Genomic DNA, 288,358 nt, shown 5'->3' with positions numbered 1-288,358 from the left:
CAATCTTTTTAAGACTCAATTTCTTTATCTATAAAATAGTAAAAATGACTGTTTTAATTCTTATGGTTGTGAGAATTGAAGTCATGCTTGTATAAAATACTCAAAGTATAAAATATAAAGATCAGACATGACAGATAATTCAAGTAATTAGATAATTAAAAAGTGTGAAGTAAGGAAAGAACAAATATGAATGCTAGAGGAAATGGCAAATGGAAACATCTGTTCATGATTTTATTTATTTATTTAACATTTTTTATTGATACATTATAATTATACATATAGTAGGCTTCCTTTTATACATTCATACATGTACATAAAATAATTTGATCAATTTAATTTCCCAGTACCATGTGTTCATAATTTTAAATTTAAATATTTATCCAGGGGTTGGAGGTATAGCTCTGTGGTAGATATCTCCTTGCCTAGTTCACACAAGGCTCTGGGTTTGATACATAGCAACACACACACATGCACACACACACCAAATTTCATGGTGGTTGTACGTAATGCATTAGAACCTTAGGTTAAAGAAATGCCTTAGTTTTTTCCCCTGACCTAAACTAACTCTGATTCTTTTATCCTATAGAGTAGACCACAAACTCCAAGCTTTAGAAGCACAGTTCAAAGAACTGGACAATACCAAAGATAATCTGACACAGAAATTTGAACATCATAGCAAGACTTTGGCAAGCCAAGCAGCTCAAGATGAAATGTGGACAGCAGTTTTGGCACTGAAGTGAGTATTGATAGAAAAATCAGAGGAATTTTATGGTAAAAGCTTTTAGTTGTTATTTCAGAACTGAATTTAGTATGGTCCCAACTATGGATTATGAAGAAATTACATTTTCTTGTGTTTATTCATTGAAAAAAATCAATTTTAGCCCCTGTATTATATGCTAGGCCCTGTGGTACACATGTCGTCACAGTGCCTGTTACTTGCCAAAGTCTCACTAGCACAGAGATGGATAATAAAACTCCCTTGTCACTGAAGAACATACAGTAGGGTCGCCTGAGAACATAGCTATCTAGGTTAGTGCAGGGTCTAGTTCTAAAGTAAGTATTTTCTAAAATACAATAACTTCTACTGGATTTGTAATGATCAAATGCATTTTTATGTCTGTTAATAGTGTTCTGTTGCATAAGAAGTTCCCCATGTTTTTTCATAGGTTCACTTCAATTGAATTGAATATTTTATACAGCTACGTCATTGAAGTACTTATCAGCTTGCACACACGTGTACTTGAGAAACTACCAGACCTGGTAAGAGGTCTTCCCACCTTAGCCTCTGTCCTTAGACGAAAAGTTAGGAACAAGCGCATTAGAGTTGTGTGGGAGTCTGTTCTGGAAGAATGTGGGCTGCAAGAAGGAGATATCACAGCAGTTTGTACTTTCTTTATTGCACATGGTCACAAGGCAGATCATTATGCAGCTAAAGTACGACAGATGTACATCAGGGATATCACATTCATGATCACTAACATGGTAAAGAACCAGGCTCTGCAGGATGGTTTGCTGAGGGCTGTTCAGGTCATTGAGAAAGGAAAAGCAGAGAGGATTCCTGAAGAGCAAAAGTCACCCCTAAAAGAATTGATATCATCAGTCAAAAACTAACCTTCTGCCCCACGATCCTGATGTCATTTGTAGTAATTTATCTTGAAAATAGTAAAATGTATGTGTAATTTATTTACTGCAGATTTATTGTTATGGCAAAAAGTAAAAGCAGTATTAAAGAATTTGTAAGTGATACAATGAATATTTTCTATTTTGCTCTATAAAAGAATGAAGAAACTATTTGTTTAATGATAGAGAGTTATCACTATAATGTATTGTTGTTGTTAATTATATATTTATTGTTAAGTGGAAAAATATTATATAACATATAATATTGGCTTAGCTATAAAATTCTGCAGAGATTCATAAAATTCTGCAGAGATACATAAGAAATTATATTAGTTGTTGCAGGAAAGAAATTAAGACCTTAGAGGTCAAAAATATGAGGAAGTCATTTCACTGTTAATCCCTTTTGGACATTTTAAATTTTGAATTATTTGAATGTACTACTTATTAAAAGATGAATAAAAATAAAACACCTAAAATCTATATCATGAGATGCTGGCATATATGTGTTCTCTAGTATAGTATCATAGTTATTTATACTAAAAAGAGAATTAACTGATCATTTATTTATAATGGTTATTGAATACCAAATGCCATGTGCTAGGTGTTGTAATAGAAATATTTAAAAATGTGGACCCTGTTTACAAGGTGAGGATTAAGTACTGACACTTTATTTGGAAGCTACAAATTCAGGTGGTCAGAGTGAGGAGGCATGCTGAAAGAAAGTAGGGTAGAAAAGGATATGAAGTAATATACCTTGAAGATGAGCCATGAGAGACATAGCAGGTTGTTCAACAGGTACATCTATCGCTCTGTCTTTCTGTACCCACATACTGTTTGGGAAAATCAGGCCTTGGAAGGAAGAAGGAAAGCAAATTTGTCTGTTGTACTCACTGAGTCTAAACTGTTTTCAATTGCCCAAAGTTCCTCCATGGGGAGTTATATCCTTCACTTCAATATGCATTATCCATGCCCTCCTAGCAGCTATTAGAAGCCAACTCTACAAAACAAATAAAATAAAAAATTTTTTAAAAAAGAAGCCAACTCTTCATTGTTCAGAAGTCACAGGAGGAAGATGGGCATGAAGATGCATGCTTGTAATTCCAGTAACCCAGAAGTTGAGGCCAGCCTCAGCAATTTAGCAAGACCCTAAGCAATTTATGGAGAACTTGTTTCAAAATAAAAAATAAAAAGGCTGGGGATGTGGCTCTATGTCATACAAAAATATGTCTCAACTATGTGCTGGGAGTAAAACATGGAGCAAGCGAGTGGTGAGTGTTTGCCTCACATACGTGAGACATTGGGTTTGATCCTCAACACCACATAATAATAAATAAATAAAATAAAGGTATTGTGACCATCTACAACTAAAAAACATATTTAAAAAAACCCAGAACATGGAGCAAGTAAGGACTGACACAACTGGACAAAGTTAGACCTCGCCTTTTATTAACAGGCATCTAAAGCAACTGACTGGAATGAAGCTTCAGTATAAAGAAGGCAAATATATAGCATGCATGCATGCTGATGACTCCCTTCACCACCCACAATAGACATCACTAATCCATTATATAGTATGCTGTCTTGCTCAGCCAGATATTCCTTGGAATTGTACTTTACACATATTCCAGGCATCCACTGCCAACTGGTCAGTTGGCACATGGGATGAACCTACTGCCTTGGAATATACGCCCAAGTCTGTTTCCTATCTCTCTTTTCACAGTAAAATGCTTCAGGAATTCTTCATATGTGACTCTCTCTTTATAACAGCAAATAACATTACTAGTAACAGTTAACACATGAGCTTCCTATATATAAAATCACTTAGTCCTATGCTATTATTGGACCACAAGTTCCCAAAGTTCTGTACCAAGAACCCACAACTCCTTGTTTAGGCTCCACCTGGAAAACATTCCTTTTTTTTTTTTACCTTTATTTATATTTTTTAAATTTTAGTTGTAGATGGACACAATACCTTTATTTAATTTATTTATATGTGGTGCTGAGGCTCTAACCCAGTGCCTTACACATGCTAGGCAAGTACTCTGCCACTTGGCTATAACCCCAGCCCTAACCTTTATTTATTTATTCTTATGTGGTTTTGAGGATCGAGCCCAGGGCCTCACGCACACTAGGCGAGCATTCTACCGCTGAGCCACAACCCCAGGCCGTGGAAACCATTCCTTTACCCAACCTGAATGCCCTCAGCAAATCCAAATGGACTTAAAGACTGTTTCATGCACAGTGATTTCCTTTTCTCTTCCTATGACCTTGTTTATACACTCTTATTTATTATTTGCTTAACAAAACCAAACCTCAGGTCTGGCTTTTAAGTACTCTGGGGGAGGGAGATCACATTCTTTATGAATTTCCCATCATTTTCCTAGCCAAATTCTGTTTCATTTTTTTTTTTCATTGAAACCAATTCTGTAGAATCAGTTGTGGTTCAAAAAGTTAATGGCCTGGGTATGTAGTTCTGTGACAGAGTGCATGCTTAGCACGTGCAAGACCCTGGGTTTAATCCCTAATGCCACTATCACCACACACACACACAAAAAAAAAAAAAAAAAAAAAACAACAACAACAAAAACAAAAAAAACCCCACAAAGTTAATGCTGAAATGTAAAATAATATTTTTTTTTTAAAGAGAGAGTGAGAGAGGAGAGAGAGAGAATTTTTAATATTTATTTTTTAGTTCTCGGCGGACACAACATCTTTGTTTGTATGTGGTGCTGAGGATTGAACCCGGGCTGCACGCATGCCAAGCGAGCACGCTACCGCTTGAGCCACATCCCCAGCCCCTAAAATTATATTCTTGTTAACCTCCTTTCTAGAGCTTTGCTCTATATGAAAACCAAACAATAAAGTGGTGTACACTTTTTTTTTTCTTTTTGGTATTGAGAATTGAACCCACAGAGCATTTTACCACTGAGCTATATCTCTAGCCCTTTTTATTTTTTTGAGACAGGGTCTTGCTAAATTGCTTAGGGCCTCATTAAATTGCTAAGGTTAGCCTTGAACTTGTAATCCTCCTGCCTCAGCTTCCCAAGTCTATGGGATTACAGGAGTGGTGAAGGTGTTCCTGCACCTGCTGTCTGACAGGGTAACAGCATGGGGGATGCTTCGGCAAGGCAAGGCCAGGCCACACCATCTGGAATCTGGAACCATTAGGAATGTTAAGTGTTTTGTTGATGATACTCATGATATGGATAATAGGGCATACTCAATCAATAATAAAAGTACGTATTGCCTGAGATTGCAGGAAAATTCCCAGAATGAGACTAAGGATACAATTGAGACATGCCATGAGGCGCATTTCAGTGTCTCTCAGGATACAAACAATGGTGTTATTCCTCAAGCTTAAACAACAAGAAATATTTATTCCATGGATAACAATTCCATATTATTTATTTATAACAATTCCAAATATTTATTCCATGGATAACTAGTCCCCCCAACCCCATCCTGAAGCCACAAACTGTACAACAGCCTAGCTACAGAAAAACAATTGCTGTACCAACAGTACAAGGACCACCATATGTAGCTTATGGTATCCCCCCAAGGACAAGAGGCTAATAAAAATACATTCCCCAACCAATAGACCCTCCTTTGCCTTACACAGAAACTTATGATGAAAATGGAAAACACATAGTTAATATAAATGACAAATGGGTTGAGGTGCAGAGCCTGCCCTTTAGTTAAAAGATTACAAAGACCTAAGAATTGATGTGCTTTGAATAAGGATCAAGGAAGTTCTTTAAGAAAGCAGTTGAATAAGTCATTTGAAAAAAGGAAATTACCTTGGAAATTAAAATAGAATAATGTAAAATTAACAGATATATTTTAGAGACACTTCAGAGTAGTATGCTTTTAAATAATAGAATTTCACTACTTTAAGTGTGTTTTACTGGGATTTTAGTTTAGAAGTAAGAAAGCTTACCAATAATCATAAGCATGCTTTAAAGTTAAAGGTTAATGAAATAATTATAGGTATGCTTTAAAGTTAGAAGTGAACAATAGGTCAGGAGTCATGTAGTCTAGTTGCATTACCTAGCACCTAGTGATTGAGGTGAAAACATAAAACCTTAATCATGATTGGTTTAGGTTACAGAACAATATTTTGAACAATGTACTCAATATCTTAGGTAATCAATGTGTTATGCTCAAATTCGGGACCCCCAAAAGACTACCAGAGACCAAGATCGATGTAAACAGCAAAGAGGTGTTTATTTCGGTCCTCCGTGCGCGCACACACAGCAACTGGTGACGCTGAGAGGCCCCAAGCCCAGGGTTTCCAGCAGTTTTGTACATTCTTTGGAGAAGGCAGGGACCCCCACATACATCATAGCATCTCTTAGCAAATCATCACTCACCACGGGAAAATCAAACAACAACTCTAAAACATGATTAGCACATTCACTGGCGGGAACAAGTTGGGTAGGGGTGATTGGTTAGTACAAGAGGGGTATTCATTTGAACTGATTGGTTTAAGCCAAGAGGGGTGTTCGTGCTGAACTACATGGTTTCCCAACACCATAAACTGGCATCCCAGGTATTTCCCTGTCTCATGCTGATTGGTGGCTGCTAGGGGATTGCTATGGATTCCCACCTAGCCGAGTCAAGGACCCCTGGCCCAGCAGATCTCTCCTGTTATTTGTAGATAAACAACCTAGCAGGGTGGGAATGTGCCTAGGAGTGCTCTGTGGGTCTTTCCAAGGACAAAGGCCATGTTCCTTCCTTGGACAGGCTTTGCTCTGAGATTCAGGCTGGTTTTTCAAAGCTTGCAGTCCTCAAGGTTTTAGAAAGGAAGGCAATCCTAAAACAATCTATCTCTAGGCAGCGGACTTAAAGGGGCTGGTCTATAGAAGGAAGTATAAGTGCCTGTCAAGTTGTCTCAGGTCTACAGTTACTTTGACCATAAACTTCTCGGATAAGTGAACCTCTGGTAACAACTTTCTTAGGGATGCTTTCCTAATGTTTAATAAATAGAAGGCCGTTGGACTGAGTTCTTATACTATGCCTAACAGACCAAACCGAAATGGATTTACTCATGCCAAATTTCCAGGCCACGTAATCAAAACTAACCTTCCAAAATAAATCAGGTGAGATGAGACTGTGAATGTAGCTTAGTGGTAGAGTATTGGTCTAGCATGTACAAGGCCCAGGGTTTATCACCAAAACTGAAAGAGAGAGAGAGAGAGAGAAATGATAGCCAAATCCCCAAATAGGCCAGTTTTATCCAGTAAGATAAGGAAATCCTGTTTCAACTTTACAAGGAAAGAAATTTTGAAACCAACCATCAGTCTTTTTTTGTTGTTTCTACTTTCTTCATCCCTTTTCTGCCTATAAAGCCAATCTTTGCCCAGCTCATGGGAACCCAATAATAAAACCGAAAATAAAAGGTAATTTAAGAGCCAACATGGTGGCACAGGCCTGGAATCCCAGCCTTCAGGTGGGCTGAAACAAAGCCAGCCTCAGAAAGGGTGAGGCGCTAAACAACTGAGAACCTGTTTCTAAATAAAACAAAATAGGCTGGGATGTGCTTCAGTGGTCAAGTGCCGGGGTTCAATCCCTGGTATGGGGATGGTGATTGGGGGAGAGGAAAGAAAGTCAACGAAGATCTCTAAGCTGAATTTGTCGAAATTTTCTTTTGACACTAAGACCTTAATAGAAAAAGGCAACTTGAAGATTACTGAGGGAAAAATTAGAAAAATTATTGTTCCAGTCTTAGAGGTTTCCCTTTTCTACCTGTAATCTCAGTGATTTGGCAGGCTGAAGCAAGAGGATCAAGTTGCCAGCATTAGCAACTTAGGGAGACCCTAAGCAACTCGGCCAGACTCTTTTGTCTTCAAATAAAACATAAAAAAAGGGCTGAGGGGAGTGATGTGGCTTAGTAGGTAAGCCTTCGTGGGTTCAATCCCTGGTACCAAAAAAAACGGTTTCTGCAGCCTCTGAAGCCACCTTTCAAGGAAAGGCAGGAAATACCCAACTAGACCCCAGGAGCTGAGATCGCGGGAAGAGACGGGGGCGGAACCGCCTGGGCGGTGTCCGCAGGTCCCGGAAGTCCCGCCCAGCCGAACGTTAGAGGCTCTGCCCTAGGTCGGTTGTCGGAATAGAAAGGGCGTTTTGGCGGGCAGTTGTGACGTCACTAGCTCTTGTCTGGTTGTTCCGGAGCTCTGCAGCGAATAGGGTTTGTGGCTGACAGAAGAGCTGTGAGGGGCGTGTCAGCCCGTGGGCAATAGGACACTGCGCTAGGCCGCCTAAAGCTGGATCGCGGTTGCTCGCGGGCAGCACCCGCAGCAACGGTAAAACGGAAGTCCTGCGATCGGAGCCCGGCGTCCGGGCGGAAGCGGCATTCTCTCAGCGGTGGCCCGGAGTCAGCCCCGGAGCCAGCCCCGGAGCCACCGGGAGCCTCCTGACCTGGTAAGGGGGAGGAGGGGCACTTGGCGCGGACTCTCCGCTGCGTCGGAGCCCTGCGTTGGAGCCCCGTGTCTAGCCTGCCGCAGCGGTGTTGCTCCTCCCTAGGAGCCTTGCTCTTCCTACTAAAACCTTTATTTGTTTTCTTGGACGTTTTGTCTTAAGAAGAGTCACCGCCTTGCAAGGTCTTATTGGTGGTTACCTGACCTGTACAGCGTTTCTTTGCTTCAAGCCCTGTTTGAAGCTCGTACTGTCGAATGGTGGTTCGCTGCAGGACATAGTATTAAACACATTACTGTTTATTTGCTTTCTCTGTCGTTCGCTGAAAAGACGATTCTTTTTCTTTCAGGTGTTGATGTTGAGTAGGCATCATTAGCATATTAAAATGGCTCTACCCAAGGACGCCATCCCTTCCTTGTCGGAATGCCAGTGCCAGATCTGTGTGGAAATCCTAATCGAGCCCGTAACCCTCCCATGTAACCACACGCTCTGTAATCCGTGCTTCCAGTCGACTGTCGAAAAGGCAAATTTGTGCTGTCCCTTCTGTCGCCGCCGGGTCTCTTCGTGGACTCGGTATCATACCCGTAAAAATTCTCTCATCAATATGGAACTATGGGAAACGATTCAAAAACACTATCCAAAGGAGTGCAAGCTTAGAATCTCTGGGCAAGGATCAGAGGAAATTGGTGAGTGAAAAACCGAGCATGTTAATTGGCTAATCCAAAATCTTTTAAAAACTGAGTCATGCCGGGGCGGGGTGGCGGACGCCTGAGTCCCAGCGGCTCGGAAGGCTGAGGCAGGAGGATGGTGAGTTCAAATCCAGCCTCAGCAAAAGTGAGGTTTAAGCAACACAGTGAGACCCTGTCTTTAAATAAAATACAAAATAGGGCTGGGGATGTGGCTCAGTGTTCAAATGCTCCTGAGTCCAATCCCCGGCACCCCCCTCCCCCAAAAAAACCCAACAGCAAAAAATGAGTCACCATTTTTCCATTTTAAAAGAGAACAGAGGAAAAAAAAATCTGCCTAGTATTTGCCTAAGTTGTTCTTGAAGGTTTTGATTTTGTGGTCACCCAAATGTTGATTAAAGTCAAGAGCAAAATGTTGATTAAAGTCAAGAGCAAGATTTTGTTCATTTTTAAAATGCCCAAGCTCTGTGTTCGATTGCTGTTTGTGTTAAAAATGAAAGAAAGAAAATCGCATATATACACACATAATGTATGTGTACACGCACATACATGTATACACAGATAAGCAAAGGTTGTAGTATACAACAACCACAGGAGGAACGACTGATTTCTATGTTAATATTTTTTATACTTTTACTTTGTCTGTTAGCAATCTGTACATTTCCATTCATTGTGTCTCCATTCGGTTCTCTAAAGCATACAGCACACCTAAAATAGCTTTCTATTACTAGTCCCATCTAGTTCAGTCATTTTAAATCAAAACCCTCCATACTGTGGACTTAAAGAGCCCCAAACCAAACACTTGACTCTAGCATCTTACTTCTACTAATGTGAGCAATAAATCATTCATTTCAGTGTTTTCTGTCTAGGCTTTGAATATGATGCCTGTGCTCTGGTATACCTGCCATTTATTTATTTATGGTAAAAAAAATTAACAAAATTTGCCCTTTTAAACATTTTTAAGCAATAGTTATCTTTAAAAAACTACTTTATTGAAATACATACAATTCATCCATTTAAAGTGTTCAATTTTTTTTTTTTTTGTACTAGGTATTGAACTTGAACCAGGAGGCACTTAACCAATGATCAACATTCCCAGCCCTTTTTATTTTGAGACAGGCTTGCTTAAGGCCTTGCTAAGTTGCTGAGACTGGCCTTGAATTTGTGAGATCTTCTTGTCTCAGTAGCTGGGATTATAGGCCTGCTTCACTGTGCCCAGCTAAAGCATTCAATTTAAATGGGTTTTAGTATATATATATATATATATATATATATATATATATATATATATGTATTTATTTTAATTGTGAAAAACATATAACATAAAAATTTTTAACCTTTTATTTTTTGTGCTGAGAACCTTGTGCATGCTAAGCAGGAACTGTAATACTGAGCTATCCCCATAGCCCATTTATTTATTTATTTATATGTGGTGCTGAGAATTGAAGCCAGTACCTCACACATGCCAGGCCAGCTCTACAACTAAGCTGCAACCCCAGCCCCATTGCCCATTTTAACTATTTTTAAATGTACAATTTAATGGCAATTAATTATGTTCACAAGGTAGTTTTTACCACTGTGTCCAAACTTTTTTTTAAACTTTTTTTTGTTGTAGATGGACACAATACCTTTATTTTATTTATTTATTTTTATGTGGTACTGAGGATTGAACCCATTGCCTCACATGTGCTAGGCATGTGCTCCACCACTGAACTACAACCCAGGCTCTTCAATTTTTTCATTACCCCCATAAACTAACGATTAAGCAATGAATTCCCCCAGTTTACCCTGCTCTCAGGTTTGTGATAACCTCATACACTATCTTTTGTGTCTGGCTTGTTTCACCCAGTTTCTGAGGTTCTTGTACTTTGTAGCATGTACTTCATTTGAGGGCCTTCCATGGATATCTTGTATTACATTATATATCTATGTGATACATCTTTTGATTATATGAATAATACTGATATGAATATTCATATACAAATAATTCTTTGAATACTTGTTTTTATTCTTTTGTGTATATAGTCATCTGTTGATATCAGAAGATTGGTTTTCTTCTCCCTCAGATACCAAAACCTATTGATGCTCAATTTTTTTTTATATAAAATGGTGTGGTATTTTTCCTATAATCATGCACATCCTCTCATATACTTTAGTTTTAAATATTTATTTTTTAGTTGTAGTTGGACACAATACCTTTATTTCATTTATTTTTATATGGTGCTGAGGATTGAGTCCAGGGCCTCGCACATGCTAGGCAAGCGCTCTACCACTGAGCTCCAACCCAGTGCCCCCTATATACTTTATTTGATTTGTTTTTGTGGTGCTCGGCACAAAAACATGGTAGGCAAGCACTCTACCAACTGAGCCAGTCCTCCCATATACTTTAAACCAATTCTGGATTACTTATAATACCAAATGCTATGTAAATAGTTGTTATACTGTATTGTTTAAGAGAAGGATGAGAAAAAAGAAGTTCATACATGTTTAATACAGACAAGTTTTTTTCCTGAATATTTTAAATCTGGAATTGATTGAATCCACAAATGCAGAGCCAGTGACTACAGCAGGCCGACCATATATCTAAGTGTGGAATTGCTGGATCTGCCAAACTGTTTTCAACAGTGGCTATATTGTTTAATATTCCCTTTAGTGATGTACAAAGTTTCCAGTTTTGTTTTTGTTTTTTGTTTTTTGGGTACTGTGGACATTTAATCTCTGAACCACATCCCCAGCCCTTTTTATTTTTATTTTTATTTTGAGACAGGATCTCACTAACTTGCTGAGTCTGGCTTTGAATTTGCTATTCTCCTGCCTCAACCTCCTCAGTTGCTGGAATTATAGGTGTGTGCTGCCACACCTGACTTAATTATTATTAGTAAAGTTGCTGAGAAGATTTCATACAAGTTTTTTTGTTATTATATATCCTAGTTTTCTTGCATAAGTACTTAGGAGTAGAATTGCTCAGTCATAGAACAGGCACTTATTTGTTCTTTAAAGAAACTATCATATCTTTCGTTAAAATGTTATCATTATAATCCTAACAAACATCTCCACGTTCTGATTTTTGCACATCTTCACTGACCTTTGATATAGTTCTTTTTTTTTTAATTTTAACCATTCTAGTAGTTCTTAGTAGCATCTCATTATAGTTTTTTTTTATTGTTGTTTTTACATTTATTTTATTTCTTTATGGCATCACACATTACACAAGCACTTTACCATTGAGCTATAATTCCAGCCCTCATTATAGTTTTTAATTTGTATTTTCATCATTCCCGTTGAGTCCTTTTTCATGGGCTTATTGGCAATTTTATTCATTTTCTCGCTTTTTCCTTTAGGCTCTTGTTTTTTATTTCTGCTTTTTTACTTTTTTCCCCCCCTCTACTGGGGATTCTACCCAAGGCCTCACACATGCCTCATACATTCTAACAAAGAGCTACACCCCCAGCCCTTTTAAATTTTTATATTGAATCAAGGTCTCCCTAAGTCCCCCAGGCCTCAGACTTGAGATCCTCCTGCTTCATCCTGCCAAGTAGCTGGAATTATAGGTATGTACCACTGTACCTGGCTTATTCATTTTCTTAATTATGTCTTTTCATAAGCTGAGACTTATAATTTTCATGAAGTCTGATTCATAACTTTTCTTTTTATGATTATTACTTTTTGTGACTTTGCCTGAGGCAAAGATATTCCTGTTTTTTTTTCCCCTAAAAGCTTTGTTATTTTTAGCTTTTATGCTTAAGTCTGTGATCCATTTTAAGTTAATTTTTGAGTATTCTGTGAGATCAGGATTGAGATAACATTTCTCATTGTAGATATTCATCATTTCTTATACATTTATTGAGAAGATTTTTTTTCTAAAAAATGTAGGTTTTTTTTCTGTACAATTTATTTATTGGTTGATTTGATATTGATGTTACATTGTCTTGATTACTATACTTTGCAGTATAGAATGTTTTGAATGAATGTATAATAGTTCTCCAACTTTGTTTTTTTTTAATCAGGTATTCTAGGTTCTTTGTATTTTCATATAATTTGGTGAGGAGGCAGTCATTGAACCCAGGGGTGCTAAACCACTGAGTCACATCCCAACCCCTTTTTGTTTTTTGAGACAGTCTCACTAAGTTACTTAGGACCTCAAACTTGTGATCCTTCTGCTTTAGCTTCAGTAGTGGGAATTATAAACCTGGGCAACATACTTGGTTTCAAGTGAATTTTTTTTTCCCAAGTATTTATAATCATTTAAAATTTTATCCTTCTTAGCCCTATAGAGCAGATTTTTACTTGAGAACTTTGTTAGGGATAGTCTCAGCTGGGGCTATGGTCCACATGCCAGACTTGACTTTCTTTCTTTATTTTTGTAGGTTTTTTTTTTTCCAGACTTGACTTTGATTTTTTCTTTTTAGACAGTGGATTGAACCCAGAGACATTTAACTACTTAAATATTTATTTATTTTTTTAAAGAGAGAGAATTTTTAATATTTATTTTTTTTAGTTTTTGGCAGACACGACATCTTTGTTTGTATGTGGTGCTGAGGATCGAACCCAGGCCGCACGCATGCAGGCGAGTGCGGTACTGCTTGGGCCACATCCCCAGCCCTTTTGTTTTTTATTTTTGAGACAGAATCTTGTTAAGTTACTGAGGCTAGCTTTGAACTTGTGACTCTCCTGCCTCAGCTTCCCAGGTCACTGGAACTACAGGCAAGCACCACCATGTCTGGCTCACCTTTTTTCCTAATGAAGTGTTATTCAAATGCGTGCTCTATGTTCATTTATCTATGACTATAGGGGCTTTTGAACTATAATGGTAGAATTGAGTGACAGACCATATGGCCCACAAGACAAAATATTTATTGTACTGTCCTTTCCAGAAAAAAACTGCCAACCCCTAATTTATAACAGCTGATAAAGAACTACCTCTTTGAATATATCCCATTCCCCTTTATTAGAAGTGCTGTAATAGAAGTGTTGTTACTCTTATTTACCTAGGCTTAGTTTCTAGCCCTTCCTGTTTTAAGGAGACTTAAACTTGTATCTCCCATTATTCCTTTGTTGTCTCATGGATTTTCCTCAATGGTTAAAATAAATGAGAATTTAGCATACCTTATCTCAGTTTATTATGGAGTTATATCACTGTTTTACATTTCTCTAGTAATTTGCAAACTTCTGGCCTATTTGATCATATGAAGCCTGCAGACATGTTTTTTTTGTGACCCATCTGGCACCAGTATTTAAATTGGAAGATTTTGCCAGGCACGAATGTGAATGCCTGTAATCCCAGCTGCTCTGGAGGCTCAGGCAGGATTGAGAGTTCAAAGCCAGCTTCATCAACAGTGAGGTGCTAAGCAACTCAGTGAGACCCTTTCTCAAATAAAATACAAAATAGTGCAGGGGACGTGGCTCAGTGATTGAGTGCCCCTGAGTTCAATCCCTGGTACATTAATTAATTAACTGGAAGATTTCATATGAAAACCTGGATTTCTAGATTTTCTTGGGAAAGCAGAAAAATATGACAGCAGTGTGCCTGACTTTACTGATGACAGTAGTCCACTGGAGTCGAATAGTAACTGTCTTTATAAGTAAGCTGCCCCTATAAGGAATACCTTTTTTTTTTTTTTTGGTACTAGGGATACAACTCTGGGTCACTCAACCACTGAGTCACATTCCCAGCCCTATTTTGTATTTATTTAGAGACAGAGTCTCACTGAGTTGCTGAGTGCCTCTCCATTGCTGAGGTTGGCTTTGAACTTGGGATCCTCCTGCCTTAGCCTCCAGAGCCACTGGAATTACAGACATGTGCCACCATGCCTGGCAGGAATAGCTTTTTATGGATGTTCCCTTTTTATAGTATCTTATTCTCCTTTTATGGAATAAAATTCTTATCAGCTCTGCTGAGGTGATACACATACATATATACATTTAGTTTATATTTTCTATTCCTGAATTGTTTGTTGTTTGTTATTCCAAGGTGGTTTCTGCCACCCCCCTCCCCTTTTTATATAGCTTAGTATTTCTCTTTAATCCTACAGATTTATTTCTCATGTCCGGTGATCCTTGGTTTGGGTTTCATATTTTAAAATGAGATCCTGGAATAAAGCTCCATGTATATAGAAGGGACTGGTGACTGGCAGACATTGGGGTCTTGAAGATGGAAACTGGCCATTGTACTTTGCCAGCTGTAGCTGCCAGGTCGCAAAAGGTTTTTCTCTGGGTTAAAGTAAAGTATTCTGATTTCTGAATTTATAAACTTTGAAATCTTCTGTCCTCAGTCCCATACTTTGTCACTCTGGATTCCTTTGTGCAGATTTGGGCAGATTCTCTTTGACCTCAAGAGAATCAATAATCAATTCTCTTTGATTCTCTTATAGCCTTTCATTCCAAGGATTCCATTATTCATCTCTTCATTGGCTTCCCATTTTCTTGAACTTGGTTAAAATTTGTTTACTGACTAGACACCCCCTTCCCTAATCTCATTAATGCTGTGGGGTTACATATATATTTTTTAAATGCCTTTACTGTTATTGTAATGGTATCTAGAGGAAGAATTAAGGATTATATATTCACATACTATTTGGAACCAAAAAGTTTCTGGCATTTTAAAATGGAATCCCAAAAGAAGATATTATTGCTGGAGCTACTTATGATGCATTTTATCTTAATTTTATATATTTAAACTAATACAGTTTAGTGGAAGGCCAAAATTAGCCATAAAGTTCTATTTGCCTATAATATTATTTTCTTTTTGATGTGACTAGTTGATGACTACCAGCCCATTCGTCTGTTAAGTGAACCTGGGGAATTAAGAAGAGAGTATGAAGAAGAGATAAGCAAGGTAGGTGCAAAATAATTTATCTTTTTTTGAAAATTTTTTCTGCTGTGTTTTCAGTCTCAGATTTTTACATATAATTTTATTTGCTTAAATAATTAGTATAGGGCTGGAGTTGGGCTCAATGGTAGAGAATTTGCCTAGCATGTGCAAGACCCTGGGTTCTCTCCCTAGTACAACAAAAACTGAAAAGAAAATTCAAAGTACTTTTTCTTTCTTTCTTGTTTTTTTTTTTTTTTTTTTTGTAGTGCTGGGAATGGAACCCAGGACCTTGTGCATGTGAGTCAATCACTCTACCAACTGAGCTATATCCCCAGCCCCAAATTCAAACTACTTAAAGCAATAAGAATTTATTTGTTTGTTTGTTTGTTTGTTTATTTTGAGTACTGGGGATTGGACTCAGGGGCACTTGACCACATCTCCAGCCCTATTTTATATTTTATTTAGAGACAGGGTCTCACAGAGTTGCTTAGTGCCTCACTTTTGCTGAGGCTGGCTTTGAGCTCCTGATCCTCCTACCTCAGCCTTCTGAGCTGCTGGGATTACAGGTGTGTGCCACCAGACCAAGCTAGAAAATTATAATTAACTGGAATTTCAGAGGCTATGGGCTTCAAGGTTGGTTTCTTCTGGAGCTCCAGCTCCATTTCTTTGCTAATTTTTGTGATCTGGCTCTAATATCAGGCCAATGCAAGATGGTTGTACAGTTTCAAACTTCAGATGCATATAGAACCACATGCAGAAGAAAAGAAGCAGTGTCTTCTTTGGGCATTTCTTTAAGAGCAAGAAAACTTAACACAGAAGTCCTTCAACAAACTTTCCTCGTGTCTACAATTTGTTTTAATTAGGTGAAGAACTTACTTTTGAATCAAATACTTTGAACTGTCAGTGTGGTGGCTGTAGGTCCTAGGAAGTGAGTTGGAATTCAACTCTGCCACTTGAAGACAGTAATTGTTTTTTCTGTGTGTCTTGTAATGGTTACTTCTTCAATATTTGTTCTATTCCTGCCCACTGTTAGGGGATTGATCCTAATTTCAAGGATAGGCCCTGCTTAGTATAAGTCAGTTTCTATCATTCCATCCCCTTTCCTAGGTTTAATTCAGAAAGTTAGGTTTATCTTAGTACATGACATTCTGTCAACTGAGAAAAGTATTACCAAAAAGAATGTCCATAAATGTGTAGCAGTATAATAGAAACTATGATAAGGACTGAAGATAAAGGTTTTGGGTCTTTGATCAAGGTTTCATTGGACTAACTGAGGAAAGCTTTCTGAGGGAGCCTTCTTGAATTCTATAGTTTTTTGCCTCCCCAGATTTGTATTTCATTTGAAATATTTAAGATCTTACCAGTTTTTTCTTTTACCATTTTTATTAGGAAACACTGCAAATTATATTAAGTTCAGAGAAGAATTATCCTCTATTAATCATTTTTTAGGTGGAGGCAGAGCGACGAGCCAGTGAGGAAGAAGAAAACAAAGCCAGTGAAGAATATATACAGAGATTATTGGCAGAGGAGGAAGAAGAGGAAAAAAAGCAGGCAGAGAAAAGGCGAAGTGAAGTGGAAGAACAACTAAAAAATGATGAAGAACTGGCAAGAAAGCTAAGCATTAACATTGTAAGTTTTAGGAGAGAACTTTGAAGTATTAACATTTCAGTTGCTTTGACCATGTGGTTTTCATTGAGTTGAAGATGAAGCATTTACTATAATTAGAAGCTATATCTTTGCTCTATTTAAAACAAAACTTTTTAAATAACAAACTTTGCTATAGGAAGTGTATTTTTGTTTATTGTTACATAATTGTAACCACACATGCCTTCATAATACATTATAAAGTTATCCAATCCCCCACTGTTATGGAGATTGAATCTAGGGCTTTGCCCATGATAGGCAAGTGCTTTATTACTGACCTTACATCCCTGATCCACGTTACTCTTTAAAAAAGAAAGAAAGAAAAAAATATTTTGGGCTGGGTGTAGTGGCAGACAACTGTAATCCCAGTGATTCAAGAGGCTAAGGCAGGAGGATCATGAGTTCGAAGCCAGCCTCAGCAATTTAGTGAGGCGCTAAGCAACTTTATTATCAGTTTCTTAATAACTTTTCCCTTATTCACCTGAAGGTGAGTTATACTGTTTTATTTCTTATGTGTTTTCACTTGATAGATCTTAAAGATTTTTGTAGTTGTGTTAAGATATATATGTAGTTATTTTAAGAGAATAATATTTCTTTATATAGATGTGGATCCGTTTTTGAAAGTGAAGAACTTAATTTTTTTTCCTCTTTTCTTCCTGTGGTACTAGGGTTTGAACCTAGGACCTCATGTATACTAGGCAAGCACTGTACCACTGAGCTGCATTTTCAGTCTGTTTCTTAAATAATGTATTATAAACCTGGATTTTCTTTTTCTTTTCTTTTCTGTTACCAAAGATTGAATCCCAGGGGCACTTAATCACTGAACAATACCCCGAACCCTTTTTTGTTTTTTATTTTGAGACAGGGACTCTATAAATTGCTTCAGGCCTTGCTAAGTTGCTGAGGCTGACCTCGAACTTGCAATCCTACAGCTTCAGCCTCCAGTGTTGCTTGGATTTCAGGTGTGTGTCACCCACCAGCTTTGCCCTTTTTTACATATCCTTTCTTTTCTAAATTTGAGTAGAATACATTTTAAAACTATATGATCAGAGAAGTAAGTAAAAACATTGATGAATGGAATAATAAATGGAATAGGGAAGAAAATATGTTAAAGAATTTGGAGTCATCTGTAAAACATCTTTCAAATGTCTTGTTGTAATCCTAGTTTTCACATAGCAATATGAGAGTAATTTTATTAAAATTTTAGAAAAATTTTTGGTTTAATATGAAGGTTTAGCAATGGTGAATAATCATGAACTTTTCCAATAGTATGATAAGAAACTTATGAGACTAGTTATAATAAGTGAATATATATGGTATTTATTGATATACCCTTAAAACCCAGAGTTATGTTTCTACAAAACTTTTACTCCAGATATATCCTTAGCTCTTTAAAATTTCTCCTATAAAATAGTTATAATTATATAACACTTTATTAGAAAAATCCTCAGAAATTATTGGTGAGATTAATATTATTCCTTTTAATGCTTCATAATGTACAGTAAGAATGGATTAATTTAGACCAACATTGGTGAACTTGGTTTTGTTTATATAATATAGTTTTTCCTTGATATCTGCAAGGAATTAGTTCCAGGACCTTCTTATGTAGGCCTATTATGTAGGCATTGTGCATATAACCTGCACACATCATTTCTAGATTATTTGTGATATTTAAAACAATGTAAATGGTTTATGTATGTTAAGTTCACGGGTAATATTATATTTCATAAATTTTCATTATTGAATTTGTGATTTTTTTTTAGAAAGAATTTTTTTAATATTTATTTTTCAGTTTTTGGTGGAGACATCTTTATTTTATTTTTATGTGGTGCTGAGGATTGAACCCAGCGCCCCCCACATGCCAGGTGACCGCTTTACTGCTTGAGCCACAAACCCATCCCCATATTAAATTTGTGATTTTAACTTTTTTTTTTTTTTTTTTAACAGAGAGAGGAGAGAGAATTTTTTATATTTATCTTTCAGTTTTCGGTGGACACAACATCTTTATTTTTACGTGGTGCTGAGGATCGAACCCAGCACCCCACGCATGCCAAGCAAGCGTGTTACCACTTGAGCCACATCCCCAGCCCTGGATTTTAACATTTTTAATAGTCACACTACTTACTTATTTATTCATTCATCCATCCATTTATTTATTTGTTTGTTTGTTTATTTATTTTTATGTGGTGCTGATAATTGAACCCAGTGCCTCACACATCGTAGGCAAGTGCTCTACCATTGAGCCACAACCCTAGCCCCGATTTTAACCTTTTTAAATTTTACATTTCAGTGACATTTCTTACATTCACAATTTAAACAATCACTACCACTATTTCCAAAAATTGTAACATCCCAAACAGAGATTTTGCAACCATGAATCCATAACTCCACAAATTTCCCTTTGCCTAGTTCCTGAAAACCTGGTGTACTTTTTAAAATATTTTTTTAGATGTATAGACCCTTATTTTATTCACTTATATGTGGTGCTAAGAATCTAACCCAGTGCCTCACACATGGTAGGCAAGCGCTCTACCACTGAGCCACAGCCTCAGCCCAAATTTTTTTCTCTATGATTTTGTCAGTTGTAGATATTTTTTTAAACAAATCTTTTTTTAGTTATACATGGACACAAATTCTTTATTATTTTTTAATTTATTTTAATGTGGTGCTGAAGATAGAACCCAGTGCCTCACATGTGCAAGGCAAGCGCTCTGCCACTGACCCACAACCCTAGCCCTATAGATAAATATTTTATATAGTTTAAATCATATACTATTTTTTCTGTTTCATTTCATTTTGCTAATGGCTTCACAGTTCATGTTATAACATGTAAAACTTTGTTTCTTTTATCGCTGAGTAATATTCCATTACATGTATATACCACATTGTGTTTATCCATTCATCTAATAATACACATTTGGGTTGTTTCCATCTATTCACTTTGTGACTAATACTTCATTGGGCATTGGTTTCTACATAATTACCTTCCTGAGAAGTAGTTTTTTCAATTCATTTGTGTATACACTTCGGAATAGAAATTGCTGGGTCCAAGCTGCTGGGATTACAGGCGTGCACCACCATACCCGGAATCCTCCAAATATTTTCAGTTCATGATCAATTGAATCTCTGGGAATAGGAATGGAGAGCTGACTATACTGAGTTTTGTATGGTCACTATTCTTCAAAGAATATATAGAAATTAAATGTAGTTCTGGAAACATTTTGTGAATTCTGAATTAATTGGTGTAAATAATAGCTTATTTTCTCATAAAGCTATTTTTAATTATGTCTTTTGTGCTTTTCTTGTTGAAGAATAATTTCTGCGAGGGGAGTACCTTGGCTTCTCCTTTGAATTCCAGAAAATCTGATCCAGTCACAACCAAGTCACAAAAGAAAAATAAGAACAAACAAAGAAACATTGGAAATATTCAGAAGTAAGTGAATATGACATAATCAATTATCTGTTGACCGTCTACAGTATTAGTGTTTTTTGTTCAAATAATACCACTGGCAATTAAGGTTTTCTTCATGAGCTCTTTATGAAAACACTAAAGACAGACTGATATTGATGTAAAGTGAAAAGAAATGAGTTACTGCCATGTCATTCCTAGCTAGCACAGGAGAGATGTGAAAGCTGTTATGCTTTTTACTCAGCCACTTATTTTAGCAGATTAGTACTTTTTGTCTAATTTGCTCAGGGTTTGCATGTTGGATTTCCACAAAATGAACCAGTTGAATTCCTCTGCTTCATAGTTTAAATTCAACTAAAAATAGCCTAGTCCAAGATAGGCTCATCTTCATTGAAAATCTCCCTCTCCCTTTTTTCCCAGTTTATGCATAGTATTTCTTTGCTACTATAAAACAAAACAAAACAAAACAAAAACATGAATAAAGTAATCAAGGATGGCATGAGCTAGTTTCCTTATAATAGCCCTCTAGAATCCTTTAATAGGTAGAATTGATGGTTTTGTGAGGACATAAGGCTTCCCATGCTAAAATTCATAGTAGAAAAAGTTTAAGAACCACAATCTAGACTTGAAAACCATGTGAGGACTTCTAGTTCAGCTTAGTATATATGTGCAGGTAACTCACATCTCCTTCCAAAATTTGTTGAAATTTTGGATTTAGAATGGGAGGACTTTTGGAAAGGAGAGTTAAATAAGGTGGTTGCTGTTAAATGAAAAAAAAAAAAAAGTGTGGTTCTATCAATATTATTAATACTGATGATTGATATGCAAAGTAGAAATCAGAAGAAAATCTTTTAAAATAGGAAAAGCAAGGTTAGGGATGTAGCTTAGTGGCAAAGTGCTTGCATAGTGTTCACAAGGCCCTGGGTTCAATCCCCATTAACAGAGGTGGGAATGGGGGTTATACAGATAGGTGTTTCATTTTGACATATATTGCCTAAGGATATGACTTATGAATCTTTATCTAAAAATATATTTTGAAATACAGACTTTTAAATTATTAGAATAAACCAAGTAACACATTGAGAAACAGCTTAAGGATATGACTTATGAATCTTTATGTATCTAAAAAAAATTTTAAATTACTAGAAGACTAAACCAAGTAATGAATTTAGAAACAGACATCGAGAAACTGATAAAGCTAAAACAAAGTTAAAAACAATTGAGGGCCTTGGAGTGAGGCTCAGTAATGGAGTGAATGGTTAAGCCATTTAAGGCCCTTGCTTTGATTCCTAGCACCACCAAAAAAGTTTTATGAAAATGGAGCCAGTACCATGGTACCTCACTTGTAGTCCAAGATAGTCATCTGGACTGAAGCAAGAAGAACACTTGATCCTGGGAGTTCAGGGCCAGTTTGGGCAACATAGCATGACTCTTCTCTTACCAAAAAAATAAAAACTGATGTGGTCTAGTCTCTAGAATATTACATTAAATACTTGTAACTCAACAACTAAAGACAACACAAATTAAAAAAGGGCAAAGGACTTAGACATTTCTTCGATGAAATATAAGTGGCCTGTAGGCACATGAAATGATGTCCACCATCATTAGTAATTTGGAAATGAAAAAAAAAAATGGGGAGAGAAAAAAGGAGAAGAAAGACTAAAAATATATTTTAAAAGACATTCTCTGGAGATGTGGCTGGTTTTGGGGGGGGTTGGTCGTGGGTCCGACCCCCCCCCCCCCCCCGCAATGCTGGGATTAAACCCAGGATATCACTGTATTACTGAACTACATCCATTTTCCCTTTAAACCCAGGTGGTAAGTATTTGGGTTTTCATGGTAATGTAAATTTTAAAAACTTTTGGAAGTATGGTATGCATATTTTAAAGTGCACTAATTTAAATGTATTTAGTGAATTTTTACATGTATTTAAATCATCCCCTGGATTAAGATATAAAATATTTACAAAAGGTAATCTTGAAACCCTTTTCCTTTCTAGTCAGGATCCCCTCCCCATAATTATGATGTATTACTTTTTTTTTTTTAAGAGAAAGAGAGAGAGAGAGAGAGATGAGAGAGATAATTTCAACATTTATTTTTTAGTTTTCAACCAACACAATATCTTTGTTTGTGGTGCTGAGGATCGAACCTGGGCCGCGTGCATGCCAGGCGAGCGCGCTACTGCTTGAGCCACATCCCCAGCCCTGTATTACATTTTTTAACTGTTCTCTTGTAAAACTATTTATTTTATGAGGCAAAATATTCTTCTTTTTTTTTTTTTTTGTACCAGGAATTGATCTCAGGGCCACTGAACCACTCAGCCACATTCCCAGCCCTATTTTGTATTTTATTTAGAAACAGGGTCTCACTGAGAGTTGCTGAGGCTGCCTTTTTTATATATATATATTTATTTATTTTTTAGGTGTAGATGGACACAATACAATGCCTTTATTTTTATGTGGTGCTGAGAATCGAACCTGGGTCCCTCCCGTGCTAGACGAGCGCTCTACCGCTGAGCCACAATCCCAGCCCCCTGAGGCTGCCTTTTGAACTCCTCTCTTAGCCTCCTGAGCCACTGGGATTACAGGCCTGTGCCACCATGCCCAGCATATTCTTCCTTGTAATGATCTTTAAGATGGGGGGGCAGGGGGAATCACAGAAGATTATATGTCTCTTTTGGGGGGGAGGTGGGATTTACTGAGGATTGAACCTGGGGGCATTCTACCAGTCAGATACATGTACCTCAGTTCCCCGCTTTTTTTGTTGTTGTTTTTAAATTTGAGCAGAATCTCACAAAGTTGCCCAGGCTGGCTTCAAATTTACCACTATACTCCTGCCTCAGCCTCTTGAGTCACTTAGATTACAGGGCTGCGCTCTGAAAGTAGGACTAGGCTGCCTCCCATTGGTAGAGAGCTTGCCCCAGGCATTTGTTCAGTCCCCAGTAGAGCAAAAAACAAACAAGCAAAATAATGACAAAGAATTTTTAGGTGGTTGGTGAGGAGTAACTGAGCCAAGATACTGCAGAATCTGCCAGTTCTTTATCAGATCACTCAGGTTGCTTCATGCAGGCATTTTGAAAATAAAGTAAGGAGAAACAAAAGCTGTTTCAGGGAGAATATTGGAAATCCAGTTCATCTGAAGGGTAGATTAGCTGATTCCTGTATAGAACCACCATGGTTCTTGGAGTTGGGAATAGCATGTGTCATATCAGCTAACTAAAAATATATTTTAAAAGAAGCAGGATTGACTTCATTCATTCCTGCAATTACTTGGTTCACTTTCATACTCTATGGACCAGTAATATGATAAGTAACTGAGCTCTTTTTGGGGGATCAATAATTGTACAAATTTGACATGTACTAACTGTCACCAATAAAGGATTTCTTACTGGGAGGCGGATCCTCAGCATGAGGGAGGCTTTGGGCTCAATTCCTAGCATCAAAAGGGGGAAAAAAAAAGTTACATATGAGGAAGCACATGAGAATAGAAAGGGCTGATATGTATATTTCCTTTACTTGTTTATTGCAATGAGCATGTATTGATACGTTACTTGTTATTTTATAAAAAAAGAATAACTGGAAGAGTTTAATGACTCCTTACTGATTCTGTTATATATTTGATCACATTTTGTTCTCTTAGGAATTTTGAAATAACTGTCATATAACTCTAATATCTTGATACTGATATACTTCCTAACTAATGGATTTTTCTCTTTTCCAAGCTGCTTTTTAAAAAAATCACCCAAAGTTACCACCACTTGAAAACAATCAATATTTTGGGAGATTTCTGCTAAATTTTATTACAATTATGTGTGTGATTAGTTTACTGTTTAAAAAATAAACCTACCAATGTGTAATCTTCCTTTTTTATTCCTACTTACACCATTTTCCATTTTATTATATATTTTGTATTTTTAGTGGCAAACAGCCTATAATAGACTCTTAGAAATTTAGGGATTAGCTATTATGTTGACATATGTTAACATCTGCGTGTCTGTAAGCAGGTAGTTGGTATAAAAACTATATAATGGTAAGAATCTAATCATGAATTGTTTTTCAATAGAGATTAAAATGTAGTAAACAGAGGCTAGAGGCATGTGGTTTAGTGATAGAGTACTTGCTTAGCATGTGTAAGGCCTGGGTTTCAAATGTCCAGAACTGCAAAGTGGGTAAGGGGAATGGAGTAAATAACCACAGTTTCTGGTATGCAAAGACACCAACATACTTAAAATATTGTTTCTGTAAATTTGGGGAGGGTTTGCGTAATTTAATGCTATCAACCTTTTACATTTTTTTCAAGAATTAAAAAATATTTAGGGCTGGGGATGTGGCTCAAGCGGTAGCGCGCTTCTCTGGTATGCGTGCGGCCCAGGTTTGATCCTCAGCACCACATACAAACAAAGATGTTGTGTTCGCAGAGAACTAAAAAAAAAAAAAAAAAAAAAAGATTCTTAAAAAAAAAAGGTAAAAAATATATATATTTATTTTTTATTTTTACTTCCTTTTTTACTGTTTTCTTTCTTTCACTAAAATATCGATGTCAGATTTTTTTGTTTTTATTGTGCTGGTGATCAAACACAGGATTTAAATCATGCTATGCTGATGCTCTACTGTTGATCCATACCCTCAGCCCTGTTAATACTCCCAGTTTTAAGTTTTGTCCTAGAGTTAAACCAAAATACCTAAGATCAGGAGGTGAAATACACTTTGACAAATCAGCTAATGAGTAAACTGAACAGTCTTGGGCATAAATAATTAATCTGGCTTTAGCATATTGAGTATATGCTACTTGTCTTTCAAAGTATTCACACTTGGATAATTTTTTTAAAGGTATTTGTCACCTAAATCTCTATTTGGATCAGCAACACAGTCTGAAGTTGTACAAGAAGTCAGGAGAAACTCCACAACTAAGGTATGTTAATGCTGAAGACATTCTTGATTAGGCACATTTACTGATGGTATAGATTATTTATGGTTTCCTAACTTTTTTTAAAGCACTATAGTTAATAGAATATCCTTTTATAGTCATCTAGTCATCTTAGACTTACCTAAAAGGGATCAACAAATGTTTTCTCTCAAGGACCAGGTGGAGCTATTTTAATTTTTGTGATCAAAACAGTCTATGTCACAGCTATCCAATCATGCTATTGTAGTTGGAAGGATCCATTGCCAAATGTAAACAGATGAGCTTATCTGTGTTCCAGTAAAACTTTTGTTTATAAAAATAGGCAGCAGGCTAAGTCCATGGGCCATATTTTTCTGATCCCTGACCTAGATAATGAATCTCATAAAACTGAGTTATACCTGGTACCAGCTTCACATAGAAGATTAACAAAGAAACAAAGCATGCAACAGCCTGTAGGTGTACTTCCTGGGGTCCTGGTAAGAAATATACCAGTCAAAAGAATGATAAGTCACTTAGAAAAGAAGCCTCGAGCTGAAAACACTTTTAATCCTAGAACAGAGGCAGATAGGTCATTGATCACAGGCCCTTTTTACTAAGTCATATGGCCTAATAATATGTGTGACATTTCACCTTTATCAGATTTCCAGGTAAACAGAACAAGAGAGGGCTAGGGTTTGTTTGGTGGCAAAGCACTTGCCTCAAACATGTTAGGCATTGGGTTCTATCCTCAACACCACATGAAAATAAATAAACAAAAAAGATATTGTGTCCAACTACAACTAAAAAAAAAAAAAATGTTTTAAAAAAAAATTAGGTGGTTTCTTAGAAGGCTGAGACGGAAGGAATGAGAGTTCAAAGTCAGCCTCAGCAAAAAGCAAGGCATTTAAGCAACTCAGACCCTGTCTTTAAAAAATGCAAAAAGGAAATTTAAAAAAAAAAAAAAACTTTAAAAAAATTCAAAAAGGGCTGGCAATGTGGCTCAGTGGTCAAGTGGCCCTGAGTTCAATCCCCGATACCCTCCTCCAAAAAAGAAAAAATCTAGGTAGTTTTATACCACCAGATATGCAATGAGCATTTACTGTGTGCCAAAAAATAGCCAGGAATGGTGGTACAGGCCTATAATCCTAGTGATTCAGGAAGCTAAGTCAGGAGGATCCCAAGTTTGAGGCCAGCCTGGTTGACTTCTTGAGACCTTTTCTCAAAATAAAATAAAAAGTGCTGGGGTTCCAACTCTGGTAGAACGCTTTCCTAGCATGGGTGAGACTCTGAACTGCCAAAAAGAAAGAAAGAGAAGAAAACTGAGGCACAGAGTGAAGACACTTGTTTCAAGTCTCTGAAGTAAGTAGTAGAGGGAAGAATTCAACTGACAGTTCTGCTCATACACGAACAGAGGATTTGTAGAAGAGGCATTGTAGGACTGGGAAATTTTCCCCCACTGCTGTTTTCACAGCAAAATGAGGTAAGCAGTCTAGAATCTGGCCAGTTCCATCCACATTGGTTCATAAAAAAGTGCTATCAGGAAGGATAAATGGAAAGCAAAATAGGCAAAAGAATAAGATTAAAAGTTCACACAAGATATTCTTTGTTCCGAGGCACATTCTCCTCAAAGCCTTTCTTCTTAAGGTTTTCCCATTGTCAAAATTAATCCTAGGTCTTGACTTAGGTAAGTAAGACCTAGAAGTGAGAAGAAGAATTATACTGACTAAAGCAAGAGTTCTTAACCTAAGGTCTAGATGGAAGAAAGAGTATGTATTTTGTTAATTTGTAATTTTAATATTTCCTTTAATTTTGGATGCAGACAACAACCATAGTAATAGTATCTGTGACTTTGTTATCAGTAGAAAATGCAGCTATTTTCATGTCACAGTATATTTGTTACAGATCTCTTGAAATATTACTTATAATCATCTCTATTTTGATAGTACAAATTTTTGAACTTGCTACCAGCTCTTATTTAATGTGTCAATAGATGAACATTTGGTTTATTAACATTTTGTATGTTTTTGTTGTTGTTTGTGGTGCTGGGGATTGAGCCCAGGGCCGTGTACATGCAAGGCAAGCACTTTACCAACCAACCTATATCCCCAGCCTGGTTTATTAACATTTTAATAATTGCGTTACAGTATAAATTAATTCCCTTTGTAAGACTATGTATTTTAATTTTTATATTTGAAAATATTATTCTCAGAAGATGTCTGTCTAGAAGTTTTAACAAAATGCCTAAAGAAGGGTCCACAGTGCAGAAAGTGGCTTAAAAGGCCCATATCGCCATCTATCTGAGCTGGTGACCTGTGCTGGGTTCACAAAATTTGACTATTCCAATAATTAAGGAAACTCTGAAGAAAGCAAGCAAACACACAAAAGTACCTTTTCAAAATCTGAGGATGGCTCTGTGACTGTAAGGGTCCATAGAAAGAGAGCAAGCCACTGGAATTATTTATTCTTATAGAGGGGACACACAGGTGAGGTTCCATGGAACATTCTATCCCCAAAATGGCAAAGGGGTAGGATTACAAAGGAACAGGTGGGAGCATTTCAATCCCATCCTGTCATGGCCGCTCCTGGAGCCACACCTTCCTTATCCAAGTGGAGGTAAGCCCATTGTATTCGGGGTACAATAACAGTACAGTACCCCTTTACTCAGGACTTAAAGATGTGCTCATAGCTTCTGTCCAGAGAGACTCCTGACAGCCCCAGACTAGAAGTCCTTTGTAAGGTGAAAGAGTTCAGACCATCCTAATGCCAGCTCTTAGCCATACATAGAATCTAGTTTGTGAGTTTTGATTTGTGGGTTTCCATTGGGTAAAAATGAATTAATGCTGTAATCTAAACTGGAATATAGAATTAACAATTATACTAAGAAAGAAGTAGGCCTGAGGGTGTAACTCAGAGGTAGAGAACTTGCATAGCACACAGAGATCCTGGGTTTAATTCCCAGCACCGCAAAAAAAGAGGGAGGGAAGAAATACTTTGTTAGTAATACTTTACAAATATTCAGCTGTGGTATTAGATATATATTATGATTTGGTGTTTTCCCCTGTACACTCAGTATTTTTGTTTTCTACAGGAAATTGACAGAAGTCATATGAAGAGCCCTACAGGGCAAGATACAGAAATTGAAGAAGATATGCCAACACTTTCTCCTCAAATGTGCCTTGAAATTCAAGAGCAAGGTACAAAGTCTTCAGTAGAGTCACCTATGCCATGGTTATGTGTCTATGATGCAGAACAGTGCCTTGAAGGAAAAGCCAAAAGATCAAACAATCATGATCAAGAGTTATATGTCTTACAGTATGAAGGACCTAAAACCAAAGTTCCCTACTCTAAAGAAGCTACAGTTAAGCCTTGTGGCAAGACAGAGAATGGGCGTACTTCATCAAATATGATACAAATAATTGGAGACAACCCAGTTGAGATAGAGTCTAGCCAACCAGACAGTAAAGGTGTTTCAAAAAGAAAAAGCCAGGAATCTTCAGTTGAAGCAGTCAGAGATTCATGCTTTTCTTTAAAAAGGAAGAAAAAGTTCTCAGAATCTTCTTCAGATCAAGAGGAAACAGAAATGAATTTTACCCAAAAACTGATAGATTTGGAGCATTTACTTTTTGAGAGACACAAACAAGAAGAACAAGACCGGCTATTAGCGCTACAACTGCAGAAAGAGGTGGATAAAGAACTAATGAAGCCAAACCGGCAAAAAGGATCCCCAGATGGGTACCAGTTACGTACTACATCCTCACCTCCACATAACTTACTAAATGGGCAGAAGAATTACAAAGAGAGAAACTTCAAAAAGCAGACTGATGTAGAGCATCCAAAACCTCGAAGAGGCTCAAGAGATGAAAACTGGCAACCTTCTTTTAAAATCCAGTTGAACAGTTCGGCGAATGGAAAAAAGATGTCAAATTCTACTAAAGAAAATTGTAATGTATCTAAAAGTACTCATTCTCTACAGCCTAGTAATTCACAGAAAAGTATTTTTCAGATGTTTCAGAGATACACCAAATAATGTGGGTGAAAGGAATGTCTTCTAGTAAAGCTGGATTGTGAAGCTCTCTTCTGTCATAGAATCTTTATAAATTTCACATTAATCTCTGTTGTCTAAGCATACTTATTATCTTTAAAGACTATGTGATTAAAAGGAAGCATATACAAATGTGTTTTCTATAAAACTCAGTGATAAGAAAGGATCCCTATTAATTGTTAATAACTAACATGTACTAAGTTTAATGGTCCTTTTGTATATACAGATGTGTTCACCAAGCCAAGAAGTCTTTAAGTGCCATTCTTTAAAAAAAAAAAAGGAAAAAGTTTTATGGCCTTTGCTTGTTTTTTGTCATGAATAATCAAAACAAAGATTATACTATATCAGGTAGTTAAGGAATCTATGTAGAACATAGGGTCTAGATTTTCTTGTTACTTTCCCTTATATTCATAGAGCACTTGAAATATATCTACCATACCAATTGAGTAGTTAATTTCCATCTCCAATTTAATTAAATTTTGAGCATTATAGCATTTTCTTCAACTTAAAATGGATTAGAATTAATGTTAAATCAAGAGTTTTCTAGTAAATTAAAATTCAGTTGACAGAAAGGAAACTAGATTCTTTATGCATAAAAAAAGAGTTGGGATTAGACCAGTGGGATGGATTGGCAGTTTAGGAGCATTAGAACTGAATGGATGATCAGAAACTGGGTCCAGAATGGAGTAGCTGGTGTTATTTGCCAGAACATTCTCTCTTGTCATTTCTTTGCTGTAAATGACACTGAAAACATTTTGGGTTTACATCTTTTCACACCATAGTGTCCACTGTCAAAATCAAAATTAGTGGCCAGGTGCATTGGAGCAAGCCTGTAATTCCAGGGGCTCAGGAGGCTGATGCAGGAGGATCGAAAATTCAAAGCCAAAGCCAGCCTCAGTAACTTATTGAAACCCTGTCTCTAAATAAAATACAAAAAAGGGCTGGGGATGTGGCTTAGTTAAGCGCTTCTGGGTTCAATCCGCAGTACCAAAACAAATTTGTTTTCTTAATTTTTGGAAATTCATACTTCTATTAAGTGCTGTTCCAGAAAAAAAGGGAATTTGCTATATGAGAGTCATATGACAATGTCTCATGTTTTGAAATTTGAAACAACCATGAGTTTACTTCTTTATACTATCATTTGTATTGATATTTTTCTTTGTGCTTGTAGATAGTAATAGAATGTATATAGATTTTGCTCTCTTACCCCTGAAGGTTAAATCAGAAGCACTGAATTTCATTTGTGAAGTTTTAGAGACTAATGATCTTAATTCTGCTGCTAATTTTAGTTTTTTCTTTTTCAAAAAAAAAAAAATGCCCTCTGAGTAATGATTGTGGTAAGATGAGGTATAGTCAGAAACTAATCAAATTTGTCTAAAACAGATTAAAATCTGTCTTATCAAATCAGAATTTTTCTAAGAACAATTCACTTGATGTTTTAATGTAGACATTGTTCGAACTCCTTGAATTAAAACTTTCTTGAAATGTTCCCTGACCAAAAAGGAAATCAATAAAAAATAGCCCATGAGCTGGTGCTGTAGCTCAGTGGCAGAGCACTTGCCTGGCACATGTGAGGCACTGGGTTCGATCCTCAGCAACACATAAAAATAAATAAATAAAATAGAGATATTGTGTTCATCTACAACTAAAAAAATAAAATAAAAAACCCATGTTGCAGTATTTATATACTTAACCACTTATTTGCCTTTGAAGAAGTCTTCTTGACTAGAGTTGGCTTTAAGATAAATTTTAATTTCTCTATTAATCTTTCTGTTCTTCCTACCACATATGCATTTTTATTAGAAATTAATAAATATTTTGTGCCAGTCATATTAGAATGTAACATTTTTTTCCTATCATTTTTATGGGATATGAGCATGTTAACTTCTCAGGGAGTACTAAAGCTGTGCAGATGTCATGAATTTTAGGAGTTAATTTTAAGAGTTATTAAAATTAAAATGGGCAGTATATTTCACTATACTTACATAGAAATTGGCTACATAAAAAGCATAAGTTCTTTATAATAAAACTATCATAAAGCTGGATATGGTGGAACATGCCTGTAATCCCAGTGACTTTGAAGGCTGAGTTAGGAGGATCACAAGTTTGAGGTCAGCCTCGAACAATGTAATAAGACCCTTTCTCAAAAAACAGAAAGGGCTGGAAATGTAGCTCAGTTATTAAGTGCCCCTAGGTTCAATCTCTGGTACCAAAAATAAAAAAGTGAAACCTTCCATAAAGTTGAAAGACAAGGCAAGCTGGGGGAAGAAATATTTTCAATTCATCACAAAGAGCTAATTTCACATATATATAGTATCTGTCAGTTCATTAAGGTGAAGCTCAGTGGTAGAGCACTTGCCTACTATGTATGAGGCTCCTGGTTCCCAATTCCCAATGCCACACACAAAAAAAGACTTAACAAATCTGGGAAAATTAGAGACACCTATGTTCCCAAGAGACTACATACTCAGGAAGCATAAATGTCTCTTAAATATGTGAAAAAGGTACATAATATCACATGTCTTTCCACCCTTCAGATTAGTAAAGATGAAGTATTTTCTCATTTTTGTGTATGTATGTGGTGCTTTTTAATTTTAACAAGAATGAGGGAAATGGGCATTGTTATGCATGCATTGCTTGGTATGAATAGATAATTAAAAATCCCTATGGAGGTAAACTTAGCAGTTTTGCCTCTTGGGTTTCCTTAAAGCTGGTCTCATATGTGTGCTGAATGACATGCATATAAAATTTTTGTGATGGCATTGTTTGAAATAATAAGTTAGAAACAACCTTAGTATTCATAATAGATATTCAATAAATGATGGTACAATGGAATACTATATAGCAGTTTTAAAAACTATGAAGAGAAGAATAAAAGTTAAATAAAAAATACACAGTGTACAATAGCATATATAGTATGTGATCATTTGTCCAGAAAACAATGTAAATTTATATGTATTTCCACCAAATACAGAAGGACTGGGTGCAGTGGCTCATACCTGTAATCCCAGCGGCAGAGGAGGCTAAGGCAGGGGGATTGCAAATTCAAAGTCAGCCTCAGCAATTTAGCGAGGCCCTGTCTCAAAATACAATATAAAGGGCTGGGGCTGTAGCTTAGTGATGAGTGCTTGCCTAGCACATGTGAGACCCTGGGTTCGATTCTCAGCACCGCATAAAAATAAGTCTATTGACAACTAAAAAAAGTTTAAAAAAAAAAAAGATATATATATATAGAGAGAGAGAAAAGAACGGGGAGGTGGTTCAGTAATTAAGTGCCTCTAGAGTTCAAGCCCCAGTACCAATTTTTTTTTATGTGTATATATGTATACACACACACACGCATATGTATTTGCAGGAGAAACAATTATAGTGTTACCAGTGGAGAAATGAGTTGAGAGAAGTAGAATAATTTTATACATGTTCTTTTTTACTTTTTGATTTCTGAATGATTGAATATTTCATTTAGTCAAAATAGCTTATAAATGTTCTTAAAATATTACAAGATAAAGGAAGCTTATAAATCTCAGCCTGAACTACTTAGGTGGCCCTTTTGTCTTTTGTTTGTTAATCAGGAAAGTTTATTCAGTGTGAAAAAAAAAATAGCACTGAAGGTAATTTTTTTTTTGCCTTAATATGGAGTTTTTAAATTATCTGAAAGCAGAGCTTATGCTTTCCAGATAGGGCTTTAGCAGACTCACAATTCTGATATGAATGAGAAAAGCCAGATACAAGTGTAAAATTGTCTATTTTAAAAGCACTAATGAGCAGGGTGGGGTGGAGTGCTTGCCTCATACGCATGAGGCCCTGGGTTTGATCCTCAGCACCATATAAAAATAAATAAAAATAAAGATATTGTGTCCATCTACAACTAAAAACATTTTTTAAAAAAGCACTAATGAGCTACTGAAACTAAAGACTTAAAAGGCTAACACTAGAAAAAGGGGAGCTTAAGAAATACAAATTAATATGTACAACCACCTTTTCTCTGGTAGCATGATGATATTCTAAGTATAAGACAAGAAATAGGGACGCTGTTAATGAACCGAGAAACTGACAGCTCTTGGCCATCTCCTGAGACTGGAGTACCTAGGAGATTTGAGGGTCTACCATGTGACTGGTTTCCCCATCAAGAAGACTGCAGGGCTGGGGATGTGGCTCAAGTGGTAGCATGGGTTCGATCCTCAGCACCACATACAAAGATGTTGTGTCCACCGGAAATTAAAAAATAAACATTAAAATTCTCTCTCTCTCTCTCTCTCTCTCTCTCTCTCTCTCTCTCTCTCTCTCTCTCTCTCTCTCAAAAAAAAAAAAAAAAAAAAAAGACTGCAGAAGACTGCTAAGCAGAAGCTAAAAGTGGGAGACTGAAAACCTCTAATGAAAGGCACAGAGTTGTTATCAGGTTCATTGTGCTGATAAGACAAAAGAGTAGAGTAGAATTAGGATCTGCCAGTGGAAGGAACTCTATTGAACAGAACAGATTCTCAATGGAAAGCCCCATAAGGAGTCTGCAGGCCATCCCAACGGCCAAATCAGACATGCTAACTATTTCTAGGGCCAAGAATGATTTTTTTTTTAAGTTGTAGATGGACACAATACCTCTATTTTTATGTAGTGCTGAGAATTGAACCCAGTGCTCCACACATGCTAGGCAAGCACTCTACCACTGAGCCACAACCCCAGCCCAGGGCTGGTAATTAAACTATAAAAACAAGGGCACATAGAGCAGGAGAGAAAGAGAGAAAACAATTCCCTTATTGATTTGGTTTCTACCTGTGTGACTTTGGGGCAGCTACTTAACTTTCATTGCCTCCATTTGTATAATAGAAATCATAAGGTCACCAACAGAATTGCTATGAAGAGTTAAGGGAATTAATATGCTTGGAGCACTTGGCTCAGGTAGTAACAAAAATGATCATCCTGGTTAACCTCCTCTCCCACTAATCCATCAGTCCACTCCTTTCTTTTAAATATTTTTTTATAAAAATATTATGTGGTGCTGAGGATAGAACCCAATGCCTCACCTGTGCTAGGCAAGCACTCTACCACTGAGCTACAACCCAACCCCCATCAGTTCACTTTTGGAGGTCACTTTTTGGATTGATCAATGACTTCATGCTCCCATAAATCCTCAGATCAACATCCAGTAAATTGTAGTTATCTTTCATCTATTGATCATTCCTCTCACCTCTTCCCAGCCAGGTCACAAGAGACTTTGCTCCAAAGAAAACCGACTCTCAAAATTTCTGTGACTTGCACAAGTTTTTATATTAGCCTAAATATGTGGTATGAATAAAGTTGTGCAAAATGTACACTAAAATTTTTGAATTAAAAAGATTGGAGCCAGGCACAATGATACAGGTCTGTATTCCCAGCAGCACAGGAGGATGAGACAGGAGGATCACAAGTTCAAAGTCAGCCTCAGCAATTTAGTGAGACCCTGTCTCAAAAACAGTTGGGGATGGGGTTCAGTGGTGGAGCACCCCTGGGTTCATAGAGTGCTAGGAGTGTGGTTTAGTGCATGAGATCCTAGCTTTGAGAAAAAGCAAAGCAAAACAAAACAAAAAAACAGAAGAGGATTGGGGAGTTGAGCCACCCCAGTACTACATGTTTACCCATTTCTTCCTGTGTAAAGATCATAATAATCACAATTTAAAATTGTAAGGCTGTGTGGGGGGGGTATAGCTCAGTGATAAAGCTCTTAACTAGCAGGCACAAGGCATGGGTTCAATACCCAATACTACAAAAATAAATAGGTACATTTTGAGTACAATTTTTCCCCCTAGAATATTCTCTTGTCTTAGAAGGACTTGAAGAAACATAGACCCTGAGTTCAATGGGTGGGACTTAAAGAATCCAGATTTCTTCTCCTTTTACATTTCTCTTCAACTTGACTTATGTGGTCCCAGGCTGCAACAAATTAGGATCCATTCCTGAGATTTCAATTAAGAAGGCTCACTCTCAGGGATCATAAATTGAGTCTGTCCTACCCATCATTTGTATCATTTATATTAAGAACAATAAAAGGGTCAGACATGGTGGCACATGCCTGTAATCCCAACAACTCAGGAGGATGAAGCAGGAAGATCAAATGTTCAAGGCCAGCCTCTGAGGTCCTAAGCAACTTAGTAAGACCCAGTCTCAAAAAATAAAAAGGGCAGGGATGTAGCTCAGAGGTACAACACCCCTGGGTTCAATCCCCAGTACCCCCCCCCAAAAAAAAATTTGTCTCTTTTACTTAAGGTTAAACTAAAAATTTTTCTGAGTTCCAGGATCAGGAAGGGAGGTCTGCTTCCTATTCAGTTATATACTAACAAAGGTAGGTTATGCTGGGTATATTGATCAGGGTCCAGTTAAGAAATTAAAAACCACAGTATTTCAACAGTGGGCTTTCAGCTTAGGGAATTAGTTATACAGGTGATAGGACAAAAGGAACACTGAAATAAGCCAAAGATTATAACTTCAGAAAGTGGCTGCCACCCTCAAAGCTGAGAAACAAAAAGGTCATTTTTATTTTTGATTACTAGAATGTAGGAGCTTAGAGTATGGGGTAGGTTGGACCCTGAAGCCTGGGTATGTAGACATACCCAGGAAACACCTCCCAGTTGCTGTTGGTACTTCCTAAATGGCCCAATTAGTCTATCTCTAGAACTAGAGTTGAAAGAATTTGGAGGTTGAGTCAACTACCACTGCCTGAGCTATACTGGCAGGAATATAAAAAAAGAAACTCATTAATAAAATTTAGTAGGAAGCCAGCTGGCAAAGGACTCTGGGAATTTTTTTTTTTTAACAGCAGAATTTAGAATAGCAGGTTGGAAAAAAGACATGGGGGTAGGAAAACACATCAAAGATATTTTCCTTTAACAGATTTTAGACTAATATATCCAGAAATTTCTAAGGCAAAAACCTGGAAGCTTCTATCTTGACAAGATGGAGTAGTATTATGTGTGGGGAAATGATGTTTATCCAAGGGGGGTGGGTCATGAACTGAAACTGATTTACATGCATGTATGCGTTTGTCAGGATGAACTCAAGTATTATGTATAACTATAAAGCTCTAATTTTTTTTTTTTTTTAAAAAGATGCTTATCCACGAATTCCCAGGAGAGGTCAAACCTCATTAAAGATCAATGGAAGAAAAGTGGAGAACCTTCAAGGACATGTAGAAAACCCAATTGTTTAGTTTCTCTTGCCCTGATTAAGACCAGAACTGATGATTCAGAAAACAAAGTTGTGTGTGCCTCACCCCCACACAGACTGGCAGTCACTTGAAGCTACCATTATCATTGTCCCATTTTCCTGACTCCCTACAAACCCTACAAATCCCTGCAATTCTTCATGTACGGAGATGCCAAGAACACCTCTTTCTTATTTTCTCCATATAAAATCAAGCCTCTAGACATCATCATTAAATTCCCAGAGCTTCTAGTAGGATACCCCCTAGAAATAATAGAACACTAGGATATAATTCATTTTCTCTATTAAAAGGAGGGCATTTAAGTAATTGGAACTAGAACATAATGAAGTAACTCTCTGGAGTAAACCTAGATTACAAAAGATCAGGATAGAGGACATGTGTAACAATGCTAGCAAGAGGCACTGACACTAAATCAAATTGGTTTTAATGTGCAAGAGATTCTACTTCTGGGGCTGGGAATGTGGCTCAGGCCGTAGCGCGCTCGTCTGGCATGCGTGCGGCCCGGGTTCGATCCTCAGCACCACATACCAACAAAGATGTTGTGTCCCCCGAGAACTAAAAAATATTAAAAAAAATTCTCTCTCCTCTCTCACTCTCTCTTTAAAAAAAAAAAGAGATTCTACTTCTACAAACTTGAAATGCTGTCACTAATTAAATTCTAAATGTATTGAATTGAAAATAGTGTTTAAAATCTCAGGATTGCAAGAGTGACTGGAAAACAATCCAAGCATAGTGGTGCATGCCTTGTAATCTCAGCAACTCAGAAGGCTGAGGCAGGAGGATCTTTTTCTAACTTGTTGTCCATATCCCGAGTTTTTGTTTTTGTTTTCCCACCTTGAAGTCTTAGAGTCTTTAAAATTAAAAATCTAAGAATGGACTCCTTTTCCTCCCGCTGCTTCCTACTACATTGATGGCAATAGGCATAATTTTGATTACAAATAATAGAAAACTTGAGCAGGGAATGGTGGTGCACACCTTTAACCCCAGCAGCTCAGGAACCTTAGGAGGATTGAGTTCAAAGTCAGCCTCAGCAACAGTGAGGTGCTAAGCAACTCAGTGAGATCCTGTCTCTAAATAAAATACAAAATAGGGCTGGGGATGTGGCTTAGTTGTCAAGTGCCCCTGAGTTCAATCCTTGGTACCAATAAATAAATAAATAGATGACCAGCACCATTCTAACAAGCAACCACCAAAATAGGTTATAGGTTATATACCTGTTTAATCAATGACAATTTGGTTCACTGAACACACTTCTGTAAACCACTGACTTCTGGAAACCAATCGGTGACAGTCTCGTGTTTTGAGATCAGCTCATCATTGGTGGTCTCACTTCAGGAAACACACCTCTAAAGCTCCTCTGCCTCTATAGCCAACACAACCGATGCAATCACACCTCCTAAAACCATATGACATCAATGAGATAGACAGGTTCTTTGTGCAATGCGACTATGCCTGTGACTTAAGTATAAACTCAGATTTGGGGTCAGAGAGTGGAGATCTTGTTTTGACATTTGACTTAGATTATGAAACTTTTTGTTTCTTATGTTTGCCATGGTGAAGTTTTTAATCTTGATATTTTTTCAATCTTTTTAAAAATGAATTTTGAATTTTTGTTTAATATATTTTCTCACTACACATACAAATTTTCACTCCCTCTCACCAATACTGTAGTTTTATTTTTCATATTTCAGTGTTTAATTCATTTGTTATTTAACCTGGTATAGAGAGGGAAGCATGATCTCTCTCTTTTTTTTTTAACATTATTTAGGAGAAAAGGAAGGGATTAAGTGCAGTTCTACATACCTTGTAAGAGGATTTTTTAAAAAAAGGAATAGTTCTCTCAGTTTTATAAAGAAATTGAGACTGGAGCAGTTGACACTTCCTGAGGTGATTCTGGCAGAAGGAAAAGTCAGGGTTTGTATCCAAATAAGTCTAAGACTCATGTTCTTTCAAGCAATTCATGTGTTGCCTTGTGAAATATGAATTATATAAAATAAACATAAGGTCGGGCCGGCATGGTGGCACATGCCTATAATCCCAGGGGCTTGGGAGTTCAAAGCCACCCTCTGCAAACAGCAAGGCACTAAGCAACTCAGTGAGACTCTGTCTCTAAATAAAATACAAATAGGACTGGGGATGTGGCTCAGTGGTTGAATGCCCCTGAGTTCAATCCCCAGTACCCAATAAATAAATACATAAATGCATAAATTTTAAAAACAGAAGAATTAAATATACTTAACAACTAAAACGTATAAATCACATGTGATTTATTTCTGGTAATTTATGCTGAATATATGGTAAGACTTCCTATGCTAAAAAGGAAGAGAAAGGGGAGCTGGGGTTGTGGCTCAACAGTAGAGCTCTCGCCTAGCAAGGGCAAGGCCTTGGGTTTGATCCCCAACACCACATAAAGATAAATACATAAATAAAGATATTGTGTCCAACTACTAAAAAAAAAGAAAAAAAAGGAAGAGAGAGCTGAGCCTGGGCAACCTTGAGGGCAGATTGAGTGACCCATAAAGAAGCATAAGCTGCAGAGGAAAAGAAGATCAGAGAGCTAGAGAAAAGCCAGGTGTGTCACTATCAAAGCTAATAGGAGACTGTACTAAGGAAGGTGTGAGCCAGATTCTAATGAAAAGACTGGTGAACATCTATAGCAATTAGCAACTTTGATGTCTTAGGTGAGTGACCCCAGTAAAATTGGGTTGGGTACAGTGTGAGCAGATGAGATTGGAGTAGGTTCAGAAGCAAATATGAGGCGAAAAAATAAATGATAGTATAGCCAATAAGGTAGAGAAGTTTGATTCTGAAGGTGGTGTTGGGGCTAGGGCATAGCTAGAGTGAGGAAGAGAACACCTGGGTGTCCTTAAATGTCATTGGAGAAGGCTCATTTGAAAAGAAACTTTTTTATACATACGCAGGCAAAAGAGGAAACAGGTTACATTGGAGGAAAGATGGCTTTTCTGTGGTGAGAGAGAAAGAGGGAACAGAATGCATTTGTGTATAGATTTGGGTTTTAGTATCAACCCACTCTTGTTTGATGGCTCAGTTTCAAGCGAGTGGTAGGATGGCTTAAGAGACTTGAAGAGAGATTCTTCTTTGGATTCCCCTAGCTTTACCTGCTTTTTATGCCTGCCACTTCTATAGCAGCCAATTCTTTTTGGACTCAGAAGAGTTCCTTCCACCACATAACACCTGATTTCCAGCCTGTGCCATGTGCCAGGCCTGGGAGTTGATTTTACCCTACTTGTAATAAATGAATCTATTACTGTTTCATGGATGTTGGCAGAAGACATGAGATTCTTGGGTCAGAGAACAAGGACTTTATTACCTTAGCACAACAAGCAGCATTTGTGTATCAGTTTTCCTTGCCAAAGAGACAAGAGAGTAACAATATTTAATAGAGTGAATTTGTTCTTTTTTTCTTTTTAATCCTGTATTATAATTATACATAATAACAAAATTCACTGTTACGTATTTGTACATGCACACAATTTAATAATATAAGTTGGTCAACTTTATTTTCCATTACCTTCCCTTTCCCTCTTCTCCTCCCTCCCCTGAGTCCCCTTCCTCTGTTCTACTGGTTTCCCTTCTATTTTCATAAGATTCCTCCCCACAACTTGATTCCATGTATGTGAGAAAACATGCAACCCTTGACATTATGAGTTTGGCATATTTTGCATAACATAACGCTCTAAACTTCCATTCATTTTTCTGTAAATGACATAATTTCATTCTTCTCTATCGTCAAATAAAACTTCATTGTGTATTTATACTACATTTTCATTCATCAGTGGACACCTAAGCTGTTTCCATAGTTTGACTGTTGTGAATTGTGCTTCTATAAATGTGGGTATGCATATATTGTTACAGTATGATGACTTTAATTCTTTAGGATAAATACTGAGGATACTGAGTCATAGAGTGGTTCCACTCCTGTTTTTTGAGGCACCTCCATACCGATTTCCATATTGGTTGTACTAATTTACAATCCCACCAAGAGTGAAAAAGTGTCCACTTTTCCACATCTTCTTGAGCATTTATTATTATTTGTATTTTGATGACTGCCATTCAAATTGAAGCAAGATAGAGTAGTTTTGATTTGCATTTTTCTTATTGTTAAAGATGTTGGACATTTTTCCAATGTTTGTTGGCCATTTGTTTATCTTATTTTGAGAAGTGTGTTAATTCACTTGCCCATTTTTAAGGTGCATTAAACTAACATAATAGTGGGATTCATTATACCATATTCATAAATGAACATAACATAATTTGGTAGGTTTCATTCCCCAGTACTTTCAATCCCCTCCTCTCCTCCTTCTCTCTTGATCCTATTCCTTTACTCTATTGGTCTTTTTGGGAAACATTTTGAAGGAAGCTGAGATTCTTTTTTTTTTTTTTTTAATTTTTTAGTGTTTATTTCTTAGTTATCGGTGGACACAACATCTTTGTTTGTATGTGGTGCTGAGGATCGAACCCAGGCCGCACGCATGCCAGGCGAGCACATTACCGCTTGAGCCTCATCCCCAGCCCAGGAAGCTGAGATTCTGTGTGAGTAAGTAAGGGTGACCTGCCAGCAAAATTTTGGATAAGTATTATTGTGAACTCATTTGCACCCATACGCTGATAAAGTCTGAAACATTCAAGTTACACTTCTAAAAACCTATAGGTAGTTTATGGTAAGATGATAAGAACTGGGTTCTAGAATCAAATAAACATTAATTCAAATTCTGCTTCCAGTTGTATATATAGCCCCAGCCTCTCTGAATGTTTCCTAAATGGTTAAATCATAAAGTTGTTGAAAAGATTCTATGACTGGCAAAAGTATGATAGAATAAGTTTTTAAAATATTTTAACCAATATTTTATCTGGTCCTTGCACTATTTGGTCCTTCCTGCATTTATCAAGCTGGGATACTGGGGGGGTTTCCTTCAGAAAAGGATTCACCTAGAAGAAAAATTAAAAAATTCCCAACACTGAAAAAAAAAGTTTAAAAAGGGCAAACATCTCTTTTATTTCTTTAGTAGTTCCGCATTATCCACATGGAATGCATTCCAAACCCCCACCAGTGGATGTCTGAAACTTCAGATAGTACTGAACATGGTACATGCTATGTTTTTTCCTATACATACTTACCTATGATAAAGTTTGATTTATAAATAAGGCACAGTAAGTTTAATAACAATAAAATAGAATGATTATGATAATATACTATAATAAAAGTCATGTGAATGTGGTCTCTTTCTCTCTTAAAATATATCTTATTGTACTCACACTTCTTGTGCTAAAATGAGAATAACATGCTGAGGTGATGAGAAGAAGTGAGGTGAACAGGGTAGCATTAGAATACTGTTGCCCTTCAGATGAGATGTCAGAAAGAGTCTCATCTGCTTCAGATCATTGAGCCATGATGATATGAGTGGTTGGGTGTCAGGCTGCAGTTGACTGCAGGAAACTGAAACTGTGGAAAATGAAATTGCAAATAAGTCGACACCACTATACTTTGTAGTAAAAATGGACCGATTCACAAAGAGAACCCACAACCTTTTAGTTCTCGTTTTTTTTTTTGTTTTTTTTTTTTTAGGTGTATATGGACACAACACAATGCCTTTATTTTTATGTGGTGCTGAGGATCGAAACTGGATCCCACTCATGCTGGGGGAGCGCTCTACCGTTGAGCCACAATCCCAGTCCCTAGTTCTTGTTTTTTGAGACAAGGTCTAGCTATGTTGCCCTGGCTGGTGTCTTCAACACCTGGGTTCAGTGGTCTTCCTGCTTCAGCCTCCTGAGTGGCTGAGACTACAAATACATGTCACCATTTTGGGCAAGAACCCGTGGCTATTAACATACACATCAAGTTAAGACTTTAGGAAAGATATCATCTCTGAGTCAGAAAGGAGTCAGAGTGTCCAAGAACTTATTTTGGTTGGTACCAATTTTATCTCTTTGGCCCTGATACTGGTCTATATTATCTGAAAAGGAGGATGGCAGATGACATGGAGGGACCTTAGGCTTCTGTTATTTTTTAAAATATTTTTAGTTGTATATAGACACAATAACTTTATTTAATTTACTTACTTTTATGTGGTGCTGAGGTTGAACTCAGTGCCTCATAAGTACTAGGCAAGCGTTCTACCACTGAGCTACTCCCAGCCCCAGGTTTCTGTTATCTCTTAAGCTTAATCAATGGCTATGCCCTTCCAGATATATAAGGTCCATGAGAAGATTCACCCAGGACTGTGAAAGTCCTAGTCACTGAAGAGTGGAGGCAATGGGGCCTATATTATGGCAGATGTATAGATTCTACAGGGGAGAACAAAGTTACTCATCCAAGTGGATGCAGATGAACACACTGCCCTGGATCCAGGATTACCTGAGAAACTGGGGATCCCAGTTATCTACTGCTTTATAACAAACAAATCACTCCCAAACTCAAGAACTTAAAAGTATAATAAACACTTATTATCATACATAGTTTCTGTGGATCAGGAATTCTGGAATGACTTAGCTAAGAGGTTCTGACTGAAGTTCCCATCAGAGTATGGTCAAGATATCAATTGGCTATGGTATCTGAATGAAAGACTGGTGATGGCAAGTCAGTGCTGCCTGTTGGCAGAAGACTTGGCTCCTTGCCACACAGGTCTCTTCAGAGTTTCTTGAATATCCTCATGATATGGCAGTTAGTTTTCCCTAGAATGAGTAATGCAAGAATGTGGTGAGCCGCCTCTGCCGCTTATGCAGATTATGGTCGCCATTACAAGATGGCGCTGGCTCCGCTGTGGTATGTGACAAACAACTCCTTATTTGGGAGAGTTGGCGCATGGTTTTTCAGCACCCTATGAGAAAGTTCCACGTGGCAGCTTCGCATTGGTACTTGAGATGCTATATTAAGGCTGGGAGGGGCATCCGAGGATCAGTAGAAGAAATATCAAGGGCCTGAATAAACTGCTGAAATAAGATTCCTGAGTTGCGTCTTCCTTGCGGGCAAGGGGTCGAGACACAAGAAGGAACAAAATGGAAGCTGTAATTCCTTTTATGACATAATGTTAGAAGTCTCATACTTCTGACATGTTCTTTTTATTAGAAGTAAGTCACTTGGGCTGGGGATGTGGCTTAAGTGGTAGCGCGCTCGCCTGGCATGCATGCGGCCCCGGTTCGATCCTCAGCACCACATACAAAGATGTTGTGTCCGGCGAAAATCTAAAAAATAAATATTAAAAAAAAAATTCTCTCTCTAAAAAAAAAAAAAAAAAGAAGTAAGTCACTAAATCTGGCCCCTTCTAAAGAGGAGAGGAATTAGTTACCCTTTTTTGAAGGAAGGCAGGTCAAAGAATTTGTAGATAATATTTTAAATCAACCCCAGGTAATATCTAACCCAGCCCTGAACTGCTTTGTAAGAGGAATTCCTGTCCTGTGGAATCTAATTTGGGACAAATAGCCAGGTCACCTCATCACAAAGGAAGGGACTTTTGGATAAAAAGTAGTTTCCTTTGCAATTATGCCCTATAACACAATCATAGCCAATGAGAAAAACAGGGAACTCTGCTGGGAGTTTCTGAGAAAGTTTTTGCTAAAGCTATCTGGCAAACATGAGCAAAAGACTGAGAATTATCAGCCCTGACTTCACTGAATAATTACCAGCTTGTCTACCTCTTGACATCTTATTACATAAGACAAATGACCCTCTATTACTAGCCACTGATAGTCAAGTTTTCTTTCCTTCCTTCCTTCCTTCCTTCCTTCCTTCCTTCCTTCCTTCCTTTCTTCTTTTTTTTTTTTGGTAGGGGATTGAACTCAGTGGCACTCGACCCCTAAGCCTATTTTGTATTTTATTTGGAGACAGGGTCTCACTGAGTTGCTTAGTGTCTCACTGTTGCTGAGGCTGGCTTTGAAGTTGCAATCCTCCTGTCTGAGGCTCCCAAGCCACTGGGGTGACAGGCGTGCGCCACCGCGCTCCACTCAAGTTTTCTATTATTTGTAGTCAAAATTATGCTTATTGCTATCAATGTAGTAGAAAGCAGGGGGAAAGAAAAGGGGTACATTCTAAGATTTTTAATTTTAAAACCTAAGGCTTCAGGGTGGGAAAACAAAAATAAAAAAACTCAGGATATGGACAACAGATTAGGTCCCAACTTTGAGATGATGGGACCTGGGATTTTGTCCCAGATAAGATTCTATAGAACAGGAACTCCCTCTTACAGATGGTTGTAATAAATGTAATAATTGATTACAAGTAATGAGACTACCTCATCCCTAGGTTCCATAAAGATATCCTGGTCTGGGAATAATAAAAGTTTAAACTGAGTTATGGAAAAATAAAATTATACTTAATTGTTACATCAGTTTGTGAAGTAAAATTTATACTTACATTATACAGAAACTGTCATTTGACTGAAAATGTCATTCCTTTCTTGCCCTTCAATGTCTTATTATTACCCTAAACCATACTTGTAGTCATTCTCTGAAAGTTCACTTTTTTTTTTTTTTTTGTGATGCCAGGGATCAAACCCAGGACCTCATACATGATAGGTGGACACTCTGCCATTGAGCAATACCTCCCGTACCAGAAAACTCATTTTTCTTCTTGATCTCTTACTAGAAATCCCTTTTTTTTTTCTCCTTTCAGGCTTAAAATCTTGATATTTTCTTTTAATTTTGCCTCTTTTTTTAGCTTCTCTAACTATTATTTCTTTCTTGACATTTCATTCTTTTCTATCTTCCTCTTTTCTTCCCCACTTCTCCCTCTTTCTTTTTTAAAGTCTTTTATTACCAGAACTGATAATGCATTTAATATATTAACTTTTCAATTATAATACAGCTGCAGCTTCTGCAAAACTATTCTGTAGGGGGAGGTATTTAGACAGACACAGAAAATTACTAAAAATACAGAATACTGTTTTAAAACAAACAGGAACTAGGAGTATAGTTCGGTGGTAGACCACTGGCCTAGTGTATTGAATGCCCTGGGTTTGATCCCCAGCACCACAAGATGCAAAACACACACACACACACACACACGCATACAAAATGCCCATAGAAATTTTTAAAAACCATTGCAGAATTCAGGTGTGATAGCACAATCCTGCAATCCCAGCTACCTGGGAGGCTGAGAAATGGGGATCACAGGTTCAAGGCCAGCTTCAGCAACTTTAGGAGATCCTATTTCAAAATAAAACAGAGTGGGGGCTGGGGTTGTGACCCATTGGTAGAATGCTTGCCTTGCACTGTGAGGCACTGAGTTTGATTCTCTGTACCATATAAAAATAAATAAATAAAATAAAGGTATTATGTCCATCTACAACTAAAAAATAAACAAATAAAAAAATAAAACAGGGAATGTAGAATGTTTCTAGGTTCAATCCCCAGTACCACAAAAACAAACAAACAAACAAAAAACAAGACCATTGCAGAGCAGATAAGATGTAACAAATTATTGAGACAAAATTAAAAGGAAAGTGGAATCCCAGAAAGGAAAACATTAAGCCTCCTTTCTTTGAAGACATTTGTCAAACCTGATGAACTTGAGCTTAAAATTTCATGGCACTGTTGCTGAAAGCTTGGTCCTTGTCCTGGGTGCCAATCCAATAATGAAGACATGATTTTGAAAAAAAAAAAAAAAAAGGAAAAGGAAAGTTTATTGCTTTGCTAGCAAAGGAGAAACACAGGGGGACTCCTGTCCAAAAGACTGTGATTCTGCCTATCAGCAGGAACAGGGGGCTTTAAACATAGATTTAGTTGTAGATGAACACTATATCTTTTTTTTTTTTAGTCTCTGAATGAAGAACTTTATTTATTTACTTATTTTTTATTTAATTGATTTTGTTTTTTAACTACATGACAGCAAAATGCATTACAATTCTTATTACACATATAGAGCACAATTTTTCATATCTTTCTAAATTTTTATTTTATTTGTTTATTTAATGTGGTGCAGAGGATCTAACCCAGTGCCTTAAACATGTGAGGCAAGGGCTCTACCACTGAGATACGACCCCAGCCTGGAACAGGGGGCTTTTGATAGATTACAAGTAATGAAATTCAGAGAAAATGAGATTAGGCAGGAGAGATCAGGAAGAAGAACAGGGAAAAGAAGATGATCAGGGAGAAGATGAGGAAGGAAAAGTTTAGGGAAAAGAAAATCAGGGAGGAGGTCAGGGAGAAGAAGGTTGGGAAAAAGAAAAAAAAACATATAAGTTTCAGAGCCACAAGGGATATGTAGTCAAAGCATCAAGTGAACCCCTGTTACAGCATCATGGAGTATGGAATAAAGAAGTGAAAGGCCAGAGTTACTACAGGTGTGGAATTTTATTAGTTTGCTAGGGCTGCCATAATAAAATACTATAGACTGGGCAGCTTAAATCACAGAAATTCATTTTCCCACAGTTCTGAAATTTGGGAGTCCAAGATCAAGGTGTTGGTAGGTTTGGTTTCATCTTGAGGCCCCCCTTTCTTGGCCTATATGTGGTCATTCTCTTTATCTTCACATGGTCTCCTCAGACAAGAATTATAAAATATGACTACCATGTTTAAAGAAATCAAACAGTACTATCTTGAAAGCATTTGCAAGAAACAAGAATTTTTTAAAGTAATGAATAAGATTGTAAATAAAACTTCTAGAAATAAAAATAATAAGATTTTCAGGGGCTGGGATTGTGGCTAGCGGTAGAGAGCTTGCCTAGCACGTGCGGGACCTTGGTTCGATCCTCAGCACCACACAAAAATAAAGGCATTGTGTTGTGTCCATCTACACCTAAAAAAATAAATATTAAAAAAAAAAGATTTTCAACTCTTTCATACAAAAGTTACAAACATACAGAAAAAGAGCATTACAATGAATACCTATGTAATCAATACCTAAATTCAACAACTATTTTCATTTACTATAGTTGTTTCATTTATTTTTAAATTTACTGAATCACTTAAAAGTTGCAGAATCATATTTTATTCCTACTTTTAGAGTATATTTCCTAGAAATAAGAACATTTTCTTTTATAATGTCATTATCACATTCAAGAAAATTATTTCCTAATATTATCTCATATAGAGTTCACATAATTTTTGGCTTTCCGAAAAAGTCTTTTATAGCTTTTTTTTTCTTTTTGCAACCAAGATCTAATCAAAGCATCACACTTTATTATGATGTTTCTCTGTGTGCTTTATACTGAATGACATCCCCAGCCCACTGCACATGGATGTAGTGATGCCTTTTCACTTTCTTTTCATCTATAACTGTCCCCTGCTATTCCTTCCTACTGCCCTGTCTCTACCCAAGTTGAGTTTTTGTTTTTTCTTTTTTTGGTGGTGCTAGGGATTGAACCCAGGGCTTTGGACATGCTAGGCAAGTGGTCTGCTGATTAAACTATAAACCAGCCCACCACTAATTTTTGAAATGACTGAGACAGGCTTGTGAATGCCCATTTCCTGGATTTGCCTGAGTGCTCCTTGATAGTCTTCCCCACCAACCCCAGTGCTGGGGATTGAACCCAGGGCCTTGTGCATGCCAGACAAGCACTCTATCAACTGAACTATACCCCACCCCCATAGTGTTTTTTAACTTGTTTCTTGATCTTCCTGTATTTTTTGTAGTTTGAAAAGCAGACCTATAAGTTTGATTGGTAACAGTTTTGCTAAGAATAATACATAGTTGCTGCTATGATTCCTAACACATCACATTAAAAACAAAAAATATTAAGTTGCCCTACTCTTAGTAATGTTAAATTTGATCACTTGGTTAAGGTGATGATTGCTATCTTTCCAAACTTGAAATTAAAAAGTCACAGGACAATTTACCAGCTTCTTATAAAGTCAAAAATATTACATAGTAACCGTATAAGTTAGCAATTCTACACCTTGGTATTTTCTCCAGAGAAATGGAAACATGTTCATACAGATAGTTGTACATGACTTTATAGTACCTTTATTCATAATTGCCCCCAACTGGAAACAACTCAAAGGTTATTTAATTGGTAAAAGGGTAATCAGATTATGATACATTATTACAGTGGAAAAATTTGTTCAGGGATAAAGAGGAAACAGGGAACAATATGATGATTGTGTGTTTGTATGTGTGTGTGTTTTGTATGTGTGTGTGTGTGTGCTGGGAATTTAATCTAGGGTCTCATATGCTACCTACCACTGACCTATATCCCCAACACCAATTTTATTTTTTAATTTTTCAATACCAGGGATTGAACCCAGGAGTGCTTAACCATTGAGCAACATCCATAGTATAAGTTCCTTGTTTAGCATCTGGATGGCCAATCTTAAGTGACAGCCACCATTTTAAAGAAAAAGTTTTGCTTTCCCGCCCAAAGGCATTTCTGAGAAAGGGTCACTGCTCCCTCATACCAACCCAACCTTTAACCACCCACATTAGGACCCCCCCTGCTCTGATTCCTGAGCCTCCCCCATAAGAGTCCCAGAACCCAAGCCTGTGTTGCTTCTCTCTCCTGTAGAGAGATGGCCTTTATTTGTCAATTCTGTGTATCTCTGCCTGGTCTCCATCTTTCTTTCCTTGTGTACCCGTCTCTCGTTCCTCCCTTTCCCTTAACTCATCCCTTTTCATTTTTTATTTTGAGACAGGGTCTTACTAATTGCTGAAGCTGGCTTTGAACATATGATCCTCCTGCCTCAGCCTCCAAGTTGTTGGGATTATAGGCATGTGCCACCACGCCTGGCCAAATTTTAATTTAAATGCATCATGCTAAATTCAAGAAGTCAGACTCACAGAGCTACATTCTATTTGATTCTATTTATATAACATTCTAGAAATAGCAAAATCCATAGGAATAGAAAATCCTAACCCTAAATGAAAACACTGGCAACTGAAAATTGGAGATTTTCCAAAGAATAATTTTATGTGATTGGGAATAGCAGAGCATTGCAATGGGAATACACATGCCATAGGAAAACATGGGAAAATTCACAGAGAGGCAAGGGGAAGTTTTTAAAGGTGAAATAAAAATGATTATAGGAAATATTTTGAACTGGACATGATAGTACATTCCTGTAATCTGAACATCTTGGGAAGCCAAGGCAGCAGGATCTCAATTCAATACTAGTCCAGACAATTTAGCAGGATCCCATCTCAAAATAAAATAAAAAGGGTTGGGGATGTAGTTAAGTGATAGAGTACCCTGGGTTTAATCTATAGGACTGAGAAAAAAAAAGGCGGAGTGGGGGGAGAGAAAGATTTTGAAACAATATTTCTTGGTTACAAGTGTCAATAATAAGGGTGGCATTAGTCTTAGAGTAAATAGACAATTGATGGGCAGAAAGCATTTTCTGTGTAATGTTCTGGTGGCCTCATGGAAACATTTTCTATGTAATGTTGTGGTGGCCTTGTGTAAAGCTATAGTTCTGACAGATTTTTTAAAAATTTTTTCCTTAGTTATACATGGACACAATGTCTTTATTTTGTTTATTTATTTTTATTCAGTGCTGAGGATCGAACCCAGTGCCTCACATGTGCAAGGCAAGTGCTCTGCCACTCAGCCAAAACCCCAGTCCCCTTGACAGAATCTTTTGTGAACAGTTTTTATTATCAGACATATGTGCATGGGATTCCACCATAACGTCCTGGATTTATTTATTAAGTTTTTGGTAAAAGCTTGACAAAAGTCAGCCAATTTTCATCCAGCAACTTTCGCAGTACCAATATTTAAATTACTGTTCTTTTCTTTTTGTACTGGGGATTGAATTTAGGGTCTTATGCAGGCCAGGCAAGGGCCCTATCACTAACCCTAACCCTAACCCTTTTTATTTTTTTATTTCCAGACAGGGTATATTAGTCCGCTTCTCATTGCTGTGACAAAAATGCCTGATAAGAACAACTTAGAGGAGAAAAAGTTGATTTTAGCTCATGGTTTCAGAGTTTCTGTCGATGTTTGGCTGATCCCACTACTCTAGGCCCAAGATGAGGCAGAATATCATGGCAGAAGAGCATGGTAGAGGAGCACTGCTTAATCATGGTTATCCAGGAAGCAGAGGGAGAAAGGCAGAGGGGTTACAGAGAAGATGAACACTTTCAGGGAAAGCCCAGAGTGACCTATCTCCTTTAGCAACGCCCAACCTGCCTACAGTTACCACCCAGTACAGTAGTCATTTCAAATTATTAATCCATCAAATGGATTAATCCATCCATTAGGCCATACTTCTCACAATCTAATCATTTTACCTCCTGCATGAACACAGGAGATTTGGGGAGATACCTCACATCCAAACCGTAACACAGGGTCTTGCTAAATTGCTCAAGGTAGCCTTGAACTTGTGATCCTCCTGCTTCAGCCTCTGAGTAGTTTGGATTATAGGCATGTGACACTATGCCCCACCCAATTTTTAAATTCCATTTTGGAAGATAGGAGTCTCCAATGACTGCCATACTCATTCATTATTTTCCTGGTATCTAGGAATTTGGAAAGATTAAGTGTTATTCAGAAGGATTCTAGGTAAAGGCAAAAATCTGAAGAAAGGGAAATAGAGGAATATTTCATCATGTCTGGAGTAAAGCTTTATGAATGGAGAATATTCTGTTGATTGCCTGATTAACTAACATCCATTCCCCTCCTTCCTTCTCTTTAGAGCACTACACTCTGGGGAGGTATCCACCTTCCTCCACAAAGCCATATGCTTTACTAAACCAGTTATGTTTATCTCACATCCCTTGGCACAGGGACTGTTTTAGGAATAGAATTGTGACTCAATTCAGACTGATGAATTTTGAAGGAAAGTCTCCCAAGAGACTTCGAGGAAATGTTTCCTTTCTCAGTAGAAGAGAGGAGGTGGTGCTTCTTCCACTGCATCTTATTGTACCTCAATGTGATGTGTGGAACTGCTCTAGCTATCCTGACACCAGTTTAGGACAGATGAAGGAAAGACAAGAGGGTCAGAGAAAAGTAGAGCTGGATCTGTATTGTACTGCACATAGACCTTTCCCTAATTTTCCTTGTTGTTGATATCAGCTGAGTTGGGTGTAGGCTCTTCTACAACTGAGTGTCTATCCTAGAGTATAATGTACCTTTTTGTTCTTTAGTGCTGGGAGTTGAACCCAGGACCTTGTTAATGCTAGGCAAGTACTCTCCCACTGAAGTACACTCTTAACTCATCTTTCCTTTTTTTTTTTTTTTTTTTTTTTTTTTTGGTACCAGGGATTGAATCAAGGGTGCTTAATCACTGAACCACATCCCCAGCTGTTTTTATTTATTTATTTATTTTTGTAGTTGTAGATGGACAGAATGCCTTTATTTTATTTATTTTTTATGTGGTGCTAAGGATTGAACCCAGTGCCTCACACATGCTAGGAAAGAGCTCTGCCACTGAGTGACAGTGCCAAGCCTTTATTTTATTTTTTGAGACAGAGTCTTGCTAAGTTGCTGAGGCTGGCTTTGAACGCATGATCCTCCTGCTTGAGTTGCTAGGATTACAGGTGTGTGCCACCATGCCTGGCTCGTACATATCTTTCCCTTTCTTGATTTGGACTTTCAAGATCCACAACTATGTTGGTTAGTTTTTCATTGCTTTGACAAAATGCCTGAGAAAATCAACTTAAAGGAGATTTATTTGGGTTCACGGTTTCAGTGATGATCACTTGGTTCTGTTATTTGTGGGCCTGTGGTGAGGCAGAACATCAGGACAGGGAAACTTGGTGAAGCAAAACTGCTCACCTCATAGTAGCCAGAAAGGAGTGGCGAAGAGGAAGGGACTGGGCACAAAATATACCCTTCAAGGGTATGTCTTCAATTATCACTTCCTCCTGCTAGGCCCTGCCTCCTAAAATTTCTACCACCTCCCAAGAGCCTATTAGATTATAAATTCATAAGATGCGAGGACAGTAGCACATGCCTGTAATCACAGCAACTCGAAAGGCTGAGATAGGAGGATCATGAGTTTCAGGACAGCCTTGTAACTCAGCAAGACCCTCAACAACTTATCAAGACCCTGTCTCCAAAAATAAACCAGTTATGAATCCATAAATGAATCAATCCATTCATGAGGTCAGAACCCTAATGATCTAATAACCTTCCAAAGGCTCTACTTCTGAATGCAGCACTGGGTATCAAATCTTCAACACATGAGAGACATTTAAGATCTGTACCATAAAAACTTCAGGGCTATCCATTCACATTGTTCTATATGAATGGTACCCACTGAAGCACAAAGTAGATGGTGTCCTGGAGTTGTGCAAAGCAGTTCTATTTGAAGCCATTAGGATAAGCTGCTACATTTTCTTCTCCAAGTTGCAAAGTTTTGTTATTCTCATTGAAATCTCAAAGAAGTATATAATTTTGGCCGGAGGTGTAGCTAAGTAGTAGAGCAATTGCCTTGTGTGTGGAAGGTTCTGGGTTTGATCCCCAGCACCATAAACAAAAGAACAGGAGGAAGGCTGGGGTTGTGGCTCAGTGGTAGTGCGCTCACCTAACATGCATGAGGCACTGGGTTCCATCCTGAGCACTACATAAATGTAAAATAAAGATTTGTGACCACCGAAAACTAAAAAAATAAATATTAAAAAAAAGAAGAGGAGGAAAGTGGAGGAGAAGAAGAAAGAAGACAGGAGGAAGAGAAAGAGAAGGAGAAGAAATATAAAATTTGTTTTTGTATCTAATATGAGTTCAGGATCTATTTTTTTTCTAGTTCCAGGGTTATCACTTGAATAGTCCATCTTTTCCTCTACTGTTAGTAATATCACTTTTATCACAGTGTCCATATATCAAAAAGAAATCGGGTAAATGGAGATTATTACAAGATTTAAGAGCAATTAATAATGAAATGGTCATTATGGGACCTGCTCAATCAGGGATTACTCATTTGTCTGCTTTACCAAAAACGTGGCATGTTTTAGCTATAGACATTAAAGATTGTTTTTTTTCGATTCCAATTCATCCCGAGGATAGTCCACGTTTTGCATTTACTATCCCTGCATTAAATCATGAAGGTCCTGATGAAAGATATGAATGGAAAGTACTCCCTCAAGGAATGGCTAACAGTCCAACTATGTGTCAAATATATGTTAATAAAGCAATCCAGCCACTTAGAAATCAAAATCCTGAACTAAAAATATTTCACTATATGGATGATGTATTATTGGCACATAAAGATAAAAACACATTGCTGGAATGTTATGCCACACTTACAAACTTGTTAAAAAATTATAATCTAGAGATAGGAATAGACAAAGTACAATTAAATTTTCCAATTAATTATTTAGGAGTTCTATTATCCTCAACCATGGTCCGTCCACCTAAAATTCAAATACGAGTAGATCAACTCAAATCACTTAATGACTTTCAAAAGTTGTTGGGAGATATAAATTGGATAAGGCCTTATCTAGGCATACCAACAGGAGAGTTGGGACCTTTATTTGATATTCTAAAAGGTCCATCAGATCGGAATTCACCCCGAATGTTAACTCCTAAAGCTAGAAAGGCATTAAAAATTATTGAGACATATATGGAAAATATGCATTTAGATAGAATTGATATAAGTTTGCCTTTATTATTTATTGTACTACCAACAAGAAATATTCCTACAGGAGTATTTTGGCAGGAAGGTCCATTATTGTGGATACATTTATCTTATTCTCCTAACACTATTCTTACTAGGTATCCTGAGGCTGTAGGACAATTAATACTCAAAGGTATAAGAGCAGCAAAGGCAGTGTTTGGAATTTCTCCCAATAAAATTATTACTCCATATACTATGGAGCAAATTGATGAGTTAGCTAATGAATTAAATACTTGGGCAATAATCATGTGTAAATCGAATGTTTCATTTGATAATCATTTACCATCTAATCCTTTGTTGTCTTTTTGGTCTAAGCATCCTGTAGTTTTTCCTAAAATGACAAGAAAAATGCCTATCATGAATGCTCCAAATATATTCACTGATGGGTCTAATAATGGTACAGCTGCAGTAGTTACCCCTGATCAAACTTTTACATTTTTAGTTCCCAAACAGTCAGCTCAAAAGGTAGAGCTTAATGCAGTTCTACAAGCTTTTGTGATGTTCAAAGATTCTGTATTTAATTTATTCTCTGATAGCCAGTATGTAGTTAATGCTATAACATCCCTTGAAGATGCTGGTAGGATTTCCCCTTCCTCTACTGTTTTCTCTTTGTTTTCCACTATACAAAGTCTAATCTGGGATAGAAAAGATCCATTCTTTATAGGACATATCAGGGCACATACAGGATTGCCTGGAGCCCTTAGTTTGGGCAATGATTTAGCAGATAAAACTACACATGATATACATATTTTTTCTACTGTAGAAGAAGCTACAAATTTTCATAAAAGGTTTCATGTTAATGCTAATACTTTACAAAAGCGTTTTAAAATAACTAAGGAACAAGCCAGGCATATAATAAAACAATGTCAAAATTGTGTGACCTTTTTACCACAAGTTAATCTTGGAGTCAATCCTAGAGGATTGATACCTAACCATATTTGGCAGATGGATGTCACACACTTGCCAGAATTTGGAAAATTAAAATATTTACATGTTACAGTTGATACTTCTTCCGGATTTTTGATGGGCTCCCTTCATGCCGGAGAAAAAACTAAAGATGTTATAGCTCATTGCTTACAAAATTTTGCCACTGTGGGTGTTCCTAAACAGTTAAAAACTGATAACGGTCCTGGTTATACGTCTAAATCTTTTAAACAATTTTGCTCATCATTTGGTATTACTCATATAACAGGAATCCCATACAATCCACAGGGACAAGGCATAGTTGAAAGAGCTCATCAAACTATTAAAACGTACCTATTAAAGCAAAAAGAGGGAATTGGAAAGGGGTATATATCCCCCAAAGATAAACTTAAAATAATCCTTTTTACTCTAAACTTTCTAAATTTGGATTCATCAGGACTTAGTGCTGCGGAAAGACATATGTATCCGAAAAATGTACTTTGGAAAGATATTCTAACAGGACAATGGAAAGGTCCCGACCCAGTTATTGTCTGGAGTCGGGGTTCCGTTTGTGTGTTCCCACAGGGAGAACAGCAGCCTATTTGGATTCCAGAGAGGTTAACCAAAACAATTTCTACAGAAAAAGAAGATGATTTGACTGAAATCCATAACAGCTGAAATCCAGAGCTCCAGCTTGGCTATTCTTACATCTGCTACAGTGATTAACCACGGTGCTTTTTTTCAATATCTATTTTATTATTGCTTTTTCCCACATCATAAAGTTCTATTTTATTTTTTGAGCTCATACAAACCTAGGTTAATATTTTTCTGATCAGTTTTGTTTTTTGACTGTGTTTTATTTTTTGACTGTGGAGTTTTTAAACATTGCAATGGAGATTTTACCTAGGTAAAGCTACAAGGCCGTTGTTATTGTCTTATGTGTTGTATGTTATGTATGCACTGTTTTGTGTTGCATGTCAGTATGTGTGTATGTCCATATTTTAATATGAGGAGCGCTCATGAAAAAATGGATCCAAATTTTTTTTGTTCACGTGATTTAAGTGGTTTAATCTAAATTAGGTAAACAGCTGTTAAGGATTGTTTTTAAAGGTGGTTAACAGATCTGTTTGTTTACTTTCACTTTTCCTTTTCATTATATTTAATAACTCTGTTCAGGATAATGTCACTTTAACATCATTGCCAGAATTCCCATCTCCATCCCAGTGCCGGTGAAGACTAAGAAAACCAAACTACAGCTTCTATGATAGCTACCACAGTAAACTATATAAACTGATGCATCAATGAATATAACTCAACAAGTAATGCTCAATCAAGGATTTGATTTACTTTGGGAGGAAATGGACATATTGATAGACTCCTCCCATTTGAACTGCCTGCAGAACTTGCCTGGACTATATATCAGTTGCATGCATTGTGAACTCTCGTCTGGTGCAGCGAATTGTGGTACTGCTGGCATATTTTTGCTGATGGTGTCACCAGTGATGCAATTTCCTTGCCAGTGCACCCCATGTTAATTGTGGTAATGCTGGCATCTTTGCTGATGGTGTCACCAGTGACGCAATTTTTCCAAAGGAGCTGTCAATTGGCTTGGTGTCGTGGCATTTCTGTATCTTCCTCCCTTCTACTAGTGATGGCCTAAAATTTGGGGGCCAACAGAGGTAAGGCAAGAACCTCACCCCCCCACTGGCACCAAGGTTAAATTTGGGGGCCAACAGAGGTGAGGCAAGAACCTCACCCCCCCACTGGTGCTTAGGCCTATCCACAAGCATGGCTGAATGCTGGACCGGTAGTCAGTGACGGGTTGATCTGATTGCAGTGGATTCAACCTAAGACAGGAAATTGACGTGTAAAGGTCAGTTCTCCCATGACGGGTAAGAACCACATGTTGAATTGGACAACCTACCAGGCACGGTCCTAAGCCACATTGCTTGTTGTTTAATTAATCAGAAGGGGGGAGATGCTGAGGGCCATTACCAAGTAGGAATGACGCATCGAAATTTCCTTGCCAAGCGTTCCCCATGCTGCTTAGAGGACATTCGATGGGACATTGCATGCATGCTTTAATAAGGTGACCTTGCTCAAGGACCAAGGCAGATCCGGGTTTAGAGCTGATCAGGTTTGAGGAAGTAACCGGCTCCTTGAGTTTAAGGCGTTGCCAGTTTAAGATAATGGGTTTTAGGGAAGTTGGAAGTTGAAGATTATTGCTGGGATTAGGGTGTTCCTGCTGCTTGTTCCCGTTGAGTTCTCGTGAGATTAAAATGGGATTTGGAGATAGCCTCGTGGAGTAGGTGAATTGTGGGGGAGACGGGAGAACGCGATTGCCCCTGGACCTGTGTGGAGGCGGTGTGAGAGCTGGAATAAAGAATTGCTGTTTGAATCTACAAAGCTGTGTGGTGGCTCGTGATTCTGGTGCCAAGCTGAGACATTGGCCTTGGCATGCTTGTGTCTGCTTTTGGACTCTCTGTTCTATAGTCTATTTGTCTATCCTCAACAACATCATATAGTTAATTACTGTATTTTAATAATAATTCTTTATATCTGGTAGACAAGACTTCTACCTTGTTCTTCTACTTCAAAAGTGTCTTATCATTTATCTTATCATTTATCCTTTAGTCTTGAATTTTAAAGTCAGCTTATTAAAATGCTTGAGAAACACAAAGATATTAATTGGAATTACATTGAATTTGTTGGTTAATATACAGAAAATTGATACCTTTGAAATATTGACTCCTCCCATATATTAATACAGATTTGTTTCATGCCTAACAAAAAAACTTTCATAATTTTCTTCATAAGACCCTGTACATTTTTGTTAAACCCATGCTTAGGTACATTTTTAGTTAGTATTGTGAAAAGATGATGATGATGATGATGATGATGATGATGATGATGATTGCAGTAATAGAACCCAGAGCCTTGCACATGCTAGGCAAGCATTTTAACTCCAAGCTACATCCTCAAATTTTGAAAAGAATATTTTTTAAATTACAGTATCAAACTATTTGCTACTCATGTTTTAAAATGCAATATTGGAAAAAAAGACATACATACAGAGGCATTTTAAAAAATGCAATATTGGGGTGAGCACATGGTTCAGCACAAAAGTGGGTATATACTATGGAGACCCTGGATTAAATCTCAAACATAGTACCCCCTATCATTTTAAAATATTTATTGGTTTTATTTTATTTTTGTTACCAGGGATTGAACCCAGGGATGCTCCACCACTGAGCCACATTCCAAGCCCTTTTTTTGTATTTTATTTCGAGATAGGGTCTTGCTAAGTTGCTGAAGTCTTCACTAAATTGCTGAGGCTGGCCTTGAACTTGTGATCCTCCTGCCTCAGACTCCTGAGCTAGTGGGATTACAGGTGTGCATCACCATACCCAGATTGTTTATTGGTTTTATATTGCAAAATATACATGAACTCTCTTTTTTTTTAGTTGTAGATGGACACAACATATTTATTTTATTTATCTATTTTTTAGTGGTGCTGTGGATCGAACTCAGTGCCTCATGCATACTAGGCGAGTGCCCTACCACTAAGTCACAACCTCAGCGCTACCTGAACTCTTCTTATTGGTTGTAAAGTTTCTCTGTTGGTGCTCTTAGATCATATAAATAACCATATGATGTATAATAATGATTTCCCCCCCTAATTTAAAAATTCCTAGCTGGGCATAGTGATGTGCACCCATAATCCCAGTTGCTCAGAAGGCTAAGATAGGATTATTTTAAGTTCAAAACCAGCCTCAGCAATTTAGTGAAGTCCTAAGCAACTTAGTGAGATTCTGTCTCAAAAAAAAAAAAAAAAAAAAAGGATATAGCTCAGTGGTTAAGTACCCCTGGGTTCAATCCCCAGTACCAAAAAATCTAAAAAATTAAAGAAAATCTGAAGTGTTTTTTTCTTGTCTGATTGCTGTGATTATGACTTCTAGTATAATGCTAAATAGAAATAACGATAGAGTGTGTTGTATGTATGTGTATGTGTATGTGTGTATATAGTGGATTTAACTCATGGGTGCTTTATCACTGAGCTATATCCCCAGCCCTGCCCTTTCAAATTTTTATTTTGAAACAGGGTTTCATTTTAGTGCTGATCTAGAACTTGTGATCCTCCTACCTCAGCCTCCTGAGTTTCTGTGATTATAGGCATGAGCCACTGTATCTGGCTTTATCTTGTTTTTTACTTTAAATATTTTATTAAGTATGATGGTGTTTACTCTGTTTTTGGAGTATATATAGTAGATTTTGTTGTTGATGTTTTAGGTTGTTTATCTAGTTTTATTAAGTTTTTTAAAAAGTTTTGTCAATTGATATTGATTTATATCAATGTCTTTTCTGTATCTGATCAAATGGTTCCTCTTAATTTGTTTTACTATAAATTACATTGAAAAAAATCTTTTTTTCCTGTAAAAAATTATGCTTGTGGGCTGGGGCTGGGGCTGAATGTTGGAATGCTTGCCACCCACATGCAAGGACCTGGGTTCTATCCTCAGCACCACATAAAATGAATAAATAAATAAAAGTTATTGTGACCAACTACAACTAAAAAATAAAAAAAATATGCTTGCATTCATGAACTAAGTCCAATTTTAAATGAATGTATGTATGTATGCATGCACGTGTTTGTTTGTGTGTAAATGGACTTCTGAATTTTGGTTTAGTTTAGGATTTTTGCTTAGTAACCTTAAGTGAAGCTGAGCTCTCATTTGCTGTTGTTTGGTTTTGCTATCAAGGTTATGCTAGCCTCATAGAATGAGTTATTTGTTCCATTTATTCTTTGTCTGGAAGTACTTTATTTGTTCTTTTGTCTGGAAGGAATTGTCTGTTTCTTAATTTTTTGGAGGTTGAAATCATTAAATCTGGTAGGTCTAATTTTACTATCATGAGTCTACCATAGTTGTATCAAGTTTGGTAACCCCCACTCCCACCCCAGGAAACTGCCACACATCTATTTTCTAACTAATTGGCATAACATTGTTCATAGTATTTTTAAGTCACTGCTATATCTGCTATATCCTTTTCATAGTAGTTTATGACTTTCTCTTTTTTCTTAATCTTATTTGTCAAAGTTTTAAAATTTTGTAAAGATTTCAAAGAAGCAGCCTTTGGTTTTATGGATCCTCTTTTCTGTATTTTGTTTATTTTACTGATTTCTGCTCTTTATAATTTTTCCTTTATATTTCCCTAGGTTTGTTCTTGATTATTTACTTCTTGATTAGGTATTGGGCTATTAATTTTTTAATCTTCTTCTGTAATATAATTATTTAAGGTAATGTAGTTTCCTTTAGATTTTGTCAGTTCTGGAGTCCACAAATTTCGATGCCTGTTGCCATGACCATTCAGTTTCAAATTTGTGCTTTTTAATTTCTTTGCCTCTCTAGATCCACTTACTTCCTCCCCTTTCTACCCTGATCTATGCCCTATGGGCTTCCTGTGTAAGCTAATCAATATCTACTGGTCATGTCCTCTGTCTTCTAGTTGGGTTTGCTAGTGGGAATTTCTGGCAAGAGAAGAAGAATATGGTCAGGTTATTTATTTTGCCGGTCACTTTTCTGAAATAGCCTCAGCTAGCTACATCCCTTGATAGAAGGTCATTGTTTCTTGCACAGTGGCTTGCTGTACAAAGACTGAAATCTCCTTTGGGATACCCTATAATCTCTCTCTCCTCTTCCCTTTGAACCTAGAAATTGTGATGGTTCTAGTGTAGCTTGTACAAGAATCTCTATTGTCCCTTGTGACTCCCACACCTTTATTATCCTAAGTACATGTATGAAAACATGAATTTGTGTGAATATACTTTGTATACAGAGATGTGAAAAATTGTGCTCTATATGTGTAATAAGAATTATAATGCATTCTGCTGTCATATAGAAATAAAAAATTAATTAAAAATCACACATAAAAATTATTCTTTTATAAATTACTTGGGTAGCAATTGGTTTCCTATTGAACCTTGAATGATACATTAATTTTATTTTGTCTTTGGTTCATGAGTTATTTATTTATTTATTTTCATATATTTTTAAGTTGTAGTTGGACACATTTATTTATTTATTTATTTGGTGCCGAGGATCAATCCCAGTGCCTCACACATGCTAGACGAGCACTCTACCTCTGAGCCACAAACTCAGCCCCTCGTGATTTATTTATAAGTGTCTTTTGGAGTTTCCAAATATGAGTATTTAAAATTTTATTCTTTTTAGAAAAATTTTGTTTTGAGGCAGAATTTCATTATGTAACCAGACCTGCCTTGAACTTGCAATTCTCTTTCCTCAACTTCCCAAAGCAGCTAGAATTACAGGTGCACATCACCACTCTTGGCCTAAAGTTATAATTATTAGTATTTTTTGCTTTTTTTGGGGGGTACTGGGGATTGAACTCAGGGGCACCCAATCACTGAGCCACATCCCCAGTCCTATTTTTTGTATTTTATTTACAGATAGGTCTCATTGCATTGCTTAGTACCTCACTGTTGCTGAGGCTGGCTTTGAACTCTCAGTCTTCCTGCCTCAGCCCCCACAAGCTGCTGGGATTATAGGCATGTGCCATTGCACTTGATTAATTTTTTTAAACTTTTTTATTTTTATTTTTGTAGTGCTAGTGATTGAACCCAGGACCTTGTACATACCATTACGGTAAGCACTCCACCACTGAGCCACATCCCCAGTCCTAAAGTTATTCTTTTAAAAAACTAATTTCTAATCACTTCTTGGCCTTTTGGCTAAGATCAAATGTATTATCTGTTCTTATCAGCTTAATATCTGATACATCCTCTATCAGACAACAATATTTTAAGTGGATTTTTGGAAATAGGAGAGGGAATAGAAGCTTACTCTATGAACTCCACACATGGACCTAGTATTATAGTGTCTCCAGGAAAGGAACACCCCCTTTGGAGGAATAGAAAAATAAACTAATTTCTAATTTAATTGATTTGTATTTAGAGAATATGTTCTGTACTCTAATGATTATTTTACATTCTTGAGACTTCCTTTGTGGCCTTTACATGATCAAATTTTATTATGCTTCATGGGTGCTTGAATAGAATGAGTGTGTTCCATATGTTTATTTACTTTTGTCAGAGAGAGAACAATGGTGTGTATGACTGTACATTTGTCACATTTTTTCTTCTTCATTTATTTATATGCAGTGCTGAGAATCTAACTCAGTGCCTCACAGCAAGTGCTCTACCACTGAGCCACAACCTCAGCCTTGTCACATTTCTTCTTTATAGTTCCAACTTCTCAATTTTTTCTTTTCTTTCTTTCCTCCATCCTTTATTTTACTTATTTATATTTTGCAGTATTGGGAATTGAATCCAGGCTTTATGAATGCCAGGCAAATGCTCTACCACTGAGTTATATCCCCAGTCCTTTCATTTCTTATTTTGAAACAGGTCTTGCTGAGTTACCCAGGCAGGGCTTGAACTTGTAATCCTCCTGCCTCAGCACAATTTGGGAGTCTTAAAATCAGATCTAGAAATAAAAACAAAATCCTGGTGCAACTGGATGTAATAATGCAAATAGTAACTGATGTGTAGCTTTGGGACAATTGCCTTATGTCACCGAAAACTTTAATTTTCCCATTATTCAGTGTATAATACTTTTGCATTTTAATTTGTTTTCTGAGGACAATCTATTTTTTTTTTTTAACACATTTCCAGCCGGGTGAGGTGGTACATGCCTGTAATCCTAGCAGTTTAGGAGGCTGAGACAGGAGGACTGCAGTTCAAAGTCAGCCTCAGCAAAAGTCAGGTGCTAAGCAACTCAGTGAGACCCTGTCTCTAAATAAAATACAAATTAGGGCTGAGGATGTGGCTTAGTGGCCAAGTGTTCCTGAATTCAATCCCTGGTACCTACTCCCCTGCCAAAATTTTTTTCCCATGATTTTAGGGATGCACTTAAGTATATATTTTTTGTGATTCATATTCTTCAATAACCCAAAGAAAATTTTCAAAGTTGTGTTCTTAATTTTCTGCCTTGTTTTCTTTTACTTTATTTAAAAATATCTATGAATCTCTTCCCTGGACTCGAGAATGCTACTATCTTTATCACTTTTTTTTTTTTTTTGCAAGAGGAATCTAAAAATCACATCACTAATTAGTTTGTCCATCTGATGGAGATATAGTAGTAAATGTGCTTCGTTTTTGTAGTCCGTGGTGTTACACCATTTTATTTGAAACCTGATTTTGCATGGTTGGTTACAGTGACCGAGCCTTGAGGATTCAGGGTTTTAGAAAGGAAACGACACACTATTTCTTGGCTCTGGTCTCCTTGCTTCCACTTTTTTCCTTCTGGACTCAAGGTTACTACTGCCTGAGCCTCCGCAGTAACCGTGACTACAGGTGGCGCTGCCTTCACTTGGTTATTTAATTTTCCCTAATACACCTTTACCCTTAGGATGTGGCAATTATCAGTATGACTCATGTCCGGGTGGGGGTAGAAGAAAGGAGGCTGGAACTAAACTGAATTTAACTTTACTCTCAAAATGGGAGATTATCAGATTTGAGGGCATCCCACTCAAACTTGTTTTTAAAATATTTAAAATTATGCAAGTAACATACAAATCTTTTTTGGCTTAAAAATAAAGGAGAAAAAAACATGAACTCAAAGAACCCTTTCGCCATCTCCTCTATCATTTCTTCTCTAAATGAAACCATTATCAGCGTTTTGAAGGCTTTTTCCAGTGTCCTTTCTGTATATTTTCTTTGTACACGACTCCTCCTCATTTTATATGTGAGGAAACTAAATAAGACTCTAAGAAGTGACATGTGTTGACAAATTTACTGAAGAAAAGCAGACTGGTTAATCGTTTATTACAAGCCCACTAGGTGTCAGACCTGCGCCCAGTGCTTTCTTGATAAGAAGGGTTCTGGTGTTTCACTTCTGAATGGGTCGCCTCACGAGGTTTGGCTAAAGCCATTAATTTTGAGGTTGGAGAGCGAGTATAGGAGTGGTTTCAGGGTGAGAAAATAAGATTTGTATTTTGATGGGAGATGCAGGAAATTTAGCAGAGTGCAGCGGAGTTGCAAAAAAGAAAAAAAATACATATATAACTTTACGGACAGTTGGGTTCACTAGTAAAGATGGTGAAGCTGAGACGCAAAAAATCTATTACCTGCGGAAACTGGTGCTTCCTTTGAAAACTGGGAATTAACACCGAGTCTGTAAGGTTGGCCTCCGAGATAACGAGAGGAAGGCACCAGATGTTGCAAAAGGATGCGGCAAGCAGGCAGCAACCCAGCAGCCAACCCAAAAGCCGAAAGCGCTCCGGCGCGGGGAAAGTGCGCCTGCGCTGGCAGTCGCGACGGGGGCGAGAGGGGCGGAGCATGGGGGCGGTCAGTGAGCCTGCGCAAACCGCGCGGCGAGGTGGGGGAGGGCGGTCCGTGTGTGTCTGTGTTGTTGTTCGGCGGCGGCGGCGGCGGCGGCGGCGGTAAGATGGCTGCCCACGGGGGCTCCGCAGCTTCCTCGGCGCTGAAGGGGTTAATTCAGCAGTTCACCGCCATCACCGGTAAGAGACGCGGTTACCGGAAGGTGGAGAGTGGGGTCCGGGGCGGGCGGCGGGGCTGACCCTGGCTTCCACTTACCTTCGTGCATTGCTCCCTCGGGCTTTACCCATAGCTCGCGTCCTCCCTCCTGAGCAAGAGGCGACGACGACGTCGGGGTCTCGGGTTCAGGCGGCGACAGCCCCCCCCCCCCCGCGCTCCCCAGTTCCTCGTTTTTGGGCTCCTAGCGATTTGGAGGGAGATCCCCACGCCCCCTGCCAGCCCAGACCGGGGGTTGGGCCGAGCCCGCCGGTCCCCGCCGGCCCGCGGACCTGGGGGCGGGAGGAGTGGGGGGCCGCACCCGGGCCACCGCCCTCCTTCTCCTTCATCACCTCTTGTGTGTGCAGCCCACAGACCAGGGGGTGCAGTGCATCCTTTCCCTCCTTCTGCCTTTTTCCTCTGGCCAGGTCATTCTCACTCCGGTCCCTTGCCTGCCCTCCCCTTTCTGGGCCCCTCGGAGCCTTCGCGGTGGCCCTGGCGTGTTCGGCCCTCCGGTTTTAACGGCGAGACCGGTGGGTTCGGCAGCGCCTTTACACATCCACGGGGGGACAAGCCGCCAGAAACGGGGTGTTGAGGAGTACCTTAGGGACTGAGGCTTTAAGAGAATAAAGAGGGGAAACCCCCCCAGGCTTAATAGGGAAGGTCTGGAGAAATCCTGGGTGGCGTTTCCCACCTCCCCATAATAAAATATGTCATAAAGACCGAGACGATGGCGCCTCAGCCTCCTGCTGATAAAATAGGGATGGCGACGGAAACTTCTTTGAGAGAAATCTGTTTCTGGGTGTCAGTATCCCCGCAAACCTTAGGCCTAGGTTTTTCTTTCCCTTTGGACCCCTGCGAAGGGCACACGCAGATCCTCTTACCGCCTGGAGGAAAGGCCCTAAGCCATTCTATGAATTCTCTGTCTTGTTTCTCTCTGATGGTGCTGAACTTTTTTTGCATGAGTTATTAGAGGGCGGAGCAAATGATGAAGTTCTCTGTGGAGTGATTTGAGAGAAGAGTACTCCATGTGCCTGAGTTTAATTTTGCCGTTCTAGTTTGTCATTTCGGAAGGAGGTCAGATTGTTAGTTCCCTCTCTTAGCAGAGTCTATGCTTCTCTGGTAGTAATTAGTTAAATACAGAGACTATTTCCACTGTTAATGGTCTTAGAATTTGACATGCAAGATCTGGTTAAGTAAAATTGTACGTTATTTTATCCATAAGGTTCTATGCAAGTTGCTGTTTTGTAATTAAAGCTAGTTTTAATTTTTGCTCTGCAACTATATATTCAATGTATTGTTATCTGTCTTGTGGCATGAAATATGACAAGGTTGGCAAAGTAAAATTGGGACGAGGAGTGAAATGATAACTTCTCACAACATTTTGAAATCTTATAATTGGATTATTGTATTTAAGATGTAGATTTGTCTGACCAAATCATTGTTACTGAAGAAAACCACAAAATTATTTTCTATATAACTAATATTACTGTGTTGTTTATTTAGAACAGTCTTTGTAGTGAATCACATACAGAAGGGAATATCTGTTTCTTCTGTGTATGGTATTGGACCGGTAGAATTGAACCCAGGGCCTGGCAAATTAATTAAGCCCTGTGTCACTGAACTACATCCTCAGCACTTTTAAATTTTATTTTTGAGTCAGGTTCTTGCTCAGTTGTCCAGACTGGCTTGGAACTTTCTATCCTCTTTACTCCTAAGTAGGGGGATTACAGGAGTGTGCCACCATGCCCAGCTTCTTTATTTACATTTCCTGGAGATGGTTTGAGATGCCATTTATTAATTTCAGTTTCTTTCTTTTTTTTTTAAATACTTATATTTTAGTTGTAGTTGGACACAATACCTTTGTTTATTTTTATGTGGTGCTGAGGATGGAACCCAGGGCCTTGCACGTGCTAGGCAAGCGCTATACTGCTGAGCCACAACCTCAGCCCTAATTTCAGTTTCTTATGCAAATACTACCCTTCAGAAATTCAGATTGTTTTATCCCACATTATTTCTTCTTATGAAATATTTTAAGATAACATACAAAAACTAAAGTGTGGTGGGAAAAATAGACTCACGTAATTGCTTTGATTCTATTTCTGTCTGTAAGTCTACAAGCTTGTTTCCTGTCCACTGGCCTTTGTATTGCTGGATTAAGTTGAAGTCTTTCAGTATCTGAAAGTCTACAGAAGGGAAATTTTTCTAGACTGTTTTTGATGAGAATTTATTTCTTTTCTTTGTTGGGAATTGAACCCAGGGCCTCAACACATGCTAAGCACCAGCTCTAAGTCAGATCTACACTCTCAGCCCTCCAAAGGTGAACATATCTTTTTTTCGGGGGTGGGGAGTTTGAATCCAGTACCTTAGGATGCTAAAAGTGTGCTCTGCCTTTGAGCGGCATCTCTAGTGGTGTTGTGAATTTCTATTGATAATTTTTTGGATTCTTTTTTTAAGTTGTGGATGGACGTGATATCTTATTTATTTTTATGTGGTGCCAAGGATTGAACCCAGGGCCTCACGCGTGCAAGGCAAGAGGCAAGCGCTCTACCACTGAGTTACATCCCCAGCCCTGGGATTGTTTTTATAACATAGTGATTAACCATTAGAAATACATGATTAAGGTGGGCAGGGTAGTATACAACTTAGTTCCAACTACTTGAAAGGCTGAGGCAGGAGGATCACTTGAGTACTGAAATTGAAGGCCAGCCTGGGCAGCATAGTAAGACCCTATCTCAAAATACATATACATAACATATAATCCCTCTGAACCTTTTTCATGTATCTTAAGAAGAAAATTTTGTGGGTAGGCATGGTGTGGATGCCTGTAATCTCAGTACCTTGTGAGGCTGAGGCAGGAGGATCTCAGGTTCAAAGCCAGCAACTTAGTCAGGTTCTAAGCAACATAGTGAGACCCTGACACAAAAAAGGGATGGGGATGTGGCTCAGTGGTTAATTGCCCTGGGTTCAATCCCTATTACAAAAAGAAAAAAGAGAAAAAGGAATTTTGGATTTTTCTCCCAAAAGATCAGTTCTCCTACATACGTTTTAAATTGTAGTGTTTGTGAATAATAAATATGAACCATTAATAAAAATGAATTGGTATTTATTGCTGGATGAATTGGACTGACCTTAAGAGCTTATACTCTAATTTCAAAAAGGTTTTTTGAGGTTCAGTATTCTGGTAAAAGCAAATGAGTTCTTCAAAATTGTGATTTTTTTTTTTAATAGAAAGCGAAATTGAAAGATTTTTTCATAAATCTTATTTCTTACTAGAGAGAAACAAGTCTCTATAAAATAATATGGTGAGGTGGGGTGCTGTGGCCATGCCTGTAATCCCAGCCGCTCCAGAGGCTGAGGCAGGAGGATCCCAAGTTCAAAGCCAGCCTCAGCATTTAAGGAGGCACTTACGAATTCACTGAGACCTTGTCTCTAAATTTTAAAAAAGGGTGGGGGCTGAGGATATTGCTCAGTGGTTAAGCACCCCTGGGTTCAATCCTCAGTCAAAAATAGTAATGATAATAATAATATGGTGAATAATAAAGTAACAGCTGATTTTTTAAAAATAAAAGATATATAACAATATGAAATAATTTTGAAAAAGGGAAGAACCTAATCTTTCATTCTCACAATAGCAATATTAACTATTTTACACATTGACTTCCAATTCTGGTTTCCATGCTTATTATTTTCATTGAGGTTCATAGTATTCAAAATATAGAATTCTGAAATTTTCACTTAACATTATATCATAAACACTTTTCCATAAAAGATCAGACTGATAAGCAAGTGGTAAAGGGAATGATGTTCTTAGATGCCTTCAGAGTTATCTAAAACTACATACAAAAACTGGTGCTGTTACTTTGTAGTCAAATGACATCTTAACAATATTACACACTTTGATCTCCAGTGATATTCATTATATGTGGCTTTGGTTTTCAGAAGTCATATCAATTCTCACAGCATGAAGAAAGAATATGCTGCTGGATCTGTTTCAGAAGAACAGTTTTTTTTTAATATTTATTTTTTTAGTTTTAGTTGGACACAATATCTTTAATTTATTTATTCATTTTTGTGTGGTGCTGGGGATTGAACCCAGGGCCTTGCTTGTGCTAGGAGAGCGCTCTACTGCTGAGCCACAAGCCTAGCCCAGAAGAGCAGTTTTTAAAAATGTTTTGAATCATGGCAATTTCTCAACATCAACTTTGGGCTGACATTCAGCCCTACATATACAAAATATAAAATGTATAATCAGAATAATTAATGGAATGAGAGTGAGGGATTCATAGACACGGTTATTTATTGCTGGAGGTAAAAATAACTAACAATCAGAAGGTAAAACAAATGTGAGAATAGAAAGTAGAGGCTGGGAAGAATATAAGATGTTAATAGGATAAAATTTCATAGAGCTTTGTACATAGTAGGCATTCATATACTTCATGAAATTACAGAATCTCATTTGTAGAAGAGACCTCAGTTTAACCTTTTCTAAAGTTATTGAATGAATGGATTTTTAAAAATTAGAAACTGGGTAGTATTTGGCTTTGTGGCCAATTACCATTCCTGTTGTTTAGTATGTTTTTCTTGGGCTAATATTAAAATGGATTTGACTTCTCTGTAACAGTAAGGTGTTCACACGTCTTATAGATTTTTTTAAATTAAAAAATTGTTTTAGATGTTGATGGACCTTTATTTTACTCATTTACTTATATGCAGTGCTGAGAATTGAATCCAGTGCCTCCATATGCTAAGCAAGCACTCTACTGCTGAGCCACAACCCCAGCCCAAGTTTTGTAGGTTTTAAAGGATAACTCTTGGAATTTTAAGAACCATTTCAAAAGGTGATTATGCAGTTTGAGAAAAAAGTTAAAGGAGATAAATTTTTTCTTTTTGGTACCAGGGATAAAACTCAGGGGCACTTAACCACTGAACCATGTCCCCAGCCCTTTTTTGTATTTTATTCAGAGACAGGTTCTTACTGAATTGCTTAACACCTCTGTAAATTGCTGAGGCTGGCTTTGAACTCCCCAAACTCCTGCTTCAGTCTCCCAAACTGCTGGGATTACAGCATGCGCCACCATGCCTAGGGAGATAATGTTTTTGAGCTGTAAATAGATTCTTACTTAAGCATTCAGTATTTATTGGTAGACTATTATATGACAGGCATGGTTACAACCAAGTGTAAAACATAGTGTTATGATCAAAAAGCTTAAAGGTTAATGGGAATATAGACACATAAGTAGACATAGTAATACAGTGAATGAACAGTAAGGAGCTAATATGGGAACACAAAAGAGGGGGATCAAGAAAGATTTCCTTAGTCAGATATAGTGGACATAACTATAATCCCAACTACTCAGGAGGCTGAGGCAGCAGGATCCCAAGTTAGGCTAGCCTGGACAGCTTAGTGAGATCCTGTCCCAGTGTGAAAAATACAAAGGCTAGGGATATAGCTCAATGGTAGAGCACCCCTGGGTGCAATCCTTAGTACTGGGGAAAAAAAATATCAGGCTTCCTAAAAGAAATAAGATTTGTTTTGTTTTTGGTAAAACAAAAACTCAGGGACGCTCAACCAGTGAGCCACACACTTATAACCTAAATGGTTTTTAGTTTGATGTTTTCTTTTTCTAGAATGTCTTAAATGGAATCATAGGATGTAATCTTTTGAATCTGGTTTCTTCCACTTAGCACATTTCATTTGAGATTCATTCACATTTTGTGGTATCAGTAGTTTCTCTCCTATTATTGGTGAATAATATAACATTTTATGGTTATTTATTTGGTATTGGGGATTGAACCCAGAAGCACTTCATCACTGGGCTGCATCCCCAGTTCTTTTTATTTTTTAAGAAGTTGTCTCACTAAGTGACTGAGGGCTTTGCTTAATTGTTGAGACTAGCCTTGAAATTTGGAATCATCCTGCCTCAGCCTCCTGAATCTCTGGATTTAGGTGTGCAACACCATACCTGGCTATTATATGGTTATATTAACTTTGTTTTATCCATCTATCAAATTAAGCACACTTGTATTGTTGCTAGTTTTTTGGAAATTATACATAAATTATACATATACATAATAAGAAACTGCCAAATTATTTTTCGGAGTCAGCCATACCATTTTGCATTCCCTGGGCAGTGTAGAAGAGTTTCAGTTGTTCTGCATTCTTGCCAGCACTTGGTATCTTAGGGTATTCTTTTTTTTTTTTTTTTTTTAACCATTTTATTAAGTGTGTAATAAGAGCTATTGCTTTGGGGCATTTTTTCATATGATAACTTACCATCTATAAATCTTTCAATCTTCAACTTTAAATTTTTTTGTAATTGTAGATGGGCAGCATGCCTATATTTTATTTGTTTATTTTTATGTGGTGCTGAGGATTGAACCCAGTGCTTCTCACACATGCGAAGCAAGCGCTCTCCACTGAACTACGGCCCCAGCCTTCAATCTTCAACTTTTAATTATTAGGTTCAGCCGACATAAAATTGCTCCATAAGATTGCTATCAAAGTTTGCAAATACTTCCACTGGGAATTCTGTTTTTTGTTTTGTCATAGACCAGGGAGAGGAGCTCCACTCTTTGGGTAGCACTGGTCCAGGTAATGGCAGAACAGGGACCAGAACTTTCGTGCCTTTGTTCCCAGGCTTATGCATTTTCTACTATGTTACTACTTCCCAGTCTCAGTAGTTTTGTAGTTTTTTAAAAATATTTTGTTAGTTATTGATAGATCTTTATTTTATTCATTTATTCATACGCAGTGCTAAGAATTGAATCCTACTGCCTCACACATGTTAGGCACATGTGCTTCCACTGAGCTACAACCCTTGCTAGGTAGTTTGTTTTTGATCCAGTGAATATTTGCTTTTTAAATCTAACTCCTAACTTGATCACATCATTTCCCTGTACTTATAAATTTAGTGTTTTGTGTATATATTAATTTTTTTTCTATTCTTGAAAACTTAAAAGCTTGCTAATTAAAAATTAATGAAGTTAAGGTTTCCACATATTTCTCACAGTTGTTACTCCCTTTCCTTTGTAGGTAGTTTAGTTTACTCTGTTATTATTGTTGGGGGAAATACAGAACAAGAAAGTAACTCCTTTGTGTCCCTTTCATTTTTATAAAGGAATTAAAAAAAATAAATCTGTGACTGCTACACTTTGCTTCCTTGATTGTAGTTAAGAGACATCCTCCTTTGACACTAACAGTAATGTAGTGAATAAGCATAAGGAACTATTAAAGTTTGGACTATACTGTCTCTTGACTCTTCCATGCAGCTGTGTTGGAGACAGGGACCACATCATAGATTTGGGACTATTTCCTGTATTTAGCCATTAATGGAGAAAAGGGTGTAAAGGAGACAACAGCAAGGAAATGGCCACTCATAAATTTGTGTGCCATAAGCTGAGTTAAATATGCCATTTGGTACCATTAGTAAGCTTAAAATAGATGGAAGAAAGAAAACTAAAGGATAAATAAAGAGATACATGTGGTGACTCACAGTATAGTGGGATTCCTGCCATAGATTATAGATTACTGAGTGAAATTAAGCTGTCCTGCTATTACCTATAAATTGGGAACTCAAAATAAGCTCATTTTCACAAGTTTAAGTCTACAAACTTGCTTTATTAGGCTTTCCTTAAAATGTATACTTTAATGATAAAATAGAAATCTAAATTCTTCATTCTGTTTATTTTTGTAGTCTAGGGATTAAACTCAGGACTTTATACTTGCTAGGCAAGTGCTTTACCATTGAACCAAAGCCCCAGAAGTCCAAATTCTTTATAACTGACCCATTACATTGTTATTACTGGGACAGGGAGTATAATTTATTGGTAGAACACCTAGCAAGGCCCTGGGTTTGATCTCCAACCCTCCCCAACCCTCCAAATATTATCACTTTTGAGTATATAGGTAAAATTTGCCTTTAAGACTTCTAGACAGGTCTGCAGTTTGTAGCTCAGTGGTAGAGCGCTTGCCTAACACATGTGAGGCACTGGGTTCGATCCTCAGTGCCACATAAAAATAAATAAAGATATTATGTATGTCTACAACTTAAAAAAAAAAAGACTTCTAGACATTAAGAACTACTTTACTGGAGCCTTTAATTATATTTTGGTTTTCTTCTGTTTCTAAAACAATACACTAAGATGCCCAACAACTGTTAGACTATGAATGACTGATTATGCCAGAACAGATGATAAGATGGTTTCTCTTTAAGAAATGGTATACTTTGCTATATGAGCTTCTTTTCCAACACTGCCTTTCCTTAGTCTTGCCAAAGCTTAGCATATGTTTTCTTAAAAAAAAAAAAAAAAATCTTCAGCAGGGTCTAATGGCCTTTAGTCCCAGCTCCTAGGGAGACTAAGGTTGGAAGATCAAACCCCAGGCCTGGAGCATGATAGACAAGTGTTCTACCCCAGAGCCACATCCCTAGCTCAACCCTTAGTATCTCTTAAAGATGAAAATTCTGTCAGATTGTCAACAGAGATATGATGGAGCCATCTCTCATCTCTCAAGATGTGCTGCAGATTGCATAGGTTCTAGCATTACATGGTTAAAGGAGAATTATGGATAAGATGGCATAATGGTCTCTCTTCATCTTAATTTTGGACCCTGAGTATTGATACTCTGTGCCCCAAAATATCACAATTGTTATTTTGTTGCAGTTTTGTTATTTTTTTAATATCTTAAAATCATTCCCTGTGAGAATCCCTCTTTTAATAAATTTTGATATTTGGTTCTACAGGCCTTGTTATCCAGTTTTCTGCTGTTTTAGTCTTTCCTACTAGAGTGGTTTTTAGTTGATACAGATTTCTTTGGTTCAGATCCTTTTCATGTATCATTTTATCCGTAACATTCACTTTTTAATATTACCTTCCCTCCCACCCCAGTAGTAGGGGTTGAGCTCAGGGGTGCAGTTGCAGAGATTATAAGCATGGGCCACTGTCCAGCTAGGTTTTTTTTTTTGTTGTTGTTGTTGTTCATTTGTGTTTTTAATGAGTGTTTTTTTAACATGAATGAAACACAGGTTCATAGCATCAGATGAGTAAGAAAAATAAAAAAATTCCGCTATCTTACTTTGTTTACTATCTGACAAAATGTGGTGCTCCATAAGCTACATGTATATATTTAGATTTTATACCTGATGTTTTTCATTTGTTGTTTAGGTGTAGCTTGTGTACCATATAATCTTGGACAGTCTATATTTATTATGAGCTTATTAATGCTTTGTCAATTAAGAGTTTTGCTGGGTTCTTTCATTATCAGTTTTTCTTAATCTCTACAAGTTCTTTATGAAGTTGGTGATTACCCATTTTATAACTGAGGAATCTCAGGACTAGAGAAACTAGTAATTTGCTCAAAGTCACATAGCTAGTCAAAGACAGAACTAGGATTTAAACTCAGGTTTATCTAAGCAGTTTCCAGGCTCTTTAATACCTATACTGTACTCTTTAAACTGTGTTCAGAAGGTATTATTACTAGGCACAGGACTGGACAGAAGCAAAATTTTGTTGTTTTAACTGCTAGGTATTCAAGTGTCTTTTTGATGCCCTAAGTTAATCCTTTGTGGCACTTAATTTAAGTGTTACCTCTTCCAAAGGCACTTGAGATGCTAAAGCTACTTTAAGCTATTTAAATTTCTTCTTCAAATCCATATTCTCTATATATCAAACCCTAATTCATTATTACTAGCTTTTAGGAAGGAGCAGTATGATTGGATTAAGTCACATAGTGAAATGATATATATGTTTTTTAAATTTATTTTTTAGGTATAGGTGGACACAACACAATGCCTTTATTTTTATGTGGTGCTGAGAATCGAACCTGGGTCCCGCTGGTGCTAGGCGAGCGCTCTACTGCTGAGCCACAATCCCAGCCCTGATTGATACATTTTTAACTCTTCAATAAGTGCTTGTATTTTAAATAAAACATTTATCCTAGTTAATGTCTTAATTGGCAATATTTTAAGGAACATAATAAAGTGAAGAAAAAAATAGGCAGTTAAGGAAGGCTTTTGAAATAGATCAAATGGTTGACAGGTCAATTTGCCTGAAGATTAGCTTAACAAGTTCCTGATTTTCCTGGTATCATTTCACTTCGATGGCATTGGCATTGGAGTTTAGGTAGGAGGAGGGTGGCAGAAAGGGTGACAGTGACAGTTTTTATGCATTGGTCGTTTTTATTGAATTTTTTATAAACAAATGAATTTCAAAATGAGAGCAAACAGTATTAAATATTATTATAGCAGTGCCATCAGCATGTTCTTTGTGCATTTTTGTGGTGCTTTAGTGCTGTGTGAGCACTTAGACAAGAGCCAAAATAGTATAAATGAGCCAGTCAGTCATCTAAAAGAGTTAAGAATCTGAAGATACTATGAGAAATTGGTTTTAAGAGTGGTGGTAGGAAGATGTTAATGCTTCATCTCTCTGCTAGAACAGATAGCCAGAGTAGTCTACTTTCAGAAATGTTTTAACTTTCAGAAGCTGCTGTGCAGCTAAGTAAATTAAAGTGGCAGAGTACAGTAGTCCCTAAACTTTTTTTTGGTGGGGGGGCGGTACTGGGGATTGAACCAAGTGCTTTACCACTGAGCCACATTCCCAGCTCTTTTATTTTTTATTTGAGACAGGGTCTCACTAAATTGCTTAGGGCCTTGTTAAGTTGCTGAGGCTGGCCTCCTGCCTTGTTAAGTTGCTGAGGCTGGCCTCCTGCCCCAGCCTCCTAGATTGCTGGGATTTGTAGGGGTGTGCTACTACACCAGGCTAGACACTGAACTTTTAGGTTAACATTTAAGAAGTACAACATAGTATAATTGGAGTCGTTGTTAAAAACATTAGGAAAGCACTGAAACAAAGCCTTACATTTTATGAGTAAGGATATGGGAAGCCCATAAATCTTGAGATTGCTTATCAAAATTGTGCTGTCTGCCCCTAAGAATTTGTATTTAATTACCTAACATAGGTTGGCTAATGGGATATTAGAACTCTTTTTTTAAATATTCATTTATTTTTAATTTTAGGTAGACACAATATCTTTATATTTATGTGGTGCTGAGGATTGAACCCAGTGCCTCATGCATGCTAGGCGAGCACTCTACCCTGAACTACAACCCCAGCCCCGGGATATTAGAACTCTTTTTCCTCAGAAAGTTTATGGTTTTGTTTTAAGATTTCTCTTTCCTTCTTCCTTCTCCCTCCTCCATCCCTCCCTACCTTCCCTCCTTTTCCTGGAGATCAAACCCAGGGTCTCAAACAAAGCTAAGCATAATCTCTGCCATTGTGCCCAGATAAGAGATTTCATTTTGTACAGTGTTTTCTGAAGGTGAGAATGTAAATTTGTTCATACTACAACTTGAGAACTTTTGTTTTTGGCCAGTCCAGTGAGTTTTTAGTTTGTAAGATAGAAGAGCTAGCAGAGACAAGAATAGAGATTAAGACACCAAAAGAAGGTATATAACCATTCCTGTACCTACTTTAGGGTGAGGTGAGGAGGTGGGGGAAGGTCCAGAACTTAACAGAAAGCTGGGTATTTTGTATGTTTGTCAGGAAAAATGAGGGGAATGGTTTGACTGATACCACTATCCAAATCATGCAGTTAATGGCTTTGTGAAGTACTACCAAGGGACCTACCTAGTTCAAGTAGACTGTTGTGGCTAGAGGAAACAGAATAGACTTAAGAGCAGAGGGATATAAAATAGGAGAGGTAAATAAAAGTCAGATTTTGTATGCAATTTAAGAGAGATTAACTTTTCTAATTAGCAATGTAGAACTGTTAAAGTAGGGGAGACAATCAAACTTTTAGTTATTTTGTAGTGTAGAAAATATATCAGTGAAGAGTATGACCAAGAGCAGTTAGGTGTAGTAGTTCTTGAAAGGAGGTGTAAGACTGTTCTTGAAATAGATGTTAGACTGTAGCAATGTGCAAAGAGAAGAGGTTGGGTAGGAGTGGTATTAATTAGGTGAAACTTCAAAATTTATTGGTTGACTAATGACACGTTCACATTTAAGGGAGAGAGAAGATAAGAAAGTTTCTCAAATTGAATAATATATGAACACTTTTGAAGGAAAAATCTCCTTGGTTCTGTGTAGCTTAAATTATCACATGTGCCCACATGTAAGAGATCCCAAATATGTGTCTAGTGTTTTTGTTTTTTTTGTTCTCACACAGTAGTCAATACAGAAGACCTCTTTGTGAACAGTATGAGGATTTCTCCTTACCAGCAAGCAATCAGTTTTATAGCTGCCTGCATCAGGCTTGTCTTCTAATTCAGTTCTGACACTTTAAATACCTGGAGACAGTATTAGATCCCACAAGTTGAGGCTCAGTCCCCAAGACTGTCCTGTCTTCTTTTGATGCCAGTTGCAAGCCCAGGTTGTTTTTACCTATCTGCTTTTGACTGACTACATATATGCCCCCCTTTTCTGATTGAATTAATTTGTCCCAGCAGCTGACAGAATGCAAACACTTACCTTTCCCAGTAAAGGATTATTTCAAAGGGTTCAGATAAAGAGATGCATAAGAAGTGGTGTGGGTGTGGAACTTCTAAGCCCTCTCTGTGTACACCACCCTCCAAGTATCTCACTTATTTGGCTATGCAGAATGTCTCTGAACCCTGTCTTCTGTTTTGTTTTTTTTTTTAAATGGAGACTTCATTACATATGTGTGATTAAGTCCTTGATAAGTGAGGATCATTTTAACTTTCAGTCCTTCCTTCCCTGGAGGTTTGATGGGACTCTCAGTCCTCTATCTCACCTTGATCTTTGGGGTAAGCAGCCCCCATCCTGAAGCTACCTTGGGGCTGCCAGCCATTAGCTAGATCAGTTGCATATCAAAAGACCCTCATCACCAAAGATTCCAAGAACTTTAGAAATTTTATTCCAGAAAAGAGATAGAAGACCAAATATATGTATATATAATTGTTTGTTATTGTTTATTTAAACTTTGGGTTTTTAATCCCAGAAGAAAACAATGGAAGAAAAAGAGATTTGATCTCCTGGGAAGAGTCTCTGGGACTCAAGTCATTCTATTCCTTCTTTTCCTTGAAGATCCTTTAGAGATCCTCCTTTGCAGGATGGGCGAATATATCCTTCTGCAGGTTTGATAGCTATCCAGGAGAAAAATATTCTAATTCTCCAATCCTGTCACATGTCATGTTATGCCACCATTGTTTGAAGAAGGAAGGAGAGCCGAATGTCAAGTCAGGCTGAGGCAGGGGGATCATCCACTCAGGCAACCTAGAGAATCCTTGCCTTTAAACAAGCAAGCAAAAAGAGAGGTTACCACAGCAAATAAAGTAAGGAAAGCAAGCAACATCTCCCACCCCCATTAAAAAAGATTCAAAAGGAAAAGGAAAGACAGTGGAGAGGAAAAGAGCCATTCATCTATCAGCTACAAGGGATTATAGCTAGTTCAAGATATCCCAAATATATTTTTAACAAATTAAATGTATTTCTTCAATTCCCCCCCCCAAAATGATGTTTGTTTTTTTATTTTTGTTTTCTATTCAAGATACTCAACAAAATTTACCGTTTTAAGTATTTTAAGTGTAAATTTCAGTGGTATTAAATACATTAACAATGTGAAGTTATCACTACTGTTCATCTCCATAACTATTTCTGTTGTAAAACTAAAACTTAATACCAGTTAAACGAAAAATTTCCATTCTTCATCCCCCTTCCCCTAACCCTTGGCAACTGCCATTCTACTTCTTGTCTCTCTAATTTTGACTACTCTTATGTACCTCACATAAGGAATCAGTATTTGTCTTTGTGCAATTGCTTATTTCACTTAGCATAATGTCCTCAAAGTTCATCTGTGTTGTAGCATGTCAGAATTGTATAGACTGCAGTTTACTTATCCATTCATCTGTCAGTGGACAGTTGGGTTGCTTTCATGTTTTAGCTACTATGAATAATGGTGCTTGAAAGTGGATATACAAGGTGGTGCACTCTTGTAATCCCAGCAGTTTGGCAGGCAGAGGCAGGAGGATGGCAAGTTCAAAGCCAGTCTCCACAATTTAGTGAGGCCCTTGCCGCAGTCGGGCTGCAGCAAAATAACCGGAGTGGGGGTGGGGACGAGCAACTTGTGTACATTGATACAGCAGGAGTGGGAGCCATTTATTGTAGGACAGGAGGGGTATATATACATTCCACACAGCTTATCTTAATTAACATAAACTAGATATAGCAGTCAACCAATAAGGAATCTCCACACTTAATGGCTCGCTGGCGTTACTTCACAAAACAATCCCTCTGGCAAAATGCCAGGTGCCATCTTGACTTGTTTATAAACCCTAACAGGCCCTCAGTAACTTAGCAAGACCTTGTCTCAAAATACAAAATAAAGAGGGCTGGAGATGTGGCTAAGTGGGTAAGCATCCTTGGGTTCAATCCCTGGTATCAAAAAGAAATAAAAATGGTGAGGCTTGGGGGAGAGAAAATACAAATATTTGAGAGATCTTGCTTTTGGTTCTTTTGGGTATATCCCTAAAGATTAAAGTTTTAGACATATGGTAATTTTACTTTAAAATTTTTTTAGGTGCTGACATAGTGTTTTTCATGATGACAGTACCATTTTACAGCCCAACAGTATTACACTAAGTTTCTGGGTTTTTTTTTTTTTTTTTACAACCTCCCCCATGCTCTTTGTTTTTTTTGTTAGTAACCATCCTAGTGGGTGTGAGGTGGTACCAAAAAAGGTTTTGGGACAACCTAAGTATGTATATTTCTAAGACTAAAGTGAAATGATTAGATGCTTTTGTGGGGGTAATATGTTATTTATTGATTTAACATTAAATTGCACAGTATTATATAGTGGTGCTTTTTTCCACTCAAGTTTCATGAAATAAATGTATTCTTTTTCTATTTTCATTTACATCTTAGGTTTATGACTGTATCATTTACCTGAAAAGTTGTAGCTATTCAGTATCAACTGACAATTTTTGGAGCATGCTGTTTTTTACTTGTCTTTACATTGTTTGAGATATAACCACTTAAAAATTTGTATGTGATGCTTTTACTGAAAATTTTGTCTTAAGCCTATTTATCCCAAGTGCCCATTTGCTATTTGTTATTTTCATGTAACTATAATGCTTTATGAGTTTAATTTAAAGCATAAATATATTTACAAAATATATGCATATAAATTTAAGTACAAAATTTAAGCTATAGAAAGATTGCCAGTGGTTCTGGCTCCTCTTTCCCCTACGTTACCAGTGCATAAGCAGGGATCCCCCCGGTATCCTGGCCCAGGTTCTTGGTATCCTGAAAAAAGACTTGAGAGAAGTGAGACATTGGCAAGAAAAAGCAAAGGTTTATTGAAAGTGAAATTTCAATAAACTCTGGGCGAGTATAGTGGACCAAGCTACATAGTAGCTCAAGGCCGTATCCTACACAGTGGGGCTTGCTTTTATTAAGCTGTGCTAGTGTGTTAGGTGGGTAGAGGTCCCTAAGGGGTAGTAAGCTCTCTTCTACTTTTTTTATCCCTTACCCATGCCGTGATTCACACCTAACACTGATATATTATGTCTCGAGCTAAAACACTATGAGTAGCTCTCAGTGAATTAGACGTTGATCATGCATAAGCACAAACATAAAGCTAGGTGCTGGGTATGCAAGCACAAGAAAACCATTTCTTGTGTTTAAGAAGCTTCTACTTTGTCAGAGAAACCAGAAAGTAAACCAGCATTTACTGCTTAGCAGTACATCATTGATATACTACAACAGTATAGGGTTGGGAACCAGGAGGTATTTTAGCACATACGTTGACAAGTAACACTTCTGGTGCTTCTCAGCATGGGCCTGAATGGGGAAAGGGCATTCCAAGCATGTAGCTTAAGTTTGACTATAGTAAAATTGTATAGGATAGAGAAAAGAAAGGCAATGCCAGAGAAATAAGCTGAGATCTCATCATAAAGCACTTTCCAGATCATAAAGACTTTGTAATTTATACTCTAAGTGTCAGGAGAGAACCATTAAGGAATTTTAAAACAGGGTGTGTGGCAGGTAGATGATAGAACCATACTTGTTATTTTGGAATACATGTTGGCAGCAAGGTGGAAGATAGAATGATGATCAGTTTGGATCCTGTTGTAATCAAGTATGAAGTGTTAAGGACTTGATCTAAACCCATATTTGTAGTAGTAAATTGAAAATAAATGAGAGGTACAGGAGTAGAGTCAGCACTTCAATTTCTCACAGCAAGGCTAAAGGGCTGGCAAGAGGCTCAAAATGAAGTGTAATTGGAATTGCAGATAGTAGCTTTAATACAAGCCTTCACCTTGGTGGAATCTGCCCAAATTGAATCATTTTGAATTTTCTTTTTTATAGCTAAATAGGGCACAAGAAGCAAAGTTCAGGACCTTCCAAAGGAAAAGAATTTAAAAGATCACTCCCCTTCATGAAGCTGAGATTTTAATGTTTCACCCATGCTGGGGTGAGGGTGCATTTATAGGGACAGATAGACTAACAAGAGTTGTCGGATGATAACATTTTCCATGTGGTCTTGGAAAGCTTCCAAATCAAGAATATATTTAAAGTGTTTGCGTGTTTAGTAGTACTACCTGTGGGGACTTTGCAAAGTCTATGAAATCCTCTTAGGAGGGATTTCAACCCAGTATTCAAAAATCTTCAGATTAAAATTCCAAGGCACACAAGATCAGTTTAAAAAAAAAATCACAAATCTTGAAGAAACCATGGCACACAGTAAAAACCAGGAGAAACAGAAAGACATTGACCCATAGAGACTGCAGAAATTTTATATTGTGTCTCAATAACAATATTTGTTTGATTAATATGCTTGAAGAAATGAAAGCTTGAATGGAAAAATTAAGGTTTTCTGAAACATGACCAAGTAGATAAGGAAATAGAAATAGAACTTATAAAAGATTAAATTGAATTAAATACATAGATTGGCACAGCTAAAAGAGAGAATGTGAAATGGGAGATAGCTTTTGTAGTTAGTAACCATGAATGCAGCATAGAATGATAAAGAGACAATAACTATGAAAGAAAGGTTGAGTGAAGAGTTCTAATAATTTAATTGGCATTCTAGAAGGAAATATGGTTTGAGGGGTAAGGCAATAGTCAATTAAGTGACTGAATAATTTTTTTTTTGGAGCTTTATCAATACATGTTTATTCTCCTGCTTGCTCCTAAATCGCTCACAGATGACTGAAGAATTTTTAGAATTGATAAAAGATAAGTGGTGGAAATCCACTGAATCCCAAGGAGTATAAATAAAATTAGTCCCAACAAATCAGAGTGAAAGACAGGAAACAGGTCACAGTCACAGAAATCTTAAAAATGGCTATTTCCTTTAGTCTGACAGCTGATTTCCCATTAGGAACAACAGAAGCCAGAGGACATTGGAATGTTGTTTTCAGTGTACTTAGCTGTCAGCTTTGCAATGACATACCTAGTAAAGCCATCTTTCAGGAATGACAGTAAAATAGATATTTTCAGACAAAAACTTAGAAGAGCATTTACTACCAACAGAAAGAAATTCTAAGGGACATGATTCAGATAAAGAAAAATCCCAAATGGAAAATCTGATACTTTATAGTGGCCACAATATATTAAATCAAATGGATGTTCCAAATTACATTCTGTTATCGGATATTTATGTTGTTTCCAATTTTCATTTTTAACTGAAGCTACTCTGGACATATATAGACAAGTTTATGCATATACATTTTCCATAGATTTAATTTTTTTGACTAGATGTCCATATTATATTACTAAGTAAAAAAAGGAGTATTTTTGACCATTAGTACTTGTTGTAGAATTGTTTTCTTAAAGGTTTTCACTAATTTACATTTAATTTTAACAGACTGTGCAAATTTATTTATACATCAGTGTAAGGACCAGTATTAAATGACAGATTCTTATTTCTTATCAGATTTTGATTTAGTTATATATCTTAGACAAAAATGACCCATCTCACTTTTTTCTTGCTTTCATATTAAAAATGCTTTGTAACAAGCAGATGCTAACTAAAATGCATTCCTTTTAACAAAAATATTTCTAACTTTATAGAATGATGTAGTTTTTTATTTTTCTTTATCTTTTTTAAATTTATTAACAAATATATACTTAGGTCATTTAAAGAAATAGCGAAGGAATGCTTTATTTATTTAGTTTTCGATTTAGTATAAAAGATGAGTATTTTAATGCTGCTACATTATTTTCTAGTTCTGTAAATTTCATACTAGCTAGCCAACAATGTAAAAATGAACTTATTTAAAAACGAAAGGATTATTAATTTGCTTGGTAGTTCTGTATTTTAACAGAAGCTGAATGAAAGAAGGTATCTTTAAAGCTTTTTCCCCCCTGTCCTTTTGCTATTTCAGGTGCAAGTGAAAGTGTAGGAAAACATATGCTTGAAGCCTGCAACAATAATCTGGAGATGGCAGTCACTATGTTTTTGGATGGTGGAGGAATCGCTGAAGAGCCCAGTACCAGTTCAGCAAGCGTCTCCACTGTCAGACCACATACAGAGTATGAATTTATTTTTTATTGTTAAGAGCTATCCTTTGCCTAAGTTAACTAGTTGCATTTTTATAAAAGTTAGGTCATTTTCTGGTCTTGAAAAAAAATTAAGGTTGGAAGCCTCATAAAAAGTATAAAGTGAAAATTTTTGTATTTATATACCTTGAATTCTCTTGAGCACTGTCATGTCTGTTTTAAATTCTCTCTCAGACTTCATGGGCTCCATATGAAGTCCTGGAGGCCAGCAGTGGCATGGTGGAGAGTGAAGCTGCATGATTAGGATTGGCTTGTGGCCAGAGGCAAGGTTTGAATGCCTCACAATAGCCAAAGGGGGAGGAAGAACTTAATAGAACAGCATTATTGCCCACATTGCTAAGCAGCGGCATAGCAATTTTTCTGAGCCACATAGCAGTTAAGCAGCAGATACAGAAATCCAGTAAAGTTCATATTTCCCAATTCTAGATTTTCTCAATTGTCCCAGGAATGTGAGTTGCCATGAAAAATTTTTAAAAACTAATTCTGGTCTGCGGGTATAGTTCAGTGGTAGAGTGTATGCTTAGCATTCATGAGGCCCTAGGTTTAATCCCTAGCACTTAAAAAAAAAAAAAAGTTAATTTACTTTGAAAAAAGGACAAATAATTTTGGTTACCTTAAATAGTTATATGTAGTTAATCATTAAAAGCATTCTCAGCTTATTGAGCTATAATAAATATAGAATAGTAATAATGGTGAAGAGATTTGGTGGTTTTGCTCTTTACAATTAATACCATGAGAGTGTGAAATAAATACCTGTTGGGCAGAATTTCAACTGTCTTTGGAAAATATGAGGCCTGAACCTTGCTCAAAGGAAAGGCTTTTTTTTTTTTTTTTTTTAAAGTTGTAGATGGACACAATATCTTTATTTTATTTATTTCTTTTTATGTGGTGCTGAGGATCAGACCCACTGGCTCTCATGTGCAAGGCAAGAGTTTTTTACCCAGGGCTTTGTCCATGGTAGGCAAGCACTTTACCACTGAGGTACACCTCAACACCCTTTTAAAAATTTTGAGACAGAGTCTCACTAATTTGCCCAGGCTGGCCTTGAATTTGGGATTCTTCGATCACAGTCTCCCTAGTAGCTGGGATTACAGGTTTATGCCACCATTCTTGGTGGAAAGCCATTGATTTTTTTTTTTTTTTTGGCTTTGAATTTGCCATCCTCCTGCCTCTGCCTCCCGAGCTGCTGGGCTTATAGGCATATGCCGCCACGTCTGGCGAGTCTTTTTTTTTTTTTTTTAAAGCAAGCAGCAGGTTTATTGCAAAAGTGATAGGGATAGACTTTATTTGAAGAGAAGGGGCCCCAGAGCTGGGAATCCCAAGCCATTGATTTTTGAGACAAAATTTAAAAATCCTCAAGTGAGACTTTAATATTCCTTTTTATAGCATTCATTATATATAAGATTCAAGAAGAATCCTCCTAAATATGAAGAGGCAAAATACTAGTATTTTATTTTTACTAAATTAGAGATAAATGTAAAAACCAGATCATATACAGGCATAATTGCCTCTTTTGTTGAACTAGTTCCATATTAATACAGTATTGTTTTGTTGAACTAGTTCCATATTAATACAGTATTGTTTCCACATGAAGTGTGGGCCTTAGAGATCATTATAATTATAACATTTTTTTTCATGTTAATATTGGCCATTTATTTCAAGTGTGATATTTCATTCTCCTCTACCATGGCTCAGATTTTTAATGGGAATCAATATGAAAACATGATTTAGTTTATAGAAACATGAATAGTAGATGGAGTTGATTTAGGGGCACATATCTGCCCTTCTCATTGTATAAAATGTATTTTTTAAATTGTGCTTTAAAAATAAATACATTTTTTGAGGTTCTGGGCATTGAACCCAGGGGTGCTATACCACTGAATTCTGCATGATGAATTATTAGTATACCCTGTGGAAGTGAACTTTGAAGAGAATTGACTTTCAAAAGAAATGTAATTACATCTTCTGTTTGTGTCTATTTAGTAAGTAACCCAAGATTACTTACTAAGTAGACTAAATATAACCCAAGATTATACCTGTATTAGTCTCCTTTGTAATTTAACATAAAACTCATTGTCGATTTATTTGATCTCACTTTAATATATCCTTGTGATTTAATTATCTGTCATTTTATATAATGTGATAGTACTTCTGTTAAGCCTGTTTTACCATTTTTGGTCTGTTTTGGGGGGTAAATCCTGTCTTTTTTCCTGTAAAAATTTGATGTGGGGAACCTGAGAAGGGGTGGGAAATATTTTTTTATTTTTATATTTGTTCTTTATAAGATATTTATAAGACAGTCTTTATAAGACTGACTCTATGCAAGGTATTTTATTCTAGTTCATCTCTGTGAAAATCAACTAAAACACATTTATCATGATTACTGTGGTTCCTAAAAGTCACTAAGTCTGGGGTTCATTTTACTTAATTTAAATGTATTCACAATAATTAGTTCAAAGGTATTAGAAAACAGTTTTCATTTGATATTTTCCTACTTTTTTAATAGAGAAGAAGTTCGTGCCCCAATTCCTCAAAAGCAGGAAATATTGGTGGAACCAGAACCTTTGTTTGGTGGTAAGTTCAGTTTTTTCCCCTTTAATTGATTTTGTAATTGTCTCTAGGATTTTAATGTAAAAACCAAGAAATATGAAGGCTTGTTCAGGGTGTTACTTAAGTGTTGTAAAAAAAAAAATTATTTTTGGTATCAGGGATTGAACCCAGGGTCTCTTATTATCACCAAGCCACATCTTCAGCCCTTTTTTTAATGTTTCATTTTGAGACAACAAATACATATTATACATGTTAAGAACAGCAATGTAGAGAAATAGTTTGTAAGTAGAGAGCAAGAGACTTATGTAAAGTTTTGTACAATAGACAAAAAGAAATAAGTTGTGAGAAGATGAAGAAAATTATATTAACCAAATCTTTTGACCTGAAAAAGCACTTTAGTTGCGAATTTTTAAAAAATTTTTTATTTTTTTAATTAGTTACACATGACATATCATATATTTGAAGTTGAGAGTTTTTTAAAGATAGACTTTTAACTTGGCAGTCTTTATAGAGTTTACTATACCAAGAAATAAAAATGCAGTTGTCTTATGTCTACAGAGAGTTGATTTTAGGAGACTCTCCCTCACACCTTCTTCTGTGGATACCAAAATTCATGGTTGCTCAAGTCTCTGAATAAAATGGCTTAATATTTGCATATAATCTATGCATGTCCTCTTTTTTACTTTAAATAGTTTCTAATTTACTTATAATATCCCATATAATGTAAATGCTTTGCAAATAGTTGTTGCATTGTTTAGGGAATAGAGACACTAAAGTCTTTATGTGTTCAGTATGGAATCATTTTCTTTTTCTCTCAAATTTTTCTCCCAGTGTTGATCTGCAGACATGAAACTTGCATATATGGATGTGTGTTTATGAATATTTCTAGATTCAGAAATAAGTAAAGTTGGGGGGAAATGTTGAAATCAGAATACTATAATAATCCTTTCTGAACTTATTCAGGTCAGCCAGTCATTGTGCTGTTATTATATCAGATATAATAATATGTTGTTCATATTTTTCCACACAAATGCTATGAACTGATTTTGGAGCTGAAGAATAATGTTCTTAGAAATTTATCTTCTGTTTATTTAAAGGAATAGTCAAGATCTTTGAGTGGGAAAACCGTAGAAAATGAATTTTTGTCTTGCTGTTGAACAGAGGCAAACAGGATTTCATTTAAAACCACACTTTTTTCTTCTTCTTCTAGAATGACATACACTCAGGAGGGAGAGTGACTTTATACAGTTAAAAAGTCAGTCTTGTCATTATTAGGTCTTCTTATAACTTGACTAGGGTCTTTGCAGAAATGTTTTCTTCTGAGGACAGGTATTGATTTAAAGCACTGTTTTAAAGGGTGATCTGGGAGTTCCTAATGTCCTTTTAGGGGGTCTGCAAAGTTAAAACTATTTTTATAATTATGCTAAGAAGTTGTTTGTCCTTTTCACCAGAGTGACATTTGAATTGATGGTTTAGAAGCAGTGTGGAATGCTGGGTCAGACTGTCAGCATCTTAGTTGATTAGGGCAGTGGCACCAAACTGTATCAGTAGTCAAAGACTTCTTCACAGTCACATGCTCAATTTACAAAATAATTAAAAAGGCAGTTTTTTTTTTTGTACCAGGGATTGAACTTAGGGGCACTTAACCATTGAGCCACATCCCTAGCCCTATTTTATATTTTATTTAGAGACAGGTTATCACTGAGTTGCTTAGTGCCTTGCTTTTGCTGAGGCTGGCTTTGTACTCATGATCCTCCTGTCTCAGCCTTCCGAGCCTCTGGGATTATAGGCATGCACCACCGTGCCCGGCTGTCTTTTGTAATATTCTTGATGAAGCATTAAAAAGGATTATTTTCATTAACTCTTTATTTGTGAATATACATTTTCAAAATACTCTGAAATAGGATGTGTATGTAGAATACACTTTTGCATGCTGAAAGTACTGTGGTTGTCATAATCAGAAATACTTGTACGGTTATTTGAGTTGAAATTAGCAACTTTACGGTTATTTGAGTTGAAATTAGCAACTTTTTGCTGACAGTGTAATTAGATTTGGGGACTTGACAGACATGTTCTTGAAAATAAAGAGTGAGGGCTGAGGATATAGCTCAGTTAATAGAGTTAATAGTGCTTGCCTCTCATGCACAAGGCCCTGGGTTCAATCCTCAACACCACAAGGAAAAAAAAGAAAATGAAGAGTGAACTTGTTACTTCAAGATAACTGATAATACTTAATATCAGTGATCTTTTTTAAAAAAATATTTATTCATTTATGTGGTGCTGAGGATCAAACCCAGTGCCTCACACATGCTAGGCAAGTGCTCTACCACTGAGCTACAGCCACAATCCTATCAGTGATTTTTAAAGAGTTTTCAAGTAAAATCAGAATTTTAGAAAAATTGAATCCACTATTGTAAGCTTAATACCTCCCCAGTACTTAAAGACTTTTTTCTCAAATCAGTAGTAACATTAACAGATTTTTTTAAAAATATTTTTTAGTTGTAACTGGACACAATACCCATATTTATTTATTTTTTATGTGGTGCTAAGAGGATTGAACCTAGTGCCTCATATGTGCCAGACAAGTCCTCTAACCCTAGCCCTTAACAGATGTTTTATTGGTTACTTTGTTGGTTTTTTGATATTGTAATGAAATGGTCCATATTTGGAATGTTTACTTAGGTCAGTGAATAAGTACTATTAAATGACCAATGCATGATATTATAAAATATTATGCACTGGTAAGATTAATTCATACTTCAAGATGGATTGTATTAGATATTTATTGCTGTATAACAGATTGCTCCAAAATTAGACTGCTGAAAACAAACAAATATTTTGTTATATCACAGTGTCTGTGGGTCAAGAATCCAAGCATAGCTTAGTTGGATGCCTTTGGTTAGGGTCCCTAATCAAGGTGTCTGCTGGCTATAAGTCATCTCAAAGCTTGAATGGAGGAGGATCTCCTTTAACACTCTGGGTTAGCAATATAATTTCTTTATCACAGAGCAAATGAGAGTCAGAGAGGACTGCCCAAGATGGAAGCTACTGTCTTTTTGGAAATGCCATGCCATCTCATCTCTTCTGCCACATTCTATTTGATACCACCAATAATCAGGGTATTCACATATAGATTATAAATAATGGGAGAAAGGGATGTATGTGTAAGTTTTGTGTTGCTATAGCAAAGTACTTGGGATAATCAATTTAAAAATAGGAAGGGTTTATTTTGGATCACAGTTTTGGAGTTTCAGTCGACAAATGTCACTGTTTTTGGTTCAGGGACAAAGCAGAAGAACATAATGGTGGGAGCACCTGGAGGAAGAAGCAACTCACATCATAGCAGTCAGGAAGCAAAAAGAGGAAGAGACTGGCATCCTCCTTTAAGGGCATACTTTTAAAGGCCTAACTTCCTCCTGCTAGGCTTCATGTCTCAAGTACTTCACCACCTCCCAATAGCATCATGAAGTGGGAACCAAACATTTCATACATGGCCTTTTGAAAGGCAGTAAATGAAGCCCTAGTAAGGGATAATTGGGGTTCATTTTAGAGACTGCCTGCCACCTAGAATAATGGATTTTAATAGGACAAAATATGAAAAGCTCACTGATAAGATTTTAGGTTTCATGCTGCAACAAATCTTTAAGAAATTACTACTTAAAAGACCCAGAATTCCCACAGCAGTTCTAAGCCAAAAAAGCAATGCTGGAAGCATCACAATACCTGACTTCAAGTCATATTACAGAGCTATTGTAACAAAAACTGTATGGTACTAGCATAAAAACAGACACATAGACATACCACACAGATAATAGTCATCTGATCCTTGACAAAGACGATAAAAATATACATTGGAGAAAAGACAGCATTTTTGTTTTAAATAAGTTCTTTTTAAATATCTTTATTTTGTTTGTTTCTTTTTTATGTCGTGTTGTGGATCAAACCCAGTGCCTCACATGTGCAAGGCAAGCGTTCTGCCACTGAGCCACAACTCCAGCCCCAAAAGACAGCATTTTTAACAAATGGTGCTGGGAAAACTGGTTATGCCTATATAGAAGAATAAGACTATACATATCTCTCACCTTACACAAAAATGAACTCAAAATGATTAAGGACCTAGGAATTAGACTAGATACTAAGCAACTCCTAGAAGAAAATGTAAGGTCAACACTCCATATAGGTACAGGCATTGACTTTCTCAAGCTTAGGAAATAATGCCAGGAGTTAATGAATGGGATGGAATCAAATTAAAAAGCTTCTGCACAGCACACAATTAAAAATGTGAAAGAATCTACAGAATGGGAGAAAATCTTTACTAGCTATTTTTCTTAAAAGAAGATTGATATCCAGAATATATAAAGAACTCAAAACTAACCACCAACAAAAAATAACCCAATTGATAATGGGAAAATGAACTAAGCAGACAGTTTTAAAAGAAGAAATACAAATGGCTAACAGGTATATGAAAGAATGTTCAACATCTTTAGCAATTAGGGAAATGCAAATCAAAGCTATATGAGATTTCATCTCACTTCCAGTTAGAATGACAGCCATCAAGAATACAAACAATAAGAGGCTGGAGTTGTGGCTCAGTGATAGAGTACTTGCCTGGCTCATGTGAGGCACTGGGTTCAATCCTCAGTACCACAACACACAAAAAAATTAAAAACAAGTAAAGAATACAAGTAGTAATAAATGCTGGAGAGGATGTGGAGAAAAAGGGAGCACTTTTACACTCTTGGTGGAGTTAGTACAACCATAATGGAATCAATATGGAGTTTCCTCAAGAGACCATGCAATTGGAACCTCACTGTATGACCCAGCTATACCACTACTCAGTATTTATTAAAGTCATCATACTCTAGCAATACATGCATATCCATGTTTATAACACCATAATTCACAGTAACTAAATTTGGAACCAACCTGGCTGGCTGTCAATGGATGAATGAAGAAAGAGTGTAGTACATATACACATTGGAGTTTTATGTGCCATAAAGAATGAAATTATATCATTTGCAGGAAACAGGATGGAACTTGAAAACATGCTGAGCAAAATAAGCCAAATTCATAAAGTCAAGGGTCATATGTTTTTTTCTCATATGTGGAAGGTTTAAAAAAAGGAAAGGAAAGGTTGTATGTGTGGGAGAGACTCATGAAAATTGAAGGAAGATCAGTAGGATAGAAGAAAAGGAACCAGAGAGAGGGAGGTGGGCAGAGGAAAGGGAAATAAATACTGGGGAACAATAGTGGCCAAATTATATTTTGTGGATGTACGAATATATGACATTAAATCCCACCATCATGTACAACTGTAACGGACCAGTTTTTAAAAATGGGGCAAAAAAAGAAACTGAACATTGATCCTTATTGATTAAATTGAAGAAGCAATCATATATACATCATATATATTATTCATGTTTTTTCAAGACCACATAATAAAAAAGAAACTTCCACTAGTTGAGTTTTGGCATAGTATCAAAAAATATCCACAGTTATCTAATAAGATTATTAAAACACTTCTCTGTTTTGTAACTACATGCCTGTGTGGGGCTGAATTTTAATTTTATTCCTGTATTTCAACTAAAAGAATATCAGTAGATATAAAATTATGCGAAGATGGTCTGAAAACCCATATTTCCTTGCTTGCTTTTTTTCTTTTTTTTTTTTTTCCCTCTTGTGGTACTAGGGATTGAACCAGGGGTAACTCTACCATTGAGGTACAACATGTCCAGCCCCTTTTACTTTTTGAGACAAAGTATTGCTAAATTGCCCAGGGTGGCCTCAAATTATGATCCACCTTCCTTAGCTTTCTGAGTATCCGGAATTATAGGAACGTCCTACTGTGTCTAGCAATTCTTTAAAATTCTTTAATATAAATATTGATATATAGACATGTGAGTGATATATATTTATATATATATTTTTTTAACAAGAACGAAGGTTTTAAACATGTGATTCCACATTTTTTGTTGTTGTTTCTTATTTAGTAGTTTTCATGGAAATAATTGTCCTGTGTAATGACAAATACAGGTTGTTTGGAAGGATGCTTTGGCATGGGGTAGGGGATGTTATACTCTATCTTATCCTGCTGCTAATCATTATTTGTTAATATGGAATGTTCTGGTTATATGCTGGCCAGGTTTGCCATAAAGCTACCGTAATAACTGTATATTGAAAAAAATCATTAAATGGCCTTATTTATTATAATGTACTAAGTGGTTTGGTAATTTAAGACCACTTTATATGAAAGATAATATTTTGATGATGGTGCTCTAGATCTAATCTATAAAATACCTAAAGACTGGGTAGTAGACACCATACAGGGGAACAGAAGACTGTGGTTCTATTCACTTTTCCGTTACTAAGCTATTATGTTATAGTGGGAATTCTTTTTCCTTCTAAAATTCAAGATTTTTTTTTGGTGTTTACAATTCTTCATGTGCATCCATTCACTAAGACAATTTTTGAGTTTTGGTTATTCAAGTGGTATACCAAAGGATAGTCATATCCCTTTGGCTAAACTGAATTGGACATTTACAGCATGTATTATTTCATCTACATGTAGAATTGTCCTAAAAATCTTTCTTCCTAATATTACCACTGGGTTCTTTGCTTTTTGTCTTGGTCAGCTCTCCTTCTTACTGGGCTTTAATTTTCTCATTTGTGAAACATGATTGTGCTGAAGATGGTTAGATTAATTATGAATGACTTAAAAGTTTTTAAAACTTTATTTTTTGTGGGTGGGTATCATTTTGAATATATAAGTGTTTTAGAACTTATAGATAAGGAAGTTTCTAGAATTAAGTTTCAAAATTAATGCTTTTTTGATCAGTTCTATTTTTCCCCCTAAAGCTCCTAAAAGACGACGACCTGCCCGCTCAATATTTGATGGTTTCCGGGATTTTCAAACTGAAACTAGTAGGTATCTTGGACCAAATTTATTATCTCCTTCTTCCCCTTCCTATTAAAATGGAAAAAATAATTAATATTAGGCATAATTGTTTTGAGAATTCAATTTATTGGAAAAATGAAATTATGAATTCAGTCTGTTTATGATGAACTCACTCTGAGCTAAATTGTTATTTTCTAACCTATTTGGTTATAGAGGAATAATAATGGAGATGGAAATAAGGTAAGAAATCTGGTAGTTTATCAATTTAGCTTGTTCATAAGCACTTAAAAGTGATTCTAAGGAAATGAAAAACTGATATTCCTCAGGATCCCATCTGTCAGTGGAAGAAATGACTATAACAAAAACTGTTAGGTTGGATTGAAAAAGAGAAGAAAATGCACATGACCCAAAGCAGCCATCATCAATGTTTTAACTACAGTTATTTGGAATAAGATTTTGGGTGGTACAGAAGGTGTGAACCTAGGGTGCTCTACCACTGAGATATATCCCCAGCCCTTTTTATTTTTTTTTTTATTTTATATTTTGGTACTAGGGATTGAACCCAAGGGCACTTAACCACTGAGCCACATTCCAGCCTTTTTTATGATTTATTTTGAGACAGGGTCTCCCTATATTGCTTAGGTTACACTAAGTTGCTGGGGCTGGCTTTGAACTTGCGATCCTCCTGCCTCAGCTTCCTGAGTCTCTGGGATTATAGACCTGTACCTATAATATAGGTCTGCTCCACTGTTGCCTGGCTCCTTTTTATTTTTTATTTTGAGTCAGGGACTGAATAATTATCCTTATTGGTCTCCAGCTTTCATTCCTCCTACGTCTGCCTGAGCAGCTGGGATTATAGATTCATATCTTTTAATAGAATGAGTTAGAAGAATCTTGACCATATATTTTTAGAGGACAATACTTAGTATTGGGTTAGCAATGGAATCCTACGAAAAGGACAGTGTTATGAGAAATTATGAGGAACTCTTGGACTGTGCTTGATTTTGTAGTTTACTTATGAGCTTGTTGAGGGACAGACTGATCTTGTAATCTTGGAAACATCAGGAATGTCTGCATTGGTCATCATCCATACTGGCGGAGTCTCAAAAGATATAGTTAGAAGCAACACATGTATTAATTTTACTTTCCAAATTAGAAAAATGTACATTCACCTATGTAAATGTTTTTCCAAAGTAAAGTTAGTTTTTGAATATATGAAAGAAATTATTTTAGATGACTTTTTTGGGGAGAAGGAGGTGCTAGAGATTGAACTCGGGGTCATGAGCATGCTAATTAAATGCTGTACCACTGAGTTACACCTGAGCCCCAAATGATTATTTTAAATTAATTATCTGCTTTTATTGTTTGGATAAGGAACACTACCGAGTCGTAAGACTCCCTCCTGGTCAAACTTTTTATTTTATTGTTTCTAAAATAGCATTAGATATTTGCATTTTCGGTCAAGTACATTGTTCAGTAATTCTTCTAGTTTAGACAGCTTTTTTTAAATGTAATTCATGGGTCTTTTATTTTATGGCTAATTGAAACTTTTTCATCCTCTGTGTTGCAGTTCGGCAAGAACAGGAGCTAAGAAATGGAGGAGCAATAGATAAAAAACTAACTACCCTTGCAGATTTGTTCCGGCCACCCATTGACTTGATGCATAAAGGCAGCTTTGAAACAGTAAGTTGTTGAAGATTCAATGCCTTAAAACCTTCTGCATTCTCAACACTATTTTTCTGCCTAAGAACAAAAAGGAATTGGCATCTTAATAAGTATTTTTACATGATACACCTAAAGATTACATTGGTTTATGTTTCTGCCTGCAATTTATAAAATCCATTTCTAACAGCAGTAGATTGAGAGTGCTAGTTTGATGGTATTCTCTGAAAAGCCTTGTGTGGTATCATTTTAGAATCTCTGACATTTTGATAGCTTCTTAAAAACCTTACTTTAATTTATCTTTGACTTACTATTGAGAATAGTATGTGAATGTTTAACTATTTATGATTTGTAGGCATCTTTTGCCTGTAGCTTTTTGTTTATTCAATGAGAAATACTTCGAATTTCTTTTGTATTGTCCTCGGAATTTTAAGTTTATCATATAACAGAAAACTCCAATAAGGTTGATTTGACCAAATGAGTTTATTTTTTCATTTGGTCAGCCTAGAGTTGTGTAGTAGTTATCCCTTTTTAAATTTTTTTTTATGTTTTAGATGTAATTGGACAGAATACCTTTATTTTATTTATTTTTATGTGGTGCTGAGGATCAAACCCAGGGCCTCGCACTTGCTAAGCGAGCGCTCTACCACTGAGCCACAACCCTAGCCCAATAGTTGTCCTTTATCTGAAGTTTCACTCTCCATTGTTTGAGAAACCCAAGTTCAAAAATATTAAATTGAAAATTCCAGAAATAATTCATAAATTTTAAATTGTAGGCTCTTATGAGTAATATAATGAAATCTTGTGTCACTATACTTAGGACAGTATGTCCCTATGATATATAGTACCCACCTGTTAATTACATAGAATCCTTGTTAGTTATTATGTCAACTGTCACAGTATTATAGTGCTAACATTGAAATAGCTATTATTTAATAGTGGCCCCAAAACTTAGCAATAATGATACTGGTGGCTAATGAGAAGGTATGAAGTATTTTCCTTTAAGTGAAAAGGTAAAAGAAGAAAACATGGTGTGGTGAACTTGCCAAGATCTATGATAAGAATGAATCATCTGCTTGGCATGATGGTGCATACCTTTAATCCCAATGACTTTAGAGGCTGAGGCAGGAGGATTGTAAGTTGGAGCCCAACCTGGGCAAGTTAGGGATATCTAACTTGATTTCTGTTTCAACATAAAAATTATAAAGGCTGGGAATGTAGCTCAGTGGTGGAGCACCCTGAGGTTCAGTCCCCAGTACCACACTCACAAACATACACAAGATTATCTAGCCATATGATTGTGAAAAAGGACAAAGAAAGTAACACTAATTTTGCAGCCATACCTAAGATTGCAAAAGTTTTGGCCCAGTGTGTGGTAATTGCTTAGTTAAGAAGGAAGAGACAGCCACGCATGATGGTGCATACCTCAGAATGAAAAAGGAATGGGAGCTTAGCTTGCTGGTAGAGCATTTTTGAGTTCATTCCCTCAGTACCTCCAGAAGAAGACAAGATGGAAAAGGCTTTAAACTTATGTCTGTCTGATTATATGTGTAGGGGGAAAATAGTATATATTGGGTTTTGTGGTATTTGTGGTTTTGGGCAGGCACAGAGGGTAGAGTGTAATATAACCTCTGCATATGAGGAGAGCCTACTCTATTTCTGTAGTGATCCTTGTGTGTTTTTAAATAATGAATCTCTGAAGTTGTAGAATACATTCTCCCTCCCTCTTCTTGGTTTTATCTTGGCTAAACTGGAAGAAAAATTTGCAGAGCAGATTTAGGTGATTGCTAACTTTTAAGCTTAATAAGGGCAAGAAGAATGTGTTTTTTGGTTTTTTTTGGGGGGGGGTAATCCTTAGGACCTAATAGCTGGCATTTAATAGGAGCAATTTTAGATACTCTTTTATTGAAGTGCAAACAACTTGGTTTTGTGTGTTGATTGGCATGTTAATGTTCTTTTGAAAATCAGAATAACATTACCATAGATGTAAACTTAAATTTTAGGTAATTCTTATCTGTTAGGATAAAATAGGCCAAAGGCTAACTGCAAGTATATATGCATCAGTCACATATTTGAAATAAGTTCTGAATATGTGTTTAAAAAAATTAAACTTTGGGTTGGGGATGTGTTTCAGTGGTAGAATACTTGTGTAGCATATATCATACACGAGGCCCTAGAATCAATCCCTAGCACCACAAAAAATAAAGAAAAAGAAAAGAAAAAAAAAATTGACCTTTGAGGGGCTGAGGTTGTGGCTTAGTGATAGAGCACTCACCTACACATGTGAGCCACTGGATTCGATCCTTAGCATCACATAAAAATAAATAAATAAAGTAAAGGTATTGTGTAACTACATTTTTAAAAATTTGCACTTTGATATACTTTTATACTAGCATGACATATTTAGGATAAGGAATTTAGCTATAAACTTGCTTTTTAGCTTTAATTTTCTGAATTGTGAAACCTGAAAGTGTTTGGCTGCATGCAGTAGAAAACTCAGATGAGGGTGATTTGACCAAATAAGTTTATTTTTGTCATTTAATCAGCCTAGAGTTGAGGGAGGGAATCATTGATGTTCATTCATCCGCTCAAAGATATCAGATTGGATGTTCCCATAGTTGTCTTTTCCCTTGTGATCTTAACATTGCAACTGCCTATCTTTTCTAGTGTTCCAGTTATAATAAAGCCATTGAACTGAAAAGCAGCAGTATGAAAGACTAAAAGGATCTGGATTGTATGGCATGTTTTCTGTTTTTAATAACTTTCAAGTTATTCTAGAGCTTAATGCAATAACTGGGCTGGGTTTAATTTGATAACTTTTGGCTAATAAAAAGCAATAGCTTGCTGGGCCCAGTGGTGCATGCTTATAATCCCAGTGGTCTGGGAGGCTGAGGCAGGAGGATAGTAAGTTCAAAGCTAACCTCAGCACCTTAGAGTCCTGAAGCATCTCAGTGAGATTCTGTCTCTTAGTAAAATGTAAAAGGGCTGTGGCTGTGGCTAGGGTTCAGTCCCCAATACAAAAAAAAAAAAGGGAGTGTTTTTTTTTTGTTTGTTTGTTTATCGAGAAATATTGTGAATTTCTTTTGTACTGTCCTGAATTTTGTCACTTTTTTTCTTTGTATTTCATGATCATATTGTTTCCAATAATTCATTCTTTTTCTTTTAAACTGATAATACTAATTGTAAATATTTGCAAGTCATAAGTGATGTAAGAACTCAGAAAATATAGGCATTTCATTGTGATTAGATATCTCTTAGTAATATCAAAGTAAGTAAAAGTAAGGGAAGGAATATGCAAGTCATTGACCTTTAAAGAGGTAGATGTTAAAAATTGGGGGGATACTCTGGCTGCTCTGGGAAGACCCTCAAGTTCCATCTACATATTATATATAAATCTGGGCCACAGTTTTACAGGTTTAGGAACTAGTGTAACTAGACAAATCATATTCAGAGACTTTCTAGGGCAGCTAACCAAATGAGAAATTGATTAATTCACTTAGTCATTTGATACATATTTATTGAGACCTTTTGTACATGATGGAGATTATATATTTCAGAGTTAAGATCAAACTACATGTAGCCATGTACCACCTGACTATAATCCTAGCTTTTTAGGAGACTGAGGCAAGTTCAGAGCAATTTAGATAGCTTAGTTGGACAACCGTGTCTCAAAGTAAACAGGGTTGAGAATGGAGCTCAGTAGTTGAGAGTTTGCCTGGCATCTGCAAAGCCCTAAGTTAAATCCTCAGTTCTGCCAAAAAAAGATTATGTTGTATGTGACAGAGACAGGGAAAAAATTAGTAGCTTAAGTTAGAGAAGGCTAGGCTGTTAGGATGGTCTACTTCAAGTAGTTACTAGAGCTAGAGTTATTTTTGTGTTTTTATATCGTGCTGTAGTTCTTCCTTGTTCGTTTCAATGAGTCAAGATGACTTACCACTGTGTGTGTTTTCTAGCCAGCATGGAGGAGGGAAGGGCCTGAGTAGGTTATGGCTTTTCCTATTAAAGGCACAATCTATAAGTTGTACACATCACTTCTGCTCACATCTTATTGATTAGAACTTGATAATATGGCCACATCTTGTTGCAGTAGAAACTAAGAAATCCAAATACTTAAGATAAAACTGCAGTTTCTCAGACTAACACGGGGATAATGTGTATCTGGTACCTATTTTAGTCAGCTTTGTATGACTATGATGGAAATATCTGACAGGAACACCTTAGGGGAGGAAAAGTTTACTGTGGGCTCAGGGTTTTTGAGGTTTCAGTCCATAGATGGTCAACTCCCTTGCTCGGTTCTCCAAGAGTGGTAGTATATCATGATGGAAGGGGTGGTAGAAGAGTGCTGCTCTATTCATGGTGACCAGGAAGCAGAGGGAGAAAGGGGAAGGGGCCACAGGAAGAACAGCCCTTCCAAGGCATACCCCCAGTAACCCCCTTCCTGCAGCCACACCCCACCCACCTAAATTAACACCCAGGTAGTCCATTTAAACTAGGATGGGACTGATGAAGTTACACCTCTCAGTTATTTCACCCCTGGATAGTCCTGCATTGACACAGGAGCTTTGAGGGGACACTTCATATCCAAACCATAACTTTCTGCCCCTCACCTGCAAAAGCTCATATGCATATCCGAGAGTACCTATAGTCTGAATAGTTCCAGCATTTCCCAAAAGTTCAAGTGCAAAGTCTCATCTGAGACTTAAGGCAAACTCTTGGCTGTGAGCCCTGTAAAAATTAAAAGCAGGCCACATGTCTCTAATGTACAGTGGCACTGAGTAAACATTCTCATCCCAAAGTGGGGAATAGTGGCATAGAAAGAATGAATGGGACCAAAATAAGACCTAAACCCAGCCAGGCAAACATTAGGTTCTGCGACTTTATGTTCAGCATCTACAGCACATTTTTGTTTTGTTTTTAGTACTTATTTTTTTAGTTTTCAGTGGAAACAACTCTGTTTGTATGTGGTGCTGAGGATCAAACCCGAGCCGCACGCATGCCAGGCGAGCGCACTACCACTTGAGCCACATCCCCAGCCCTACAGCACGTTTTTGAGATGTGAGCTCCAAAGGGTTTGGCAAGGCCCATCTCTTGGCCTTTCTGGTTGCAGTACTTGTAGCCTCCTAGCCTAACTGTCTTTGCAGACAGCAGCTTTCCTTGACAGACAGTCCATATTACTGATATCTCTTAATTCCAGGAGTCTCCATTCCACCTTTAGCTTCACTTACACAATTTTGTGCATTGCCTTCTCAGAGGATGCTTGCAGGAACTCCAACACATTTGCCCTTTGCCTGGCCTTCTAGGCCTTCCTTTGAAATTTCAGTGTAAGCCTTGTGACCTCCAAATTCCAGCATCCTGCATTCCTGCAGAATCAACACCATGTAGATGACACCATGGTCTATCACCAGCTTTAGCAGTGGATGGGCCCCCTTGGACCTTCATGGCTCCAATGGCCTCTGAGTGGCTGAGCACAGTGAAACAATTTCTTAGGCTTCCCTATGCAAATAGGGTGCCCCCCTCTTTCTTCTCTTGTCTTAAAAATAATTTTTATTTCAATGCCCTTAAACCTTCAGCAGGTATGGCTTTGCCAACTCCTGAAATGCATTCAAAGCATCTTTCCCGTTGCCTCTTTGCAGAGTACTTAGCATCTCTTTGGTAACTATTATCTCTTCAACAACCATACCTTCTTTGGTCTCAGTTTTATACACACTTTTCTGGCCAGGTTGCAAGTTTTATAAAATTCTCCTGTGCTTTTTGCTTCCAGTTCTCACAGTAAACCTGGCTTAAAGCTGCCAGCAATATCCATGCCACAGCCTGAATGCTATGCTGCCTGGAAATTTCCTCTGCTAGATTAATTTATCCATCACTTATAAATTTAGCCTCACACAGAATCTCAGGACGTGAGCAAAAATTTAGCCAAGTTCTTTGCCAGAATATAACATAAGGCTCTCTAGTCAGGTTGTCAGTAGAGTACTCATTTTCCTCTGAAACCTCATGAGCACAGTCCACATTCCTGTTGGCATCTGGTCTTCTGAGCTCCCACCAGAATCACGCTTTAAGCTCTACTTACAAAATCTAAAACTTTTTCAAGTTATACCTTTAAACTTTTCAAATTTCCTCTCAGATATCAGCACCAAAGGCATCTGAACCACATGGTCAGTTATAGCAGTGATCCCAATTTCTAGTGCCAATATCTGTTTTAGCTATTTTTTGTATTACTGTGACCAAAATACCCTACAAATACAATTTGAAGAAAAACTCAAGTCCCTTATATAAAATGATGTAGTATTTGCATATAGCATACATCCTTGTATACATTTAATCATCTCAAGATTATTTACAATACCAAATGCAATATAAATGCTCTGTAGATAATTGTTACACTATATTGTTTGGGGAATAATGATCAAAAAAGGGTCCATGCATGTTCAGTCAAAGGCGGTTATTGTAGGCCTGCCTCCATAGTTCTTGAATGAAACACATGGTAAACAGTGCTCAAACAACAAGTGCCAGATAGAGACTGAGGATCTGTGAAATGTAGAAAGTTATAGCAGGGTATGCCTACACATGACTTCATTCTTCATTTGTGTGAATTCAACATAGTGTTTTGCATGTAGCAAATGCAAATTTACTTTTTGGAAAGTTCTGGAATTTTTTTCCCTGAATATTTCCCATCTGTGGTTGAATCCAAAGAGTGTGGAGAGCTAACTGTATAGCTTACATTTAGTTTTACTCTGTTTAAATAAAGAAATTAGGGGAAATAATATTTTTATTATAATTTTAATTTCCCCACTGTGTATATGCATATTTTAATATATTTCCTTGATTTTATTTATGTATATTCACTGAAATATATTTTTTTTTCTCTGATTTTTGGTTTTCATGCTTTCCTGATCTACCTGGGACTGGGAAAAAGATGCTTGTCTCCCATTGTTTTGCCCATGGGTCTCCTCATAATGGTTTTTGAATGTTGACTTAGAACAGACAAATAGATTTCAAGAGGGAAGTTGCTCATTTGTCCCATAGCCTACTCCCACCTCCAGTCTTTAACTTGTGTAATTGATATACTTAGTGAAATTATGTAAGACTTTATCTTCCTCTTATTTAATTGTATATATTTAAAATGTGCAGCATGCTGTTTTGCTGTACATAGTGAAGTGATTACTTACAGACAAGCAAATTAATCTGTCCATCACCTTTCGTAGTTACTCCCGCTCATGATAAGAGCTTCCAAAATCGACTCTCAGCCAATATTCAGTGTATAATGCAAAATTAATAATTGTATCCATGTTGTATAATCTCTAGAATTATTCAGGACTCTTTTTTATTTCTCCTAATATTGTTGCTCTATCTGGAAGTCGTGTCATACTTGGACTCTTTTCTTCTAGCAGAATTGTTACCTTTGTCTTCAGTGTGGATAATACTATCAACTTCAAATTTCTTTTGCTGGTATAAGGTTTCTTCTCCAATGTAAGATTTATGAGGGAATGGATTTTTGTGTTTGGTAACTGCTATAACTTCAGGATCTATAATTCTACCTGAAACCTGGTAGATATTTAGTATTTATTGAATGGCTGAATCTGAATTAATAAAAGCATGAATGTCAATAAACAAATTTTAAAAAACAAAGTAAATGACTCATCATCGTTTTTGTTTTTGTTTTTTTTTAAGAGAGAGAGAAAGAGAATTTCAATATTTATTTTTTAGTTTTCAGCAGACACAACATCTTTGTATGTGGTGCTGAGGATTGAACCCGGGCTGCACTCATGCCAGGCGAGCGTGCTACCGCTTGAGCCACATCCCCAGCCCCTCATCATTGTTTTTAACTCTAGAACTTTATTCATTTTCAGCTTTATATATTTATTTTTTCTTGTTAGTGTTGTAGCTGTGGGCAACCTTACATAAATTTACTATTACAACAATATATATTCTTTAGTCTCTAAAAATTTAGGACTTTTTTTCTTTTAATACTTTTTCTTTAGATAAGGCAGTTTAATTACTCCTTTTTAAATCACTTATTAAATCTTTGCAAATAGATAAAGAATTAAATGGAACAAAATTGCTTTCAAAGAGCAAGGAGTTGTCTTATTATATTTATATGCTTTAAAATAAAACTTTCTCCAGTAAAGATAGTTTGCTGGCTGAGTACAGGAGTACTTCTTTTTAGAATGTGACTTTTCACCTGTGGAATCAGTAATCGAATATTAGAAAAGAATTATCTCTGGGGAATTCATGCACACAAAAAAGAGCTTTATTAAAGTTGTGTAAACCATTTTAAAACAGAAAATAGTCTTACATTTTCTGATACTCCTCAGAATGATGCGTGTTCTTTGATTACTATTATACAGAATTTATTGATTCCATGACAAACTGATAGGGAAAAGAATATTGTTCCAGAAAAATACAAAAACTATGACTTTCTTGTCATTATTCCTGTGCAAAGATTTCTTTGAGATTGCATTTTCTCATTTGGTTTTGTACCATTCATTTCACATTTAACAATATTTCAGAGAGTCTTTATGAAACAAAAAGTTCACACTCATGATTTGTGATCATGTGGAGATTATTCTCAATCTTTTAGGAAAACAACTCTTAAGAGGTAATAGTGCTCAGTAGCTTTTATTAAAACATCTAGGGTGATTCTATAAGATAGAATATGCCTAATAAATGTAATTAATATGATATTTGGAAGTATTATAGAAAATTATGAAGAAGATTAAACAGCATAAAGTAATATACACACTCCAGTTACACCTATTAAAAAGGAGAGGTATATTTGTTGACAGGGATTGGAAGAGAATAAAATTTGTGAATTGTTGATCTTAAGTTTATGGAATTCTTTTCTGGTATAAATATATTTAAACATTTTTTAAATTCATTGTGACTGGGTTAAAAAGAAAATAGTTTATTTTAAATTTGAGAAATGTTTGAAATGGATAGTGTAGTTATATATCTATATGGAAAGTAATAATAAATAATGTATAAACACTGAAAACTCCTGATATAAAGAGCTTAATATTTATATTGAAAGGACAGCTTCTGAATTCTGAAACAAATCACTCACCAAATAGAAACTATTTTTAACAAATGTTGTATAATTTTCTCTTACAGGCCAAAGAGTGTGGCCAGATGCAGAATAAGTGGCTGATGATAAATATTCAAAATGTACAAGATTTTGCATGCCAATGTCTCAACCGAGATGTATGGAGCAATGAAGCTGTGAAGAATATTATCCGGGAGCATTTCATTTTCTGGCAGGTGAGAAGAGTTTATTGAATTTTGAAGTTGAAGAATTGTTGTGGTATTTAATTTCTATAGTGTGGTATTTATGGGGGGAGGAGGGATTAGGTGTTAAATTGGGAAAACTGAGTTAAAACTTGACATATAGACCACCCATAATGGCTGAAATAGTAAAGGCAAGTGAAAGGACAGCAATGGAGAACTCCCAAAGGAAAGAGTTCTTATAAACCAACACTCATTCCAGAAGCATCTTGATAGAGTGAATGTACAGCTACTGTACTGTTCAACAGGACTATAATGTAAGCCACTTACATAATTTTAAGCTTTCTGATAGCTATATTAAAAGAAATGAGTGTGCTGTGGCCGAGCACAGTGGCTCACTCCTATAATCCCAGCAGCTCAGGAGGCTGAGACAGGAGGATTGTTTGAGTTCAAAGCCAGCCTTAGCAACAGGCAAGGTGCTAAGCAACTGAATGAGACCCTGTCTCCTGTCTCCTGTCTCTAAGTAAAATATAAAAGAGGGCTGGGGGTGTGGCTCAGTGGTCAAGTGCCCCTGAGTTTAATCCTCTATCCCCCCCCCAAAAAAAAAAGAAAGAAAAGGGTGAAATTAATTTAAAAATATATTTTGTTTAAATTGATATATTTATCATATAACAAATATAAAAATATCAGTGGGATGTTTTGCTTTATGTATGTGTATGTGTGTTAAATCTTCAAGATGTGGTGTCTGTTTCCATACTTAGGCCATCTCAGTTTGGACTAGCCAATTTCAAGTTCTTCAGAGAGCTATTTGGGGCTAGTGACTAGTGGCTTGTATATAATTTGAAGTAATGGAAAAACATTTGACTAAGCTGACTTTGAAGTAATGGGAAAACATTTGAGTAAGACTTGGATTTTTAGTTTGGCCTTCATTCTGTCTATGTTATGTGGGTGTCTGTCTCTCTGTCTGTCTCTCTCTCTCTCTCTCTCTCTCTCTCTCTCTCTCTCTCTCTCTCTCTCTTTCACATTCTGTTTCTGTTATATTTGGCGCGCACGCACGAGCTCTCTTTCTTTCTCTCTCTGTCTCTGGCTAGGATCTTGTGCATAACCCTGAGCTATATATGCCTTCATCCTGATCCCTGATATACTAACTTTATATCCCTAGACATACCACTTAGTATTCTTGACTCTATAGTTTTTTTTCTTTGCATGCGCCACCACATTCAGCTGTAGTTTCTTTTTTTCTTATAATTACTTATTTGTTTATTTTTATACAGTGCTAAGGATCGGACCCAGTGCCTCACACATGCTAGTCAAGCACTCTGCCACTCAGCTCCAGTTCCAGCCCCACCCTCTAGTTTCTTTTTATGTAAAATTATCCAGCTAAGAGCTGGGGCTATAGTTCAGTGGTATAATGCTTGCCTCACACATGTGAGACACTGGGTTCAAGCCTCAGCACCACATTAAAAAATAATAATAAATTAATAAACAAAGATACTGTTTGTCCATCTACAACTAAAAAAATAAAAAAGAAAAAAGAATTATCCAGCTAAGGTTAGGTGATAACTTTTGAATGAACTTAGTTTTTCCTATTATAAGATATGTTAAAGTTATTAATTTGCCTGCTCATGTGTTATAAGTGCCTAAATTCAACATGATGATTTTTAATCATTTATTTTTTTCAGCAAATATTGATTGAACATTTTGTTGCCTAGCATTATGCTAGACTCTCAAGCTAATATTAATATATTGTGATATATTAGGATATCTATAGTTGAGGGTCAGGAATGAGAGAGGTGGACAGATACTTGAATAGGGAAGAGCAATACTTCTGAACCAGGAAGAAAATGGATTCCAGGTGGGTCTGAGGGCAGGAAATTGAGGGAGTCATTATATGACCTTCATTTTTTTTTTTTTTAACATGAGAATGAGATCCTAACACATGACACCAAGGGTATATTTGAAAAATTAATTGCTATTGGTGTATAACAAGATTAATAGTCGATACTTTTTTTAAGAAGCTGACCTTTTTTTATATATCGGTGATTTAACAGGTTTATCATGACAGTGAGGAAGGTCAGAGATACATACAGTTCTATAAACTAGGGGATTTCCCCTATGTTTCCATCTTGGACCCACGGACAGGTAAGATTTATAACAGTCTACAGCCTCTAACCTATAATTTATTTTGCATTTACCTAGATGATTAATCTTTAACTGGATCTGGTATTGGAACTATGATAATTTAGATGAAGGTTTCTTGTTCATTCACTTTATAATTATTTAAATGTCTATTGACGTGTGTATTTAAGGAATCCATTTCTGGCAGCTTGAGAGATGGTAATATTTTATATTTGTGCAGTTCTTTTCTTTCAGAGAATAACTGATATGTTCATTTTATAAAGGGTCCCCTTAGGTTTCGCTATTTTGTGTTTGTTTTTCTTTGTTTTGTTTCGTTTTCTTTTTTGGTACTAGGGATTGACATTAGAGGCATTTAAGCACTGAACCACTTCCCCAATCCTTTTTATTTTTTATTTTGAGATAGGACCTTGCTTACGTAGGGTCTTGCTAAGTTGCTGAAGCTGGTCTTTTTTTTTTTTTTTCAAACATGTCACAATTACATAGCAGCAAGCGTTATGTTTTGTTTTTGTTTTTTTTAAGAGAGAGAATTTTTTAATATTTATTTTTTTAGTTTTTGGCGGACACAACATCTTTGTTTGTATGTGGTGCTGAGGATCAAACCTGGGCCACATACATGCCAGGCGAGCGCGCTACCGCTTGAGCACATCTCCAGCTCCTGAAGCTGGTCTTAGATTTGCAGTTGCCTCAGCCTCCCAACAGGCATGCACCCAATGGCGTGTACCACTGTGCCCAGCCTCCTAAGTTTTTTAATACTAAAATATTAATATTTTTCAGATAACTGGTTATAATTGCACCAGAGAAACACAGGGTGAAGCTGGTTTTATTTTTAAAAAATGTTTTGGGACAGGGTTTCACTCTATTCCCAGGCTAGCCTTAAATTTGTGATCCTCCTGGCCAGCCTTCTGAGTAGCTGGGACCACTGTACCCAACTTGCTTTTATTATTGGTTGTGTTTTATTTAGACACTACTTTGTTTTAATTTCTTCTTCCAAAATGGCAATAAGTGATACGATAGTTGCTTTGTCATGATGGATGGGAATCTGTCAGGTGGTTATCATTTATGTAGGCTCTAGGTTAAGCTAGTGAAGGATGGATGTATGTTTAATTATGCATATGCCAAAAAAAGAACTACATCATGAGAATGTTCAGAAAAAGTTTTGAGTTTTTTTTATGTTTATATATCCTAATTTTTAATCTTTAGGTCAGAAGCTAGTAGAGTGGCACCAATTAGATGTATCGTCTTTCTTGGACCAAGTCACGGGATTTTTGGGTGAACACGGGCAGTTGGATGGACTTTCTAGCAGTCCCCCCAAAAAATGTTCCCGATCAGTAAGTATGAGTAAGAAATGGTGATATAATTGTACATAAGCATCTTATGTAAAATATTTGATATTAAGATAGTAATAATGATAATGTAAAAGCCAACAGTTATTTGTGGCTCTACTAATCTTAGATACCCACCTTTTTATTTCGATAATTTTCCACATAAGGACTCCATCTTCTCAGTGAAGTCCTGCTCTCTGGGTACAGCTGTGGTGTAGACATATTACTTAAGATCTCCTAAGATCTTGATTTAGAAGTAAACAGTGTGAATATATAGAGCAGGAGGACTGACATGGTAGGTCTAGTAGTGGAGGCCTCTTCCTCAGGAACAGCACTGTGAGGGCTTCTAGTATCCAAATCGAAGTAACAGTGTACATGTGGTTTTTGCTGGAACTCCTCTCATGTATATATAGTTTTAGGGCCTGTCTCTCTGACTCTTTCAGATTGTTTCTATATTTATTTTCTATAATCTGCTATTAGTAGGCAGACTTCTTTGATAATTAGTATCCTGATTAGTTGCAAGTAGTAGACCTCAAAGATAGGCCATCTCACATTGTTTGTAGTAGCTGTTTGGGTTTGATGATAGTAAAGATAAAAATAGTTTTATTAGTGCATGTGACTTTGGCAGTCCACATCAAGTAGTGATATAAGTTGTATAAGTTATTACCCAGAATGAAGTACATATTTAAGGAAAAGCCTTAGGGAATAACATTGGTTTTTTTAAGGAAACAAAAAAAAACCCAAAAAACAACCCAGTGTTTCTTTAATTTCCTTGAGAGAGTTTTCTTATTTTTTGCATTCTTAAGGCTGATATTGGAGAAACCAGAACCTGAGCCTATGAGCTATTGGATTATGACATTAATTGAATTTACAAGCTTACTTTAAAGAGTTAAAGCAATAATTGATAGAGATCTTGCTTTGCATGCACAAGGTCCTGGGTTCCATCTCTAGCACTATCAAAAAAAAAAAAAAAAGTTGGGGCTGGGGCTCAGTGGTAGAGTGCTTGCCTAGCGTGAGTGAGGCACTGGGTTCCATCCTCAGCACCACATAAAAATAAACAAAGACATTCTTATATCTACAACTACAAAAAATTTTTTTAAAAAAGTTAAAAGCATTTAGTGGGAAAGTCTGGACCATAAAATTGGAGCAATATATACATAGGAATGGATTTGGGTGTCTGGTACCTCAGACCTTACTTTTGATAACCAAATTCTGAACTCTACAAAATTTATTTCAACTTCATATAAAAGAAACACCAACAAATAAAAATTTAAACAAGGAAGATGCTTATTTATCTCAGCAAAAAGTTCAGATAAGCAGTCTGTGTTTTGAATTCTGGGGGTGCCATCTAGGAACCAGGTTCCTCCTCTTTTTTTTCTTGATCTTCCATCTTTAGTCTTTTGTTCTTGTGGTCAACGAAGAGATACTTCACTAATAGGTCTCATATCTGTATTGCAAGCATGGATGAGGAGGAAGGGATATCATCTTATTACAACGGTAAATAGCCACAGATAAGAGTCCTGTGTATTTTAGCTGGCACATTTTCTTACACAAACACAGTCGAGGTGCTATTAATAAAGAGGCCGAGGAAAATAGATATGAGATAGGAAACTAACCTATGTGGTTCACAATGTCATCTGTAGTCAGTCCAAGCTGTTACATGTCACGTGGGCACAAGTTTGCTTTTCTTTGTGTGTGATAAATTCACCTCAAGTTTATTTTTAAAATTGTATAGCTTTATTGACATAAAATTGTGCAGTAAAATTGAATATAAGGTTTATAGTTGGACAAGTTTTAATGTTGACCCTCTTTTCATGTGCTTTTTTGCTCTATCTATTTCAGTGAAATGTTTATTCAGATCTCTGGCTCTTTTTTGTTTGTTGTCTCTTTAATATTGAATTGTGAGAGGTCCTTTATATTCTAAATATAAGGCCTCTTTTGGATAAATGGTTTGCGGATATTTTCTCCTAGTTGATGTTTGTTTTCATTTTTAAACAGTGTATTTGAAGAGCAAAATTATAAAGTTCTGATGAAATCCAATTTGTCGATTTTCTTTCTCTCTCTCTCTCTTTCTCTCTTTTTGAAACTGGGGATTGAACTGAAGGGTGCTTAACCCTGAGGCACATCCCCAACCTCTTTTATTTTTCATTTTGAGACAAAGTCTTGCTAAGTTGCTTAGACTGACCTCAAACTGGTGGTCTCCTGCCTCAACCTCCTGAGTTGCTGGGATTACCGGCATGCACCACCATGCCTTGCCTTGCTATATTTTTCCTTAAAAAATACTTTTAGTTCTTGAGTCTATGACCCATTTTGTATTGATTATTTATAATACTACTGTCTAGCCTATTGCCACTCACACATTTCTCATTTCTCATTGTATTTATACTATTGTCTATGCACATATAATCCCAAGACCTCCTTTTTTATTCTGAATTATTTTACATTAGCAAATATTTTGGACATTAAAACAATAGGTAGTCATGAATTTCTTTTTGTTTACTGAAGCAGGTTCAACAACTGTGCAATGAATAGTAAGAAAAAAAAATGAATAGTAAGAAGACTGGTGAATTAATTTTTATATATGATGTTAGTCTGTGGTTGAGTTGGATTTTTATGTTTTTTTTTTGTGTGTGTGTATGTGTGTGTGTGTGTATTTGGTTATGCCTTAGTTTCAATATTATGTGTTGAAAGGAATTTCCCTTCCACCCATTGAATTTGCCTTTGTACCTTTGTCAGAAAGAAATTTAGCTAGATATGGTGGCACATGCTTCTAATCCCGACAACTCAGGAGGCTAGGACAGGAGAATCACAGGTTCAAAACCATTTTTTGACACTAAGCAACTCAGTGAGACCCTGTCTCTAAATACAAAGTACAAAATAGGGCCGGGGATGTTGCTTAGGGGTTGAGTGCCCCTGAGTTCATTCCCAGGTACAAAAACAAATAAAATAAATTGATCTTGTATGTGTGAGACTGTTGATGTATTCAAATCAATTCTAGTGATTAATAATGTCTTTTACACCAATATTTCAGTATTTTAATTAATGTATCTTTGTAATGAAGTCTTGAAATCATATGGTATGAAATGTCTCACTTTATTCTTTAAAATTGTTTTCATTATTTCAGGTTTTTTGCATTTCCATATAAGTTTTAGAACTGCTTGTTACTTTCTATTTAAAAAAAAAAAAAAAAGCTGAAGCTGCTGGGATTTTGTTTGGAAATGTGTTGGCTCTGTGGAGAATTTTGAGGAGAATTGACATCCTAACAATTGAATCTTCAGATCAGTGAACATGGAATATATCTCCTCGTTTACTTGTTTTTAAGTTTTTCTCAGCAGTGTTTTTGAGTTCTTACATATTGACCTTGTAGCCTGCAGCCTTACTAAACTAATTCTAGTAGCGCTTTTGTAGTTTCCTTAGACTTTCTTGTGTCTTAAGCCATTTTGTGAGCAACTAAAGACTTTTATTTCTTCTTTTCTAATCCTTAGGCCTTTTATTTGCTTTTCATGCCTTGTTAAACTTGCTAAAATCTGCCTTACAATGTTTCGTAGAGTAGTGAGATGAGACATGAAACACCCTTACTTTGTTTCTGGTGTTCGGGTGAAAGCATTCAGTTTTGTTTTTTTTTTTTTAATTGTCAATGGACCTTTATTATTTATTTATATGCAGTGCTGAGAATTGAATTCACTGCCTCACACTTGCTAGGCAAGTGCTCTTCCACTGAGCCACAACCCCAGCCACAAATGCATTCAGTGTTTTACCACACAGTTTTGTGTTAACATCATATTTCTTATAGATCTACTTTATCAGGTGAGGAAGTTTCCTTCTGTTCCTGGCTTGCAGAATTTTTATTGTGAATGGATTTGTCATTTTTTTTTAATAACATCTGTTAAGACTGTCGTGGTTTTCTTCTAGTGAATTCCATTGATTGATATTTTTAACATTAAACCAGCCATGCATTCTTGACCTAAAATCCATTTGATTATGATCCATTACTTTTTAATATATTGTTGAAATTTATGTATTTATTTAGTGTATTGACTAGAGATGGTTCCCAGGGTCTCACACATGCTTTGCAAGTGCAGTACCACTGCATTACATCCCTACCTCCCTTCTCCCCTGCTTTTTAAATCTTGGATTTTGATACAGGGACTCCAAGCTGCCCAGGCTGGCCAGAAACTTAGAATTCTCCTGCCTCACCCTCCTGAGTACCTTGGGATTATGTGTGTCACCAAGCCCAGCTGTTGTGAGGTTTTCTTTTTTTCTTTCTTTCTTTTTTTGGCGTCTGCGGGGGCGAGGGTGCTTTTGGGGTTTTTGTTGTTGTTGTTCTGTCTTCCTTGTAACATCTTATCACATGTCTTTGTCTGGTTTGGGTATTCAGTTAATGCTGACTTCACAATAAATTGGAAAGTGTGTCCATGTCTTCTGTTTTCTGTAAGAGTATGTGTAGAATTGTTATTATTTATTCATTAATGTTTGGTAACATTTTCCACCTGAGTGTAAAAGAGTTTTTCTCTATGGGAAGTTTTAAACTACAAATTCAATTTTATTATTAGATATAGTATTATTTGGATATTCATTTGTTTTTGAATGAGCTTTAGTAGTTGTGTGTTTCTAGGGATCTGTCCATTTTATCTGAGAGGTTAAATATCTTGACAAAATTCATTATATTCCCTGTTATTCCTTTAATGACTGTAGTTATCGCCTCTAATCCTGTTATTGGTAATTTGTTGGTTTTCTTTTTTTCCTGATAGTCTAACTGAATGCTTAATAGTTTTATTGGTCTTAATGAGCCAGATTTTGGTTTCACTTATTTATTTTTTTTTAAAGAGAGAGAGAGAGAGAGAGAGAATTTTTAAATATTTATGGTTTTTTTGTATGTGGTGCTGAGGATCGAACCCGGCGGGCCGCATGCATGTCAGGCGAGCGCGTTACCGCTTGAGCCACATCCCAGCCCAAGTTTCACTTATTTTTATTTACCTATTGTGTTTCTGTTCTCTAGATCATGCATTAGTTTTTTGTCCTTTTCTGCCTCTCCCCTCTTCTACTTTGTTTGGGATTAATAATGCTTTCTTTTTCTGAGTTGTCAGTTTGTTTATTTTGTTTTGGCTTTTTTTTTTAAGTGGAAATTTACTGCTTTAGCTCACAAAACATAATTTTTTCTAGCTTAACTAGTAAATGGAATTTCTTAGCGGACATGTTTTCTTTTCTTTCAGTGGTGGTGCTGGCAATTGAACTAGAGCTGCTTTACCTATGAGCTTCATCCTCATTTTTTTTATTTTTAATTTTTTTGAAACAGGGTCTCACCAAGTTGCTCAAACTTCAGTCCTCCTACACTGTGCCCAAATGCTGGACATGTTTTGTTTTATAAACATATAAGTAAAAAATCAGAGGAGTGTCTGTTGTAGTAGTGTCTGTTGTGGCTACAATCTTTAAAATTAATCTACATGCTGTAAAATATTATTATTATAAATCTGCATTCTACCTAAGCTATTGAATGTCATGTGGTACATCTTTCTGCTTTTGGAGGGTGATAAATTGATGTTGTTTGAAATTTTCCCTTAATTTTTTATCATGTGACTGGTAGTGGAAATCAAAATGAGGTTCTTTTTTATTTTTATCAGCAACACATAAATTTTTTACGTTTTTATTGTGGAAAAATTTAAGAATATTCAGAAACTGAAGGGATTTATGAGACTGTAGATATCTATTAGTTAATTTCTGTAATAATAGGTGGTCAGTTTTCTTTAATCTGTATTCCGCTATATCTGCATTACTTTGAAGCAAATCTCAGAATTTATTGTTTTGTTCATTAATATTTAGAATGTATCTTGACAAAGTCTCTTTTTTTAAAATATTTTTTTTTAGTTATACACGGACACAATATATTTATTTTTTTAATGTAGTGCTGAGGATCCAATCCAGTGCCTCACATGTGTAAGGCTTTTTCTTTTAGTCGTAGAAAAGCACAATGCATTTATTTATTTATTTATTTATCTATCTATCTATTTTTATGTGGTACTGAGTATTTTTAATTTTTAAAAAAATCATTTTAAAAAACCATTATAATACTACTTAGCATACCTTAAAATTAACAGTAATTTTTCAATGGTGAGATAGCCAGTGTTGAACTTGATCTTACAAATTTTTTTTCTCTGTCGTGTGTTTGAGTGCAGATCTTAATAAGTTTTACTCTAGCAATCTGTACTTTATAACACACTTTGTTCAGTGAAGTCTTTTCTTTCTTTCTTTGTTTTTTTTAATATTTTTAGTCGATGGACTTTTATTTATTTGTTTATATGTGATGCTGAGAATCAAACCCAGTGCCTCACACATGCTTGACGAATGCTCTACCACTGAGCCACAACTCCAGCCCTTATTATTCAGTGAAATCTGACCCAAGAACTTTACCAAGGGGAAAACTCAAAATTTGCATTTTTCTTATCATAATGAAAACTTTTATTATAATTAACCTTGGGAGAATTTTGTTATGTTCCCCTAGTTTTGTATGACATTTTGTGTTGAATGTTAAAAATTAGTGCTAATTGAAGAATATAATGGTGAGCAAGAAATACATCTTTTTCTATTCATTTTTAAAGAATGGTGTTTTGGCATGCATGGTGGTACATGCCTGTAATCCCAGCAACTGGAGGTTAATATTAATAAGGCAAGGTGAGCAACTTAATCAAGGTCATGTCTCAAAACATATAAAGGACTAGGGGTATAGCTCAGCTGTAGAATGCCCATGTGTTCAATCCCCCACTACCAAGTGGGTGGGAGGGCAAAAAATGGTGTTTGGGTTTTACATTTAAAACTTTAGTTCTTGTCGCTATAAACTGTTTTCTTGGTTTTGTTTATTTTGATGGCAAAAATAATCTGTTTGAAAAATCAGTGTGCTAAGTGCTATGATAGGTTTTACTTTTCTAAATGTACATTCCAGTTTGACTTTGTAAGACAAAGTTCTTGTCCTCAAATAGCTTAAATTATAGTGGAAGAGATACAGTCATTAGAAAATAATGATGTCAGGTTGACTGTTATCTTTCTTAATACTCTGTTTGACATGATAATTTTTTTAGTTTAACTATTTTTCTTTCCACTTGTGTTTTATGACTACATCTCACAGGAGAGCCTTATAGATGCAAGTGAAGACAGCCAGCTAGAAGCTGCTATCAGAGCCTCCTTGCAAGAAACACATTTCGATTCAACACAGACAAAACAGGATAGCCGTTCAGATGAAGAATCTGAATCTGAACTTTTTTCTGGCAGTGAGGAGTTCATATCCATTTGTGGCTCTGATGAAGAAGAGGAGATAGAGAATCTTGCCAAATCCAGAAAGTCTCCCCACAAGGATTTGGGGCATAGAAAAGAAGAGAATAGAAGACTACTGACTGAGCCCCCTGCTAGAACTGAGCCTGGAACAGCCACAAATCACCAGGGATTGCCAGCTGTGGATCCAGAGATTTTGGAGATGTCACCCGAAAAATCTGATGGAGTAGTGGAGGGAATAGATGTTAATGGTGGGTTAGAGTACAGAGTTACTTAAAGCTTGGATATTATATATTACTATGGGCACTTGTTTATTTAAATTAATCTCCTATCTTAAACTCATTTTTTTTTTTTAAACTATTTTCTTAAGGACCAAAAGCACAGCTGATGTTGCGGTACCCAGATGGAAAAAGGGAACAGATCACTCTCCCAGAGCAAGCTAAACTGCTAGTAAGTATAGCTATTAGAAGCATTTGGTTGAATTAGAGAAATTAATAAATTGAAGTAAGTCCCTGGGTTCAATATTTAGTACTGCGAAGGGCGGGGGCAGTGTTTTATATTTAATTCATTAATGCTGTTCTCTTTTGGGTTTTTTGGTCCTGAAAATTGGAACTTTCAGGGGTGATCTACCCAGTCCTTTTGTAGTTTGAGTCTCACTAAGTTGCTGAGGCCAGCCTTGAACTTGTGATCTCCTTCCTCAATCTCCTAAGTCACTAGGATTACAGGCATTTGCCATTTTCCTTTTTATTTTCATCTCATAGGTTTTTTTTTTTCTCTGTTTCTCTTAGGCTTTGGTGAAGCACGTCCAGTCTAAAGGATATCCAAATGAACGTTTTGAACTTCTCACCAACTTCCCTCGAAGAAAACTTTCTCATTTGGACTATGATATTACATTACAAGAGGCAGGGCTTTGTCCTCAAGAGACTGTCTTTGTACAGGAAAGAAATTAACACCATGGCCTGACCTCTCTCAGCTTACCCCTTTTTTCCCTTTTCCTGTGAGATACCATGTCACTAAGTATGCATTTTGGCTCATAGGACCATAGAGTCAAAGTTGGCAAACAAGTCACCTGCCTTCTCTCTTATTTCTTGTTCTCACCTGTAATCAGTCTCTTTCTCCCTCCCCACTTTTTTCCTCCCCCATTCTCTTATTTTTCCCATGTCCTTTCTTTCTTACCTAATCTGGTGACCAAATGGAAGTGTATGGATAAATCTGTCCTAGTACTGGCAGCAGGAAATGTGTGTGTCAGTAAGTGATCTCTTGCACGGCACTTTTTCGGGATCAAATGATACTACTTCTGAGACTTCTTTGACAAAGAATGGCTGGATGCAGAATAAGAACAACCTCTCTTTTTTTGTAAGCCCCCATTTGCAGTAAGAAGAACTTCTCAACCAATTTTTGTTGTTGTTGTTGTTCTTCTTCTTCATGTAGGAAATAGCACGAAACAAAACATCCGAGCTTTTGTTTACATGGAAAAAGCACCATAATTATTGCTGATCATATTTGAATTTTTTTTCCCCAAAGAATTCCCATTTTCCCATTTATAAGAGCTATTTCCATGATACGTGTTAGTAGAAAAATGAGTGTTCAGTTTAGGATATGTATCATGGGGTTGCTTTCAGTGGCCTAGCCTGAGACAGCTTTCTTCATTACTACTGTTATATTGATCCTGCTAGTCCTAGAATGGACATTTAGTGAGCATATTGTAGTGACCGGGCTAGGAAGGTGCTTGCCGTTTTTGCTAGTACAGCATATTAGTTCCTTTGGCTTCTCCATTGTCTGGGTCCACAGCAATCTGTAGGAAGGCAGCTATTCAATAATCATGCAGTACAATGGCTTGTAATTGTAACCCCTGTGGTTATGGATTGTCCTATGTGCTTAAGGCATACTTAGGTATGTCCCAGGGTAAAAGAAAACTACGCAGCTGAGAGTTGCTAACCATGTTCCTTTGGTTATAAATAATGATTCATTTTTTTTTTTTTTTACCCCTGGTTGGAGTAAAAAAGGCTCTGGTGACTGACTGGCCTTTAATTCCTCATAGTTTTCTTTCAAAAGATATCAAAACTGAAAGTCTCCAAAAGGAAGACCTTTAAGCTAAATTCTTTAAAAGACAACATTTTAGTAAGGGATGCTGAGGGTTGCCAGTGATCTTCAGATGTTGTGGTGTTTTTCTGACAACAAACACCACATTCAAATATTAGTAGTGAAAACTTCTTTCAGTATTATTTAGAAAAAGCCATCTTGAATCTATATAATACTGTTTACTTATCAGCTTCACTATATGCTCAATTCTTCCTTTGAGCTTTATATAAAGTCTTCTGACAGGATAGTAGTAATCTGGTGGCAAAATCAGAACTGGTTATAAAACCATTTATATAGAATGACCTGTTTTGTCCTTTGGGGTTTGAATTGATTCTTCTACTTGAGGAACAAATGGTAAATTGCTATTGCTCAGAGACCTTTTAGGTTCCCATTTACTTTAAGATCACTCTCTTGGCAACTAAGGGATTTAAAAAAAAAAGAAAAAAGAAAAAAAAAGCTGTGTGTTGCTAGTGTACAATTATAGACTATGGTTTTTAATGGTTGGATTTTGAGGGACCCTTCCTAAAGAATGAGTTATGTATCTCCTCAAGGAAATCATGGAAAATTCTGTTATTCTTCAGTGAGTCCTTTTGAATTAATGTTCTTAACATTTTTTTCTAAGTCTGTGTAAGTGCTTATGTACACGTATATAATTGTATAAATATTTATAAATATATTTATATAATTGAAATTTCATTTATACCTTGAGTCAAAGTTCTCTCTTTAGATTGGTGACTGAATAATACCACTTTGGTGTTTTTCATAGGCTCTTAAGGCTTAACTAGCAGCTTCTGGTTTATTGAGGAAACATGGTTTTTATGTTAATTCCTCAGTTATATCTCTGAACTTGTATAACAGATTTGCTATCTGAGGAACAGAGCTATATACTAGAAGGTACATTAGAGGGTAAAAAACTTGTTGATAGTTAGTCAAGGTCAGAAATTAAAAATTCATGGAGGCACAGGGTAAGAAGTGAGGATATGCTCAGCTTTGTGCTTTGATAGCAGCTATCTTCACTCCCAGCAAAGTCATAGCTAAAACCCAAATTGGTCGAAATTATAAGTTAAGAATTTTAACTTATAGGACTGTTTCATCCTCTTTCCCACTAGCTTCTCTCTTCATAAAACATATCTTGAAGTCCTGAGTAAGCATGCTCATAAATGAGAGGATGTAGTTTTTTTAAATATGCTCAGCACTGGCAAACCAGATATTAAAAACCAAAGTGACTTTTTCAACTTGGGTCACTATGAGATGACCAAGTATATATAGGATTTAAGTAAGAGACAGGGCATGGTACATTCATCCATCCTGGATATAATCAGATGTTTAGAGTACAGAATATAGGGGATTTTGTTTCATTTTGAAGCAGGAGTGTAATTATCTTGAGGTGGATAGAGAGGCCCATGAGGACAGGTTATGGATTATACTTGGGAAAAGTAAGTGCAGAGTATTTCTTTGCTCAACTTAATCTATTTAGGGAGTATGCTTTCTCCAGTTTGCCTTATTTCCTCTACAAGTTCCTTTGCTTTTTGAGGGAGAGGTTTTATTGAATAGATTAAATGAAGTCAGTAAGATTAGATAAAAATAGTCACTCCCCCTTGTAAATATTGGAAACAACGTAAAAGACAGTTTTTAAAAGGTATGGTGGAAAAGATAGATTTTGAGAGTGACAAAAGGATAGGGAGATAGAATGAAAACTAGCAAGGAAAAAGTGAGAGGGACACTTTATTGAATATGATTTAGAAAGAAACCACAGAAGAGAAAGAATAGTGCCAAATGAGGGAAGAACAAGGAACTAAAGTAACTAGCATGTGCTGTGTGCTTCATGTGCTTTTTCTCCTTTAATCCTCCTACAAACCCTACAAAATGTATAATTTCCCCATTTAACAAATAAGGAAGAAAATTAAAGTTCATAGAACTTGTTAAGGATGTCACAGCGAGTAAGTGGCAAATCAAAATTGGAATTCAGAGTCCATTTCTTTGACCCTGGTGCTGTGTTCTCCCACATAAGGGAAATCCGCCCAAAAGAGTATCCTCTCTCCTTGTTTGGCTTTATAAATTAACAGCTGATTTTGTTTTCTTAAAGCTAGGGGGAGTAGTTGAGGTAAAGCTTGTGGAATTTGCACTATGCCTATAAATTCTTACTTATTTTGAGAGACTAATTATTAATAATTGCTTTTTAAAAATGATGCACTGATGAATATGTGAAAGGAGAATAACTATCTAACATTATTTGCCAAGGATAAATGTAAAAGGTAAAAAAGAATTTTCTTTCTTTAACCAATTTTCAGAAAAGATACAATTAATCTTTTCTGTGTTCCATCCATGCTAGATTATTGAACCTTCTATGTGTGTTTTTAAATCTTCTATAAAATTCTACTTCCTTGACCCTATGAAGAAACAGTTTTCTGTTGAATACTTACTCAAAGTTGGAAATATTTTGAAATCTAAGATCTGATTCTTTACTGTTATCCAGTTAGGGAGTCACGTTACACATAAGATCATTGGAGAATATGTAAATGTTTGCCTTTCCCAGATGGAACTATAATTACAATAGAAGTTTAGAGAAAGGAAGGAATCGTGTAGGTTTTAGTTAGCTGATTCTTCACAAAGAAAGAGGACTGAAGGGTGACAAACACTAGCTCAAATTTTTTTTTCATCTATAATCTTTAGTTTCATCTTTTTTAACTACTAGATTTTTGGTTCAGTGAGGCATAACCAGTATCAAAGTATCAAAGGCTTCTTGATCCCCAACACTAAAGATTCTTAACTACCAGAAATCTTACTTGGACACTTACGAAAAACACCAGAGGGAGTTACTAGCAACTGAAAAATAAAGGAAAGTTTTAACCTTTCCACCCAGGTACAGATTAAAGGTATAGTGTATTATATAAGAAATGCAGAAAAGGCACTATTTTAGGTTTAAGTGCACTTGGATAATAGCTGTGCTAATCAACTGTTATATTGGAAAGTCTCTTTCTACCTCTGAGTCTTGGGTTCCTCATCCAAATAATTGAAAAATCTGACTAGACTAATAATTCTTAGTCTTTCAAGCAAAAGTACTTATAATTTTAAATTCTGGCATGGGTATGGAATTGTGGGATTAACTGTGAATATAATTAATTCCGTAGAGAAAATGTAATGTGCATCTGGAATTGCAGAGCCCTTGCAGAAACTCTAGGCACCCACATACTGTAGACCACTGAGTTGCATTATCTCTAAAGTCCTCCAAAATTTTATGCATCTGGTCTTTCCCCTTTGTTATATATTATCCTTAGGCTTATTAAACGTGTTCTTGTTAATGTGTTCCTTTGCTTTTTTTTTCCCTGTGTCCAGATATCATTTGACCAGTAACTTGATAGAAGCATACTGCGATGATTTGAAATTCCCCAAAAGGAGAGTTTAATAGCTATTAGAGATCTAGTAATGACCCTTGAAACAATTCATTAATTTTTAATACATAATGCTGTGTGCCCACTTGTTGTTCTACACAACTAAAATGTAATTAATGAGAACCAAATACATCACTGACACTGGAGTTGAATTTTATTTTGTGGACTTTAAACAACGGACTTAACTGACTCAGCAATTGTTAGGAAACAAAGTTGTAGAATTCACATTTGAATTTTTTTTTTTTTTTGATGGTGCTGGGGATTGAACCCAGGACCTTGTGCATGTGAGGCAAACACTCTTATCAGTTGAGCTCTACCCCCAGCCCAGGACCCCATTAAGTTGACTTAAAGATAGTTCATGTCCCATAGAGTGTATTTCATTGTTTCAGTCTCTCTTCCTGCCCTGACTTTTGCCATTTTTCATTTAACTACTATGTAGTAAATTATACAGTGCTGGCTGATGAATAAACAATGTCTTGTGTATAGCCAAAAGAAGAAATCCTGCCCCCAAGGAAAAAAGTAAAAAAGAACTAACCCTTCTGCAGTTTCCAGTAATAATAAGCCTTGATGAATAGGCCACATAAAAATAGGTATAAATTATGAATATTCAACATCATTGGTTTGCCTTGTTTATTTTATTAGCATTCCAGTTATTGTCATGAAACTTAGTATTGCATAGTATACATTTTAGAATAGAAACAAGAATGTTCTTTAGAACAGAAGAATACCACTCCACTATATTAATTTTCTCTGTTATGTAGAGATTGGGTATTTCAAGGATGATATTCTTGATTTTTTACTTACCTATGTGTCAATCCTGTTGGACAGCTTAAAATCAATGTTGTTTTTGTTTTTAATAGAGATTATGGTTTCCTTGGTTAATTTTTCCTATGAAGTGAATTCATGTGATTATAGATTTTTGGATGTTATGAAAACTTTTAATTGGAAAAATCTTTTACAATCTTACTTTCTCTTTTGCTTCTCTATTCTCGATTTTGACATCCTTTTTCTTAAATTTGTCATGATTTTTAATTAATTGGCTATGTTTAAGAAATTCCACTTCTGAGTCGTAACGTATAATGTTTCTCATTTTTTATAAATTAATATATAAGGGAAGAATTTGAGGCAAACTTTTTTTTAATAGCTAATTATCTCTACTTAAGGAGAATTCTTTTATTCCAAATAGAGAATGGCTGACTGTGACACCCCTACCTTTTGACATAAAGGTTATTGTTGTATTACTTAGAATCTTGGCCATTCTCATAACCATGGTGATGTTTGGCCATATTTTTTATGACCTTTTTCTACCATGTGATTCCAAAGTAATGTTGTATAATCCAATATGAACTTCTTAAAACATAATTTAGCATTTCTGTAATGAAGTAGTTTAAAAAGATAACCACATTTATTTGTAGAATTAGAGATACAGGTAACCAATTGTAGTATTTTTGCCTAAGAATAATCACATATTAATCTATAAATATGTGAATTTATTTACACAGAATTAACTATCTTGCTATAGTTAATTCTGTGTCAATAAACAGCAAATTTTTGTTTGTTTAGTGGTATTTCCTTTGTGGAAACCAAAATATCCTAAGATTTTATATACCTTATAAGGTCACTTAATTTTCAAATGGAAAGAACAGCAAGATAAACCAGACCGAACTTAAGTAATATTTTATCTTCATTAGAAACTATGTTATTAATCTATCTAGACTACCAAGAGTCATTCACTCATTAGAAAATTGAAACAGTCAAATTATTAAATTCTGATGTTTTTAATTCTCCCTTCCTTAACATCTGTTTTATTTGCCATTTTAATAGACTTAGGGAATCTTAACTGGTATGAGAGAGATTTTTCCCCCCCCACAATCAAGGTTGTTGACATGATATATTTCATCAAAATACATTTCAGTTACTGACATTAGAAAGTAGATACCAGTTGGATACCTTGCTGTTTTGAGCAAAATGATTTTATTGTGTGCTTTTCTCAAAGTCTTTGTGTTCATTACAACATAATTCCAAGTACACATTGGTTTATGACACTAATCATATGCTCTTACTAACTTTTTGGTTACCAATTGCCCTGTTAATTAATCCTCACATAGAGTGGCTATTGCCTCCAGAAAATCTGTTACCTGCTAATTAGAAGGAAAGTATGTTGCCTCCACTTTTCAGTTAACGAGTAGCAAACTTGTAATAGAGGCTGTTTATCTTACCCATTTGGGAACTTGGGACTTGCTGCTTTCTCTTTGGTTTGCAGACTATCTAAAACACCTTCTGGGAAGCCATAAAGCTGTGAGAAAATCCTCTAGCCTCAGATGTGGGGAAATGAGTACCAATGAAATAGGAAACATAGACTTGGGGGGCATCCATCCAAGCTTTGGCATGAATCTTGTTAGACACAACTTTTCACTTCTCTAAGAATCTTTTTCCTCCCCAGAATGATTTTTCTTTTGATTGTTAATTCTAAGCATCTGGTGTTCTTTCCCTACCCCTTAATCATTAAGGCACTCCTTTTTCTCACAGGTATCGATTTATTGTTTCATGTTAACTTTTCAAGAGTGTGGTTTCCGTGCATGCTTTGTATGAGTTCAGTTTGAACAATGTGTTTAGTACCATACACCTGAGATTCTGTCATTTATTCACTAATTGTGTTTTTTAAACATCTTCCATGTCATTTTCTAAACTTTACTTCCCATCTTATTCAGAGAAGTCAGTCAAGGAATAAAATTTGTTTTGGGGTAGGGATGAGGGTGGGTTGGGGACTTGAGTGAAGTCATCTTGGGGTATGTGCTTTAAAAGTGTTTGCTCAAGCAGTTCCTAACAGTATTTAGAGATTCCCTGGGGTGTTTGTGTACTGAGCTTATTCTCGATAAAGTGGTGGTCTTACTGAGATTTGCATTCTTAGTGCAGGACAGGCTCTAAATTTAATCTACAATATAACCTCATTATTGAATCCAAGATGGTAATGGACAGAAACAGTGCTCTTGTAGTGTTTCTGACAAGCACTCCCTAAAGTGCACAGTTTGAGGGGCCTTGAATTCAGTGGTGCTCAGAGTTATCATTTGTTTCTGCAGATCTTCCCAAAAGTGAAAGAAGGCTTTGGGACCAGTGAGGAAGGGGTAACTAGATCATCTACTATTTTTTGTTGTTGTTCAGGACCCAATAGAGATCCTCCTATATATCTAGTAAGTGATAATAAAGGTGCTAGGGGAAGCCTTAAATTTGAAGACACATGGAGGTGGTAAAAATCTGAACTTAAAAGGAGAAAAATATGCCGCTAGGTAGGGCAGAGCTGTAACTGCTGGCTAAAACTCAATGGAACTTCCACTTGCTCTGAAACCAGGGAAGTCTTAGATAACTGGGTGTGATGGATCTATAGATGAATATAGTCTAAGGTAAACACTTTCTAAAGTGAGAATCTTTCTCACAGTTGGTGATCCTCTGGTTTTGGCTGTACCAAATTGTGAATATTCTTGCTGTGTTGTACCCAGTTGCTTTATATTAATACTGCAACTTGAATTGGGGAGGGTGGGTGGGACATCTGGGTGGGGGAGGGAGGGGAGTGGGGGATGATAAGTCTTTTGAAGACATCAGCTCACTGTGCTGAGAGAGGGACCAAACTCAAGGAAACCTCTGATCTATAAATTAAACTGCTGCATTTTTTTTATAAATACATGTAAATGTCCTGTTGTAATATTTGATCTTGGAAATAAAAACAAAAACTTTTCAGTATTTTTTTGTATCATTTTTGTGTGGTAAGACTCTTTTGAGTACTACTTTCATGTAATTCAAAAGCTTGCCCTCATATTCTCATGTTTAAGACTCAGTATTTATTGAAAAAGGTTAAATCATAGTCCCACTGTCAAGTGTCATATTTACTAGGTTTTAAAAATCTATTGTTAGTAACATGTTGAACATTTGTGGTAAACACTTCATAAGTGGTTGAACTGATGAATACATTGAGTGGGTTAGCTAGCATTGTTAGCAAAGTGTGATTCTATATTCGATAGAATTGAGCAATTCAAACATCTAATCTTTCAGTCCAGCAATAACAACTAATTATGGATAAGTGAAGGAAAAATGGTTACCAAATTGTAGAAGAGTCAGGAGGTAACAATTTTTTTTTTTCTGTAATAGAAATTGGGGTTGCTCCCACAGAAGGTGGTACACACCTGTAATCTCAGCTGCTTGGGAGGCTGAGGCAGGAGGATTCAAAGTTTGAAGCCAGCCTTAGCAACTTAGCAAGACCCTGTCTCAAAATAAAAAGGAATGGGGATGGAGGTTAGTGGTAGAACATTCTTGGGTCCAATCTCTGCAGCAATCATTTTTGCCTCCTTTCGTAGAACATTTCCTTAACCCCATCTCCGGCTTTTTAACCATGTGCCAAAAAATGGGACATAGTGTTGAGCAAAACAGCTCCTACCCTCAAGGAGCAAACTTCCTAGGCAGAAATACAGTTGATATCAATGAGAAATTTAGATTTGATTAAAATATTATGGGAAAAATCTAGAAAAGGAGCCAGTAGAGAATTCTACTTAAATTGGATGTTGGGGAGTTAACTTTCAGACTGAGACCTGAAGGATGAAAAGAAAGTGATCTGTGCCGAGAATAGGAAAAAAAGTTCAAAGGTCATGAAGTAGGAGAGTGGGTATTTGAGATGTTGAGAGAAGACTAAGTAGCATGTAGTGAGCAAAAGCACACGTGTGGCATAGGATGAGTAAAAATCAGACCATGCAGAGCCTTAGGTCCTGATTAGGAGCTTGGATATTGTTTTGAGTACATTGAGGAGCAATTGTGGAGAGTGGATTGGAAGAAAGCAAAAGAGTAGAGAAACTTGCAGTGATGAAAATGGAAAGCAGAGGTCGCCTGTTGTAGAGGTTCAATGGACTGGAAAGTATAATTTGAGATGAAATATTTCAGAGGTGTATTTTTTAGTTTTTATTTTTAGTTGTCAATAAACTTATTTATTGGTATTCGATGCTGAGAATCAAACCCAGTGCCTCACACATGTCAGGGAAGCATTCTACCACTGAGCCACAACCCTAGTCCCTCAGAGATGCCTTTTTTTTTTTTTTCAGAGAGAGAGAATTTTTTAATATTTTTTAGTTTTCGGTGGACACAACATCTTTTTATTTTTATGTGGTGCTGAGGATCGAACCCAGCACCTCGTGCATGCCAGGCGAGTGCGCTACCGCTTGAGCCACATCCCCAGCCCAAGAGATGCCTTTTGAAAGTAGAAATTAAAGGCCTTGTTGGATTGAATATGAAGGAAAAAGAAATCAAGAATGACACATTTCTAGCAGGTAGGTAGGTAGAAATCGTTATTGAGGTGTTGACCATGGGTGGGTCAAACAAGTTTGGGAAGAAATTCTAGATGTGTTGACTGATGGCAAGTGAAGATATCACATAGGAAGTTGGACATGGGTATCCAAAGCTTTAAGGAGTGATGGACTAGAGTTATAAATCTGAGAATTTGTTAGCAGGATTGATGGAGTTTAATACTATGAGGTCCCCTAGGGAGAAAGTTATTAAAGAAGAGGGCCCAGGGCCCAGCCCTGGGGAACACCCTCAATCAGAGACCCTCTGAAGGTGTAGCCAGTGAGAAGACATCCCAGTGTGGTGGCAGAGCCAGGAGAGTGCCAGGAAACTGCCTAGGGGTATAGTAAAAAGGACAGTGACATGTTCACTAGATACACAAAGTCACTGAAGACCAAGAACAGTTTCAGTGCAAAGTTAAAATTGGAAACCTAATTTGAGTGGGTTGAAGTTTGTAATATTTTTATAGTACTAAAGAAAGGAAAAAACACCAAACTTCCTCTTAAGTGGACTGGTATAAATGGCAGCTCTTTCAACACCTTTTTGCTTCCTTTTTTCTCTCCCTCCAATTAAGGGAATGTGCTTTCTAATTGTCAGTTGAAATTTGAGCCCACCCACAAGGAGGATTAGTCAGTTACTCATATCTGGAGGGGACTGGAAAACAGCTGGCCTGATTGTTTAGCTATATCATATTTTCCCTTTTCCTTCTGCGTGAATTCCATTTTCTCAACTTCCTTTATTTCTTACTCAAATTGCACCTCCAAACCCCATAGAATGGAATATCTGTTTATGCTGCTTTTCCAAGCCTTTCAGTCATGGGAAGCTTTTTATATCATTACTTAACACCCCCCCCCACTCCCTGCCTGGCCCTGTTTGTTATTTGTACCCTCAGATTCCCATTTGCTCTTTCCGACATATATCACCAACAGAATTAACGACTGGTCTCCAATTCAACCAAAATCTAAGAGAACACATTCATGCTTTCATGGCAGTGACCAGGCCTCTATTCCCATAAGCCTTACCACCGGGAAGAAAGGAAATTGTCCTAGTGGTGGCCTTACTTCCTAAGCCTGTTTATCACAGTTTCTCAAAAAAGTGTCTTGCCAGGCATGACAGTGCACGTCTGTAATCCCAGCAGCTTGGGAGGCTGAGATAGGAGATCACAAATACAAAAAGACAGGCTCATGAACTTAGTGAGGCCTTAAGCAACTTGGTGAAACTCTGTCTCAAAATAAAATATAAAAAGGGCTGGGGATGTAGCTTAGTAGTAGTTACTGGGTTCAAAGTATCTTGTTCATAAGATTAATCATTGAATTAATTGTCACAAATTGATTCTAAGGAGCCATCACCAGTACTCCCCACCACCCACAAAGTTTGGCACTTTAAAGGGTGAAAGCCAATTCTAACTATCCCATGTTTCACAAGCACCACTTTACTAATATCCATACAAGAAAGTCAGCTGTTAAAAAAAGGGGGGTTATTGTCTAAAAATCTGGGTGATATCTGGCAATTAGCCATTTGATTATTCTAATTACCTAAATATGAGATGTTCTAACAGACACTGCATATGAGATTCCTTTTGATGATCTGAGATCTAAGAATAGGAGAGAATTAACTCACCCTAGGCATTTTGTATTGTATTTAATTCTCAAAATAAATTTGTGAGAGAGGCATTATTTTATAAATGAGACACTGAGGCTCAGATTATTACTACCAAGTTTACACAGTTTACAGATATTCCGTTGTTGTTGTTTTGTTTTGTACTGGATATTGAACCTGGGGGCACTTAAATACCAAGCCACATCCCCAGCCATTTTTGTGTTTTATTTAGAGACAGGGTCTCACTGAGTTACATAAGGCCTTGCTGATTTACTGAGGCTGTCTTTGAACTTGAGATCCTCCTGCCTCAGTCTTCTGAGCTGCTGGGATTACAGGCATGCACCCCCATGCTTGGCGGCAATAGGTATTTATTTATAGCAGGTGTTAAGACCCAGGTCTCTCAGGTGCCAAAGCATCACAATATTGCCTCCAAGAAGAAATACCTTCAGATATGGAATCTGGGATGTGTGTGGGGGGGGGAAGTCTCAAGCACCAACATGTGGGACTGTTAAGAGTGTGGACTAAAGTGATTTAGGATTTTCCTCAAGCTTTACTTCACTCACTGTTACTTTGAGCAGGTCAAATTCCTCTGGACTGTCTTTTTTTTTTTTTCTTTTTTTTTTTAATGTGGTGCTGGGGCCTCATGCATGCTAGGCAAACACTCTATCACTGAGCCACATCCCTAACCTATGGACTGTCTTTTTATCTACATCATGACACTAATATAAAACTTATTTTGCTTATTTTAGGACTATGATAAGGGTCCAATATAATAGTTTGTGTGTTTTGTGAGGTTAATAATTTTTTTATAAAGCTTTGTGAATCCTCAACCTGGTACCTTCTATCAAAATTCAATGTGGGGGCTGGGGCAATAGCTCAGTGATAAAGCGCTTGCCTTGCATGTGTGAGGCACTGGGTTTGATCCTCAGCACCACATAAAAATAAAGATACTATATGTTAATTTACAACTAAAAATATATATATATTAAAAAAATTCAATTTGGGGGGGAAGATATAAGAACTCATTTAAGGCTAGGTACAGTGGCACACACCTGTAATCCCAGCAACTGGAGAGACTGAGGCGGGAAGATTGAGAGTTCAAAGCCAGGCTCAGCAATTTATCGAGGCCCTAAGTAATTCAGAGGGACCGTGTCTCTAAATAAAATATTTTTAAAAATTCAATGTAGGGACTGGATATGGCTTGGTAGTTAAGAGCTTCTGGGTTCAATCCCTGCTACCAAAAAAAAAAGAATTCATTTAAGTTCTAAATTATTATTCTTTTAATGAAAATGAAAAAACTAGCTCTGTGTTAGTTTTTCATCACTGTGACCAAAATATTTGACAAGAACATCTTAGAGGAGGAAAGGTGTATCATGGCTCACAGTTTCAGAGATTCAGTCCATGGTTGACTCGCTCCATTGCTCTGGGCCTGGTATAAGGTTGAGAGCGCTACTCAGATCATGGCAAGGAGGAAGTAGAGAGAACAAGCCAGGGGAAGGGGTCGAAGAGAAGGTTAACCCTTCCAGGGCAGCCCCCAGTGACTCACCTGCTACAGCTACATCCCACCTGCCTAAAGTTACCACCAGTTATTCTATTCAAACTAGGATGGACTAATTAGGTTACAACTCTCATAATTTAACCATTTCACTTCTGATTATTCCTGTATTGACACAGGAAATTTTGGAAGACACCTCATATCAAATCATAACAGACTATTTTTTTATTTTATTTTATTTATTTTATATGTTTTGAGTCAAGGTCTTGCTATATTGTCCATGCTGGTCTCAAACTCCTGAGCTCAGGGAATCTTTCTGCCTCAGCCTTCCAAGTAGCTGGGACTGCAGGTACACACAGCCACAGCCAGTTTGGATCCTATTTAATGAACTTTTCAAAAGTTGTTTACCAGATTTAACTTGAGACATGTATACATGTGTACATAAAAATTCTTGCACAGAGCAGGGTTTGGTGGCAGACACCTGTAATCCCAGAGGCTTGGGAGGCTAAGGCAGGAGGATCACAAGTTCAAAGCCAGCCTCAGCAACTTAGCAAGGCCCTGAGCAACTTAGTGAGACCCTGACTCAAAATTTTTTAAAAAATGAGTTTGGGATGTGACTCAAAGGTTAAACGCCCCTTGGTTCAATCCCTGATACATAAATAAATAAATAAAATATGATAAATTCCCACATAGGAAGCAGCTCATGAGAAAACCCCATTTGCCCTGAGTATGCATCCTGTGCCTTGACTCACTTGTGAATGATGGAACCAGGGATTACATCAGTTGTCATTGCTATTGGGACAGCTGCAACCGGTTAGCCACCTTACAAAACATTCTATGTTAAAGATTGTCCAGGGGCTGGGGATGTGGCTCGAGCGGTAGCACGCTCGCCTGGCATGCGTGCGGCCCGGGTTCGATCCTCAGCACCACGTACAAATAAAGATGTTGTGTCCGCTGATAATTAAAAAATAAATATAAAAAAAAGTTACTTTAAAAAAAATAAAAATAAAGATTGTCCAAATAAATTAATGGTAAACCTTTACATCCAGAAAGACAACCCTGAGATAGTGCATGCTTTTGAGATTCCATCAAAGGAGCTGGGAGATAAAATTGTGTACTGCCATTGCTGGAAGTCCAAAAATTTTTCATTCTATGATGGCTCTCACACAAAACATGAAGAGACTGGAGACAACATGGAACCTCTGATTGTCAACAAAAAAGAAACTTAAACCGACCTCTTTCATGCTATAAACCAGCTTGTCATGATGTCACCTAATCATGTAACTAGAATGACTACCTCTTCTAATTCACCTGTCCTGGGTTCTAGATGTGGTATATTGCAAACTTCAGCTTTCACATTAATAGCATTTACCTTACTCATTGAAACATCATCATGGTACACATTAGTTTATACAAAAAAAAAAAAAGAAAGAAAGAAAGAAAAAGATGAACAACCGTGCCCATCTGTGTGTGTTCTTTATCCAGTACATGAATTCATTCTTAAATCAAATGGTTCTTAAACTCCAACCATGTTCCATAAACTTAGGGAAAATAGAGCAGGTAACATAGACTTCACCCTCAATGAAAACCTCAGATTTATGGTACAAGAGGCATGTAAAAAATACAGGCAAATAAAAATGCAATGGGAAGCAGACAAAGATTTTTTAAACATGACACAAAAAGTGTTGACCATAAAAGAAAAAAATCGATAAGTGGAACTTACTAAAGTCACAAGCTTGTTTTTTTCAAAGGACATCATTAGGAGAGTGAAAAGTCAAAGCATAGACTATAAGAAAACATTTACAATATATCCAACTGACAAAAGTCTTATGCCTGGAGTTACAATGTACTTCTACAAAGCAATAAGAAGAAGATAACTTATAAAAATGAGCAAGCCAGGTGTTTTGGCACACATCTGTAATCTCAGCATCTTGGGAGGCTAAGACTGGAGGATCCCAAGTTCAAGACCAGCCTCAGCAACTTAGACCTCCCCAGCACCTTAGTAAGATCCTGTCTCAAAATAAAAAGTAAAAAGGGTTAGGAATGTAGTTCAGTGCTAAAGCGCCCTGAGTTCAATTCCCAGAATTTTACAAAATAATTTGAGGGGCTGGGGCTGGGGCTCAGGGGTAGTGTACTTGCCTGACATGAGTAAGACACTGGGTTCAATTCTCAGGACCCCATGTAAATAAATAAAATAAAGGTCTTTCAACAACTAAAAAAAAATATTATGATTTTTTAAAAAAAAATTTAAAAGGCAGAAATGGGGATGGTGGCTTACACCTCTAGTCCAAGCTATTTGGGAGGCTGAGACATGAGGATCCCAAGTTTCAGGCTGGCCTGGGTAACTCAGACCTTATTTCAAAATAAAAAAGAAATATTTGCATGCACAAGGCCCTGAGTTCAATTCTCAGCACTACAAAAAATACATAATTAAATAAATAAATAAAAATAAAAAGGAGGTAGGTATGTAGTTCAGTGGGGGAGCACCCTTGAATTAACTGCTAATACACATGCATGCACGCATGCACACACACACACACAGAGAATGTAATGGGAACATAGTGAAAGAAGTGCTAACTCTGAGTGAAGAAATCAGGGGAGACTGTCTCAGGAGTTTGTCAAAAGCAAATTGTGGGTTTCATTTAGAGCAGCGCAAAGAAGTTCCTAGCACTTTGGTATGACTGTGATATGAAAGGGCAAATTAAGGGCAGCAATAAGGCAAAGGCTGTGCTGATCTGCTGAGTGTTACTCTTCCATAAGCCCCAAATCTGTGAGGAGTAAAACAGGAGGCAGGAGCAGCTGGTGTGTGGAGAAGTGTTGTACTTGGGGAAGACAGGAGGGTGAAGTATTTCCCATGGGTGCATCCAGTGACTCATTAAGACAGTTGAGCTCATGAGGCCATGCCTCCGATTTCCTTCCTTGGAGTCACATGAAAATGAGCTGAGGATGGGTCACGAAGAGAGGGCTCTCCAGGGACAGGAAGTTCCTTCAACGGAGGCCTGTGGGCAGTGGAGCGGGGGCACACATATATACACACATGCCTGGGTGACCTCTACATATATATACAGAACTTCCCTGGCCTTCCTAGGAAGAGTCTTGAAAAAAGAAACTCCAGATCTGTCCCTGCAGAAGTCCTAGCTGGGGCTGCAGGATCAAAGGTCCACTTCGAAGAGGGCATCCTTCCCGGGTTCTTTTTCTCCCATCCTGATTCTTGCCAGCAGATTCAGGTAAGCAGAGATTGAAGGGTCCTGTAAGGTGAAGGCCAGGGAACGGCAGGGCCTAGCAGTTACGGCATCCAACTTAGTGAGCCTTCCCTCTGCCACTGAGCAGCTGTACCAGTCAGGACAATTCACTTCACTTCTCCTGCCTCAACTCCAGGCCTTTGCAAATGCTAGGATAACTTTCCTGTCTAATGCTTCATTGTCAGTTAGTTTTAGTATGAACAGCTCTTCTCTGGGAGGCTTTGCCTCTGCTAGGGTTAGATGTTCCTTTGTGTACTTCTATTACTTTTATGTCACACACCTTTACTTGGCCCTTTTCACACTTCATTTTCATTGCTTTTTGTCCTGTCAGAGTCCCTACTAGACTTTGTTTCTCAAGAAAATGAACTGCCTCTTTTCCACCATTACCTCCCTGACCCCTACCACAGAGTCTGCAGATAGTGGTCACTTGGTAAATACCAGACTGATGAATGAATGAAAGAAAGGGCTAGCTAGATAGGAGTGAGGGAAACAGACACACAGAATTTGCAGTCTCTTCCTCCTTGTGATTTAGCTGATCACTTAGTTGTTGCCCAAACATGGGCCTATGATTTTTTCACCCAGCTGGAATCTTAGGTTCGAGCAAGGGCCTCCCTGACAGCCTGGTTTTAAGGTTTTACCTTGTGATCCTGTTTGTCTCTACAGATATCAAAAATTAGCCAAGCTTGGGCTGGGTGCAGTGGCACACTCCTGTAATCCCAGTGGATTACAGGAGGCTGAAGCAGGAGAATCAAAAGTTCAAAGCCAACCTTAACAATTTAGCAAGGCCCTAAACAACTCAGCAAGACCCTGTCTCTAGTTGTCTAGATAAAACACAAAATCTTTAGCTCTTAAGCCAGTTCCTTGCAAGTGTTGCTAAAAGGTGAAAACCTTGTGGCTTCGAACATAGAAAATTACATTCTGGTTTCACATCAGTATGTTAAACTTTGACCTTGGGGTCTCTGACCTTGCCAGGGGTCTCTGAATTCCACAACTTCTGAATTATACCCACTCTTAATCATACAGATACTTCCTAATATTTATCCTTCAAGAACCTTGCTCAGACAATTCTACAACTTGTTTCCATCTTCAGTTTTGTTCTATCTTCCCTTTCTCCATCCTGGACTTTAGGAAAATTCTTCCTTTACCATATAAAATTTTTTTTTTTTTTTCAAAAATTAGCCAACTTTTTTGCCAATATCCTGCTCACAGTTTTGGAAGGATTTCTCAGAATGTGATTTCTAAGAGTCTAGTCAGGGAGGGGAAGTGAAATTTAAACTAAGTTACACCCGTGGAATAGGCACAGCGGGTACTTTATTATCAGATGGACAGGCCAGCCAGGGATCTCTGAATTCCACTCATTCAAGAGGCCACACTCCTTGTCTTTAGTTTTCCCTTTGGGTATCCATCATTTTTAGTTTCCCCCTTATGACTTTCCTAATAGGAAAATTTGCCACAGGAGGAGTTCTCAGGGTGATTTTGGTACTCGATGTCTAGATGGGCCTCATTCAGAGCTGGTGTGGTTAGAAAGTGCTGAAGGTACTCTTGACTAAAAGCACCTCCTGGGCTTGAGGTTCACAGCGCATGACTGAAAGGCCCACTGTGCACCAATCCTTACTGAGGACCCCGACAAAATCTGTCATTGGACAGGGCAACCGATTAATGTCATTACTTGTTAATACCTTCAATGGTTAATTTTCTTTAACATGGAAACTCAATGACAGGACAGTCTGGGGAGGGAGGCTTCCCAGATCTGAAGGAAACACTAGGACTAGGACACACTCTGATAGTAACTGAGGAGGTGGCTTCAGGACTTCCAGCCAATGGCCAGCTGGAGGGGCTGAGGGGAAGAGACACCATCCTTCCTAACTCCTGCCCGCTACCCTTCCCTCCAGGCCCCTTTACTCCTAGGGTAGGGACTACTGTTTCTTTATATCTATCCCCTGCTCCCCCAGTGTGCCTCTCCCCTCTGCAAGACTTAAACTTCCTTTCATAGGGGACAAAATTCTTCACTCACTGTGAGAGACATCCATTAGAAGCTAATATCCCATGGAGGGGGCGGGCAGGAAAGGTAACTCATCAGGACAAAAGCAGAAAGTTACAGCAGGAAACTCCTTTTTTGAGGGAAGGGTAAGAGATGAGTCTCAGATTAGGGGGAGCAAAGGTCACCAAGGACTGTGGGGATTAGGGTGGCAGAGAAGAGAGCACAGCATACCCCAAACACAATGGCCTACTTAATGGTTGCCTGGCACCAGACTTTTTACATAAACTGTAGTTTGGACAAAAAGAAAACATTAGGCTAATTACAATTTTTTAAAAAATGAGATTATAAATTGTAAAATTGACTTTAAAAAGCAGTGAAAAAAGTTTAGGATAGTTATTCCTAGGAAGGAGTCCAGGAAGATAGTAGATTGGAGAGGGCACAATTGGGGCTTGAGGGGTATTATTGGTAATGACCTATTTTTTAAAATTGGTTATATTTAGCCAGGTGTGGTGGGGCTCACCTGTAATCCCTGCAACTCAGGAGACTGAGACAGGAGGTTTCCTAGTTTGAGGCCAACCTGGGCAATTTAAAATAAAAATAAAAAAGATTGGGAATATAGCCCTGTGGTAGCCCGTGGATTCAAATCCTAGTACGGAAGGGGCGCAAATTGGTTATATTTATATCAGTGTTGCTACAAGAGATGTGATCTTTCTGTGTGGAAAGGATAGCAACAAGACCAAGCTGAGTGCTGTAAGCATATACAGGCAAGGCTTTAACTGGGGTGTCAGCACTGATTGAGAGGGGACAAAGCTATTCCTTAAACAGAAGAAGGGGCTAGCTTTTTATCAGGATATGGTGTTTCTCACTGGTCCTGAGTGTGACATTTTTTCAAGGAATTTCTTCCTTGTGGAAGATATGGATCAGTAGTTATTTGATTTTTTTCTTGGAAATGCTGTATACCAATATTCTGGGTTTTATGGTGAACCCTGGTCTTATGGTCATCCTGGTCCCTATGCTAAAGTTATTGAAGAATATAGGAGAGAAGAAGAAAAGAAAAGATAAAAAATGCCAATTAATAAGGAATGAAAGATCAGAGGTTTAAGGTTTCAGTGTTTTTCCCAGCTAAGGTATCAGGTATATTAATCTTCTGTTCCTGTGGTGGTCCCTGTTTTGTTGTTTAATTACCCCCATTCAAGCTACAAGTACAAATATATTTTATACATTATGTTTAATCCTTTGTAATTAGAAAAAAATATATATATAAAGGTGTGTGTGCATATATATATATATGACATATATATATATAGAGAGATATCTCTATATCTCTATATATCTATATACCTATATATCCCTATATATCTATATCTATCTATCTATATGTGTGTGTGTGTGTGTGTGTGTATATATATATATATAAATATATATATATACATATACAGAGAGAGAGAGAGAGAGAGAGAGAGAGAGAGAGAGAGAAAAGAGCAAGCCTCTAAATCTATATCCTAAATATATGTATTTTCTCCAGGTATAGTGGTGCATGGCTGTAATCCCTGTAACTCCAGAGGCTGAGGCAGGAAGATTATAAGTTTGAGGCCAGTCTCAGCAACTTAATGAGACCCTATCATACTAAGGGCTAATAATGTGGCTCAGGATAGAGCACCCTGGGTTCAATCCCCAGAATTGGTGGGAAAAAACGTTTCTTTACACTCCTATATTAATCCTCTTGGCTCCAGGCAACCCCTGATCTGCTTTCTGTTACTAGTTTTGCCATTGTTAGAATTTCACATAGAGTCATATCATGAGTAGTCTTTTGTCTCTGGTTCTTTTCACTTAACATAATGCTCCTGTGGAGCAATAGTTTATTCATTCTTATCACCTAGTACTAGCACTCCACTGTATGGATACAACAAAATTTTTCTATTCATCTATTGATGCATATTTGGGCTATTTTTAAAGTGATTTTTTATCATGGTAAAATATATAACATTAAAATTTGTCATTTTAAGTGACACAATTTAATTACCTTTGCAATGTTTTTCAACATCATTATTAGCTATTTCCAAAACTTTTTTTCAACCCAACAATAAACTGCTAAATTCTAACTATTAAAAAGTAATTCACACTCCTTCTCCCCAGACCCTGGTTACCTCTAATCTACTTTTGTCTTTATGAATTTGATAATTTTGGATATTTCATATATATATGTAAAGTCATATATTATGTTTCTTGTAGGCTTATTTCATTCAGCATGTTTTCAAGTTCCATACAGGTTGCAGCATGGATTCAGAACTTTCTTTTCCTGAATGAATGATATTCAATAGTATGAACGTACCACATCTTATTTCTCCATTTGTCCATCTGTTGATGGACATGTGGGTTGTCTGCATATTTTTGATTTTTAGTTACTATGCATAAAGCTGATGTGGACATTCAAGTACTGTTGTTTATATGGACATGTTCTTTCATTTCTCTTGAGAGCTTCTTTGGAGGCTGTAGCAGGGGAGTGCAGCTACTCATATACCTTTGACCAAAGAATGGTTCTTCGAGAAGGATGCACATGGAGTGGTGAGGGAGGAAGGGGACACCGCCCAGCCAGCTAGAATCAGCAGAATCAACCTGGCAGTGAATGGGGTGATAGATGTAGCAGCCAGATCACCCTCACATCCTCTCTTGGGTAAACATGAAGAAGTAGAATTACTGGCTTATTCCATAAGTAAGCGTTTAACTTTATAAGAAACTGTCAAGCTATTTTCCAAAGTGATATATTGGCATTTTTATCAGCAATGTATGAGAATTCTAGTTTTTCACTCCCTCACTGACATTTGTGGAGCCAAACTTTTTAATTGTAACAATTCCAGTGGTTGCATCGTAGTTGTGTGTGTGTGTGTGTGTGTATGTGTGTGTGTGTGTTTGAGATGGGGGCCTCAAACTCCTGGGTTCAAGCAATCTCCTGTTTCATTTTCCCAAGTAGCTGGGACTACAGGTACCTGCCACCACACCCAGCTTTTCCTTTCCTTTCTTTCTTTCTTCTTTTTTTTGGTGGGTGGGGTGGGGTGGGGGGAAGAGATGAGAGGAAGGTACCCAGGATTGAACCCAGGGACGCTTAACCACTGAGCCACATCCCTTATCTAAATATCTTAGATACAGGATTTTTTTGTTTGTTTATATATTGATCCAGCACCATTTGTTGAAGATACTATCCTTTTCCCACTGTTTTATCATCCTTTCAAAAAATCGTTTATAATATCGGAGGTCTATTTCTGAACTCTTTAGTCTGTTCCAGTAATCTATATACCTTTCTTTATGTCATGAATTTTAATTATTATAGCTTTATAATAAGTCTTTTTTTTCCTAACAGTTAACCAAAACCATCTTAAGTTTTTGGTTTTCAAAAAATGAACTCCTCCCAGATGTAGTGATGCACACCTATAATCCTAGTGGCTTGGCAAGCTGAGGCAGAAGGATTGCAAATTGGAGGCCAGCCTCAGCAATTTAGTGAGGTCCTAAGCAACTTAGTGAGACCCTGTCCTAAAATGAAAAATAAAAAGAGCTTTCGATGTAGCTCAGTGGCAAAGCACCCTTGGGTCAGTCCCCATTCCAACAAACACACACTCCTTTTTCTTTTCCCAAGGCAATCATGATTTAATTTTAAAAAGCGGTCATACATCCTAAAAGTATATCCCTTTAATGGGAAACTTAGCTTTAGAGAAACTAAAATTTAAAAGATTTAAAAAATTTTTTAAATTCTGTTTTGTTGCCATTCTAAAACAAAATAAAATCTAACATAAGTCAAGAAAATGTGTTTGTTACTTCAGGTCCTTTTCCTCCAGGAACCAGCATTATTACATTTAGCAAAATCTGATCTGGTTTAGTTATCCTTCTTCCTTCTGGTGTGATTTCAAACTCAGTGATATTTTCCAGCACCATATTGACAAAGTCATCAAATCTAAGAACATAACAACAATTTCTTATCATTCTTCATTACAATGTTAATTTCTGATCCTATAATACCCTTGTCTACAAGCTCTAGGGGAAGCCACTGTCACAGGCTAGTAATAGTATTAACTGGCTTTGCTAAGCCACAATTGGCCAGTGCCATATTAAGTCTTGAAATCACATGTTAAGTCTTGAAATCACATGGTATGAGTTCTCCAAATTTGTTCTTTTTCAAAATTATATCAGTTAACCTAAGTCCTTTGTATTGTTATCTAATTTGGGTTTAGCTTGTCGATTTTTTTCGTTAGTTTTTAAAAATATCTTTTGTTTTATCTATTTATTTATTTATTTTATGTGGTGCTGAGGATCAAATCCAATGCCTTACACATTCAAGGCAAGTGCTCAGCCACTGAGCTACAAACCCAGTTATAGCTTGTCAATTTCTATAACAAAATTCTACTAGGAGTTTGCCTGTTTGAATCTAAGCATCAATTTAGTGAAAATTAACTTGTCAATGATACTGAGTCTTTGGATCCATGAACATGGTATGTTTCTCCATTTATTTAGGTATTCCTTAATTTTTCTTGGCAATTCTGAGTATATGTATCTTGCAGATATTTTGTTAAACTTATAAAGTACTTATGTTTAATGCTATTATTATTATATCTTTTAAATTTCAATATGTCCTTGCTTGTATATAGAAATACAATAGAATATTAATCTTTTATTTTATGACCTTGATAAATTCCCCATTAGTTCTAGGAACTAGTTTTTGGTAGCTTGCTTGGGATTTTTCTGTATGTGTGATCATATTATTTGTGAATAATGGCAATGCTATTTCTTCCTTTCCTATTGGTGTATATTTTTTAAATATTTATTTTTTAGTTTTAAAATTGACATGATATCTTTATTTTACATTTATGTGGTGCTGAGGATTGAACCCAGTGCCTCATTATGGTAGGCGAGCACTCTACCACTGAGCTACAAACCCAGCCCCATCCTATTGGTACAGATTTTGCTTCTATTATTTTCTTATTGTACTAGATTGGATTTCTTCTATAATATTGAACAAAAGTGCTAAGACAAGCTGGGTGTGGTGGCACATGCCTGTAATCCTAGCAACTTGGGAGTCTAAGAGGGATTATAAATATGATAAAAAATTTTTTAAAAGGCTGGGGATGTGGCCTAGTGGTAAAATGCCTCTGGGTTCAATCCACAGTACAAAAAAAAAAAAAAAAGTGCTATGACAAGGTATAGTGACACTTTTAAAAATGCATTTTTCTTTATCAAGTAGAAATAATCACTGGGTGTGATACAGGCAAAGCAAACAAAATATGATGGAACGTGGAATGTGTGTATGTGTGTAAGTAGGAGTTGGCAGAAAATGGAGCAATTAAATCCTATTTATTAGGGAAGAATTATAAAGGAAAGAGTGTTTAAGGAAATTTCTCATCTCTCCTTGACTGACCCTGGCACTCTATTTTCTTCGCCTCACCACATTCTCTGAGGGTTCCTCTACCTTGTGCTCCATTGTGATTCTCTTTCCATCAATTCCAGGATGCTGTCCCCTTCCTGCACGATGGCATGCTCGAGGACCTGTTCCCGCATCCTGGGGCTAAGCCTCGGGACTGCTGCCCTGTTTGCTGCTGGGGCCAACGTGGCACTCCTCTTTCCTAATTGGGATGTGACCTATCTGCTGAGGGGTCTCATTGGCAGGCATGCCATGCTGGGCTCTGGACTTTGGGGAGGAGGTCTCATGGTAAGTGTGTGTGGTTCCCTGAGTGTGAATTCCCCAAACATCCCCCAGGGGTGGAATTGGAAGGTGGTGGTGATGACAAACACAGGAACACAAGTCAGTGAGATAACATATAGTCAAAGCTTTTATTAGGGCTTCTTTTTTTTTTTTTTTTTTCCAATTAGGGCTTCTCTTAAGAGAAGGGAGACAGCCCCTACAGTAGAGTGTCAGGCTGGCCTCAGAACAAAGGGAAAGAGTTTTATTCATGTGAAAGGGCTGTTTGCAAGGGGGGAGAGAAGGTTTAGGAATCTTCATTGTCTTTAAGTACATTTCAAAGGTGCATTTTTATTTTCCTATGTGGGCACTATGATTCTGAGGATGCCACATTCTGTATCCCATTCTATCTTGTGATAAGGATGAACTGCAATAGCTGTTCAGAGAACACATTGGTGGAAAATAGAAGAGAACACAAATCATGGCCAGTTACAAGTTAAGGGCCCTGGGAATTTGTTCTGGTGGCTTCACAACAGTTTTTATCCTTTATGTCATTTGTCCTTGGGGAGTCATGGCAAGAACTTCCTGGCCCTAATGATGTACTTGGTCTCTGAAGCTGATAAGATTGTTTTTTGTTGTTGTTGCTGTTGTTATTGTTGTTTTGTTTTTTGGTGGGGGATAAATGTGGGAGAGCAGAGGGAAAAACTTGTACTATCTTTTAATGGCTGTCAGGCCATGAGTTAAGGCCCAGGTGTTTGTTAGCCCTTTTTCCCTATGTGTGGTCTCTGTCTTAGAGGGGGAGGAATGTTTTGATTCTTGGGAAAAAAAAGTACAAAAATCTTGTTTCAAAAAGCTGGTCTTGGGGCCCATAGACACTACAAGGGATACGGGGACTTGTTAAGGGTTGCTGGATTTTAATTTGGATCCAGGCAAGCTGTTGTGAACATTAGTATTCACATAACATAAGGTCAGAACAGTCATCTCAAACTGGGTCTGGACAATCAGCCAATAGGACAATTGAGTTGTTTTGAAGTGGCCAGCCCTCAATTGTGTGGTCAATTTCAATGGCTGTAGGCAGCAGCTAGAAGCAGAGATGTAAATTACCCAGTCTCTTCTTAACATTCTTTTCCTCTCTCCAGGTACTCACTGCAGCTACCCTCATCTCTGTGATGGGATGGAGATATTGCTGTTTCAGTAAAAGTGTACCCTGTCTAAGTGTAAGCACTGGATTTCATTCTTCTGATACCTGGAATGTTCCCATATTCTCTTATTCTCTCAGAGTAGTCAAGGGGCAATTTCAGTCTTGAAGCTTTAAATCAGGTCCTTCATAATTCTAAGCTCTTTGGGTACAGTTGTCTGACCCTTCCAGCCCCAGGTCCTCATCTGTAAAATTGAGTCAATCAAGTCAAGGAAGTAAGTGCTTAATGAACCACAAATGTAGGTTGCAATGTGAGAAACTGTAATTTTCTTTAGCCACATTGTAATCATGTGTCTCTGACAGAAAGTTTCCTGGCTATCTTAAATAATATTTTCTTAGAGGGATGGGGATGTAGCTTAGTGGTAGAACACTTGAGTGCTACAGTGGTAGGTGTACATCTATTCATCTAACTCTGTTATTTTCTTAGAACTGGAAGGTTGTCTAGAGATTATCAAATCACTAGATTCTAATACAGAGGCCTATAATCTTGCACCCTGCTCTTGATACCTGCAGTCTACATATTGGGATCCCACTGATTCAGTTATGTTAAAGAAATAAATATATATAAAGACCTAGGCATTTTATTCACCATCTGTTCTCAGTCATATCTGGCTTTGCGATAGGCAAGTAGTTCTTAACCTTGAATTTACATCAAAATTCTCTGCTGGGGACCTGGGGATGTAGCTCAGTGGTAGAGTGCTTGCCTGGCATGTAGGAGGCCCTTGCTTCCATCCCCAGCACTGGGGGAAAAAAAAAAAAGAAAAAGAAAAACCTTCTGCTGGGCCTGTTAAAACACAGACTACTGAACCCCCATCCCCAGATTTTGATTGCAAACAAATTCAGAGACCACACTTTGAGAAAACTTGCCCTCTGTTTACATCAGACTAATTCATCCTGAGTTTGTAAGTACTGTTATGAAAAGCTCAGTCCTTGTCTCTGATGCCAATCCAATAATAAGGACATGGTTTTGAGAAAAAGGAAAAAGTTTTATTGCTCTTTTAGCACAGGAGAAACACAGGGAACTCCTGTCCAGAGGCTGTGATTCTGCCCATCAGCAGGAATTTGGGGGTGTGTGTGGCTTTTGAAGAGGTGATTCCAAGGCCACAATCCACATGTTCTCTGTTGGAGTTGTAATTCACTTGTTAATTTGGGAGGTAGTCATTTCTGAGATCTGCTGATGACATTCCCAAAGTCTGGATTACTTATATTCCTATGATAGGAGAGGGCTCAAGGACAAATAACTCTGTCTAGGATGGGGAAGAAATATAATCCTGTTTCCCCTGAGATGAGAAAGGAAGAGAGATTAGGGAGAAGAAGTGAGAGAGGAAGAGAAAAAAACATGTTTGCTTTAAAAATAAGTTGCAGTGGCAGATCAGCATAAAGTGGACCACTGTTTTATTCAAAGCATAAAGTAGACCACTGTTACAAGAAGTGGGCATGCAATGACCAGTCTGCCCCTTTAACCCAGAGGCCAAATGACTATAGTCTGAGTACAAAATGTTCAGTATTGAGAACTGAAACCAGGGGCTCTCTATCATTGAGCTATATCCTTAGCCTTTTATTTTTAAATTTTGAGAAAGGTTCTCACTAATTTGCTGAGGTTAACCTGAAACTTTCAATCCTCCTGCCCTCAGCTTCCTGAGTTGCTGGGATTTTAGGCAGGTGCCTCCATACCCAGTTCTGTGTACAAAGGTTTTTATGCCAATACCAAAGGCTCCAAATAGCCAGTGGAGTCAGGGAGACCCAAATCCAAGTGACTACGTTTTTTTTGGGGGGGGCCTTTCTCCCCTCTCTCTTCCTAGCTCTACCCAGGGACCCCTCACCATCCACTTCATCTTGGTCATGCTTCTAAAGAGGTGTCATGGGTAGAATTATCCCCCTGTGATAGGATGGGAGAAAGACCAAACACCAGATAAGTTAGACTTGTCCAGTTCACCAGTTCACCCCTAAAACCACCTAACCATATTGCTGTGTCAACTCTATTTGCTCCCTCCTTCTACAGTTGCTCACTGCTCTGTTTTCAAGTGGCCTGGCTTTGCTTGGAGCCTTGATTTGCTTTATCACTTCTGGAGTAGCACTGAAAGATGGTCCTTTTTGCATGTTTGACGTCTCATTCTTCAATCAGACACAAGCTTGGAAATATGGCTACCCATTCAAAGACATGCATAACAGGTAAATAGAGTTGTGGATTTGAAGTCTTTTCAGAGAGAGAGAGAGACAGAGGGAGGGTTGGTTGGGGAGAGGGGGGGGAGAATAACACAGAGATGGAATGGACTATGTTACAAACGCAGTTTTGATTGGGCATGGTGGTGCATGCCTGTAATCACAGCAGCTTGAGAGGCTGAGGCAGGAGAATCACAAGTTAAAAGCTAGCCTCAGAAATTTAGCAGGGCCCTAAGCAACTCAACAAGAACTTGTCTTTAAATAAAATATAAAAAATGGCTGGAATGTGGCTCAGTGACTAAGTACCCCTTGGTTCAATCCCTGGTAAACAAACAAACAAAACCTCATTTTGTTCACACATTCTAGCATCTCCTTACTCTGATACTCAGAAATTTAAGTGCAGTAGTAAAAGTCACCTTAGCAAATCCAATCCTGTGACCTGAGCCAGGCGAGGTCTCAGATTTCTATTGGGATTGCTTTTTTAGATATACTTATTCCCCTACTCCTGACCCTTTATTTTTATTTTTTGGTGTAGGAATTATTTATATGACCATTCTCTCTGGAACTCTGTCTGTCGGGAGCCCTCTAAAGCTGTTGTTTGGCACGTGTCCTTCTTCTCCACACTTCTGTGCATCAGTCTCTTCCAGCTTCTCCTGGTGGTCATTCATTTCATCAACAGCTTCCTTGGCCTGTTTTGCAGCCTGTGTGAGAAGTGACAGGTAACACTCTTTCATGCACTGGTGATTTTATCATAAGCTGCCCTGACCCCTTTCTGAAAGTAGTAGGTATGAATTATAAACAAACTTCCCTCTTAAGTATTCCTGTAATAATGATATCAACAATAATCCTTGCATATAGGAAGAATGATATAATGCATTTAAAATCCCATAGTATACTTTAAGATGATACAGTAAAGGAAGAAATAACTAAGTCATTACTGTTGGATAGAAACATATAATGTATGTTGTGATGTTATATTGACCATAAAATGTCCTCCAGCATGATATAATTTCAGCCTCTCAACAACCCCATAAAATTTGGTCACATGTTTCAGATAGAGAAGTCAAGGCTCCCAGAGAATAACAAACTTATTTACCCAAAAGCACACAAGTTAGGTTAAGGTGCAGTCAGCACCTGACCTTTTATCTTCTAAACTCTAGTTCATCAGTTGTTTTTGACTGAATTATTTCCCCCAAATTCCTAAGTTGAAGTCTTTATCCCCAAAGTGACTACATTGGAGATGGGCTTTTAACATGATAATTAAGGTTAAATGATCATAAAAGTAGAACCCTAGCAGGGAGTGGTGGCACCTACCTGTAATCCCAGCTGCTTGGCTCAGGAGGCTGAGGCAGGAGAATCTTGAGTTCAAAGCCAACCTCAGCAAAAAGTGAGGTACTAAGCGACTCAGTGAGATCCTGTCTCCAAATAAAATACAAAAATAGGGCTGGGGATTGGCTCAGTGGTTGAGTGCCCCTGAGTCAAGCCCCAGTACTCACCCCCCCAAAAAAGTGGGACCCTGTTCCAAGAGGACTAGTGTCCTTATAAGAGGAAGAGATCTCTTTCTCTCTCTCTTTGTGTGAACACAAAGAAAAAGGCCATATGAGGGGCTGGGGTTGTGGCTCAGTGGCAGAGTGCTTGCCTCACACATGTGATGCACTGGGTTTGATCCTCAGCGCCACATAAAAATAAATAAACAAAATAAAGATATTGTGTCCATGTATAACTAAAAAAATAATAATAAAGAGAAAAAAGCCATATAGGACAGCAAGAAGGCATTCATCTGCAATCCAGAGAGAGAGGCCTTCATAGAAATCAAATCTTCTATCACCTAGATCTTGAAACTTCTAGGCTTCAGAACTTTAAGAGACATTTCTGTTATTTAAGCCACCCACTCTATGGTGCTGAGGTTATGGCGCTACTAGCAGACTAATACATCAGTCTCCTTTTCATTATAGTGTTGAGTTCTACAGAGAGTATATATTGAGTACCCACTATGTGCTTGGCACTGCCACACATGGTGCAAATCTGATCTAAAGGTAACCAAGATATGGTCCTTGCCCTTGGACCCTGCCCTGCTCCTGAAAAGCTCATGATCAGGTTAGGGAAACAAGTTTATCAATAATTTGAACATTATATGGCAAAGACTACATCAGAGTTCAACTCAGGATGCAAGAGAGATGGTAGGAACTTCGGGGAGAGATCAAGGAAGGCTTTGGGTGCATCTGAGATGATTCTTTCAAGTTGGTCCTGTAAAAAGGGGAGGGAGGATTGCCCCAGGAGAGGGAATGACCTGCTCAGAAGCATGCAGGGGAGACCAAGGCTGGTGTGGTGAGAACTGTGAGATCATAGTTGCTTTTATGAGAAACTAGAAGTCATAGGACCTCCTGCTCTCCCACTTTAGGATTGATCCTGCTCCATTCCCACATTATCCCAGGTCAGTGAAGAGAGAAGGAAGCACCAGAGGCCTCCAGAACACAGTGGTTCCTCTGTTCCCAGGGCTCAGGAGCATGGTCCTGTTATGCAACAGTCAAACTAGCAGAGCTTGTAGGAGTCAGGTCCCTCAAAACACCCTTTCACCCTCTCCTTTCTGGGTGGGGATGGGAGGCCTGCCTTGGATGGTAAAGATGGACAGACAGAATTGTCAAGGACAAAAGGAGGCACTGCTCTTGAGCTGGCAAGAGAGTCCTGAAAACCAGACACCACATCATATCCCATATGACATCCAAGGAGTCCTGCTGTGTTAGTCTCACATTTCTCTGTTGGCTGATTTAGTTTCAGGGTTGTGGCTGGAATGTGCCTGATCCATTGTGTACTAATACCTTCATACAATTAATGGAGATTTAAAAAAAATACCTTTATTTTATTTATTTATATGTGGTGCTAAGGATTGAACCCAGGGCCTCACCGTCCTAGGTGAGCACTTTACTGCTGAGCCACAACCCCAGCCCCAATTAATGGAGATTTTAAAGATGACTAAGGGCTGGTGATGGTGGTAGAGTATGTACTTAGTATGTACAAAGTCCTGGGTTCAATTCTCAGTACTGCAAATATATATATTGAATTTTAGACATATTAAGCACACACACAGAGATGCATGCATCCTCACAGCCACATCAGATTCATAATTCTCAACTTGTCTTAACCCTACTTGGGTGGCTCAGCAGGGCCCCAAGATGAGAGACCTTAGTCATTAACAACACAATTCACAGTGGATGGTTGATTCCTTCTTGCTTGCATCCTTTCAGGAACTTCAGACTGATGTTATTTGTACAACCTGATAGAGCTTCAAAGGACAATGTCTTCAACCTCTGCCTTGGCTGAGCCAATCATCCTCTTCTTCAGTTGTGCATACGCAGGGTGGATCTTCCTATTTCTGGGTGCTGACACTCCCAGAGCTTCTGAGATCAAGATCAAAGATGGGAATTTGGAGGAGGTGGAGCTAATGGATACTTCTGTGATTCTTTTTTTTCTTTTCTTTTTTTCAGTTGTAGATGGACACAATACCTTTATTTTATTTATTTATTTTTATGTGGTGCTGAGGATCAAATCCAGTGTCCCACACATGCTAGGCAAGTACTCTACCACTGAGCTACAACCCCAACACCTACTTCTGTAATTCTGAAGTGCAATCCCACTGTGTGGCCCTGACAGCTCACTTATGTTCTCTTTTCACAGTTCAATTCAGGGGCCTGGAATGGGGTGGGGGTGGGGGAGAGGAGCCTTGGAGAGGAAATGAAGAAATGAGAGGAGTTCTGCATTCATTCTACCATGGGCCAACTGCCCCTCCACACCTGGCTGTTGGCTGTCCTCTATGGGATTCCAGAAGGTCTGCATCCCCTTCCTTGTATACACAACCCAGGACTACCTCATCATTCGAATATGACTGCAGCATCTTTTTTTCCCCCTCTTTCACAAACAAAGCCACATCCTGGCTTGATGTCCAACCAGGGTGTTAGGTAGAGGGGCTGATACAGATCTATTCATCAGGCACTAAGTAAACATTTTAAGAAGAAAATCTGTCTCTTACCTTGCATATGCCTTTATGAATATCATCTTGGAATGGAGAGGATGTTTCCTTGTTCATATTCTTGCTCAGAGAAAGTAGACTAATCTTTGGAATAGGTGTTCTCAGCTCTCTGTCTGGACTCAGGTATTTGGAGATCAAAGGGCATTTCTCATAGACATAATGCCCAGTGATGTGGTTCAAAGAATAAAAAAATAAGACAATTCCATGTAACACATGCTCATGAACTGAATTCTACAAGAAACAACTGGGACAACTGGAGATCCTTCAGTGAGTCTGAAGATTAGATGGCATTAATGTAGTGTAGTTATAGAAAATGACACTTTGTTTTAGTAATAATTAGCTTAGTCCATTGCTCCCGGCAATGGATGAGGCACAGCAAGCTTCCTGGGGAACTACAATCATGGATTAGAGCAGTGTTGACATTGGTCAGCAGAAGGAAGGCTCAATAAACCAGTTCAGATCATGAAGCAAAGAAGTATATATGCACAGGAGATAGCCATAAAAAGCCATCAAACAATTTCAAGCCAAGCTGTGTCACTCTGAGATAGTGTGAAGGGTGGAATGGGAAAGTGAAGTTGGTGAGAGTTTATTGGAATCAGGGAGACCAATTTAAGCAACAATTTCAATAAGGCACTTTGTAAACCAAATCCTGGAATAGTAAAATTAGTTGTCTGTACTGGAATTTGCAAAGACAGTTTTATTTGCCCTACCCTTTTTGCATTGTATAGAAGCAAGTTTTGGAACTTGTTAACATAGTCAAGGTTAAAGGTTACCAAAGGAAGTCTGGATTGATAATGGGCAGAGGCCAAGACCTACAGCATTCTAAAACAGGAACAAAAACTGGTGCTTAAAAGCAAAGAATGAAAAAAAAAATGGTAAGAAATACCTCCTAAAATCTGCTCTTTTCTGACTTTTGCAGTAACATAGGTAAGAAATGCAAGCTGGCTAAGAACTGCAGGCTGGTGATTATGGTTTCGAGTGGTGCTTTGCACTTTTTCTATAAGGGGCAAGATAATATTTTAGGTTTTGAAGGCAATATGGTCTTTGATGCACTATTCAATTCTGCCTTTATGGGACAAAAGTAGCAATAGACAAGATGTAAATGCATTCCAATAAAACTTTATGGGCACTGACGTTTTAAATCCCTATATTTTTCATGACTCTCTACATATATGATTAAAAATCTCTACATATATAATTCCTGTTCTTAGCTCATAAGGAGAACAAAAACAGAAGGAAGGATGGGTTTTGTCCAAAGACTGCGGTTTGAAGACTCTTTTTTTTTTTTTTTTGGCACCAGGGATTGAACCCAGGGGTGCTTAACGAGCCACATCTCCAGCCCTTTTTATTTTTCATTTGAAACAGGGTCTCAGTTGCTGAGGCTGGTTTTGAACTCGCCATCCTCCTGCCTCAGCGCCCAGCTCCTGACGACTCTTGGTTCTAATCAGAGCCTGGCTGCTCTCCTAGCTGAGTATCCTTGGTTATGATTCCTAACCTCTGTGAACGTCAGGTTCCGTGTGTATTTCCTAAGATTGGGTCTTTGTTGGTAAACGACTGGGCACGTTGAAGCGCGGGACAGAGACGCTCCGCCAGTTCCTGGCTGCAGCGGGTGCGCAGGCGCGGTGAAGGACCAGCCGCTGGGCTGGAGCTAGCGGCCTGGTCACGTGGGGACCTGGAGCAGCCCTGTTGTCCTGGCGACCGTCCCTCGGCCCCACGCGGCAGCAGCAAGCGATCTGGGCCTGGTAGTGACTTACGCCCGGGCCGAGAATCCCTGATCATGACCACATCCGCCCACCCGTCCCTTTCTCGGTCCTTGGGCGACGGATTGCTTGACACTGAGAAGAACTCAGGGGAGGCGGAGAACACCTACATTCTGAGGCCCATTTTCCAGCAAAGGCGGGTAGCGGATGGGATGTGGCAGGGGCGACCTCGAGAGGGCTGGGTCCGTCTGGGAGCCTAACGGCCGGAAAGGGGCGCGCGGGCCGAGACCCGTGCCTCCAGGGTTGGGAAGGGAGGGGCAGGGTGGGGGCCGGAGAGGACGGGAGGGGCGGGGAGGAGCTGTGGGTCGCGGGGACGCTGCTGTTCCGGCGTTCCAACTCTTCTCCGGCAGCAGGGGACAGCAGAGGACTGGCTGCACCTTTGCAGAGTTAGGTCTCCTGCAAACAGGCTGGCGCAGCCGGAATGGTTAACACCTAGGGGATCCAGGACACACGCAAGGGTAAAGGAGATGGACCGAGAGAGGCAAAACACCAGCGGCTTACGAGGAACGCGGTTCATTGGTGTTTTGAGGGTTACCTTGTGCACAGCTGTGCCAGAATGCACTTAAACTCCTGGCACCCGATCGGTGTACAGAGTCCTTCCTATGTACTGTCCAGATGCTCTTAGACAGTATTAGCTTGCCGGAAGAGGGCAGTCAGCTAAGTCTGCAGGATCCATGGCTAATCACTAATTTCTATCATCTTCACGAGAAAGATATTTTTAAAGAACTTCCCAAGCCCTTTTTCTGTTGTTGGAAACCATATTGCCGAATTTCATTCTTAGCAAATGTAGTGTTGGAAACCAGGAACTTTGGTTACATGTGATTGAAAAAAATTCATGTAGGGGCTGGGTTTGTACCTCAGTGGTAGAGTGCTTGCCCAGCATGTGTGAGGCACTGGATTCGATTCTCAGCACCACATATAAATAAATAAAATAAAGGTCCATTGACAACTAAATTTTTTTTTTCAAAATTATGTAGTAATTTTTTATTGTGTAAAATGGACAGTGTTTTCAGTTATTCCAGTAAAGTATTCTACATGCATAGAATGGCATTAAGAGGGGTTTCTGTTGTAATACAGTGCAGAACAGGATTAACAAAAAATATGTATTATGTAGGAATAATCCTATGAGTTTATGTGTGACATGTCTGAAGAAAACCTTAACATTTTATCAAGAATTAAAAAAGCCTGCTGGGGATATAGCTCTGTTAGTAGAGTGCATGCACAAGGCCCCGGGTTTAATCCTCAGCACCACAAAAAAAAAAAAAGAAAAAAAAAAAGCTGAAGGGAGGAGCCAAATACAGTGTGTTTGTTAAGAAGACAACCACATTTTGGACATAGCAAATCTTGTACACATGTTCACTGGGGACTGAACCCCTGTCCTCCTTCATGCTTAGCAGGCATTCTACCTCTGAGCAACACTTCTGGCCCCCAAATCTTGGAAATTTGATGATTTTGAATTTCACCTGTGCAAATGAGAAGGCAAGAAAGCAAAGGAAATATATTAAAAAGTAATGAGGGGACACTTGTGCTAGGTGAATATTAAACTTTATAATAAGCTGAAAACTTTAAACATTTTGATAACTTGGCACTTGATAGATAAACTGATGGAATATACAGTTCTAAAAAGGACCTAGTGTTTTAATATATAATAAACTCAAGCAACTTGCTAATTGTATTATTAGGCTGGTGAAATTAAAGGAGGCCTTTTTTCTTTTTTTCTTTTCCCTGTCTTCATTTATCCAATAATCTTTTTTTTTTTTTTTCCAAAAACTATCCATTTGAGCCAGGTGTGGTGGTACATGACTATAATCCCAGTGATTTGGGAATCTGAAACAAACTTTAGAATCACAAGTTCAATGCCAGCCTCAGCAACTTAATTAAGACCCTGTCTAAAAATAAAAAAGTAAAAAGGGGAGGGGATATAGCTCAGTGGTAGAGCACCTCTGGGTTCAAATCTCCAGTACCAAACAAAACAAACAAACAAGCAAACAAACAAAAAAACCCCCAAAAATCAGCAGGGCACAGTGTACAGGCCTATAATCCCAGTGGCTCAGAAGACTATAGCAGGAGGATCTTGAGTTCAAAGCCAGCCTCAGCAAAAGCGAAATGCTAAACAACTCAGTGAGACCCTGTCTCTAAATAAAATACAAAATAGGGCTGGGGATGTGGCTCTGTGGTCTAGTGTCCCTGAGTTCAATCCCATACCAAAAATAAACAAATAAAAGAAACAAAAAACAAAACAACAATAACAACAAAACCCAACCCCCTCCCATTTATTTAGTATTTATTATGTGCTGGGCATTGTTACAGGAAAAGGGAGTATTACTGAAAAAAACAGACAAATAATCTCTACTCTCGTGGATTTTATGTCTAGCAGAGTTGAAGGACAATAAATAAGAAATACAAAAGTAAAGTATATAATGTATCAGAGGGTAACTGGTAACAAATGCCAGGAAGGGACAGAGGGTGCTTTGAAGTTTGTTGAGTGTAGCTAGGAAGGGTGACTTTTTAAAGACTTTTAAGAAGTAAGGGAGGGAGAAAAAAAAAAGGAAGTGATGGAAGGCTGGGGTTGTGGCTCAGTAGTAGAGCCTTGCCTAGCATGTGTGAGGCCCTGGGTTTGGTTCTCAGCACCGCATATAAATAAAATAAAGTTATTGTGTCCATATACAGCTAAAAATAAAAAGAAGTATGGGAGCTAGACATGCTTGTATAGGGAGGAATTAAACTTTGGGCAGAGATAATGGCAATTATAGAGGCACAAAGCTTTGTATGCCTGGTGTGGTTAAAGAACTAGGGAAGGGGATGGGGACTGTGGCTCAGTGGTAGAGCACTTGCCAAGTACATGTGAGACACTGGGTTTGATCCTCAGCACCACATAAAAATAAATAAATGTATTGTGTTGATCTACAACTAAATAATTTTTTAAATGTTAAAAAAAAATAAAAGAACATAAGGAAGGCCAGTGTGGCCTGAGTACAGAAGTATGCAAAAAGTACTAGAAAACAAAGTCAGAAAATTTGTTGTGGTAGGTCACATGATACCTTATAGGTTAGAGTGAAGACACTGGCCTTTACTGAATGAATTATCCAGGCAAAAGATAATGGAAATAGTAGTTTGGAACAAGATGGTGGTGATGGGGTGGTAAGAGTGATTGAATTTTAGATTATTTTGAAGGTAGAATAGATAAGATTTTCTCACCAACAAGACTGGAAGAATAGAGTTCCGATTGACTGAGATGGGAAAAACCATAAGAGACCTAGTCTATGGAGAGGAGAAACTCAATACTGAATGAATTTAATTTGAATTTCTGGGCTGGGAATATAGCTCAGTTGGTAGAGTGCTTGCTTTGCATGCACCAGGCCCTGGGTTCAATATCCAGCATCACCAAAAAAAAAAAAAAAAAAAATTGCTTATTAGACATTGGAATATTTGTTGATCTGAGGTTCAGGGATAGTCTAGGCTATAGAGAGAAATTTGGGATATGACTTGTTATATTGATTTGTTTCTATTACTTTTATAATGAAAAAAATATGAGAAAGCAGGACAAAAAGAAAAAAAAAACCTGGGGAAGTTGAAGTGTGAAGGCAAGTTGGGATTTTGGGGTTACCAATTAGATGTTCTCAAATTTTTCATTTAGGTTCAGACCCTCTGTGGTTAAAGACTGTATCCACACTGTGCTCAAGGAGGAACTGGCAAATGCTGAATATATTCCAGAAGAAATGTCTCAGCTCACAAAACATTTATCAGAAAATATTAAAGATAAATTAAAAGGTAAGAGTGTAATAACTGGAAATGATGTATTTTATCTTCAAGCACTCAGTTTTACCCATTTGTTTTCTTTCCCATCTTTAAACAAGGGATATAAGCTGTGGATTCTATTAAAGACAATTTTTTCTTCAGTATCTAGTCTTCTATAATTATTTGGTGACTTTTGCAGATGGTGGGAAAGAGTAGAGATGTGAAATAAAACATTGTAGGGAACCACTGTCCTAGAAATTTAAGAATTCAAAAAGGCCAGGAATTAAGGGTGACTTTCTCCCATAATTCCTGTTGTTTTTTTTTTCCCATTAAGCTATCAATTTCTTAGTCTGGCATTCAGTACCCTCCAAGGCTGTCCTCAGTCCATTTCTTCAGCTGAATCCTTTACCACTTATATTACTCAACCTTCCACTCCTGCCAAACCCTACATCTGCAGAGTGTATTTTGTCCTTTTCCCACCTTGTCCTCTTTGTCTTTCTTTGTTAACAAAAACATTATTATGCTGTTACTATTAATGCTATATCATCTAAAAAGTTCTTTATTTCTAGCTGCTTTTTTAAATTATTTTTTTATTTATATATGACAGTGGAATGCATTACAATTCTTATTACACATATAGAGCACAATTTTTCACATCTCCCATTGTATACAAAGTATATTCACACCAATTGTGTCTTCATACATGTACTTTAATTAATAATGTCCATCACAAACTTAAAAACAGCATATTACAGGGACAGAGCCACATCAATGTTTATAGCAGCACAATTCACAATATCTATCTGCTCTTTTTAAAAGGAAGGAATGTCTTTGTGAAAGTAATTTATATTCATTATAACAATTCTGGACCATACAGAAAAGTATACTTAAAGTTTTAGAAAATTACATGAAATTTTATTATCCAAAAGTAATTATCATTTACTATTTTGGTGTATTTTCTTCTTTTCTTGGGCTTTTTTTAACTTTTACAAATGAAAAAATATAGCCAGGTATGGTGGCACATGCCTGTAATCCCAGCTGCTAGCAAGGTTGAGGCAGGAGGATCACAAGTTTGAGGCCAGCCCTACGCAACTGCGTGAGATCCTATGTCAAAATAAAAAATTAAAAGGGCAGGTAATATAGTTTTCAGTGGTATAATGCTTCCCTAGCCTGTGTGAGGCCCTGGGTTTAATTCCCAGTATTCCTTGCCCCAAATATATAGAAAAGCACAAAGAAGAAAATAGTAATCCTATATATTTCTTTCATTCAGAATTCACTACTATTAGTATATTAGCATTTTTGTTTTCTGACTTGTTAATGAAAATTCAGTTAAAATTATAGTAAAAACAAGATATATGCTCATTATAAAAATTTAAACACTGTAGAATAGTAAATAAAAGAAAAATCACCCCATGGAGCCGGGTGTGGGGCTGGTGTAGAGCATATGCTTAGCATATGTTGGGTTTATCCACAATCTGGGGAGAGAGAAAGTGGGAGGGGGGAAATACCCAAGTGTCACTACCTACACTTAGGCAAACATCATAGCAACCTCTTTTCTGGGTATACACATATAGATCCTTTAGTAACAAAGGGATACTGAAGATCTATTTCCCGTAGTCGTATAGTATTGATTCTATATTTATATGGAATGATTGTTCACTATTTAGTCCTTTTTTCATACTTTCATTGCCAGGTTCTTTATTTTGGTTCAAATTTACCTGATGAGATTTTGTCAGTTTTTTTTTCAGGAAGGTCTCATAAATGCTGTATATTTCTTGTACTTTTTTATGTTTGGGATATCTGCCTTTTGTCTTTAAACTAGAATATGCTTTGTAGGATTTATTTATTTATTTGTTTATTTATTTATTTATCCTTTGTGTATTTTAGCACATTTTACCTTTGAAACAAATTTTGTACAGTGTCAATGTATCTCTGAGTAGTTGAACAGTGATTTAAAAGAAAAAAAAAGCTAAGTATATACCTAAGCCATAAGGTTTCACGCCATTATCATCTGACTATTGAAGAAAAAAGACCTGAATTATAATAACGCATCTCAGCAAAATTTTCCAATTCAAATTAGAAGAGCTTCAATTTAGAAATCTTTTTTTTTTTTTTTGAGAGAGAGAGAGAGAGAATTTTAATATTTATTTTTTAGTTCTCGGTGGACACAACATCTTTGTTTGTATGTGGTGCTGAGGATCGAACCCAGGCCGCATGCATGCCAGGCGAGCGCGCTACCGCTTGAGCCACATTCCCAGCCCTCAATTTATAAATCTTTTGAAAGGGCAATATTAATGCAATTCACATCAGAACATCCAGTTAATACAATTAACAACAAACCACAATTTTGCTATATGGTAGAACTTTCTACTGGTTTTTCAATTCCTTCAGCCTTCTGATTGCAGACTTGACTGTGACGGCAGAAGTGGTGTTGTAGGTCCAGACACCACCAGCCACTGTTTTCATGCAGGAACCACAGTGCCAGATCCCCATAGCCCATCTCTTCATCTTGGTTTTGCCACAGAAGGAACATGTGTATTTGGCGTGCTGGCTGATTTCAATTTTCTTCACCATTTTTCAGAGGGAGGCACCATAGCGGGTCCCATATTTACTGACGATTCTGACTTTCTTAGTGTGTTTAGCCTGTTGCCATGACTTAGGCCTGAGACTGAAGAGCGGATTTATTTATTAAATAAATAAATCTGGGGACTGAACCAAGGGCCTTAAGTATGCTAGGCAAGTAGGTAATAATTTATTTTCTTGACTCTAGTGTACTTTTCTTCATTGCCTTCTGGCAATGAATGTTAACCCATTATGTTCCAAGTTTTCAATTCTGTGAATATTTCAGCAAAATTGGCACAGGTGTATTAAAGTAGGTTAGAAATCATAATCTGAAGCTTATATATATTATTATATTAATGTTATAATTATAGCATAATTATGTTCTCATTATTTAATTATACTATATATTATATTGTATATTACATACTGTAAGTTTTTTGGGGTTTTTTGCTGTTGTTTGTTTGTTTTTATGTGGTGCTGAGGATTGAACCCAGGGCCTCGTGCATGTGAGGCAAGTACTCTACCAACTGAGCTATGTCCCCAGCCCTACTGTAAGTTTTTATAGGTGTTCCACATCTGGGACAATGAACATAAGGGTTAATTGTCTGTGGATAAATCTGAAGCCAATTTGATGTTGTCTGCTTAAAGATGCCTATCCTTAGTTTTTATGCTCTAGGGTCTGGGTTGGTAGTTGGCAGATTTCATTTTTCCATATTGGAAGAATTTTCTTTCATCTCTGAATACATTTCTTTCATCTCTGAATACATTATTTATATTCTCTTGTTCAGGATACCAAGTGTTCTTATATTGACTCATCTTTGCTTTCCATGTCTATTAGCTTTATTCCTCTGGCATAATTTCTTCCTTTTTCACTGTCATTTTTACTTGTGATTATGTTAAGGCAGTAATTTAGTTTTCATTTGTGTCTTCTTTATTTCCATTTTGACTTGTTGTTGTTTTTGATACTAGAGATCAAATCCAGGGGTGCTTGATCACTGAGCCACATCCCCAGCCCTTTTTATTTTTCGAGACAGACCTTGATAAGTTGTTGAGGCCCTCACTATGTTGCTGTGGCTGGATTTGAACTTGTGGTCTTTCTGTCTCAGCCTCCAGGCTGCTGGGATTACAGGCAAGTGCCATTGCACCAGTATTTTTTGAGACAGTCTTACTAAATTGCTAAAGGCCTTGCAAAGTTGCTGATGCTGGCATTGAATTTACGATCTTCCTGCATCAACCTCCCAAATCTCTGGGATTACAGACATGCCCCACTGTGCCTGGCTCTTTTGCTACTTTGAATTTATTAGTTCTACAAAGACATTATTTGAATATTGGTTGTGTAAGAATTGTTTCTTTCCTAGGATGTTATCTTCCCTTTCATCTCTTTTCATTGTTTTATAATGTGATTGAGTTCTTATTTCATTGAATGTATAAACTTGCATTGTTTTATGTAAATCAATTATGAGGAATTTCTCTTCTTTCTTATTTATATTATCTACTAGGTTGAATTTTTTAATCTCTTATACAGTGTCTTTCACAGTGTGTTATTCTTTTGTTTTTGCCATTGTGTCATTACATATTGCTATTCAGTTTCTTTTTTTGTTCTGCCTATATATCATAATTGCTCAGATATGGTATGGGTGTTTTTTTTCAAGTTCTCTTTCTAGCATATGAGAATATTTTATTTTTCTCTTAGAACTGTGATTTGATATCCTAGCCATATTTCTTTTTTTTTTTTTTAAAGAGAGAGAGAGAATTTTTAATATTTATTTATTTTTTTAATTCTCGGCGGACACAACATCTTTGTTGGTATGTGGTGCTGAGGATTGAACCCGGGCCTCACGCATGCCAGACGAGCGTGCTACCGCCTGAGCCACATTCCCAGCCCTCCTAGCCATATTACTATAGTCTAAGGAATTCAGTAGAGAAAGGAGAAAGCTCATCTGAATGTGCAACATTTTTAAAGAATAACATGGCCTGCCAGGAGTGGTGGTGCGTGTCTGTAATCTTAGAGACTCAGGAGGCTGAGGCAGGAGGATTGAAAGTTCAAGGCTAGCCTGGGCAACTCAGGAAGATACTGTCTCAAAATAAAAAAATTCAAAGGGCTGGGAAATGTAGCTCAGAGGTAGAGTGCCCCTGGGTTCAATTCCTAGTATGAAGAACAAAAACGATATAAAATAAACAAAAAACTTGGGCTTTATATTCTAAGATTTTTGTTTAATATTCTGAATTAGGAGGTTACTTGTATTCAGGTTGTTTGCCCAACTTAATAGATAATCCTGGAGACTTTATTTTCACCAAAGAGAGTTGGCCTGTTTGTTGCCCATTTCCCTCCCTTCTTTTCTTTTCTTTCTTTCTTCTTCTTTTTTAAAAATTCTTCTATCCCCTGCTCAGAAGAGTAGGAAGATAGAGGTGCCCTTCAGTTTTCTTCTGTCCAGATTTGGCATTAGTGAGAATTTTCAGGGTTTTATTTCTTTAGCAGTACAGTTGATGGGGCAGGAAGTTGAGGGTTGTACTGGTCACTCCAATATTCCCCCAAATCTTCTTATTGCTTTTCTTTCCTACCTTACTGAACAGCTTACAGTTTGCTGGAGAACCTGGGTTCTCATGCCTTTGCAAAAGCTATTCCCTCTTCAAAAAATGGAGAAAGATTGTTGACTTGGTCAATTCTCACTCATCCTTCAAGACTCATCTCATTTATTATCACACTGCCCATGAAGTCTTTTCCGGTTATCTCTTCCCAGCTGCGTGCTCTTTATGTACCTTATACCTGCTACTCCTGAAGTTAATGGCATATTGAATTTTCATGTTATTTTTCTGTCTGTCTTCAAGTTCTTTACTATTATTAGTAAAGTATTTTATTTATCTCTGTAACTTGAAGGCCTAGCTTAGTACCTGACTTAGAGTAGGGGAAAAAAAGGAAGCTAAGCTTTATTGAGAGACCATTATGTGCTATTACTATTCTAGATGCTTTATGTATTTTTATACCTTATCTCACCGAACTTTATAGGTATCCTGGAGGTAGGTAATATTATTCCACTTAACAGATGAGAGGAACTTAAACTGAAAAGTTACATAAGTTCTCTAAGGTTATGGTCTTGGTTAATTTTATAGTTAAGATCTATCTTCAGGTCCCTCTGACTCACAAGCTTAACATTATACTCATTAAGTACTTGTGAACTGAATATTTAGGTCCATTCTGGACAAATTTGCCTTAAATAAGTAATTTTCCACAGATTTGCTTATAGATAACTTTCTTATTTTTTCTTTTTAGAAATGGGATTTGACCGATATAAAATGGTGGTACAAGTAGTGATTGGAGAACAAAGAGGTGAAGGAGTATTGTGAGTAGTTGATTTTTTCCTTCTTGTTTTTATTCATCTGTTTCTTATGAGGTATTCTTCCTCTTGAAAATTCAGTTAGATTGTATCTTTGCAAGAATGAGAAAAAAGGACAGTGTAACAAAATGCAGCTGTGAACTAAAGAGGTCCTGGAACTAGAGAGTAAGGTCCAGTCTAGATGAGCTCCATAGGGTAACTCATTCTTCATAGTATCTATAGGCTAGTAAATCTTTTAGGGTTTATGTATACATGCCTCCATACACAACATGGGATTATGGATACATATTTCCTACCATATTCCTCATTGCCAACATTTTGACATTTTTACTTTCATAAATATTTAATTGAGATGATCTCCTTATTAGCCAATCTACTAGCTCTTGTTCTTGGCCTTGGCTTCTGTTTCTTAAAAGTCACTCCATTTTTTTTTTTTTTTTTTTGGCCCTGGTGTCAGTTATCTAACTTGTTTCTCTGCGTATTTTCTTTTCTTCACTGGCTCCTTTCTCCCTTATATCCCAGTTGTGAGCTCTCTACAAGGTTCAGTTCTTTTTTTTTTTTTTTTTTTTTAAGAGAGAGAGAGGGACACACAGAGAGAGAATTTTAATATTTATTTATTTATTTTTTAGTTTTCGGCAGACACAACATCTTTGTTTGTATGTGGTGCTGAGGATCAAACCCAGGCTGCAAGCATGCCAGGCAAGCGCCCTACCGCTTGAGCCACATCTCCAGCCCCAAGGTTCAGTTCTTGGCCTTATATTCTTGGTGCTTTTATAGTGAGCTCATTCATTTTCATGATCTCAAACTCTCATTTCTGTATTATTAATTCCAAAATCTGTTGCTTGTATTTTCCTATGCTTAAGTATTAATCCTCCTTCTTCCTTTATAAATAGTGTCAAATGCAGGATTTTCTAAGAAAGTACATTATTACATATTTTGTAAGAAGGTATTGGAATTAAATGAATTAAAAAATACGTGTGGGCCGGGGCTGTACTCAGTGGTAAAAGTGCTTGCCTCACATGTGTGAGGCACTGGGTTTGATCCTCAGCACCACATAAAAATAAATCAAGATATTGTGTGTCCATCTACAACTAAAAAAATATTTAAAAAATATCTTATAGGGCTGGGGATGTGGCTCAAGCAGTAGCACACTCTCCTGGCATGCATGCGGCTGGGGTTCAATCCTCAGCACCACATACAAACAAAGATGTTATGTCCACCGAAAACTAAAAAATAAATATTAAAAAAAATTCTCTCTCCCTCTCTCTCTCTCAAAAAAAAAAAATAAATAAAAAATATCTTATAGATATTATCACCGAGAATTTTTGCCATAGAATATTAGGTCTGGAAAGTACTGTAAATACTAATGTCCTTATTTTATGGATGCCACTTCTGCACAATTTGCCCCAAAATATATATCTGGCTAGTGTCAGTGTTATTAATAGAGCTCGATCTTCTGATTCCTTCCCTTAACAGGGGAGTAAGTCCCCAGTAACTGCCTCGAAAATGCCTGAAAGCACTAAGGTTAGTGAGTATAATGACTGGCACAAAGTAAGCACTTAGTAAATGTTAATGATGACGAATCATATTCATACATTTCATAAAAATGTAAAACATCTGTAATTACTTTTTTCACATAACATTATATTGTGAATATTTTTTGCAGAACATCTCTTTAGCGACTACACAGAATTTCATTGCCAGGAAATACCATCATTTCATTTACCAATCCGGTCCTAATGGGCATTTGTTTACATTTTTTTTCCAGGGATTGAACTCAGGGGCACTTGACCACTGAGCCACATCCCCAGCCCTATTTTGTATTTTATTTAGAGACAGGGTCTCACTGAGTTGCTTAGCGTCTCTCTTTTGTTGAGGCTGGGTTTGAACTCACAATCCTCTTGCCTTAGCCTCCTGAGCTGCTGGGATTACCAATGTGAACCATTGATTTTTATTTTGACTAACATTTTTTTCTTATCTAAGAATTTGGGGGAGGGGGATAAAATGGCCAATTTGATAATTTAGAGGAAGCATAGCATTCTGTAGAGATAATACTAGATTTAGTTGGAAGACTGAATTCTATTTCAGTTTGCCTCTTTCTTTTATGGAACTCTATAAAATCATCAGGTTGAGCTAACTGATCTGTTGGGCCCTTCACAGACCTCCTTCTCCCATACATGCAAGAATTAAGACCATTAAAAGTTACACACAAGTATTTTAGTTGATGTAATCAATAGCAGAGCCCCACCCAGAGTACCAAAGACTTCAAGATATCAACCCCTGCAATTGTCAGGCAGTCAGTTGCTAAAGCCCCTGGGCTGGTCAGCCATAGCTGCAAGCAGCCTCACCTATGAATCATGTCTCTTCAAGGTATGCAGCATACTTTGCTGTATAAATACAATTTTCTTTGTGCACTAACCTGTGAAAAGGTTGGGAAGCACCGATTCAGAACAATGTGTGAAGGGCTGAGGATGTAAGCTTAGTGGTAGAGCTCGTGTCTAGTATGTGTGAGACCCTGGGTTCAATCCTCAGCACAATTAAAAAAAAAAAAGAGTATGAAAGAAAGCTTTTGCTTTTGGCAAATAGGTGTAGTTCAGATCCTTGTTATAGTGTTGATAATTTTTTGATCTTTGATTTTTTTAGTATGGCTGCTCGATGTTTCTGGGATGCTGACACTGACAACTATACTTATGATGTTTTCATGAATGTAAGTCTATTTGGAAACCTCTTTTTCTTTCCAGGATCTGTTGGGCATTCCAAATCAAATTAAGTACATTCATTAGGATCAGAGAACACTTTAATTTTAGACATTTGTCTTAAACTTCTTTTAGATGAGATGATTTTATTGTTAGTTTTTGTGTTAGTAAAGTAGAAACCTAGCATGCTGCTTATAGGCAAGGAGACTTGTATGTATACAGCTCAATGACAGCTGCTTGTGTAGTGCCTATGTGAGGCCCTGGATTCAATCCCCAACATGGAAAAGACAGGTGGGGGGAATAGGTAGGTAAAAATTATTATATTATTTTTAGCTACCTGACTTATACACCCTTGTATTCTGAAACCCAATTCTGACAATCCTTATTGAAGTAATAAATGATAACTAAAGATTTTAATTATATATTTGTTTATTTGAACAAGTCCACTTTGCTAAGCTAAAAAGAAATTTGAATGGTGGGAATTCTACAAGCAAAGATGATTTTTCTTTCAGTTATAAAATTGGTTTATCTTAAAACCATTAATTTTTTTTTTTTTTTAGTTTTGGGTGGAAACAATATGTTTATTTCATTTATTTATTTTTATTTGGTGCCGAGAATTGAACACAGTGCCTCACACTTGCTAGGCAAGAGCTGTAACACTGAGCCACAACCCCAGCCCTTAAAACTATTTCTTAAAACAGAAAAAAATGAGCAATTTTAAAAAAGAGGTTTCTTTAAATATTGGTGAGTTATTGGCATAAGTGTTTTGTGCAGTTTAATTATATGCTGTTATTTTTCACCTGCTTCCAGAAATGATCCAATCCTCTGATGCTCCCAGGATTGGAGCATCAGAGGATTGGATCAGTCAGAGTTAGAGTAGAACAGAAACTGGACTGAATAAATTAGGAGTGAGGAGTTTTATTTCCAACTGTGTCACTTTCCAATTGTATAGCTTTAGGTAAGTCATTGGATTTTTCTGAGACTATATTTAGACTATTAGGAAGTAGATGTTCCTAAAGACTGGCTGTGACTGCCTAAGAATAATTTGGGGAACTAGTTTAAAATATAGATGCCAGGGCCCTGCTCAAGTAGATTCTGATCAAATAAGCCAGACAATGGATCAGTGAATCTGAATTTTTAAAAAAATTCCTCACATGCTTCTGCTGATTACTAGGTTTTTAGAAAAATGTCAGTCCATGAGGGACAGGAAATTAATAGGTCCTTCACCACAGATAGCACTGTTGTAGAACACAGCTTGAAGATATCCAAAATAATTTTGATTTTGTTTAATACCCAGGTACTTGAGTTTAGATTATTTTTCTCCCATCACTACCAGGCTGCAGATGAAGTTGGTGGATCAGACATTGCTAAGGCAGGAGGAACTCCTGTAATAAGTACCTAAAAATGTTTTAATGAGTTGAACTGGGCTTTGGAAAGCATTCTAAGAAGATAAACAAGTGAATTTTTATCAGTTAAGGAGAAACACCCAGAGACCATTTCCTTAGCTAGAATTTATGTTAAAGTGCTGATATTCTTATTATCAGGGATAGTATACTATAGTTACTTGAGTTAGGTAACACATGTGCTCCAAGAACTTAAAAGCATTTCATACATTATTTTACTTTGGGTATAATTATTCATTATGCAAAATAATTAATCATTACCTAAAGTTCATTAGTTCACATTTAATTGTTCATTCAAATCTAATTCTTTCCCATCAAATCCTTTTAGTAAGCAATTTTGTAGTTACTTAGAGGCAAGAAACTTTATAGGTATACTTTAGAAACTTGAAAACTTTTTTTTTAGGAGTGGGGTACTGGGGATTGAACCTGGGGTGCTTAATCAGTGAGCCACATCCCCAGCCCATTTTTATATTTTATGTAGAGTCAGGGTCTCACTGAGTTGCTTAGGACCTCACTAAGTTGCTGAGTCTGGCTTTGTACTCATGATCCTCCTGCCTCAGCCTCCTGAGCCGTTGGGATTACAAGTGTGTGCCACTGCACCCAGCCCAAGGGAAGAATTGAGACTGAAAATGGACAGAGATCTGTGTTAATTTCAATTGCCTGTGCTGCCCTTATTACCTTATTAGCACTATCATTCTGAATTTCTCTGTTTTCTGATTTCTTTTTTAGGACAGTTTATTCTGTGTTGTAGCAGCATTTGGGTGTTTCTACTATTGAATCTTTGAAAAAGCTGGCAAAAGATGACCATGAAGAAATCTGACATTTTTTTTTTATTCTGTTAAGTATCTTGACAAAATAAAGATAAGCTGTTAGTTTGTCAACTTGATCTGTTGTGTTTTAGGCTTTATATTTTTAATGTTTTGATTTTGTATAATGTTCTTATTACATTTGGAAAGCAGTGAAAAAAAACCATTTTTGTTATTCAAAGATAACCAACTGTAAATATTTTAAATATTTTATATTTTCTACCAGTGTTTTTTTTTAATTTGTAGGTTTTTTTTTTAAAAAAACAGATATGAAATGTTACACTCTGATTTTTTAACTTCTCATAATGTCATGAATAGTTTTTATGTCATTTTATTTTCATTATGATTTTCAGAAGCATAATAGCTACATTCATTCCAGTAGGTTATACTACTGTTGTTTTTTGCCATTTTTGGTAGTGACTGACTATTAATTTCTATTTTTTTACTACTGTAAAAATACAGAGATTAATTTATTTGTGCACTGAGCTTTCCCTATATTTTTAAATTTTTTTAGATGTTGTGGACTTTTATTTTATTCATTTATTTATATGTGGTGCTAAGAATAGAACCCAGTGCCTGACACTTAGGTTAAGTGCTCTACCACTGAGCCACAACCCCAGCCTCCCTATATTTTTAATTGTTGCATTTATCTCTCTCACCCAGTGTTTTTGCTCAAATATTGACATTCTGATTTACACAACCAATTAAACCCATGCTTATATCTCCAGGGTTTGTCCAGTGTCAGGGTATAAGAAATGTCCAACTCCCTTAAGGCTCACTGACTAAGCTTCCTATGTAGGTTACTGTCCAAACACCTATTTTTTTCTTTTTGGTATTAGGATTGAACCCAGGGGTGCTTTAACACTGAGCTACATCCCCAGTCATTTTTACTTTTTGTTTTGAGTCAGGGTCTTGCTAAATTGCTAAGGGGGCCTTGAATTTGCCCTCCTCCTGTCTCAGCCCTCCTGAATCGCTAGGATTACAGGAGTGTACCACTGTCCTTGGCTAAACAATCTTTGTAGTGATGTTCACCTTAGAAGCCCTGGAGTCTTCTGCAGCTAACTGTCCTTATTTGGGGTATTTTAGTTTATCAGCCATTTTCAAGTACCTACTTGAAATTCAAAAGGGAGAGGGTCAGTTTTAAATCCCTTTTCTCCATGGAGGCTAGTCACATTCTTCTCAGCCACTTTTAAAGTCAAGCATGTAGACTAAAGAAAAAAAAATCAGTAAATACATTAAAAAGTTCCTTTAGATATTTCTTCCATAACATTATGTATTCACTTGTCTTGATCTACAGAATCAAAAGGAATCTTTCCCATCCCACTCCACATTTTTTTTTTTTAGTTGTAGGCGGACACAATACCTTTATTTTATTTATTTATTTTCATATGGTGCTGAGGCTCGAACCCAGTGCCTCACTCATGCCAGACCGAAGGTTCTTTTTTTTTTTTTTTTTTTTTACAAAAGGAAAATGCTTCTCTTCACCAAACACCCTGCTGCGTGTGTTTTCCTATCAGTGCTCTCCTTGCATTCACTCCACTCCAAGAGCTTTCGGCTGAGTCCTAAGGCTCATGTTTTAGTGAATCAACCTGGTCAAAAATAATTGGAAGAAAGGAGAGGAGGACTTGTCAGCGGACAAATTCTCCTTCCATCACCAAGGTGGTAAAGGGCGCAGAGTCTGGGCCACGAGTATGTGGTAAAAGGCGCAGCGTCTGAGCTACCAGTTTGTGGACGCTAAGGTGTCAGCGTGTCTGCCAGTAAGAAGGACCACCTTGGGTCGGGATGGGACAGCAAGGAGCCGTTGAGTAAGGCTTCTTGACCGACTGCAGAGAGTGTTAGTGTTACAGTGGGATGTGCACATCCACATCCCAGTAGGAGGGGGCATTTTCACTACACACACACGCGGCTTCCGGTGGAGGCTGACCCTTACTTAGCCACTCTTATCTCCTGCCCCCAGGTGTTTCTGCTCCGTCACTTCACTCCCGAGGGCCTCCGTGAAAGCGGAACTACTGTGTCAGCGGTCAGGGTTTCGGGGAGAAGTCGTGATCGGATTGACAAGAGAAAGAGCAGGAGGCGGGACTTCCGTCCTGCTGTTCCGTCAGCTGCCTTCCACGGGCGTCTCCCCGCAACCTTCTCAACTTCCCTTGTCGGTGACTCCGAGCCTGGAAGAAATCCGACGGAACAGGCACGGGGGAGCGTGAGCTGCTGGTGAGAACCCTCTGTGTGCATATGTTTGCGGCTCTGTTTGAGAGGAGAGACTGAGGGGCTGGGACTGCGGGAGACTGACTGGGGAGTGGGTCAGTGAAAGCGAGGGGTGTGTGAAACGGGCTGTGAGGCTACTGTGACCGAGGGATAGTGACAGCGAGGGGACTATGACTCAGGGTTACTCTTTGCGAGGAGTCTGTGACCTAGGAGCAGTGAATGCGAAGGACTCTGACCTCGAAGAACACCAGGCAGTGACTGCAAGGGGACCGTGACCACCGGGCAGTAACTCTCAAGGAGACTCTGATCGATGGATAGTGACTGATAGTGACTGACCGAAGGGAACATGAAGCAGCAACTGCGAGGGCACCCTGAACAAGGCGCAGTCACTTTGAGGGATTGACTTGGAGAAGAGGGTGAGACCAGTAATTGGGGATGGTATTGTAGGGTTGTGGCACAGTTGATATAGCGTGTGACCCAAAGACTGTGACCAGACAGAGGTCGTTAGTGGAAAGCACACTCGTCTGGGACTTATCAGACACACCTGAATTTAATTGTATAACCAAACTTTTTGTGGTTGGGAAACCTATCTCACCACTTTTAGTTTCTTCATCAGTGAATGGGAAGTTTAGATATACATTAATGTCTCCCAAACTGTGAGTTCCATCCATTTAACCGGCTGTGAATTAATTTTAGTGGATGGCACCCAATTTTTTTTTAATGGAATAGGGGCTGGGGCTGTAGCTAAGTGGTAGAGCACTTGCCTTGCATGCGTGAGACTCTGGGTTCGAACCCCAGCACCACATAAAAATAAACAACTAAAAATAAAGATGTTGTGTTCATCTACAGCTAAAAATTTTTTTTAAATGGAATAAGATAGAAAATTTAAGTATATTTACATAGTAAGGGTATCATTTCATGAAATGTGTTTCACTTAAGTGTATATGAGATTATGATGTAAAATGTATTTTCTACATCATAAAGTGTTTGAAGTAAACGGGGCGGGGTGCAGGCCTGTAATCCCAGCAGTTCTGACCGGAGGATCTTGAGTTCAAAACTAGCCTCAGCAAGGGTGAGGCGCTAAGAAATTCAGAGAGATCTTGTCTCTAAATAAAATACAAAATAGGGCTGGGGGTGTGAACCCAGTCCCTGGGTTCAATCCCCAATACAAAAAAAAAAAAAAAAATGTGTGAAGTAAAGTGTAGTAAAACGTTTGAGAAACGTTGAATTAGGTTATTTCTAAGTTTTCTTCAGAACTAAAATGTAATAAATTCTATAATAATTCTATGATTAGGGGCTTGTTTGAAAGTACAGAGATGCAGTTTGGAAAATGGGATCTGTGGTTGGGACACAGGCTTTATTTGATTGAACTGTCTGGAGGTTTCCTGAATGTAATTGAGTTGACTAGTTATGACTAAAGGCTGAAATTTGGGATCTTAGTTGGGAACTAGAAGTTTTATTGAAATAAGGACAGTGACATTTATTGAAGCAGTGAATATTTAGGTGTTTGTGGTAGGAGAAACTGCTAGGAATAGACATTGAGGAAAGGGAAGTTTTGAGGGTAGAAGTGAGGCTTGGGAAGGAAACTGAAAATAGGGATGAAAAACATTCTGCCAAGAATAAAATGGAGGTAGGGAGGTATGACCTTCAAATCTTATTCAATCTTGATATTTAGTGATTCTGCAAGTACATAGAGTTGCTAGTAAAAAGAAATTGAGAATGGGATTTGGTGCAGTAACGATGGTAAACAGATGATGAACATCATGGGAAAAAAGGTAGACAAAAGGATGAGTAGTATCAGCAGTGGTGACTAGAGTGCCATATGGGAGGGTCTTTAATGCATTTAGCTATCCAATTTGATGATTTATGTACTGGAGGCTAAGCCTAACATACTGGGAATGGTGTTTTACTGTAGGTAATTCAAATGATGTTTCAGTTGCACTGAAATATTTTCTACTCATTATCTTTCAAGAGGGCTGTTTGTGATGTGGATGAAATTAACTGAGTATTGTTACAACACTTAGGCTTAGGGACTGCATTACTCCCTTTGAGATCCTTTGTGTTGCCTGAATGGAATGATTCTTTTTGACCTATTCTGCTTTGTGCTTTCTCTTCCGAAAACCAATATGGTAGGGCTGGGGATGTAACTCAGTGGGAGAGTACTTGCATAGCACATGTGAGGCACTGGGTTCAATCCTCAGCAGTACCATATAAAAATAAATAAGTAAAATAAAAGCATTCTTTCCATCTACAACAATAACAAAATATAAAAATAAAAAACCCCAATATGATAGCTTGATTTATGAGAAAATGGACTTTGTTTTCTCCTCAGCATACAATTTCTCTTTGCTTAAATAGGTGGAGTTTTATTTTTCTTGGGGAGCTCCTCTTTGGATATGTGATCCTTTAAGGAGAATGGTTTATTCCAATAGAGCCTTGGATTCAGAAGTCCCAGGTTGCTTTATCTGATGTCAATATTGACTCATTTTGGGAGTGTGAAAAGTTTTATTGCAATTTCTCTTGTTTTAGTTTTCCTAAATAATTGAATTATAAATTATATTATCTACAAACCAGATTTGTAGGTAGCTACTTTTAAAAAAAAGTCTTTTTCCTCCTTTCTTTTTGTAATCACAAGTTGAAGTTGAAAGTTGTGTTAATTTGAGACTTTCTGTGTTTGAACTAGGATGACTGCCAATGAGCTAAGGGAACCCATGGATCTACTAGGCTGTTATATCACATGCACAAGTATTTGCAAACCAGTTTGAAGTGAGGGCTGCTAAAAATAGTGACATTGGTCTTTGCTCTATCCTAGAGAACATAATAAGTGTGTGACTCTTACCAGAAAAGAGTTTTTTTTTTTTTTAATTTGCAGAGTTCCATTAGATGTAACTAATATAGATGTAACTAATATAGATGTGCTTACTTTTTGGTCCTAGAACAGGAGTCTTAATCTTGTTTGTCATGACTCCTTTGGCAGTATGATGAAACCTGTGGAATCTTTTGAAATGGGATCTTGCTGTGTTGCCCAGGCTATCCTTGAACTCATGGTCCTCCTTCCTCTGCCTTCTGAGCAGCTGGAATTATGGTCAAGGGCCACTATACCTGGCTTGGAATGATGTTTTTATATGCAACAAAACAAAATTAAAACAAAACAAAATCTCATAGAATTATAAGAAAAGCCAATTGGAATAGGTATCAAAATATTTTTAAGTGTATGATATAGCACTATATGTGTTTTTTATTAATACAGTAAATAATGCTTATTGTCTATCAGTAGGTCTTATAACTACAGTAATTTAAAAATGGTTTTGGGTGTAAATACTATTTAAAGAGAATTTGTAGCAAGTATAAGAAATTAGGCTGGGGTTATAGCTCAATGGTAGAGCACTTATGAGGCACTGGATTCAATCCTCAGTGCCACATAAAAAACAAATAAAAATAAGGTATTGTGTCCATCTACAACTAAATTAAAAAAAACCTTATCCATGATTTCTATTGGTGGCAGTCTATTTATCTACTAAGTCTATTATTAACATTTGTGGCTTATGCTTATTGTTCATAACTGAAAGAAATGGTGATTTGATCAGAAGTTAGTGAAAATAGATATGTAACCTTTTTGGATCCAAATTCACAGACTTCCTGAATTCTATCATAGACCCTGCCTTAGAGACATAAGTTTCCTAACCTGCTCTAGGAAGAGCACACAGGTTTTACTCACTAAATCTTCTGATAGAATAGTGGCAGGGTAAGATTGTTGAACTATTAAGAACCTGGTACAAATGTCCCTTGGTATTTCTAGGATAGTCTCTTTCCTAAAATATGTGGCCAGTTCCAAGCATAAATTTTATTTTGTTGTGTGGCTAAACCAGGGTCTTGCACAGAATAGTGATCGTTCTATGTTTGTTGAATAAGGGTTTCTCTGGAGAAATTAGAGTGAAGAGATCAAGTTCAAAGCTCAAATCTTAGATGTAGCAATTTATGAGCCTCAGATATTGAACAGTAACATTGAACTTTAGCTTAAAACTAATCTGTTAGTGTAGGTGATGTGAAATTCACCTTTTTTATTTAGGTGAATTTTTTTTTACTTAGAAGTTCTCCAATCAGGCATTCTTTTGATTTATTCTATATAGTGTGATGATATATACAGGCTAGTTACCTAAACTACACTAGTCCTAAATCAGGAAATTATTTCTTGAAATAATCCTATTATTAGCACCATTTCCACTTTAGATTTCACAGATCTAGGAAAATTTGTCACCAAATTATTAAAACTCATTCTGTCTTCATCTAGAATGGGAGTTGCAGATTTCTTTGGCAAAGGGCTAGATAGCAAACGTTTTAGATATTGCAGGTCATATAGTCTCTGTTGCAGCTACTTAGTTCTGTTGTAGCACAGAAGCAGCCAGGGACAATATATCAGTGAATGAGCCTGCTGTTTTCCAGTAAAATTTCAGTAAAAATTTCAAAAACAGGCAGTGGGTCATCTTTGGCCTGCCAAATATAGTTTGCTAACCCTTGATCCAGGAGTTCTGCTGGTTCTTGAAGCCCATTCCTTCCTATTTTGGGTTAGCCATATCCTCCTTCAAGCTTCAAAGGACTTCCTATAGGGGGGTGATACCATTGTACTGTTACCTGCTGAAAGGTCTGAACATACAGCATGACATGATTAATGAATGCCAAGAGTATTAGATGTACCTCTTGGAATTTATAGAACTTGCCTTTTTAAGCACCACCCTGGTAGAAGTAGGTAAATATCCCACATAAGAAATAAGCTTGCTTACTTAGCCTTGGAACTGGGCATTGGTATGCCAGCAGAAAAATGCTGAGTATAGAGTTTTACTGAAGAAAATAACATTAAGTCCAGAAATGGGGGAAATAGGAACAGAATGCTAAGTTTGAATCAGATTTTTGAAACATAGGAGCCTATAATTACAACTTGCTATCATTGAGGTAGTTACATAGTTTAGGAAACTGAGTTGACCTTCTGTTTTGCCCTGGGCTGCTTGCCATGTCTAAAAGGAAGTAGAATGAAAGGGATTAGGTTGGAGTCCATAAAAGTTTCATCATTAAGACAGACATGGGGCTGGGGCTGTAGCTCAGTGCAGAGTGCTTGCCTAGCACTCTGGAGGTACTGGGTTTGATTCTTAGCACCATATAAAATAAGTAAAATAAAAGCATGCCATCTATCTACAACTATCAAAAAATTATTTAAAAAAAAGACATGTGCACATTAGCCCCCAGATTTCATCTTCTTCAAGAATTGATATTGAAAAAATACTTGACTAGATCTGTCCTTGGTGTCTTCTCACTACTACTCTGTTCTCTCCACAAACATTTTCCACTTCTGTAGCAAAGTTAATGCATCCAAGCAAGCATTTATTAGAACATAGAAGAACAAGGGGAGCAGTGTGTACTAGGAGATGAGTCAGCAGAAATTATGCCAGATTTTATGAATCTGAGTAAAAAAAAATCAGTACACACTGCATTTTGAATCCCGAGAGAACTTTGGAGACCCTGAAGTACTCATAGGCTGCATGAGGGTGGTGGTGGAAGGCAGGTGAGCATGTCATGTTCATATTTAGAATCTGTTCTCACATGGAGAATTTCAGTGACTAAGATATAGTGACTTATCTAGAGACTGAATGGGTAGCGGTGTTGGATGATGCCTTACAAATGCTGCAGTCTGGCTGAACCCCCTTCAACCTTCTCTTGTTATACATCTTTTGACAAATTTTTCTGTAAGGAAAAAGGAAATTTTGGCCTACCTTTGTAGAGCTCATGAAGGAGATTCTCTATTTATGTCTGACTGCTTTTCTTTTTCTTTTTTTATATTTATTTTTTAGTTATAGATGGACACAATATTTTTATGTAGTGCTGAGGACCAAACCCAGTGCCTCACACATTCTAGACAAGTATTCTACCTCTGAGCCACAACCCTAGCCCACTGACTTCTTTTCTTTCTGACTCATCCCCATTTAATTTATGTGAGTGCTATGACTGAAAGCCAGGATCCATCTGCAGGGCATTAGGTGATCTGCATTGGCTCTGAAAAGGTGCCATCATTTTCCAATCCTGTCTCCCACTGGACAAAGAAAGATATTAAGGCAGTCTCTGTGTGTATACATATTTTTTTCCTCTTGAATTTATAGTCACCTCCTTTTCCAGGGCTATTACTGCATCTTTCTTTGAATGGTATTGGTTGATTACAAATGGTGCAGTTATCATAAACAGTCTGAGAAATGTTGTTCCTATTTGTTGGAAATATTTAAATGGTTACTGGGCAATTGTGAATGTTGTAAAGATGATGTTATTTTAGGTACTGTTAAATTTCAGTATAATGACTTAAAAAGCTGTTAAAACATTATGATATGCACCCTCCAACATAGTGTTGGTGGTTGATTAGGGCTGTGAGTCCAAGCATTAACTACCTCTTGGGGATCCTGTGGGAAGCAACTGCAGCCGCCATCTCTTTCATCTCTTCTGGGACAGGAGCCAGGGCCAGACAGGATCTCCCTAAGCTACCCAGGCTGGCCTCTCAATCACCTGGGATTACAGGTTTTACACATCTGTAAGTAGACCTCTTGGGAACTCTGTTGGCCAACCCAGTGGTGTCCTCTACTACCATGTCTCTAGAATTTCACTATGAAACAAAGTGTGTGGTTTTCACCTACTTGTGACTCTCTCAAGAACAACATCCTCTCTCACCCCAAGGGGCTCAACTAGATAAAGTTTCACAATCTCTGGACCCAGAAGTATTTAGAAAAATTATTTTTTTATTTTTATTTTTTGTAGTTGTAGATGGACAGAATGCCATTATTTTATTTGTTTATTTTTGTGTGGTGCTGAAGATCCAACCCAGTGCCTCACTCATGCTAGGCAAGTGCTCTGCCACTGAGCTATAGCCCCAGCCCCATGGACCCACAAGTATTTTTAAAAGTTAAATCTGAAATTGAAGAAAAGCTAAAATCTCTGGACAAAGAAATTTCTGAAGTCTTCACCAGCACAGGCTTTGACCATCACATTTTTCCAGTGTTTAGCCCTGCTAACCCAGAAAGCTCAATAGAGAGGACTGCTTGGTCCATTTTGGAGAAAGCATTGCAGGAACTGAGAGAACCTCTGCATAAAGCATTGCAAATCCTCCTTAGCCAATGAGTTACCTTTGCTGAATGGAAATTTGCTTCTCTAAGTAGTCTCCAATCTCATGCTGTGCTGGATTGTGTGAGTTTTGTTTTAGATGAACAGTGTCATTTCTTTTCTCACTCTTCTTTACTGTTTTTTCTTGTGCTTTCCCAAAGCATCTCTGTGTTTTGAATTGACAACTTTGCTTCTAAGTAGTAATTTAACTGTTCCAACAAAGATTTAATGCTTTGTATTATTTGTTGAGATATCAGATTTCAACAGATGCATTTAACTGTGGTGTAAACACAAGCTATTGCGCTTGTCCTGACCACTTTTTACTATGGTTCTTTCTAGTTGGCCAACATAGATAATGGCTGAGGTTTTATGCATTGTAATGTGTTAACATTATATTTTAGATATCTGTATATAAGATTATATCTACATCCCAAATTTTGCTAAACTTTCGGGTTGCACATCCTGTCCATGGAATATTTCACATTCTTTTTTTTTTCTTTTTTTTTTAAAGAGAGAGTGAGAGAGAGGGGGGGGGGAGAGAGAATTTTTTAAAAAATATTTATTTTTTAGTTTTCGGCTGACACAACATCTTTGTATGTGGTCCTGAGGATCGAACCCGGGCCGCATCCATGCCAGGCGAGCGCGCTACCGCTTGAGCCACATCCCCAGCCAATTTCACATTCTTATAGTGGACTTCCCTCCTATATATGGATCCTATATATTTTATATATTTAATATATATATATAAATATATATCCTATATATTTTAAAAAAATTTTTTATAGTTGTAGATGGACAGAATGCCTTTTTTTGTTTATTTATTTTTAAATATTTTATTTTATTTTTAGTTACCTATGGATCTTTATTTTATTTATTTATTTACATGTGATGCTGAGAATTGAACCCAGTTCACTGAGCTATGCAACCCCAGCCCTTATTTGTTTATTTTTATGTGGAGCTGAGGATCCAATCCAGTGCCTCATGCATGCTAGGCAAGACCTCTGCCACTGAGCTTCTGCCACTGAGCTTCTGCCACTGAGCTTCTGCCACGGAGCTACAGCCCCAGCCCTGGATCTGACCATATTAAACTAATTAAAATGAAAGTATATTAAAGTTTAAAAATATTATGATGTGCTTATTATATCTAGAATATCCTTATCCTCTCACGTACCTTTTCTCTATACTGGATCAGTAGCAAAGTTGATGTGTCTAGGTGGCATCTATTGGAACATGAAGGAAACTGGAGAGTAATTTTTACATTATTTTAAGCATTATTATTAAATAATTCCACAAGCTGTGGTGGTACATAAAAGTTAGTAGATATGAGTGAACCGATGGTTGATCTAAGAGGGCCATTGAGAAAAGGGAAAAAAAAACCAAAACCTTGAGAGACCTAAAAAGTCAAATTTTAAACATTACTAGTCTAGAGGAAAGGTATGAGGATTAATCTTTTTAATTTCTGAATTCTTTTAGGGTTATTGTTATAAAATGTATATGATATGGTGTTTTCTTCCTCTTCATCATATCCTAAGATATAGAAATGTTTATACTAAAACCCAGAAAGCATTAGATATATTTTTAAACTTAAAGAATATATAAAACATATATTCAAAATTAAAAGAATCTTAAGACTTCAATTTGAAAAGTATAATGTAAAGTATAAAATAAAACACAAAAGTTATCTTTAGAAAAATAGAAGAACTAGGGCTAGGGATATAACTCAGAGGTAGAGAGCCTGTCTAGAAAAATAAAATAGGGCTGGGGCTGGGGCTGGGGCTCAGTAATAGTGCACTTGGCCTGGCACATGTGAGGCACTGGGTTCGATTCTCGGCACCATGTATAAAGAAATAAAATAAAGGTCTATCAACAACTAAAAAAAAAAACACACACATACACACACAGAAATAGAAGTATATGTAAGCAGATAACAAATAGAATAAATAGATAAGAAATAGTGGAAACAGATGAAGCAAAATACTTTTTCAAAAATGCATAGCAGCTTTCTTTTTTTTTTTCAAAGAGAGTGAGAGAGGAGAGGGAGAGAGAGAGAGAATTTTTAATATTTATTTTTTAGTTCTCGGCGGATACAACATCTTTGTTGGTATGTGGTGCTGAGGATCGATCCCGGGTCGCACGCATGCCAGGCGAGCACGCTTCCACTTGAGCCACATCCCCAGCCCCTCATAGCAGCTTTCTGTTACTACATTGATTCAGTTAAACAATGGGCAATTACTGTACACTAGGGCTCATTATTAGGTACTGCATGTTTGAATTATGATTTTTTTTGTTCCAAGTGGTAAAAACAAACAAACAGCTTAATAGGTTTAAGCAAGAGGAGAATATATTGATTGGCATAATCAAACAGTTCTTGATCTGGTTTATCATCAGCAGCTCTGTTTTCTTTGTGTTGCTTGACTCCAGAAAGGCTTTCTTTCTAGTTACAAAACGAAAGTTATGTAGTTACAGAATGGTTCCTAGAGCTACATCCCCAGGTTTAAATACACAAAGAAAGAACTAATAATCTATGTCCAGGCATTTCCTGAGATTTGCTCTGATTGGATTTACTTAGGTCACTTACCAAGGCCCTTCCCCTGCCACCCTACACCCTGGTTTTCTGTGATCAGGGAGTATGATGTGGTCATTGGTTTAGGTTTGGCACTTTCTACCATTAGGGCTGAGGATGAAGCCACACTGAACAGATGAGTTTCCAGATGACAAGGTAGTCTTTTCAGATTAGGATTATTATAAGAGTTTATATCTAATTTCTCATTTGATTCTTACCATGTTTCAGAAGATAAGTACATTTTACCAGAACCTTTCTTAGACACATGAAGAAATTCCTAGCATTAAGGGGACTTACCTTAACCTACAGTTAAGGAACCAGGGGGACCTGGAATTAAATCTCAGTTCATATGTTGTGATTCCTGGTGTAGCGGCACGATATGCTTAGAAGGGAGGCCAGTTTTATGAAAAGTGAAATTAAATTCCTCTCTAACATAGTGTGTCCTGGTCAACATGCAATAAGTGATCATGACTAAGTGAATCTGTGATTGTATTATATAATGGGTCATAGAGTGTTGTAGTTAAGAGCACAGACCCTCAAGTTAAAATTTATGAGTTCAAGTACTGGGCTGGCCACCTTTGTTTTACAAGTAAAGTTTTATTGGAATATAGAAAAATCCATTTTTGCTGTGTGGTAGGTGTGTGAATGATTTCAGTCAAGTCATTTAATCTACCTGTGCCTCAGTTTCCTCATGTATAAAATAAAGATAATAGCATTATCTACCTTGTAGGATTATTGTGAGAATTAAGTTATTTAATATACTTAAAACTTATTGACATAGGAAGTACTCTGAGTGTTAGTTATATAACTATAATAATAATAAATTATTATTTTAATTAATATAAATATAGGTATATTTACATAAAATAATAACAACAACCAGTATTGTTTTGCAGTACCAGGGATTGAAATCACATATACTCTACCACTGAGCTACATCCCCAACCCTTTGTATTTTTTATTCTAAGACAGAATCTTGTTATGTTGCCCAGGCTGGCCTGGAACTTGCAATTTTCCTGCCTTGGCCTCTTGAATACCTGGGATTGCAGGCCTGCACCATTGTTCCTAGCTAGTTATAATTATTATAATCACTATTATCATTATAATCTTTGGGGCTGTCATGTAGAAATGTGGATTGGATGTTTGCATTGTGAAATGGATTTATATCCTATTGAATACCATAACTACTAAGAATTCTAAATACAGTCTGTATTCTATTTTCTGGAGATAATCTCTTTCTTTGTATTTTACATAAAGAGTATTAAGGGTGGATCTCAATGAAGAGAGAGGCTTCTAGTGATATGTCATATTGGAATATGGGAACATATGTCTGTCCTGATCAGCATTTTCAGGAGTACCTTGGATATAGACATAAAAGCCATGTTTATTTTTTTCATATTTATAGTTTTTATAACTTGTGATAAATAGCAAATATAATAGATGTCATTCAAGATTTGAAATTATCTCAACAGTTTAGAACAAACAGACCAACCAATATTAACTTCAAAGGATTGTGACCAACAAGATCAACTTTAAAAAAGGAGTGAATGTATAATCTTCAGGCAAATAAGTATATAGATCCAGGATAGTGGAAGTCTAGCTTGGGAAGTTCATATGAAAAAGGCTTAGAGGTTTTAAATAACAATATACTTAAACACCAGTGATTTCTCAGAATGCTACTGTAATCTTGAACTTCATTGATGGATGTCCAGGAATAAATACCTCACTATGGCCTCCATTTAGTGGGTAGGTCAAAATAGATGACACAAAGTCCTAGCATTTAATTGTTTACAGATTCTTCCTCCTTTTTTAAGAGAGTATTATTGTAGAATAAATATTTATACTTAGTGTGCATATTATTTGTTCATTCAACAAACATTTTAGCACTCATTATTTACAAGGAATAATGGCCCTGGAAACATAGCCACGATCCCTATTTCAGGGAATCTCCCTGATAGAGCTCACATAATTACAAGAATTTTGTTTTGGTTACCAAGATCATAAAAAAATGATCTACATATTGGAAATTTGCAGCATTGGAAAATGAGGGTTGAAAGTTAGAGAAGAATCACAGAAACGACAGAAAGCATAACATAGTTTTAAAACCCAGCTTTATAGAACTTGGTCAGGCCAGAGTTCCAGAGTTGTCAAGAAAAGTTAATAGCTAATGAAAGGAGAGCGTGGAAAATTTTTAGAAGTATTTCCATTTAATTGTTGAAGTAACAAAGTTTTGCTCTTAAAGAAGTTTGAATGATCTCAATCTAAAGCCAGTCATTCCTCATAATTTGAAATTATTTTAGTTTTTCTTTTGCTTGTTTGTTGTTGTTGCTGTTTTGTGGTGCTGGAGATCAAACCCAGGGCCTCATACATTCAGTGCTCTACCACTGAGCCATATTACCAGCCCATACTTCAGGTTTTGACATGTTATATTCAGAAGAGAAAGTCTTGTTCTACTTTGTTGAGCCTCCTTTAGGCCAATGAGAAATCATTGATTTCACTTCTGGGAATATGGACATACTATGTGTTTGGAAGTGGTTGAGAGATAGTGAGGGGAATTTTGAGGAACAGTTATAGGAAATGTTTGGCCATGGAAAGGGGAGACTTAAGGAACATGAGTTATGTTTTCATGTATTTGAAAAGCTACAATAAAGTATACTTTATTGAAGAAATAAAGGGACAGTACTAGCCCTTTAAGTTGAAGCCTCCCACCTTAGAAAGCAGATTTCATCTAATTGAGAAGAATTAACTTTTTTTTAGTTGTTGCACTGATACATTATTAGTTCATTTATCAAAATGAATTCCTTATGAGATAGTAACCTTCCTATTCCTAAAAATGTTTAAATGTTGTACTCTTTTTGTTTTATTTTATTCTTTTTGTGCTGGAGGTCGAACCCAGGGCCTTGTGTAATTAAAAAAAAAAAATCTGAAGTAGTATATCTGATAGCTTTTAGAAATACTGGTGATAACTATGCCCACCCATCTTTCAGGTTAGAAGCACATAGCTTTTTTCTTTCTTGTCCATCTGTCATGATGATATAATTATCTAAAAAATTTTAAAAATCACTAATCTAGCAAGAACTCTTCTGGAGTCTGATGTTAAATTATGATGAAGAAACATTACTACCTCTACTATTAGCACTTATATAGCACCTGTATGCCCAAATACTTTAAAATTACTGAAAATTCTCTTAATGTTTGTTTGTTTTTGGTACCAGGGATTAAACCCAGAGTTTAATTAAACTCAACCACTAAGCCACATCCCTAGCTCTTTTTTTGTATTTTATTTAGAGATAGGGTTCTCACTAAGCTGCTTAGGGCCTTACTAAATTGCTAGGACTGGCTTTGAACTTGTGATCATGTCGAGAGACCAGAACATTTTCTACAATGGTTCAGCTATAGTTTCAGGAGTTCTCCTTTAACTTCTAAGACATTTGTCCAGTTCTTAACGTTTTTTGTTTTCTATAATTTCTCAGATTCAGTACTGACTCAGACTCTATCAGTAGGTTCTTTCAACAGATAATTGTAAAATATTTTCTACTCAAACATTTGCTTGTAAAATCAAGCAGTGCAACTGCAGGTTTATTGGACTGGGTGGATACCGTACTGAATTTAGGCGTGAATTGGCATCTCTGTATGTTACTACAGGTGTTAGTTTGTTAAAGTCTTATCAAGAAAGTGAGAAAATTTTCCTACATATTTTTCCTTGTCTTGGGCATTTTCTGTAGCAGAAAGCTGTCTCTAGTGAACACCTTTGCCTGAGTGTCTTGGCATGCCAAAATGTGGGGCCTCCTGGGGTAACCCAGTTCCTTTTCATATAACTCCTATTCCTTACAAGATGTTGTTATTGTTGTTATTGTGTTTAGTTAAAATCTTGTGTCTGCATCTTCCAACAAGGCGATTTTCTGTTGTCTAGACTCTTACTGCCCTGACCAACATGACAAACATTCAGATATTTAGAGAGAGTTATCAGGTATCTCTTGTATAATGTAGTGTAGTGTAGATAATTATACATTAGTGTTTTCTGAAGCCCACTGATTGAATTTCATTCCTGCCTGGATCTTTGCTAGCTGTGTGACCTTCTGTCCCTCAGTTTCCTTATCTATAATGAGTGATAAAAATAATATACCTATCTCAAAAGGTGGTGAGCATTAGCCAGGCATGTAATTCCAGGGGCCTGGGAGGCCGAGGCAGGAGGATCACAAGTTCAAAGCCAGTCTTAGCAATTTAGCAAGGCCCTAAGCAGCTTAGTGAGAACCATATCTCTAAATAAAATACAAAAAAGAGCTAGGGATGTGGCTTAGTGGTTGAGTTTAATTAAACTCTGGATTTAATCCTTGGTACCAAAACCAAACATTAAGAGAATTTCAGTAATTTTAAAGTGTTTGGGCATACAGGTTCTATATAATTGCTAATAGTAGAGGTAGTAATGTTTCTTCATCATAATTTAACTCAGACTCCAGAAGAGTTCTTGCTAGAATAGTGATTTTTAAAATGGTATAGGGGTAAGGATGGGGGAGAGAAATGTAGTATACACTTCATATTTTATGATACTTTTGCATTGAAAGTAAACTTTTAAATTCCTGGGGTGGGTACCAGGGATTTAACTCAGGGGTATTCGCCCACTGAGCCACATCTTTAGCCCTATTTTGTATTTTATTTAGAGATAGGGTCTTACTGAGTTGCTTAGCACCTCACTTTTGCTGAGGCTGGCTTTGAACTCTCCATCTTCCTGTCTAAGCCTCCCAAGGGCTTGGGATTACAGGTGTGTGCCACTGCACCTAGTGAAAGTATACTTTTTATAATTGTAGTACCATGGTTTTGATATTATTTGAGTGTGCTTCCCAAGAGTTCACGTGTTGAAATTTAATCCCCATTGTGAGGTATTAAGAGGATGTAAACTTAATCCAGCTATGGTGTTTAGAGGTGGTTGAGATGTTTAGGAGGTGATTAGGACTAGATAAGATCATCAGGGTGGAGCTCCATGATCGTTATAAGAAGCGAGAGAGAAACCAAAACAGACATGCATGTTCCTTGTCTCTAGCTATGTGATATTCTCTGCCCACCCCAAGATACTGCTAGCAAAAAGGCTGTCACTAACCAAATGTGGGCCTTGAGTCTCCAAATCATGATCTAAGTAAACTAACTTCTTTCCTTCCTTTCTTTGGCCACAGTGTGGACCAGAAAGGTAAAGCTACCAGCATCATGCAATGCCTGCTAGGCAGCATGTAGAACAAGCCCCAAAGAGTAACTGTGTGTTCTGTGATCAGCAAAGCCATGAGGTATAGCTGCTCAATGATTTGGGGATCCACCCCTTGCCACAGTGTGCACAGTATCTTGGAGCTTTGGTTTGGTTTTGATTTTGATTTGAGCCGATTACTTCTTTTTACTGCCTCTATCTTCTGTTTGGAATAGAAGTATTCATTTTATCCTTATTCCACCATTTTATTTTAGAAATCTGTAACTTGTTTTTAATTTTATAGGGGCTCACAACTGTAAATGGTTGCCTTGAGCCTCCGATGAGACTTTGAACTTGGACTTTTAAATGATGCTGGAACTACTTAAGACTTTGGTACCATGGCGTGGAATGAGTGTATTTTGCATTGTGAGATAGATATGAAACTTTATAGTTGGGAGAAGGCATGGAATACTTTGATTTATTTGCTTTTGTTTTTTTGGGGGTACTGGGGGTACCCAGGGGCACTTTACCACTTTACATTCCTAGCCTTTTTTTATTTTTAATTTTGAGACAGTGTCTCCTTAAGTTATCTCACTAAGTTGCTAAGACTGGCCCCAAATTGGTGATCCTCCTCCCTCAGCCTCCTGAGTCACTGGGATTACAGTTATGTGCCACCACAGCTGGTTTACATATGGGATATTTAAGAAATGGAGTGTAATGGAGATTATTGGGGGGGGGGGAGGGCGGCGGCTTCCCTTAAAGGGATTAAGGTAGTTCCAGTGGGATCCTGAGTTAGTTTTCTCAAGAGGGTTGTTATAAAAAGAATAAACTTGACCCCTCCCCTCTCCCTGGCTTCCTGTGTGGTCATGTGATCTCTTCCTCTTGAATATGTTCCCACCATAATGATGACATCTGCCAGCAGGCCTTCACCAGAGATTGAGCACAAGGAGCCAACTGATCTTGGGCTTTCAGACTCTAAAACTGTATGCTAAATAAACCTCTTTTCTTTATAAAAAAGCTTTTTTTTCAGGTATTTTATTGTTATAATGAAAACCAGACTAAAACAGTAACCATAGGAGGAAAACCTAACATCTCTTTTGATGTAGGGATACATAGAAGGTAAGCTTACGGCACATGATGACAACTACTACTACTGAGTAATAATAGCAGCTAATATTTATAAGCAATTACTATGCCAGGTACTGAGCTAGGGCTTTACCTGGATTATCCCACTTAAACATTATTTGATAGATAATACTTATAAGACTTGGAGAGATTAAGGAATTTGTCTAAGTGCCAAGTGGTAGAGAATAGGATTCGTACTTAGGTAATCTGATTTTAAGTTTGGATTTCTTAATCACTGCACTATACTGACAGGGTGAGGTTAAAGATGTTTACATTTCTCAAAATTCAACATAGGTAAAAAGTACTAAGAAACACTCTCTTCCTTAGCCATTTGATGAGAGAGATTTATATAGGATGGAGAGAGATTTTTGTTAAAGAATATATGTGACCAGCTGAAATACAGATAGAATATTACTATTATATACCAAAGGGTTATGTAATTTATATATGTTAACAGTAATAATGGCTGCCTTAATTTTTTTTCTATGCTTATGAATTTTACTTTAGCTTTTTTTTTTTTTTTTTTGGATACTGGGGATTGAACTCAAGCACTCAATCACTGAGCCACATCCCCAGCTCTATTTTGTATTTTTATAGAAACAAGGTCTCACTGAGTTGCTTAGCATCTGGATTTTGCTGAGGCTGGCTTTGAACTTGTAGTCCTCCTGCCTTAGCCTCCTAAACTGCTGGGATTATAGGCATGCGCCACTGCACCCAGTTTACTTTAAATAGGTAGTCACCAGTCTTTTTTTTTTCTTGTCCCAAATCCCATTTGTGGTATGTTAAAGTATGCTTTGAGTTATATTCTTTGTGTCTCTTTTTTAAAACTCGTGAAATAGAGCCAGTGTCACAAGATCTAGAGACTCATTTAGAGACCTTAGATATTGCTAGGCTTTAAAATATCTTTGACAGCCACATTGATAACATTATCTCTTGGAGTAAAAAGCCTTTTTTTTTGTTTTTAGTATGATATATCTGGTATGTTTGGCTAGTTAAATTCAATCATATGACAAGATGATATAGTACTTTAAGAAATAAACATTTAAAAACAAAGCAAATTTTTTGTGTTGCATATTTGATGTGTTGTCAAAGAAAAAACAGAAAAGTTGGATTAGGGAAGAAACGATCATAAAGATTATAAAGTGGTATGAGAAAATTTGAGGGTGGTAGATATGCTCATTTTCTTACTTTTGATAATTTCACATGTGTGTAAATGTGTTAAAACTCATAAATACACTTTAAAGTATGTCAGTTATACTTCATTAAAGCCTAAAGCTACCCTAGTCACCACCACTCCCCCCAAAAAAGAAAACAGAGCAAAGACTTCTGAGAAGCTCCTGTAAATGTGTTTTTAGATTTTTTTATTTTTTTTTTTAGTAAGGATTAGGGATTTTAATTTGAAGTTATGGGAAATAATAGTGAATATGACATTGACCCCTGATTTATTATAGCACCCTTAAAACTCCGTTTTGTACCACAAATGAGAAATATACAGGTCTTTAAAAGATCACCTTTTTGTAATATAGAAGAGGAGGAGCAGAGGTAAAAGAATTCTTTATCGCTTCAGTTTATCAGGAAACCTTAGCAACACCATCCAGTAGGAAAGGTCTGTTGATCTGTATGGCTGCCTGATTGGCAATCTCTGAATCAGGCCAGTAGCTATATCAGTTTTATTTGGTTTGCCTTAGGACCTTTTTACCTTTGAGTAATCATGACTTTTTATTCCAGCGTTTGGTTAGGCTTACTGGCTTATATACACACACAAAAAAATTGTATCTCTGAAAGACAGAAAAGTACAAGTTTTAGAATTGGACAAGGCTGAATTTAAAGTCTGGCTTTCCTACTTATTAGCTATCTGGTCTCTTGGGTGGGGTTGCTTAACTTCCCTGATCCTTAATTTTCTCATTTGTACATTGTACTAATAATACCCACTTCTTTGATTATAGGGGTCAAGAAGGTAATATATATATTAAATGCATGGCACAGTGCCTAGCCCATGGTAAATATTTAAAAAAGGATAGCTTTATTATAACTGTTGCTATTATTATTTTCTTTGTAAGAGTCTTAAATTACTAAACGTACTTCTGTGTGTGTGTGTGTGTGTGTGTGTGTGTGTATTTGTATGTATCAATCATGTGTTTCTAGAAACCCTAAATGTCAATTTCATATGAGGTCCTTTCTGTGCAGGAAATTGTTGTAGAGCACTTTTAAAATTAAACTTTTTTAAAATTGAATTAAAATTAAACTTGTATATTATATATACAATGAGCTACATCCTCAGCTCATTGTATATATAATATACACGTTTTTCTTCTCTTTCTCCCTCTCTTCCTCTTTTTATTTTGAAAAAAAGGTAAAAAATAGTAAAGCTATAGAACAGTTGCAAGAATATTAAAATCTACTCCTATAAATCTCATTTAGATTAAAAATTGATGATTTTCCCATATTTTCTTTACTTTTAAATATATGTTCTTCCCCTTGCCCTTTTCCTCCTAATTCTTTTCCTTCTTTGTTTTTCTTTCACCTAGAGCAAGCTGTAGAAATCATGATATTTTATCCCAATATACTTCAGTATGTGTATCCCAAAAACAATGACAGCCTTCTAGATAACAGTATAATTATCAAATTCTGGAATGTAAACATAGATGCATGTTGTTATCTGATATATAATCCGTATTCAAATTTTATTGATTGTCCTAATAACTATCCTTTATACAATTTCCTCTCCAACCTGGAATCATGCATTATATTCAGTTGTCTCTTTATTCTTAAATTGGAATAGTCTTTTAGCCTTTTTTTTCCCCCATGGTTGACATTTTTTGAAGATTACAGATTCCTTGTAGAATATCTTTTAATTGGGGTTTCTTTGCTTGTTTTCTTGTGAATTGAAGTAGTTTACACATTTTTGGTAGGTAATATGTCCTCAGTGCCTTATATCAGGAGGCATTATTGGTGATGTTTTTGCTGAAATTTTTTTTCTACTACCAAAGTAACACTTTCCCTTTGTAATTAATAAGTAATCTATGGGGAAATACTTTGAAACTATGTAAATATCTTGTTCCTCAGCAAAGGGTTCACCTACTGGTTTTGGAATGCTGAAGAATATTTTTATATCAAATATTTATATTAAGGTGGGGCTCTGCATGTGATTTTCTTACAATGATTAAATTTTCCTTGAGAAAATACTTGGTACTTTCACTTTATTGTATTTTTAATTGGCAATAATAACCGTATGTTTATGGGATACACTGCAATTTTGTGTGTGTCTCTGTGTGTTTGGTATGTGGATATAACCCAGGGCTTCACATGTACTCCGCAAGTACTCTAAAACTGAACTGCATTCCCAGCCCTCACTATAATGTTTTGATATATGTTTACTGTGGAATGATAAAAATCAAGTTAATTTACAAATTGATCACTTCACATAGTTAATCTTCTTTTGTATGTGTGGTAAAAGCATTTAAAATCTAGTCTTTGAGCAATTTTGAAATATACAGTGGGTAATAATATATCTATTGTTACTTTATTATGATCACTTTTTATATTCCACATATAAGTGAGGTTTATGCAGTATTTCTCTTTCTGTACATGGCTTATTTCACCTAGCATAATGTTCTCTGGATTTAGTTTATTAAGAGTACCTTGCTCACAGTTAAGTGCTCACATTATTGACTGCCTGATAATATTGATTTTTCTGATGCCAAGTTCCACTTTGCTCATGTGATAGAGAAAATGAGTGTCTAATCAATCCAGTCATGTGCCACTGATTGGATTGATTAGACAATCTTAGCAGGCCTTTTAGATCAATGGCTTGAGAGTATTGACCTCTGGATGTTTTGAAAGAATAATTAATAGCAGCAGTAAATAAAAGTTCTGATTGTTATAACTGGAAGAACTTAGTATTAAATATTAATTCACATTTGTAATGAAAGACAGTTTCTGGGTGGTGTTTATTTTTCACTTTAGACTCAGCTATGTGTTTGTCAGTCTAATACTTACCTATGACTCATGGGGTGTCACCTTTAGTCTCTTAAGAACCAGGCCAGGTTTCTTGTAGATCTTGTCACATCACCACTTGGAATTTAGCAGGAGGAAAGAAAGTAAAGCACAATTTGTTTAGATAAATGCTCATTCAGGAGGTCTTATAGGAGCAGTGAGGCAAAATATGACCTCATTGTGTAGCTATCCTTTTACTTCTACCCTGATGATTTTTCACTGTATCATTATCTTAAAGATGACAGTTAATCACAGAACTTTTCCTATCCCAAATATTTGGCTGATATTTTTACATTTTATCATTATCAATAAATTAACTTATTGAGCAAATTGTATTACCTGAGAACTATATAAATATCCCTGCAGGAGATGTTGCACAAGCCAACATTTAAATAGGAAATAGCAAATATTCAGAACTTTCCTATGATAAACTAGTTGCTAGAACTCTTTGCAAAGTGAGACACTAAAAATGAGTTTCCTTTGGATGAAGAAAAACCTGGGTAGACTTTTAATAGCTGGAGACTCTGAGTAAGCTTAAGGTACTAAGACCCTGAAAGAGGAAGGGAATATAGGTCTGAAAAAGGAAGGGAAATAACATTTAAGGTACACTATTACTTCAGTTTCCATAGAGCTAAACGCTAGTAGAATGGTCTACAAAGCATTTTTTTTTTTTTTTTTTTGGTACCAGGGATTGAACTCATGGGCACTTGACTACTGAGTCACATCCCCAGGAACATTTTGTATTTTATTTAGAGACAGGGTTTCACTGAGTTGTGTAGTGCCTCACTTTTGCTGAGGCTGGCTTTGAATTCTCCATCCTCCTGTCTCGGCCTCCTGAGCCATTGGGATTATAGGTATGCACCACCATGCCTGGCTTTCAAAGCATTTTGAATTAAGAAATCCATGCTTATATGTTAAACCAGGACTTGGAATAGCTATCCTTTTAAGAAGTCTCTTTTCTCACCAGGGGTGGTGGCAAACACTTGTGATCTCAGTAACCAAAGTGGTTGAGGCATGAGGATCATAAGTTCAAGGCCAGCTTCAGCAACTTAATGAAATTCTTAACAAAAAAGATCTGGGGTTATAGCCCAGTGGTAATATACCCCTATATTCAATCATCAATATTGCAAAAAATAAATGAATGAATATGAATATACATAAAAATAAACAAATAAATAAAAGTCTTTTTTTCCTCTGTCTTTACTAGTCATACCTTTCACATTGCCTTGCACCTGCCATGTCTCCAATTGAACCAGAAATGATAAAAGGGGTATTCAATCTATATAGGTTTATATATATATATATATATATATATATATATATTTTATATATATATATATTTTATATATATATATATATATATTTTTTTTTTTTTTTCCAAAAAGTTTCAGATTCCCAAGCATTTTGGATTTCAGATTTTCACATTAGGGATGCTTAACCCTGTGCAAATATTCTAAATCTCAAGAATCTGAAATCTGATACTTTTGGTCCCAAGCATTTTAGATGCCAGATAAGCAACCTAGAGAGGTGTCTTTTTTTAGCCAGGTTATCCTAATCTTTTGCATATAGTCAAGATATAAAATTAGAAGTGTAGAGGTTGCATTGGTAGCAGGTACAACTTCTGAGGTCAGGAGATTAATTGCTTTACACAGAAGTGTTTCACTGTTTCTCTCAGAGCCTGTTTTGTGAGGCTTTGTTGTTTTTGCCAGATGTTCTTGGCTCATCTTGGTGAAATGTGTGCATTGCTTTGCTGAGTGTATTAGCATTTATGAAATACTGGTTACAAACATTTTTCCACTTTCTATTACCAGTTAAAAGAAGATGGATGCACAGAGTTCAGCCAAAGTCAATTCAAGGAAGAGGAGGAAAGAGGCACCTGGACCTAATGGGGCAACAGAGGAAGATGGGATACCTTCAAAAGTGCCGTGCTGTACAGTTGTAAGTAAAGAAGAGATTTCTTTGTGAACACTTAACCTTGCAGGGGAAGGTATAAACTGATATATAACATTGGCAATATTAGTGTTACACATCTACTTAAGTAATGGGAAGAAAGAAAAGTAAGTGAACAGTAGGGATGTTTTCACAGTTTTATAGAAATTTATGTTTTCTTACCAAATTATGACTCACAGCTCAGTTGTAAGAACTCTACACTGGAATTGGAAAGAGAATGTTAGGAAAATTTAGAGGCTCTGTGTTGTATTAGGCTACAGATAACATCCATACTAACAAAATATGAAAATTGGGGCTCCTGGTAATGACTTGATCTTAATGGTGTCTAGTGTTCTGTGTCTTATTGTCTTTTTTCCCCTGTATCATTCCTCCAGTCTTACTTGTTGTATCTTAGATGAAAATCTTTTTCCATTACTGCCCACTTGATGCTCCTTTACTCTGGGACAGTTATTATAGTTTATATCTACTGCCAAACCTTAAATAAAAGTCCCCATTCCAAACTGCCTGTCCTATCTTAACTTTATATCCTTCTTAAGACTTCCCCTAAAAAGAATGTCAAGCTGGGCATGGTAGTGCATGCCTGTAAGTAATCCCAGCAACTCAGGAGGCTGAGGTAGGGGGATCTCAAGTTCAAGGCCAGCCTCAGCAACTTAATGCAGCCCTAAGCAACTTAGACAGAGTCTCAAAATAAAAAATAAAAAGGGCTGAGGATGTGGCTCAGTGGTTGAGCACTCCTGGGTTCAATTCCTGGAACCCCGCCCCCCCCCAAAAAAAAAGCATGTCAAAGAATACTTTTATATACACATATACACACACAGGGATCACTCACACACAATTGAAATTATTACTGAGGCACACATAATTTTATTATGAAATCAGAGTTTCAAAATTTTAGTGACATAATTATGTATTTCTGTGTTTTCTTTACTTGTATTAAGCACTAGCCATTTATCAAACTGCAGCTTCTACTGGTTAGTTCTGGAGCTTTATATCCCTAAGGAAAAAAAAAACATTTCTTCTCTGTGACAATTAATAGTTGTTCAAAACCAGTACTTTATCTTGAGCAATAAGAATGACTGGACTCTACAAATTGGAGGCATATACCTCTGGGCCTGATATTGATGATATTGTCAGGGACAAGTGTATTAGTTTCCCATTGCTGCTGTAGCAAATTACAACAAAATAGTATAAATGTATAATACATTTATATATAGGTCAGAAGTCTGTGTTGGTAAGGTTGGAGGTTCTAGGGAAGAATTCCTTGTTTGTTTGTTTTTTTTTTAGCTTCTAGCATCTACCTACATTGCCTAGCACATGGTGCTGGACAGTAATTATATCACTCTGGCTTTTTCTGCTCCTGTCATTGCATCTCCTTTTCTGATTCTGATTCTCCCTACCTCCTCTTTTCTCTTATAAAGATTATTTTGTAATTACGCTGTGTACATCTAAATTAATCAGAATAATCTTCCTGTCTCAAAATCCTTAATCTGATCACTTTTGCTAATCCATTTTGCCATGTAAGGTAACATAGTCATAGTCCAAGGAATAGGATATGGACATCTTTTTGTTTTTTGGTGGGGGGCAGATACCAGAGATTGAACTCAGGGGCAACTGAACCACTGAGACACCTCCCCAGCACTTTTTTGTATTTAATTTAGAGATAAGGACTCACTGAATTGCTCAGCGTCTCGCTTTTGCTGAGGCTAGCTTTGAACTCTCAATCCTCCTTGTCTCAGCCTTCCCATGCCGCTAGGATTACAGGTATGCACCACCAAGCCCAGCAGGATTTGGGCATCTTTAGGAGGCCATTATTCTGCCTTACAAAGCAAGTAAGCTCAGAAAATAACTTAATAAAATAGGACATTGTTAATTTCTGAAAGTTTGTTAGAGAATTCAGAAAGTGTGTTTAGAATTCAGAGATGGTAGTAGGCATTAGTTCAGCACTATCACTTGGAGTAGGGACAAGATAAAACTAAATGGGTGCTATTCTCAGCCAGTTATCATACTCAGGAAGAGAACAAATGAGTCCAGTCTTTTTAGTGGATTGAGCTCTGAGGGGATTTAAATTGCTTGCTAGAATCTGAGGAATTTCAGTGCTTTAGATTACTTTGTTTCATATGTTCATGTAAAAGCAGTTCAGTGACTTGCTACCTATTCCACATTCCTCCCTAGTATACACTAGCTTTTTAGAATGGGCTAATGGTCAAAGTCTAACTCATCGAGGCTGGCTGGACCAATCCTAGTGAGGAATAGTATCTGCTATCTCCACTGTTATCTTTAGTGTCTGTTATCTTCACTGTTCCCTTTCTATCTTTGAATTCTCTTGAATTCAAAGCAAATGAAATGCAAACAAGATTTTTCTTCTTTTGTAATGGCTTTATTGAGATATAATTAAGATATCATATAATCTACACTACCAACCTAGCAATTCAGTGGTTTTTAGTGTAGTCATCGCTACAATCAATATCAGATTTTTTTTTTTTTTTTTTTTTTTACCACCCCATATAGCTCTGTGCTCATTAGTAATGACTGTCCATTTCCCTTTAATCTCTCCAGCTTCTGGAAACCATTGATCTTTCTGGGTATGGATTTGCCTATTCTGGACATTATATACAAATTACATCATACAAAATGTGATCTTTTGTGGCTGACTTCTTTCACTGAACATGTTTTCAAGGTTCATTCATGTCATAGCATGTTTGACTACTTCATTTCTCTTCATTGCCAAATTATATGCCGTCATATATCTCATACCACATTTTGTTTATTTGTTCATGAGTTGATGTTTGGATTGAGTAAATAAGATATTGCATGGTATATTGTTACTTCATAGCAGTAGGTGCTAGGGTTGTAAACCTTTGAAAGACAGAAGCATATAGAGCTCTATAACTCAGAGCTGATTAACTTTAGGAGAGTGCTTTCCTGAAAGTGGGAAAAGGAATAGAAAGGTACCAAATATTAGGTAGCCAGACTGGTAGGTCAGGATGAAATGGATAAAAGAGAAAAGAGTTAAAAAGAAAAAATTAAGGAATAACACTATGTTGATGTCTGTAAGTATAAAGAATTTACTGATAAAGATGTTTTTGAAATGAGAAGCACCACAAGAGCTGGGGAGGGTATCAGTCACTGGCAGAATGCTTACCTCATATGTGTAAGACCCTGGGTTTGAGCCCTGGCACTGAAAAAAAAAATCCCCAAATATTTACAAAAAGTAAGACACTTAATCTATTTTAGTATTTATCATATAGGTAAACAAGTCATAGAGTACCTAAACTCTGAAGAAAATTGGCCATAGTTCTGCTTATAGCTAAGTAATTACAACAACCTCATTGCAACCAAATATATTTCTCCAGTAATATTATTTGTCGTTTGCTTAACATACTATTACTTCATACTTCTGAATTTGTACTCTCTTATGTACATTTCTTGTACTCTTATTTATACAAGTACAGAAATGATCTCTTTTTTAAAATTGATTTTTAAAAAATGACAGCGGAATGCATTACAATTCTTATTACATGTATACAGCACAATTTTTTATATCTCTGGTTGTATATAGAGTATGTTGACACCAAATTGTATCTTCATACATACACTTTGGACGATGATGTCTATCACATTTCACCATCCTTGCTAATCCTCCTGCCCCCTCCATTTCCCTCCTACCCCTCTGCCCTTGATGAAGCTTTTCCGAAACCACTGAGCCCACCCCTTGGGATCCTCTAAACAGCTATTGGTAACTTTAATTTACTTCTATTTGGCACTGTGATACTGTTTGTTATCTGTTGCTGTATCTTTCTCCTCTTTGTCCATAAACTGAACAGTAACTCCAATGCATAGCCACTGGCACATAGAGGTTCTTAATTTATGTTGGTTGAAAGTCTAAGCAAAAGGAAGTTGACTGATTGGAAAATGCAGTGACACAGATTTTAACTTAAAGCACAGTAAAAACCATTTTAGGAATGGGAGTTATCTGAAAAGTGACTCGGTTACCTCAGGAAGCACTGCATTTTGGCATGTCAAGACATTTTTTGGAAAAGATGGTTTAAACAGGGATATGGGGCTGGGATTGTGGCTCAGCGGTAGAGTGCTTGTCTAGCACATGCCGAGGCCCTGGGTTCGATCCTCAGCATCACATAAAAATAAATAAACAAAATAAAGATACTGTGTCTAACTACTTTAAAAAAAAATAAACAGGGATAGATGGAAGCTAGACCAACTATTTGTTAGATTGTTGTAATAATCCAGGTTGGAGATGATGCGGGCCTCAATTATGAGAGAAATTTTGAAAGTCCTTGAGAAGCAATTTAGACAATTCTTTGATGTTATGGGACTGCAGAAATTGAGAAGTGTTAAAGATGACTCTTAGGTTTCAGTCTTAGGTAGATTGTGTAAATGAGGTGCTTCTCACTAAGATAAGACTGGGGAGAAAATAGCAGTTTTAGAAGGAAGAGAGTTTAATCAGATACAGGCTTATGAGATGCTCAGATGGTATTCAGATAGATGAGCTTATTGTTTATATTCACTGAAATGGCACTATGTGTTGGAAAATTATTGCGTTTCTTTTCTTTTGGTACTGGGGATTGGTTCAGGAGTGCTTTACCACTGAGCTATATCCCTAGCCCCCTTTTATTTTTTATTTTGAGATAGTGTCTCACTAAGTTGTTTAGGGCCTTGAAAAGTTGCTGAGGTGGGTTAATTGCAATCATCCCACCTCAGCCTCCCAAGTTTCTGGGATTACAGGCATTTACCACAGCACTCTGCTTCTTTCCTTTTATAAACAGATACCCAGGAGATGGAATCTTTCTGTTCCACTTTTATCCCCACTCTCTTAATACACATGTTCTTCCTCTTGACTTTTCCCTGTAATTGCTAAAATAAATTTGGATCCCAGAAAGACCTGTCACTATTTGTGCAGAATGTCTGGGTGAAAGGGAAATGTGTCTCTGTGGATTTTGGAAACTTTTTGCTAAAAAATATTAAAGAATCCTTGGAGAGTAGAAAGAGTAGTGGCATATCAATACCAAGTATAAAGGATAATAATAATAAAGAGTAGACACAGAGACAAGGTGCAGAGGCAGGGAAGGTGGCAGAGTGGCTCCTTGTCCAAGCAACCACGTTTATTTATACCAGTAGGTTACATTAGGTCATTAGTACCATGACTACATTATTGTTTAGAGGATCATTAAGGTTGCTTATTTTCCAGTTACATTTCCTAGTTATAATATACAATGTTAGGAGCTTCCTGCAGTTCTCAAGAAAGTCCATTGTCTGAAGTTACTGTTAGGCGGGCAGATCCTGGAGCACTGGGAGCTTGGTGTGAAACATTGTAGTTATCAAGTAAGCAAGTTCCTTTATTCCCAGGAGTTATGTGCCTAAGATTAAGGTCTAAGCTGATAAGACTCTAGTATGGAGGGCATTACCATAACAACCAGGCATCCTATACCTTTGCACAGAAACTTTCCCAGGCAGCAGGCATGCCATAGCCATGAAGTTATCAAGATCCCCAATCCCAAACACAGAACCCCTACAATAACCAAGTTCTAGGCTCATGTTATTTGTGTTCTATTCCCTATTTATAGAACACCAGAATCCCTCTCTTTAATTGGAATTTTGAGAATAGTGAAATATTATGTGTGAACATAGGAAAAAGTTGTTATGGAAGCAATATTGTATTCAGAGATCATTCATAATTTGGGGGGATGTTAATTGTCATTATTATAAATTATGGTTTTTAGATGCACAGATTTTGAAACTTTATGTAGCATTTAGAAGCTAATTGATTATATTATGAATGAAAGCATATATTATGTGTCTGGCTTCATTTAGCATAGTGTTTATAAGGTGCATTCAGGTGGTAATGTATGTCAAGACTTGATTGATTCTCTTTTATAGGCGAATGATATTCTATTATATAGAAACACCATTTTGTTTAGATATTCATTAGTTGATGAACATTTGGAGTGTTTCTTTTTCCTAGCTATTGTGAATAATGCTGCTATGAACTTTTTCATGTACAAATTAAATATATGTTTTTAGCTCTTAGGTGTTTACTGGGTCATGTGGTAATTCTGCATTAAATATCTTGCACTGTTTTCCAAAGCTGTGCACCATTTTACAGTCATAGTTGCAAAGTATGAAGGTATTTTTCCTCCTTGGCAATACTGTTTTGTCTCTCTTTGTGCTTATATAGCATAACATCCTGGTAGGTGTGAAGTGGTATCTCATTGTGGTTTTGTTTTGGATTTTCCTGATGAGTCATGTTGTTAAGCTTCCTTTCTTGTACTTGCTGGTCATTTGTATATATTTTCTGGAGAAATGTCTATACCTTTTTTGTCTCTTTAATTTTTCACTTCCCTATTCTCCCTTCCATTCATCAGGGCCGAATCCTAGATCTTTTGTAGTTTCTGTTAATTTTTAATTTTTCTTCCTGGATCTATTAACTTGGCCTTCTAAAGATTAAAGTTTCTAGCTTGATCTTGGATAAATATAGTGCTCAGTAAGTTCCACTAATCATTTGCTGATGCTTTGTACATTGCTCACAACAGTTATTCGTCTCCTTTCTTCAAGCTTTCAATCTTATTCTAGCTTCCCTGTTCATCACAGGTTACTTCATTCCGTGCTTTACTGCACTGAGAAAAATGAGAGTATCAGACAAAAGTTTCTACATCTTCCTTCCTTTCATCCAACATTGTCCTTTTATTGTCTTTTCTTTATTCTTCTTTTAGAAAAATGTAATCCTTCGTGGGCTGGAGATAAAACAATTGGTAGAGTGCTTGGCTTGCATGTACAGGCCCGGGATTCCATCCCCAGCACCACAGAATTAAAAAAAAAAAAAAAAAAAAAGGAAAAAATGCTTTGTATTTCTTGGGTTAACACCTTCTCCCTGCTGTCCTTATGGCCATTCCCTGCCATTCTTCTAGATTCCTGCTTTCTAAAGTATCCATTTTTACTCCCTCTGGTATTTTCAATCACTTTGGTTTCTTCTGCTTCATGTTAGACATGTATAGATTTCAACTTTTTAAAAAACTTCCAGTTCATTCTTCTGCCCTTATTAGGTATCCTCTCTGTTTTTCTCATTCCCTTTATAGCCACATATCTTTAATAAGTGATTTTAACTAATCTATTGTTTCCAGTTTTCTTAGAGGCACTGGTGTTCTTTTACTAGTTATATTCTAGAAGGTTACTAATAACTATTTGAATCTCCAGATTTAAAGACTTTATAATCTCCTTGGAATATTTAACAATTAGAGTAATCCCTGTCTTTGAAATTATTCATTGGTCTCTTTGACATTCCTTTTATTAGAGTTCTCCTTGACCTCTTCTGACAACTTCTGGCTCTCCCAACCCTCTAGTATGAACACTTAGAATTTTTTTCTTCACCTATTAGTTTTTTACATTTTTTTCTCTTAAAGATTTTTTTTTAGAATTCTATTATGTATATTTTATTAGACAATATGTCTTACCCAATAGTGCTTATTTATGTAATGAGAAAATTTTAGGGCAAAGATTATTCAGTAGCACACTGCTTTAGATTATAGCTATTTAGCTGCCTTTTTAAATTGATTTTTTTAAAAGATAAATGGCAGTCGAATGCATTACAATTCATATTTCACATATAAAGCACAATTTTTCATATCTCTGGTTGTATATAAAGCATGTTTACACCAAATAATATCTCCATACATGTACTTTGGATAATTGTGTCCATCACATTCCACTATCATTGCTAATCCTCTGTCCTCTCTTAAAGATTTTATCTTATTTTTTCATCTTTACTACTTATCTTTATTAGTGTCAACACCTGTCTTTTTGACATTTCTTTGATGATTAAGTATTATCTCAATCTCAAAATGAATTTGTTATTTAGAAATCAACTCCTTTTTTTAAAAAAAAAACCCTTTATTCCTGATGATGGTACCACATTCTTATTTTCCTTAGTTCAAATATTCAGTTTTTATAAACTTACCTCTTTCTTAAGTGACAACATGTGTTTTTTCTTTCTTTATTTTATTTTTTGGTCCCTGAGATCGAACCCAGGGGGTACTTTACCACTGAGCCACATACCCAGCCCTTTTTATTATTTATTTTGAGATAATGTCTTGTTGAATTGTTCAGGGCCTCACTAAGTTGCAGAGGCTGGCTTTGAACTTGGTGATCCTTCTGCTTCAGCCTCCCGAGCCCCTGGAATTACAGACATGCACCATTCCAGGTTTTTTGTGACTTGTCTGTTCAAATACACCATTAATATTAACTTTTAGAGACACAGTAGGACTGATCTTTTATCCACCTGCACTGTTGTTTATAAGCATAATTTTTCTATTTTTCCACATATATGTTATATTGAGTTATAATTCATATACCATTATAATTTATGTATACACTTAAAGTGTATATAATTAGGTGGTTTAATATCAATGAAATTTTGGAAACATCATCATAATCTATTTTAGAATATCTTTATCACTCCAAAGAAAACCCCCATGGCCATTAGCATTATGCACCATTTCTCCTAGCCGTCTCAGCCCAAGTAACCGCAAATTTATATCTTCCCCAAAGACTTCTTTACACCCCCTACTGGTCAGCAACCTTTTCTGCCAAATTTATTTGTTTACCACCAAAGATTAGTTTTCTCTATTTTAACCTTTTATAGAAGGAATCATAAAATGTGTATTATTTTGTGAATTTCAGAAACAAGTTACTATTGATCATTTTTTGTGTATTAACTTTTTTCTAGAAGATAAACTGTTTTCTCTAATATCTTTCCAGCCTTTGAATTTAGTTCAATCATGATATGATCTGTTTAGAATTTAAAATTCTAAGTATACATCACTACAGTTCTATAGAATTAAAAGGATTGTAAAGGAAGGTTATGAACAACTATATGCTAAAATATTTGATAATTTAGATGAAATAGATAAATTCCTAGAAAGAGACAAATTACCAAAATGAGCTAAGATGAAATAGAAAATTTTAACAGAGCTATATCAAGTAAGAACATTGAATTGGTTATTAAAAATTTCCCACCATGGACTAGGGGGCATAGCTCCATGGTAGAGCTGGAGACTCCAGATTCAGGCCCTAGCTCTACAAAAGGAAAACAAAACACACCTTCCCACGAAGACAAGTTCAGGCCCAGATGGCTTCATTCGTGAATTCTATCAGGCATTTAAGGAAGAAATAATACCAATCCTACACAGATACTTTCAGAACATAGAAGAAAACAGAATAATTTCCAGCTCATTGTGTGAGACCAGATATCAAAGCCAGAGAAAAACATCATAAGAAAACTAAAGTTAAAAATTTCTCACAAACTTAGATGCAAAAATTCTTAATCATATTATTAGCAAATTGAATCCAGGAACATATAGAAAGTTTATTCAGCATGACTAACAGGGATTTAGCTTAGAAATGCAAGATTGGTTTAATATTCTGAAGTCAATTCATATAATATACCATAATTAATAAATAAAGGAAAACCAAAGTATGATTACTACAATAGGTGAAGAAAAGATAATTAACAAAATCCAGCACTTGTTTATTATAAAAACTCTCCAAGAAACTGTACAAAGAAGGGAGATTTGTCATCCTAATGAAGAACATTTAAAAAACCTGTAACTAGCATCATACTTAATATTGAAATTTGCATGCTTTCCCCCTGATACTAGGAACAAGGCAAGAATATTTGCCCTTTCCATTTCTACTTAATGTTGTACTTACTCTAACTGCAATGAGGGTAATAAAAAGAAGAAAATAGGACTGGAGATGTGACTCAGTACAGTATTTGTCTAGCATGCGTGAGGTCCTGGGTTTGATCCCCAGCACCATAAAAAGAAAAAAGAAAGAAAACATATCCAGATTAGAAAGGAGTAAGTAAAACTATCTTTATTTATAGACAACCTGTTCTCAGATTAGAAAATCCTAAGGAATCTATAAACAACAACTACTACTAAAACTAATAATTGAGGTTAGCAGCATCACAGGACATAGAAATAGACTAATTGATACAATTACACAAATACATACAAATCAACTATATTTCTGTATACTATCAAGAAACAGTCTAAAAATAAAATAAATAATTCCATCACTATAGTATCAAATGGAATAAAATCTTAGGAATAAATTTAACAAAAATTCTCAAACAAAGTCACATACAGAGAAATGAGCATACTTACTTGGTATTAGGGATTCGAACCCAGGGGTGCCTAACCACTGAGCTACATCCCCAGCCTTTCTTATTTTTTATTTTGAGATAGGGTCTCAATAGGTTGCTTATAGCTTCTCTAAGTTGCTGAGACCCTGGCTTCAAACCTGCAATCTTCCTACTTTAGTCTCCCAAGCCACTGGGATTATAGATGTGTGCCACCATGCCCAGCTATACTTGCATTCTTAATTTAATTTTGCCTCTGGGTAACTGCATTCAGTTCATATAAACTTCTCTGAACTTTGTTTCCCTCATCTTTATTTATTTTTAACATTTTTTAGTTATAGAAGGACACAATTCCTTTATTTATTTATTTATTTGTTTGTTTTTTACATGGTGCTGAGAATCGAACCCAGTACCTCACACATGCTAGGCAAAGTGCTCTGTCACTGAGCCACAACCCCAGCCCTGTTTCCCTCATCTTTAAATTAAGAATTCTACTGTAGCATTACTTGCCTTAAGAGCTGTTATGAACATTAAAACATAATTATAGTACAAAGCATTATACAGTGATAATTATACTAAATATAGTACCCAGGAGCTGTTTGCCTTTCCAGGTGTCTAGCTGAAGTAGTATGAAAATCACTCAGGACCTTGGTAGTTTAGTCACACTGTACAGGGTTGCCTGTTCTATCTTGCCATCATTTTAGACCCAGATAGTTGGGGTTGTGCTTAGGTTCCCAATTGGATCACTCAGTTTTACCCTGAAATCACCAGCAACGCATTTATTTTTCATGCCATGATGTACTCACTTCATAAAAGGTTGCAGTTTTCATTTGTCACTTTGAAATAATGCACCCTGCTTCTTCTTTATGTTATAAAGTTTTAGAGGAATTTTTGTTACATTACATTGAATAACTGATTTTTTTTTTTTCAGTACTAGGCATTGAATCCAGAGCACTTTACCACTGAGCTACAACCCAGCCCTTTCTATCTTTTATTTTGAGACAGGGTCTTGTTAAGTTACCAAGGCTAGCTTGGAACTTGTGATCTTCCTGCTGTTAGGGCCTCTTGAGTCACTGGGATAGACATGTGCCACCATACCTGGCCTAATTGTTCTTTAAAGCTGTAATTTTTTAGTATTTCAGTGTGTACCATTGAATTTTAACTTTTTTTTCCTTAATCCTCCTCTTAAGGGCTTACGGCAGCCAGCTCCTTTTTCTGATGAAATTGAAGTCGACTTTAGTAAGCCCTATGTCAGGGTAACTATGGAAGAAGCCAGCAAAGGAACTCCTTGTAAGTAGATACTAATTATTTTGTTGTTTTACTGTAGTTTTTAACATTCTGTTGTATTTATCAAATACATACCTACTTTCTATATACTTCCCTAAGTTTACTTCTAAAGGCTACTAATGGAGGGATTCCTCCCATTTGCCTCAGTGTTCAATTTGGGAGCGTATCTCCATGCTATAAAATCTTATTATTTTCCTTATTTTTATGCACTTGTTTCTTGGCCTGTTGTCACAGCTGTGAAATATAATGAAGCATGAACAAAAAGTTATTAGTTTGAATTGGGATAATTTATGGTCCTGAGACTCGAATCCACAGCTTTGCACATGCTAGGCAAATGCTCTGCCTACTGAGCTACACCACAGCCCCATGAGCTACACCACAGCCCCTTGTCTAATAATAAATAAAATTAAGTGATAAATATCTCCCAAGTTGGGAGATATTTATCACTTAATTTTATTCTTAATGGTATTATAATTTTCCAGTCCCCCCCCCCTTTTTTGGTACTGGGGCTTGAATCCAGGGGGCTTTACCACTGAACCACATCCTCAGTCCTTTTTAAAATTTTTTGTTTTAAGACAGGGTCCCACTAAGTTGCTGAGCATCTTGCTAAATTAGGAGGCTAGTTTCAAACTTGCAATCCTCCTGTCTCTTCCTTCTGAGTCACTGGGATTACAGGTGTGCACCACCACTCCTGGAAAGACTTGCTTTATTATTTTCAAAGCTCATATTCTTTATTTGTAGGCTTAATTTATATCAGTGTTTAATAATTTTTAGCCACATAAATTTTGTTTTAATATATTTTTTTTTGATAGTTGAAGATGGACAGCATGCCTTTGTTTTATTTGTTTTTATGTTGTGCTAAGGATTGAACCCAATGCCTCACACATTCTAGGCAAGTGCTCTGCCATGGGACTAGAGCCCCAGCCCAACCGTATAAATTATTAACATGTGGTCTGGATATTCTTCGTATTTGAGGCAATTGGTTTTAGGGATCTTCATAAATAGAAACTTCCATGAGCACTTTTTATGAATAGAGTCAATTAGGCAGTATCCTTACTTTTCTGTAAATTATTTCTTTTTTCTAATCCTTTTCTATTTCTTCTAATAACTATGGTAAATGCCCTCTCTACTCTGTAAATGCAGAGCTGGACATAGACCAGGGAATAAGAGGCCATTATATGCTACAAATATTTCCTGTGTACATACAATTCCAGTCTTGGAGATCAGAATTGGGCCCTTGTCCCCTGGTGTTGAAGATTAAACACCTGACAAACACCATGGCAAGCACAGAAAGCAAATTTTATTTAAGAAAGAGACAGAAGTAGACAGAGGTCCAGATCTGGGTGCCTGTGGTCTATTTTTTTATAGACCCCAGAATTCCCCCATCTTCTCTTTTTCTTCTCTAAAGGACAGAAAGGAGCAGCACAGAGGGTAATCCCCAGTAACTCTTTGTGCTGGGAAGTATGATCCAGAGGCTGTTAGCAGCCTATGTCTTTTCTTTGATAACCAGCTCTCATCTTCTCAACCCCCATCATTCATTACCTACACTGACTGCCAGGCTTTCCACCCCCTGCCTCAGTTTGTTGAAAAATGTGACATTTCCTGTCCCCCCAGGCCAGGCAGGGCTGCAGGCAGATTGCTTTTTGGCAAAGAAAGCATGTGGAGAGTCAGTACAGTGAATTCATTTTATAGAATTATTCTCTTAACCTTATGTTCCCACCACCATCATCTATTTGTCCCCTTACATATATATAATATTTGTGATTACTTTTTAGTTTTGCTTCTTTGTTCTCTGTTATAACTGAGGAGTAGTGAAATTCAAATAGAAACAATTATGAACAGTACCAGTCCAAGATGCCTGTATGGATTGGCTGTATGGATTATGGTTTTGCAGGGGGGTCCATAAAAAAAGAGACTAGTTCCAGAGAATACTTTTCTTTTGCAAAAGTATTTAGATATAGCTCATGTTGACCATATCCCTTCTGATTCATGAAGTGATGTTTGAGTTTGGCATCCATTACTTGAGTAATAGGCAGGCAAATGCGGACAGGGTAAATAAAAACGAGGATAACCACAGGCTCTATGTAACATGGTGTAATAGTGGCAGGTCAAATTTCAAAATGCCAACAGAGTTCAGGGTTCATATTCAGATGTGATAATGATAACAGTCTTGGAAATCAGGATCAAGTCCTTGTTCTCCCAGTGTTGAAGATTAAATACCCAAGAAATGCCGAAGGAAGCAGAGAAAGCAAGTTTTATTTAAGAGACAGAACAGAGATAGACTTCTCTGCAGAAAGAGACCCAGAGCTGATGTCCATGGGAATGGGAGTATATAGCTTTTTTATAGACCCCTTTCTTTCCTGCATACCTGCCCAAAGGCTGGAAAGAGTTACTCCAAGGGGCAGTTGTTTATGTTGGAAAGTGCGATCCTTCCCTCCATCCAACCCAAAACGTTGAGTGGGGAAGTGTTATACAGAGGTGTTAGCATCCCATTTCCTTTTCTTTGATAATTAGCCTCCATCTTTCCAACCCAATCATTTATTATCTACATTGACTACCTGTCCTTTACCCTTGTCTCATTTTCCCCTCTGATTAAGGGGAACTCTTACCGCTGTAAGAGAAATTGGGCACTGATGGCTCTGGCTGCTTCAGGCTGAGAGGGGGTGACATGGGGCAAGCAGTTCAGGTTTCCCTTTTAGATATGTTTCGGGTTGGTTGAAGGGTCCATGGTGAAAGTCTGGCTTGAAAAGAACAGGTTGTAAAATTATCTGGGAAGTGGGTGCTGTGTGTGAGAAACAAGAAGACATGAGTACTGGAATGAGATTTATACAAAAGCAATGAGTATGATGAATGATGATGATAGAAACCAGTAGTTTTTCCACCAGCAGGTGCAAGAGCCTAAGAAGTTGTTCCCATGACAAGACTGGTGAGGACATAGGCTCTATTTGGGAATGTAAATTTAGGAATGTAAATCACACCACTTAGTCTTTCTTTCTTTCTTTTTTTTGGAACTGAGTATTGAACTTGGGGGCACTGGACCACTGAGCCACATCCCCAGCCATATTTTGTATTTTATTTAGAGATAGGGTCCCACTAAGTTGCTTAGCGCCTCACTTTTGCTGAGATTGGCTTTGAACTTGTGATCCTCCTGCCTCAGACTCCGGAGCTGCTGGGATTATAGGTGTGGGCCACGTACCTGGCAACTTAGTTTTTATAATATCACAGATGCCACCACAAGATATAATTAAGATATCTAATGTCATCTTTTGAAAAATACCTTTTTGTTTGCATAACCTTTGTGTTCAGTAGAAATCCCTTTATTTCCGTCACTTAGGGCTAGATAATCATACTAGCAAACACAGATTAAGTCTGGGAAGATTGGTAGGTTTTAAATTAACTAAAAAAAGCTTCTGACTCTGATAGTCTCTTTAGATAATTATCAAGCACTCCTAAGAATTTTTCTTTTATAGCCTCCAGCTTTACTTACTTTTGATGGATCTGACACAAGTGTATATCTTAAGTTACTTTAAAAGAACTATTGTCTTGGAACTGGGGTTGTGGCTCAGCCAAAGAGCACTTGCCTAGCACATGTGAGGCCCTGGGTTTGATCCTCAGCACCACATAAAGATAAATAACATAAAGATATTGTGTCCAACTACAACTAAAAAAAAAAAAAAAAAAGAACTATTGTCTTTCCTTTTAAATGTCCAAGTATGACTGAACTTTGGTTATAACTCTCTTGTCAGGTATTTAAGACCAAGCTGGTCAAATTGACGTTGCTCCTATATATTAAGAGTCATCTGAGTTTCCTTTGGGGTTCACTCTTGGGAACTTGGGAAAAGCCTCTTACCTTCTCTAGTACCATCTGCCAAGATAGTTCAAGGTCTTGCTGACCATGTAGTGGTTTCCCTTGGAAACATCAGGAATGTTTTCTTCTCCAGTGACCCTCCTTTTTGCAGCATATGCACTAGTTGGCTTTCTCTTCTATGGGGTCCCCTTGACCCCATCCATCGGGAAGTCATATGGCCCAGAGTTGCAAAGCCCCATGGAGAAGTCCTTCATTCCCTGGGTTCAAGCTGACCTCAGAAGGCAAGAGCCAAATATTGGCTATTTTCTTTTTTGGTCCTTTTACTTCCTTAACTTTAGTCTCCAAGTTTTGGTTTTAAACATCTAGCAAACCAGTTTTACCAGTCTTAAAGTAGGAGTACTGGGTTTTAACTAAATTCTATAACTTTACAGTTATTTATCCCTTCCATTAAATTGGGGTCAGTTAGCCTTATATCCTGTCTGTTCTATGGGTGATGGCCTGTTATCTCAAATTAACTTGGGCTGTTATATTAGAAGTTGTATGTCTGCAAAGCACAGATAGTAGTTATAAAGTTTACAAGGAAAATACAAAATGAAATTAACAAGAGTAAAAAAATATTTAGTTTGTATAATATTATGAACCAAGAAACATCGTTTTTATAATCCCAAACCTTTACTTCAAACTTTAGTTTGAAGAGCACCAGCTTTGTAAAATGCTCTTCTAAGCCTTATATTTTAAAGATTTGTATACTTGGAAGATATGACTACATTAGTATACAAAGGGACCAGTAACAGTGTCACAATTATACTGATGTTCTTACGTTAACCGAGTTTAACTTTTAAAGATCAATTTAGAATCTGTAGTGTAATACTCTAAAATTAAAGTTGTTTAACCAGAGTTTTACAAATCCCAATTCCTTTAAGATAGTTTCACTAAATAATAAAACTTAACAGACAAAAGAAATTATTTTGTTGGATTAGAACAGATTAATGTTTTAACAAATCCTTGTTACTTTAACACATAGAGGTTAAACTTTGGTTTATATCAGTACATTAATATTTTACCTTAGGAAAAACTCAAATTAACTTTTAATTGATTGTGCTAATTATAGCCAACTTAGTCATACATAAACTCTTTGAGACTTACCCTCCACAAACCTTGTTCAACTTAGACATTCTACAACTTTTTACTTTACCATACAAAGACTTTCTCATTCAGAAACATTTCTTTTTTTCTTCTACTTTCCATACTAAAATATATTTCCATACCTAGAACTGTCTTATCTCTCTCTCCTAGTTGTTGACCCCTTATTAAATTTACATTCTGAAACAATCCTCATGAAATTTCTGAATTTAGATAAATGACTCCATTTTAATAAGTTGAAATACATTTGCTTTTTTTTACAGTACTTCAATTAAAATACAACTGAAACCTCTTGTACTTTGTATATAAAATTACACCTGTTAGAATCTTAACTCTTAGTAATCTTGTTTTTAGTGAAAACAAAGAAATCCTTAAGCCTTTTCCCATTTGCCAATTTATGAAAACACATTTGACATTTAAATATTACTTTTGGAATTAAAGAAGTTAAGAGTACTTGATGGTATATTTAGCAGTTGATGTTTTAGCATTTTAACTTTGTAAATTGATCAGATATCTCATCTCTCAAATACATTTATGAAGATTAATCCCATTTATGCTAAATATAATTTACTTATTTTTAACTGTAGAAACCAAGATATCAGACAAGTGTAGTTAACAGTATTGACCATCTCTTCCCTGTTGAAGAAAATTCACAGAAGCAATGTATATTACATTCTAGATATTTATAGAAACGACACTCTGTTAATTGTCTTAATCACCTAGAAAAACTTGTAAGTTAGTCATTTTAAAGACATCTTTACTCTGTTTACCTAATTTAAATTGAACTTCCTTTTTTTAAGTCCTATGAACTAAAAGATATTTAGATCCATTTCTCATGTAAATTTTAATTTATGAGTACTCACATATCTATATGTCAGTTTTGATACCATGTACATGTATATAGACACAAGCACATATGTAGACACAACAATACAATACAGAGGTGTGCACACATACATAACACAGGCAGGAAACAAAGATCTTGTAGCTTTTTGCAGGTAGATTTTCAGATAGGAGACAATGCTACAAATGTTTATTAAAGCCTCTATTAGATTTAACCTGTTAGAAATTAAAATAGAGCCTATTAAACTTTTACATTATGATATAACTTTAGGGAAGGCCAGGGCTGGGGTTGTAGCTCAGTGGTAGAGTGCTTAAAAAATTATATATTCTAAAGGTAAAGAAGACTTATATATGAGATCATTCCATGTGCTGTAGTATTTAGGGAGGAACTTGGTACAGGATGGTAGAGTGCAAGAACAGATACAGTGACTTCAATTTAAAAGTGACATCTTTTTGGTCTCTAAACTAGTTTTGGATAGTTGCCTCTGTAGCTTTCAGATGCAATTCTTGGAGAGAGAGACATCTGACAGAAAGCCAAAAAGCTTAAAAGGCAAAACCTAATATATAGGGAGGGCACTTTAACCATTTTTTTTTTCTGTTTTGTAAAATCAATCCTTTAAGTTGTAGTGCTAGAGTTTATGTTTCTTTGGACATTCCCCCAGTTGGTAATCAGGCCAGGTTTGGATGCAGAAAATTATTCGACATCTCCTTTTTCTATCTATGATTAGATCATCTCCCAGGCCTGACAGCAGAAGAAAATGAGGCACTTTTTCTTGAGCGTCTGTGGATCAAACTTATCCCAGTGTTTAGTGTGCAGGCTAGTGGTGAACCTGGCATAACTGTTGAGAATGAAGCTCCCATCTGAGTGGCAGAAAACAGAACTCATGTCCTATGCCACAGAAAGCTGTCCGTCCGTTTTATTAGGGACATCTCTCTAAATGAGCTTCTGAAGGTCAGAAAAACCCACTCTCACTACCTGGTTCTGCTGGATTTATTGCTTTCTCACCAGCAAGAATAAACAAGGGTCTCTGCTTGGTGTATGTCAAAGACCTTGGGGGGTTCAGACTTAGCAGCCATGACTGATTCCCTCCTGCCACTGTTAAACTTCCAAATGTGATGACCCATGAGGAAAAAATTAAAAACAAAAAAACAAACAAAAAAAACCCTGACCTACAGTGGGGTATGTTCCTCTGCTTTGTGGGCTAGAAGAACATTCAAAGGTTAAGGAAGATATCTAATGGTTGTTAGATGCTTAACATCTTTTCCCCTGAGGAATCTAAGCCAAGGGTAAATTGAAAAGGGTGTGGATTTGAATCTCGTTTTTTGCAGCCAAAGAAGCTAGGGAGGCACACAGGAGCACAGAAATAACAATTGGGAGAATCCCTACAGGTTTATAAAGGCTTATATGCGAACAAAGGGAACCCAGGCTATACCTTACAAACCACTCCACGTAAAATGGCTCTTCTATCAATGGCTGGGTCTGATCAGTAAGGGGAGGGGAGTGATCTAGAGGAAGGAGCCCAGGAGAGTACATGTGTTACTGGGGTGTTTGCTCAGTACCACGATTGACCAGTCACAGTAGGATACCCCTTGGGCTGTAAGAAGAGGAGGCTGGAGGAGAAACTTTGAGATTCACTGGGGAGTAGCCTTGTCCAGAATCTCATAGTTGTTTCACCCCTTTGTTCATCTGTGCATAACCAAAGGCAAAACATATTTTGGATGGCTGTCTACTGATGCCAGACACTCCCCATGTCTGGATAGGACAGCGAGAATGGCTTTGGAAGAACCCAATATGCCTGACCTGCAGGACAAGTAATTAGGAGTCACCAAAGCCACAGCTTGCATTTAACTAGCTGACAGGTGCCCAGTATCGTCCTCCAAAAAGAAAGAAAGAAAGACAGAAAAGGCTCTCTTCAGATGTGAGGTACAGAGGAGCTTACCTCAGTGATGATCCCACCCCCATCTAATACCAGTCTTGGAAATCAGGATTGGGTCCTGTCCTTGTTTCCCCCATTATTGGGGGATTAAACATCTGAGAAATGCCAATGCAAGCATAGAAAGCAAGTTTTGTTTAAGAGACAGAACAGAGATAGACTTCTTTAGAAGTCTAAATCTTTCCACCCTTGTGTTCTTTTTTTTTTTTTTTTTTTTGGTACCAGGGATTGAACTCAGGGGTACTCGACCACTGAGCCACATTCCAGCCTTATTTTGTATTTTATTTAGAGACAGGATCTCACTGAGTTGCTTAGTGCCTTGCTTTTGCTGAGGCTGGCTTTGAACTCATGATCCTCCTTGTAAGGTCAGGCAATCACAGCGGCCAAAAGGAGGCAGATTTAAAAAGGCCTGTGATTGAGGCTTTTTTGAGATTTCGCTCCCAGGAGGAACTATCTTATACTGACAGAGCAGGTAAGAAGAGGGTCTGAGAAGAGGCATGCTTGGGGCTGGACCGGACTGGAATTTTTATGGGCTTAGGGCAGAAGAGGAGGGCTTAGTACAGGAAAAGGGGCTTTAAGAGTCCCTTGTCCTACTGGGGTGGGTCAGGGGAGCAGGCTAAGATCCAGGATTGGCCAGGAGACCCTGGTGATTGACAAAGAGGTTCCATCAGCGCCTGATTGGTGGTTCTTTTGTGGGCACTGGCTGCTTGGTGCTTTGTTCCTAAGTCACCAGCATCGACCTGACACTCCTGCCTCAGCCTCCCAAGACTCTGGGATTATAGGCAGGTGCCACTGTGCCCGGCCCTTGTGTTCTTTTTACCCTAGAATAATGTTACTCTTTGCAGAGTATTAGTTATAAACAATATAAGGCCTTTAGAAAGTGACTTTTAGGTGGAACAAACTGTTGCAATTTAGACTATGAAGTTTGGTAGTCTTTATTTGACCGCTTGTTACTCTTCTAAAATCTTTTTCTGTCTGTTCTGTTTTATGTTAAATAATCAAGTAGCTGATTCAAAAAAGACAATAAATGGAAACCCAGGTTTTTTTCTGCCTAAAGAAGGACATCTGGTTAATTTTTCCAGTAGTACTGCATTCATCTAATTTGTAATGGGGGGAAATTTGAGAATGACAGGTGTTACTCTTACTAACATGCTGGAAACAACGGTTACAAATCAAAGATTGTAAGGTTTACCTGTTCAACAGCTACTTGGTAAAGAATGGCTAACTCTTGCTAGTTATCTTCAGACTAATTCAATACCTTCTGAACCACATGACTAGTATAACATCCTGGGTTTATCAAAGACTTAAGGTTAGGACTTAGGGAACTGAGATGCCAGAAGACTGGGGAAACACTTGAAGTGGGCAAGAGGAGCATCTGAGTTGGTTTAAGAAAGGATTCATTGATGTTGTTTCTCATAGCTCCAATTTACCCACCAAATCAGGGTGAATACTCAGAGAACACTTAAAAGAGAGGGTTATGCAGAGAGGAATGGTCACAGAATACCAATTTCATTCATCAAATAGGAGATATTGAGTAAATATATTTTTTGATGATTCTTTTATTTGGATTCAGGTGAGCGGCCTGTGAGAGTCTATGCAGATGGAATATTCGACTTATTTCACTCTGGTCATGCCCGGGCTCTGATGCAAGCAAAGAACCTTTTCCCTAATACATACCTCATTGTGGGAGGTAAGAAAACACTTGATGATCACTTTAGATGCTGTTCAGAAAATCATAGTAATCTTATTTGCTTTTTTTCCATGTACATTAGACCTTTTTTCAGTTTTTAAATAAAGAATATAATACAGTCTCTCTAAAACATGAAGTCTGTGAGACTCTCATCAACTTGAGATGTCCAGTATTTATCTCACTGTTTTTAGTTGAGTTTCTGTAGTCATGGGAGCAATACTGACCTCAGTTGCCTACTTAAGAACAGCATTTGCTCTAGATTTCAGCTTATCATTTCTTTTAATCAATGAAGTACAATGGTGGGCCAGTCTGGTCTTATACAAATAAAACAGGGAGACATATTTAAGAACTTGATTGATGCAGAAATACACAGGCTGTACCCTCTTCTCCAAAGCATGAGCATGATATTAGGAAAAGCACTGCTACCCAGATGGTTGCAGTGCTAGGAAGTGGGAAAAGGTGGGAGAGGTTGGTGGCTTAGGAGGGTTAAGCAAAGGGAATCTTGGCTTACAACTTTATGATGCTATGACCCAGTCTGCAGTGATGAGCTAACACACAACTTTAAAGGCTTCACGGTGATGAATGAGAATGAGCGCTATGATGCAGTGCAGCACTGTCGCTATGTGGATGAGGTAGTAAGGAATGCCCCTTGGACCCTGACACCTGAGTTCCTGGCAGAACACCGGGTAAGAAATGGGGCACATTTCCATTCCTTGTTCCAGAATGCCTTCCACTTTCAAGGCACTTGAGCTAGTTTTCCACTAGCCCTATTTTACTTGCACCTTCTGTGTAAGTTTTACATTGTTAGTAATATTACTAACAATAGTATTCATCCCTGACATTTATATGGGGCTTGATGATTTATAAGCACTTTTATAATCATTATATTCCATTTTGTTCCCCACAACAGTCTTGTAGGGTGGTTTTTATTTCCCCTTTATATATAAGAAACAAGGTCCTGGGTTGGGGTTGTGGCTCAGAGGTAGAACATTTGCCTACCATGCGTGAGGCATTGGGTTCAATCCTCAGCACCACATAAAATAAAAAATAAAGTTATTGTGTACACCTGTAACTAAAAAATAATAAAAATACAAAAAGAAAAAAAAAAAAAAGAAAGAAACAAGGTCCTGAGAACCAAATAAACCTGCTCAAGGTTACACCATTAGTAGGGCTGTAATTGTACTCTTCAGTTATGTGATGTCCTCATCTACCACCACTGTGGGTGTATCTGCCCTTATAGCATACCAAACTCTTCAAAATACCTATAGCCCCTGCTGAGCTTTCAAGAGGTTCACATTCCAGGAAATAAGACAGATTTATATAGACTTCTCTCAGGTTCACTTAAATTTAGTTTCAGGTCTTTGATTTTGAGCTAGAAATTGTGTGGGATCAAAAATCAGGGATGTTTCTCATTTTATCTCATGTAATGAGTTATAAAATCCCATACCTCCTTTTACATTATCCTGTATTAAAGCAACAGGTTTCCTACAAAAGGATGGCTGTAAAAGATTAGAAGGATTTATCAGGCTAGATTGGAGGCCCTCAACCTGGAGGAACCAGAAAATATATTGTCAGTTCTCTACAGGAGTATGCATAATGTAGCAGGTGAATTATTCAGTGAAACAGGAAAGAACAAAAGTAGCTAAAGTGCTCCTTAAGCAATACTTGGGTAGGTCTGGGGCAAGAGGTATTTATTAGAAATAGATGCGATTAAGACAGACCTTTTATAGTTCTCTAGTTTTCCTGTATTAAAACCTAATAGCCAGTGGCAACAAAGATGATGAGCAAGCCCAGGTGGAAGTATGGAGTTAGGGAAACTTCCAACTTCCATTTTCTCCTTTTTAGTGTATCTCAATCATGAGGGTTTTTTGCCCTCCATCCTTTACTTTGGTGCCTCTGGACTCCTTACAAGTTGTTCATGGGTAATTGAGATGTTAGCTGAGAGTCCTGATGAACATGCTTCAAACGGTAGTGGCTTCTGGGAGTTTAGTATAGCGGCATGGTAATTACATTATTCAGGCCTATTCAGGAAGGAATAAATAAGTGAAGTTTAGCACGGGTCTCTAAAGGATTATTGATCCCATTGTCATTAATTTTTTTCTACTCTTGCAAAGGGTATTGACAGTAGTAAAATGATAGATCCTGAGACCTAAAAGTTCTTTTATAGCTCTGGGTTTTGCATTTCTCAGTAGTACAAATATATTTATTTCAGTAAAAGGCTCTTGGTTGCTATTTTTATATTTCTTCATTTTTCATGAACTGAGAGAGAAGCCAGTTGACAAAGAAGTGACCTCTATTAGAAACCCTTATTTGACAATCCTTGTAGACTCAGGAGGATAGGAAAATTTCCTTTTTTCTAAAACTCTACCCATTAACTAGCTCACCAAAAAATCCTCCTCCCCACTGATCACAGGATGGTGATTGGTGTACAGAGAGAGGTGACACTTCTAGTAGAACATGGAAAGCAGCTAGAAAAGAAACTAGCTAATTTTTTATTTATAATCCATAAATAGTTAGGTTGTGTAGCTTGTGAATGGATTGTAGAATTTATCAGCAAAAAAAAAAAAAAAAAAGATAATAAAAAGCCCATCTGAGGCCTGGCCTCTGCTTATTGTCCTTTTTCTAAGCCTAGGAATATTTACAGGGTATCTCTGAATAGTAGCTACTCTGGATTTTAAATGATGGTTCCTTATTTTCAGATTGATTTTGTAGCCCATGATGATATCCCTTATTCTTCTGCTGGGAGTGATGATGTTTATAAGCACATTAAAGAAGCAGGTGAGTAAGCTGATGTACATCCTCACTTTATGGGTTCTTGAGCAGATTCAGCCTTCAGAGATTCAGCCACATCACTACTTTTCAGAGGAAAGTTTGCACACTAAGAAATTCAACATCCTAGTCAGGCGTGGTAGTGCATGCCTATAATCCCAGCATTGGGAGGATGAGGCGGGAGGATTTTGAGTTCAAAGCCAGCCTTAGCAGTTTAGCAAGGCCCTAAGCAACTCAGTGAGACCCTGTCTTTAAGTGAAGTACAAAAAAGGGCTGGGGATATGGCTCCTGGGTTCAATCCCTGGTACCAAAAAACAAAAGAAATTCAACATCCTCTTTCAAGTCACACTTTGGATAAAAGATAAAGGTGAACATAGCACTGACATTCATCAATTCTTGCTCTAAATTTCTGAATTTTAATCTCAAGTTCAAGTAGTCCCATAATTTTCTTAATTTTAGGGCCATGTAACTCCTCCTTTTCTTATGCTTGGCTCTTGATTCAGTCCCTCATCTATATGCCAATATCTCTAGATTTCACTTAGTAATAATGGAGTCTGCTTTTTTTGAGGAAAGGACAGAAGTGTTGCTTCCAATTTCCATCTAGTCCTCTTTCTGAGTATACTGGAACTTCATAGTGTTTGTCTGTATGTGTTCTTGAGTTAGGCATGTTTGCTCCAACACAGAGGACAGAAGGTATCTCCACATCAGACATCATCACCCGAATTGTCCGAGACTATGATGTGTATGCTCGACGGAACCTACAGAGGGGCTATACAGCAAAGGAGCTCAACGTCAGCTTTATCAATGTGAGTTTCAACCTCATTTCAGAGTTCCTTGGCTCTATAGGACACATGTGTTGTCATCTAAGCTGAACTTGCTTTTCAGTCTTCTGTAATTGTCACAGTCCAAAGCTAATGAATGCCATTTTACAGAAAACATCATGCTAACCTTTTCACAAACTAAGAAAGAAGCAGCTTCTGCCTTAATGGCTCAATTTCAACATACTGATGTAAGGACATACAGCAAATTAAATAAAAATATGTAACACATAGTACACTCTTTATAATAATACATTTAAAATAGTTGCTCTTCACCTTTTTATTTTTTGATTGGATATTCTTTTGAAAATCTAATGAAAACTATAGATCTTCTCCCTGTGTAGATAGTGACATACAACATTCTGCATGTAATTTTCCCACATGGACCCAAGTTTTGTTTTGTTTTTGTACCAGGGATTGAACTTCAGGGGCTCTCTACTGCTGTATCACATCCCCAGCCCTATTTTGAATTTTATTTAGAGACAGGATCTCACTGAGTTGTTTAGTGCCTCACTATTGCTGAGGCTGGATTTGAACTCAAGATCCTCCTGCTTTAGCTTCCCAAACTGTTGTGCCACCATGTGCCACCATGCCCAACTCTTAAATTTTAACTTATGAAAGCTTAAGTTTATCTTTTTTGCCCTTCAGAAACACCATGTATTTTGTATATAAATTTTGTCTCAATTAAGTTGATTTAAAAAGAAGAAAGCTACTAACTATATTTTCTGTATTATCAATTGACCATGCTTCCTCACCTGCTCCCAGCTCTGTGAATTATGCTATAAGAGGTGAAATGGTTTCAACTGAACATAATTTATCTGCACAACTGGACCCTAGCTACTTATTAATTAATCTGTTATAGAATCTTTATTTTCTCACAACTCAAAGTGTTTAAAAATCCTATGGGGCAATGGATGTAGCTCATTGGTAGAGCACTTGCCTAGCATATGTGAGGCTCTGGGTTCCATTGCCAATACCACAAAACAAAACAAACAAAACACCCATTAACAACCCTAAACATACTATCTTTCTTCTCCTCTTTCTTTTCTTCTTGTTTTTCTTCTTATTAAACCAGGGCCTGTGTACCTAAGCACATGCTCTACCACTGAGCTATATCTCATCACTTCTCCTTCTTTTTTATGATCTATAAATTAGGAGGATACAATTTTATTTGACTCAATATTCCTCCCCTTCTACCAAAGGATTTATACCACTTTCCCTTGTCTTTAGGAAAGTTGGTAGGACAAAGAATATCAGCTTCATTTTGCAAATGAGCAAATGGACCTCTAAATACTAAAAGATGAAACACACAACTCATCTAAAATCACAGAATAAGCCAGTGATGGAAAAATAATACATTAGTACTAGTACTAGTACTTCCACTTCCAATCTATTATAATTGGCTTATTCTTGGCAATTTTGTGCAATGATCGTTTTGCAGCCTGTATAAGTTTTGGTTATATCTTTTTTTAAAAAAAAAAAAAAACCTGACTTCTTTTGGCTACATGCCTGTTTGTTACTGGGCCTTTCATGTAAGTTTAGTTTAGTTCTTTGTTTAGTCCTGGAAACTTAGGAGTATATCTTTTCTGTTATTGTGCTAAAGAAGTATAGGGTAAATTCTAAAGATTGAAAAGCATATAGGAGCCATTTTTTTTTTCTTCTGGTAGGGAAGGTCAGGATGAGTATTATTCCTCAAAATAGTTATTTCTTTGCCTAGGAGAAGAAATACCACTTGCAGGAGCGTGTTGACAAAGTAAAGAAGAAAGTGAAAGATGTGGAGGAAAAGTCAAAAGAATTTGTTCAGAAGGTGGAGGAAAAAAGCATTGACCTTATCCAGAAATGGGAGGAGAAGTCCCGAGAATTCATTGGAAGTTTCCTGGAAATGTTTGGTCCGGAAGGAGCACTGGTATGGTTCTTTCCCACTGGACGATTTGGGGAAATTCAGGGAATTTCAATGTGGAAAGATTCCTTGAACAGAAAGGGACCTCAACATTAAGAACATATCTAATCTGTTTCCCTTTATCTGGGTTTCAACTATTCCACAAATAGTTCTTCAAAATCTTTACAGAAAGAAGTTACACATTTTCCTAAATAATTTTATCAGCCTTCAATCTTGAAATCTGGTGACAAGACAAGCAAGTCTCCTTGCCCAGCTTACTTCTACATTATAGTTTTAAGTGTAAGGAAAGGAAAGAATAAAGAACAGTAAAAAGAAAGCTGCCTTCACTATAAAAAATGCTATGGGATCCTGGGTGAAGTGGGCCTTCTGTCTCTGAGGAACAGCAGAATCTTTTCAAACAAAGCAAAAGATTCAGCAAGTGTTGCTAGGTTAGACATCAGGAAAGATCTGACTATGTGGGTATTTGGGAAGGAAATGGGATTTTCTAGAATAGGACTATAAACTAAGTAACCTTTGAAGAACCTTTTGACATAGAAGGCAAGGATTTGGTGACATTGGAAAGCTCATGGAAACTTTTAAATTAATAGACTAGCATAGGCCACTTTAGGGAAGAAGTTGCTTAGAATTGTATCTATGTCCCTCCTCTTGTTTGTTCAGTCATGTTTAACATTGCAGGGGCTAGGTGTTGCTCAGTGGTAGAGCACTTTACACTTAGCATGCATGAGGCCCAGGGTTCAATCCTCAGTACCCACCCACCCCCACAAATGCAGGAAGCACTCATGATAATTCAAAGTCTCAGATTTTCCAGTGGTGATTTAGTAGGATTCGTAAATATCTTCTAACTCTTCCTTTTGGTCTCCCCAGAAACATATGCTGAAAGAGGGAAAAGGTCGGATGCTACAGGCCATCAGCCCAAAGCAGAGTCCGAGCAGCAGCCCTACTCGTGAACGGTCCCCCTCCCCCTCCTTCAGATGGCCCTTCTCTGGCAAGACATCCCCGTCTTCCTCCCCAGCAAATCTCTCTAGGCACAAGGCTGCAGCCTATGATATCAGTGAGGATGAAGAAGACTAACTTTTCATTCCTCCTTTCCTCTCCCCTCTGTCCCATCACCTTCAGAAGCTCTCTCTTGAATTCCACATTGTGATCCCAACACTAAACCTAAGGACAGCTACAAAGGAAAGACATTTGGGGCAAGAGGAACTGGTAATGAGGGAACCAAAATAGCCCATTTCCTAAGAGACATCAATCACCCACACCAAGGAGGAGGTTGACTACATCTTAGAAGCCTGTTTTGCATCCATCTACTCTCCCCAAGGACTCTGTTTTACTGTTTATGTTCATGTGATCTTGACAGGGAAATTGTCATTTTTATTAATTTTTTTAAAAATTAGTCTTTCAAATATAGTAAGTAGAACTAATTTTTTGCCCCTGAGGAGTGGGCAGAAGAAGGTAGTGGTGTAATACCCAGAGGCCTTGTCTTCTTGATACACTGTAGTGTCTGCCTCCTATTCTGAAGCAAAGTGGCTTGCTAAATCCTTCAAGCAGTGAGCCATGCTGATGGTCAGTTTGGGGGTTAGGAGGAATATTGTAATTTTGGTTTCCTTACAAAAAAAGAGCAAAAATTGAGCTAGTCACAAAAATCCCCTAAAGGCACTGCTGGCACATATGTCAGCATGGCTAAGGGAAGAAGGAGATCTGAGCCTAACTTTTGTTACTCCCTGAGGAGTTTCTTGTTGGACCCAATGGGGTCCATGAAGACACTGATGGGGATGGAACCAGCCACGTTGTATCAACTACAGTTTTTCTGCTGTTCATCTTCTCAGAAAATCTGTTGCCAAGTAATTTGGGAGTTCTTGTCAGTTTCTTTCCTGCAACTTTCCTTTAAAGGCAGGAACTTTGAGGGTTACTGTGATTAGAGAGAGGAATGGGACAAAACTCAATTCTGTATATCAGTTTAAATTCATTTCCTGCTGGGAGTAAATTTCTGGCCTTGCTACTCCTTTTTCAATTTTCAATGCTGTTAGCTTTTTTTTTTTTTTTTTACAAAGGATGCTTTGTAAATGTCTGCAGTTTGAACTTGATTTGTAAATCCATGTTGTTTACTCCATGTCAAATACTTAGATTTGCACAGAACATAGAGGCAAAAGGAAACACCTTCTTTTCTAAAGCAACAGCTTAATCTTGATCTCTGCCCCTCTTAAGAATGTTCTTAACTAGAACCAATACTCCATGGAGTGTTTCTTTTTCTCTGAGGGCTGCAACTAGCAGGGACTTCTCTTCACCACTCCTCCAGAAAGCTGTCAGCATGGATTTGCTTTATAAGAGGGTGGTTGGTTCTCATCTTTCCCACCTGGGCCTGGTGGTTATTGCCCCATCTTTCCTGCTTGGATGCTCAGTGGAAATTCAGCACTTGAATTTCAAATAGAGAATGCTGATGTATAACACTTGCTGTAAAACATGATCAATTTTTTTTAATCCCCTAGCATCCTATCTCTCTCCTCAACTACCTGACCTAGCAGACCATCAATCATCAGTAATCCTAGCTGGATTAAGGGGAAGATATGTTTATGTCCAGACCTCACCCCTGTCACTCATAAAATACCCCTTGTGGGGGTGGAGTTTTAGTGTTTTCAACAAAGAAAACCACATTTTCTCTTTCTTGCCCTTCTGCTAGGACTGTGAGCATCTCATAGTCCCCTCTCTAAACCCTTTCTGGTGAAGACTGCTCTTCTGCCTGAGGGCCAGAGGCTAAGATCATTGCCTGCCTACACAGCAGGAACCTAGACATATAAATTCAGATCACCCAGACCTGTGGGACATGGCAGAGGAGAGGGACAAAGAGAGGCCAACTCTTGTCCTGATGGCCCATGGAAACTACATTTATAACTCTTTTCATGAAGTGCTATTTTTTATTATCAAATCTGATTCACACAAGCCTTGACCTAGAATCCTTTCTTTGAACAGTGAAGTTAATGTTTTCCCACATTTCGCAGCTTTGTATGATATCATATTTTAACTTCTGCTTTGGTCTTCCCTCTGGGAATTCCACCGTTTTTGCTCTGCCTTATTCTCCCTGGTATAGAAAGGTAGTGTGAAGGACTGTGAAGTCCCTGCTGACACCCACCTACTTGTTCTCTCAGTGTACATGTTCCCCAAGTATACAGGAATGGAAGGGGAGATAAATGTCCATGATGAGATTTTCCTTCCTGAAGTTCTCTCAGGAATATTGTCTAAACCCCAAAGCTTAAGTGATCCTTGCTCTCAGTGGACTACATTTGGCATAGAATAGGGCCTCTGGGCTGACATGTCTGTGCCACTGCTAAGCCAGCTTGTGCATATGTTAGAAGGCTCCTTTGCCCCTTTACTACCTTAGTCTCCAGACACTAGCATATTCCAATAATTGGACTGAAAACAAAAACTTTTAAGATGTGGCATGTTAGATACTTTGGGGTAACTGTAATCCTAGGTGCTGGAGAAGGATGCTGTTGGAATGGTTCACTGTTGTGCATTTGTTCCAGTTAAATGAGGTTATGCCTATGATCTGTAGTTCTTCAAATATGAATGCTTGAGTCTGTGGAGCTATTTCCCCAAATTCCACACAAGAAAGCAGTAAGCCCTGATGAACCAAATGTGGCAAAGATGAGACAGCCTCAAAAGATGATTGGCCTCAAAAGCTTGTCTACAAGATAAAAGGAGGCTGAAGACAAGCTGATGATGAAGGAGGAGCCATTTCAGCAGTTACATTGAGGGTCTTGAACAGAAAGTTTGCTATTTTCACATGCTAAGCTTAGAATAGAGGTGAAAACTAAAGGAACATAAATGGACATTTGTACTGCTGCAGCTGCTTCTGATAGCTAAAGCCAATGACCCTTACTCTGCCGAGGCTTGAATAAGAAGGTTGGGGATGTAAGAATTGAAAATCCTGAAGTAGTAGTAGTTAAAAAAAAAAAAGAGAGAGAGAGAGAGAAAAGAAAATATGAGGGAGATTGAGAAACTTTTTAAACTCTTTTTGATTGCTGATAATTTAGGCAGCATCTGAGTTACTTTACTTGTGGCCACACAGCTATTCAGGCACTCCCTAGGATGACCCTCTACAGTGGTTCCCCCAGGACTTTGTTTCTGGGTTATCTTCACTTGTTGGGTAAATTACTTTCTGGAGTTCATTGCCTTTTTAATCCTGTTTTACATCTCTTACCTAAAATCTTTCCAAATTTTTTGCTGCTTTTCTTTAATTCTCTAAAAGCCATACCCTCCAGATTTTTTGCTCGCATATACTTACCAAAATTTGAACCAGTGGGGTTGGGGTTGTGGCTCAGTGGTAGAGCACTTGTCTACCATGTGTAAGGCACTGGGTTAGATTCTCAGAACCACATATAAACAAATAAATAAAGGTCCATCAATAACTAATAAAAATATTTTTTAAAAAGTTGAGCCAATACAGATTTAAAACAAACAAACAAACAATAAAACCTCCCTTAACAGTGTTTTAAAAATGAATGGTATTTTTTTTAAGCTTACCAATATGAGTATTTTTAAAGGTTATATTTTTCACAGTCATAATAACTGTTCTGTTTTCTCTCATAGATTGTCAAGGGATAAAAAGTAGTCCCTAGCTTCTATTTTTCCAAATAAATAGAATGTGTTCTTGGGATTATACTCTTTGTTAATTTTCTTAAAAGATTTTTCTATCTGCCAAAGTTTTATGTTAGTATTCAGATTAGGGTAGAAAGAAAAGCTCCAGGTTTAACATTAAGATGACTCAGATTGTGTCCCTTTACATTTGAAGTGGGCCTTCTACCCTCTTTTGGGAGGCGCTGACAATTTTGAACACTGAGAATTGATTGGTTGGAAGTTTTGTGTTAAGAATCCTCAAAAAAAATCTTGGAAAGAACTATCAGTCTTGGCATGAATATCCACGCCATTACCATTGTGAGTCTGCAGAGAGGTTTTCCTCAGTCGGGGTTCAGTATATCATCTTCTTGTCTATTATTAACTTGTTCAGTTATTTTGGCTTTTGTCATATAGCCAAATAAAGACAATGTGGTTTTACATGAGTGTTCCATTTCCTGGGTTTTTGACCTGATATATTTGTGTGTGACGTTTTATGTATTTGGGGGTTTTACTTGTATTCTCATTTCTTTTGCTTTTGAGTCCTAATCTCTCTCCTTAAAATCAAGCTTCCTGACAATATTATCAGGTGATTACTTTTGCTAATTGGCACAAAAAACTGAAAGAAAACCTTCCAACCATTCACTGGAAGCCTGGCTTCTTTGAGATGTTGGGTTATATTGCCCAGCCAAGGTCTTCTCCTGTTATTATATCAAACAACAACTGTATATTCTTCCTCCTCTCTTCTGCTTTGAAAAAATTCAGAGTGAACTTTCAGCATACAAATTTTCAGGGTTAATAATTAGTGGCATCCACAGAGGCAATGTGCCTAGTAGTTACAGAGTTTCAGATTGTATCCTGTTTATTACAAAACTTAAAATACCTTTCCTGGGCAATATCCAAAACAGTTTCATTCTACTGCATAATTTGCCTTCATCTCTATAGTCAAATGTAATCCGTTAGCTTGTGCTGACAATGAGATTCTTTCCCATTTGGTGAAGGTGAGGGACAGCAAAGAAATCTCATGTTCTCCAAATGCGTACAGCATCTCTCCCCATCATTGTCCAAGCCATTCTCCTCAGGCTTTGAGGTTCAAGTCCTGGTCTGGAGACGAGAAAGTTTCATACCCAACCTTGTGGTCTTTTCTTCGGTAGTACATTCGTGTCAACACAGTCATCAGGAAAGTCTCCAGTATAAGGAGGTGACAATTCATCACTGCAGTGTGAGATGAAATATAACATTGGTTATGCTAAGTTTTAAAGGTGGTAGATATCCCACTTACAGTCTGGTGTCTGAGTTAAGCAAGTTTCTCCCATTTATCCCCACACCAGGACATAGAGATACTGTCATAAGCAACAAAGTAGATTAATGGTAGAACTAGAATCAGACTTGGCTCTCTACCTTCTGTGATCTAATGCTCATACTTATGTGTTAATCAGTATGACCTACATTCAACTCACTCTCATTCCTCTCCCAGGAGTTAGACGTTAAACCCATGGCTTCCTGTATTAGCCATCAGGGCTAGTCTCAAGCTGTGGAACTGCAGTTCTCTGTGTGATTAATGAGGTTAGTCAAAGCCTCTGCCCAGATTTATTTTATTGGAGACCTCTTTTCTGAGAAGTCAGGCTGGCCTAACCTCTTGTCCGAGATCTTCTCTTTTCCTAACCCTCTCCTATCTCATCCATCTCACAATGGGATAGGAGCCCGTATATGCTTACCTTGAGACCTGGTTTTAGAGGAAAATGGAGGTGAACAAGCAATCTGTCCACCATTGGCCAATATGGAGAAAATGGCAGGCTGCAGGGCAGTCATGATGAGAAGCATCTACAAAACAGAAGAGAGGGGATGGGTGGAAGGGGCTTGCCAGCCAGGTTGCTGAAGCTAGGACTTGTCCTTCCATTATGGTTTTGGCCCACCATTAGATCTGTATAGCTAAGAGGGTTGAGATTCACACTTGATGAAATATTTATGGAATTTTAATCTTTAGCAAGTTACAATCTCACCTTCTATCCAATATTTTAATAAGAGTTGCTCACAAGAAACAAGAACTTATTTCCTTAATAACTGATGGACACTTGGGGGTAAAAAAAAATCAGAAGAGGTGAATAAATGTGTCTTTCAGAGAATTTTCGGAAGAGGTTTTAAAATAAAGAGGCAGTGTGATGAAAAGAAGGAATGTGGGCTTGGGAGTTAGACCTGGAGTCTAGCTCCATCCCTCATTTGCCCCTGAGCAAGCCTCATCACACCTATGGGTCTCAGTGCCCTGCTTTGTAAAACAGAAATGTTAATGAGCTCTGGATTACTGTGAAAAGTTACATGTAATATACATGGTGTGGAGTAATTAATAGTTATAGCTGTAATAATGCTACTGTTAGTGGCATTGACAGATTATAAGACTTTAGGAAGTAATTGGTAGAAAAAAAATTTAAGGGTTCTATAATACATGTATTATAGGTTGAATTGTGTCTGCCCAAAAGATATGTTGAAGTACTGATCTCAGTACCCCAGAGTGTGACATGATAGGGTGATTAGGTAAGAGGAGGTCATAATGGAATAGGGTGGGCCCCTAATCTAATAGGACTGGTGTCATAAAAACAGAAGAGACACTAGACACATGAAGAGAGAGCATCATGTGATGGTGGGGGCAGAAACTGGAGTGATGCAGCTGCTGGCCACCATCAGAGAAGAGGAGGACAGGTGCAAGGTTCTCCCTGACAGGTTTCAGAGGAGTGTGGCCCTGTTGACACATTGATTTTGGACTTCTGGCCTCCAGAACCCTGAGACAATACATTTCTGTTGTTTTAAGCCACCTGTTTGTGGTATTTTGTTACAGCTACCCTAAGAGACTACTATAGCACAGAAAGGTATAAAATAAGGAGGGGAGGGGCTGGGGTTATGGCTCAGTGGTAGATCACTTGCCTAGCACATGTGAGGCACTGGGTTTGATCCTCAGCACCATATAAAAATAAAATAAAGGTATTAAAATGTATTAAAATAAAAAAGGAGGGGAAAGACCACAGTTTAAGAGAATCCCACAGGGAACCCACAGTTTAAGAGGAAGATCCTCAGTGCTGCTTTTAGCCTGTAGTCTCACCTCCTAACCCCAATCATCTGTAGACAGGAGGATCAAGAGTTCAAAGCCAGCCTCAAATATTTTTCCCTCCCCAAGGCATAGTTACCTGGAAAAGAACAAATTTGGCTCCCATGTTCTGCTCACCCAGGTGCAGCTTAGCTTGACGGAAAAGGATGGCCAGGGCCCAGAGAGCCATCAAGGTGGACACACCAAGTAAAGTGTTGATCCATAAAGCTGTGCTCTTCTCAGAAATCTGTTGGCAGACCAGAAAATAGTCAGTGGGGGAGGCAAGCTTTTTTCTCCTTTTATTTCTCCCCTCCCATGTGAGGAAAGTTGTTTAAAAGCCCAAAGCCTTGGCCTATTCCAGTCTCATCTCTCCCTCTCAGATCCCTGAGCCTCTACTTTTCCACAGCCATCCTGACCCTGAGGCCCTGTATCAGAGGATGCTGGCTCCAGCTATTTCTAGAGCTCAAGAGTACTAAATGAGTCTTGGACTTTGCTACCCCCTTACTCCTGGCTTACATCTGCTGGATCATAGATGCCATCAGGGATGAGGAACAGTCCCACCAGGCTCAGTGTTATCTTGAAGAAGGCATATTGGAAAGGGCCCAATATTAGCAGCTGAAGCTTCTTTCTGAGGAGGGAAGAGGGTTAGGAAGATGAACCCACAAACTACGCACCTCAAGACCTGCCAACTTCCTCACTGGGCTCCAGGGCTGAAGCTAGACAGATGACACAGATACTAAAATGGATGGGGATACAGGAAGAAGCCGGGATTGAGAGCACTGGGAACTCTCCTTGCCTCCCATTTATCTGTAGGCTAGAATTCTGCTTTTTGAGCAAGAATGATCAAAACGCAGTGTTTACCTCAAACTAGTAATCAAAATGGGCAGAAGGGGGCAAGTAAATGGCCCAAAGTCCAGTTCTCTCTCTATGGTTAAAGTTTGTGGGGAAGTGGACTGAAGTTTAGGAGCCTTCCTTCTTTTTCTGGGGAATGGATGCCCATTGTGGGTCCTGGATGTGGGATGCCCACCCCTTTATCACTGGCTTTGTCCTATACAAGACTAACTTTAAGAACCTTGAAGGAGAGCTACAGAGCCAAAAGAAGCTCTTGAGGGGATGTAGAAAGAGGATGCTCACCTGTTTCAGGATGCCTCTCCCTTCTGCCTTACCTGGTGAGCAAGAGTGGAGGACAGCAGGGGCAGCAACAGCAGCAGGGGCCTGTATGAACCCTCATTGGGGTGTCCTTCAGAGCTCTCAATACTGCCTCCTTACCACCAAAGCCTTCTACCATGACCAGCATGAGCAGGTAAAAGCACACAGCATAAAACCTGGGATGGGGGGAGATTGGGATTGCAAGTGGTGTGGTGGGGACAGCAGAGGGGACATCCCTTACTGCTAAAGAGAGAAAGGTTATGGGGAGAGTTGGTGTTTACTGAGGGGAAGACCATAGAGGCTGACATTCTGGATTTGTAACCCAAGAGGAGTGAGAGAGAGGACAGAGTCAAGAGGACTGGGAAGGTGGGAATCTGGGGACCAGGGAAGAAAAGAGGTGACTGAGGAATTGCCAAAATAAGGTACTCCCTAAATAGACCAGAAAGTTGAGCTTTGAATTAGCATAGATTGGGAAGGGCTGGATTCATAACTGGCATTAAGAAATGGACTCTGAAGTCCTGGGGAGACGGAAATGCCCAACCAGAGGTGAGGGTGGGGCTGAACACTCACGAGGTTATGGCCATCTCCACAAGCATGAGGGAACGAGGGATCCAGAGACCAAAGCAACAGAACACAGACACTACCTGTTTGCAGAGGAGCAAGAACAGGTTAGGGCAGGGAGGGACATATCTCCAACCTATTGTGACAAGGCCTCAAGGAAGCAAGACATATTCATTTGAGGTGCCAGTCCTTAAAAATTGCTGCTGGGGGGGGGGGGGTTTGAGGGTATGCTCAGCATTTACAAGGCCCTTGGTTCCATCCCATCACACAAAGTTGCAGCTGGAAAAATAAGGACCAATATAACTGGGTACAATGGTGCATGCCTATAATCCCAGTGGCTTGGGAGGCTGAGGCAGGATCAAGAGTTCAAAGCCAGCCTCAGCAAAAGCGAGGCGCTAAGCAATTGAGTGAGACCCTGTCTCCAAATAAAATACAAAATAGGGCTGGGGATGTGGCTCAGTGGTTGAGTGCCCTTGAGTTCAATCCCTCGTTTAAAAAAAAAAAATTATACACACACACACACACACTTACTTAACAAAAGATACTCTCTCAACTTAGCAAGACACTCAAAGCTAAAAATAAAAAAGGACTGGGGATGTAGCTCAATGATAAAGTGACCTTGATTAAAGCCCCAGTAACAAAAGAAAAAAGAATTGTCTATTGGCTTTCCCAGTCAGGGGAGCTTAGATTATATCCCCCTCCCCGCAGGTAGTGGCAGGCAACTCTCTGCTGACAGGAAGTGTTCATTTAAAGAAATTCTCAAAATGATCCCTTTCTCCTTTCTAGTCCCTCCCAAAGGGCAGCTAAAGGGCCCTCACCGTGGGTGCAGAGCTGCTCCAGAGTAGAGTCCTTCTCTTGATAGGGCAATGGGTGTTCTTGTACAGATAGACGGCATCCTCCAGGAAGATGGCAATTGAACCCAGGGAAAGAGAGGTCATGATGGCCAGGAGGGTAATTTCCACAGGGCCCGACGCTAGAGTAGAAGGGCAAGGTAGATTCCAGTGAGTTTGAGAGAGGAATTTGGGGATATGGAGAAAAAAGATAACTGAGTCTCAAAAAAGAAGCACCCACTAACCACTAAGTGTAAGATCTGACCATGAACCCTTGGAATGCAAAACAAGCAACTGTGAGCAACCCAGTCCATGTCCTTGGACACTAAAAGTAAAACAATGTTAGAGCAATATAATCGCAGGGAAAACTGACATAAAATGCATAGCTGCCCTGATTCTACCTCTAGTTCCAGCCCCTTGGTACTGTCTCTCTATAAATATAATTACCTCAGACCAAGGGGTTGCTGCTTCTTGCTCTCAAAATGGCCCCCATTCTTCCTTGAATGTGTCTCTGCTTTCCCAAATTAAACTGTCTATGCCTCTGACACATCCTTAAATTCATTTCTGCAATGTCAAGAACCCCACTCATCCTGAGTTGAGGTCTCTCTCTCAGGAACTCCTTAGATCTCCTCTGGTGACAAGCTGAAGACTGAATACTGCTCCAATAGTCACTGTGAGTTAACATTAACACTGGTTTTGCTCCTTTATTAAGAAGGGATTTGGGGCTGGGACTCAATGGTAGAGCGTTCGCCTTGCATGTGCAAGACCCTGGGTTCAATCCTCAGCACCATATAAAAATAAAATAACTGAAATAAAGGTATTGTGTCCAACTACAACTAAAAATAAATAAATATATATATATATATATATATATATATATATATATATTTTTTTTTTTTTTTTTAAAAAGGGGATTTGACTGGGGATGTAAAATCAGTGGTAAAGTTCTTGCTTAGCTCAAGGCCCTGGGTTCTTTGCACAGCACCATCCAAAAAAGAAAGAAAGACTTTGACTTTTTGTCCTTGAAATTTTTAAGTAATTTTAATGGACAAAATTTGTAGATATATGGTATACAACATATTTTTATAAATCTTTGCATTGTGGAATGGTGAAATCAATCTAATACATTCAACACCTCACGTATTTATATTTTGTTATGGTGAGAACATTTAAAATTTATTCTCAGCAATTTTCAAGAATATAATACATTTTTATTATTTATAATCACCATATTATACAACAGATCTCTTGAATTTATTCCTCATCTGAAATTTTGTATACTTTGGCCAATATCTCTCTAATACTCCACTCTCTGCCCAATTATTAGTTCAAATTTTTCAGATTTCACATTTGAGATCTTTTCTCTTTCTGTGCCCGACTTATTTCTGTTAATATAATGTTCTCCATGTTTGTCCATGTTGTTGCTGACATGATTTTATTGTGTAAAGACACCACATTTCCTTTATCTATTCATCTATTGGTAAACACTAGATTGATTCCAAATCTGGGTTCTTATGAATAGAGCTGCAATAAACACAGAGGTGCATCTTCCTTGAAACTTTTTCCCCCCAGTACCAGGGATTGAACCCACTAAGCACTTAACCACTAAGCCACATTCCCAGTCATTTTTATTATGGCTTTTCTTGAATTTGTTTTTTAAATTTTTGTGTAGTTGTACATAATGCCTTTATTTTATTTGTTTATTTTTATGTAGTGCTAAGGATAAAACCCAGAGCCTTATATGTGCTAGGCAAGTGCTCTGCCACTGAGCTATAGCCCCACCCCACCCCCTTTTTTTGGAAACCTTTGAAACACAAAGATGACAGGATTTTTCTTTATTTTGGGGCAGGGAATTGAACTCGGGGGCACTTGGCCACTGAGCCACATCCCCAGCCCTATTTTGTATTTTAGAGACAGGGTCTCACTGAGTTGCCTAGCACCTTGCTTTTGCTGAGGCTGGCTTTGAACTCACAATCCTCCTGTCTTAGCCTCCCAAGCTGCTGGAATTACAGGCATGTACCACTGCACCCAGCACAACAGAGAATTTTTTTACATAATTCTTCAGTTATGCAACTGTGTGTGTATGTGTGAACAAAATGATCATGAACATACACATAAAGCCTACCATACATCAAAATAATTCTGGATGAGTTAAGGAGATAAGTCTTTAAAATTAAATAGGGAAAATAGAAAAAGAACAGAATTTTATTTTCATTAAAACTTTAAAGAAAGGAAGATCATCCTAAGCATTACAGAAATCCAAGAAATCACAAATAGAATGATGGTCAAATTCAATGCAAAAACGTAAAACTCTGGGATGGGGATAAAAAAAGGCAACAAACAAACTGGAGGACTTTTTTTTTGTAAGCTGGGGAATTGAACTTAGGGGCACTTTATTACTGAACTACATCCCTGAGCATTTTTATTTTGAGACAGGTTCTTGCCAAGTTGCTCAGGTTGGTCTGAAATTTGCCATCCTCCTGCCTCCACTTCCTGAATAGCTGGAATTACAAATGTAGACTACCATGCTCAGCTGAAGGAAAATGTTTTTAATAAATGTGCAATCAAGTTTAAGATAATTATTATATAAACAAAATTGATAACAAAAACAGGAGGCTTTTGCTGAGAAACTGAAAAATGATATTGACACACTTCAGGGCAATGGGAAAATATTGAACCTGCTGAGTAGCTAGAGAAAAGCAAAATAGTAATGATATATTTTTAGTCTATTACAGGATAATGTTTATAATATTATTGATTAATAGTCTTAAATCAGAAACAACCTAAATATCCAACAATATTGTAATTTTTGAGTAAACTGCCCAATAAAATATTATTCAGTCCATAAAAAATGTGTGCACACCATAAAAATCTTTGCAAAGTGTGTAATAATATTTAAAAATTTTTTTTTAGTTGTTGATGGACCTTTATTTATTTATTTATTTGTATGCGATGCTGAGAATCAAACCTAGTGCCTCACACATGCTAGGCAAGCACTTTGCCACTGAGCCACAACCCTAGCTCAAATTATTTTCTTTATTATGATTGCATTTTCCTTTCTTAAAAAATAATTTTTAGTAGTTTACGGACCTTTATTTTATTCATTCATTTATATGCAGTGCTGAGAATTGAACCCAGTGCCTCACACATATGAGGCAAGTGCTCTACCACTGAGCCACCATCCCAGCCCTGTAATATTTTTAAAAATATATTAACAGATCTGCATATTTTTGGTCACCTGATTTATGACAAAGGTGCCCACACAGTTTGGTAGTATCTATTAAAACCAGTCATACCTTAGACTTAGCAATTCTATTCCTGGATACATATTCAATAGAATAGAGGACTTATAACCACCACAAAGATGTTCAGAGCAACATTATTCATAATGGTCCCAACTGGAAGCAATGTTTTTCAATAAAAATACAGATAACTGCATGGCAATATATTTTCACAATGGAACATTATGTGGCAATAAAAAGAAACAAATTGCTGAAACACTCAACAAAACAATTAATTGTTAAGGAAGTCAGAGTACATATTGTCCAATTATATTTTTTAAATATTTATTCTTTAGTTGTAGTTGGACACAATACCTTTATTTTATTTATTTTTATACGGTGCTGAGGATCAAACCCAGGGCCTCGTATGTGCTAAGTGAGCGCTCTACCCCAGCCCCAGCCCCTGTCCAATTATTTTTATAGCAAGTTGAAGAATAAGAAAATTGATCTATAGAGATGATTAACATTAGACTATGGGGCTTTGGAGGAATATCAACTAGGAGAAGAACAGAGATCCTTCTGGATGCTGAAGATGTTTTTAATATTTTTCTGATAGTTGTTACATAGATTTTCATGGGTAAAAATTCATCAGCTACATACTTCTGATCATTGCCCTTTACTATCTGTAAGATATGAGTGGAAAAAAATATCAACAAAGGAGAAGTAAAATTACAACTATATTTAAAGGATTTGGTTGGGGAGAGAGGAATACAAAACAGCTAAAGAGTGGGAAATTAATACTTTATCTTACAAAACAAAGTCAACAACCAGGCCTGGTGGCACATAGCTGTAATCCCAGCAGCTCAGCAATGGCAAGGCATTAAGCAACTCAGTGAGACTCTATCTCTAAATAAAATTTTAAAAGGGCTGGGGATATGGTTCAGTGGCCTAGTGCCCTATGTTCAATCTCTGGTACCAAAATAAATAAATAAAAAGTCAACAAATGCCATCCATACTTGACAGAACAAGAAATAAACTATAGATATATGAAGCTATCCATATCCAACTAAAATTATTGACATTCTTATGTGGAGAAAATGGAAAAAGGTTGATGCTAAGTGAAATGAATCCTCATGGAGGCAGCCACTGATGTTGTTGAAAATTAAAACCCCAGGAAAGGATGGTATACAAATATTGGTGATTTGAAGGTAGTGTTAGGTAGGAGTTCGGGGACACTAAGATGGCAGAGAGAGGGTATTAGAAAGAAATCACTAGAGGACAAGAAAAGTTCTGGCCCTGTTTACCATAAATCCCCTCTGAGGTCTAATCACCATGACAGCTCCTGACACAGGTTTAAATTTTAAAATGACCAATGGGGGTAAAGAGGGCAGTATTCTAATTAAGTTTTCTAATGTAACAAATGGAGGGGGTGGATTGGAAAATATTCTAATCAGGTATCATAAGATAACCAATGGGAGCCAATGAGGTAAGGTCTTCAATCAGGTCTGTACAGGGAAAAGAAAACCCCACAGTTCAGGATATAAGACCCTAATTTCCAGATACTGGGGCCTTGACATCTGTCTGTTTCTCTGTCTCTCTCTACCTACTCCTAACAGAGTATTATGTCCACCTCCAATAAATCTATACTTTATCTGTTACTTTCGTGTATCTTGCTTAATTCTTTGTTCGGGCCACCAAGGAACTGAATTTCGACTGGACATCCCAATGGTAACAGGAGCAGAGGACTCATCAGCTAAGAGTTAGAAGCAGTTGTCTTTGAGGAAAAAGAAATGAGAATGAATAGGTCAGGAGCTTGCTGATTTTTATTAGTAGTTGTTTTGTACTAGATGACTTTTCAACCATGTTCATGTGTTACATGCTCATGTGTTACATGAACATTGTATCGAAGGATACAATAAAAATTTAAAAAGTCACTGCACAGAAAAATACCTATGATACTTTAAAAAACATTTAGCAATTGTTGTTTTGGAGTGATAACACTGTAGGTGATTTTTATCTTCCAATTTTCTGTTTTTTCTTTTGTATTTTTCAATTATTTTTATATTGCATATTTTATTCATATTTTATTTGTACTAGGGATTGAACCTGGGGCATTCCAAGCTACATCCCCATCCCTTTTTATTTTCTATTTTGAGACAAGGGCTCCCTAAGTCTGCCTGTCCAGATTGGTTTCAAACTTGTAATCTTCCTGCCTTAACCTCCTGAGTAGCTGGGATTATTGGCAATGAATATGCATTTTAGAACAAAAATAAGCTTTTTAAGAAAAGAACATATGTGGCTGGGCACTGTTGTACATGCCTGTAATCCCAAGAATTCAGGAGGCTGAGGCAGGAGGATCATGAGTTCAAAGCCAGCCTCAGCAACTTAGTGAGACCCTGTCTCTAAATAAAATATGAAAAAGGGGCTGAGAATATAGCTCAGTAGTCAAGCGCCCTTGGGTTCAATCTCTGGTACCAAAAAAAGAAGAAAAAACCCACTTTTTTCCAAATATATAATAATGTGAAAAAATTCATATGATGCCATGCTTATAAAAACAGGACATAAAAATTGTAGGTGTAGTATGGTTTCTACAAATGTTAAATAAAAACTTAGAAAAGGGAAATCACACTAAGATATTCTCAATGCCTGACTTGGTTGGACAATTGATTTTTTTTCTTTTTGTTTTTTTTCAAATTTACTGAAGCCAGATTATTTTCATAGTAGAAATATTTGGTTAAAAAATAATAATAAAGTCAAAGTCCAGAGAGGAAAAAGCAAAAGTTACTTCAGTAGATCTCTAAAAATCTATGTTTGAATTATTGGGAGTCTCTGCCACTGGGCTCTCTGCCCCTCTCTCACTCAGCTCCTGTCCTCTGCTGAGCTAGAAGTGGCCTTCCACAAGCCATCCACGCCAAAGCTTTTCCCAGCCTTCAGGAACCAGGGTCCCCCTCCTCCTGGTTCCTCTCCTGACCTCAACCCCAGATCTTCTTAGTTCTCACCCTCTCCCATACCCTGTGTTCTCCAGACTTCAAGGAAGTCATGTTAAATGGTACAAGCCCGACACATGTGGAAGCTAGAAATGTCAAAATCAAAGTAGAATAGTGATTACTAAGGCTAGGAAGGAAGCGGGGACCTGGCCACAGAGGAAAGGTAGATAGCGAGTACTGCAACACCTGTTAGGAGGGACAAACAAGTTCAGTGTCAAATGACTGTAGCTCACAAAAACCTGGTATATATTTTATGAAGGAGTTGAGTAGATGAGCTTGAGGTCTCCAAAAATAAGGAAATCATATGAAGATGGAAATGCTAATTACCCTGATTTGATCGATACACATTGCACACACATCTTGAAACATCACACTGTATCTCACAAATGTGTACAAGTATTATGCGTTAATTAAAAAAAAAATCACTGCAGCTCAGCTCCTCCCTGGGTGTCAAGGCTTGGGATCTTGCTGCCACTCTTTCAACTTCCCACCAACCACTCTGAGCCATTCCTGCCTCTAGGACTTTCTCCTTGGCCTCTGCTTTTCTCCCTGAGCTCTGTATCACTGAGCTCTTGGCTCCTGCTCCCGCACTCAGGGGCAGCAGCCTGCGCTGACAGTCCTGTGTGATTTGGCCACATCACAGTAAGGTCATTTGCATAGCTGTTTTCTTGTTTTCATCTGCCTCCACTTGGAGGCAGAGGCTTTGTCTGTCAGGCTTGCTCTGTGTTCTGTCTCCTAGTTCCTGCAACAGTAACTATTCTATACCTATTTGTTGAAAGAAAGAACCCTGTAGGAACTCCTATCACCATCCCCATTTTATAGGCTTTTTCAGGAAACTATAGACTTAGAGAGTCAAGCACTTTGTCAATGAGACACTGCCTAGAAGTGAAGATGAGATTTAAACCTGAGGTTCCTGATGTCAAGTCCATACTCTTAACCATCACCGACAGACTTTGGGTACATGTGTACATAGTTAGGGGAGGGAAAATCAACTGCGACCCAAAGTTCAAGTTTATAAAGTAAGGGTAGAGTATTGACTGCCAACAGAAAAAATGATTTGCAGTTTCTTATACCTGCCGCTTTGGTCCTCTGTTCTTTTCATACTTGCAGTATTTACAGGTTTTTGTATCCACTTCCACAGTGCAAAAGCGAAGAAAAACAGAAAAATTCCTTAGCATCCATTAGCTCATTTATCCTTTAGAAGACTGATCTCTCCCTTACTTTTCTGATCTAACCCAGTTCTTCTCAAAATGTGTTTTAATAGCTAAAATTGGGGGCAAAAATTATTCTATGGCTAAAGGATTTTTAGAAATGTATTGAACAGAATTTAACATGTTTTTTCTTTTTCTGCAGAGCATATTTAAGTTTCTAATTTGCTAATTTATAATGTGAATTTCCAAAAGGAAAGTATAGAATGCATCTTCTCCAAAACAATTTTCTATAGAACTCTATTTTCATGAAACACTCCTTGTAATTAATATTCCAAGGAAGACACTGGCATATGCTTGTCCAATTAATCATTTTGAACATATCTTTAGCAATTGTCAAATTTCCCACTGTTTCTGAAATAGTAATTTTTAATTTATTTTTTGCTGGGGATCACACATGTCAAGCAAATGGTCTACCACTGAGTCACATCTCCAGCCCTGAAGAAGACTTTTTAAATAATGAAAACAATATAATAACATTACATAAAATTTTGAAAGAATAGTCACTCATAATCCCAGCTTCCTACTAAAAACTTATTTCTGTTTTTTCACATTTTCTTTCTGGAGGTTAAGATTACAGGTTTTGGAGTCAGAGATAGTTGAATTCAAAGTAAAGTGCCACTTAACTGTTTACTCTATGGACAGATGAATTATTTTCTCATTAAATCACTTAGCAAAGTATGTGGTATACATTAGTTACTCAATAAAAAGTAGCTTTTAAAAGTATCTGATTTCCTGGGAGTGGTGGCACATGCCTATAATCCCAGTGGCTCAGGAGGCTGAGGCAGGAGGACTGCCAAGTTCAAAACCAGTCTCAGCAATTTAGCGAGACCCTGTCTCAAAATAAAAATTAAATAGAGCTGGGGATGTTGCTCAGTGGTTAAGCACCCTGGGTTTGATCCCTGGTATAAAACAACAACAACAATAACAAAAACCCAGCATCTGATTAAAGGGCCTACATGTTGTTGTTGTTGTTGTTGTTGTTGTTGTTATTATTGGTACTAGGGATTGGAACCAGAGGCGCTTAACCACTGAGCCACATCCCCAGCACTTTTTTATGTTATTTAGAGACAGGGTCTTGATAGGTTTCTTATGGCCTCACTAGGTTGCTGAGGCTGACTTTGAACTTGCAATCCTCCTACCTCAGCCTCTTGAACTGCTGGGATTATAGGCATGCGCCACTGCGCCTGACTTCTACATGTTTTATTATAATCACTGTGTTATATAAAATTACAGCTATTGTACTATATAAAATATTTTGTATTCTGTTTTTTATCACCTATCAGACATTTAAATTTTTTAAAAAATTTATTCTAGTAAGTTATGCATGACAGTAGAATATATATATGCACTTTGATACATTATACATAAATGGAGTATGATTTCTCATTTTTCTGATTGTAAATGTTGTTGAATCACATTGATCATGCAGTCATGTATGTACATAAAGTACAGACTTTTTTTCCCAGAGTAATAGCGATGAAATGATATTTCATTGTTTAATTGTAGTTCCCTGATTACTAGCAAAGGAGAGCTTTTTTGCACATATATTAGCCATTTGGGTTTCATCTTCTATGATTCGTCTGTTCATATACATTTGTCCATTTGGGGGGAGGGTACTGGGGATTGAACCTGGGGGTGCTTTACCACTGAGCCACATCCCTAAACTCCCTTTTTTATTTTTTAAATTTGAGACAGGGTCTCACTAAGTTGCTTAAGGCCTTGCTAATTTGCTGAAGCTGGCCTTGGACTTGAGATCCTCCTGCCTCAGCCTCCCAAATTGCTGGGATTACAGGCATGTGCTACCATGCCCAGCTATTTTATCCAATTTTGATTGGCTAACTTTTCTCATACTGACTATGCGAATCCTTTGTCCATTAGAAGTTTGAAAGCATTTTATCTTCCCCATTCTGTGGTTTGACTTTCAACAGCACTTTTAGTTAAATAGTTTTTTTTATCTTCATGTAGTCGATCTTCATGATCATTTGTGCTTTCTTGTTTTAAGAAATTATTCTCTATTGTCAATCATAAAAAATGTCTTTCTATATTATTTTTGTAAAAATGTTTGCATTTTACACTTAAGTACTTAATCTATCTGAATTAAAGCTACTCTAGAGCTAGTTTCCTATGGGCTATTGCAGAGCACCTCTTCTTAAAAGTCTATCTGGCCCAAGGGAGCATCCACTCATATGGTGACCATCTAAGGAAGAATAGCTGATTTCCGGACCTCCATTCTGTTGCTTTGTTTTATCTCTGGCCCTTTGCCATTATTGTCTTATTGCTTTAATTACTACAGCTTTATTATAACCCTTAATCTCTAGTAGGGTGGTTTTCCTCCATACACTTTTCCAAATTGTCTTGGCTTTCTTGACTCTTTCATATAAATTTTCAAATCAATCCATTAAAAAAACCAGTAAGGATTATAATCACAATCACATCATTAGCGTTTGAAATGTCAATTATTGAAAGATTTAATAGTTCTTCTGGAATACTTTTTCTTATATAACTATCTAAGAGCAGGACATGGTGATGCATACCTGTGATTCCAGCAGCTTAGGAGGCTGAGGCAGGAGGATCATGAGTTCAAAGCCAGTCTCAGGAATTTATCAAGGTTCTAAGCAACTCAGGGAGACCTTGACTCTAAACAAAATATTTTAAAAGGGGGCTAGGGGAGTGGCTCAGTGGTTAAGCACCCCTAGATTCAATCCCCAGTACAAAAACAAAAACAAAACAAACAAACTATTTAAGAAACAACAGCGTTTACCAAAGGAGTGAGGAAAGGGTTTATTTACCCCATTCTTCAGCCTCTGGTTCTCCTTTTCTTTCACTGCCATTGCCTTGAACCTACATTTACCTGTCTAAATATTTACCAGATCACCTGCTCCTTCTGCATTCCCCAACCCTCCCTTTCCTTTCCCAACACTTCTGTGACTCAGACTCTTCTATCACACTAATTGAGGACAGTAACCTCTCATTTATATCCCTGTTGCTCAAGGCTCTTCCCCTTGCAGTTCATCCTGATTACTGATTAACGGTCCTAAATCACTGTTTCATCCATCCCCTCCCAACACCACAGCCCTCACCAGCTGCTTCTGCCCACAGAATAAAGTACAACTCCTGGGTCTGATGCTCATCAGGCCCCACCTTACCTGCCCGACCCTCTCAATTGTCTTCTCCTCCTCCACCAGTAACCTTGAATTCTGCCTGATACGTTCCCTGCAGTATCTGGGAAGCCTGCCAATTCATTCTGTCCCCATCCCTGCTCCAGGAATGCCCAGTGCCTGCTCTTCACATCCCAGATCCCACCTGTTCCACCTGGATCAAGGCAGCTTGCTCAGCTCCCAGACCAGAATGGTCAACCTGTGTTGATCATCTTTGGTGTTTCTGTTTACAATTTTTTTAGCAAAGCAGTGTAAGAACTATTTTGTTATGTTAAGCGAGATTTCTCAACCTGAGGCTTTGGCCTAGATAATTCTTTGTTGTGGAGGGCTGTCCTCTGCACTGTTAGGAAGTAGGTGTGACAGCCTCCCTGGCATCTACCTACTGGATGGTATTCTCTGGTGTGGCAGTCAAAACTGTCTCCAGATATTGCCAAATGTCTGCTGGCCTGAGGTCTCACATGAGGAAAATTTGTGTCTCCTGCTGCACTCTTAAAACAGAAGCTTCCTGAAAAATGATTGTAGCTGTCAACTGTTGGCACTAACCGCTGAGCACCACCAGGCATCTCTGGACACTTTGGCAGTTGGCAACACTCTGGTTTAGAGCATCTGAAGGAGAGTTGTGCATAGCTCAGGGACATGCCCACATCTACCTCCCCAAGCACACTGACAGCAAGCACCCTGTTGCTCAGGAAGTCTATTCTGCACAGTGTCAACATCTGGAAGGAGGCTCAGGAAAGCATTAAGTGTACCACAGCAACATGATTCCTATTCAACATCTTAGAGGTGGTTTATCATGCAGCAAGATAACAAAACAAGATGTGTGTGTGTAAGTCACATTTGTTAGAAAGATGCAGAGCCATTTGATTCTCAGTGTTTTTTTGTGTCTAGGGAATGAACCAAGTCATATTCCATGCATTTCACTTTCTTTCTTTCTTCTTTTTTTTTTTTAACTCCATGTGCTATTATTATTATTTTTTAAACTCTTTTTTTTAAAATGTTTAGTTTTTAGGTGTAGATGGACTCAACACAATGCCTTTATTTTTATCTGGTGCTAAGAATTGAATCCGGGTCCTGCCCATGCTAGGTGAGCAATCTACTGCTAAGCCACAATCCCAGCCCACCATGTGCTATTATTTTTGTTTATTTCCTTTAAGTGGTGCTGAGGATTGAACCCAGTGCCTCACACATGCTAGGAGAGCACTCTACCACTGAGCTACAGCCCTAGCCCCTGCCTTTCACTTTCAAAAGCAATTGAGCAATACCCATCTAAATGGCCAATACTTTGAGAACTCTCTTTTCTTTCTTTCATAGTGGAAATCAACCCCAGGGGTGCTATCCCACTGAGCTGCATCCTAGCCCTTTTTATTTATTTTTGAGACAGGGTCTCACTAATTTGCCAAGACTGGCTTCAAACTTGTGATCATCCTGCTTCAGCCTCTTGAGTGACTGGGATTACAGGCGTGCACCACTGCACCCGGCCTGTGAGAACACTTTTATAGATTCATTTAAGTTGAGGTCATTACTCAAAGTAGCTTCCCCTCTAAGTGCTATGTACTCTTTTCTGAGAGGATGTTATGCAGCCTGCCTCTAGGGTACTTGGATCATTTGGACACCATCTTGAGACCCTTGAAAGCCCTGGAATCTAGAAAATGCTCCATGTTCCAGTGTCCACAATTTGAATATGCCTTGAGGCTAGGATCTGTGGAGGGCCCACCTCAGGTTTGTCTCCTGGGCTAGGTTGTCATGCCCCACTTTGGGCCTGCTGACTCCTCAGGGAATTGCCCTTCTCCAGGATATTAGTTATTATAAATACCATGCCAGTCATTCCCCAAAGTTGATCAGGCTGGCCGGCTCAGGACCCCTTCTCTTTTGCTCCCCCATCTGTCCTGACTTCCCTCAGGGATGTGTACCTCCTCTCTTCAGTGCCTTCTGGGGAGGGCCCTGACTCACCTCTCAGGAGCTGGGCTGCAGTGGGGGGGTGGGAGAAGCAGTCTGAAGGGATGCCATAGTTGGTTCTCAGCACCTCCAGAAGATCTTCTGTGTACCTAGAGAGACACCAGCTTGTGTTTGGAACCACTGGGTCTAAAGAAGGATGTGTGACCTTCACAAGCAGCATGTAACCCTTTTACCTGATACTTCTGCGCCCCTCCCCCCAGGGGGTTTGTTCATTTCCCCCTCAAGGTCCTGTTTCTTGGAGAGGGGAACTGGCTGGTTAGGATGGAGGGTGAGCTGCCAATTAGCTACAGGCAGGTCTGGCTGCAGTGCCCAAGGAGCCCACAATTCTTTTAACACCCAAGAGGGCAGCAACCCAAGAAGAAAGAGCAGGGTCCCAGAGAAAGAATGGATTCTTAGCACCAGGGATGGGTCCCCTGTTGGTCAGGGCTCGGTGCAAGCTCCCATCTCTGAGATCTTTCTCTGCCCAGGTTGTGGAGGAAAGTCCCTGAAGTGGTCCCACAATTTCTCTGAGGATCCAGGGGACAATCAGAGCATTTTAGTTCTTTATGCAGGGAATCAAAGGGCTCTGGGAGGGAGAGAGGGACAGGTCAGAGCAACAGGAAATACTGCTGATTAGCAGCTGGCTCCCCGCCCAGGGTCTGCCAGCTTCACTTACCTAGGGTCAAGTTTTATCTGAGTCCTGTCTGGCTCCATCATCCCTTTTCTTTTCCACTCTCCTGTAGTCACTGAAGGAGTGGAAGGACAGGCAGGGCCCACAGGTTGGGGGCACAGAGAGGGGTGACTCCTGCCTGGCACTGCGGTGCAGGCTTTCTCCAAGAACCAGGGTGGAGGGCAGGTGGAATCGAATCTTGCCTTCTAAGTCTCTCAGCTCCTAGTGCCAACCTCCTATCTAAGTCCACCCTGGAGGAATTTGATCCTCTAACTGGCTGAGTTCCTAGACTCCTCCCTATCCTTAGGTGTGGTCTCTCCTCCCTTCCTCAGATTGATGCCTTTAGCTACCTCTTGCTCACCCCCCAACCCCCATCCTACATCCTCCCTTAAAGTCCTCCTGCCCAGGCCCAAGTTGGGGACAAAATCCTTACTCGTCCCTGAAAATCTCCTGGTCACCTGAAGATGGGAAACTTAGGGACAGAGCTCACTAAGCCAATAGCTCTGTCAGATGCTGTTGGCCTGGCATGGGAAGAGGAGGACTGTCTGGAAAAGTGTGAAGAAACCATAAAGATTTCTTCAAGCTCGGTCCCTGGCATTGTTGATGATGGGTTTATCCAGCTAAACAGCTGTGCCTGAATATGCAGGCAAGGGTGAGGGGCTGCATTTAAACATAAGAAGTGGGGCTAGGATTGTGGCTCAGTGGTACAGCACTCATTTGGAATGTGTGAGGCACTGGGTTCGATCCTCAGCACCACATAAAATAAATAAGTAAAATAAAATAAAGGTATTGTGTCCAACTACAACTAAAAAAAAAAAAAAAAAAAAAAAAAAAAAAAAAACATCAGAAGTGCAGCCTGGTGTTTCTAGTTCAAGGCCAGACTTGGCAACTTAGTGAGTCTCAAAATAAAAAGGGCTAGAGACATAGCTCAGTGATAGAGTGCCCTGGATTCAAACCGCAGTACAGCAAGTTGCAAATTAAGATTTCTGAGCATTTTGACAGGCTTTGAAAAATGACCAGATTATATGTTTATCAACTATTTTACTGATTGATGTAAAATAGATTCTTTCTCCAAATAGATTTAAATCCCTTTGAGACCAAACAATGTTATGCACCCACTAGGTTTCTGGCATGAAGCCTGACACATAATAAGTGCTCCTTGGATTTTAGTTGTATAATGGATACAATAATAACATTAGGACAGCAGCAGCCAATGTCTTCTGAGCACGCATGGCTTGCCCGATGCTGTGGGAAATGCAGCATGAGCCTTATCTAAACCTTACAACCACTCTTATAAAGTAAATGCTATCTCTAGTCCCATTTTACAGATAAGGAGGTTGGGGTCAAGAGAAGGGAAGAAACAAGGTTAGAGAGCCACAGGTGTGTAGACAGAGGTTCAGGGGAAGATTCTAGATCATGGAAAATGGCCCATAAGGGGGTTAAAGGAATCCGTAGAGGAAGACAGATGCAACCACAGGAAGTAATTATGGATATGATACCAAGAAGACTTCCAACCCCTTTCTCAAACACCTCAAATTATCTCTTGAGGGTCAAGCAGAGTCTTCTAGTTTTACCCTCCTCCTGAAGTACAGTGCTTGGGACAAGACAGGGTAGTGATTCAGGAGTCTCAGGGGCCCTGTCACCTCCTGAGGTGGAGGTAAGAGCAGGAAAAAGAAGACAAGGACACTGTTTGAAGAAGGTTAATGACCTCAGCCCCACCCTGACAAAGAACAAACTGACTCAGCTTCCTCAAACCTTTCCACAAGAATGTTCCCTGGGTCATTGATCTCTAACTCAGTGAGAGGCCTTGAGTTTAAATGCCTGAACTTTAGATTTCCTTGGAGCAGATAACAAGGTGCTGAGGACTTCCCCCAAACTTCCTCAAGTACAGAAGGATCTCCTAAGGGAGGGAAGTGGGGTTAGAGAGCAGGAGGAGGCAGGAAGGAACAGTGGCTAACTGAGACTCAGTGCTGGCTGCTGGACCAGAGACACTTCAGGACAGACACTGGATGAGGAAGGCAGAAATGGCAGGGTGTCCGTTAGAGGAGGGCTTTAGCTCAGATGGGTGCTTCTGCCCTTCCAAAAGTCCCCAAGTGGCCATTATCCATACAAAGTGGCCCTCAGATTAGCCCAGGGTTGTGCCCTAACTCAAGGTCCATCCACATCTAAGATTTAGTGAGAGAAGACAAACTGAGTGGGCCACTCAGGTTCTTCTCTTGCAGTTTTGACCTGTTAGCTGTCAAACACGGGCTTTCTCTGAAGAAGAGTCAACTAGAAAACAAAGCAAAACAACACAACAACAACAATAACAGAAACCCACCAGGATTTCTTCAGTTTTCTGCAGGGCTCCTCAATTACTTGATCTTTAAAGGCCATTTTCCCTCTTAAAATTTTTCTTATTGAGATATAATTCACTTCAAATAAAATTCACCATTTTAGTTATTTAAAAATGTACATTCCAATAGTTTTTAGTATATTTCCAATATTGGGGTTGAGTTCAGTGTATGTGCAGCTCAGTGGCAGAGCATTTACTTGCCTAACATGCATGAGGCCCTGGGCACACAGCAATAAATAAATAAATAAATAAATTTGTGCAAGATTGTGCTATTATCAGTATTAATCCAATTGCTGAAGGTTTCCATCACCCTAAAAAGAAATCCCATATCTCCAACCCCCCACCCCCACTTGTCTCCCTGCAGCCACTAATCTGTTTTCTGTCTCTATAAATTTGGCTATTCTGGGCATTTCATATAAATGAAACTACACAGAACTTTTAAAGATCATGGTTATGAGTCAGGATTCTTAATCCAGAAACAATGGCCTGTAAGGAATGGAGCCCAAAGGCATCATCAGGAAGAACTGTAATGAGATTGTCAACAACTTCAATGATATGAACCTCTTGGAGACCCTCTACCATAGCATCTACACCTAAGGTTTTGATCCATGGCATCTATACATAAGATTTTGAGAAGGCCTCTGCCAAGCAGCACTGAACAATTCTTCCTCATAGCAAGGGTACTGATGTGATTGCTCAGACCCAATTTGGAATCAGAAAAATGGCACATTTGCCAAATCATTTCTGTAACAGAGTGAGTTGAATCTGAAGGCCAACCAAGCCTTTGTCCTGACACCTTATTAAGAGTTGGCTTAGTAGACACAGAAGGCGGTGGTGGCATTAGAAGATCACATGGGTGCCCTCTGTCATCCTTGCATTGAGGGCACCAACATGTGTGCTGAGGTGCTGAAGCTGCAGATGGATGCTCCCTGCATCCTCGTGGGTATCCTTGACCAAATGTTTGACATGCTTAACTGGAGATACTTGTCTCCCAAATACATCAAGATGTTTGTACTGGATGAAATTGAGGAAATGTTAAGCCATGGATTTAAGGACCAGATTTATGACATATTTCAAAAGCTTGACATCACAACCCAGGTGGTTTTGTTGTCAGTCACAATGCCCTGTGATTGCTGAAGGTAACCAGGAAGTTCAGGAGGAAACTCATTCATGTTCTTGTCAAGAAGAAGTATCTGCCAATTCTACGTGGAATGAGAGAGAAGAAGCTGGACTCACCTTTTGACTAGCATGGAACCCTGACCATCTCCCAGGCAGCCATGGTCATCAACATTAAGAGAGAAATTGCATATGGGGTGTGGAGGCACATACCTGTAATCCCAGCTGCTTGGGAGACTGAGGCAGGAGGATTGCAAGTTCAAAGCCAGCCTCAGCAACTTAGCGAAGCCCTAAGCAACTCGGTGAGATCCTGTCTCAAAATAAAATATAAAAAGTGCTGGGGATGTGTCTCAGTTGTCAAGTGCCTCTGGGTCAATCCCCAGTTACAATCCCCCCCCCAAAAAAAGGTAAAACTGAAGCCACAGAGTCCACTGTAGAAGACCTTTTGACTGCAAAGGTGTGGTGACAGAAGATAGCAAGAGGACCCTTCAAGATATCAAGACCTTCCACAATACCTCTACCGAAGAGATGCCACTCGGTATTACTGTCCTCATCTGAGAGGGCTGTTACCTATTCCAGGTGAAGGTTCAATCCTGAAGGGCTAGGAGCAGATGGAGAAGGGGAGGGAGCCAAGGGATGGACACTTCATTTTTCCTTTGAATAAATGTCACTTTCTGAAGCTAAAGAAAAAGTGGAACTAATATAATATGGGCCTTTTGTGTCTGGCTACTTTCATTTAACAATGTTGCAAGGCTCATTCAAGTTGTTGTGTACAGCAATCCTTCAGTCCTTCTTATGGCTGAATAATATTCCCTTGGGTGGGTATACCATATATATTTTGTTTTGTCTATTCATTGACAGGCATTTGTTTCCACTTTCTGGCTATTATGACTAATGATACAAAGTGACCCTCAGATTAGCCCAGGATTGTGTCCTGATTCAAGGCCCATCCACACCTAACACTTAGTGAGAGAAGACAAATTGAGTGGGCCAATCAGGTTCTTCTCTTGCAGTTTTGATCTGCTAGCTGCTGCTATAGGATCATGTACAAGTATTTGTGTGAACATATGGAATTGCTAGGTTTATATGGCAACTCTGTTTAACATTTTGAGAAACTAAGTGTCCAACAACAGCTAAACCATTTTACATGCCCAGGAATAATGTGATATAGTTCAGTTTTCCCACATCCTTGTCAATACTTGCTGTTTTCCTTCTTAAGTTTTACTTTATTAACATTTTGAGAAACTAAGTGTCCAACAACAGCTAAACCATTTTACATGCCCAGGAATAATGTGATATAGTTCAGTTTTCCCACATCCTTGTCAATACTTGCTGTTTTCCTTCTTAAGTTTTACCAGGTGCAGTGGCACACACTTGTAATCCTAGCAGCTCAGGAGGCTGAGGCAGGAGGATTGCAATTCAAAACCAGCCTCAGAAACTGCAAGGCACTAAGCAACTCAGTGAGACCCTTTCTCTAAGTAAAGTACAAAAAAATAGGGCTGGGGATGAGGCTCAGTGGTCAAGTGCCCCTGAATTAAATCCCTGGTATCAAAAAATATATATATTTTATTATAGCCATCCTAGTGGGTATGAAGTGGTATCTCAAATTGTTTTAAATGTCTATTGGAATCTTACCTATTTAAAATTGGGCTGTTTATCTTTTTATTTTTGAGTTGTAAGAATTCTTTGTATAATTTGAATTCCAGTCCCTTATCAGATACATGATTTGCAAATATTTTCTCCCTTTCCTTGGATTATCTTGTCATTTCTTAATGGGACCCTTGAAACACATTGCTGACAAGTCTAGAGGAGTAATCATAGAGGGCACACACCATGCATGCAGCTGTCTACAACACCCCTGTCTGAACTTCAAGAGAGAGTCTCCCATCTTGCAAGACCTATATAGAGAGAATGGGTCACTTAGGCTCTGACACAGCATGCACTGTGTCAAAATTTGCAAATATTCTGCCAAAGAAACTACATGGAAACTAAGAACTCTGTTTGTAATTAAACTCAACACTACATGCAAACCTATTTCCCTGGACGCATTTTCAAGAGAAAGGCTACTTACTAAGAAGGCCCTCACATAAAAGTAGAAGAAAGTTCCATCCCAAGAGATGCATAAATTCCCACATGAGAAAAAAAAATAGCAACATAATTCCTCCAAAAGTAAATAACTCCAAAAACTGACTCCACATATATTGAAGTGGATGAAATTCTGGACAAAGAATTTAAAAGATTGATTTTTAAACTGATCGATGAGTTCAAAGGAGATACAAATAAACAGCTGAATGAACTAAGAAAGACAATGGAGGATATGAAAGAGCAATTTACTAATGAGATAGAGATTCTGAAAAAGAACCAAATAGAAATCTTGGAAATTAAAGCTCAATAAGTCAAACTTAAAAACAACAACAACACCTCAATTGAAAGCCCCAGCAACAGACCAGATCAAGCATAAGAAAGAGTATCAAGACTTACAGACAAGGTGGACAAATTATCACATTTTGACAATAATAATAATAAACAAAGACATTGGGGTCAGGATATATGAGATCCCTGAGACAACACTGAAAACCATTCAACATAAAGATTTAGAGGAGGGAGTAGATTACAGGTGAATGGCAAAGAAAACCTATTCAGTAGCCAGGCACAGTGGCATTGCTTGTAATCCCAGTTTCTCAGGAGGTTGAGGCAGGAGGGTCACAAGTTTGAGGCCAACCTAAGCAATTTAGACAGATCTGTCTTAAAACAAATAGGGTTGGGGATGCAGTTCAGTAGTAGAGTACTTAACTTAGCATGTGTGAGACCTTGTGTTCAATCTCCAGTACTACTAAAAACAAACAAACAAAACAACAACAAAAATAATTATATTCCATGAATTAATAGCAGAAAAATTCATTGGGAATGATATGGACATCCAGGTATTTGAAGCATTTAGAACCTCAAATAGTCGTGACTAGAAAACAACTCTGTGACATATTAAACTGCCAAAAGTACAGAACAGAGAATATTAAAAGCTGCACGAGAGAAGCATCAAGTTACTATAATGGCAAACCCATCAGAATTACAGAAGATTTCTCCATAGAAATTCTAAAGGCCAGGAGGATATGGATTGATGTATTTCAAGCCCTGAAAGAAAATGACTGCCTAACTAGATTGCTATGTACAGAAAAGCTATTCTTCAGAATCAGAGAAGAAATAAAGACTCTAAGACAAATAGGACTTTGTGGCACGTGTCTGTAATCTCAGCAATTTGAGAGATTGAGGCAGGAGGTCTGCAAGTTCAAGGCCAACCCTGCAATTTTTAACAAGACCCTGTCTCAAAGTAAAAAGGGGCTGGGGATGTAGTTCAGTGGTAAAGTACCCCAGTAAACCTAAAACACAAAAAGAAACCTCTAGGATAAACATAAGCTAAAAGAGTTCATGGCCACTGAACCAGCATTTCATAAAATACTCAAAAGAATTCTACACCCAGATGAGGAAGCAAGAAAGCATGACCACAAAAGCATAGAAAAGAATAAATCTCACTAGAACAGTAGATTAACAAATGAGAAGCCAGAAAGAATCAAACATTATTATCTCAACAAACCATCAAACCTCTAAGATGAATAAAGGGGTGGGGGAAGAACACAGGTTATTCAAAACAACCAAAAGAACAATATAACGATAGGAATTAGTATATGTTTTTCAATAATAGTCTTGAATGTAAATGGTCTGAATTCAATTAAACAATGCAGACTAGCTGATTAGCTTTAAAAACAAGACCCAACTATTTGTTGTCTGCAAGAGTGAAATGATGGAGAATGATATTCTAATCAAATGGAATCCACAAGAAAACAGGAGTAGCTATGTTTATATCTGACAAAATAGACTCTAAGCTAAAATCAGAACAAAGAAAGTCATTATATTGATAAAGGGTCTAATCCATCAAGAAGATATAAAAATTGCAAATATGTATGCACCAAATGTCAGAGTACCAAATTTTATAAAATAAACACTACTAGACACAAACGGAGAGATAAGGCCCAATACAGTAATAGTGGAAAATTTTAATAGCTCACTTTCAACAATAGATAGATCATCCAGGCAAACAAAACCCAACAACAACAACAACAACAAAAAATTAAAGTTAAATTATACTAGATCAAATGGACCTAACAGACATCTACAGAATATTCTATGTGACAACTGTAGAATGCATATTATTTTAATCAATACACAGAACTTTCTAAAAACTAAATCATATTTTAGGCCATAAAGCAAGTCTTAACAAAAAAAATCAAAATAACTTCTTGCATTTTATCAGAACATAAGAGAAAAAAATTGGAATCAACAGAAAGACAAACTTCAGAAATTATACAAACTCATGGAGATTGAGCAATACACTTTTCAGTGAGTAGTGGGTAATTGAAGAAATCAGAGGTTTAATTTTAAAATTCCTAGAATCACAAAGCTACCAATGGGAAACAGAGAAAGTACATATAGGAAGGAAGTTTATAACTGTGAGTGGCTATGTCAGAAAAACAGAGATATTAAATAATAACATAATGATCCTGATGATGCATCCCAAGGCTTTAGAAAAACAAGGACAAACCAAATCCAAAATCAGTAGAAAGAAAGAAATAATAAAGGTCAGATCAGAAATAAATGAAATGGAGACTAAAAGAAAAAAGCAAAGAACTCTTGAAATAAAGAGTTGGTTCTTTGAAAAGATAACCAAAATAGAAAAACCCTGAGTCAAACTAACCAAAAGAAAACAAAGATCTGAATAAATAAAATGAAGGTGAAAAAGGAGTTATTACAACAGATACCACTGAAATACAGATGATCATTAGGGAATATTTTGAAGAATTGTATACCAATAAGTTGGAAAATCTAGAAGAAATGGACAAATTTCTATACACCTATGTCCTACCAAAAGGAACCAAGAAAATATAAAAATCCAAATGGATCAATAACTAACAGTGAGATTGAAGCAGTAATAAAAAGTCTCTCAACAATGAAAAGTTCAGAACCAGAAGAATTCACTGCTGAATTTTATCACTTTTAAAGAAGAAATAATACCAAATGTACCTCAAACTATTCCACAAAATAGAAGAAGGAACTCTTTCAAACTCATTCTATGAAGCCAGTATTACTCTGCTACCAAAACCTGATAAGAAGATTAAAAAGAAAAAGAATAAGAAAATGAAAATGATAGACCAATATCTTGGATGAATATAGATGCAAAAATCCTCAATAAAGTATTTGCAAATTGAATTCAAAATCACATCTTCTGAGGCACAACTTTATCTCCAGTGCTGTGGTCCTGCACATGCTAGTCAAGTGCTCCACTACTGAGCTACATCTACATCTTTGAGGCATAGATTTTTTTGTGGGGAAGGGGACTTGTACTGGGGATTGAACCCAGGGCCTTGTGCATGTGAGGCAAGCACTCTACCAACTGAGCTATATATCCCCAGCCCTGAGGCATAGGTTTTAAAAATTTTTATGAAATCTAATCTATGTTTTTCTTTTATAGCCTATCCCTTTGTTGTCATATCCAAGAAATCACTTCAAAATCTAACGTCACGAAGCTTTGGCTGTATATTTTCTTCTAAGAGTTTTAGTTTCATTGACGTAGGTCTTACACTTAGATACTGTATCCATTTTAATTTTTGTATATAATGTAATTTAGTGATCCAAATTCATTATTTTTCATGTGGATATTCAGTCGTCCAACACTGTTGGTAAGACTTTTCTTGGGGCTGGGGATGTGGCTCAAGAGGTAGCGCGCTCGCCTGGCATACGTGCGGCCCAGGTTCGATCCTCAGCACCACATACAAACAAAGCTGTTGTGTTCGCTGAAAACTAAAAAATAAATGTTAAAATTAAAAAAAAAAAAAAGACTTTTCTTTCCTCTCTTGAATGGTTTGCAAACTTTTTCTTTTTTCTGTACTGATGATTGAACTCAGAGGTGATCTACCACTGAACTATACCCTCAGCCCTTTTTACTTTTTATTTTGACACAGGGTCTTGATAAGTTGCCCAGGCTGGTCTTGAACTTGAGATCCTTCTGCCTCAGTCTCTGGAGTCATTGGGATTACAGGTGTACACCACCATGCCTGGAAGTGGTTGGCAATCTTTTTGAAAATAATTTATTTTTCTGGACTCAATTTATTCCATTGAGCGACATGTCTATCCTCATGCCAGTACCACAGTTCTTACCACTGTAGATTTGTAGTAAATTTTAAAATTAGAAAGTGTGAGTCCACCAACTTTGTTCTTCTTTTTAAAATCTTTTGGGCTATTCAGAGTCATTTGTATTTACATATAAATTTTAGGATCAATTTCTCCATTGCTGAGTTGGAATATTGCATTCAATCTGTAGATCAGCCTGGGGAGGAGTACCATCTTTATACCACCTCTTCTAATTCATGAACTGGGAATATCTTTTTCTTAATTTAATTCTTTATTTTCTGTTAAAAGTGTTTTATAATTTTTTGTGTACAAGTCTCACACTTCCTTGGTTAAATTTATTCCTAAGTAGTTAATTCTTTTTCATTGCTATTGTAAATGGTATTGTTTTCTTAATTTCTTTTTTGTATTATTTCTAGTGTATAGAAATATAACTGAGTTTTGTGTTTGATTTTGAATCCTGCTGCTTTGATGAACTCATTCATTAGTAGTTCTACTTTGTATGTGTGCATGTGTGTGTATTTAGGATTTTCTTTTGTGTGTGTGTGTGTGTGTGTGTGTTAATTACTGGGGATCAAATCAAACCTAGGGCCTTATGCATGGTAGGCAAGTAAGTACTCTACTACTGAGCTATATCCCCAGCCATTTCTTATTTTGAGACATGGTCTTATTAAATTGATTAAACTGGCCTCCAACTTTTGATCCTCCTTTCTCAGCCTCCCAAGGTGTTAACAGGAATTCACTGCTATAACTGTCTTAAGATTTTCTATATGCAAGTTTTTACCATCTGCTAATAAATAGCTTTGCTTCTTTTTTCTAAAGTAGATTCTAATAAGTTTTCTTTTTCTTTCCTAATTTCTATGGGTGTAACTTTTAATAAACACAATGTTAGATTTTTTCATAAATGCCCTTTTTTAGGTTAAGGAAGTTTCCTTTTATCTTCATTTTGTGTGTATATGTATGTTTCTTTTTTAATCATGGAAAGGGATTAAGATTTGTCAAATTTTCTGCATCAAATGATCATGTTGATGTTTTCCTTCACTATTTATGTGGTATCCTACATAACTGACATTATTCCAAGTTTTAGTATCTAATAACTAGTAGCAGGACACTACTGAACCACAACACAAAGAAAAGACCACGAACTCCTATTTATATCAAATTAAAGCAAGCTTATATTGTGTACACAGAGAGGGCTGGCCAGTGACTGTCTCACCCAGTGACTGTCTCACCAAAAGCCAGGCTAGAGAATAGACCCCAGCTCTATAGGAAAAAAAGTTTTATAGCACAAAAAAGTTACAAAGTGGGAGGGATCTTGGGAACTCAACAGGATTGTGACAAGCATAATACAAAGGCAAATAGCAGGTTAATGATCTACATGGCTTAACATTTCAAGGTTGGGAGTAAATTGAGATTCCAACATCAGAATTTATAAGGTGCTGTTGAGGTTTTAGGGAGGGTTGTTATCTGGTCAAAGAAAGCCAGGCATGGGTGAGTTTGGAATTGAACAAGATTAGCCATCAGAGTATGGTCAGCCTAGATAAATATCTTACTAAAATAGAAATAAACTTTTTATAACTTTCTATCTTAGGTTTGAATTAGGTTGGTTTTATCATTCCCCTATTGTCTTATGTGTCCCCTTCAAATCTTTGATAGGATGAAGAAAGGTTGCTGAAGGAATTTAAATCACTCTGGGGATAGTCTCCAATTTTCCAGACCCACTCAAAACTGGCCTCCTTGATCTGACCTGACTTGATTTACCTTTCTATACTGATGTCTACTTCTGGCTTCATTTCCCCCTTTTTAATTTTAGGAACTTTTTACTGCTGTAATAAAAAGGGATGATGCTTGTTATGGCTGCTTTGGAGCTGAGAGGGGGTGATGTGAGGTGGGGCAAACACCTTAGGAGTTCCCTTTTAGAAGTCAGGTCAGATTGAAGTCTGGTTAGGGAAGAACAGGTTGTAAAGTCATCTGAGGAGGGGTGCTTCTATGAGAGAGAAACAAAAAGACACGAGTACAAAATAAATATTGTAGCATCTGGAACATGTCAATATTTATTATTAAAATGTTAGAAATTGATAATTTTTCACTAGGAGATGTGAGGGCTGAGAAGTTTTCCCCAAAATGAGGCCAGAGTGGATAAGGCCTTCATTTGGGAATGTAAATCTTTAACATCCCCAGAGTTATCAGGAATGCAAACACAACATTTAATATGTTACAGATGTTCATCCGCATAAGATGTAGTTAAGCTACTTAATGTCAACTGATCTTGGAAAATTTTTACTGGATGACCTCTGTGTCTAGTAGAGAGCCCTTAATTTCTGCTACTTGGGCTAGATAATCATGTTAGCAATTATTAATTCTACTTGTGTAGGAGGTCAGGAAGATCTATAGACCTTAAACTACTAAAAACTTCTGACTTTGCAGTTTCACTTGATAGTTATTAGGCATTCCTGCCTAAGAAACTCTCTTTGTAACCTCCAGTCTTACTTATTTGGGGGGCTAATACAAGTGTATATCTTAAGTTACATTTAACTACTATATATATTTTAATGTCCAGGAATAAATGACTATTTTGTTTTTAACTGTTTTTGCTAGGTGTTTAAGGTGAAGCAGGTCAAACTGACTTTTGTCCTTATTTATTGTTAAGAGCCAGCTACCCATGGAAATCACTCTTAAGGGAACTTGAGAGCAAACTTTTTAGTTCTGCTAGTACCATTTGCACTAGGATGGGTCCAGGTGTTGCTGACCATGTGACTTTCCTTGGAAGCATCAGGGATGTCTCCCTTCTCCAGTGACCCTCCTCATCATAGCAAGTGTACTGATTGGCTTTCTATTTTCCAGTGGTATCATTAATTTCCCTGATTGGGAGGTTATGTAGTCCAGAGTTACAAAGCTCTTTAGAGAAGTTCCCTGTTTCCTGGATTCAGGCTGACTCGGAGAGCAAGAGCCAGATATTGGTTTTCTTGGCCCTTTTAATTTAAATTTAATTTTAAGTCTTGATCTTAAACACCTAGCAAATCAGTCTCACCAGTCTTAAATTAAGAGTACTGGGCTTTGGGCTGTGGCTGTGGCTCAGTGGTAGAGTATCATCTAGCACCTGCAAAGCCCTGAGTTTGATACTCAGCACCACATAAAAATAAATAAAGGTATTGTGTCCAACTACAACTAAAAAATAAGTATTAAAAAAGAAGTACTGGGCTTTAACTTTAATGTCTATAACTTTATAGTCATTTACCCTTTTTTTTTAAAATTGGGGTTTGAACTATCCTATCTGTCCTGTAGGTGATGGCTTATTATCTTAAATTAACCCAGGTTACACTACCTCTGCAAAACATTAACAGTCAAACTTTAGACAGTTTATAAGGAAAATACAAAATAAAATCGACATGAGTAAAAACACATTTAGTTTGTGTAATAATTATCTTGAATTTTGGCTGAATTATATATTATATCCTGTTTGAGATCCTAGTAGTCTTTTTTTATATATATTTATTTTTTAGTTTTCGGCGGACACAACATCTTTGTATGTGGTGCTGAGAATCAAACCCGGGCTGCACGCATGCCAGGCGAGCGCACTACCGCCTGAGCCACATCCCCAGCCAGAGATCCTAGTAATCTTAACAACAAAAATCAATCCTTTGAACATAACTTTAAATGAACTGAAGTCTGGCCTACTTTGGAGTCATTCTGACGTGTACTAATGTGGGGGTCAGAGCCTTATCTCAGGTAAGGTGGGGCTCTTCATAAATCTTTATAAATAAATCTTAAGTGTTCTGGTTTTGAAACTGATCTTTGCTTCTTAAATACCCTTTTACAAAGTTTACATATACTGTTGAGTGCACATGAATATTAGCTAACGCAATATGATAGTACATTTAAAACACAAATTAAAGAAAGGCTGAGAACTTTTAATCTTTTGTGGAAAAGTAGCAAAATGCTTTTGTGTTTTACAATATTAACCTTTACATAGGCTTTCATTAACTTAAAAATACATTTAAATTTTACACCAGTGTAAAAAATAACATAAAACTCTATATGTTTTAATGATAACAGGTCTAGTTATAGAACATTAAATGATATAAATAAACATCCAATATGTTATTCTTATAAGCCTAAAATTACCATATAACTTGAGTGTGAAGAACACCAGCTTGATATAATGCTCTTTTAAAGCTTCTACCTTAAAGACTTGGGTACCTAAAAGATATGGACACATTTAATACACAAAGAAGAGTAATAGCACCACAATTACATTGATGGTTTTTTTTTTTTTTTGCCATTGCACCTTTTTTATTTTATTTTTTAAATTGATTTAATTTTCAAATACATGACAGTAGAATATATTACAATTCTTATTACACATATAGAGCACGATTTTTCATTTCTCTCTATATAAAGTATGTTCACATCAATTTATATCTTCATACATGTACTTTGGATATGATGTCCATTACATTCCAACATCATTGCTAACCCCCTGCCCCTTCTCTTCTCCTCTCAGCCCTCTATGCTAAGTGAAGTTAGCCATTCCCAAGAAGACAAATGCTGAATGTTTTCTCTGATATAAGGAGACATTGATGTTTTATATTAATCAAGTTTAGCTTTTAAAGAAATAACATATTATAACATTTCAAAATAAAAGTTATTTTAACCACAGTTGTATAATCTTTAATTTTTTCAAGACTATTTGCTTAAAAAAAAAACAAAGCTTGATAAACACAATGTTATGGGTAAATTAATGTTTTAAGAAATCCTTGTCTTCTTAACACATAGATTAAACTTTGGTTTATATCAATACATTAACATTTAACTTTTAGGGAAAAAAACCTTGAATAATTTTGACTGATTGTTTCACATACATACATAACTTACACAGATCTTTTTATCACTTAGTTAAACCCTCTTATTTATTTCATAATATAAAGACTTTCTTATCCAGCAGCACTTTATTTTCCCTCTATTGAATATAGTTTCTGTACCTAGAACCTTCTAATTCCTCCTTCTTGTCTGTCAATTCCCTTTTCTGTTCACATTCTGAAACAATCCTTGTAAGTTTCTGAATTTGGGCAGATTATTTTATTTTAACATAAAGAAATACTTTATGTTATTTACAGTACTCTTAATCAGAACATTTTAAACCTTTGGGCCTTTGTATTTAGAATCACATCTGTTTACCATTTCAGGAAAACACAATTTTCAAGTATACAGAATTATACCTGTTGGAAATTTAAATTCTTTTTTTTTTAAAGAGAGAGTGAGAGAGAAGAGAGAGAGTGAGAGAGAGAGAGAATTTTTAACATTTATTTTTCAGTTCTCGGCAGACACAACATCTTTGTTGGTATGTGGTGCTGAGGATCGAACCCGGGCTGCACGCATGCCAGGCGAGCGCGCTACCGCTTGAGCCACATCCCCAGCCTCAGGAAATTTAAATTCTTAGTAACATTTTCCAGTGATGACAAAGCAACTTTAAACCCTTTTTAATCTACCAATTTATGAAAACATCAATAATATTACCCAATGGAACTCAAGGAGGTAAGGGTACTTGATGGTATATTTAACAGTTAGCATTTTAACCTTGTAAATTAATCAGATGTTGAAAGACATTTATGAGTAATTCCATGTCAAATCTACTTTACTTGTTTTAACCAAGATATCAGATAAACATTAAACAGTATTAGCCAATTTTCTGTTGAAGAAAATTTTTAGAATCAAGGGATATTAGACATTTTATAGACATCAACATTTTATTAGTTCTTTGATCACCTAGAAAGATTTGTGAATAGAGTTTAATTTTAAAGACATTTTTACTTTTATCTGTTTACACAATTTAAATTGAACCATTTTAAATCATGTGAATTAAAGATATTTGGATCCATTTTTTAAAAAAATTTTTATGAGCGCTCATTTTCTATTTGCCAATCTTGATATCATGTACATGACATATGGACACACATACACACATATGGTCAGACAACACAAAGCACAGTGTGCATACATACAAAAGTAAAGGCTTTGTAGCTTTTCGCAGGTGAATCTCCATTGCAATGTTACAGATGTTTAAAAACTCTGTAATTGAATAAAAAATAGAACTGATCAGGAAAACATTAACCTAGGTGCATAGGACCAAAATCATGAGCTCAAAGAATATGGAATCTAAGAAAAATGAGTCCTAGAAAAAATGACACAGCAGGTAACTATTTTAGTAAAGTACTATACAATTTACTTTTTGGTTTAATTTAGTTTGAGTTTAGGTAAAAGACATTTTTACTTCTTTTTCCTTGGACCTGAGATAAGTCTCCTGAGCTTGAAGGCTTCTTCCATTTGCATCTCAGTGTAAGTCCTGTCTTAGGTTTGGAAGGAGCTGGGGAAAACTGCTATTTTGAGTGGAAACCTCATGCCTAAGGCGTTTTAACCACTTTTTTTTTTCCTAGTTGGTAATTGGACAGATTTGGATGTCGGAAAATTATTGTACCTTACTTTCTATTACTTTTGAGAACAAAGCTACAATGTTAAGCTCCTTACTGAGATAAGCCACTGGCTGTTGAGCAGGTCTGTTTCCTTGTGTGACCATTTTTAGAGTTATTTTTCCTCTCTCTGTGAAAAACAGGTTAAATCTTGCTCCAAGGCCTGTTCATAACTCAGGGGGAGTAAACTTTTGGTAATAGGCTGTTCAGATATTTCTAAGAGGTCTAAGGTAAGGGGTGAGAACAGAAAAACTAGCACTTGTATTCAAGGTAAAAATTGACCTCTTGGCTCCCTACAGAGAAGCAGGAGAAGCATGCCTGGGGCATTTGAGGCTAAAGGTTGGCTAAGTAATAGCATAACATCTTTCCAGGTGAGATCAAACATCTGGCATAAGTTCTGAAATATCTCAATATAAAATACATTGAGTACATACATCTGAACACAGAAACAGTAATGGGAGACTTTAAACAGGCTTATGAAGGCTCTGTGGGAACAAAGGGAACCTGGATGTTTTCTTACTAATTATCCCATATTTTTCTTTTAGTCCTACAATCTGAATTGCTAGCAGTTCTGATCATCAAAGGAAGGGAGGGAAGCATCCAGGAGGAAATGGATGGGGGCGGGGGTCCTCCTGAGAGTCCTGCTATGCTCACACATTAGATTACAGGCAGCACTTTTTGCATGCAACTTAGTTTTTGACTGTTAAGACTCCTTATTAATTATCTTATTTCTGACAAACTAACTTTCAATTGCAAGATTGCACAATACTTCAGAAAACCACTCAAAGACCAGATTGTTACAGTTAAACATCATCTTTTTAGACATGTTTACATCAATAGGTGACCCATTCAGACAAGATCATTTCCAAGAAACAATCTATAAGATCAACACACTATTGCTCAGGTCTTAAGGGCCAGAAACAGATACAAACAAAACACAATGACAAACAGAGAGGATCCCCAAACCATGACCAACAGATGGGAACCTTTAAAGCAGACCAGATGGGGGAAAATCTCCCCAATTTCCCAACTCCCACTTACCTGTGTCTCCTACACCAGTGGTGCCAAAGATGTCCCCATGAGGGGACCAGATGCTCCCACAAAGGGGAACCAGACATGTAAAATCAAGGATCTTGGTGTAGTGACTTTACTGCATTCAGTTTCCTTTTTCTCAAAGTAGATGAAGGTAGATTACAGTGCAGGGAAGGAAGGTGGGAGTTCCCTGAAGCAAAAGGGGTTTCAGCAGCTGCTGGGAGTCCCTCAGTCCCTCCCCTCACTTACAGGAGTAGCTTCTCTGGTTCAGTTTGACCTCAGGCACATCTCCTAACTTTCCAGTAGTCAGCTATCAAAAAGTTCACCTTACATCCTTGGCAGCAAGTACAGTGCTTTGGAGTGCCAGGCCTTCCCAAGAAAGCGGAGCAGGGTCTGCTCTGCGGTCCCACCTAGGGTGCCAAAATTTGTAACCAAAAGTTTGGTCCCTGTCCTTAAAGGCAATTAAAGCCAATTTAATAATGAAGACACAGTTTTGAGAAAAAGGAAAAAGAAGGTTTATTGCTTTGCTAGCAAAGGAGAAACACAGGGGACTCCTGTCCCAAAGGCTATGACCCTCTTGATCAGGAGGGACAAGGGGTTTTAAAGGAATTTTTTAAGAGTTATATTTCAGTAGAGGTTCCCAGAGCGCCCTGATGGTATGTTATTTCACTTGTTAATTCGGGAGATATTCATTTCCCAGATCCCCAGCTGGTATCTCCCTACTGCAGTGGGTGTGCTCAAGCCAACTATGGGGAGGAAAGATAACACTGTCTTCCTAATCCTGAAGGGGGATAAAGTTTGTCAAAGTTCCTTAAAACACAGCTCAAAGGAGTGTCAGGATTACTTGCCTTATTTTGATGTTCAGTTACCTTAAATTTATACCAGAGAAGATACACAACAAAAAGGCAGAGAAAAAACGTAGAACACAGAATGAGACACAGGGGAACAAGAGCCAGGTGCCAAAACCCAGGGAGCAGTGCAACCTCTTGCTAATCCTCCAAACAGGAGTGCGTATATGCCTCTTCAGACATCTCTCTGTCCCCACCAGAGCAGAGGACAGTGCGACACTTTGCTACCGTCCTACACAGGAGTGTGTATTTGTCTGGCCAGACATCTCATTGTCCCCAGAAAAAATTCCTCACCAGGCCAATACCAGAGGACAGCGAAACAATTCACTACTGTCCAAGACAGAAGTGTGTATGTGCCTCACCAGGCACCTCACTGTCCCCAAAAGAGATCTCTCTTAAACCCAATACCAGATGTTATGGGGGCACCACTTACTTATGGAGGCTCCTCCATTGGATACTTGCTACTTGTTTTACTGTGTCAGTTCACTCCAGCGATTTGATGAGCCTAAGGCACAACCAGGGGCCTTGGAACATCTCAAGGTGCGCACCCCCTGGGGTGGCACTCCACCTGGAGTCCCAGAGTGAGGGTCCAGCTTCAGAATATTGATGGTCTGATCTTGCTGGGGCCACCAAACGTTGAACCACAACACAAAGAAAAGACCACTACCTCCAATTTTAAATCAAATTAAAGCAAGCTTATATTGTGTACACAGCAACTGTCTCACCCAAAGCTAGGCTACAGGACAGCCCCCCAGCTCTCCAGGAAAAAGGTTTTACAGCACAAAAAGTTACAAAGTGGGGGATGTCTTGGGAACTTACAGCTAACAGGAACTTACAGCTAACAGGATTCTGGCAAGCATAATACAAAGGCAGATAGCAGGTTAGTGAGCTCCATGGCTTAGCATTTCAAGGTAGGGAGTAAATTAAAATTCCAACATCAGAATTTATGAGGTGCTGTTGAGTTTTAGGGAGTGTTGTTATCTGGTCAAGGAGAGCCAGGCATGAGTGAGTTTGGAAATGAACAAGATTAGCCCTCAGAGCATGGTCAGGCCAGATAAATATCTTAATAAAACAGAAATGAACTTTTTATAACTTTGTGATGAGATGGCTCCCCATCTTAGGATAGAATTAGGTTGGTTTTATCAACACTATATTCAAGAAACTGGGGTTGGGGAATCACTCTATAAACTAACTATGTGATAAGAATGCACATTACAATATAAAATCATCTATATGTAGTAGTTAGCTGCAAGAAACCATTCTTAGCTTAGGAAAATGGTGTTCCAGGTTTCAATGTAAACTACTAGCAACCTTTAAAGTTTCATGTGGTAAATATCTAATTTCTATTTTCAAGCTCTTCCACCCCAGCCTGACTCACAAGATCTTAGTATTTTTCTCCAATCACTGATGTGACCTCTAATATCATCAATTCTTGCAATCCTCTGATAAAGTCTGAAATGTATCTTGCATTCATTGCAGGAGCATGTGCCTACCAAGGTAAGATTTTGCATGACTTTGGAGTCAGTCTTGGCCATCTCTCTAATTCCTAGTCTGGTGATATCTCAGACTATCACCTGTATACCATTTGGGGGGAGGGTGTAACTGGGGATTTAACCCAGGGACACTTTACCTCTGAGTTTAATCCCCATATTTTTTATTTTTTATTAAGTCAGAGTCTCATTAAGTTGCTAAGGGCTTCACTAAGTTGCTGAGACTGGCCTTGAATTTTCGATCCTCCTATCTCAGCCTCCTGAGTTGCTAGAATTATAGGTGTTCACCCTGGCTATATTCCGTGTGTGTGTGTGTGTGTGTGTGTGTGTGTGTGTGTGTGTGTGTTGCTGGGTATTGACCCCAGGGCCTTGTGCATGCGAGGCAAGCACTCTCCCACCTGAACTATATCCCCAGTCCTAAACTCCATTTTTACATGTTGAATCATTCTTGTGTTCCTGGGATAAATCCCACTGGCAATGATATATAATCTTTTTAATATGCTGCTCAATTTGGATCCTTAGGTTTTTTTTTAAAGATTTTTACATATTCTCAAAAAGGATATTAGTCTTAGTTTTTCCTTGTAATATCTTTGTCTGGCTTTAGTATTAGGGTAATCTTGGTCTTATATATGAGTTTGGAATTGTTCCTTCCTCTTCTACTTCTTGGTAGAGTTTGAGAAAGAGTGGTATCTATTTAAAGATTTGGTAGAATTTGCCAGTGAACTCTTAGTCCTCTTTAGAAGAGCCTACTAAGTTGTCAAACTTGTTGATTTTCCCTCTTTTCAATTTTTAGCTGTTTTAGACTAGATTCTTAATAGTTCTAGGCTGTTACGTAATTTATTTATTTATTTTTTTTAAAGAGAGAGTGAGAGAGAGAGAGAGAGAGAGGGAGAGAGAATTTTTTTAATATTTATTTTTTAGATTTCGGCGGATACAACACGTTTGTTTGTATGTGGTGCTGAGGATCGAACCCGGGCCAGACGCATGCTAGGCAAGCGCACTGCAGCTTGAGCCACATCCCCAGCCCCTGTTAAGTAATTTAAACACAATTCTAGTGTCAGTTCTATTGACATCATAAAATATTGCTTCTTACAAGAACTTCAATTTCACTTTGTAATAAATTGTCATTGAAAACATGTTTTACATTACAGCAGAGATTGATAGGAAAGGAAGATGCTAGTGTGTTGTTGTTTTGCTTTGTTTTTTGAGATGGAGTTTCACTGTGTTGCCCAGGCTGGCCTTGAACTTGTGGTCTTCCTGCTTGAGCCACTGAGTAGTTGGGATTACAGGCCTGTGCCTCAATGCCTGGCTCAAGATGCTAGTTTTTAAACAAAAGATGTTTGAGTGGAGGCTCTTAGGTGAGTTCATTAGTGAATATTTTTGTGTTATGATATGTGTGTGTGTGTGTGTGTGTGTGTGTTTTAATGTGGTACTGGGAATCCAACCCAGATTTCCTCATGCATGTTAGGCAAGTGCTTGACCACTAAGCTCCACTGCCAGTCCTTCTATGGTGTTTTATTACACAACATCATAACACTCTGGATTCAGCTAACTAATAATTCAAAACACTTATTGTATTTGAGAACTACAAAAAAATATGTGGTACTAAGATCAGTACTTTAATGAAACAAAACGTCCACATACAAACTCTAGAAGTCAACATGCAGGATGTTTACAGAGAATGATTAGGGAATAAACATCCATGGATACAGGCTGGGGTTGTGGCTCTGCGGTAGAGTGCTTGTCTAGCATGTGTGAGGCACCAGATTCGACCCTCAACACCACATAAATAAATAAATAAATAAAGGTGTTGTGTCCAACTACAACTAAAAACAAAATATTAAAAAACACACACACACAAAACATCCATGGACAGGAAAGGGAAGATGCAAGACTGAGCAAACGGGAGTCACCTGAGGTAGAGGCCCAACAAAAGCTCAGCAAACCCAAAGGTCACATGGTTCAAATTGCCCTGCTTTGAGGCAAAGTGGCTGGGCATATGCCTGTAGTGACCACTTCTTGGATGCAATCTGTCCCTGGAAGGAGGGGAGGCAGGACCCAGATTTGGGCCTGTCTCCCACCCACACTCCAGCAGTTGGGTGGGTAAGTTCTTCATTCCTGGAGGGGAATCTGGGAGGCATCTCACAGGGTCCACTCTGCAAAGCTGAGTGTATATGAAGAACTCGGTGTCTGTTTAAGTGTTGGTCATGAATCAGGGAAATGAAATCTACTTGTGATGATGGAAACATTGATTGTAACAATGGGGAACACACATGGATTAGACTGTTGTCTCATCTTACCCGACATTAATTTCAGATAAAGAATTGAAAGAAAAAGGAAACAATACACCTAATACTTATTAGCTTGAAGGAGAGGGAAATGCAAGTAAACTTAGATGATGCCAATAAAATGATTAATAGATTTGATCATATGAAACAAAAATTTTAATTATAAATTTTACACAAAATTAAAAGGCAAACAAAACTGAGAACACGTTTGCAATGAACACACAAAAATATTAATGCCTATTAATTTATATTTTATTAGTTCTTTGTTATCTATCCTTCCTCCCTCTTTCCTTTATTTTACTCAAGCTTCCACCTACAGAGACCATTCGACCTTTGAGTTTCTGAGTTTGACTTATTTCACTGAGCACTATACTATATTCTCCATTACCATCCATTTACTGGCAAATGCCATAATCTCCTTCTTTTTAGAAAAGTGATCCTGCAAATAAAAAAGAGAAACCCAACACTTATGTTAAAACTACAATGATAACTAATTAGAACAAATTAAAAACAAAACAACAATAACAAAAACCCACAACGAGCTACCACTTCACACCCGTTAGGACAGCTATGATAAAACCAACAACAGTAGTGGAATTGGATCCGTTGCCCCCGCTTGGAACGCTCGCGCGTCCACGCGGCTTTACCGGTCCTTGGCCAGTTGGTGCCCACTCGGTCTCCGCCCGCCTTGTGTCTGCCTCGCTGCGAGGTCTGCAGTATGGCCCGCACACAAATCTACTGCTCAAACCAGTATTCGAAGAGCACTAGGAGTACCGGTATGCCAGAGAACTTTCCAAACAAGTACTTTCCAAATATGTCCAAAACCCATGTCATCAATGTCTGAAGAGGAGTGGAGGAGACTTGGTGTCCAACAGTTGTCTAGGCTGGGTTCAGTGCATGATTCATGAGCCAGAAACACATACTCTTTCTCTTTAGATGGCCTCTTCCAAAAGAGAAACAAAAATGAAGAGTATTTGGGATCATCAATTAAATCTTTCACAAATTTAATGTATATGTATATATAAGGTAGTATTCAGTGAATACTTGAAAAATGTACAAATTATTCATCCAGACCTGTGCATGACCTGCATTCTTCACAACAGAGCTCAGTCAAATGCAACTACAAATAGGTTATTGTAAATTGCTTAAGATTAAATTTCTTCTAGCAGGGAGCCGTAGTGCACGCTTGTAATCCCAGCAGCTCAGGAGGCTGAGGCAGGAGGATCTTGAGTTCAAAGCCAGCCTCAGAAAAAGCAAGGCACTAAGCAACTCAGTGAGACCCTGCCTCTAAATAAAAAAATATAAAATAGGGCTGAGGATGTGGCTCAGTGGTCAAGTGTTCTTGAGTTCAATCCCCAGAACCCCCATCCCAAATTCTTCTAGTCAGTTTTTCTCTTAATATAAATGCCTGTTTGATATTTCCTGTTATTTTTGTTGAATAAAATTTTTATGTAAAATAATAATAAAAATAAAACAAACAAACCTCCAGGAAACAAAAAGTGTTATCAAGTATGTAGAGAAATTAGATCCCTCATGCATAGTTGATAGTAATTTAAAATGGTATAGCTACTGAGGGAAACACTATGGGAATTCCTTAAAGAATTAAACATGTGATTACCATATGATCCAGCAATCTAGTCCTGCAGTTATATTCAGAAGCATTAAAAGCAAGGACTTGAACAGATATTTGTAATAAACATAGACAGCAGCATTATTTATAGTACCCCAAGGTAAAAGCTACCAAAATGTTCATTGGCAGATGAATGGATAAACAAAGTGTGACACACAATGGACTGTTATTTGGCCTTAAAAAGAAATTAATTTTAACATATGCTCCAATATGGATAAATATGGAAAACATTATTATGCTAAGTGAGATAAACCGAATCCAAAAGGATAGTTTGTATGATCTACCCATTTATCTGAGATCCCTAGAATAGTCACACTTATAGAGACAGGAAGAAGAGCCGGTGGGGTAGAGGGAAGGAGAAGATGATGGATGGGCAAAGTTTCTGTTTGGGGTGATGAAAAAGTTCTGGAGGTGGATGGTGGTGATGGTTACCTAACAAGGGGAAGGTACTTTATGCTGCAGAACCAGACACTTATAAATGGTTAAAGTGGTAAATTCTATGTTAGGTTCGTTTACCATGATAAGAAAACCCCAACACATCCACGCTGAAATGTGAGCAGGCAAAAAATATAAACAGGTAACTGAAAAAAACAAAACAACAAAGTGACTTTTAGGCATATAAAATATTAAATTTCATAAATAACAGTAATTTAAATCAAAAGATCAAGATATAATTTGTCACCTCTAAAACTGGAAAAAAATACTTTGTACTAATATTCAATTACAGTATTAGTATTTAAGTATTCTCATAACAGGGCAAAAATTTGTACAAGCTTTCTGGAAAGCATCTTGCAAATTATGCAAATGGTACTTTATTTTTATTAGTGCTTTTTATTTTTTATTTATTTTTAAATTTTTTAATATTTATTTTTTTAGTTTTAGGTGGACACATATCTTTATTTTGTTTTTATGTGGTGCTGAGAATCGAACCCAGTGCCTCACGCATGTTAGGTGAGCACACTACCACTTGAGCTACCTCCCCAGCCCAGCATTTTTTATTTTATTAATTATATACAGTAGTTGGGTTCATCCCAACAAACTCATTCATGTGTGGAAATTTATTCCAGTTCATGATTCATCTTTCATCCTTCCCCTTCTCCCCTCACCTCTTCTCTTCTCCTCTCTCTAATAGATTTTTGCTTCCTTGTTTTATTAATTTACAATTGATTGGTTCTTCCATGTAATATATATATTTCATTACTTATGAAATTTAATGTTTTACATATGTATAAATCACTTTGTTGTTTTGTGTTGTGAAATGCCTGTTTTATATTTTTGCCTGCTCACATTTCAATGTGGATGTGTTGGGATTTTCTTTCTTTTCATACATATATAATCACAATTTCTTAATCCATTTATCTATTGACAGGCATCTGAAACTTAGCTATTGTGAATTGTTCTGCTATAAACATGAAGTGGCTGTACCATGACAGTATGCTGATTTTAATTTGGGAAAATACCAAGGAGTGGGATAGCTGGGTCCATCCCCAGTTTTTTAAGGAATCTCCATATTGTTTTCCAGAGTGGTTTTACTAGTCCACAGTACTACCAACAACTTTCCAGCATGTATCGTTGTTTATATTCTTTTTTTTGGGGGAGGGGTGTTGAACTCAGGGGCACTTGACCGCTGTGCCACAACTTCAGCCCTATTTTTAAAAAATTTTCATTAGCAGACTTGGAAAGAGAAATTCACATCAGAACTCAGAGTAAGGCAAAGACACCAACAAAAACCAAAATATCTGTTTTTTCCTTAACTCTTTATAACAACTTTATAATTAACAACTTTATAACTCCCTATAGGGAGGGGCAATTCCTGGGATAGGTTACCTTAGCAACAAGTTGGAGCAGGGGCAAGGGTGGAGGAAGGGCTCTAAAAGAAATTAATATTTCAGTCACTTCATTTTTTGTATCTGACCCTTGCCTATCTGCCTAATTCTGGCTTCACCAGGAGCTGAAATAAACATTCAGAGACAAATCAGCTTTGTTGGCAAGGCAAGAATTTTACGTCTACTTGAAGGATGCACAAGCAGTCAAAGTTGAAATCAGATGCAGGCAGTCTGCTCAGCTTTTTTTTTTTTTTTTTTAATCCCTGACACAAGGGTGATTGGCTGCTGTCCATTGGTCCAAACTGACCACAAAATCTTTGGTGTAAATAGCCACTGAAGAAAGGAACACTTAGCCAGGTCTCCTTGGTTGGAACTGACTGCACTGTCTCCTATTGGGTTATTTAAAGAAATATACCTCAAGTTGTCCCTACCTGCCTTTGTTGCCTTCTGGTGGGAAAGTCCTGTTGGGTTGAATGCCTTTTGGTCTATGGGTGCTGGGTTTGTTGTCTCCTTTCAGCAAAGAATTGAACAGGACACAAAGATAGAAAGCAAGAAGAAAGTTTATTGAAGAGAGAGAGAGAAGAGAGATACAGAGATAGTCTTCTCCAAAAACAAAGGGCCCCAGAGCTGGGAATCCAGTGGGGAGTGTTGGCCTGTTCTCTTTATTGTCTCTGGATTTCCTCCTTCCCTTACTTCCTCCTCTGTCCACATGCTCTTCACTATTATTGATTGGTGGCCCCTCTGTCCATGCATCTGTTTTTGTTTTTCTATTGAAAAACACTTAGGAGCACAAGCATGGAAGTGTCTGCCTGACTGGATCCCCTGTGTGTGTTAACGAGCACTTTTGTCAAGCAGGAGATGATCTCATCAGAAGACCCCTCTCCATGCTCCTTTGTTCTAGCCCTGTCCCCGACCTCCTTGCCCTCCTAGCCATCTTGCCCTGGCTGCCTAAGCCCCTCTATCTCTCCCTAACCCTAACCCTCACTTTGTTCTCATGCAGTGGGAAAGTGTTCTCCGGTTGAATGCCTCTTGGCATGTACACTTAGGAGAAAGTGAAGGCTGGGGAAGTACAGATTTTAAAAAGGTAGGCAGCCATTGAAAGAAATTGGCAGTCAGGAAGTGAGGGAGTTAGAATGGAGTTTCTCCAGTTTGACAGAAAAGACTGATGAGCTTGTTTCCCTCCATGGCAGAAGGTACCACTTGAACAAAGAACTCGAAGTGAAGAGCAAGTGCTGTGAATATTTGTGGTGGAAAATTCAGGAAAGGGGAACAGAAAGGGACCAAGGGCTAGACTATGTGGGTGTACCTGAGGAGATATCACAGAGACCTCTGGGCCTGGCCGGTGTGGCGTGAACAAGGGTGAGTTTGATAGGAAATGAGGTGTGAAATTTAGTGGGGCCAGGTCAATAGGCCTTGAAGGTCCTGGTTAGGAGCTTGGGCTTTACTCTGAGGGAAACAGGAAGCCTTTGGAGGGTTCTGAGCTGAAGTCCTGATTTCAGTTTTAAAAGAAGCACTGGCTACTAAGAGTCAAGGGTGGAAGCAACACAGATCAGTTAGGAGGTTATTAAAATTCCAGACAAGACAAGATGTGCCTGGGACTGATAGATTGTATTTTGAAGGTGGAGCTGATGGATCAGATATGGGATGTGAGATGAAGACAGGAACCTGGTGACTGTAAAGGATTTTGTTTGCTTATGTTTTTGTTATTGAGACAGGGTCTCACTTATGTTTCTCAGGCAAACAATCCTCCCCTGCCTCAGCCTGTGTTGTGGTTTAGGTCTGGAATGTTCCTTAAAATGTTCATGTTTGGGGAGCATAATCCCCAATGCAGTGAGGTTCAAAGGTGAGTTTAGGGGGCAATGATGAGGGCTCTGACCTCATAGGTGAATTAATCCATTTGCTGGATTAATCCATTGATAGTTGAATGGACCACTAGGTGATAACTGCAGCCAGTGGGAAATGGCTAGAGGAGATGGGTCATTGGGGGTACAACCTTGGGAAAGAAACATGTCTCTCTGTGGCCCCCTTCCTCCCTCTTCTGTCTTTCTCTCTCTCTCTCTCCCCACTCCCCCTTCTTCCTGGCTGCCATGAGCTGAACAGTTTTCCTCTGTCACATCCTTCCATCCTGATGTTCTGCCTCACCTCAGGCCCAGATCAATGGAATCAGTGGGATTGGCTGACTGTGAACAAAAACCTCAGATACATTTTTTCTCTAAGTATTTCTTGTCAGGTATTTTGGTCACAGAAATGAAGATATGACCACAAAACCTGATCCCAGGGTTTTGATCTGAACAAGACTGAATTTTGGTCTTAATTACTGAGATGAAGAATACTATTGGAGAAGGAGATTTGGGGAGCAAGGAATCCAGGGACTGACTCTGGAAAGGTTAAGTGGGAGGTACCTTCTGGGAATCAAGTATAGAATCAGTCTGAGTATTTGGAAGCATGAGTCTGGAGATTAGAAGTGAAATCAAGGCCACAGACATTAACGTGGAAGCTAAAAGTGCATGGATAAGTAGTTAGGGTGTGGACAGAATGAAAACATCTGGATAGTGGAGTAGAATGGATAAGAGCCCTGGATACTCCAATATTTGGAGTTAGGAAGAGGAGGGAGCATCAGCAGAGAGGACTGAGGTGGGGCAGTGAGTAGAGGAAGACCAGAAAGTCTTCCAAAAAAAGACCATCTGCCCCCCACTTTCTGTACAAACTGATTATAAGCGTGCATCAAAATTTTGTGTTAAGGGCTGGGGATGTGGCTCAAGCGGTAGCACGCTCGCCTGACATGCGTGCGACCCGGGTTCAATCCTCAGTACCACATACCAACAAAGATGTTGTGTCCGCCGAGAACTAAAAAATAAATATTAAAAATTCTCTCTCTCTCCTCTCTCACTCTCTTTTTAAAAAAAAAAAATTGTGTTAAACTTGCTTCAGTGGGCTGAAGCAAGATGGAGCTCAGTGGTAGAGCACGTAGTTACCCTTTGTAAGACCCTGATGAGGAGTGAGGACCCGGTGTAAGGATGATAGAGGTTCCCCCGACATCAGAATACAGTCCAATTGAAAATTTTTCTGCAACGCATCTTGCAAATTATTGAGGTGTTTTAAATGTTCACATTTATTGATCCAAAATCCAATCACTAGGGAGCTATTCTAAGGAAATAATTGGAAACACAGGTACAAATAGATTCATAGGAATCCTTATTATAGTATTTTAACTCTGAAAAAGATGAATCAACCTAAACACCTATTAGTAGAACTTGGTTAAATAAGTGTTAGCATATTCATTCATTTTTCCATTCAATAAGTATTTTTAAGTGTGCCAGGTACTTGAAAGGGCTTCGTCATGGATCAGGAGGGGTGGGAGGGAGTCTTTGGTGCTATCTACAAGGCAAAAAGACATGAGGTCAGTTTTATTATTCTGAATATGGGACAGCAACGTCAAAAAGTGCCATTGGATGAGTCCAGATGCCTGATGCTAAGAAGTGCTCACAGTGTCCACCTGGAGAGTAATCAAGACTGGCCCAATGATTAGGGCTTTGACCTCATGGGTTTTGCTGGATTAATCCATCTCTGAGGCACAGCCCAAGGTCATATAACATTCAGTGTTTTTTCAGTTTCTTTAGACTCAAGGAATATCCTATAGTTCTATTATTATGCTTATAATTGTCTATGGTCATAAAATTAAAAAAACAGCAAAAAAGCATAGGTCCCATTAAATAGGGTAGGTGAGGTAATAACTCTCTGCCATGAGATACAATAGGGAGAAAGCAAATCATAATTTTTTTTTTGTACTGAACCCAGAGGTGCTTACCACTGAGCTACATCTAAAACCCATTTTATTTTTTATTTTGAGACAGGGTCTCATTCAGTTGCTGAGGCTGCCATCCTCTTGTCTTACCCTCTGCTGGGATTATAAAAGTGTGCCATCAGACCAGCCAAATAACAACATGTTGCTGCATCATGTTAAAATCAAATTGTTATTCAAGGATTATTCCTCTTCCAGTATACTAATTCTCTCCTCCCACTATACATACAACTTAAAAATTAATTCATTTTAACATATTTCAGTATGTGGGTATTTTAAATGTACATTAATATATACAGTTATATTAAATTATGACAAATGAAAATATCTAAAGCTTTAAAATTTAGCATTTAAAATATAATCTTATTGAGCTGGACGTGGTGCCACACGACTGTGATCCCAGAGACTGGGCAGCAGAGGCAAGAGAATGGCAGCAGGGACTAAATGAGACCCTGTCTCAAAATAAAAAAATAAAAAGGGCTGAGGAGGTAGTTCAGTGGCTTCAATTTCATATATATATATATATATATATATATATATATATATATATATAATTTTTTCCTTATCAATTGTTATCAATCACATTACAATTCTTATTCCATGGACTTTAACCTCTTGATTTGAGAATCATTAAGAAAGCATGTTTTCTTATTTATAGGAACAAGATAATATAGTAATAATTGTGTGTTGACCAGGGAATTTTTTTTTTTAAGAGATTGAGTCTCCCTATGTTGTCCCGGTTGGCTCTGATACTCTTTTTTTTTTTAAAAAAAAATATTTTTAAAGTTGTCAATGGACTTTATTTATTTATATGCAGTGCAGAGAATCAAACCCAGGGCCTCACACATGCTAGGCAAGCGCTCTACCACTGAGCTATGACCCTAGCCCTCCGGGTTGGCTCTGAAATCCTGGTTTAAGTGATCTTCTTGCTATCTTCTCGAGAAGCTAGGACTACAGGCACATGCCACTGTGCTCAGCTGACCAGGAATCTTTTACTTTTCCTCCTTCTCTTTCTTCTCCCCTCCTCCTCTTCCTTCTCCCCTCCTCCTCCTCATCTTCCTCCTCCCCTCCTCCTCTTTCTTCTCCCCTCCTCCTCCTCCTCTTCCTCCTCCTCCTCTTCCTCCTCCTTCTCTTCCTCCTCCTCCTCTTCTTCCTCCCCTCCTCCTTCTCCTCCACCCCTTACCTCCCCTTCCCATCCCTTTTCCCCTCCCCTCTTGTTCTCCTTCTCCTCTTCCTCCTCCTTCTTCTCTTTCTCCCTGTACTGTTAAACTCAGGGCTTTGCACATGCTAGGGAGTACTCTGCCACTGAGTTATGCCATTCATCTATTTTTAATCAATTTCATTTCCTTGGCCAGGCATAGTGGCGCATACCTGTAATCCCAGCAGCTTTGGAGGCTAGGCAGGAAGATAAAAATTTCAAAGCCAGCCTCAGCAACTTGGTGAGACCCTGTTTCAAAATAAAAATGGCTGGGCATGTAGCTCAGTAAGCATAGGTTCAATCCCCAGCCCAAAAAAGAGGGGGCACTACATATGAGCACTGGGCATCAGTGCAGTTGCTGCATGTCAGCCTCAGTCAGTTGGTGGTAGCAGTTCTAGAGTGAAATTGATGTCACCCGGATCACAGACCTCTGTAATCACTGTAAGAGAAGCCACAAGTTTTTGGCCATTTTCAGCTCCAATTGGATGGGAAAATGGTTTCTGCCCCTCACCAAGACTTATGGTGGGAAGAATCTGCTAAAGCAGAGGGTTTCATGTTCAGTGGCCAATACAATGACACATGTCAGTGTAATAGAAACCCAGTTATTTTCTCATAATATGAAGTCTAGGGGAGGCAGTTGATGGATAGGACAGGGACTCAAACATTTCTCAAGTTGTTTCTGGGTAGCATGACTTGTGACTTCTCATGACTGATTGCCTAAAGGGTCCCAGGTGGCACCCCTGCCAGCAGGTCTAGCCTCAAGGCAGACAGAAGAGGGGCAGAGCTCTGCCAACTGCATCATCTTTCCTTTTATTGAAAAGGCAAAATCTTTCCTAGAGATCCTCCATAGACCTTTGCACATGTCTCTTTAACCAGGATTGTCATAAAGCCCATCCTGGAAGTGAGGGAAACTGGGAAGATATTTAGTTGGTAGATTGCTACATCCTCCCCAAACTGGAGCTCTGTTACAACAAAAAGGAAGAAGTGGAGCTAGGATGAGCAATGAGTACTGTTGGCTCCAATTAGGACTGAGCCTGAAAGGGTGATAAGAACCACCAAATTGCTCCCCATGCCATTTATCCAGAGACCATATTATATGGTTTTTGAATTAGCCTGCTTTCTGTTGCTCTAACAAAATACCTGAGGATGGGTACTCTATAAAGAAATGAGGTTTATTTATTTCAGAGTCCAAGATTTGGCAGCCCCTGCAGCTGGACTTTAATGAGGGTCATCACAACATAGTGAATGACATCATGTGGGAGGACATGCAAGGGGTAAAGATTTCATGGCCAGGAAACTTGGGAGGGACAAGTCTTGCTCTTTTTATAACAACCCGCTCTCACAGGAGCAAATGGGGCCCATGAGAAGTCCATTACTTCCTTTCAAGGGCCTCATCCCCAGTGGCCGAATTACCTCCCACTAGGCCCATCTCTTGCAGGTTCTACCACCTCAACACTGCCACACTGAGGACCAAGCCTTCAGCCTATGAACCTTTGGGGGACAAACCACATCCACATCATCACAAGCTCCAAAAAAGCCAACACTGTAAGAGCAGATGTCCCAGTTTACAATATGTGCGTATGTGGGGTTAGGGAAGGTGTCTCTGAGAAGTCACTGGAAGCAGCCAAAGCCCCCATTCCTGAACCTCTGTGATGTCACACTTGACATTTCTTCCCTTCTCTGCTGTAGCCAAAACAGAAGAGGGATCTGGTGTCCCTCATTTCTCTGAGAACAGGAGGCCTAGCCATGCCTTTCTCACAGTATGTCATGCACCAACTCCAACTCTGCTCAGATATTCCTGGTTTCTCCCAATCCTCTTTCAGCTTTAATGCAATGCTGCTGGTCACTTTCAGTGGCCTTTTCTCCTCCTCATGAATGTCCCATGCAAGCTGTCAGTTTTCTTAACAAAGAGAAGGGAAAATAGACAATGATAGTGCAGAGGCAGGGAAGTGGAGAGAGAGGGTCAGCAGGGGAAGGAGGATATAGAGTTAGAGGGACCCGATGTGCAAGCACAGAGGTCTAGAGTGCCTGATGCATTTAGGGAACTGTGGGTGACCGATAATGCTGGTGACATTTGGTGGAGTCTTCATGGTCTGTCTATAACCTGGATATTTAGAGCTGTCCTTAAGGTGTGTAAGTCTGACCTCAGGTGAGCCAGGCCTCACAGGGAGCTCTGGGTTACCACAGACTAGAACTGAGCCTGGCTCTGGTTTCAGTTGCAGGTGGCTGGCCCAGAATGGGGAGTGGGCTTTTCCCGAGGTTATGGGACTTCTCTTTGTCCTAACCATCTGCAGTATGATTTCTCTCAATTTCTCAGATCCTGGTATCTTGCATCGAGGTAAGACTTCAGACCCCTGAGAGAAGGAGGTGGCACCCCAAGGGCTGATGCCTACAGAGGTGATTTCTAAAGTGCTAACCCCACCTATGAACTCAGGATCCCTCTCTCCATGTCATCATTACTTAGGCCCTGGCACTTCATTTCCCAAGCCACTGAGGTGAGAAGAAACAGAATCCTGGAGGTTTTTCAGTTGCTTTAGAAGGGAGGACTGAGCAGGCTAGCAAGAGAGGCAGCAGGCTCTTCCAAACCACGCAGTTCACTCCTCCTCCTCCCCATTTCACACACGGCTCCAAGCACTGATCACTATTCCAAAGGGGGGAGTGCCTTATAGAGCTCTTGTGGCTGGATAGCACCTTCTCTCTGACTGCCGCCCATCTGAGTGGTCAGCTTGCTCAACAGGGACCGGGATTCCCCTGCCCACCTCCTCCCCACCCTTCTTGTTGCCCAGTGATACTATGGGGCGGCCCCAAGCATCAGAGTGGTGGAAGGGCCTCCTGCCACTGCCCAAACCTCTTCCCATGCCAGGAGCCTTCAAGCAGGACTCTGAGGCAGCATATGCCCTGGTGCCCACATTGTTCCTTCCACTGCCTGCCCTGGACCTTCCACTGCCCCTTATGCAACATCTGTGTGGAGGTGAGTACTCCTCCTTCCTGTTCACTCTCCCTTCCCCAGGCACCTAGCCAGGACCAGGATTCTCACATCATATGTGGGCCAGGGGTGGGTATGAGACCATCTTCCCAGACTGCTAAAAGTGGCTCTCAGCCACTCTTGGTCATTTACATCTATATCGCCTCTGTGTCTGTATGTGTCCTGAGAGGCTGGCCTTGCTTGCACAGGTGCTGACAGGCAAAGGGCATCTCATCTGTGCTGAGCCTGGTGGAGTCAGGGGAGGGAAAGGCAGTGCCTGTCCCATCCTCTGGCTTACTGATACTAGATACCCAGACTTCTAGGCTGACTGATGCCTGTCCACCTCTGGGTGTCCAAGCTGGAGGGTTTCCTGGGTTCTGAGTGCTCTTTTCTGACGTGCACACCCTGCGCGGACTTACATGTGCAGAAGGCTGGCTGGACAAGCGAGTTCTTTACATCCTTATTCAGTATCTGAGAAAATAGAGGCTCAGACTTACCCTATACCTGCTTGAAGTGACACCAGGCAGGTCTTATCTCTAAAGACTTCACTCATGACAGGTGACATGATGAGCCATGGCGTCCTAACTGTGCTCTAACCATGGAAATGCTAGTTTCGCCCTGGAGATAGGAGCCCATGCATAGGGCCAAGAGCAGGGGAGTCTAGGGGCTAGGTTGGGGGAGGCCTCAAGATTTGGGGCTGATGGGCTAGGCCAGATAGACCCTCAAGACCTTCCTCCTCTCCCCTAGGACTTTGACCACCACTGCAAGTGGGTCAATAATTGCATTGGTCATCACAACTTCCTCATCTTCTTGCCACTGCTCATATCCCTTGCCTCTACCTGAGTGTCCTGATGGCTACCTGCCTGATATTCCTCCTGCACGAGACAGGGGCCCTTCTCCCTGGACAAAGCCATGGCGTATCCACACCGTACCAAGGGCCTGCACTGGGAAGAGCACAGGCTTGGGACTGGAGAGACCCACAGCCAAGGGGCAGGGTAACCGATGGTGGGGCTGACGTGGGCGGGGCTAGAGGGAGGAGCCGCTTGGGAGGACCTGTGAAGGACAGGTTGAAGGCGAGAGGGGTCAGGGAGATGGGCGGGGTAGGATGGACTGTGGAGTTAAGAATCTAACGGGGCCAGGGAGTGGGGCAATGAAGGTTGAAAAGGAACAGGAGGGACAACAACGCGGTGGAGTGAAGTTTCGCTTGGCTGACTGGACCAAGTGTTTGGTCCAGGGTGGAAGAGTGGGTGGGTGGGGCTAACTAGGACGGGGTTGGGGAGGGCATGGTCAAGTAGAGGGGCGGGGCCAAGCTTCATCCTAGCTCTACCTGCCACCAGCCTCCTGCTGCCGCTCATCCTGTTCCTGCTGATCCAAGCTGCGTGGGTGAGCGCCGCCAGGCGCCCCTAAGAGGGCCAGGTAAGCAGGGCGGAATGTTCTTGCACCTCTGGGGCTCCAGCACTTTCTGTGCTTTCTCCACTACCCTTGCTTCTTCAGTCCTTCTGGACCCATCCCTTAAAATGCAGCTCAAATCTCTCCTCCCCCTGGAGCTCAGAGTTCCTTCTCCCTCCTGGGTGCATTATGGAGAGCCTACTGTGTGCTAGGCTGAGTGTTATTTGAGGGATGTGTGTAGAGGTAAGTACTTCCTGCACTTGTGTTGATAAGCACCCTGCCATCAGAATAACACCGGCCGTCACCCAGGAACACTCTTGAGAGGGGGTCATAGCAGAGTGTCGTAGCAGACTGGAAGAAACTGAGAGTTTGGCGAGGCCCACGGTTGTAGAGGAGGACATGCATCTCTTTATGTCCTAGGTATCACTGTGGAGAGGCAGAGGACAGGGGGACATTGCCTGATGAGAGGCACTTGTGCAAAAAGGCACAGAAACCCGAAAGTAGGATGTTAACAGAATAATGAGAAAAAGGCTCTAATTCAAGCCTAAAGTGGCATGGGCATGAAGTTGACCCCGTGGGGGTCAGGATTAAAAAGACCCACAAAATCAAGCGTGGAATTTAGTTTTGATGAAGGGGAAACCTGGGAGCTATCGTGGGATTTTTTAAAAGCCGCTTATTGAGGAAATGGTAAAAATTACCCTTTTTAGTCTATACTTAGGGATTTTGACAAATGGATACTGTCCTGCATTCTCCACTATGACCAAAGTTAGACCAGTTTTATTACCCCAGAAATCCTTTCATCATCTTTTGTTGTCAGTTTCTCTCCCTATGTCCTGGTTTTTCTTTTTCCAGATTCATGTAAAAATGGAGTTGTTGTCTTTTTAGCCTGGCTTCATTCACTTAGCACAATGCATTTGAGATTCATCCATGTTATTGCTCACATCAGTAGTTCATTTCCTTTTATTGTTATGTAGTATTGTATGGATGCCCTACAGGTTATTTATACATTCACCAATGGAAGGATTTTTACATTGTATCTAGTTTTTGGCAGTATTTTTTGTTTGTTTTGGGTTTTTGTACCAGGGATTGAACCCAGGGATGCCTAACCATTGAGCTACATTCCCAGATCCCCTCCCACTTTGTGTTTTCTTTATGGAAATTTTTTCTTTTTTTAATTTTAAGACAAGTTCTCACTAAGTTGTTTAGGGCATCGCTGAGTTGCTGAGACTGGCTTTGAACCTCCTGCCTTAGCCTCCCAAACTTCTGGGATTACAGGTGTGGGGCCATGGTGTCCAGGTAGTTTTGGGCAGTTACAAATAAATTTGCTACAAACATTGGTATATGGGCATTGAACATAAGTTTTCATTTCTGTTGCGTAAATTCTTAGGGGTGTCATTATTGCTGAGTCATAAGGTAACTGTTTATGGAACTTTACAGGAAATTGTCAAATTTGTCTTCTAAAACCACTATACAATTTCTAATTTCTACCAGAAATGTATGAGAATTCCAGTTTCTCCACATCCTCATCAACAATTTGACCCTATCATTTGTTGTTATTTTCTTTTGTCTTTTAATCGTAACCTGTCTAATAAATGAGTTGTGGTATCTCATTAAGGCTCCAGGTTGAGTTTTCCTAATGAGTAATGATATTTTCATGTCTTTTGCCCATTAAAACAACAACAACCAAAAAAAGGGGTTGTTTTCTTATTGAGTTTTAAGTTTTCTATATCAGATTCAGATCTAGGTTTTGCAAATCTCTTCTTGCAATCTGTGCCTTGTCATTCCTTTTTCTTCATAGCATCTTCCCAAGAGCAGGAGTCCTTAGTGTTGTTTTTCCAGGACTGAGGGTTGAATCAGGGGTGCTCGACCACTGAGTTCTCCCCAAGCATTTTGTGGTTGTTGTTCATTCTACATAGAAAATTATATCATCAGTGAAGAACAGTTTCATTACCTTCTTTCCAATCTGTGAGTCTGTATTGTTTTTTCTTTTTAGTGTTGACTAGGAATGATAGGAGTGGGCATCTTTGCCCTGGGATTCCTTTAGTATGGCAATCACTTGACTAAAGGCTCTTTCAGGAAGACTGGTGGGCAGCATCAATGGGGGGAGGGGAAGCTTCAGACTCTGAGACAACTGAACAGACAGAGGAGCCTGTCTGCTCATCACCTCCCATCCTTTTAGTCAGGGGGGAGGGAACCACTGCCATATGTGGTTCCCTCCCCCCTGTGACTCCTGTGCTTGGCCCTTATTCCTCAGCCCTGTGGTCTGCCTGTCTTCTCCCATCTCCAGCTTTTAGTATCATCATTGAGTTTGCCTGACAGTCTTTTCCCTCCCTCCATCCTGTGGTTCTTCCAGCCCCAGGTCAGGCCATAGGCCATCGCCCTTCCTCCTCTGCTCAGAATGAGGCCCTCCAAGTCCAGGATCCTCAGTCTCAAGGGACTTAAATGTGGTCTGCACTGGGATTCACCAGACAGGGCTCCTTTCCATTACCTGCAGCACCCATCTCAGGCACTGATCCCATGCTCCAACTTTCACTCCCACCATACTCCATTCCCTGACTGCAACTCCTCCTGGAGTCACTTGCTTGGTGGTTGGTGGCAAGGACTCTAGAGCCAGATCACATAAGTCCAAATCACAGCTCTTCAACATACCAGCAGGGAGACCTTGGGTATGCTACTTAGCCACCTGGTTGCTCAGTTTTCTATCTATAAAAGAGGGAAGCATGGGTCAATTCACCTAAGAAACAGAACAGTGGCTGATAACATAAAGTGCCCTGTATGCTGCTATTACTCTTACTACCATTCCTTCCCATGTTTTTGCTTCATCTTAAAAGCCAAGCAACCCCCACCCTTAATGTCCCAGGCCTCCACTCCGCTTGTTGTACCCTTTGTGCCTTATTCTCTGAAAGAATATGCTCTTGAACTTGTTATCCTCCCACATGAGTCTCCCGAGTCGTTGGGATTACATAAGTGTGCCACCATGCCTGATTTGACTGAGGCATTCTTGATTCCCTGAAATATTTCTGGCTGGGGGTGCAGCTCAGTGGTAGAGCTTGTGCTTAGCATGAACTGGGCCTGAGTTCTTCAATCCCCAGCACACAAAGAAAAGAAATCTGAATAAATGAGTGAACCAACAAACAAAAGAATCAACATTTGGGGATAGAAGAAAAGACAGAAAGGAATGGAGAGAAGCCTGATACCCTGATCCCCCCAGGATAAGGGGAAGAAGGAGAGGCAGCAGGAAGTTGGGCAGAAAATGGGGCAAGAAGAAAATTCCACTTGATTTCGGTCCTGTGGGGGTATGATGGCTTTTAAAACACAGAATTGGAGCAGGAGCCCCAGGAGTGGAGCCAGTAAGGGAGGCTGGTCCTGGTGTTTCAGAGCTGTTGGATTCTATTCATGTCTAATAGGGTTCCATGTGGGGAGAGGAAAGTATTCAGATTTTCTGCTCAGTTCTTAAAAATTTACTAATTATCTGGGGCTGTGGCTGTGGCTCAGTGGTAAAGCGCTTGCCTCACACATGCAAGGCACTGGGTTTGATCCTCAGCACCACATAAAAATAGATTGTGTCCATCTACAACTAAAAAACAAAATTTACTAATTATTATTTCTTTAAGCATTTTTCTATACACTATGTACAATCAATCAACATTTTCTATAATTTATATCCATCTAATCAAAAATTCTTTCAGTAAATTTAAAAATTCTGTAAAGTTTTTTAACACTTTGCCATTAATTATTTTTTTCTGGTACTAGGGATTGAACTCAGGGGTACTTTATCATTTAAGCTACATCCCCAATCCCTCTTATATTTTATTTTAAGTTACTGAGGGTCTTGCTAAGTTGCTGAGGCTGGCCTTGAACTTTCGATCTTCCTGCCTCAACTTCCCAAGTCACTAGGATTACAGGTGTGCACCACTGCACCTGGCCCAATACTAGTTTCTTAAGTACTGTGAACACATTAAAGGAGGCAGAACACACAGAACACAATAGTTCATGTTGGTTTTGGACATGGTGGAATATTCCAGAGCTGTCCTGATGTGGAATCCTAGTTCTTCATAGTGGAGAATAGTGTTGAAGATCAAAGTCTTCATGCGTGGGCCAATGGAGAGCTGGGGTGGACAGAGGTGCTGCTGGGCCACTTTCCATTATGACAGAACTTTTGCTAGCTAAATCTCTTGAAGTTGAGACTCAAACTGGTCTGGGAGGAGGAGGGAGCAAGGCTTATGAATGGAGTCGGGGGAAGGGAAAAGTGGAATAAAGTAGAGGAGAAGCCAGTCAGTGTCAAAGGGAGGACTTGACCTTTGAGCTTGACTTTTCCTGTTTTGTGTACTGAAGGATTTCAGCCCAGATTTTCCTGGACCATGTGATTTTTAAAAAAATTTTTTTTTTCGGGGATGTGGCTCAAGCGGTAGCGTGCTTACCTGGTATGCGTGCGACCCGGGTTCAAGCCTCAGCACCACATACCAACAAAGATGTTGTGTCCGCCGAGAACTGAAAAATAAATAAATATTAAAAATTCTCTCTCTCTCTCTCTCTCTCTCTCTCTCTCTCTCTCTCTCTCTTAAAAAAATATTTAAAAAAATTTTTTATAGTTGTAGATGGACAGAATGCCTTTAATTTATTTATTTTATTTTTATATGATGCTGAGGATCGAACCTAGTGCCTCATGCATGCTAGGTAAGCACTCTGCCGTTGAGCTATAGCCCAGCCCTGGCCATGTGATTTTTGACTAGGAAACTATAATTGGGCCTCCCTGCTGCCCTTTCCCTCCCAGATAGTGAAATTCAATAAAGGCACATTTTTTTAAAAAAATGAAAGGTGGGGAAGTGAAGTGGGAGTGGGGTGGTAACAGTCTTTGGAGCAGCACAAGGAAGATCCTAAAAAGTATCTGGAAAGATGGGTGAGAGGACAGGTGTGGCCAATGGAGACAGAGCAAGGATCCTGCACAGGGAGGCACAAGGTGATGAGGAGCCCTGGGAAGGCAGGAGAGGTGGGTGCAGTGTCAGCACTGTCTGGGGAGAGCTGCTCACAAGTGGGTCGAGGGAGAGTCACTCCTCCTAGAAGCCCAGGAAGGCAGGAGGCCCTGGGTCACTCTTGGGCTTCCCTCCCTTGGAGTCTTGCTCCAGGCCTGGGTTGAGCCCTGGCTTAGTCAACCAACTTAGGGAGGGTCACTGGAGATGGCCTTGCCTGATCCTGCTGGTTCTGAGCTCCTCTTCCCATTCCCACCTCTCTCCAGGAACAATTCCTTCAGGGGGACAACTTCTTCTACCAGGGCCGTGCCAGCAACAGGTATTTGACCATTTGTGCATGCTGGGATCCAAGTGAGTTGGTAAACCAGAGGCTCAAGTGGTGGACCCTGAGGCTGGTGGCGTGAGGTGAAGCTGGGTCTTCTTCCCTGGTCCCTGACCCCAGCTCCCAGGCCCTGTCATCCACTGTCTTTTCTGTTGCAGTTTTCTCCAGGGCACTCTGGGAGCCTCTGGGAACTTTTCTTCTCTTGCCTTTCTAATTTCTTGCCCCAAGAAATGGGGTAGTGGGGAACTGCAGCCTGGATGAGGTTCCTGTATGAGAGCCCTGGGCTCTGTGCTTTCCAAGCTGAGGGATGAGGGTGGCCAGGGAGACCAGGCCAAGGGGGGTAGTGACTCCTTGCATTTGGCCTGTCACTCCGCAGGTATTTGTCAGAAGCTGTCTGGCTGCAGAGAGAGGAAGTAACCGAGTGGGATTCCCTGCACACTCTGTGCTCACCAAGATACTCCTCCCCACACCATCCTACAGAGTTCCCTGGGCCCACATCTCAAACTCTGGGTTTCTACACACGTGGGCAGGGCCCCCCAGGGAGTGGCAAGGCTGCAGCTTTCCAGGAGGTGAGGAGTAGCAGGTGTGCACTGGGAGAGGGGTGTCTGGGGGTTGCATATGTGTTGGGGCAAGCGTCTGAGGATGGGCTGGCCCTGAAACTGAAGCAGGATTATGGACCTGGAGGGTGTGGGGTCCAGGTCACAGGACTTCACAGCACACCCAGGTGTCCCTGGATAGACAGAGAGAAAAGACTGCACCGCTAACTTTTTAGTTGGCCTTGGGCCAGTCCCTTACCTTTCTGGGCCTCAGTTTCCTCAGCTATTAATGAGGACTGAGACCAGTCCTGTAGTGTATCATGTTTTATAGGAGAAATTTTTTTAATGGAAATTTTTACTTGAAGTCCCCATGTGAAACATACAGAGTGGAGCATTAGGAGTGCAGTGGGGTGGGTAACCCACAATGCCCCTTAAAGGTCCTTGTAGTGACTTGTGCTGCCAGCCCTCTCCTTTGTCCTGTCTCCAGGGACCCAGGGGCTTGACTGGGAGCTTTGGGGTGGAGGTCAGGGAGAGCCCCCATGTATTGACTCTGTGTTTAGCTTCCCATCAGCCCAATGCTGCAGCGGGAAGCCCCCAGGGGAGGCTTGGCCTCCCCTTCACCCCTTCACACCCAGCGATGCAAGGATGTGCACCTGAACTTCATTTCGTGAGCCCCACATGGAGGTCTTTTGTGCCGAACTCTCATTCACTCCCTTTGGGAATGCCAAGACCCCCGTGCCTGTTAAATTCTCATAAATATTTTTTGCTGTTTCCTGCAGCTGCTCTGCATTGTCTGTTCTAGGTTCAGAGAAGTGTGTTTCCTGGGGGTGTAGGGAAGTTCTGAGGAACTGGGAAAAAAATCCCTCCTCGAAGGGAAGATCCTAGCTCTCTGGAGACCCAACCTCAGGAACCAACACTGTCTGGCTCTTTGACCTTGAGCAAGACACTCAGCATTTCTCTCATCCTTAAAATGTGGCAACAGTAATAATCACAGTGACTGACCTGGCTGGCTTCCTGGCAAGGGCTGGAGATGAGAGGAGAGAAAACCCCCAGCCTGGATGTCAATGCTGGGGATGAACAGACCCTGCCCTGCAGCACCCCTGTCTGACTGCAGGGGGTGCCCTCTGCTCAGGAATTTGAAAACCAGGTCTGGCCCAGCCCTCTTGTGGGAGGTGAGCCAGCCTGTGGCACTCTGGAGCCACCTCCTGGCTGCCTCGTCCTGAGATGTGAGAGAATGGGGACATTCATCCAGCATCTCTTCTGCAACTGTGTCCCACCCTGGTCCCTTCCTCCTGCTGGAGTGCATCAGGTGTTGGTTCTGGTCCTGTCTCTGGGGTCCACTCAGGTCCTATGAGTCTGTAGGCCCCAGAGTTTGGGGCAGGGGGGCACATCAAACAGCGTGTCTGTTAGTCTCCAGAGTGTGACCTTAGGACTGGGAATAATATCACCTTCGTAGTAGGTTGTTGGAGGAGGAGATGAGGAGTTTCATCTGGTGCACAGCAGGCAAGCAATGAATGAAGCTGGAATGATCCATGGTTATTTTCTCCACCACGTAGGGCAACCGACCATCTCAGAATTTCTAGAGTAGTGGTGGTGGTTGTGGGGCGCTCTGAATTTGTATCAAGGACCCCATATCATCTTGCCACATGAAGCATCAGGACAGCCACAAACCATACTGCTTCCTTCTATCCTTGTATCCGGGTGAAACCATCTTATGTAATGAAGGTGGAAGCAAAAGGATGTCACCCAAGGGGTCAGATGCACGTCCCCTAGGGTGTGTGTGTGTGTGTGTGTGTGTGTGTGTGTGTGTGTGTGCGCGCATGTTGGTATGAGCTCAGCCTTGGGGGCTTGTTCACCCAGCCCCTTATCCTCCCTGTTCAGTCTTAGGAGGTGGGTGACCTACGATGCAGGATGTGTCTCCAACTCTCCAGACCACAGAGTCCCACCACAAGACTGCTCTTCCCTCTTCCTTCCCTCCCCCACCAGTCCCTGGAAGCCCAGGCCCAGCCCCACCCGCCTGCCCTGGCTGGAACTCCAACTCTTCTCATCCTCTCTCCCTGTCCCAGTATCTATCTCCCTGGGCTCAAGTCCCTTTGGGGCTTAAGGCTTTTCTCAAATCTTATTCCTGCTCACTTCCTCTGTCTGGGAATCCCAAGTTCATGGGCACATGGCAGAGAAGGAGGGGAGGAGTCTTTTTGAGTCCCTGTGCCCAGGTTTTAGTGCCTGTGAACCTGTGTGTGCAGGAGGGATGGCTCAACCCTGCTGACCAACAGGGGGAAAGGCCGAGTGGGGAAGCCAGAGGCTCCCAAGCTCATTCCCAAAGGAGAGCCCTCCCGATAAACTAGATCTGGGTGAGGGAGGAGAGAGGCAGTCCAGGAGCCTGGGCCAAGGCCTGGATGTGCATCATGGATACTGAATGAATGGGGGAGTGCTGGGGAGAGTCCAGCTCCAAGGGGGGCCGAGAAGGCCAGGCCCCAGTCTCTGGGAAGTTCATGCTGCCTCCTCCAGCCCCACTGACTGTCCCCCTGCCATCCTGCCTATCCCCCTGCCATCCTGCCTATCCCCCTGCCATCCTGCCTGGTTCAGGTCTGCACTCATTGGCTCCCTGCCTTCAGGTATACAGGGCCTCACTCTGTCTCAGGCAAGGGCCTTCCAAGTCCTAAGCTAGATGTGAGACATCTCCTTGACAATCTGGTCCTCAGTTTCCCCACTGGGGAAGGATGTAATTTCCCTCATATTCTCAAAAGAAGGCGTGGCCTTTCCAAAGGCAATAACTTCCTGCTCTGGGATGAAGATTTTGTGAGTGTCTGCCCCTTGCCCCCAGCCTAGGATTCCAAGAATTTCCTTAAGAAAGGCCCTTGGATCAGACTTACTTCTTCTTGAGCGTTAAATGGGACATAGAACATTCCTTCCCTTGACGTCCTCTATCATACCCTCTACCCTAAGCCTTGGGCCAGTCTTGTGACTCCTTGCCAAGTTGAGAGGCCTCAACTGGGCTGCACCCTCTTCCCTTTCTGCCCCCTCTTCGTTTCTTCTGAATGTGCCCTTGATTCTCAGATATGCCCCACCCAGTCCCTGGCCCACGGATAAGGCAAGGGGTGTTATCAGAGCCCAGCTATGAGGCCCACTGTCCACATACCCAGGAAACTCTGCCATCCCTGGGCCAGAGCCAAGGAATGGTCTCCCACGCCTGCAGGGCTACAAGGTGCTCACAAGCTCCTAGAACCTGGGATGGAGAGCCTAGCAGTAGCTCCTTCCCATTTCCAGACCTTTCCTCATGGGCCTCTTGGGAAGTCAGGGCATATAGCATGAGACTCAACCCAGTCACCCAGCTCTGCTACCAACTCATGTGCCACAGGAGAATCTGTCTTCCCTTTACCCAGGCTTGGCATCCTCAAGGTAATTGTTAAATCACAACGCAAAGAATAGACCACCAACTCCAATTTTAAATCAAATTAAAGCAAGCATATAATTCTGACCGGCCAGGACTGTCTCTCCCAAAATCCTTTGGTTAGAAGGCAGTCCTCCAGCTCTCTAGAAGCGCAGTTTTATAGTATAAAAAGTTGCAAAAAGTGGGGTGTCTCAAGATCTTAGAGACAACAGGATTTTGACAAGCATAATACGAAGGAAATGGTTCAGCACTTAGGGAGTAAATTTAGATCCCAACATCAGAATTTATGAGGTGCCATTAGGGCTTCAGAGAGGGTTGTTATCTGGTCAGGGAAAGCCAGACTTGGGTGAATTCAAGGCACAGACAGGTATTCCAAGCAAGTTTAGAAATCGCAGTAATTTATAGTAAAACAGAAATTAACTTTTCATGACTTTGTGACGAGATGGCTCGCAATCTTAAGATGGAATTAGGCTGGGTTCGTCAGTAATCAAAGGTACCACACTGGGACTTTAGGAAGGGAAGGGAATCAGGGCCACCCTATCCAGCTGTCTGACACCCTCAGTTTCACAGATGGGGCTCTGAGACCTAGAGAGGGAAGTGTTTGCCCAAGATGACCTGGTGGCATCAAGCCTCATGGCTTTCTCTGGTTCCCAGGGGACCACTCTCATTCCTGCTTCCAGGGCCATTCCAGCAGAGGAAGGGCTTGGGCAGAGACCACAGGGCCCCACTCTCTAGGCAAACTTAAGCTGGCAGTGAAGTTCAGCACAGGGCTGGTTGCTGATAGGAAGACCAGTCTGAACTCCTCTCCAACCCTGCATTGCGCTGATAGTGCCTCCTGCTGCCTCCTGCTCAGCCCTGCCCTGCTCTGCCCTGACTGCCCCACCCAAGGACACCCTGCAAGTGGCTGAGGGTGGGGCAGGGCGGGGACCCATGGAGCAGAGGAGGTTACTGTGGTGTGGGATCACGGTCCAGACTTCTCACCCCTCACAGGGCACAGGCACCTCTATGGCTACCCTTGTGAGCCCCTGGGCACAGTGCTGGGCACCCAGATGATTCTCCATGTGTGCCAGGATCCTTTCCCTTTAGTTCTTAGCATGCAGGGCATGGCTGGAGGGAAGTAGCCTGGGATTGAAGGTTTGCCCTGGCCCAGATGACAAAACCTTCATTGATCATTGCCTGGGCCAGACCCTAAGTGGTTAAGTGTGCCAAGTGGTTCATATTCTCTCCTTAATCCTCAAATTAACCCTACAGAGTTGTTATTCTAGTTTTAGAGATGAGGAAACCAGCACTGTACAAACTAGTCACTTCCCCTAAGTCACGCTGCATGTAGGAGGCAGAACCAAAAATACCTTAGGCCCTTTCCCAGGACACTGTACCTTTCTGGGTGGTTATCACATTTGATTTCAATATAGAGTAGCAGTTAAGATGCAGGCTCTGAAAAACGGGACTGCTGGGTTTTTCCTCCATGAATTGAAATGAGGAGTCACAGTTTGGTGGTGTTTTGGGATTGAGTTCTTGGTGTGTGAAGAGCTGGACACCCGCACTAGTCCCAGGCTGGTGATTATCGGCATAGTAAGATCCCAGGGATTCATGAGGCAGGAAGTAGCCTAGGATTGAAGGCAGGACTTAGTGATCTGCTCAGGGCCTCGGGATGCTGTCAGTCACCATGACAGCCTGCTCCTGCCCTGTTGGTGTGGGTTCCCTTGGGGCTGGGGCTGCTTCCTAGGGGAGGATCCTGTGTCTGTTCTCTCCAGGCCAACCAGGAACATGTACGATGACCATCCCGCCATGCTATGCCTGTCTTTTAAGAAAGCTGCTGCTTGCTTTTTGTGGTGAGGCAGAGCGCCTCAGGCTAAAGGAAGGCAAAGTTGGCCCAGAGCCACAGCATCCCCAGCTCCTGCTGTCTGTCCTATAATTGAAGCCTGTCTCAGTATCCTGGGCTCAGTCTCTGCGTCCTGTCTCTGACTCACCTCTTGTCATCTCCTCCCCTCTCTCCTGTCTTCTTTCCTCTTTCTCCCTCTCCTCTTCTTTCCACTTTCCCTGATCACGCTCTCTCTCCCTTTCTTGGTCTCTCTCACCTCCCCCCACTTTTCCTGGACTACAGCTTCTAGGAACACAAAGTAAACTGGCACCTTTTAAGTAATAACTTTTAACTGTGGTTCTTGGAAGCCCCTAGGTCTGGGTATGGAAACTCATGGAACCTTCAACCAGGCTGGAGGCCGCTCCTGCACAGGGCACCTTTGTCTGCCTCTGCCTGGGGCTTTTGCCAACCAGCCAGGCACCCACTTTCCCAGCTGCTTTCTAGTTGGGACAGTTTTGCTGCTCCAATCAGAGATTCCCAAGCTGGAAGGGGCCCTGTTGAATATCTAGCCACCTCCCTTATTTCTAAGGGAGAAAGAAACCAAGGGAGCAGGATTAAGAAGGACTTCCTCTGGGATCATACAGCTAAAGAGAGGCCGGGCTGAGGCTATGTCCAGACGTCCCACTTTCTCAGTCTTGTGCCCTTTCCACATCCTATAGTGAAAAGACAACTGGGCCAGAAGCCTGGCCCATAAACAGGAAGGGCCTAGAGGCCTAGCAGCTTGGCTCCAGCGGACAAGATAATGCTCACCACATGCCAGCATTCCTTCAAGTGTGTGAGAAGGTGCTGCTGTTACATCTGTGAGCATGACCCTGGATAGCCAAGGAGCCTGCAAAGACAGGGTTTGCTGAAGGGTCCTCAGAGCTACTTCTGCCCTGGGGTAGTAGAATCCCCCGGGGATTCCTTGACTCAGTGACTGGTCTGGGGATGAGTCTTGAGATGGACAGAGCCTCAGGCAGGGCTTATTCCTTGGCCCATTAGGATCCCCTGCCTGAACCTGAGTTTGATTGAATCTCATCTGTCCCCAGGGCATGAGGAAGGCATGAGGTCTTCAGACATGGTTACCTATCTCTAGGGAGGGCCCAGTAGTTCCTGGATAGATGCTTGTCAGCCATTAACAAAAATGGATAGATGTTCCTGCATGCCCTTTCCCAGCCAGGGCATTGAGATGCTGTGGAGAGTGAGAGCGGGCCTCAGGAGACCTGGGGTGGAGAGTAGGCTCTGCTTGCCACTTCCTGGCTGTGTGGCCTCAGACAAGCCCCTGACCTCTCAGACCCTCCCTTACCTCATCTGCAAACTGAACCTCAGTCCTCTCCTGGTCTCCCTCACATGCCCTGGTAGGATCAGACGAGTGCTTATTGTTGATGTTTTGTGGACTCTCCTTTATTTCAGACTGGGACCCAGTGGGTGTGGGATGATGGCAAATAGGGGCTGGGGGCGCCTGGCAGGAGTAACTCCCCTCTCATCTCTGTTTCCACTCCTTGTAGTAGTTGTCCTTTTGTAGACTCTGGATTTAGATCATTTGGAAATGGCCAAGGCTGAAGATGGGTCCCCCCCATTTTTTTTTTAAAGAGAGATTAAGAGAGGAGAGAGAGAGAGAGAGAGAGAGAGAGAATTTTTAATATTTATTTTTTAGTTCTCGGCGGACACAACATCTTTGTTGATATGTGGTGCTGAGGATTGAACCCGGGCTGCATGCATGCCAGGCGAGCGCGCTACCGCTTGAGCCACATCCCCAGCCCTTGGGTCCCCTTATTTTAAGTTCCAGATAGAGTAATCCTGAATTGCCTTTCTGGGCGACCTCAGTTCCCTCTACTCCCTACCGAGTATCTAGGGGAAGAAACTGGCTGGGCTTAGGTTGGAGGCACGGAGGTCCCCCCTGGACTCCCAGCTGGCAACCCAATTTGCAGCCCCCCCCCCCAGCCTCTGCCTCAGAGTGCCCTGGAGTGGAAGCCTCACTCTGGATTCTCCACAGGGATGTGGGCTCTTGGCATGCCTTCACCAGGAGGCTCTGGTTGCTTTGGGTGCAGTCCAGAACAGAGAGTAAAGGAGGCTTGTTCCCAAAGCAGAGACCAGAAGTAGATGCACAGAGGGCTCTTTGCTTTGGAGTAAAAGCCTTTAAGGATTTGTTTTCTTTAAATATCCTGCTGCAGGAAAGAGAAGCCAAAATGCAAACATTCCTGAAACTGGATTTCAGGTGGCTTTAAAGGAGCAATTTGTTTGGTTTCTGTCCCACCCTGTTTCTGCTCAGTGGGATCTTGGGCACTTGTCCCTGAGGTTGAGTGGTGGGTCCACACCCTTCTAGGCTCACCCATCTAGCCGCAGCAGGATGCAGCCTGAGACCTCTGGTCACAGCTAAAGCCCAGATATTAGTCCCAGGGATGGGTTTTACATAACCACCTGAAAAAATGGCAGTCACTTCAAGAAATAGAGGTCACTTATCTCTTTTATTTTGTCTTGTGGTGCTGGAGATTGAACCCAGGGCCTTCTGCCTGCTAAGCATGTGCTCTGCAGCTATGGAGCCACACCCCCAGACCTGGGTGTTTTGTTTGTTGTTAAGAGGTCACTTTTCCTTGATCCCCAGTGCACTGGCACTGCTGACCACGTACTCTCTTTCCCTTGACCTCAGGGACAAGACACCCTTGTAACTCTTCCTGACTCTTAGAGGCTCTATCTGACTCTTCCTCTCACCTACCACCACAAACCTTCCCAGGTCCCCTGCCTGGGGACATGCCCCACTCTTGAAGAACTCATTTATTCCCTCACCTTCTGAGGGCTGCCATACCTCCTAGTATCTAGGCCAGCAGATACTCTGGTGGTTCCAGGACGCTGCACTAGGGAGAGAAAAAGTGAAGGCACAAACAGCCACTGAGTGAGAGGAGCATGAGGGACAGCTGAGCAGATGCAAGGGCCAGGTCACAGAGGAGAGGAGGTCTGGGTGTCACACACCTATCCCAGGTTTGAGGCTGGGTTAGTAAAGTCCAAAATGCGTCCCAAAGCTGGTCTTGGCCAAGAAGGGAACATGAATTACAGGAAGCCTGGAGCAGCCTCCTTTGCCCTCTTTGCTCCAGGTCCCCTGCTATAGTGGCTGTGGTAGGACTGGGGGGTGGGAAAGGAGGGCCCTGGGAGAAGAGGCAATGGGAGGTGGGAGGCCATTTAACAGCTTATTGCTGTCATCTAGGGAAGAGCTGGTAAAAAGCCTGGGGCCTGCACTGGGAGGTGTAAGGATTCATTCATCTTTCAACAAACACTGAGTAACCACCATGTGTCCAGGAGGCAATGAAGCAAATTTTTAAGAAGAATGCATTTATATATAGTATAAGTACTAATTTAAAGTCACACATGTGTATTTAAACTACTCCAAGCAAATCTATCAAATGTTCATAGTGATTGAAAAGAGTTTCCTAATTAGGGGGATTCTGGCTGCTGGTGTGGTTATCAGGACATCTGATTGCTACACCCATCTCTTTCCCCACTTTGCTGTGTGACTATGACAAGCCCTTCCCTCCTCTGGGCGTGTTTCCTCATCTGTGAAAGGAGAGTGAAAAGCCCATGGCTCTTTCTAGCTGTGATGTTACCAGGGAATACTCAGGACTAGGGGTTTATGGGCAGTTCATTGTCATGGACAGGGCTGCCCACCCCAACCACAGCCTTTTCTCTGGGTGATCCACCAAGAGGAGGAAGCGCCACCCGCAGCCTGAACAGCTGTCCAGCGTTGATCTCAAATTAGAATCCCGCCTCTTAACTCTGTCCCATTTTGTATTATGAAAAGCCGCCTCCGCCCTTCAGCTGTAGCTTGTAACCAGGAGCAAAGGGGACTCTGGGCAGAGCCTCTGCCTGCACAGCTCCTATGGGCCCTGAAGGCTCAGTCAGGAGGAGAGAGGAGTCAAATATGTCCCCCCTCTCCCCCCCATGTGACAGGTGCCGCGTTGAGCTGTCCTGTAAGAGTCAGCCATTCATTCTCCATGACCTCCCAAGGTGGGGAACAGGAGCCTGGGGGACTCAGCCAGGACAGCACTGTGCCCAGTGGCTACAGGGTGGAGCCCCCTCCTCTGCCTCAGGTTTGGAGCAGCCAGGCCCTGACCTGCTCTCCCAGAGAATGAGGAGGAATTTCCAGCTGCCAGTCACAGCCAAGTCAGAGGGCCCTCCCGCCTTGTCAAGGAAGTCTGGTGGTGGCAGGGTTTAGACCAGCTCTTCCACCTGTTGGAAACACATTTCTCTTCCTAGGAAATTTCATTGGCAGAACTGCTCTCCCTTCCTTGTTCTCAGGCCTCTGTGTCACAGGGACACTGCTCAGAGGTTGACAGGACCTTCCAGCACCTTCTGGGATCTTTCTGTGGAGGCTGGAGTTCCTCTTCTTACAGGAAGCAGCCCACAGGCTAGAATTTTGAGTCCCCATCTGTCCTGCCATCCCCTCATGCTGAGCTGGCTTCAGGATCCTGCTTTCTGTTTTTCCAGCTTTCCTATTTGATCAACTAATTTTGTTCTTCCTCGTTCCCAGCCTGCTCCCCACTATGTGCTGCCCTCTCTTAAATTCTTTAAAATTCTTTAAATTCTCCAACAGGAGGACAAAAGATATTATGTCCACGCATCCATCTGGCTTCAGTTTTTCAGGTAGACATTCACAATAAATGAAAAGATGGGCATGGTGGGGAATACTTGCAGTCCCAGCAGCCCGTGAGGCTGAGGCAGGAGGATCGCAAGTTCAAAGCCAGCTTCAGCAACTTAGTGAGGCCCTAAGTAACTTAGCAAGACCCTATTTCAAAATTTAAAAAAATGATTAAAAGGCTGAGGATATGATTTGGTGGTAAAGCATCCTTGAGATGAACCCTTAGTTAAAAAAAAAAAAAAAAAAACACACACACAAAATAAATGAATAAATGTAAAGTAATTTCTTATCAAATGCTATTGCTATTCCCATTACTGGCAGTAATAATAACATTTATATGCCAATGCTTTTCTGTTTTCACTACTGGCATTCAATCACATTTTCTGATGTCCAAGAATCTTGGAGAGGGCTAGGGTTATAGCTCAGTGTAGCGCTTGTTTAGCATGTGTGAAGCACTGGGTTCAATCCTCAGCACCAAATAAAATAAAGGTATTGTGTCTATCTACAATTAAAAAAAAACATCCTGGAGTACTGTGGGTTAACGGGCTCTCCATGCACTACCTAAATATAATGATAGCACTGTGCACTGGGAAAATATGTTTTGATCGCATGTCAAAAGCTGGGGGCTGCCTTTTTCCTTAACAAATTCAACTCATGTTGGATAGGTTCCTTAGTCTTGTTTTCTTGTCCAAAAAGACCACACTTCACAGGGTTGTTCCAAGGATCAAATAAGGTAAAATATAATAAATGCTCAGTAAGCACCCCCATGCTACCTCCCATACCATACCAATTTGGGAATTTATATCTTAGCTTTTCTCAACTCCAGTTTCCTCATCTTCCTAGGGTGGCTGTGAGGTGCTGAGAATGTCAGGTGCTTTTTTTTTTTTTTTTCTTTTCTGTTTTTCAGTACTGGGAATTGAACCTAGGCCCTTGCACATGTATGCAAGCTTTCCACTGCTGAGTAACATATCTAGCTCTTTTCATCTTTTATTTTGAGACAGGGTCTCAGAAGTTGCAGAGGCTGGCATAGAACTTGTGATCCTCCTGCCTCAGCCTCCCAAGTAGTTGGGATTAATAGGCGTGGGCCACTGTGCCTGGTTGTGTCAAGTGCTTTCTATGATGAAGGCATGGAGCACAATTAAGGGATCGTTATAGCAGGCCCAATTGCACCTCTGTTTTTCTGAGAGATATAACTCCAGTCCTCAAGTCATCAAGTCTTGGTCAGGACAGATGGTCGTGAGATGGAGTCAGGCCCTGCCTGCCCATACAGCCCTAGAGGCCTGAGCTGGGTGAGGAACAGCCTGGCTTCTCCTCTCTCACCTGATTTCAGCTTTCTTTTTGCTTACATCTCAGGTACCTACTCAGGAGCTGTGAGCTGTGACAGTGACAAATGGGGTTCCTAGGCCGAGCTGATGTCTCACTTCACATTAAGCCCTAGTTCCCTGTGTCCCTCTGTCTCCTGGGCTCTAGGGATGGAGGGCTGTGATCTTGGCTCTCCAGGTGGC

At 38.4% G+C, this 288,358-nt stretch overlaps 8 protein-coding genes, 2 long non-coding RNA genes, 1 other non-coding gene and 4 pseudogenes across 17 annotated transcripts in view; 10 read left to right on the top strand and 5 right to left on the bottom strand.

Annotated features, from left to right (window-relative positions):
• The window catches only part of Smco1 (single-pass membrane protein with coiled-coil domains 1), a 2,964-nt gene extending 879 nt beyond the window's left edge, over positions 1-2,085 (top strand). The window contains exons 2-3 of the mRNA XM_040270575.2: positions 587-736; positions 1,167-2,085. Coding sequence (XP_040126509.2) covers positions 587-736; positions 1,167-1,611 — 595 coding nt within the window. The 3' untranslated portion in view covers positions 1,612-2,085. The remainder of the gene's footprint in view (positions 1-586; positions 737-1,166) is intronic.
• A 5,637-nt stretch (positions 2,086-7,722) lies between these two features.
• Positions 7,723-32,219, top strand: Rnf168 (ring finger protein 168). Its single transcript, XM_005343082.5, has 7 exons — positions 7,723-8,040; positions 8,384-8,720; positions 15,479-15,555; positions 16,981-17,160; positions 20,487-20,608; positions 25,414-25,495; positions 28,557-32,219. The coding sequence occupies exons 2-7, from the start codon at positions 8,420-8,422 to the stop codon at positions 29,493-29,495; spliced, it is 1,701 nt and encodes a 566-aa protein (XP_005343139.3). The 5' UTR covers positions 7,723-8,040; positions 8,384-8,419; the 3' UTR covers positions 29,496-32,219.
• Positions 32,220-61,841: 29,622 nt separating this feature from the next.
• On the top strand, positions 61,842-62,032 carry LOC120884642 (U2 spliceosomal RNA). The gene has a single exon (XR_005727065.1). It is a non-coding gene; the product is annotated as a U2 spliceosomal RNA (small nuclear RNA).
• A 1,906-nt stretch (positions 62,033-63,938) lies between these two features.
• LOC144376392 (uncharacterized) lies at positions 63,939-64,394 on the bottom strand. Its single transcript, XR_013436833.1, has 2 exons — positions 64,258-64,394; positions 63,939-64,052 (listed from the first exon to the last, which is right to left on the bottom strand). It is a non-coding gene; the product is annotated as an uncharacterized LOC144376392 (long non-coding RNA).
• A 98-nt stretch (positions 64,395-64,492) lies between these two features.
• On the top strand, positions 64,493-123,444 carry Ubxn7 (UBX domain protein 7). Its single transcript, XM_005340285.5, has 11 exons — positions 64,493-64,650; positions 83,008-83,155; positions 85,689-85,756; positions 92,588-92,653; positions 94,198-94,310; positions 103,398-103,544; positions 105,560-105,650; positions 106,848-106,975; positions 114,090-114,483; positions 114,603-114,682; positions 115,021-123,444. Exons 1-11 carry the CDS (start codon positions 64,578-64,580, stop codon positions 115,180-115,182), a joined length of 1,470 nt encoding a protein of 489 aa, XP_005340342.1. The 5' UTR covers positions 64,493-64,577; the 3' UTR covers positions 115,183-123,444.
• Positions 123,445-137,134: 13,690 nt separating this feature from the next.
• On the bottom strand, positions 137,135-137,327 carry LOC101977797 (U6 snRNA-associated Sm-like protein LSm5 pseudogene; annotated as a pseudogene).
• Positions 137,328-138,839: 1,512 nt separating this feature from the next.
• On the top strand, positions 138,840-143,087 carry Tm4sf19 (transmembrane 4 L six family member 19). Its single transcript, XM_005340283.3, has 4 exons — positions 138,840-139,040; positions 140,150-140,227; positions 142,211-142,380; positions 142,907-143,087. Exons 1-4 carry the CDS (start codon positions 138,840-138,842, stop codon positions 143,085-143,087), a joined length of 630 nt encoding a protein of 209 aa, XP_005340340.1.
• On the bottom strand, positions 141,174-148,029 carry LOC120884461 (uncharacterized). The gene is made up of 3 exons (XR_013436832.1): positions 146,399-148,029; positions 143,686-143,786; positions 141,174-143,072 (listed from the first exon to the last, which is right to left on the bottom strand). It is a non-coding gene; the product is annotated as an uncharacterized LOC120884461 (long non-coding RNA).
• Positions 148,030-148,160: 131 nt separating this feature from the next.
• Positions 148,161-162,778, top strand: Dynlt2b (dynein light chain Tctex-type 2B). The gene is made up of 5 exons (XM_005340282.5): positions 148,161-148,294; positions 151,796-151,929; positions 157,730-157,799; positions 160,437-160,500; positions 162,622-162,778. Exons 1-5 carry the CDS (start codon positions 148,176-148,178, stop codon positions 162,667-162,669), a joined length of 435 nt encoding a protein of 144 aa, XP_005340339.1. The 5' UTR covers positions 148,161-148,175; the 3' UTR covers positions 162,670-162,778.
• On the bottom strand, positions 154,236-157,250 carry LOC101975281 (large ribosomal subunit protein eL43 pseudogene; annotated as a pseudogene).
• A 1,409-nt stretch (positions 162,779-164,187) lies between the features above and the next one.
• On the top strand, positions 164,188-218,238 carry Pcyt1a (phosphate cytidylyltransferase 1A, choline). Of its 2 annotated transcripts, none has more exons than XM_005340281.5 (9): positions 164,188-164,906; positions 186,706-186,832; positions 198,188-198,287; positions 207,586-207,702; positions 208,237-208,388; positions 210,402-210,480; positions 211,135-211,277; positions 213,007-213,195; positions 214,054-218,238. In XM_005340281.5, the coding sequence occupies exons 2-9, from the start codon at positions 186,716-186,718 to the stop codon at positions 214,258-214,260; spliced, it is 1,104 nt and encodes a 367-aa protein (XP_005340338.1). In that variant the 5' UTR covers positions 164,188-164,906; positions 186,706-186,715; the 3' UTR covers positions 214,261-218,238. The 2 variants fall into 2 exon arrangements, with proteins under 2 accessions (XP_005340338.1, XP_077900110.1); XM_078043984.1 differs by lacking the exon at positions 164,188-164,906 and adding an exon at positions 170,390-170,457.
• Positions 218,239-218,633: 395 nt separating this feature from the next.
• On the bottom strand, positions 218,634-236,864 carry Slc51a (solute carrier family 51 member A). Of its 6 annotated transcripts, none has more exons than XM_040270241.2 (9): positions 236,605-236,864; positions 235,944-236,038; positions 223,405-223,559; positions 222,596-222,669; positions 222,043-222,201; positions 221,393-221,504; positions 220,977-221,123; positions 219,516-219,621; positions 218,634-219,012 (listed from the first exon to the last, which is right to left on the bottom strand). In XM_040270241.2, the coding sequence occupies exons 1-9, from the start codon at positions 236,643-236,645 to the stop codon at positions 218,876-218,878; spliced, it is 1,026 nt and encodes a 341-aa protein (XP_040126175.1). In that variant the 5' UTR covers positions 236,646-236,864; the 3' UTR covers positions 218,634-218,875. The 6 variants fall into 6 exon arrangements, with proteins under 6 accessions (XP_040126175.1, XP_077900114.1, XP_077900113.1 ...); XM_078043988.1 differs by lacking the exons at positions 235,944-236,038; positions 236,605-236,864 and adding exons at positions 233,370-233,472; positions 233,625-233,769; XM_078043987.1 differs by lacking the exons at positions 235,944-236,038; positions 236,605-236,864 and adding exons at positions 233,370-233,472; positions 233,597-233,738.
• On the top strand, positions 236,770-250,021 carry LOC144376391 (eukaryotic initiation factor 4A-I pseudogene; annotated as a pseudogene).
• Positions 250,022-257,607: 7,586 nt separating this feature from the next.
• LOC144375874 (cyclin-dependent kinases regulatory subunit 2 pseudogene) lies at positions 257,608-259,745 on the top strand (annotated as a pseudogene).
• Positions 259,746-268,871: 9,126 nt separating this feature from the next.
• On the top strand, positions 268,872-277,715 carry LOC101977244 (zinc finger DHHC-type palmitoyltransferase 19). The gene is given in 7 exon segments (XM_078041171.1): positions 268,872-268,901; positions 268,998-269,148; positions 269,459-269,781; positions 270,523-270,601; positions 270,604-270,664; positions 270,666-270,770; positions 276,833-277,715. Coding segments are annotated over 7 exon segments (1,137 nt in total). The 3' UTR covers positions 277,221-277,715.
• The last annotated feature ends 10,643 nt before the right edge of the window (positions 277,716-288,358 follow it).

This window comes from Ictidomys tridecemlineatus, chromosome 3 (assembly GCF_052094955.1).
Source record: "Ictidomys tridecemlineatus isolate mIctTri1 chromosome 3, mIctTri1.hap1, whole genome shotgun sequence".
Lineage (NCBI taxonomy): Eukaryota > Metazoa > Chordata > Mammalia > Rodentia > Sciuridae > Ictidomys > Ictidomys tridecemlineatus.
Note: the sequence above shows the minus strand (reverse complement) of the source record. Positions and strands in the feature narration are given on the sequence as shown.

What these genes read in the sequence shown, in the direction of transcription:
- Rnf168 (XM_005343082.5), top strand. Translation starts at nt 8,420, where the DNA reads ATGGCTCTACCCAAGGACGCCATCCCTTCCTTGTCGGAATGCCAGTGC. An exon ending in AACATTGGAAATATTCAGAA is followed by an intron (nt 20,609 to 25,413) that starts GTAAGTGAATAT and finishes ATTTTTTTAAAG; the next exon opens with GTATTTGTCACCTAAATCTC. An exon ending in GGAGAAACTCCACAACTAAG is followed by an intron (nt 25,496 to 28,556) that starts GTATGTTAATGC and finishes TGTTTTCTACAG; the next exon opens with GAAATTGACAGAAGTCATAT.
- Ubxn7 (XM_005340285.5), top strand. Translation starts at nt 64,578, where the DNA reads ATGGCTGCCCACGGGGGCTCCGCAGCTTCCTCGGCGCTGAAGGGGTTA. An exon ending in ACCAGAACCTTTGTTTGGTG is followed by an intron (nt 85,757 to 92,587) that starts GTAAGTTCAGTT and finishes TTCCCCCTAAAG; the next exon opens with CTCCTAAAAGACGACGACCT. An exon ending in GGAGGGAATAGATGTTAATG is followed by an intron (nt 114,484 to 114,602) that starts GTGGGTTAGAGT and finishes TATTTTCTTAAG; the next exon opens with GACCAAAAGCACAGCTGATG.
- Tm4sf19 (XM_005340283.3), top strand. Translation starts at nt 138,840, where the DNA reads ATGCTGTCCCCTTCCTGCACGATGGCATGCTCGAGGACCTGTTCCCGC. An exon ending in TTTGGGGAGGAGGTCTCATG is followed by an intron (nt 139,041 to 140,149) that starts GTAAGTGTGTGT and finishes TCCTCTCTCCAG; the next exon opens with GTACTCACTGCAGCTACCCT. An exon ending in TTCAAAGACATGCATAACAG is followed by an intron (nt 142,381 to 142,906) that starts GTAAATAGAGTT and finishes TTTTTGGTGTAG; the next exon opens with GAATTATTTATATGACCATT.
- Dynlt2b (XM_005340282.5), top strand. Translation starts at nt 148,176, where the DNA reads ATGACCACATCCGCCCACCCGTCCCTTTCTCGGTCCTTGGGCGACGGA. An exon ending in AGGCCCATTTTCCAGCAAAG is followed by an intron (nt 148,295 to 151,795) that starts GCGGGTAGCGGA and finishes TTTTTCATTTAG; the next exon opens with GTTCAGACCCTCTGTGGTTA. An exon ending in TATTAAAGATAAATTAAAAG is followed by an intron (nt 151,930 to 157,729) that starts GTAAGAGTGTAA and finishes TTTTCTTTTTAG; the next exon opens with AAATGGGATTTGACCGATAT.
- Pcyt1a (XM_005340281.5), top strand. Translation starts at nt 186,716, where the DNA reads ATGGATGCACAGAGTTCAGCCAAAGTCAATTCAAGGAAGAGGAGGAAA. An exon ending in AGCCAGCAAAGGAACTCCTT is followed by an intron (nt 198,288 to 207,585) that starts GTAAGTAGATAC and finishes ATTTGGATTCAG; the next exon opens with GTGAGCGGCCTGTGAGAGTC. An exon ending in TCAACGTCAGCTTTATCAAT is followed by an intron (nt 211,278 to 213,006) that starts GTGAGTTTCAAC and finishes TTCTTTGCCTAG; the next exon opens with GAGAAGAAATACCACTTGCA.
- Slc51a (XM_040270241.2), bottom strand. Translation starts at nt 236,645, where the DNA reads ATGATGGAGCCAGACAGGACTCAGATAAAACTTGACCCTAG. An exon ending in GTGGAGATGGCCATAACCTC is followed by an intron (nt 222,202 to 222,595) that starts GTGAGTGTTCAG and finishes CCCCCATCCCAG; the next exon opens with GTTTTATGCTGTGTGCTTTT. An exon ending in CTCTAAAACCAGGTCTCAAG is followed by an intron (nt 219,013 to 219,515) that starts GTAAGCATATAC and finishes CTCACACTGCAG; the next exon opens with TGATGAATTGTCACCTCCTT.